The sequence below is a fragment of the Peromyscus maniculatus genome, chromosome 7 (genome assembly GCF_049852395.1).
Source record: "Peromyscus maniculatus bairdii isolate BWxNUB_F1_BW_parent chromosome 7, HU_Pman_BW_mat_3.1, whole genome shotgun sequence".
Taxonomy (NCBI): domain Eukaryota; kingdom Metazoa; phylum Chordata; class Mammalia; order Rodentia; family Cricetidae; genus Peromyscus; species Peromyscus maniculatus.
The window spans coordinates 85,667,470-85,925,824 of record NC_134858.1 but is presented as its reverse complement, the minus strand read 5'-3'; the positions used below and the strand labels follow the sequence as shown (position 1 = coordinate 85,925,824).

The following is a 258,355-nucleotide window of genomic DNA, read 5'->3' as shown; positions in this document are numbered from 1 at the left end:
TTGTATAAGGAGTTCCAGGCCACCTAAGAGCACAGAGTAAAACCCTGTCCCCAAAATTCTATGACCCCAGATAAGTTTATTAGGGTACACAGTATTTTGGGGAACACAATAACACCACAGTTGAGCCTTGAACTCAGAGTTCCAAGTTCATCAGGTACAGTTTATGCAGCATAACACACAGAGCCAATTGAACTGATGCACAACAGTGTTAATCCTGTGGCAGACTGGCCATTCTTTATGGCTCCACCCTCACACATGCTCTACCACTAACCTCTATCTCAAGTCCTCTTTATCTGTACTTGGCCCATTATTATTATTATTATTATTATTATTATTATTATTTTCTTCTGTGTGTCTCTGGGTATGTCTGATGCCTGTGGATGCAGGTTCTCATGGAAGCAGAAGAGGGCACTGGATCTCCTGAAGATGGTGATATAGGTAGCTGTGAGCCTCCTAGGTGCTGGGATCCAACTCTCATTCTTCTAGAGCAGCAATCTCTCTGGCCCCATTTTAATGTTCCTTCCTTTTGTATTTATACTTTGGGGACAGGGTTTTACTCTGCACTCTTAGGTGGCCTGGAACTCCTTATACAGATCAGATTGGCCTTGAATTGACCCTTCCTGTTTCTGTTTGCAATGGGCTGAGATTACAGGCATGTGTCACTGTTGGGCATCAGTTTTCTTCATCTGGAGAGACAGCTCAGTAGTTAAGGGCATTTGTTCTAGAAGAGAACTCATGTTCATCTTCTAGCATTCACATGGTGTAACTCCAGTTTCAGGGTGTCTGAAACCCTCATCCTTGGACAATACACACACACTGGTACACATGCATACACGCAGGCAGGCACACCACTAGCAAATGTGAACTAAAACAAAGAAAGAAAAAGAACACAAACAAAAATCTCTGGAGGAACAGCAGAGGTCCTGGCTTGAGAAGAAAGAAATACAAGTCTAGAAGAGCTTTACTATAGAAGTCTCTAGGAAGACTCAAGCTACTTTCTCTTGCATATGACACTGAGGGAAATCATATGTTGAGAGAGAAACAGCATTAACTTGCAAATAATATTTAATTTCAATCAAGTTATCAGAAAATAACAATGAGATTATGACCTGGGCCAGTAGGTCATTCTTCAGTGACAGGGTCCTTGAGAAAGAGGATGAGGGGATCAGAAGATAAAGAGACAGGTAAGGTTGGAATGAGGAGGTCTTACACAAGCTGTGTCCTACGCCAAGGAAGCTTGTTAAAAAGTGCAGCATCCTATATAATGTTGTTAGGGGAGGAATGGGACAGAGTCACAGAGACTGTCACATATGGACAGAGTCACAGAGACTGTCACATATGGACAGAGTCACAGAGACTGTCACATATGGACAGAGTCACAGAGACTGTCACATATGGACAGAGTCACAAGACTGTCACATATGGACAGAGTCACAGAGACTGTCACATATGGATAGAGTCACAAGACTGTCACATATGGACAGAGTCACAGAGACTGTCACATATGGATAGAGTCACAAGACTGTCACATATGGACAGAGTCACAAGACTGTCACATATGGACAGAGTCACAAGACTGTCACATATGGACAGAGTCACAAGACTGTCACATATGGACAGAGTCACAGAGACTGTCACATATGGACAGAGTCACAAGACTGTCACATATGGACAGAGTCACAGAGACTGTCACATATGGACAGAGTCACAGAGACTGTCACATATGGACAGAGTCACAGAGACTGTCACATATGGGATAGTCAGCAGGAGGCTAATCAAGCAACGTTGCCAAAGGGAACACAGGGTATCTCAGAGCATTTCAGAGGGTGAGCATAGCGACCTTGGGAATGTTAACTCCAGTCTCTTCATCAGGGAGGGCCAAGTTCCTAGGAACCAAAACCTTAACTCCTTCAAGGCCCAGGCCTCAACCCCAGACTGGTCCTGCCAAGTTCACTCCTGAGCAAGGACAAAGAAAGTCTTAGATTGATCAACTCTCCACAAGACCCAAGACAGACCAAAAGACATGGCTAGCACTCTTCAAAGGCACAAACTCTTAAGAGGCAAAGAGAGACAGCCTAGAGTGAGGGCACCCAGGGGTGTTGATGTCCACATTCACTGTCATCCTGGGGAAGAGATTTGGGGATTCTTATCTTTGAATTTCTCTTTTCCATGTTGGGCTCTTGGGAGCATGAGAAAACAAACTGTACCACCCAGCTGTGCTCCCAGCCCTGTAAACTCTTCTTGAGACCAAGGTATTTTAAGAACATATTTGGAGGACACATTCCATTTTTCTTGAAGATAAAGTCCAGGATCTCCATCAAAGAACTTTTACATCTGTTAGTTTGGTGGTGGACACATGATGAGCCACCAGAATGTCCTTCTTACACCTGCACATGGTGACACATCCCAAAGACTAAAGGAAAGTTGGTCACATGCTCCTCAAGGCTGCCCCCTGAGGTGCACTCTAGACCAGCCATGGGAACTTGGAACCAAGCCCTGGAGAGCTCCTTGCTCAGGGCTCCACACTGTCTGGACAGGGCCCTGATGGAGGAAACACAGCATGTCCAGAGGATGGAGAGGAGTAGGCTCAGCTGAAGAAATGGTCTGTGCAGGGCCTGGGCTGCAGAGGAAGACTAAAGTACAGGAGCTAGAAGGACAGGGACTCAACCTGAGCCCAGGGAAATGGCCTGGGACAGGCAGGCAGCTGAGGGCTTCCTTCCTTTCAGGGCTGGGACAGTAGACTCAGTTTTAAGGCAACAGCAGTCCTCAGCATCACTCCTGATTCAGCCCTTGCTTTGCACTTGAGATCTCCCAGTTCTCTGGAGCAAGTCTTCCCATTGTTCCCCTGGGACACTTGGCCTTCCCCACAGGGTTTGTGTCTTCCTCTGCCATAAGCTGACAGCCTGTGACAGGGACTCTTCATGGGCAGTGTTCAAACTCATCCCTGTAACTGAGACTGATGCCTGGACCTGAGATCCTGTGCTGGTGCACATGAGCATCACCCTGAAGGGCAGCACTGCCAATTTGTCATCAGTTTTTAGAGAAGTGCAGTGCCTCTAGAGGATTGAAATCCTCAAGTTGAAGAGAAATTAGCAGTGTATACCAAGATAAAAGAGGCCAGCCCTGGAAATTGGTAAGGTATGTGTAGGGTCTGCGGAAATGCTGAAGGAAGACCCCAGAGTCAAATAATATTTAAGAAAAGAGAGCGTTTATTTCCCAGCATGCATGTGGGGTTGCTCACCTGCACAGGATGGCAATGACCCCAAGAGGGATGTGTAGGCTCCTTTAAAGAACAGCTAAGGGGAGTTTCAGGGTCAACTACATAACTGGTTAAGCAAGCAGCATTTACGTTGGTATATTTCTAATTGGCTGAGGGTTAGTCTTACCATTTTGGACACATCTGTACAAGCTTGGACATGACTCAGAAGGGGCTGCTGGGTTTGCCCTTGAGACACGCTGACGCTGACTTAGACCCTGTGTGTTCTTTCTCTCCTCAGCCCTGAATGTAAGAGCCTTGGAGAAAAATGGCCCTGTGTTGTGAAAGACACCTGATTGCCCTTCTCAGAGAACTGGAACCTAAATTCCGTGGTTAAAGTGGGAGAGTTTAACCAACCCCTTCAGTGTGCACATAGGAGAGTGACACACATCTGTGAAGCCAACCACATCATCAGGTAATGATTAATAAAGACCTATGCACTAATGAGTATAACCAAAATCAATGAGCATGTGAGTCTGTGCATAAAGTCAGTGGTAGATGTCCTTGCTTGTGGATAAGAGCTGTGAGTCTGAACTTGGCACAAAGTAACAGTAACTATCACTAACTTGGAAATGACATTACTAATGGTGACAAGGCAATTTTTCCACAGTAGTAACTGCAGGGATACAGTCTGCATTGAGACCCAGAGCATGCTGGGACAGACTCTTGATAGTCATCCAGGTGAAGTTAAGTGTGGATTGTGAAATTCCTTTCTGCCCTTCAGCTCCTGATTAAAACAGGACAAAGGTTAAGACAGCTATCATGGTATTACAGGATACTAGCATGATCTATTGGATACAATAAGCAGGTGGCAAAATGAACTGCACTTCACTTAGCCTTGAATTAGAGACAACGTATTAATTCTATCATTTAAGACTACTAACAAACTATCCCTGAATGTTAGTAGTTTAAAGTCACATTTTGTTATCATAGCTGAGGGTTCTATAGGTTTGCTCAGTTAAGGAAGATCATAGTATTTAAGATTCTCATTCAGTTTTTCTTCTTCCTTCCTTCCTCCCCCTCACCCCCTTGTGTGTGTGAGTGTGTGTGTGTGTGTGTGTGTGTGAGAGAGAGAGAGAGAGAGAGAGAGAAACAGAGACAGAGACAGACAGACAGACAGACAGAGACACAGAGAGACAGAGACAGACAGAGAGATACTGAGTTTCTATAGAGTTGTTTATAAAAGCATGTGTTATGGCTCTTTACAGGACTGTAGGAAATACACTGAAGGACTCCAGATCTCCAGGGAGGGATAGGGACTCATAGGTCCCTCCCCATGATAAGTTCATTTCCAGTCTATCATGAAACTCTGGAATCTTGAACTCTGGGGGAGTCCATGGGAGTGGCTGTTCCCTATGGGTCCCCACCCCCTTGTTAGAATGGTCACCTTATTAAAGCAGCGTCCACACTCATCTGGAGCTGCAGCTGGAGAGCAGAGTGGAGAAGAAGCCTGGACTCTCACTAGGTCAGTTCTCTCTTTTATAACCTGTGTGACATGTTCTCATTTCTGCATCACTGGAAGACAGCTTTTCAATGATTTATTTATTATGCATTAATTGGACAGAATAGCTGGTTTTATTATGTAATTTCCACTCATGTATGTTATATACTTTGATCACATTCACATCTCATTACCTTTAATTTTTACCTGTGTTTGATTCTAGTTCATGAATTATTTCTCCTCCTCTTTTCCTTCTCTCTTTCTGTCATCCCCACCTCCACCCCCCCTCCTCCACTTCTCCTCCCACTTCTCCCTCCTTCCTCATTCTGTTTTTTATTCTTCTCATTCTGTTCCTTCCCTCATCTCCTACTCCTCCTTTTTCTCCTTCTGCTTCTCTGTCTGTTCCCTCCCTCCTCCTCCTCCTCCTACTTCAGAGTGAGCTGAAGGGTGGGGTTTAATGTATTTGCAAGGGACTCTAAATGATGGGATTCAGGAGAGTGAGGAGTAGACCTGGATTGTCCTCTCAGGGAAACCTAGGATCAATAGCATTCTTCTCTTGAATTGCATGTGCCAATCCCACAGAGAACTTGCAAATTCCTCTCAGGTGAGAACTTAAATTTACCCAGAGTCTCCCAGGCCACCCTCCCAAAGAACTTCCCCAACTGTGTTTTTTATCACATTTGTTTCTGTCTTGTGGAATGTAATTGTTTTGATAATTCTGTTTAAATAGCAGAGTAGCAGGTTTCACATGCAGGATTTGTTACTTTATTTCTAATTAATATTTAATTGCCAAACACAACCTCTGTTATTAAAGTGGTAAGCCCAGAAAGCAAATGAAAAAGAAATGAGTGAGGAACGATTGATCCCTGGGAGATCTGAGGTCTGTGGACTGAGTCTTCCTTCATATACCAGGGAAAAGTCTGTCTACTTATTTCCTCTGTCATCACAGATGTGTGTACAAGGGAATGAAGGAGAGACCAGAAAACAGTTTAAAATCCTGTAAGAAGACATGCCAGGAAAAAATGAGTCTGTAGAAGAACGAGGTTAAATACAAACTCTGACACTAAGCAGTTATGTGGCCAACCCTAGGCTAAGGTTCAAAGCATTCATCACGAATATGAAGAAGGCTAGCAGAATCTTAATTCATGCAGCTCTAAAACAGGGAGGTTAAAGAGAGAGCCACACAGCTCAGCAGAGATGTCACTTATAAGGTACAATTCACCATAAGGCTGCAAGGCCATAGCCTCAGTGAAGATGTGGAGTAACTGCAACCCAGGGAAGGTAGGATGAAAGTCTTCTTTGAAAGCCTCACAATCTCAGAGTCCCTGTGAGGTCCCCAGTACTGAGGCTGTGCAGGGCAAACTAGAGTTCATGGAGAAGCAAAAAGAAAAGACAAAACTGATCAGAGCTTTATAATGTGCTGCAGACAGCTGTCAGGTGCCCTCAAGGAGCAGCTGTAACCTGATGGAGGCAGACATCTGAGGGCTGAGGCTGGGGGATGCTGACCCTGCAGACAGAGGCCACCTGGGCAGAAGAGCCAGGAACTTTCTTCTCAGGCTGGAAAGCTTCTCCCCCTAGCCCTGGCCTAAACTGGCTGAGGGAATTATGGTGCTTGATTTGAATTCTCAGGAGCAGTAATGTACAGAGCCTGCTCTTCTGTTAGGGCTTGCTCCCTAAGTCAGGGGTCCAGACACGAATTCAGCCCATGTAGACCAAAGCCCAAATGAGTCCCTTCCAGCCATATTGTCCTTTGGCCTTGGGAACTGCTCCATGCAGGTGATCATGAAGCTTCCATCACACTCCTTAAAAATAGAAATACACTTGTATTGTATTGCAGAAGGCATTGGAGAAAGGAAAAGGACACGGGTTAGTGGGCACATGTGAACTGTTTTCTGTCTGAAGGTTCCAGTCACACAGGTTTCACACAGGAATACAGTGAGAGGGGAGAGCACTGGGGCTGAGTCCACCAGCAGCCGCAGCCGCAGCCGCAGCCGACCCAGAGAACATCAGTCATTTCCTACCTAGAGGTTTGGAGCTGAAGGGGACTCACATGGCACTTGGAGCTTCCAGAGGAGTTTTCCTTCTGCCTCCTTCTTGTCTGTGCATCTCCAACAGTTTAGATTCTCTTTGCCTACAAATGCTAAGTGTTGTGACCAAGAGATAGTGTCCATTACAACTCTTGAAAACAAGTGGCCAGAGAGATAGCTCAAGGAAGGTGCTGCCACCAAGGCTGATGGACTGAGGCAAACCTGGAACATGGTGGCAAGAGAGAACTTCCTCCAGGTTGCTCTCTGACCTCTGTGTACTCAGAGGCCGCATGTGCACACACACACACACACACACACACACACACACACACACACACACCAACAAGTAAAGGATAAAAAACAACCATCTGTTAACACAACTGAAACTGTTCCCCTCTCCGTCTGAGTGACTGAACTAACTCATCCTGGCTGTTTAGGGAATCCTGTAAGTTTTACACCCACACCCCTCATATGTCCTCCCCGACTCTGCTGCTGAACTTGCCTGGTGATTGTGTGTGGTTATTGTTTTCTGTGCTATTGTCCCCAGGAGTAAGAACAGTTGTTCAAAGCAGAGTGGAAGATGCCCCCTAAAGGACATTTGGCAAGCTCTCGAGGTGTTTTGAGTTGTCTTGACTTGGGTAGAAGGGACATAAAGTCTCTGTGAGGTTACTTAGTTAATAAACTACATTGCCAAGGATAGTGTCACAGAACCAAAGAATCACTGGTCCAAATTGACAGTGTAGAATAGCCTTGAAACAGCAACTGAGAACTGCCAGGCTTCTGCAGCTAGTTCTAGGAACACCCAATTCTTACATCTTATGTCAGTCCAGAGTGCACAGTCATGTGAAGATGCACAAGAATGTAACTAACGTTAAAGTCATCCTCCCAAGTACTTACATTTCCACACAAGAAACACCATAGGGAGCTGGAGCAATGGCTCAGTGGTTAAGGGAACACATTGCTTTTCCAAAGGACAAGAGTTCAATTCCCAGCACCCACACTGGGCTGCTCAGAGCAGGGCTAGTCCAGCTCTAGAGAATTTGAGGACCTCTCTGGCCTTTGTAGGCACTGCACTCATGTGCATTTACACACACACACACACACACACACACACACACACACACAGTACTTTGTAAATGGCAGACTCTGAAATTTCCTATCTCATCACAAGTTAAAGCACTACCCATGACTCATGATGTTGACTTTCCAGCCCCTGAGCAGCAGGGTCCCAGCACATCTGCTCACTGTGCTCTCCAGGGTCTCCTCAGCATGGAACTGTATGGACATCCTCTCTCCTGCAAACGTGTGACAGGGACAGTTCCTCACCAATAACTTTGTGGAGATGAAGTAAAGTTCCAATGAACAACTGCCTGTTACGTGGTGTTACTGCATCAACCGCTCTCTTGTGAATACAGAACAGGGTCCAGTGTTCAGTGGGAAACAGAACTGTAACCTAGAGACGAGTTCTTCTCCTGGGGGAACTAGGGTTTGGCACAGCCAGGGTGACACCAAGCCATCGACATCTTCTGAACTGAGCAGCCCAGGGTCCAAAGGACTGGGGAGGGACTTTGTCTCATCCCTCTGTGATGGCTCAGCTGTCCAAATTCAACAGCTTCCAGTCCTTCATCTCTATAGGATCAGGGCTGCTCCGTTTATGTCCTCAAAGAGAAGGCACATGGCCAGCTGAGACCTGTTTGGTGCAATTGCAGGCTTGTGGTCACTGATGGTGAGAAATTAAGACAAGAAGAACTTCCTTGGACACATGCTTGAATCCCAACACATGAGAGGCAAAGGAAGGTCGATCTTTGTGAGTTCAAGGCCAGTCTGGTCTACAAAGTGAATTCCAAGGCAGCTATGGTTGTTACACACAGAAACTCTGTCTCAAAAAAGAAAAACGAGAGAGAGAGAGAGAGAGAGAGAGAGAGAAAGAGAGAGAGAGAGAGAGAGAGAGAGAGAGAGAAAGTGCTAGCTTCCTGTGCCCCCTGGAAGCTGCCCATGAAGAAGGCAGACTTCCCTCCTCTAGTGTGTTATTACTCACATCCCAGAGCACAGTCTTCCTGGCATTGACCTCTTTGCTTTTCCTTCACAGTCAGTGAAACCACAGTTGCTGCCATGGCTGGGAAGCCAGTGCTTCACTACTTCAATGCCCGGGGCAAAATGGAATGCATCAGGTGGCTGCTGGCTGCAGCAGGGGTGGAGGTAGGTTGTGCATTGTGCTTCTAGAACCAGACCTAAGACAAGTTTAAAATACTTCTGTAAGCTGAAAGACTTCACACCAGGAACATGGCACACAATTTCGAGTTAAGTGGTAATCTTCATGTATTAAGGATTCGAACAAATGAAAATTTTACTATACTCTATCAAAAACCACATTCACATTAAAGGATGTTTTCAGAAGAAAAAAATTCAAATACTTATTTGGTTAATTTGCTAGTAGAGTTGAATCAAGTTACATAAGTACATGAGACATACAGAAATAGAAACTCAAATGTTGATTATTAAATTTAACATGAATCTTAAAAGTTCTTATCAATAAAAACAAACCCAGAGCCAGGTATTGGTGTGAATGCTGAAAGATCAAATAAACAGAACCAGCCACAGATAACCTCCCTGGAGCTGGAGTTGCAAGGCAGTTGTAAGGAACCAAATGTGAGTGCTGGAATCGAACACAGGTCATCTGGAAGATCAGTTAGTACTTTTAGGCCTTGAACCATTTTCTCCAGCCCCAGATAGGAAATTGAAAGATATCGATTAATAGGAGGAAGAATGGTCTAAGAGGTTTGGAGCACTGGCTGATCTTCCAGAGAACCCAAGTTCAATTCCCAGCATATACATAGTGTCTAACAACTATCTATAACTCCAGGTCCAGAGGATCCACTATCTTCTGGCATCTGAGGGCTTGAGGCATGTGTGTGATGTACAGACATACATGCAGGCAAACACTCATGCACAAAATATAAATTTAAAAATTAAAAATAGCCGGGCGATGGTGGCGCACGCCTTTAATCCCAGCACGCGGGAGGCAGAGCCAGGCGGATCTCTGTGAGTTCGAGGCCAGCCTGGGCTACCAAGTGAGTCCCAGGAAAGGCGCAAAGCTACACAGAGAAACCCTGTCTCGAAAAACCAAAAAAAAGAAAAAAAATTAAAATATCTATATAAAATTTTGTAACAACTGAAGACTTAAAAGCATTGGAAATATAGTTTTCAAGTCTCAGAACAGAAATACTATTAAAATATGCAAAGAATTTTTTGTTATTGAAAAAGGAGATATATTCAGAAAATCAACTGTAACCTTAAGCTGTACTCGGTGCTGGTGCTTGTAAATAGAAGATGCCAAATTGTCAGAGAAAAATGGACACCTGTTCAGGGGATCTTGAAGTAGAGCCAGCAAATGCAGAAGCACAATATGCAGAGATCAAAAAATGGCAAAGATGAAAAGAATGTGATGGAACACTGGCTGCTGTAGCCATCCAGGCAGAACTGCTTAAAGAGAATCCAAAGACAGAGGCCCAGACAAATAAAGAAAAGGGGGGGGATATAAAAATCGTTCTTTAGTAAGGATTATATTTTGCTTAATTAATAATCATCAACTATATAAAGGACAATGTAAGAAATAGTCTACTATTATTCCTGAGATGTTTCCATGATGAGTTACATCCTCATTGTTTATAGTTAAGAAGTACCGAAATAGGCCACTTCTTACTAAAGTATCATAAAATAATAAAAATAAATCTTGAAAATAAGAAATGTAGATGATGATGGGCCCACACCATGTGCCATGATGGAGACACAGAAAGTTCTGTTCTGTTCTTGCTAAAGTTAACAGGCTTTCCTGAGAGTCCAAAACCTCAACAGTCCATTTCCCAGTGATGGTCCTTCAGTGAGATCACTCTCTTCTTAGGACCTAAGCATGGACATGGTGGGGTCAGGGAGGAGGAACACTACAAGAATGAGCAGCTTCGTTATGTTCATCACCCTGTTGTTGATGGATCTAATCTGAATTTGCAAGTGGCCAGGTCCAGACCCCTTCAGGTCTGCAGATGTACTACCAGACACAGACCACTCAAGTTCAAAAGTTTACAACAACACAGAATGAGCTAATGAAAATGCATTTACTTTTTCTGTCTTCAGTTTGAAGAGAAGTTTATAGAACGTCCAGAAGACTTGGAAACGTTAAGAAAAGGTAACACCAAGTATGCATATTTCCTCAATGAGGTAACTAATAGAAGTTTTTCCAGAAGGTGATGTTGGTGGGTGGTGGGTGGGAATAGTCAAGAATGGCAGAGTGATATGATGTAGATGGGGGAGTCTCCTTGAGTGCTCTGAAAATGGAAACAATGATAAGAGTGGAGAAGTTGGTTTCTCCAAAAATTTGTCAAGTGGCTTGTTATTGTTCCCTATTATTTCTATACCAGAGTGAACAATCTCAGGCTGACTCACTCACATTTTCAGTCAATGTTTCACATACACTGCCCTACAACCACACAAACTCATGACGGTAGTAGAATACTATTTTGACATGTGTTACTTTTGTTTATGTTGCATTTGTTTAACTCTGTGAAGCCGTGTTACTGTACCTATCTAAAACACCTGATGGTCTAATAAAGAGCTGAACAGCCAATAGTGAGGCAGGAGAGAGAAGTAAGGCAGGGCTGGCAGGTAGAGAGAATATATAGGAGAAATCTGGGAGGAAGAAGGAGGAGCCAGAGAGGTAGGAGGACTCCAGTCACCCAACTACACAGCCAGGCATGAAGGAAGAGTAAGATTTACAGAAGTAAAAGAACAAGAAAAGCCCAGAGGCAAAAGGTAGGTGGAATAATACAAGTTAAGGAAAGCTGGCAAGAAACAAGCCAAGCTAAGGCTCTCTTTTATAATTAAGAATAAGTCTCCATGTTTGATTTATTTGGGAGGTGGGTGATGGGCCCCCATAACAGGAAAAAAAACACATGACCATTAATTAAAGCATGCATGGAGAACAGCTGGGTTGATTTTTCTTGAGAATTTGTATTATAACTACTAATGAGTTACTATCACCTCACAAATAAAGACTGGAAAGCTCATGGTGACTCACTACATAGGAAGCTGTCACACAACACCTTAATGTCATGAACATGATTAGATTTTCAAACTTCTGCTGGGCAAAGGACTTTTTTCTGTTTGCATGGTGGCCACTCTGCTGTCCATCTTCACCTTCCAAATGTATCCAGGGACAAGAATTGAACATAAAAACATGCATGAGAGATATAATATGTATCTGGATAGGAAATAACAGTGAATGAGCGAAGCTCAGAAGCCAACAGAAGATGAGTGAGACAAAGAGAGCAGGAGCTAAACGTAAATAGGGATCCACTTGAAAGACTGGCAGCCATTCTGTTATCTTTCCTTTGCATGATCAGACATTTCAATACAACTTTTCTGTTCCTGAGAAGTGAGACTTGAACACTTCACAGACCTCTTTCCTTTCTTCTTTCAAAGATGGGAAACTGATGTTTGACCAGGTGCCCATGGTGGAGATTGACGGGATGACACTGGTGCAGACCAGAGCCATTCTCAACTACATTGCCACCAAATACGACCTCTATGGCAAGGACGTGAAGGAGAGGGCCCTGTACGGTACATTTCCTGTTATTACTCCAAGGGGAAAGAAAGGAGGGATTTGGGTCTTGCCATCAATGAGCAAGAAAGTGGCAGGCTTTATGTCTTGGAGCAGACTGGCTCTTGATATAAACACTTAGTCCAAGCATAGAAGAGTCCATGGAGGAGATGGAGGAGGAGCTGGGGTGGGTTCAGGTGAGTGTGACTGCAGCAGAGGATGATGTTGCCAGCACAGCATGGGGACAGAGTTGCAAACATGATGGTCCAAGGGCTCTGAGCATGGTGGAATCAGGACTCCAGGTGCTCAAGGCTTCAGTGACTGGACCTCAGCCAACAGCTTAGGACAAAGGACACAGGGCTTGAGGCTAGAGGAGTCGTCCTAGGCAAGGAAGGGAGAAGGAGCTGCTTCCCATATCTCAGGAGTAGGAATAGTGCAAAGCAAGACCTGAATTGCCAGCCACTTCTATGGACTGGTCAACTCAATGAGGCTTAGACAGACCGGTTCCCATAGACCAAGATTACCTAAAGCATTTAATTCAGAACTAAAGCAGCCAGGCTGACTGTACCACCCATGCTGGGACCCACGCTCCTGTGACATATTCATTCATTCATAAACCACTGTGTATAAGTATTGTAGTTGCTTAGAGAGCTAAATGTGGTGCTAGCCAGCACACTAGTGTTGGAAACATATGTCCATGGAAAGAGAGACTCGGCTTTAATAGTGCTTGTATAGAAATACAAGTCACAACATTATTTATAATTTTCTCATGGTGGACTCAGCCCAGATATTCAATAATAGAGGAAAGAGGAGCACAACTTATAATTTTAGCCATGAAAATCTGAAGTGCTGAGGGGCGCAGAACAAAGGTCAAGTGTGGACACTGCATTATGTAAAGTAAGTAGACACCAGGTCATAAGCTCCATGGTTCATTCCATAGGAAACGTTCCTGTCCTTCCCGTGGATAAGAAAGGAAATGGATCAGCACCTTCTGGAGCAGGAGCCACGGGGGCGGGATTCGGAGTGGGGGGTAACCAAAATTTTCTGAATTTGGAGAATGTTGTTTTCAGAGTTCTACACAAGTACTAAAACAAAATGCTACATTTTAAGGGTATGATAACGATGGTGTGTGACAATGTGACAACGAAGCTCTATTCCAAAAAGTCATACAAAGTACAGTTTGAAACAAGGGAACACATGTGTCCTGTGCTGTGCTGTGGGTTAACTGAACAAAGAAACAGACAAGTCTTGACAAATATTAACAAGGCCAGAATCCAGCAGCGGTGTGTGGAGGATATACAGATATGCTTCGTGAGAAATAAGTGGAGAACTTCCTACACTGACCAAGAATGACTCTGGACCATGCAGCAGAAGGAGAGATGTGTGGAGACATATCTGGCAGCTCAACCAGGGCTCCATGTTCAGATTACATGGGAGGCAGCTTGTTAGCTCCTAGAATCTCAGCAGGGTTGTTGAGAAAAACGTATGTCAGAGAGAGGAACAGAAAAAGAGACAGAGAGAGAAAGAGGGAGAGAGAGGAAGAGTGGAGAGAGAGAGAGAGAGAGAGAGAGAGAGAGAGAGAGAGAGAGAGAGAGAGAGAGAGAGAGAGATGAAGAGTTGATGGTTACCTTCTGGAATGCTACCAAGTTATCACAACTGAATCTCTAGATGGGCCTCTGATGCTCTTTGTGCTTGGAATAAGTTATGTGTGGGTAACAAAAATTCTAAAATACTGGAGAGAATGGAGTGAGGGGAAACTGTGATAGCAATGTAATGTGTGAGAGAATATAAAAAACATTCAGCCCTTTGGTGGTTGCACGTGTCTTTAATCCCAACATTTGGAAGGAAGAGGCAGGCAGATCTCTATAAGTTCAAGGTCAGCCTGATCTACAGAGTGAGTTCCAGAACAACCAGGGATACACAGAGAAACCTTGTCTCAAAAAAAAAAAATCTGTAAGTATATCTGGACTGACAGGATGTTCTAGGGAGAAAGTTTTTTGCAATCACCTTTCAGTATAAATTTCTCAGGTTTTTAGATTAAAATGTAAAATGTGGAACCTTTGAGAATCCTGACCATTTGGATAATTTTGTCTTTCAGGATTGACATATATACAGAAGGTATTTTAGATCTGACTGAAATGTTCATACAACTGGCTAAATGTCCCCCAGATCAAAAAGAAGCCAAGATTTCCATGATAAAAGACAGGACCAAAAACCGGTACTTGCCTGCCTTTGAAAAAGTAAGTGGGCTCTTTGAAGTCAGGGGACACTGAGTTCCAAGGACAGGAGAAAGGTAGAGTCTGGGAGAGAAAGGTTGCTGCAGCACTGACCTTCCATGAGCCTCTCTGTGCAGCCCTCTGCCCCACAGGGCTTCATTTCCAGAGCAAACTCAAGAAAAACACAGATGGGAAAATATTCTGTCACATCACACAGGGAGGCAGAGAGTGACTGGCTGTCAGGAGAATACGATAGTGCTTCAAAGACAGAGGGGAAGTACCTGAACAAGGACAGGGTTGGAGTGTGGAGAGGAGAAGGCTGATGAAGTGATGTTAAGGGAAACTGATCTGCCTGAATTGGGGTCACAGATGCCAGGCTTGGCGGAGAGCCATGCACACTCAGCAAATGAAGGTGTGTCAGTGACATGGAGTGCCTCCCTTAGTCAGAGCTTCTCTTTGGAGGAAGATCAAGAACACTTCAGAACTACTTGATCTTCTGTCAAGTAAAAGATAAGAACAGAGCTATGATCCTAGAGGATATGGGCATCCTACACATTCCTGTGAGAACTTGTTTACTGTTTAGAGGCTGTGGGGCCCTGGGAGATTGGGGGCAAACTAAATTCTCATGCAATAGACAACTTTATTCAGACATCAGACCATTTTTAATATGAGGGTGAAGAGAAGTCACATGAGTAAAGTATACAGACACAAGAGCAAGTTTCATGTGGTGGTCAAGCCGAAAGTGACGAAAACATGCTTTTCCATAGAGACATAAAAGCAATAAACAATATCCTGTTGTAATGAATAATCTGAAGTAATCTCATCCCTATGCACTATACCTGGAAGGGGCATGAAAACATAATCCAAGAACAATCTTGGATTATCTTCCAGCAACACCTGACTGTAAAACCCATGTTATAAAGCATCACCTTAATTTTCATTCATCCACTGAAAATTCACTCACTGCTATCTCTGCTCTATGGAAGCCCTAGGGTTTTAGGATCATCATGTCCTCACACAGTCCCCTGTAGCCTGTGGTGCTGGCAGTTAAGAGCCTGTCTCATAGGACATATATCTAGCCATTGCAGCCTAAATTGTGTCTGCTTGAGAACCTTGAGCTCCTTATATACAATGAGCTATGTACTGAAGAACACTTGACGATTATTTTTGGTTTGAATGTGTGTCTTGGTGTTTTTGTTGCCGTGAGGAGACACCTTGACCACGGCAACTCTTATAAAGAAAACATTTAATTGTGGTGGCTCACTACAGTTTCAGAGGTTCAGTCCACTATCATCACGGTCAGGAGCATGGCAGTGTGTAGGCAGATGTAGTGCTGGCTACATCTTGGCTGATAGGCAACAGGAAGTCAACTGACTCACTGGGTGGTGTCCTGAGCATAGGAAACCTCAAAGCCCCCCCCCCCAGTGACTCACTTCCTCCAAAAAGGCCATACCCACTCCAACAAAACCATAACTCCTAATAGTGTCACTCTCTATTAGATTATGGAGGCCAATAACATTCAAACTACCACATTCCACTCCCTGGCCCCCATGAGCTTGTAACAATATCATAATGCAAAATACATTCAAAAGTCCCCATAGTCTATCACAGTCTCAGCAATGTTTAAAAGTCCAAAGTTCAAAGTCTCTTCTGAGATTCATGCAATCTCTTAATTGCAATGGCTTATAAAATAAAAAAAAATAATAAAAAAATAAACAGATCACATACTTCCAACCTATAATGGCACTGGATATACATTACCATTCAAAAACTTAGGGAAGGGAGCATAGAGGAAATACTGGACCAAAGCAAGACCAGTAAAACCAGCTGGGCAAACTCCAAATTATGCATCTTCATGTCTGATGTTGAAACACTAAGCACTTCCTTGACTCTATGACCTGCTCTCACATTTTAAAGGGTGCCTATGAGGAAGAGAGAAGAATAAGAACCTTTTAGATAGAAAGATAGCGGAGAAGAGAGAGACAGAAACACAGGATAGCTTCGGGAGGACCTGGATCAAAATCCGCTGGCCCCTCTCTTCAAAAGGGCTTTTTATAACAATGTCAAGGGGAAGGGCAAAAGACCTCCCCTTTGCTTTATCAAAGCATACCACACAGCCAAGTGTAGTCTTTTCTAAACACTTGGTAACCATGCCCGTGGTCAAATCATCCCCTTATGCAGCCCCTCTGGGTAAAGCAAGCTAAGATTCTGGACCCTGAGTAAGTTCTCACTAGGAAACTTCTATGGGTCTCTATAGGAAACCTCAAAGCCCACCCCTACAGTGGCACACTTGCTCCAACAAGGCCTTACTCACTCCAACAAAGTCACACCTCCTAATAGTGCCACTCCCTATAAGATTATGGGGGGCCAATTACATTCAAACTACCACAAAGTGGTATTTATAATTCTTTTCTCAGAATATGTGGACAATGAGCAAGCCTTTTAATCGTTCTTTACTTGAAGCTGAGTAGAGGCAGAATGCCTCCTTGGGAGACTTGGGAAAAGTCAGTGGTCCCTGCCCAACTCTATGTTCATAACCTGTCTCCTTTAATTCTGCAGGTGTTGAAGAGCCATGGACAAGACTAGCTTGTTGGCAACAGGCTGACCAGGGTGGACATTCACCTGCTGGAACTTCTCCTCTATATTGAAGAGTTTGACGCCAGCCTTCTGGCCCCTTTCCCCCTGCTGAAGGTGAGATCACCTCAGAGAGGCAGCCACACACACATGCCTCTGAGAATATAATGATGGCCTGTGGTCTTCCTAGGGCCCATCCTCGGACCTCCAAACTGAGCTACTAGACCCTGGTTTCAGGCATGAAAATTATCTTTTTGTGTATGGAGACTGGAGGCTGGTACCCCAAGAAGAATATTTTGCCTTTTGTCATGAGAAAGATGCAAGAGTTTCCCTGGACCCCTGTTTTTTGCAGGATGCTTCTGGCCTTCATCTTCATCTCATGTGTCCTGTCTTTGCACAATTGGTGTCTCAGCAGGTCTCTGTCATGCTGATCCCTTTTCTCAGCTCTGACTTCTCAGCACTGTGCTTCCCTCTCCACAGCCCCCACCATGCCGTCCTCCACCCCCAGGGACCCCATCCTTATCTCCAGGTGTGAAAACTGGCTGTTGCTTGCTCCTGGTTAGACTTTGAGCTTTTCTGCCTACATTTCCAACTCAGTTTTTTATGTCTTCAGTTTCCTTTGGTAGTCTCTGCTTTCACACCTGAGAGACACAGTGCTCTGTGCTCTGCACCACAAAACCAGACCATAGGGTGTGTCAGGGACCAGAGGAGAAGGTAAGTGGATGTCAAAGGAGGTCTTTAGGAACATTATTCTGAACTACGGTTTCTAGCTCATGGTTTTATCATTCTTCTCATGTCTACACTGGAGCTGTTGTAAGGATGCAGTTGGTCATGTTCTGGGAGGGGCTCAGAGTTCTTTGGATTGTCCACATAAGCCATTCTGACTCTCAGGCTGTGTTTTCTGGATTACAGGCCCTGAAGAGCAGACTCAGCAGCCTTCCCAGTGTGAAGAAATTCCTACAGCCTGGCAGTCAGAGAAAGCTTCCCCTGAATGCCAAACAAATCGAGGAGGGGAAGAAGATTTTCAATATTAAGTAAAGCTGCATTGAGAGAGCCCACAGACACCAGTCTCTGGGGTTTTTAAATGATAAACAGCAATTGTTCATCCTCAATCTTGTGAGATAATAAACATGAACAAAGGATATGTGGATGTCATGTGTTCACATTGTTGACCTGGGATGCAGGATCGCATTCAAAGAGGAAGACAAACAATAATCATTACAAATAAGAGGCAAGATTGTAAACATGAAGAAAAACTAAATAAAAAGAACACTATCAAAGGAAAAGAAGTTACTAACATCGTTGTAGAATGTGCCAAAAAAGTTAAAGGTAACATTAATTACAAGAGGAAAAAATAAAAATGAAAAAAATGGAAAAAAATAAAGAAGAAAAAATTAAGTCTAAAAGAAGACTGCAATTAGGGGAGAAGGAATTGGGTAACTAGTAGGGATCTTTAAAAAAAAATACCAGAGAAAACAAAATTAAATATTTTAAACAGTAAGGAAGAATCTGGAGAGCTGACTCAGAGGTGACAAGCACTGATTGTTCTTGGAGAGGACCAGGTTAGGTGCCCATCATCTACATGACATCTCACAACCAACTGTAACCCCAGAACCTTAGAATCTGATGTCCTCTTCAGACCTCCATGGTCACAAGACACCCAGGATATACATACATATATGTAGTCAAAACACCTTGACATGTAAAATAAAAATTAAAAAATATTTTAATAGTAAAAATAAAAGAAACAGAAAATACACATTTAAGCAAAATAACAATAACAGAAAACATCTTTGAAAAGTTTCTGTCTTTATCCGGGTGTGGTGGCACATGCCTTTAATCCTAGCACTTGGGAAGCAGAGCTACATGGATTTCTGTGAGTTTGAGGCCATCCTGGTCTCCATAATGAGTTCCAGGACAGTGAGAGCTACAGAATAGTGATGCCCTTTCTCAAAAAGTGCAAAACAATATTCCATCCTTGCCCCCACTGGAATCCTCTGACTTCACCCTTTGCATGCAATGTCAAACTTCCAGACCCAACCTGTTGAGGTCTTCTGTTGAGGTCTAACCTGGTGGGTCTGCCTAATCCTACTCTCTGCACACCCTCCCCCTTCCTCAGATCCAGCCTGGGCTCCACACCCACTGCCCTGGTGAGTTCCACTTACACTGTCATCAACCTCCAGCCCAGGCCAGGATGCACATCTTACACACAAGTTGTGTTCCTCCCCCCAATTGTGGTAGGAAGAGAGGTCCTTATGCTCACAGATAAGCACTAGGGGAAGCAGGAATATTAAACACATAGGGTTGTCCCTTCAAAGAGAATGATGTATTAACTTTTCCCCATCCAGAGTGCCTTAAAGAAAATTAACTATCTAGTAACAATCCTAATCAAAGAGATGAAATGCCTTTACACTGAAAACTATAACTCTCTGGAGAAAGCTATTGAGAAAGACACCAGAAAATGAAAAGACCTCCCATGCTCACGGGTTGGTAGAATTAACATTGTGGAAATGATCATTCTACCAAAAGTAATCTGCTGATTCAATGAAATCCAATCAAAATCCCCATAACATTTCTCACAGCAACAGAAAAAATACTGAAATCCATATGGAACCACAAAAGCGATCCCTAGCCAGAAATATATATATATATATATATATATATATATATATATATATATATATATATATAATTTTTAAAAAAAGAGTCAGGAAAACAAATGGCCCAATTAAAAATGGCCTGTGAATCTGAACAAAGATGAGATATAAAAGTAGCTAAGAAATACCTTAAAAATGTTTTATGCCCTTATCAATTAGTGAAATACAAATTAAATCAACTTTAATATTTAATTGTACCCCATTCAGAATGTCTAGGCACAACATCACAACCGACAACATATGTTGAAGAGGGTGTGGGGAAAAGGGAAACCTCCTTCACTACTGGTGAGAGTGCAAACCAGTGAAGCCTCCCTGGAAATCAGGGTAGAAAAAGCCTAAAAAGCAAAAAATAAATCCATCATCAGACTCAGTTGTACCACTACTGGCCATATGCCCACCACAAAGGACTCAACGTTATACTCCACAGATATTTTCTCAGTCATGTTTATTGCCAGGAAATGGAAACAACCCAAATGTCCTTCAACCAACTAATGGATAGTGAAAATGTGGTATATACACACTATAGAATACTAGTCAGCTCTGAGAAGAAATGAACACATGGGATTCACAGGCAAGCAAATGGAACAGGAAGATATTTGAGAGAGGTCATCCAGACCCAGAAAGATAACACTACATGTCCTCTCTCATCTGTGGCTCCTAGTTCCAAACCCTCAGGAGTGAATATACAAACCCGGAGTAATACAGAAATGAGAAAAATTAAAGGAGACCATTGGGGGACACTAAAGAAGGCAAGAGTGAGATTCACATGATATAAAGGGAAAAATGGGTAATGGAGGGGGTAAATGTGGAGAGGGAGGAAACAAAATATAGAAGCAATGGGAGGGAAAATCACTAAGAATATGGAAAAAGTCATATGGAATTACATTATTTTATATTTACCTAAAATTACATATATGTGCTGGCCAGTTTTATGCCAACTTGACAAGACTAGAGTTTTTTAGGAAGCAGGACCTGTAGTGCAGCTTCCTAATTAGTAATTGATGCAAAAGGGCCCAGCCCATTGTAAGTGGTGGCACCTATGGGCAGGTGGTTCTGGGGTGTATAAGAAAGCAGACTGAAGAAGCCTTGAGGAGGAAGTCAGTAATCAGCCATTCTCCACAGCCTCTGCTTCAGCTCCTGCCTCCAGGCTCCAGCTGGGAGTTCCTGTCCTGATTCCCTAGGTGATGGACTACAAGCTGTAAGATAAAATAACCCACTCTCCAAGTTATGGTCATGGTGCTTTATCACAGCAACAGTAGTCTAAGACAACATGTATGGTATTTGCATAACTATACTTTTTCAATGGATTTATGCCACTTGGAGTAATAATGCTCACCCAAAGCCACAGACTATCTACCAAAAATCTCACCACCAGGTATGAGACACCCCCTTTTGAGTTGTTGGCCAGAGGAGTGCAAGAGACTCCCTAAATACAGTAGGTTATTATGCTGTCCTTAAAGGTCAGAACCATTGCTAAAGACACCGCACACTTCTGACACAGGACTTGGAGGATCAAGCTGGATCTCACCTGAGGACTGCCTCCCTGAGGACTAGCTTTCATATCAGATGGGACTGTGCAAGCTGCCAAGGCAGAGAAGTAATAAATAGCCCTACCTGGCTGTGGTGCCCATGACCCCAAACAACAACCAGCATGGCAAGATAGACCTAAAGGTTCATAAGTGGCACTCATACATTGGGAGTCATGTACAGCTATCTAATTGGACTTAAGGCTTGATCAACATGAGGAAAACCATGCCTGATACTGGAAACCTAGCCATCTATCCAGGGCTGGTGAAGCCAGGGATCTTAGAGGAGAACCTACTGCTGTCATCTCCCTAGACCAGTGTAATCCCTAACTGCATTTTAAATACTTCTTCTTATGACCACAGATATAACTCTCACTGAAGAGGAGGCGATACAAATATGTATCTTATACTTTTATATGGACGTGATAAAATCAAGCTACTACTCTGTTATAGCTTAATGGAAATCTATGCTGAGAAACTATAGAGGTATGTAGAACTATCATAACATCACCTCTCATCAAAGAAGCTTCAATTTGCAGCAGTTGGGAACCATAACAGAGAGCCACAAGTGGTCAAAATGCAGAGAATAACTGACTATGGGACTCCCAGGCCCACATGGCACATCCACAGCACAACCCCCACACCTAAAGCTCATGGAACATCATGGAAAAGGAGGGCAGAAGGATTATAAGAGCCAAAGAAACAGAAGTCTGTGTGAAATTGCACCTTCTATGACAGGGAAGCTCTACCCATAAAATCTCAACATAGCTGCCTAAACAAGACATGAACAATTCCAACACCAGTTGTCATCCCGATATAGATGGAGGAAGTCTTATGGGCCATACCCATAAATAAAGAGTCACAAGCAATTAGCAACTGTTGAGAGAGAGAGAGAGAGAGAGAGAGAGAGAGAGAGAGAGAGAGAGAGAGAGAGAGAGAGAGAATTAGGCTTTCTCTGAGATGAGTCCCTTGATTGGATCCAATACTAGACACATACATGAGGGCAACACTAAACAGATTCAGCAGGCTGTATTCCTGTTTGTTTGTTTGTTTGTTTGTTTGTTTGTTTGTTTGTTTATATGTGTATGTAACAGTGATTAAAGAAAAGGAGGCTGTGAATTTGGGAGAGAGGTTGGGAGGGGTGGACACTGGAGGGACAGTAAGGGGAAAGAGTGGAGAATGATGTAATTATATTTTAATTAAATTTTAAAAGAAAAAAATCACAAGGACTGGTGAGGGTGTCACAAGATGACTCACTGGGGAAAGGCACCGTCTGCCACACCTACCACCTGAATTTAATTCCTTCGTTCCACACAGTGGAAGGAGAGAATCAACGCCACTAAGCTGTCCTCTGACCTTTAAAGATGCACTGTGACACACACACACACACACACACACACACACACACACGTGCACACTTAGATGTCCATTAATAAATGTGAGAAAATGTCTGGTGACAGTGTGAGGAGAGAGGAGCCCTTGTTGCCTGCTGGTGTCTTCATCTGGGTTTTGGTGTCAGGGTAATACTGCATCATAATATGAGCTTGGAAACCTTTCTTCCTGCTATTTCATGGAACAGTTTGGGTAATGCAAGTGTCAATTCTTCTCTAAGTTCTGGTAGACTTCTGCTGTGAATCCATCTGCTTCTGGGCATATTTTAGGTAGGAGACTTTATTTTAATACTGCTTCAGTCTTGTTGCTGGTTATGAATCAGTTTAAGTACTTTTCTTCTCAGCTTAATTGTGCCACATCATATGCATTTAGAAATTCATCCATTTATTTTAAATTTTCCCATTTACTGGCACAGAGGTTTTTAAAGTATGTTCTTATGGCTTTCTGAATTTCGTCGGTTTGTTGTCAATGTCTCCCTTCTCAAATTCGGGTTTTGTTTTGTTTGTTTTGTTGAGGTTTTTTTTGGCTCTTCTCTCTCTTTTTGGCAGTCAGATTGGCCAAGAATTTGTCAGCATTGTTTATCTTTTCAAAAACAAGCTTCGTCTTATTCATTCTTTATATTTTATTTTTCCTAAAACAAGGTTTCTCTGTGTAGCCCTGACTGTCCTTCAGCTCACTATGTAGACCAGGCTGGCCTTGAACTCAGAGATATGCTATCGTCTACCTCCTGAGTGCTGGGATTCAAAGTATGTGCCACTATGCCTCGCCCTTTCTTTGTAATTTTAATGTCTGTATTTCATTAATATCTGCTCTGATATTTGAATGTTTCTTCTCATCTACTGTTTTAGTTTTAGTTATGATTTTTCTTTTCCAAGGGTAAAATCATTATTAAATTTAATGCATCATTAAATTACTAATTTGAGATCACTTGTTTTTGATGTAGGCACTGAGCACTATAAGCTTTCCTTTTGGACTGCCTTCGTTATATCCCAAAGATTTTGGTATGTTGTGCCTTCATGTTCATTCAATTCTAGGAATCTTTTATTTCCTTATTGATCCCATAGTGATTAAATCATTATCTGATACTGTGTTGAACAGTCTCCATGAGTTTGCCTACTTTGTTCAGTTTCTATTACTATTGATACCCATCTTTTTCTATCCTGGTCAGATAGAATACACAGGTTATTTCAACTTCCAATATTTGTTGAGAGAGTGCCTTAACATGTCCTCAGTTTTGGAGGAATTTCCACCACGGGCTGCTGAGAAGAATGTATCCTCCCACAAGGTATCATTCAAATTGGAAGGAAGGAGAAAACATGATCCTGGGCTTTTGAACATGACAAACACCATGACCCATGGAAGCAAGCGAGGGTTTCCAACCCTAGGCAGCCATAGGGAGGAGCTCCTGTGGGAAGACAGCGACAGGGGGTGGGAGGTAACAGAACATCTGCACATCTGGAGAGGTTGATGTTCCACTAGGAGTGCTACCATTGGGCAGTTACTTGGGAAACTGGGCAATGTAAAAGCAGTTTCAAACTTTAATCCAAACAAGAGTTACCTAGGTGTCACGTCAAAGTGGTTCAGTGGCCTGGGTGGGGCCTGGAGCTGGATTTCTGACAAGGTCTATGTATCTATCTATGCTGCCTTCCTGAATTCTGTGTGTGTGTGTGTGTGTGTGTGTGTGTGTGTGTGTGTGTGTGTGTGTGTGTGTGTGTGTGTGATGCATAAGTGCATGCATGCCACATTACCTCCCCTACAGTTGATATCCGAGTGCCTGTGCAGATGAATCCTCCACTGCGTGTGCACGCAGATCTGCTCATAGGCTGCAGCAGAGGCATCTCAATCACTGCATCAGAAGGAGCTGGTGGACGGGAGGTGTGACCAGAGCCTTAGCCTGGTGTCTTGGAGGATTCTGGAATCAGTTTTCTTACTTTTAGACTCCAATTGCTTTGAAAGACAAAGATTGGTCTTTAAACCTGCTAGGAGATAGGGTAGAGGTGGAGATGCTCACACTGCTTCTGAAGAACAGAGGGAAGGGACGGAGAAAGAATGTCAAGCACTGACAAAATCGCAGTCACAAATGTCTCTGAGGCCCATGTTCACCTGGCAGAGTCAAGCATGTGCCATCTCCAAATAATGCCCGTGGTTCATGAGCTACTTCAGGCTTGAAACCCTTGGGTCTGTAACTTCAGGAAGGGCCCCTGAGCTCTCTTTTCCTACATGCGGGGACCTGTGACAGTCCTTTGGGAGGAGGACAGACACAGCTCTGATCACAGGAGGCTGCTGGTGAGGCTGTCATGGAGCACAGGATCTCTGCAGGAACCCTGGACTTGTGCTAGCCTTTCCGCTGCCCCTCCTAAAACGTGCCCCAAGTTCATCTTCTAACTCTCAGATCTCTGTGTCCTATCTTCTTTCACAAACGCATTGTCCCTTGTCTTAAACTCCTGTGACATCATGGTTAGGATCTCATCTCTTCTAAAGATCTCCGTGTACATGGAATTTAATAGAAGGTCACATGTATTAAAGTTGGTGACATGCTCCTCAAGGCTGCCCCTGAGCTGAACTCTAGACCAGGCATGGGAACTCAGAACCAAGCCCTGGAGAGCTCCTTGCTCAGGGCTCCACACTGTCTGGACAGGGCCCTGATGGAGGAAGCACAACATGTCCAGAGGATGGAGAGGAGTAGGCCCAGGTGAAGAAATGGTTTGTGCAGGACCTGGGCTTCAGAGGAAGACTAAAGTACAGGAGCTAGAAGAACAGGGACTCAACATGAGCCCAGGGAAATGGCCTGGGACAGGCAGGCAGCTGAGGGCTTCCTTCCTTTCAGGGCTGGGACAATAAACTCAGTTTTAAGGCAACAGCAGTCCTCAGCGGCACTCCTGATTCAGCCCTTGCTGTGCACTTGATATCTCCCCGTTCTCTCGAGCAAGTCTTCCCATTGCTCTCCTGGGACACTTGACTTCCCACAGGTTTGTTTCTTCCTCTGCCATAAGCTGACAGCCTGTGACAGGGACTCTTCATGGGCAGTGTTCAAACTCATCCCTGTAACTGAGACTGATGCCTGGACCTGAGATCCTGTGCTGGTGCACATGAGCATCACCCTGAAGGGCAGCACTGCCAATTTGTCATCTGTTTTTAGAGAAGTGCAGTGCCTCTAGAGGATTGAAATCCTAAAGTTGAAGAGAAATTAGCAGTGCATACCAAGATAAAAGAGCCCAGCCCTGGAAATTGGTAAGGTATGTGTAGGGTCTGAGGAAATGCTGAAGAAAGACCCCAGAGTCAAATAGTATTTAAGAAAAGAGAGCATTTATTTCCCAGCATGAATGTGGGGTTGCTCACCTGCACAGGATGGCAATGACCCCAAGAGGGATGTGTAGGCTCCTTTAAAGAACAGCTAAGGGGAGTTTCAGGGTCAACTACATAACTGGTTAAGCAAGCAGCATTTACGTTGGTATATTTCTAATTGGCTGAGGATTAGTCTTACCATTTTGGACACATCTGTACAAGCCTGGACATGACTCAGAAGGGGCAGCTGTGTTTGTCCTTGAGACACGCGGACGCTGACTTAGACCCTGTGTGTTCTTTCTCTCCCTCAGCCCTGAATGTAAGGGCCTTGGAGACAAATGGCCCTGTGTTGTGAAAGACACCTGATTGCCCTTCTCAGAGAACTGGAACCTAAATTCAGTTGTGAAAATGGGAGAGTTTAACTAACCCCTTCAGTGTGCAGACTCAGGCTAGTGACATGCATCTCTGAAGCCAACCAGGTCACCAGGTAATGATTAATAAAGACCTATGAACCAATGAGTATAGCTAAAACCACAAATGAGCATGGGAGTCTGTGCATAAAGTCAGTGGTAGATGTCCTTGTTTGTGGATAAGAGCTGGGAGTCTGAACTTGGCACGAAGTAGCAGTAATTATCACTAGCTTGGAAATGGCATTAGTAATGGCGACAAGGCAATTTTTCCACAGTAGTGGCTGCAGGGATGCACAGATGCCTTGACAGGGACATGCTGGGACAGTCTGCTAATGGTCATCCATTAAATTAAGTGTGAATTGTGAATTTCCTTTCTGTCCTTCACATCCTATTAAAAGAGGACGAAGTTAAGACAGCTATCATGGTATTATAAGATATCAGAATGCTTCATTGGATACAATAAGCAGGGGGCAATGTAACCTGTACTTTACTTAGCTTTAAATTTGAGACAATGTATTAATTCTGCAATTTAGGACTACTAACAAACTATCCCTGAATGTCAGTAGTTTAAAGTCACATTTTGTTATAATAGCTGAGGGTTCTGTAGGTTTGCTCAGTTAAGGAAGGTCAAAGTATTTAAGATTCTCATGAACTTTTTCCTTCTTCCTTCCTTCCTACCTCTTGACCCTGAGTGTATGTGTGTGTGAGAGAGAGAGAGACAGAGACAGAGACAGACAGAGACAGAGAGCGAGAGCGAGGGAGAGAGAGAGAGAGAGAGAGAGAGAGAGAGAGAGAGAAAGAGAGAGAGATGTGGGAGCCCACAACTGACTCAGTTTCCCAGTTTGAATCTGAAGTCTATTCTGAATCAATAAAGTTCAGGCTTGTTTGCTCCAAGGCTGTGAGAAAGTTCTGATTAGCCCACAAGAAGGAACACACTGTTTAGCTAGATTCAGGCTGCTGATGCCAGCCAGAGGTACATTGAGATAGAAAAAGAAACTGCCTGCTCCTTGGCAGGAGGCAGAATAGACAGCTGAGCATTGTTCTACCTCTGTCCTTCAAGACTGTATATAAGCTGGCTGTGAAATAAACTCGGGGCTGTCCAGCATTGACCAGCAGACCTCTCGACTCTTTTCTGTCTTCGTCATCGTCTCTTCAATCCACATGCCTCTACCCAGCTACCCAGCTGACTGTCGGAAGGCCCAACAAGTGGCGCCCATTGAGGGGGCTGGTACAGAGGCGTCTGTGACGGACACCACAGAAGAAAAAAGAGTGTACTCGAAAAGTGGAAGCTGTGGTGAGTTAACTCGAGAGTAAAAGTAATAAGTGTAAATAAAAAAGCAGATGTGTGGTAAAAAAAAAAATGTGAATAAGTGTAAAAATAAGTATGGGCCAAGGAAATAGAAAACAGCTATTTGTACATTTACTTAAATATATCTTAAAGGCTAGAGGTACTAAATAGGATGTAAGCAGTTGTGTAAATTTTTAGAATTTGTAGAACATGTTGGAGTTAAGATACAGCGGTATTATGATAAGCATGGTCCAGAAAAACATACAACAGATATTTTCAGTCTCTGGACACTCATTCAGGACAACTTAGACCTCCATCCTGAAAGACATAAAGTGTTTCCTGAACGAAGTATAACTGAAACTAAACATTCTGCTCTGTCCGAGAGACAGCTTTATTCGGATGCTTTTACAAAGTTATTTGATGACAATGACCAGTTAGATTTTGGCAATGAGGCAGAATTAGAGGAAAAGACTGCTAAGTGTTATAATGAAGATTCTCTCACACCTCAAGATTCTCCCCCACCTCCATTCCTGACTATGACCAGTTCATCTGGAGAGAATAAGCGGGTTGTCACAGCAAACTGTTAACCCAGTGTCTCACTTTCAGATCTGTTCCCTGTGGCTGGTAAATGTAAACATGAGCACTCTTTGTCTTGGACTGTGTTGTGACTGTTACTATGTTACTGTTCTGTTCCCTGTGTTTAAGGGGACTGGATCCCCCTGACTGAACTGAGATAAGCAGGTAGCTCCTGCCAGGTGTGACTTGCCTATTGCAAGAGAAGCCATCTGTTAAACGGGACTCGCTAAGCGTGAGTGAGGCCATTGTCTCGGTGCTGATGTTCCGGTGCTTATGTCTAGGTCAGTGTTATTCATTTCTGTCTACTAATCTTCTTCATCTTCCTCGAAGAGAAGGAGAGGGAGGCACGGCAAGGGCCGCCTCCCTCCATCTTTCTATCAAGCCTGCACGCATGAGTGGAGCTGGTCTTGGTCAGCAGGAGAAGCCTGCAGCCTGCCAGCAGCTCTCAGAGGGTGAGGGTATGTGCTCTTGGAGTGGAAAGGGCAGAGCCCGAAGCTGCAGACGAAGTGGCAGGGAGTTCATTCCTACAATTAGCAAGCTGAAAAAATGTCAAAAAGAGAATCTGATGTTAATTATTAATTATTACAGTCAGAGAAGTGAACAAAAAAAAGTTTTTTTCAGGAACACGGGCATCTAATGACACACTCTGTGCCTCCTTTCCTTGCTAAGCCAAGTTCTTCACTGTGATAACATCAAGGTCTCTTCTGCTGGCCAGCAACTTCCAATTTTAACCCACTTTAACCCTTCTGTGTCCTGATACAGCTTGAGAAAAGATGTTGAATTACCAGCCTGCATACTCTGCAGTTTTGGGGAAAATTATGCTTTCGCCTCCACAGGAAAAGAAAAAATACATGGATTCCGGTCATTTGAGTTCAATGGGTTACAAATATTTGTCATCATTTAAGAGAATTGATTACAAATTATTATTGAATAAGATAAGAAAAACTTTTGCTAATCTGAAATGTTTCACATTGATACATGTTTTTAATATATTAATGCAAAAAATAAGTTTTTGTTATGATATATGCATATATCTATAAGTTTCTATTCTTGTTTGAAATGTTATGCCTATGCAGTGTTCTAAACTGCTGGGAAGAAACCACAAGGAAAGGAACTTTGGTGGAAATTTGCATATTGTCTGAAAAGCAAGAGAAGGTGAAAGATTAGAATAATGATAGGAAAGGGAAAAAGGGAATTTGTCTATGTCAGGCTGAACCAGAAGAGCAAACATAGGGAAGGACCTGACCTCAAGGTAAATGGTAAGTTGTAGAATGTCAGAGAAGATGTGAACTATGCTGAATGTGAAGGAAAACTTTAAGATATAAGTGGGATTTAACCATATTATGTTAATTCTGGTTTTCTTCATTTTAAGAAAAAAGCTTCATTGAAAATTTTTTAATGTTAAAAATGGAAATATATACATGTGTATGTATGTAGACGTATTGACTTATGGGTATGAATGAAAGTTGGATCCAACTGTGTGTATGTGTGCATGTAACTATTTTTTAATTTTAAACAGCAACCATATGGTCTTCCTCCATCTTGGCTTGTGACCTCATCATAAAATGGGCAGCCATGTGGCTGGCAACAATCTTTAAATTTATTCATATATTATGTATACAGAAGAGGGTGCCAGATCTCATTACAGATGGTTGTAAGCTGGGAATTGAACTTGGGATCTCTGGAAGAGCAGTCGGTGCTCTTAACCTCTGAGTCATCTCTCCAGCCCCCAACAATCTTTAAATAAGCTTAAAGAATCTGTTCATTGGACTGGAGAGATGGCTCAGAGATTAAGAGCATTGATTACTCTACCACAGGTCCTGAGTTCAATTCCCAGCAACCACATAATGGCTCACAACCATCTGTGATGAGATCTGGTGCCCTCTTCTGGCCTGCAGTCATACTTGCTGTATACATAATAAATAAATCTTTAAAAAAAAAAAAAAAAAGAATCTGTTCATTGTATCTCCTTTTAGACTAAGGAGGCAACAATCCTCAAATATTTTAGATTGGGATAGATTTCTATATGATAATTCATGTTATAAAAATAAGGTTTAAAAATATAAGATCTGAAAACAATGTTTAATAACATATTAAAGCTGCACCTCAATGCTTTTATACACAAGAATGCACCTTGCTCTGACAGGTAAACTTTGCAATTTAAGAGTCTCTCAGATGATAATGGTCTTTAAAAACGTGAAGTGATTATGAGAAAGCAGCTTATGTGATTAATGATGAAGGATATGTAGTTCAAACTACTCCTGATTCAGCTCAAGGTGTTGAGTTGAGCTGTTGGTTTTTCAAGTTCTTAAAGATAATTCATGTAATTTATATATAGATAGTCAATATATTTATAGAGCTCTTCAAGTTATAGAAACTATTTTTTTTTTTTTTTTTTGGTTTTTCAAGACAGGGTTTCTCAATGTAGTTTTGTGCTTTTCCTGGAACTCACTTGGTATCACTTGGTAGCCCAGGCTGGCCTCGAACTCACAGAGATTGACTTGGCTCAGCCTCCCGAATGCTGAGATTAAAGGTGTGCACCACCACCACCACCACCACCACCACCAGCACCACCACTACCACCCGGCTAGAAACTGTTTCTTATATTAAAACTATTAATGAGCAAATAAGAATATTGTTTCAACAAATTCAGGATGCCATTCATTTAAATAAATTGCCATATTTTATGGGAAATACTAGAGCTCATTCAAATCTTCCTAGTCCGTTGGCTGAAGGTAATGCTTTAGCAGATAAATTTACTTGGTTGATCACTTTATCTCTAGCTGAGCTTGCTCAGCGATCACATGCTTTGTATCATCAAAATAGTAAAAGCTTAAGAAAACAATTTGGTTTAACAAGAGAAACTGCTCATCAAACTGTTAAGAAATGTGCTACATGTCCACAATATTTGCCTGTACCTCACTTTGAAGTCAATCCTTGAGATCTTCTTCCTAATCATATGGCAAATGGATGTCACTCATATTGTAGAATTTGGAAAATTGAAATATGTGCATGTGACAATTGATATTTATTCAGGATTTTTAATGGAGGCTACTAAGCATGTAATTGTTCATTGCCTGAAATGTTTCTCCTATATGGGGATACCAAAAGTTATTAAAACTGATAATGGATCTGGATATATTAATAAAGCTTTTTATCAGTTTTGCTCTCAATGGCAAACTGAATATTTTAAAAAAGGTATTCCTTATGAACCTCAAAGACAAGTATTTTTGAATGAGCCTATGGCAGTCTAAAATTGCAACTTCAAAAATAAAAATAAATAAATAAAACCAGGGGGAGTTATACTCCCAGTTACTACATAATGTTTTAAATCTTGTTTTAAATTTTTTAAATGTGGATGCTGCTGGAAAATCTGCAGCTGATCGATTTTGGCATGAAGGCATCACCACAAAATTTGCTCAAGTTAAATGTAAAGATACTTGTTCTGGCTTATGGAAGGGTCCCAACCCTGTTTTAATATGGGGATGAGGGCATGTTTATGTTTTTTCACAGGATGAAAATGAAACTCGTTGGTTGCCTAAAAGATTGGTGCGATGTATGGAGCAGAGAGATGCTAATCCTGATGTTGCTGATGACCATCCAGAGATGCCAGAATGAAACCTATTGGGCCTATGTTCCTGATCCACCAATTTTACATCCTGAAACTTGGAAAGGAAAAGAATTGTGGTTGCAATTAATGATACCAGGCTTTTAGATCAACTTGCCACCTAAGAGTTCCAGATTGCTCACAATATTCTTATATTGGATATTGGTAAAAGGATTCCTATATATTCTGAAAAAAAATATTACTTTGGAGGGATGTCTTGGATTGCTTCCTCAAAGTAATTGGATAAGTAATATTTCACCCTCTCAACAATTTCCTCCATGCACAAAAGAACTGCAAGAGTCTAACAGAACTTTGCTATGAAGATAATATACTGGCATTGTTCCTTTAAAGTATAACATCATGGGGACACAGCAGTATATTCCTAATTGGTCCAGAAATCAGGACGATTACAGAAGAATCTTGGGACCAAGGACTGTCTGCTGGAATTTAGTATTCCAGTACTGGATCCCCACAAATTTATGTTTGGAAACTTGCTGCTGCCATGGGAACAGTGGCAGGAAATTCCAGTTGCTTGAAACCTGTTTGTCTTTTGAAAGGAATTGTTTTAGCTTGTGTTAAAATGAGCTATGATCTTTTAGTTGGTGATGCAAATATTTCAATGAATGATTCTATGTTTGATATATCATGTCTTAATTGCATTTTAACCAATCATATTTCTCAAATGGATAGCCATACTCATGTAATAATGTTAAAACAACCCTCTTTTGCAATATTGTCAGTATTTATGAGTGAATCATGATTTGATGATAAAAGTTTACAAGTGATTTAAGAAATCAAGAAAGCTTTAAGCAACAGAAGCATGTTGCTGGATTAGTTATAGCAGGAATTGCAGCTCTTGTTACTATGCTTGCTACTACTACTGTTGCTTCAATGCATTTGTCTCAATCCATCCAGACAACAGGGTTTGTTAATCAATTATCTATGAATGTTACTATGACCTTAGAGACTCAAGAAGGTATAGATGTGAAAATGGAACAGAAATTGAATGTTTTGTATGATGTGGTACAATTTTTGGGAGATGAACTCCAAAGCCTGAAAACTAGAGTACATTTGAAATGTCATGCTAATTATGAGTGGATTTCTGTTACATCTTCTGTGTATAAAGAAAGTGCTATTGGATGGAAAAGGGTTAAGGCACATCTTAAAGGAATTTGGCATAATTCTAATGAATCCTTAGATTTGGCTAAATTATATCAAGAGATTATAGAAATGAAAAAGGCTTGCAGCTAAAACCACACAAGATATTTTAGAACAATTTAAAAGGGTTATCCAATCATGCTCATCATTTACTTCGCTCTTAAGCAGTGTTGTAGCTATTGGATCATGTGTCTTAGTAGGCATAATCTGTTTGCCTATGATTTTCAAGCTGATTTTGAACTCCTTATGGAGATTGGGCTTGGAAATCCACTGAGTGAGTAAAACTCCACACATTCCTCTGGCTTGACACAAGAGGCCTCGGAGCCAAAGACGGGTAAGTTTTCTTTGCCTCCTTTCAACTTAAGACAGGACGTGAAGGATAGAATTCATGCTCCCATGACGGGTAAGATTGGAGTGTGTAAGGAAACACCAAAGATAGGCACAGTCATCTGAGAGGCTCAGTGGAGCCTTAAAATAAATAAAAAGGGAGGAATTGTGGAAGCCCACAACTGACTCAGTTTCCCAATTTGAATCTGAAGTCTATTCTGAGTCAATAGAATTTAGGCTTACTTGGTCCAAGGCTGTGAGAAAGTTCTGATTAACCCACAGAGTCTCCTTGAAGGCTCTGAGAAAGTTCTGATTAGCCCACAGAGTCTACTTGAAGGACTGTGAGAAAGTCCTGATTAGCCCACAAGAAGGAATACAATATCTAGGGAGATGCAGGCTGCTGATGCCAGCCAGAGGTACATTGAGATAGAAAAAGAAACTGCCTGTTCCTTGAAGCAAGGCAGGATAGGTAGTGGCTGAGAATGCCTGTGCTGAACATTGTTCTAACTCTGTCCTTCAAAAATGTATATAAGCTGGCTGTGAAACAAACCCATAGCTGTCAGGCATAGAACAGCAGACCTCTCGATTCTTTTCTATCTTCTTCATTGTTTCTTCAAGCCACATGCCTCTACCAGCTACCCAGCTGACAGTCAGCAGGCTCCAAAAGAGAGAGGGATGCTGAGTTTCTATAGAGTTGTTTACAGAATCATGTTATGGTTATTTACAGGACTGTAGAAACTACATTAAAGGACTCCAGATCTCCAGGGAGGGGTTGGGACTCAAAAGGCCCTCTGCCTGATTTGTTCTTTTCTAGTTGAAAATGAAACTCTGGAATCTTGAACTCTGTGGGAGTCCATGGGAGTAGCTGTTCCCTATTAGTCTCCACCCTTGGGTCACCTTATTAAAGCAGCGACCACACTCATCTAGAACCGCAGTTGGGGAGCTGAGTAAAGAGGACGCCTGCACTCTCACTAGGTCAGTTCTTTCTTTTATACCATGTGTGACATGTTCTCATTTCTGCATCACTGGAAAGTAGCTTTCAATGCTTTATTTATTATGCATTAATTGGACAGAATAGTTGGTTTTATTGTGTAATTTCTACTCATGTATATTATATACTTTGATCACATTCACATCTCACTACCTTTAATTTTTACCTGTGTTTGATTCTAGTTCATGAATTATTTCTCCTCTTCTCATTCTCTCTTTCGGTCGTCCCCACCTCCACCCTTCCCCTCCACCATTCCTCCTACCCTTTTCTCCCTCCTTCCTCATCCTGGTCTTCATTCTTCTCTTCTTCTGCTCTTTCCCTCATCTCCTACTCCTCCTTTTTCTCCTTCTGCTTCTCTCTCTGTTCCCTCTTTCCTCCCCCTCCTCTTTCAGAATCACTGAACCGACGGGTGAGGTTTAATGTATTTGCAAGGGACTCTAAATGATGGGATTCAGGACAGTGAGGAGTAGACCTTGATGTCCTCTCAGGAAAACCTAAGATCAATAGCGTTCTTCTCTTAAATTGCATGTGCCAATCTCACAGAAAACTTGCAGATTCCTCTCAGGTGAGGATTTAAATTTACCCAGACTCTCCCAGCCATCCTCCCAAAGCACATCCCCAGTTGGGTTTTCTACCACATTTGTTTCTGTTGCATACATTCTAATTGCTTTGATAATTCTGTTTAAATAGCAGAGTAGCAGGTTTCACACATAGGATTTGTTACTTTATTACTACCTTAATATTTAATTGCCCAACACAACCTCTGTTGTTAAATGGTAAGCCCAAGAAAGCAAATGCAAAGAAAAGTATGACTAACTATTGAGCCCTGGGAGATCTGAGGACTGTGGACTGAGTCATCCATCATATACCAGGGAGATGTTGTCTACTTATTAACTCTGTGATCACAGATGTGTGTAGGGAGGAATGAACTATAGACCAGAAAACAGTTTAAAATCCTGTAAGAAGACATGGCAGGAAGAAATGAGTCTGTAGAAGATCAAGGTTAAATACAAACTCTGACTCTAAGCAGTTATGTGGCCAATCCTGTGCTAAGGTTCAAAGCATTCATCACGAATAGGGAGAAGGCTAGCAGAATCTTAATTCATGCAGCTCTAAAACAGGGAGGTTAAAGAGAGAGCCACACAGCTCAGCAGAGATATCACTTATAAGGTACAATTCACCATAAGGCTGCAAGGCCATAGCCTCAGTGAAGATGTGGAGTAACTGCAACCCAGGGAAGGTAGGATGAAAGTCTTCTTTGAAAGCCTCACAATCTCAGAGTCCCTGTGAGGTCCCCAGTACTGAGGCTGTGCAGGGCAAACTAGAGTTCATGGAGAAGCAAAAAGAAAAGACAAAACTGATCAGAGCTTTATAATGTGCTGCAGACAGCTGTCAGGTGCCCTCAAGGAGCAGCTGTAACCTGATGGAGGCAGACATCTGAGGGCTGAGGCTGGGGGATGCTGACCCTGCAGACAGAGGCCACCTGGGCAGAAGAGCCAGGAACTTTCTTCTCAGGCTGGAGGCTTCTCCCCCTAGCCCTGGCCTAAACTGGCTGAGGGAATTATGGTGCTTGATTTGAATTCTCAGGAGCAGTAATGTACAGAGCCTGCTCTTCTGTTAGGGCTTGCTCCCTAAGTCAGGGGTCCAGACACGAATTCAGCCCATGTAGACCAAAGCCCAAATGAGTCCCTTCCAGCCATATTGTCCTTTGGCCTTGGGAACTGCTCCATGCAGGTGATCATGAAGCTTCCATCACACTCCTTAAAAATAGAAATACACTTGTATATAAACCAGGCAGAAGGCATTGGAGAAAGGAAAAGGACACGGGTTAGTGGGCACATGTGAACTGTTTTCTGTCTGAAGGTTCCAGTCACACAGGTTTCACACAGGAATACAGTGAGAGGGGAGAGCACTGGGGCTGAGTCCACCAGCAGCCGCAGCCGCAGCCGCAGCCGACCTGGAGAACATCAGTCATTTCCTACCTAGAGGTTTGGAGCTGAAGGGGACTCACATGGCACTTGGAGCTTCCAGAGGAGTTTTCCTTCTGCCTCCTTCTTATCTGTGTGTCTCCAACAGTTTAGATTCTCTTTGCCTACAAATGCTAAATGTTGTGACCAAGAGATAGTGTCCATTACAACTCTTGAAAACAAGTGATAATAAAGGCCAGAGAGATAGCTCAAGGAAGGTGCTGCCACCAAGGCTGATGGACTGAGGCAAAGCTGGAACATGGTGACAAGAGAGAACTTCCTCCAGGTTGCTCTCTGACCTCTCTGTGTACTCAGAGGCCGCATGTGCACACACACACACACACACACACCAACAAGTAAAGGATAAAAACCAACCATCTGTTAACACAACTGAAACTGTTCCTCTCTCCGTCTGAGTGACTGAACTAACTCATCCTGGCTGTTTAGGGAATCCTGTAAGTTTTACACCCACACCTCTGATATGTCCTCCCCGACTCTGCTGCTGAACTTGCCTGGTGATTGTGTGTGGTTATTGTTTTCTGTGCTATTGTCCCCAGGAGTAAGAACTAGAGCAGTGGAAGGTGCCCCCTAAAAGACATTTGGCAAGCTTTAGGGGGGTTTTGAGTTGTCTTGACTGGGGTAGAAGAGACATAAAGTCTCTTGGAGTTTACTTAGTAAACTACATTGCGTGGGATAGCTTCACAGATCCAAAGAATCACTGGTCCAAATTGACAGTGTAGAATAGCCTTGAAACAGCAACTGAGAACTGCCAGGCTTCTGCAGCTAGTTCTAGGAACATCTAATTCTTACATCTTATGTTAGTCCAGAGTGCACAGGCATGTGCAGATGCACAAGAATGTAACTAACATTAAAGTCTTCCTCCCAAGTACTTACATTTCCCCACCAGAAACACCATAGGGAGCTGGAGCAAAGGCTCAGTGGTTAAGAGCACACAATGCTCTGCCAAAGGATCACCATCACTCAAACTGGGCTATTCAGAGCAGGGTTATTTCAGCACTAGAGAATCTGATGACCTCTCTGGCCTTCGTAGGCACTGCACTCATGTGCACTTAATCATAAACACACACACACACACACACACACACACACACACACACACAGAAAGAGAGACAGACAGACAGACAGACAGACAGAGACAGAGAGTACTTTGTAAAAGGCAGACTCTGAAATTTCCTATCATATCACAAGTTAAAGCACTACCCATGTCCCATGATGTTAACTTTCCAGCCCCTGAGCAGCAGGGACCCAACACATCTGCTCACTGTGCTCTCCAGGGTCTCCTCAGCATGGAACTGTATGGACATACTCTCTCCTGCAAATGTGTGTCAGGGACAGCTCCTCACCAATAACTTTGTGGAGATGAAGTAAAGTTCCAATGAACAACTGCCTGTTACGTGGTGTTACTGCATCAACCGCTCTCTTGTGAACACAGAACAGGGTCCAGTGTTCAGTGGGAAACAGAACTGCAACCTAGAGACGAGCTCTTCTCCTGGGGAGAACTAGCATTTGACACAGCCAGGGTGACACCAAGCCATCGACATCTTCTGAACTGAGCAGCCCAGGAGCAAAGGACTGGGGAGGGACTTTGTCTCATCCCTCTGTGATGGCTCAGCTGTCCAACGTCAACAGCTTCCAGTCCTTCATCACTAGAGGATCAGGGCTGCTCCATTTATGTCCTCAAAGTGAAGGTATATGGCCAGCTGTGACTGGTTTGGTGTAATTGCAGGTTTGTAGTCACTGATGGGTGAGAAATTAAGACAAGAAGACCTTCCTTGGACACATGCTTGAATCCCAACACATGAGAGGCAAAGGAAGGTCGATCTTTGTGAGTTCAAGGCCAGTCTGGTCTACAAAGTGAATTCCATGGCAGCTATGGTTGTTACACACAGAAACTCTGTCTCAAAAAAACAGAGAGAGAGAGAGAGAGAGAGCGCTTCCTGGGCCCCCTGGAAGCTGCCCATGAAGAAGGCTGACTTCCCTCCTCTAGTGTTGTGTTATTACTCACATCCCAAAGCACAGTCTCCCTGGCATTGACCTCTTTGCTTTTCCCTTCACAGTCAGTGAAACCACAGTGCCTGCCATGGCTGGGAAGCCAGTGCTCCACTTCTTCAATTCCCGGGGCCGAATGGAATGCATCAGGTGGCTGCTGGCTGCAGCAGAAGTGGAGGTAGGTTGTGCATTGTGCTTCTGGAACCGGACCTAAGACAAGTTTAAAATAGTTCTGTAAGCTGAAAGACTTCACACCAGGAACATGGCACACAGTTTCGAGTTAAATGGTAATCTTTATGTATTAAGGATTCGAACAAATGAAAATTTTACTACACTTTTCTACCAAAAAACACATTCACATGAAAAGATGTTTTCAGGAGAGAAAAACAAAATACTTACATGGTTAATTAGCTATTAGAGTTTAATCAAGTTAGACAATGAGACATACAGAAATAGAAACTCAAATGTTGGGGTGGGGAGTTAGCTCAGTGGTAGAGCGCTGCAAGCACAAGGCCCTGGGTTCCGTCCTCAGCTCTGAAAAAAAGGAAAGAAGGAAGGAAGGAAGGAAGGAAGGAAGGAAGGAAGGAAGGAAGGAAGGAAGGAAGGAAGGAAGAGAGAGAGAAAGAGAAACTCAAATGTTGTTTATTAAATAATTCCAATTGATTATTTCAGATTACGGTATGATGTTGTGATTTTAGATATGGCACTATTCTTTTAAAAAGAGTACGTACATTTGGAGAAAAAGGCCCATCAAATAAAGAAAAGGGGGGAATATAAAAATCATTCTTTAGTAAGGATTGTATTTTGCTTAATTAATAATCACCAGTTATATAAAGGACAATGTAAGAAATAGTCTACTATGATCCCTGAGATGTTTCCATGATGAGTTACATCCTCATTGTTTATAGTTGAGGAGTAGCGAAATAGGCCACTTCTTACTAAAGTATCATAAAATAATAAAAATAAATCTTGAGAATGAGAAATGTAGATGATGACGGGCCCACACCATGTGCCATGATGGAGACACAGAAAGTTCTGTTCTTTTCTTGCTAAAGTTAACAGGCTTTCCTGAGAGCTCAAAACCTCAACAGTCCATTTCCCAGTGCTGGTCCTCCCATGAGATCACTCTCTTCTTAGGACCTAATCATGGACATAGTGGGGTCAGGGAGCAGGAACACTACAAGAATGAGCAGCTTCGTTATGTTCAACACCCTGTTGTTGATGGATCTAATCTGAATTTGCAAGTGGCCAGGTCCAGACTCCTTCATGTTTACTGCAAGTTTTAACTTCTGTAGATGTACTACCAGACACAGACCACTCAAGTTCAAAAGTCTACAACAACACAGAATGAGCTAATGAAAATGCATTTACTTTTTCTGTCTTCAGTTTGAAGAGAAGTTTATAGAACGTCCAGAAGACTTGGAAAAGTTAAGAAAAGGTAACACCAAGTATACATATTTCCTCAATGAGGTGCCTAGTAGAAGATTTACCAGAAGGTGATGTTGGTGGGTGGTGGGTGGGAATAGTCAAGAATGGCAGAGTGATATGATGTAGGTGGTGGGTCTCCTTGAGTGCTCTGAAAATGGAAACAATGATAAGAGTGGAGAAGTTGGTTTCTTCAAAAATTCGTCAAGTGGCTTGTTATTGTTCCCTATTATTTCTATACCAGAGTGAACAATCTCAGGCTGACTCACTCACATTTTCAGTCAATGTTTCACATACACTGCCCTACAACCACACAAACTCATGACGGTAGTAGAATACTATTTTGACATGTGTTACTTTTGTTTATGTTGCATTTGTTTAACTCTGTGAAGCCATGTTACTGTACCTGTCTAAAACACCTGATGGTCTAATAAAGAGCTGAACAGCCAATAGTGAGGCAGGAGAGAGAAGTAAGGCAGGGCTGGCAGGTAGAGAGAATATATAGGAGAAATCTGGGAGGAAGAAGGAGGAGCCAGAGAGGTAGGAGGACTCCAGTCACCCAACTACACAGCCAGGCATGAAGGAAGAGTAAGATTTACAGAAGTAAAAGAACAAGAAAAGCCCAGAGGCAAAAGGTAGGTGGAATAATACAAGTTAAGGAAAGCTGGCAAGAAACAAGCCAAGCTAAGGCTCTCTTTTATAACTAAGAATAAGTCTCCATGTTTGATTTATTTGGGAGGTGGGTGATGGGCCCCCAAAACAGCAAAAAAAAATAATAATAATAACCAACAACACATGACCATTAATTAAAGCATGCATGGAGAACAGATGGGTTGATTTTTCTTGAGAATTTGTATTATAACTACTAATGAGTTACTATCACCTCACAAATAAAGACTGGAAAGCTCATGGTGACTCACTACATAGGAAGCTGTCACACGACACCTTAATGTCATGAACATGATTAGATTTTCAAACTTCTGCTGGGCAAAGGACTTTTTTCTGTTTGCATGGTGGCCACTCTGCTGTCCATCTTCACCTTCCAAATGTATCCACGGACACGAATTGAACATAAAAACACGCATGAGAGATATAATATGTATCTGGATAGGAAATAACAGTGAATGAGCGAAGCTCAGAAGCCAACAGAAGATGAGTGAGACAAAGAGAGCAGGAGCTAAACGTAAATAGGGATCCACTTGAAAGATTGGCAGCCATTCTGTTATCTTTCCTTTGCATGATCAGACAGTTCAATACAACTTTTCTGTTCCTGAGAAGTGAGACTTGCACACTTCATAGACCTCTTTCCTTTCTCCTTTCAAAGATGGGAAACTGATGTTTGAGCAAGTGCCCATGGTGGAGATTGACGGGATGACGCTGGTGCAGACCAGAGCCATTCTCAACTACATTGCCACCAAATACGACCTCTATGGCAAGGACGTGAAGGAGAGAGCCCTGTACGGTACATTTCCTGTTATTACTCCAAGGGGAAACAAAGGAAGGAATTGGTGTCTCCATCAATGAGCAAGAGAGTGGCAGGCTTTTTGTCCAGGAACAGGCTGGGTCTTGATATAAACACTTAGTCCAAGTATGGAGGAGTCCATGGAGGAGAGGGAGGAGCAGCTGGGGTGGGTTCAGGTGAGTGTGACTGCAGCAGAGGATGATGTTGCCAGCACAGCTCTGGGACAGAGTTGCAAACACGATGTTCCAAGGGCTCTGAGCATGGTGGAATCAGGACTCCAGGTGTTCAAATCTTCAGTGACTGGACCTCATCCAACAGCTTAGGACAAAGGACACAGGGCTTGAGGCTAGAGGAGGTGTCCTAGGCAAGGAAAGGGGAAGGAGCTGCTTCCTACATCCCAGGAGTAGGAATAGTGCAGAGCAAGACCTGAATTGCCAGCCAGTTCTATGGACTGGTCAACTCAATGAGGCTTAGAGAGACTGGTTCCCATGGACCAAGATTACCTGAAGCATTTAATTCAGAACTAAAGCAGCCAGGCTGACTGTACCACCCATGCTGGGACCCATGCTGCTGTGACATATTCATTCATTCATAAACCACTATGTATAAGTATTGTAGTTGCTCAAAAGCTAAATGTGGTGCTAGCCAGCACACTAGTGTTGGAAACATATGTCCATGGAAAGAGAGACTCGGCTTTAATAGTGTTTGTATAGAAATACACTTAACAACATTATTTATAATTTTCTTATGGTGGACTCAGCCCAGATATTCAATAATAGAGGAAAGAGGAGCACAACTCATAATTTTAGCAATGAAAATATCTGAAGTGCTGAGGGGCGCAGAACAAAGTGCATTATGTAAAGTAAGCAGACACCAGGGCACATGCGCCATGGTTCATTCCATAGGAAACGTTCCTGTCCTCCCCATGGATAAGAAGGAAATGGGTCAGCACCTTCTGGAGCAGCTGCCACAGGGGCGGGATTCGGAGTGGGGGGTAACCAAAATCTTCTGAATTTGGAGAATGTTTTTTCAGAATTCTACAAAATTACTAAAACAGAATGCTACATTTTAAGGGTATGATAATGATGGTGTGTGACAATGTGACAATGAAGCTCTATTCCAAAAAAAGTCATACAAAGTACAGTTTGAAACAAGGGAACACATGTGTCCTGTGCTGTGCTGTGGGTCAACTGAATAAAGAAATAGTCAAGTCTTGACAAATGTTTACAAGGCCAGAGTCTAGGAGCAGTGTGTGGAGGACATACAGACGTTCTTCATCAGAAATGAATGGAGAACTTCTAACACTGACCAAGAATGACTCTGGACCATGCAGCAGAAGGAGAGATGCACAGAGATGCATCTGGTGGTTCAACCAGGGCTCTGGGTTGAGATTACTTGGGAGGCAGAGTATTAGCTCTGAGAATCTCAGCCGGGTTGTTGGGGAAAAAATTGTGTGTGTGTGTGTGTGAGAGAGAGAGAGAGAGAGAGAGAGAGAGAGAGAGAGAGAGAGAGAGAGAGAGAGAGAGAGCCTGCTGTAGAGTTGATGGTTACCATCTGGAATGCTACCAAGTTATCACAACTGAATCTCTAGATGGGCCTCTGATGCTCTTTGTGCTTGGAATAAGTTATGTGTGGGTAACAAAAATTCTAAAATACTGAAGGGAATGGAGTGAGGGGAAACTATGATAGCAATGTAATGTGTGAGAGAATATAAAAAACATTCAGCTCTTTAGTGGTTGCACATGTCTTTAATCCAAGCATTTGGGAGGCAGAGGCAGGCAGATCTCTATGAGTTCAAGGCCAGCCTGTTTTATAGAGTGAGTTCAGCCAGGGCTACACAGAGAAGCCTTGTCTCAACAACAACAACAAAATCTGTAAGTGTATCTGGACTGAGAAGATGTTCTAGGGAGAAAGTTCTTTGCAATCACCTTCCATTGTAAATTTCTCAGGTTTTTAGATTAAAATGTAAAATAGGGAACCTTTGAGAATCCTGACCATTTAAATAATTTTGTCTTTCAGGATTGACATGTATACAGAAGGTATTTTAGATCTGAATGAAATGATCCTGAGAATGGTTATATGTCACCCACATCAAAAAGAAGCCAAGATTTCCATGATAAAAGACAGGACCAAAAACCGGTACTTGCCTGCCTTTGAAAAAGTAAGTGGGCTCTTTGAAGTCAGGGGACACTAAGTTTCAAGGACAGGAGAAAGGTAGAGTCTGGGAGAGAAAGGTTGCTGCAGTACTGACCTTCCATGAGCCTCTCTGTGCAGCCCCCTGCCCCACAGGGCACTGTGGAAAACAGCCTATGAAGGAGCCCTGCATGGTCATGCCAGTCTAGGGGTCAGTATTCAACAGGGTTCATGGCCACAACCAGAACTTGATCTGTGAAAGCTGAGCCACACCAGAGATGGACCCAGATCCTGCAGAACACAACAGGCTTCAATGCCAGAGCAAACTCAAGAAAAACACAGATGGGAAAATATTCTGTCACATCACACAGGGAGGCAGAGAGTGACTGGCTGTCAGGAAAATATGATAGTGCTTCAAAGACATAGGGGAAGTGCCTGAACAAGGACAGGGATGGGGGGTGGAGAGGAGAAGGCTGATGAAGAGATGTTAAGGAAAACTGACCTACCGGAATTGGGGTCACAGATGCAAGGCTTGGAGGAAGAGCCATGCACACTCAGCAAATGAAGGTGTGTCAGTGACATGGAGTGCCTCCCTTAGTCAGGGCTTCTCTTTGGAGGAAGATCAAGAAAACTTCAGAACTACTTGATCTTCTGTCAAGTAAAAGATAAGAACAGAGCTATGATCCTAGAGGATAAGAGCATCCTACACATTCCTGTGAGAACTTGTTTATTGTTTAGAGGCTATGGGGCCCTGGGAGATTGGGGGCAAACTAAATTCTCATGCAATAGACAACTTTATTCAGACATCAGACCATATTTGCTCGGAGAGTGAGGAGAAGTCACATGAATAAATAGTATACAGACACAAGTGCAAGTTCCATGTGGTGGTCAAGCCAATAGTGATGAAAACATGCTTTTCCATAGAGACATATAATCAATAAACAATATCCTGTTGTAATGAATAATCTGAAGTAATCTCACCCCTATGCACTATACCTGGAAGGGGCATGAAAACATAATCCAAGAACAATCTTGGATTATCTTCCAGCAACACCTGACTGTAAAACCTATGTTATAAAGCATAACTTTATTTTTCATTCATCCACTGAAAATTCACTCACTGCTGTCTCTGCTCTATGGAAGCCCTAGGGTTTTAGGAGTCATCATGTCCTCACACAGTCCCCTGTAGCCTGTGGTGCTGGCAGTTAAGAGCCTGTCTCATAGGACATATATCTAGCCATTGCAGCCTAAATTGTGTCTGCTTGAGAACCTTGAGCTCCTTATATACAATGAGCTATGTACTGAAGAACACTTGACGATTATTTTTGGTTTGAATGTGTCTTAGTGTTTTTGTTGCCGTGAGGAGACACCTTGACCATGGCAACTCTTATAAAGAAAACATTTAATTGTGGTGGCTCACTACAGTTTCAGAGGTTCAGTCCATTATTCATGGTCAGGAGCATGGCAGTGTGCAGGCAGATGTAGTGCTGGCTACATCTTGGCTGGTAGGCAACAAGAAGTCAACTGACTCACTGGGTGTTATCCTGAGCATAGGAAACTCAAAGCCCCACCCCTCCCCAGTGACTCACTTCCTCCAAAAAGGCCATACCCTCTCCAACAAAGCCATAACTTCTAATAGTGTCACTCTCTATTAGATTATGGAGGCCAATAACATTCAAACTACCACATTCCACTCCCTGGCCCCCATGAGCTTGTAACAATATCATAATGCAAAATACATTCAAAAGTCCCCATAGTCTATCACAGTCTCAGCAATGTTTAAAAGTCCAAAGTTCAAAGTCTCTTCTGAGATTCATTAATTACTCTAATTGTAATCCCTTATAAAATAAAAAAAAAAACAGATCGCATACTTCCAACATATAATGGCACAGGATATATATTGCCATTCCAAAATGTAAGGAAGGGAACATAGTGAGGAAATACTGGACCAAAGCAAGACAGAAAACCAGCTGGGCAAGCACTAAATTCTGCATCTTCATGTCTGATGTTGAAACACTCATTTTGTTCAGCTTTGTTGACTGTGACACATTCTTTCTCTTGGGCTGGTCCCACTCCCTGTTAGCAGCTCTCCTTTACAGTTATCTCATGATTCTGGCATTTCCAAAATCTTGGGTTCCCAAAGCAACCCAGGCTTCAACTTCACAGCTTCACACAATGGTCTCTCTACTAGTCCTCCATTCAGGGACACCCCTGACACATGCCTGGCCTCAGCATCTTTCTTTGGGTTCGCAGGAAAATTCCACAACTTGTTTTTTCTATCCTTAACTCTAAAGCCAGAATCAAGTGGCTGAAGCTGCCAAGTTCTGCTGCTTGCTGGGCCTGGAACATGGCCCCCTCATTCAATTATATCTTTACCAGTTTTCTGCCCTTGGCTATCCTGAAACTTGCTCTGTAGACCAGGTTGGCCTCAAACCCAGAGATCCACCAGCCTCTACCTCCCAGTGCTGGGATTAAAGTCATGCACCACTACACCCAGCTCTAAGCTTTTCTTTATTTTCTTGTCTCAAATTGGAAACTTAGATGGGTGGGATCTTGCCCTGAGGTCACCAGTCCCTTATTCCATTTCTTAATCTGTTCATCTCCTTGAACACAGGACTTAGCTCCATTCCACTTCCTGGCGCTCTTTATCGTCTCAAATTTTACAATTTGTAATTTACCCTTCTTAGTTTGCTCCTTTTCATTATAAATCTATATTAGAGTTAGCACCAATATTCACACACAAAGTATGGACTAGGCTGCTTTGAGATTTCTTCTGCCAATAGAATTAATCTAAAACTTCACTTTAGCCTCAGGCAGGCTCTTCAGACCTGGGCAAAAGGCAGCCACTTTCTTCCCCAAACTGTCACAAGAACAATCTCTAGGTGACATACTAAAATTCTTCACCTCTGAAACCTCTTGAGCCAGCCCCCAAAAGTTCAAATAACTATTAGCACCTCTGCCTTCCATGCTCCTACTACTATGGCCATTAAGCAGTGCTTAAAGCATTTCACTGCTTTCCAAATACAAAGTACTGAAGTCCAAATTCCTCCAAGCAAACACATGGTCAGGCCTGTCACAGCAATTCCCAACTCCTGGTAACAATTCAGTCTTAGTCTGGGTTTCTAATGTTGTGAAGAGACACCATGACCATGGCAACTCTTAAAAAGAAAACATTTAATTGGGATTGGCTCACTTACAGTTTCAGAGATTCAGTCTATCATCATCATGGTGGGGGGCATGGAGGCATGCAGACAGATGTAGTGCTCCATACATCTTGGCTTGCTGGCAACAGGAAATCAACAGATTCAGTAGATGGTATCCTAAGCATAGGAAGCTGCAGGGATCCTTGAATCTAAGTTCCTGTTCAGGGCACCATCTGTGGGAGGCCAGCTTTCACCTTTTAAAGGGTTCCTATGAGGAGGAGAGAGGAATAAGAAACTTTTAGATAGAAAGATAGTGGAGAAGAGACAGACAGAAACACAAGATAGCTTTGGGAGGACCTGGATCAAAATCCGCCGGCCCCTTCTGTCTCTTCAAAAGGGCTTTTTATAATAATGCCATGGGGAAGGGCAAAAGATCAACCCTTTGCTACTGTATTACAGCACAGTCAAGTGCAGACTCCTCAAAATACCTGGTAGCCACAGCTGTGGTCAAATCATCCCCTTATGCAGCCCCTCTGAGTAAAGCAAGCTAAGATTCTGGACCCTGAGTAAGTTCTCACTAGGAAACCTCTATGGGTCCCTACAGGAAACCTCAAAGCCCACCCCTACAGTGGCACACTTGCTCCAACAAGGCCTTACTCACTCCAACAAAGTCACACCTCCTAATAGTGCCACTCCCTATAAGATTATGGGGGGCCAATTACATTCAAACTACCACAAAGTGGTATTTATAATTCTTTCCTCAGAATACGTGGACGATGTGCAAGCCTTTTAATCGTTCTTTACTTGAAGCTGAGTAGAGGCAGAGTGCCTCCTTGGGAAACTTGGGAAAAGTAACTGGCCCCAGACCAACTCTTTGTGTTGTTAACCTGCATGCTTTAATTCTGCAGGTGTTGAAGAGCCATGGACAAGACTACCTTGTTGGCAACAGGCTGACCAGGGTAGACATTCACCTGCTGGAACTTCTCCTCTATATTGAAGAGCTTGATTCCAGCCTTCTGTCCCCTTTCCCCCTGCTGAAGGTGAGATCACCTCAGAGAGGCAGCCGCACACACATGCCTCTGAGAATATAATGGTGGCCTGGGGGGGCTACTGAGGACCCATCCTTGGGCCTCCAAACTGAGCTACTAGACCCTGGGTTCAGGCATGAAAATTATCTTTTGTGTATGGAGACTGGAGGCTGGTACCCCAAGAAGAATATTTTGCCTTTTGTCATGAGAAAGATGCAGGAGTTTCCCTGGACCCCTGTTTTTTGCAGGATGCTTCTGGCCTTCATCTTCATCTCATGTGTCCTGTCTTTGCAGACTCAGTGTCTCAGCAGATCTCTGTCATGCTGATCCCTTTTCTCAGCTCTGACTTCTCAACACTGTGCTTTCCTCTCCACAGCCCCCACCATGCCGTCCTCCACCCCCAGGGACCCCATCCTTATCTCCAGGTTGAAAACTGGCTGTGAGTTGCCCCTGGTTAGACTTTGAGCTTTTCTGCCTCCATTTCCAACTCAGTTTTTCATGTCTTCAGTTTTCTTTGGTAGTCTCTGCTTTCACACCTGAGAGACACAGTGCTCTGTGCTCTGCACCACAAAACCAGACCATAGGGTGTGTCAGGGACCAGAGGAGGAGGTAAGTGGGTGTCAAAGGAGGTCTTTAGGAACTTTATGCTGAACTGTGGCTTCAGCTCATGGTTTTATCATTCTTCTCATGTCTACACTGGAGCTGTTGTAAGGATGCAGTTGGTCATGTTCTGGGAGGGGCTCAGAGTTTTTTGGATTGTCCACATAAGCCATTCTGACTCTTAGGCTGTGTTTTCTGGATTACAGGCCCTGAAGGGCAGACTCAGCAGCCTGCCCAATGTGAAGAAGTTCCTACAGCCTGGCAGTCAGAGAAAGCCTCCCCTTGATGCCAAACAAATCGAAGAGGCTAGGAAGTTTTTCAAGTTCTAGAAAGCTGCATTGACCAAGTTCTTGGATACCAGTCTCTGCTGTTTTGCTAAAATAGCAACTATGGATTCTGGCTATACTGAAATAATAAACATGAAAGAACACTGTATGTAGCTACTGTGTTTGAAGTATGAGCTGGGATTCCTGGAGTCGCACATAATAAGGAAGGCAAACTAAAAATGCTTCATTTAAAAGTAAACTAGGCCAGGTGGTAGAGGCACAAGCCTTCGATCCCAGCATTCATGACACAAAGGCAGGCAAATCTCTGTGAGTTCGAGGCCAGCCTGGTCTACAGAGTGAGTTCCAGGATAGGCTCCAAAAGCTACACAGAGAAACCCTGTCTTGAAAAGAAAAAACAAACAAACAAACAAAAAACAATAAATTTTTTAAAAAAGAAAAGGAAACTAATCTCACTAGGAACCCCTCCCCATGTCCTTAACCTTTGCCCTACTCCCCACCCTCACACCCTCCTCCCCGCACCATCCAGTGACCTACCCCCCCCCCCCATCCCCGCACTGGCTCTTCCAGCCATCCAGTGAGGCTGCCTCTCCATGCTCAGACTCAGGCAGAAGCTTCAGTCTTGCCTTTTCCTGATAATCCGACTCTGGATCCTAAGCAGCGCCGCCTGCCCATGCTGCCCCTCAAGGTCCTGTAGAAGTAACTACCGCAAGGTACTTCACACTGGTACCACAGAAGGTGCTGCATCCCGTGAGCCATTTGCTGACTCACAGTAGGTTCCCTCCTCCCAATGTCCCTCCAGGAGGCCCAGGCTCAATCGAGAGATAATTCCTCACACTCCCCAGATGATTCTGACCCAGAATCTCACACTTCTCCACCCAGCCAGGCTACCCCTCTAGGCCCAGGCCCCGGTGGGAGCTACGTTCTCTCGAACTGTCTTGCCTGATCTAACCCAAGACCCCTCCCTACCTGAGCTGCCTCTCCAGCCCAGGCTGAGCCACATCCATGAACTCTCTTGGTGTGTTTGCTTCAGTTCCTTTATTCCACAATGCCCCTGTGGCCCAGGCTCAGTCATGAGTGGCATCAGCTCACTCTCTTGCTGAGTCTGACCTGGAACCCTCCCCTGAGTCTGCCCCCTTCAGGCCCAGGCCAGTATTGGGAGCCCAATTTGTTGCTTTTCAATGAGTATGCTTAGCCCATTTGTAGCACGGCCACATCCATTCCCAGGTGGGAGCCAAACTAGAAGACTTTCTTGGACTTCACCCAAGCTATTCACATTACCCCTAAGATTCCCATGCCACACTCGTTAGCACTGAATTGAAACCAGCCAGTCTCTATGCTCAATAACCCGCACTGACAACCTAAAGAAGTGATTTGCTCCCTTCTCCTACCTCACCTGAAATTAAGCAAGTTTGGGGGACAACAAAAACAGAACCATACTTCTTTTGTTCTTCTCCACACTGGACTCCAGGAAGAATCACTAGCCAGAGGATGCCCCTGTCCATGCTCTGTATTCCTCTCAAATACCTTGGTTGTCCCTCAGCTCTACTGCCTCCCGGGCAAGTGGCACCTGAGAAGAGCCTGGTTCTTACCATCTTCTCTCTGTGCCCAGTGGTCACTGTGTCCCTGAGCTTCTCAGCTGACTAACTTCTCAGCCTTTCTCATTGACCCTCAGTGCAACCAATGTCTGTCTTTTGAATTTGCCCATCCCTCATTGGTCCCTCAGCTACACATGTACTGTGAGGACCAAGGCCTAGTCACTTGACTCTGGCAGGCCCCAGATCTGCCATCTTACAAGGTGCTGTGCCTGTGCCCACTGACCTGTGAACCCCCACTTACCCGACAAACTTAGGCTTGGTTGCAAAGCAGTATAAGGCCTAAGAGCTGCATGCCCCTCCTCAGATGCCAGGTGCTTGCAGCCAGGGATATGCAAACGTAGAGCCATGGTCCTCACTAGAGCAGGAGGCCACACAATGGAGCTGGTTCAGATGAACCCTCAGATTGTCCATTTGTGGGATACCTCCCTTCACATGTACCCCTATGCCTGGGTGTTCAGATGCTTATTTAATGTAAATACTGTATGTTGCTGATTAAATATGTTACATTAAAAAAAAAAAAAAACTACACTTCTCTGTGTAGTTTGGTGCCTGTCCTGGATCTCACTCTATAGACCAGGCTGGTCTTGAACTCCCAGAGATCCACCTGGCTCTGCCTCCTGGTATTGAAGGCATGCACGACCACCACCCAGCCCAGAACCATACTCTAATCGATATAGTCAGGCTAGAATCTCTATACAAAATACAACCAACAAAGTAAATCCACATGCCCAGGTCACATCACAAAATTACAAAAATTACGCAACACTAAGACAGTATACCTCCCCTCCAGAGTCCGCCAGTCCTGTGAAGATGTTCTCCAATGGGAATCATCTAGATGAACATCAGGGCACAGAATTTCAAAGAGGAATTAGAATCATGATCAAAGAATTGAAGAAGTTCAGAGAGGACATGGGTAAATACCCAAATGAACTTAAAGAGATAGAAATAAACTCCTAAATGGAGTTCAAGAAAATTCAAACAGCTGAGTGAAAATTTGAAGATGGTTCAGGACTTGAAAACAAATCAATAAAAAGATAGAAATAAGTCAGGTGGTAATGGTGGCACACATCTTTAATCCCAGCACTGGGGAGGCAGAAGCAGATGGATCTCTGTGAGTTCGAGGCCAGCCTTGTCTACAGAGTGAGTTCCAAGACAGCCAGGGCTGTTACACAGAGAAACCCTGTCTCAAAACAAACAAAAAACCAAAAATATAATTTTTAAAAAAGATAGAAATACTGAAGATGACTAAACTGAAATAAAGATGGAATTGAAAAATCCCAAGACCTAGTTAAAAAAAAAAAAAAACTCAGAAGAAAGTCTTACCAGTAGAAGGGACCAAGGAGAAAATAGAACATCAGGACCTGAAAATAAAGCACAGAGATTTAACCATTTGGTGAAAGAAATTGATAAATACATACACACACAAACACACACATGTGTAATGCCCAGGAACTCTGCCATACTATGAGAAGACCAAATCTGTGAATTATAGGCATACAAAAAGGAGAAGCATCCAAGGCCAGTGGCATAGACCAGATCTTCAATGGGATTGTAGAAGAAAATTTCTCCAAATGAAGGAAAAATGTGCCGATGTGGATACAGGAGGCACACCGAACACCAAGGAGAGAGGGAGAGAAAAGAAACTCCCTGTGTCATATTACAGACTGAACATATAAGAACAAAGTGTACAGAGAGCTGCAATAGGAAAATCACAAATCACATGTAAGGGCAAACCTGTCAGAATAACAGCAGACTTCTCAGCGGAAACCTTGAAAACCAGAGGAGCTTGAAATAAAGCACTCCAAATCCTAGAAGATCGCAGATGCCAACCCAGACTACTACTTTACCCAGCAAAACCATCTGCCCTAGTTTAAAGAGAAAAGAAAACTCTCCATTGTATAAATAAGGCAAAGGAATTCATCTCCAATTAAATAAGAAGGGGTCATGAATTTGAGAGAGAATTGGGGGGCAGAAGAGGAATTGGAGGAGGGAGAGAGTGAGTGTAAATAATATAAAAACAGAACTTATGTATGAAACTCTCAAAGTAATAAGATAAATGTTTTTAAAAAAGAATTTATGTCCATCGAACCAGGCTTCCAGAGAATACTGGAACAATACTTCAGATCAATGAGAGGAATAAGCACAACAAGAGAAAACTACAGGGGGAAAAAAACAAATGAAGTTATAATAATTGAAATTTAAAAATAGGACAAAGACACAAACAGGGAAAAATGACAGCAATCAGCACACACCTTTCAATAACAACTTTAGGTCAGGTGGTGGCGGTGCACGCCTTTGATCCCAGCACTTGGGAGACAGTGGTAGATGGATCTCTGTTGTGGGATATTTTGATCGCACTGAGACACTCCAAGAATGTTATATAAATAACAGTTAAGTAAAGTTTACCTTGAATCAGGGGGGCAGAGCCAGTGACTAGCTGACTGGAATTAGCCATAAAGAAGGCAGCAATTTGGATAGAGAAGATGCACAGGAAGGAAAGGCAGGGACTAGAGTTTGAGTTTCCTTTTGGGTCTGGGATGATGGGAGAGATGTGTCTCCAGCCAAAAAGCAAGGTCAGCTAGTTGTTACTCAGCCTCTCTAAGCTAGCAGGTTTTCACCCCAGCCTTTGACTCCTGAGTCTCATTGATAAATAGAACAATAGAGACTTAAATCAAACCTACATATCACAGCTGTGGCAGAGCAGGGACCACAGGACCAGAAGCACCACCCCCCAGGCTGCAGCCTGAGTGGCCAATGGGGTGCTGACTACAGGGCTGTGGGGCCACAGACAATAATTAAAATATCAGTAGATTCATGTGCAGTCACTTAGCCAAAAGAAAAACATCAGATCTCTGCGAGTTCAAGGTCAACTTGGTCTACTAAGCAAGTTCCAGGAAACCAAAGCTATACAAAAAAAAAAAAAAAAAAAAAAAAACCTGTCTTGAAAAACCAATAATAATAATAATAATAATAACTTTAAATATGAATGGCCCCAAGTCCCCAGTTAAAAGACACAGGTTACTTGACTTGATTAGGAAACAAAGCCCATCTTTTTGTTATCTTCCTTTGAAGAACAGGTGCCAACTTAGAGTTAGAGGATGGATAAAGGTACAAGCAGATGGGACCAGGAGACAAAGTGTTGCTATCCTCATATTTGACAAACAGGCTTCAAACAAACGCTAATCACAAGAGATACAGAACAATCCTTCATTCTGATCCAGGGACCAATGGACCAAGAAGACATCACAATCCTAAACATGCATGCACCAAACTTTAACAAATGCAATCTCATAAAGAGTGTATGCTGGACTTAAAGATACGTATTAGCCCAAACTCAGTAATAGTAGGTGATTTAAAGACCCCATTTTCTACAATAGACAGGTCATCTGGATGTAATTAAACAGTGAAACATCAGAATGAAATGATAACATATATCAAATGGACCTAACAGAGATCTACAGAACATTCCACTCAAACACCAAAGAGTACACATTTTACTCAGTAGCTCATGAAAGTTTCTCTAAAATAGACCACATGCTGAGACACACAGTAAATCTCACAAATACAGAAAAATTGAAAGAATTCTATGTATCCTATCTGACCATAATGCAATAAACTTACAATTTACAGCAAACAAATCTCTAGTAAGTACACAAACTCGTGGAGATTGAACAACTCATTACTGAATGGTGAATGGGTCAAAGGAGAAATCAGAAAAAAAAATAATAACTTTCTGTAACTAAATGAAAACGAAAAGACAACACAGTCTCTGGGACACTTTAAAAGCAGCCCTAAGCCAGGCATTGGTGGTGCACGCTTTTAATTCCAGCACTCCTGAGGCAGAGCCAAGTGGATCTCTGTGAGTCCAAGGCCAGCCTGGTCTACAGAGTAAGATCCAAGACAGGCACCAAAACTACACAGAGAAACCCTGTCTCTAAAAAATAAAAAAGCAGCCCCAGAGGGACATGTACAGCTCTGCGTGCCTATATTAGAAAAAAATCAAAAGCACAAACAAAAACTTACTGATGCCCATCAAGAATTTTAGAAAACAACACACCAAGTCCAAACTCAATAAAAGGAAATACATCAGGGCAGAAACTAATAAAATGAAAACAACAACAAACACAGTACAAAGAAACAATTACTCTAAGATCTGGTTATTTGGAAAAATAAACAAGATTGATAGACTCTTAGCCAAACTAAACAAAAGAAATGCAGAGGAGAGCCAGGTTACCAAAATAGACAAGCAGGGAAACATTACAACAGACATTAGGAATTCAGAAGATGAAAAGGAAACGCTTTAAAAAACCTAAGGCTCGGGCTGGAGAGATGGCTCAGAGGTTAAGAGCACTGACTGCTCTTCCAGAGGTCCTGAGTTCAATTCCCAGCAACCACATGGTGGCTCACAACCATCTGTAATGAGATCTGGTGCCCTCTTCTGGACTGCAGGCATACATGCTGTATACATAATAAATAAATAAATCTTAAAAAAAAAAAAAAAAAAAAAAAAAACCTAAGGCTCAGCAGTTAAGAGCATTGGTTACTCTTCCAGAGGACCTGGCTTTGATTCCCAGCTTTACATGTTGGCTCACAGCTATCTATAACTACAGTTCCAGGGGATTCCATGCCTTCTTCTGGCCCCTATAGACACCAAGCATGTACATAGTGCACAGACATACATGCAGGCAAAACACTCATGCACATTAAATAAATAAATACATCATAAATAAATAAATAAATAAATAAATAAATAAATAAATAAATAAATAAATAAATAAAGAAAGAAAGAAAGAAAGAAAGAAAGGAGGGAGGGAGGGAGGGAGGGAGGGAGGGAGGGAGGGAGGGAGGGAAGGAAGGAAAGAAAGAGATCAAGAAAGAAAGAAAGAAAGAAAGAAAGAAAGAAAGAAAGAAAGAAAGAAAGAAAGAAAGAAAGAAAGAAAAGAAAAGAAAAGAAAGCTATAATCCTGTCTTAGTTAGGGTTTCTATTGCTGTGAAGAGACACCATGACCATGACCATGGCAACTCTTTTTTAGGTTTTTCGAGACAGAGTTTCTCCATGTAGTTTTGGTGCCTGTACTGGATCTCACTCTGTAGACCAGGTTGGCCTCGAACTCGCAGAGATCCACTTGCCTCTGCCTCCCAAGTGCTGGGATTAAAGGCGTGTGCCACCACTGCCCAGAGCGTGGCAACTCTTATAAAGGAAAACATTTAATTGGGCAGCTTACAGTTCAGAGATTTAGTCCCTTATCATCATGGCAGAACATGGCAGTGTGCAGGCAGATGTGGTGCTGGAGAAGCAGCTGAGATCCTACATCTTGATCTGCTGATAACAGGAAGTGGCCACAGACACTAGGCATGGGTTGAGCATATATGTGTCCTTGAAGCCCACCCCCTACAGTGACACACTTCCTCCAACAAGTCCATACCTACTCCAATAAAGCCACACCTCCTAATAGTGCCACTCCATTTGAGCTTATGGAAGCTCAACCAACCATAACTCCTTTAAGTTGGAAAACCTAAAAGAAATAAATTCTTAGATACATCTGAACCACCAAAATTAAAGCAAGAGGAGATTAATAACTTAAACAAACTGATAACAAGTAAGGAACTTGGAAACAGTAATAAAAAGCCTTATGACTAAAAAATACCCAAGTCCAAATGGATTCACAGCAGAACTCTACAGACTTTTAGAGATCTACAACCAACACTTCTCAAATCATTCCAAAAAAATAGAAACAGAAAGGGCACTTCCAACCTCCTTTTACAAAGCCAAGATCACTTGAATACCAAATGCAGGAAAAGATACAACAAAGAAAGAAAGGAAGGAAGGAAGGAAGGAAGGAAGGAAGGAAGGAAGGAAGGAAGGAAGGAAGGAAGGAAGGGAGGGAGGGAGAAAGGGAGAGAGAGAGAGAGAGAGAGAGAGAGAGAGAGAGAGAGAGAAAGGAAGGAAGGAAGGAAGGAAGGAAGGAAGGAAGGAAGAAAGAAAGAAAGAAAGAAAGAAAGAAAGAAAGAAAGAAAGAAAGAAAGAAAGAAAGAAAGAAAGAAAGAAAGAGCATAGACCAATAGGATATAGGCATGTATGGACCAGCTATCATATAACCAAGCCTGGCCTTGAGCAGGAAGCAAATGTTAGAAAATTCCAGGGATTCATAGAAAAGAAAGTATGAGACAAACTATCCTTCAGAGGAATTTTATTGGATGCACATGGTCATAAACAATCATGATGAGGCTCTAAACTGGGCACCTGTTTACCACTCTACTCAGCATTGTGAACCTGGGAGAGCAGGGCCTAAAAATGAGATAGACTAAAGTCTCATGCAATAGCCAGCTTTATTCAGGGCATCAGACAAGTTATACTCCGAGAGTTCAGAAAAATCACCTGAACGAAGTTTACAATCACAAGGACAAGTCACACGTGGCAAACAAAAAAAAAAAAAATTCCCATAGAGGCACATGAATAACAACAGCTGAAGCAAACTCACTTCTATCTGCTACATCTGGGAAGAGCATGCAAACACATTCCAAGAACAACTCTGTGTTTTTTTTTAAAAACTGAGGTCACAGAACTCTCCTCTCATTTTCTTGTAGTTTCCTCACAAGCACTCAGAGTTCTCCCATGACTCCATTCTTGGACTGTGTCCCAACAGTTACCCATTAGAGGAGATACTATCATGACCATAGGTAGCCATGAAGGGGCCCTGAAGGGATGCAGACCCTTGAGTTCCACAGTACAAAGATAGTTTCTGACTCTCTAGGTTCTCGGGGTTGTGGTCAGGCTCCAGACCATGTGACCTTCTATGCAAGGCTCTGATAAAAGGCCTTGAGGTTATAGTTCATGGTTCTATGGAGGAACAGAACTTATAGATTGAATCTATCTATGTAGATATACAGAGAGATAAGATATAGAATGGCTTACAAGCTGTGGTCCAGCTAATCCAACAATGGCTGTCTACCAACAGAAGGTCCAAGAATCCAGTAGTTGTTCAGTAAACAAAGATGGATGTCTTAGTTCATCTCCAGTATATGCCAGAATTCCAAAGAAGCAGGCTCTAATGCCACTGAAGAAACGGACTTGCTAGTAAGGGGAGAGCAAGCAGGCAAAGAGAGCAAGCTTCCTTCTTCCATGTCCTTTATATAGGCTGCCACCAGAGTTGTAGCCCAAATTAAGGGTGTATCTTCCCACCTCAAAAGATCTGGATTAAAAGTGCATCTTCCCACCTCAGGAGGTTTTTAAATTTTTTAAAACAAACTGTGGCCATTTCAGTTTTTAAATTCGTTATTGTAGTGTGCTAAAATGATTGTTCTTTTCTGGCATGACCAATTAACATGCAGATGTACAAAAGTGGGTCTTTGCTGATGTATTACGAGGCCTGATAAATATATACCACCTTACAAACTTGGGTCTTCTAAACATCTTAAAACCTATTAAATTGATGTCTTTGGATCTATTAAGTGTTTCACAGAACTTTAAAGTGCAAGTTGTTCCTATAAATATGATTCATTAAACTCACAAGATGAAGATTTCATTAAGCTATAAAGTTTAATGTTACATACATAGATTTTGGTAAGGATTTCCTTCCAAAACAGGCTTAAATGTTATTTAATTTATATAATAATCAAATCATGAGTAACATTTAAAAAAACATATACAGCTGGGCAGTGGTGGCACATGCCTTTAGTCCCAGCACTTGGGAGGCAAAGACAGATCTCTATGAGTTCGAGGCCAGCCTGGTCTACAGAGTGAGTTCCAGAACAGGCTCCAAAGCTACAGAGAAACCTTGTCTTGAAAAACAAAAAACAAACAAACAAAAAAACCCATATGCTTTCTTTTCAAAATATTGTTAACATAAAAATGTTGGCACTGGAACATTCTGCCTGAGGCCAACCCAGGGCCCAGCTGCAGATCTTACGGAACCCAACAACTTGGAGGTGGTGGTGAGATTGCCCTACTGAACAACCTGCTCAGCTGAGTTCCATTCGGGAAAGGTTTCAGAAGCCTACAGTCTGCAGCCTGAGGTAACAAGACCAGCTGAGGAATTGACGAATGAGTAAAATGCAACCTGAGAACACAAAAGAAGGTGCCGCCCAGCCACTGAACCAGATCATCGGAATCATAAGCCTACCCAACACCAACTGGGAACAGGTAAGCCCCCATCTCTGCACCGACAGATCGGGTCTCTAGCCCCTAGGCCCCACCCACCGGTGTCCCAAGGACCAGACAGCTACCTTTCCCTGCTCTCCCACCAAAAAAAAAAAAAAATGTTGCTGCTGGAGAGATGGCTCAGCAGTTAAGAGCACTGGCTGGCTGCTCTTCCAGAGCATCCAAGTTCAATTCCCAACCTCATGTCAGCTCATAACTATCTGTAACTCCAGTTCCAGGGGATCTCACACTCTTACACAGACATACATGCAGGTAAAATACCAATGTATATAAAATGAAGTAAATTATTTTAAAATGTTTACTGTAAGGGTTTTTTGTTGTTGTTTGTTTTTTGTTTTTCGAGGCAGGGTTTCTCTGTGTAGCTTTGTGCCTTTCCTGGAATTAATTCTGTAGCCCAGGCTAGCCTCGAACTCACAAAGATCCACCTTCCTCTGCCTTCCGAGTGCTGGGATTAAAGGCATGTGCTACCACCGCCTGGCAATGTAAGGGTTTTTTAATTAAGGCTGGACTACATATAAAGGGATACATACTTTTACTAAAGATCTTTATGTTACAGTTTCTTTTCACAATAAGAAATATAGGATATGTAATTCCCAATGAACAATAACATTCAAAATCTTGGTTTATAAAAATCTGTCATATGTATTACAATACCAACAGGTCCATATATTAGCCAGGCCTAGGTAAGATATAACTCTAATTATTAAAACTTGTCACTTTAAAAACTTGAATGAAGGCTTACATAAATGTGTTAAAATTTATAGTGATCTTAGTATGTTACACCATAATGGTAGGTCTGGGCCAATTATTCATCTGTTTTTAGTTTCAAGAAAAGATTGCTTAGGTCAAATACCTGCCGAATTATGAACATTCCTTCTGCAAAGGAGAACAGGTGACTCAGAAGAGCTGAAGTCACAAATGTGAACCGTTATCCCACCTCACAGAGTGCTGATGCAAAAGAAATTATTTTGGCCAAAGCACATGGACTCGGGTTGCCCAAATAAAATGTTCTAACATGGAAAGGGTTCTGTGAACTTTAATAATCACAGAACAAGAGAAAATTTTCGTTGCTTTTTGTTGTTGTTGTTCAAACACATTGGTGGGAACATCAGGTTAGGTCGCGGCATCAAAAGACTCTGCTACAGAAAAATACAGACTCTGTATTTCCGATGACAACCTTAGTTTTGAGTTCTTGGAAGTTAGAGGTCCGCTGATGCCACCCAAAGGCCTCACCTGATAGTTGAAGGGGTGTCCAGGGAGACACAGAGGTGGACAGTAGATAGCAAATGACAGACACCAAAGACATCTGAAGAGCATTCGGCCTGCATCTGCAACCTTAACGGTGGGTGCTAGACCTACACATCCATGCAATGTCAAGAGCCATGGCAGAGCACCTGTCTTTGAAAATATGGTTCAGGGTCAGGGGTGGAGCATCATGTGAGGCTCTGGGTTCAATCTCCAGCAGCAAAAAAAAAAAAAAAAAAAAAAAAAAAAATGAAAGAAAGAATTATGAAAGAAGGGATGGAGAAAGACTGTCTCAGAACCTTTAGTTCAAGAAGGCTGTATCTTAAAATAGCTTTAATGAGGCATAGAGAGATGGCTCTGGGGCTAAAAGTAGTTATGCTCTTGCAGAGGATGGGATTTCAGTTCCCAGCAGCATGTCAAACTGCCTGTAACTCCACTCTTGGGGTGAGGCATGGAAATGGGAATCTGGTGCCCTCTCTGGCCTCCCTGGGTACTGCATGCATGTGGTACAAATACAAAGTAGCAGGCAAACATTCATACATATAAAATAAGAAGAAATAAACCCCTCTTCAAAAAAAAAGGTTATTATAGGGCCAGCAGATGGTTCAGTGGGTAAGGCACTTTTCACACAGTCCTGATGACCTAAGTTGGATCCCCCGGAAGTCACCCAAAGCTGGAATGAGAAAGTCAACTCAACAGTTGTCCTCTGACCTCCACAGGTATGCTACACCACACACACACACACACACACACACACACACACACACACACACACACTAATTAATAAATAACCATAATGAAAACAAAGTGTTAAGACAGGAAAGTGGCTGCAGCCACCTCTCTCCTTCCTTACTGGCATGAGGTCTGAGTATACCTGGGACAAAGAGGAAGCATTGTCCACTGAGACACTAACAAAAAAGAATTCATCAGTGACTCATGCTTAGCAGCCCCCCAACTCTTGAGCTCCCTTTCTCACCCTAATTCTTATTTTCTTTTTCTGTCTCCAAAACTCATGTTTACTAAAGTAATTGCTCAAGATCACACATGTAAATTGTCAAATCAGCACCATTGCCAAGGCTCACCCGATAGGATTCTGCATACCCCCTCCCTGATTGCTTCTAGCTTGGAAGAATTCTGACCACACTCAAATGCCCAGCAGTCCTTTCCTGCTGGTGTCAGGATTCACAGCCCAATGATGTCAAGGACTGCAACATTCCCCGGTGTGCGTATCTCAGACTCTTGAATGCAACACAGTCACAGATGTGCCAATTTATTTGCTCCATTAGGCGTGGTGGTGAGGCCGGCGAGGTGAAGCAGATGAAAAGGTAGGGTGATTCCAAAGCATAGGGATTAAATCTGACTCTCCATCACTCACAGACCCCATCCTGCTGTCAGGACTACCAACCATGAGGAGGTGTGGTCAGAGACACAAGAGAAGCCGGGGTCCCAGTGAACAGGAAGACACAAGAGAGGGACAGCATGGGAACCAAAAGAGGTAGGGCTGAGCGTGCTGGGCTGAGAGACGGAGGCCAGGGAGGAATCGACTTGTGAGCAAGCCAACTGGCTTCCTCCAGGTGTCTGCTGTCTTAGGGAATTTAGAATGCCCACGTAGAGAGACTCCCACATTCTCACCTCTGCTCAGACCTTGGGCCCAAGGGCGAGTTCCTTCACCTCAGGGTTTCTGGCCTTGGTTCCTCCTGGGCAATCTGGAGGTAATTAGCTGAATGGCTTTCACCCCAGCACACCTGAAGTCTGTGCCCAGAGTCTACAATGTATGACCCTGAAGGTTAGATGCATTTGGGACTGCAGGACAGAACATATGGGAGGTGGGGATGGATCTCTGTGGAATTGTGGAGTCCTTGGTGAAAAGAGAATCCTCAGAGGAGATGTGGGCCCCACTCACAGCAGCCTTCCCTGACTCCAGATTCTTGGCACGTGGTGTCCCTGGTCAGAGAGAGCCCTACATGACTGGTTCATCGGCATGAAGCCCCCTTGCCGATGTCCAAGCTTTGGAGCCTTGAGGAGTGTTGTAGGGATCTAGATGGCAGGAGTGAGTGTAAATGGGCAGTGACTGAAAGAAGAAATGACTCACTGGCCCACAGACCAGTGGGCCTAGAACCATAGGTGGGGGCGCCTAGAACCATAGGTGGGGGCGGGGTGGGGTGGGGTGGAGAGATGGGAAGGAGAGGGCAGAAGGCACAGTTTAGAAGAAGGTGACGCCGGACAGGATCTTCTGAAGCCCATTCCTTGCAGGCAAGGATGCTGTCTGGTTTTCACACCCATTTCGGGCCCTTTTGTGATCTCCACAGGCTATTTCTGGATTTCATTGACTGTGGGACTTTTCCGTCCATCCACCTGGAGATGTGGGTCTTCAAGGCATTGTTTGGTAAGCATGGCGAGAGCTTGTGCCCTTGAAGAGTAAGCCGGTTGAACATGGTCTGGTAATTGCTACCCAACTCCCTGGCCCAGTGAGTCCCTGATCCAGTATCTTTTAGAAAGGAAGACAAGACGTCAGCCGAGTCTAGGTGGGCCCCACCAAAGTGCCCATTTCCTTCAGGGCCTAAGATTTCTTTTCCTGGGGGCCGCTGCTGCTGCCGGCTAAGCATCCTCTTCTCTTCCCAGGTTTGCAAAGTGAATTGATGGAGAACTTTGAGAATACCTACATGATTTATATAACAGTTAGAATGGACACAAATGGCATGGTCCTGTACATTCTTGGAAAGGAAATCTCCAGGACTTTTGCAATGCTTCTCATCGTGTCCCTGGCTTGCAATCTCCGGATCAAACGGAATCGGGGTAAATGGCTTCATGTATCCTGGTGGAGGGCATTTTTCTCTCGGAAGGTCTGAAAAGGCAGCTTTCCCTACCTTTTATGTTCCCTCTAGTTAGTTCCATCATCTGAAGGCCCTGGGCAGCGAGTTCTGAAAACCACCACCCAATCTAACAATCTCTAGGTGTGATTTCTTCTTTCAGAGTAGAACCAGCAAGCTGCAGCTGGTTAAGGCGATGGTGCATTTGATGCTGTTGTACCCAGGTTGCAAGTCCCCCAAGCAAGGCCACCACAGAGCCAATATCCGATGCAAGCACACAGAGGTTTTTAATAACAAAACAAGCAAGCTTGGTCTGCCTCCAACATCCGACACAGTGGGTGGAGGATAACGGCCCCGAGCACTCATGTGAAGGGGTTTATATAGGAAAAGTTTACATGCAGCTTGGCATTGGACTAGGGGGCTAGGGTTGAGGCAGTTCTTTGAAGTTACTGGTTGAACTGTAAGCATGAGGTTACTGATGGCTAACAAGATTCAGGGTATCATAATTTTTTTACTCCCTACATCCTGCTTTTGTTGAACCCAGGGTATATACATTTAGATTTATTGTTCCAGTCCTACTCTCCTCTAAGGTCAACTTCTGGTCAGTTGAGTCCATTACTCCCCATATCTTGTTTTGCCAAGTCCAGGATACATAGATTTTTTTTTTTTTTTTTTTTTTTGTCCCAGCCTTAAGTTCAACTTCTGATCACTTCTAAAACTGCTGGTCAGCAAATACCTTTGGAGGAGGGGAGGGGGAAGGGTCTCTCAAGATGACTACTGAGTCTTCCCTTTCAATGCAAATACGGAAGATCTCATTTGTGCTTTCCAGGTGTGGGATTGAGTCCCTGGGTAACTCTCTCTAGAGGAATGTAATCTGTTAAATCTCTTTGCCTGGTCCATCTCTTAGCTTCACCCGATTGTGCATTTCATCAATGAGTCTGAGGCCCAGCAACATCAAGGTCACCCAGACACTGGTTAAACATCCTAATCCACTCAGGCACCCTCTCCACTATCACAGAACCAGAAATTGGAGAGGCAAGACATAGCAGGCTGTGCTTTAAAAAGTGTTCCAGAGGACTCTGGTGCAGGCCCAAGTCCAAAATCACCCCTGTAATAAACATCTCTGCGAGCATGTGCCTGACCAACTGCTTTCTTTTTAGCCAGAGCCTGGGCCAGGGGCCTGCAAAGTCCTGTGTGGTGGTCATCGAGATACTTCATTTAAAGTGCAGGGCTGTCCAGAACCCGTTGTTGAGATGACATGCTTTCCCATGACTTCAACACGGGACAGGAGCCTTGCTGTGGAAAAGCCTGCTAGCCTGGAGACTAGGATGCCAAACTCCAGATCTGTTTGTGCCATGAGAGGGGGGAGGGAGGCAGATTTCCAGTCTTTTTAACTGTATCCTGGTGTTCATTATTGCAGTGCCCTGGTCTTATATGTATTTCTAATGGTTTAATAATAAATAAAAGGTATGTCTGGGAAACCGGGACTATGTATTTGACTCAAATGGAGAAGATCTAGCCTGTTTGCTTTTTTGATTTTATTGGTTTCTATTGTTGCTTTTATAGTTCTCTTATTTGTTTGTTTGTTTGTTTTTCAAGACAGGGTCTCTCTCTGTAGCCCTGGCTGTCATGGAACTTGCTTTATAGCCCAGGCTGGCCTCGAATTCAGAGATCTGCCTTCCTCTGCCTCCTGAGTGCTGGGATTAAAGGCCTGGGCCACCACCTCCTGGGTTAATCTTTATCAGGTGAGATGAAGAGGTAAAACACATCTTATATAGTCCTTTGGGCTCCTCATGGAGTTTAGGGCTATGCGTGAGTTTTTTCTGGAGGAGTCCAGTGTGCCTCCTGCTGGAGATGAGGCTCACCAGGGCCTGTGTCCCAGCAGAGATTCATTGGAGGTGGAGGGGGGTGGGGTGGGGAGAAGAGATGTGGCAGCAAAGTAGTCATAAGGAAACAACCCCATCTGGGTTGTGCATCCCAGGGCTCACTGCTGGCATTGCCAGGAGCAGTGACATTTCTGCCTGAGCCTTTTAGAAGCTGAGTTACACTGAGAGGGAGATTTTACATGAAGATGCTTGTGGAATGTGTTCCATGGGATTTCTTCCCCCATAGTAAGTAGAATAGATCCTCCGGGGTAGAAAATCCTAGGAGTGTTTTTTGTTTGTTTTAGTTGGGACGAGGGTGCGGGGCTGAAAATGGACAGATGAGAGCCATAAGGGAGTAATAAGCAACCAGGCGGTGGTGGCACACACCTTTAGTCCCAGCACTCAGGAGGCAGAGACAGGCAGATCTCTGTGAGTTCAAGGCCAGCCTGGTCTACAAAGCGAGCTCCAGGACAGGTGCTAAAACTGCACAGAGAAACCCTGTCGCAAAAAGGGGGGGGGGGGCATGTAATAAGCTTGGCTCTGAGAAAATGGCAGTGGGGTGTGGAGTCTGATGGTTCAGGGGCAAACGAGGATAACTGATGTCCTCAAGTCCCAGTGATAACCAGAGGGGGTGGGAGAAGACTTGATAGGTGCTGAGAACAGAGGCAAGATTAGTGACAGAGGCTCATTGTTCAAACAGACACTTGTCCATACCCTGTGTGGTCTGGAGTACTTAATGTGGGACTCGGCCTTTCAAAAGTAAAAGGTGCTGAGTTTCATATGAGTTTCGTAGTTAATAAGTCAAAACATATATTACTAATAGACTGTATTCTTTGTTGTTTTTGATTTTAATACTGGGGCTCTCTGTGTAAACCAGCCTGGCATGGAGTCCTCTGTCCTGATTCTGTGCCCTCCTATGTGCAGGCGCCACTGTGGCTGGCTTTTTCTGTCTGAGATAGAGTCTTACTAATTTAAGCAAAAATTAAATCTTGAACACATGACACTCTCCTAAATGGCAAGATCTTAGGTCAGGAGTGATGGCTCATGCCTTCAATCCCAGCACCTGGAAGGAAGAGGCAGGAAGACCTGGAATTCTCAGCCAGCCTGACCTACACAGGCCTTCAAATAAAAACAAAATGATAAAGTAGTTTTAAAAAGTAGATAGATATAAAGGTATATACATGTATGGATGTGCTGCAACAAGAGTTGGTGAGAGGGGGCTGGATAGATGGCTCAGGGGTTAAGAGCACTGACTGCTCTTCCGGAGGACCTGAGTTCAATTCCCAGCACCCACATGGCGGCTCACTCCTGTCTTTAACTTCAGTTTCAGGGGACCACGACACCCACGGCAAAAACACAAATGCACATAAAAATAAAATATATTTAAAAAAGGAGCTGGTGAGAGAAGAGTCTATGAATTTGAAAGAGAGCAAGGAGGGGTGTGTTCACGGGTTAGGAGGGAAGAAAGGGAAGGGAGAAATGATACAATTAAAATCTCAAAATTAAATGAGAAAAAATTAAGTAGCTAGTTCTAACGAGTGTTTTTGCTAACATTTGGTGAGCTTGCTCTTCTGATTTTCAATGTTCTAAACAACCTCGATGACACAGCTTCCTGGTCATTTCCTGGGACCTCAGATAGAGCAGGAACTATCTACCTTCTCCAGTCACACACCAGTGAGTGGCAGAACAGGGCTCGTACTATCCTGCCTTTTGTCACAGTGAACACACAATAGGTCATAATGATTTTTATTAAAACCAGGCACAAAACTGTTTATGTCACAACTCTGAGTTTATTTCTTTATTACTCTTTAAATTACTGATAGAATCTATTTTTAAAATTTTTTAGTTTATCACAGGAAGTACTGGGTTTCACCAGGATGTCTTCAAACACACGAGTCACACATTGCTCTCTTCCCCATTCCCCTCTCCCCTCTCCCCTCTCGCGAAGGGAAGCCTCTTTCCCAGGTGAGGCTGGCATGGCACTCTGGCCTTTCTCTTACCTCCCATCACACTCTGTTTCCCACTCAATCTTTCTCTTCTTTCAGAATCCTCTCTCTGTTTCGGGACCTACACACACACACACACGCACACGCACACGCACACGCACACGCACACGCACATACGCACGCACGTGCGCATTTCTTTAAACAAGAGGAAAGCTGAGGCATTTATCACTGAGTCTCACTCATTTCACCTAATGTAATGACTTCCATTTCTATTTTCATGAAAATGCCGCTTTTTCATTTTTCCTTGCTGTTGCATAAAATTCCATTGTAGGTGCATACCACAGATCTTTATCTGGTGGCGTTCATCTAGGCTGGTTCCATTTCCTGCTGTTGTGAATCGTGGAGATGCAGTTACCTCTGTGGGCCTACACTTGGAGTCTTTGGGTATATACCCAGGAATGGACTAATATGGTGGTATTGTTTTCTGTTGTCTGAGAACCTTCTATGATGCTTTTCACAGCGGCTGTACAAGTTTACACATCACCAGCAGTCAGCAAGGGTTCCTCTCTCCTCACACTGTCGCCAGACATTTTCTCACATTTATTTATGGACATCTAAGTGTGCACATGTGTGTGTGTGTATGTGTCACAGTGCATCTATAAAGGTCAGAGAACAGCTTAGTGGAGTTAATTCTCTCCTTCCACTGTGTGGAATCAGGGAATTAAATTCAAAAGAAAAAAGAAAGAAAAAGAGAAGAGATGTAGAAGAGAAATGTATGTAAAAGAAAGATGTGTTGTAGCAAGAATCTTAAAAGTTCTTATTAATAAAATCAAACCCGAGGCGAGTTATTGGGGTCCATGCTGGTAGATCAGAGAGACAGAACAAGCCACAGCTATCTCACCTTGCCAATTCCTCAGCTGGTCCTGTTTCCTCAGACTGGAAGCTTCTGTGTCCTCATTCCAATGAATCTCAGCTGAACTGCTGCTCAAAAGCCTGAATGCTTAACCAGCCACATGTTTAACCAGCCAAAAACTTCTAGTTTCTGGTCCTCACGCCTTATATATCTTTTTGCTTTCTACCACCACTCCCTGGGATTAAAGGCGTGTGTCACCATGCTTGACTATTTCCAATGTGGCCTTGAACTCACAGAGATCCAGGGGGATTTCTATCTCTGGAATGCTAAGATTAAAGGTGTGAGTGCCACCATTTTCTAGCCTTTGTGTCTAGTGGCTGTCTGTTCTCTGACCCCAGATAAATTTATTAGAGTACACAATATTTTGGAGAACACAATACCACCGCAATGTGTAGCCATGTGAAAAGATGTATGTATGTAAAGATATGTAGCTGTATGCAGTAGTGTGGATATAAGTAGCAGTGTGGAGACAGAGTCAGAGACCACTCTTAAGATGAAGTAAAAGAGAAAGTTAACATCAGAAAGCTTGTGTGTTTCCTTATTTCACCAGTCATAGATAGATTAAAACTTATTCCTAAAAAAAAAAAAAAAAGAAAGAAAAGAAAAGAAAAAAAACTTGTTCCCTATCCCTCGCTATTCTGAGGCATTCCTTTTATTACCCTGAGCTAATTGTGGGAGCTGGTCTCTCACAGTCCACAATAATTTTTATTTCTTTTCTTGAAAATTCTTTGTTCAGATCCACAGGCCATTTTTAACTGGGCCATTTGTTTCCTTGACTCTATTGGGTTTTGATATATATAAAAATATATATATATTCCACATATGTGTATGTTATATACATATATTCTTGCTCAGGATTACTTTTGTGGTTCCCTATGAATTTTAGATGTTATCTTTCAACCTAAGATGTGGGTTTGAGATGGAAAGAGCACCCATACAGTTACAAGAAAAACATAGAATGCCAAATAGACAAGACGAGGAAAAACTCCCCACAGCACACCATAGTTAGAGCACTACATATATAAAACAAAGAAAGAGTGTTGACAACTTCAGGAGAAAAAAAGCATGTCACATATAAAGGAAAAGCCACCAGAGCAACAGCTGATTTCTCTACAGAAACTCTGAAAGCCAAAGGACCTGGATTAGTGCATTCCAAGTTCTAAAAGACCGTGACTGACAACCTAGACTACTGTACACAGCAAAAATGTCTGCCATAGTTGAAGGAGGAAGAACTTTCCATGATACAAATGAGCTAAAAGAATCCTTGATCGAGCCGGGCGGTGGTGGCTCACGCCTTTAATCCCAGCACTCAGGAGGCAGAGCCAGGCGGATCTCTGTGAGTTCGAGGCCAGCCTGGGCTACCAAGTGAGTTCCAGGAAAGGCACAAAGCTACACAGAGAAACCCTGTCTCGAAAAACCAAAAAAAAAAAAAAAGAATCCTTGATCACAAAACCATATGAAAAGGAGAATACTGGAAGCAACTTTTCAGATTGAAGAGAGTAGCCAAAAGAGTGTAGTAAGAAAACGATTAACTCTGTAATCACTGAAACAAAGTATGACTACATCTATCCTTTGAAACCAAAATAACTACAATCAGCACACACCATTCAATAATAACTTTAAATATTAATGGCCTCAATGATTTAATCAAAAGACATAGGCTGGTTAACTGGATTATGAAACAAAATCCATCTTTCTATTACGTACAAGAAACACATCTTAGGTTTAAAGATAGACAACACCTTAAAGTGAAAGGATAAGAAAGAAAGAAAGAAAGAAAGAAAGAAAGAAAGAAAGAAAGAAAGGAAGGAAGGAAGGAAGGAAGGAAGGAAGGAAGGAAGGAAGGAAGAAAGAAAGAAAGAAAGAAAGAAAGAAAGAAAGAAAGAAAGAAAGAAAGAAAGAAAGAAAGAAAGAAAGTTTTCCAAGCAAATGGGACCCAGAAGCAACCAGGAACTGCTGTCCTAGTGTGTAACAAACCAGACCTCAAATTAAAACTAATCAGAAGAGATGTTTGGAGACATTTTCTGCTATGACAGTGGTTCTCAATGTGTGAGTTAAGAACCCTGTGGGAAGTTGGACAACCCTTTCACAGAGGTCTCCTAAGACCATCAGAAAACACAGATATTTACATACGATCCAGAACAGTAGCAAAATTACAAGTGTGAAGTAGCAATAAAAATAATTTTCTGGTTGGCGGTCAGCACAGCATGAGGAACCATATTAAAGGGTCACAGCATAGCGAAGGTAGAGAACCACTCTTCTGTGATCTTGTTGAAGATCTTGTCTATGCCATTGGCCTGGGATTCTTTTCTGTCACCTGTGTCTATAATTAAGAGTTAGGGGCTGGAGAGATGGCTTAGAGCTTAAGAGCACCGACTCTCTTCCAGAGGTCCTGAGTTCAATTCCCAGCACCCACATGGTGGTTCACAACCACCTGTAGTGAGATCTGGCACCTTCTTCTGTGTACATAATAAATAAATAAGTCTTTAAAAAAAAAAGAGTTAGAATTTTCATGGTATCCCACATTTCCTGGGTGTTTCTTTATGTATTTTTAATTTCATATTCTTTGGTGATCTCTTCCCTCCACTTTATCTTTGAGGACTGATACAGTTTCTTCTTCTTGACCCATTCTATTTGTAAGACATTCCCCTGAGTTTTCTAATTGGATCATTAAGTTTTTCAATTCTGCCTTCATTTCAGCTTGAGTTCTCTAAATATTTCTATCTCTCTGTTGAATCTGTTTTTCAAATCCTGGGTTGTCTTCATTATGTTCATCAGCCTTATGTTTGTGTTTTCTTGGACATCACCCAAGTATTTTTCTTCAATTTCATTGAGCTGTTTCTTTGTTTCTTCTCTAAACACCCAGAATTCTTTGGTGAAATCTGTGATTTCTCTTTTAAGGTCTGTTTCCTGGGGTTGATTCTCATTGGAGAACATTTTATAGGACTGGTGGATTTGTCTTCGGGAAGGTACTGCCTTGATCATTCATATTGCTTGTATTTTTTTCCATGAGAATTAGGTATGTAGACTTTTGTTGGTTCTGTGTCTGAAGTGGGCACAGCAGGCTGGCATATGCACAAGATTTATAGGAATGGCTGAGACTGGAATTTGGATATGGTGTGGTAGGGATGGATTCAGGTTGTAGTAGGGGTTTGGGTGTGGGGAGTCTCTGCAACCACCACAGGCAGCAGAGTAACAATCCATGGAAGGGAAGAAGGTACTATGACCTTGAGTAGTTTATTTTAGGCATATTTAAGCACAGCATTATTCAGTAAAAAAAAAAAAATTCCTGGTGATAATTAACTCAGTCCTGGGTGCACAATAAAGCTTAAGACATGACTGCACTAAAACTCTTTGTATGGTACATGTGACATCTTCCATAAAGATGGGTTCTGTAAATTGACACGCTCATGATAAGGGTCTGGTGGAGGATCTGGTGTGGTCTTCAATACACACATAGCTCAGAGGTCACCAGGCTGTTTACCTCATTCATTCACAGCCCTCTGGATGGGAAACAGGTTCTGCATCCCTCTCTTTGAAGGGACAACCCTGTGTTTAGCATTCCTGCTTCCCCTAGTGGTTTTCTGTAAGCACAGGATCTCTGTGTCTCCCTCAGTTGAGGGGAGAACCTGGACCTGTGTGTAAGATGTGCATCCTGGCCTGAGCTGGAGGTTGACGACAGTGTAAGTGGAGCTCAGCAGAATACACCAGGGCAGTGGGTGTGGAGCCCAGGCTGGATCTGAGGAGGGGGGAGGGTATGCAGAGAGTAGAATTAAGGCAGACCCACCAGGCTAGACCTCAACACAAGATATTCAGGACAGGACTGGGGCTGGAGGTTTGAGGTTGCATGGAAAGGATGATGTCAGGGGATTTCAGTGGGGACAGGGACAGAATTTTATTTGTCCCATTTGAGACAGGGCATCACTATTTCTGTATCTCTGGCTATACTGGAACTCACTATGTAGACCAGACTGACCTCGAACTCATAGAGATCCATGTAACTCTGCATCCCAAGTGTGGGAGCCCGTTCTCAGGTTCCTTGTGGCTTTACCCAGCAGGTCCGCATAGAGGATGATTGGGACCACGGGCCTGAGTACAGGTGTCTGACATGGTCTGCACTTGGCTGTGCTGGGGGAGGAAGTCTTTTGCTCCACCACTTGGCGTCTCTATAAAAACCCTGGGGCAGAGACAGTCGGGGCCCATTGGAATAGGTTCCAGGCCCTCTCGAGGCTATCTTTTATTTTCTATCTGTTTATCTCCGCAAGATTCTCTGCAATAAATCCTTCTATCTAATATTTCCTGCTGCTCACACTCAAGAAAACTCTGGGGAACTGTGGGGTTGGTGGGTAAACGCCCCACACCCAAGAACTGGGATTAAAGTCATGTGCCACACCTGGCTAAAGACGGAAAAAATTTCAAAGATATTTTCTACTATTGTTATTTTGTTTGAATGTATATTTCCCCCTCTATTTTTATTATTAAAATATTTTTCAATTTTTATTTTATATATTGAGGTGTTTTGGCTACATGTATGTATGTATATCCTGGGTGTCCAGTGACCACAGAAGTCTGAAGAGGACATTAGGTTCTACAGAGCTGGGGTTACAAATGGTTGTGAGATGTCATGTAGATGCTGGGGACCTAACCTGGTCCTCTGCAAGAGTAGCCAGTGCTCATCACCTCTGAGCCTGCTTCTCCAGATTCTCCCTCACTGTTTTAAAATTTTCATTTTGTTTTCTCTTTTCTTCATTATTTTTTCTTTAAAAAAAAAAATCTTTCACTAGCTACCAAATGCCTGTCAACCAAACTTGCAGTCTTTAAAAAAAAAAATTTTCCTTCATTGTTTTTCTCCATCTTTCTTTTCATTTCCTCCACTTGTAAATTAATTTCGCCTTAAAACTTTTTGGTTTAGTCTACATTGGTGTTAGTTACTCTTTTTCTTTTGCTAGTGTTCTTTTTATTTAGTTTTTCCTCAATTTTACAAGCTTTGCTTCTGTTTGTGGTAATGACTGTTTGCCCTCCCTAACTAGGTGATACCTGCAGTCCCAGGCCAACAATTTGAACACATGACATATAGATACAATTTGTTCATGTTTATTATCTCAAACTAGCCGTGATACACAGCTGCTTCTCATTTTTGCAAAACATCAGAGACTTGCATCTATTCCCTCCATCATTCAGCTTTACTTAATATTGAAAACCTTCTTTGCCTTTTCAATTGTTTTCTCATCCGTGGGAGGCTTTCTCTGGCTGCCAGGCTGTAGGAACTTCTTCACATTGGGCAGGCTGCTGAGTCTGCTCTTCAGGGCCTGTAATCCAGAAAACACAGCCTGAGAGTCAGAACGGCTTATGTGGACAGTCGAAAAAACTCTGAGCCCCTCCCAGAACATGACCAACTGCATCCTTACAACAGCTCCAGTGTAGACATGAGAAAAATGATAAAACCCTGAGCTGAAACCATAGCTCAGAGTAATGTTCCTTAATATCTCCTTTGACACCCAATTACAATCTCCTCAGGACAATGACAAACCCTGTAGATCTGGTTTTGTGGTGCACAGCACAAAGCACTGTGTCTCTCAGGTGTGAAAGCAGAGACTACCAAAGAAAACTGAAGACATAAAAAAACTGAGTTGGAAATGAAGCCAGAAAAGCTCAAAGTCTAACCAGGAGCAACTCACAGCCAATTTTCAACCTGGAGATAAGGATGGAGTCACTGGGGGATGGAGGACGGCATGGTGGGGGTTGTGGAGAGGGAAGCACAGTGCTGAGAAGTCAGAGCTGAGAAAAGGGATCAGCATGACAGAGACCTGCTGAAACACTGATTGTACAAAGACAGGACACATGAGATGAAAGATGAAGGCCAGAAGCATCCTGCAAAAAAACAGGGGTCCAGGGAGACAGCTGGGGGTCCTGTGTCTTTCTCATTACAAATGGCAAAATATTCTTCTTGGAGTACCAGCCTCCAATCTCCATACTCAAAAGATAATTTTCATGCCTGAAACCAGGGTCCAGTAGCTCAGTTTGGAGGCTTGAGGATGGGCCCTAGGAAGACCACAGGCCACCATTATATTCTCAGAGGCATGTGTGTGCGGCTGCCTCTCTGAGGTGATCTCACCTTCAGCAGGGGGAAAGGGGCCAGAAGGCTGGCGTCAAACTCTTCAATATAGAGGAGAAGTTCCAGCAGGTGAATGTCCACTCTGGTCAGCCTGTTGCCAACAAGGTAGTCTTGTCCATGGCTCTTCAACACCTGCAGAATTAAAGGAGACAGGTTATGAACATAGAGTTGGGCAGGGACCACTGACTTTTCCCAAGTCCCCCAAGGGGTGGCTCTGCCTCTGCCTGGCAGGGATAGACGTGCAGACACTTCTCTAGGCCTGTGATGTAAGAGGGAGAGGGAGAAGTCAGGCAGGCAACCTCCTCTTTAAAGTTCACGTGACCTTTCTCAGTCATTGCCAGTTCCTATGGCCTTCACACCATCCCCCTTCTGTACATTTTCCACCTGAGGTCAGGATTAGCCCTGACACATCTTGTTCTTCCTCTTATTTTAAGCTGACAGGACACTGGAATGTCAGGACTTTCCTCTCCCTGTCCTCTGTTCAATCTCTCTTGGACAGAGGCTCTGCCTGCAGGGAGCATCAGTCACAGAGAACATCCCCTGTCTACATTCTCCTGTCTGCTCTCCTCAGGTCTCTGGAATCTGAAGTACACCCGACTGAACTACAGCACATCCTCCCCTTTATAGCATTGGCTCTGACTCCCATCCTTCACTGTGTCATGATTGACATGCTGAATTGCACAGGGTGATCTGAGTTGGAGTCTGTAAGTAACATTGTACTGATAACACATGAATGTTGACAGATGAGCATACCAACACCATATGGTGCTAATCTTGCTATCTGATTGGCAGCTATGTATTTATTTAACATTGATTTCAACATTTCTGGTTGTGTGATGATTGAATAATGACACTGTCTTAGTTACAGTCATATGACATTTACTTAAATATCCCAGCAATATGAAAATCACAGATAACCACAAGGAAAAGCACTTCTAAAATCATGAGCTACAAGTAAAGAACTATAAAAGGCTTTGTGATCACCTTCTCACACTGTACATGTCTGCAGAGAAAAATATAATTAGCACATCCAAAAACAAACGGAAGCCAGGCACAGTGGCACACACATTTAATCGCGGCACTCAAGAGGCTGAGGCAGGTAGGTCTTTGTGAGCTCAAGGCCAGTCCACATAGACAGTTCCGGAAGAGCCAGAGCTACATAATATAGAGAGACCCTATTTAAAAAAAAAAAAAAAAAAAAAAAGGAAAACGGAAGAAAAACTAAAAATACAAAAGTAAGCATCAAATGTTCTCAGTACATAGTTCATTGTGTACATGGAGGTCATGAATCTCATACCAGAGATGCTGTAACCTGTGATGGCTGGACATTATGTTCTAGAAAACAGGGCCTTGACTCCAGATGGCTCTGTGAGAACCTGATGGCTCCTAAAACCCTGGCAGCTTCCACAGAGCAGAGACAGCAGTGAGTGAATTTTCAGTGAATGGATAAAAAAATAAGGTGATGCTTTGTAACATGGGGGTCACAGTCACTTCTCACAGGAACGTGTAGGATGCCCTTATCCTCTAGGATCATAGCTCTGTTCTTATCTTTTACTTGACAGAAGAGCAAATAGTTCTGAAGTGTTCTTGATCTTCCTCCAAAGAGAAGCCCTGACTAAGAGAGGCACTCCATGTCACTGACACAGCTTCATTTGCTGAGTGTGCATGGCTCTCCTCCAAGCCCTGCATCTGTGACCACAATTCCGGTAGGTCAGTTTTCCTTAACATCTCTTCATCAGCCTCCTCCTCTCCACCCTCCATTCCTGTCTTTGTCAGGCACTTCTCCTCTGTCTTTGAAGCACTCTCATATTCTCCTGATAGCCAGTCACTCTCTGCCTCGCTGTGTTTTCTGACAGAATATTTTCCCATCTGTGTTTTTCTTGAGTTTGCTCTGGCATTGAAGCCTGTTGTGTTCTGCAGGATCTGGGTCCATCCTGGTGTGGCTCAGTTTCCACAGATCAAGTTCTGGTTGTGGCCATGAACCCTGTTGCATACTGACCCCTAGATTGACATGACCATGCAGGGCTCCTTCACAGGCCATTTTTCCACAGTGCCCTGTGGGGCAGCGGGCTGCTCATGGAAGGTCAGCACTGCAGCAAACTTTCTCTCCCAGACTCTACATTCTTCTGTCCTTGGAACTCAGTGTCCCCTGACTTCAAAGAGCCCACTTACTTTTTCAAAGGCAGGCAAGTACCGGTTTTTGGTCCTGTCTTTTATCATGGAAATCTTGGCTTCTTTCTGGTCCGGGGGACATAGTATCAGTTGCATGATCATGTCACTCAGATCTACAATACCCTCTGTATACATGTCAATCCTGAAAGACAAAATATCCAAATAATCAGGGTATTCAGGGATTCACTATTTTACATTTTAATCTAAAAACCTGAGAAATTTACACTGAAATGTGGTTGCAAGCTTATTCGCCTCTAGTGGGTCGTTATCTTTATATTTAACAGATATATTAACTTTCTCCCTGGAACACCCTTTCCAACCCAATACACTTTCAGAATATTGTTACACATACATGACCCATCCAAAGCCTGAAAAGCATCACTGGCCCAACTAGAGATGGAGTTGTGATAAACTTGTTGGCATCTGAGACGACAACCATCAACTCTACACCAGGCTGTTTCTGTTTCTCCCTATCACTCTGTGTGTGTGTGTGTGTGTGTGTGTGTGTGTGTGTGTGTGTGTGTGTGTATGTGTCTGTCTGCCTGTCTGTCTGTCTGTGTCTGTATCTCTGTGTCTATCCGTCTGTCTATCTGTGTGTGGGTATCTGTCTGTCTATGTCTGTCTGTCTGTCTGTCGGTCTGTCTCTCTCTCTCTCTCTCTCTGTGAGTGTGTGTGTGTGTGTTGACTGTGTCTGTTTCCTTCTGTTTCTCTGTCTCTCACTGTCTGTCTGACTCTGCCTGCCTCTCTCTGTCTCTCTGTCTCTCTGTCTGTCTCTGTTCTCTGACATGATTTGTTCTCAACAACCATGCATGGATTTTCAGAGCTAACAACCTGCCTCCCATGTGATCTCAGCACAGAGCCCTGGTTGAACCACCAGATGGGTATCTGCCCATCTCGCCTTCTGCTGCATGACCCAGAGTCATTCTTGGTCAGTGTTAGAGGTTCTCCAGTCATTTTTCATAAAGCTTATCTGTATGTCCTCCACACACCGCTGCTGGATTCTGGCCTTGTTAACATTTGTCAAGACTTGTCTGTTTCTTTACTCAGTTAAAACCACAGGACACATATGTTCCCTTGTTCTAAACTGTATTTTATACAGTGCTTTTGGAAAAGAGTTTCATTATCACATTTTCACACACTATCGTTGATAACCCATGAAAAGGTGATATTCTGTGTTTCAAAGGATCCATAACAGTCTAAGAACATTAACATGCTGCTAGGAATATTTCTATATAAGCACTATTAAAGCCAAGTCTCTCTTTCCAAGGACATATGTTTCCCACACTGGTGTTGCTGGCTAGCACCACATTTAGCTCTCTAAGCAACTGCAATACTCATACACAGTGGTTTATGAATGAAGAGTTTTGTCACATCACAGTGAGTCCCAGCATGGGTGATACAGTCAGCTTGGCTGCTTTGGTTCTGAATTAACTGCTTCAGGTAATCTTGGTCCATGGGAACCGGTCTCTCTAAGGCTCATTGAGTTGACCAGTCCATAGGACTGGCTGACAATTCAGGTCTTGCTCTGCATTATTCCTACTCCTGGGATGTGGGAAGCAGCTCCTTCCCCCTTACTTGCCTAGGACTCCTCCTCTAGCCTCAAGCCCTGTGTTCTTTGTCCTAAGCTGTGGCTGAGGTCCAGTCACTGAAGCCTTGAGCACCCGGAGTCCTGATTCCACCATGCTCAGGGCCCTTGGACATCATGTTTGCAACTCTGTCCCGGAGCTGTGCTGGCAACATCATCCTCTGCTGCAGTTCCACTCACCTGAACCCACCCCAGCTCCTCTTCCCTCTCCTCCATGGACTCTTCCATACTTGGACTAAGTGTTTATATCAAGAGCCAGCCTGCTCCTAGAATCAAAGCCTGCCACTCTGTTGCTCATTGATGGAGACACCAATTCCTTCCTTTGTTTCCCCTTGGAGTAATAACAGGAAATGTACCGTACAGGGCTCTCTCCTTCACGTCCTTGCCATAGAGGTCGTATTTGGTGGCAATGTAGTTGAGAATTGCTCTGGTCTGTACCATTATCATCCCGTCAATCTCCACCATGGGCACTTGCTCAAACATCAATTTCCCATCTTTGAAAGAAGAAAGGAAAGAGGTCTGTGAAGTGTTCAAGTCTCACTTCTCAGGAACAGAAAAGTTGTATTGAAATGTCTGATCATGTAAAGGAAAGATAAATGATTGGCAGCCAGTCTTTAATTTAATCCCATGTACTTTTAGCTCCTGTTTCCTCTTTGTCTCATGAATGTCTGTTGGCTTTTGAGCTTGGCTCATTCACTGTTATTTCCTATCCAGATACATATTATATCTCTCATGCATGTTTTTGTGTTTAATTCATGTCCCTGGATACGTTTAGAAGATGAGGAGGGACAGCAGAGGACCACCATATAAACAGGACTAAGTAGGGTGTTTGAAATTGTAATTGTGTTCATGATGTTAAGGTGCTGTGTGACAGGTTCCTATGTAGTGAGCCACCATGAATTCCTCCAGCCTGTATTTATTGGGGAACAGTAACTCATCAGTAGCTGTAATGAAAATACTCAAGAAAATCACCCCAGCTGTTTCTCCACCCATGATTTAATCAATGGCCATGTACTTGTATGGCTATTAAACATTGTGGGTGAAATCCTGAGTAAGTGGGTGAGAGTGACCCTGAATGAAATAGCTCACTCTGATGCAGAAATAGGGAGAAAATGTTCACAAGTCACCATGCAAATTCTTGTAGAATTCTGCACCCCACTTTTATCACTGTTTCCATTTTCAGAGCACTCAAGGAGTACAACCACCTACATCTTATCACACTGCCATTCTTGACTATTTCCATCCACCACCCACCACCACTATCACCTTCTGGTAAACCTTCTACTAGGCACCACATTGAAGACATATGAATACTTGGTGTGTTACCTTTTCTTAACTTTTCCAAATCTTCTGGACTTTCTATAAACTTCTCTTCAAACTGAAAGCAGAAAAAGTCAATGCATTCTCATTAGCTCATTCTGTATCATTTGAACATGAGTAGTCTGTGTCTGCAGAAGTTAAAACATGAAGTAGACACAAAGGAGTCTGATCATGGCCACTTGCAAATTCAGATTAGATCCATCAACAACAGGGTGTTGAACATAACGAAGCTGCTCATTCTTGTAGTGTTCCTCCTCTCTGACCGCACTATGTCCATGCTTAGTTCCTAAGAAGAGAGTGATCTCATGGGAGGACCAGCATTGGGAAATGGACTGTTAAGGTTTTGGGCTCTCAGGAAAGCCTGTTAACGTCAGCAAGAACAGAACAGAACTTTCTGTGTCTCCATTATGGCACACGGTATGAGCCCATGATCATCTGGGTTTCTTTCTTCAGGATATAGTTTTACTAATTTTGTGTATGTGTCTTTGTGTATGTGTGTCTGTGTGTCGTGTGTGGCCTTGAACATGTGAGTCCATCCATCTTGGAGGTCAGAGGCCAGAGGTTAGAGGTTCTATTAGAAATGGAGTGATGGGCAGTTATTAACTGTCATATGTGGGTGATGGGAACCATAGTCGGTTGTCTATATGTACAATAAGAACTCTTAAACAGGCAAGCCATTACGGTAGCCCCACATCAAAGTTACTTACAACCTGGGACCACTGTTCTATTTTTTAAATAGTTATTTGTTTTATGTATAAGTATTAATATATTTTTGTGTGAGGATACACAAACCCAATGAAAATTCACTCTGGCCTTTTACATGGGTTCCTGGGATCCAAACCCATGTGGCTTAATTTTTAGTCACCCAGCCCTCTCTCCAGCCCTCTAGAGTAATAAACCACTCTCTTCATTTCACAGTTTAAAGAAACTTTTCAATCATGAAGGTTGAAAATCAGCTTCTACCTTGCTTGGCGAGGCAGTTTGCGGATGACTCCATAACCGCCCGGACTGAACTGATGGAATGAAATGTGAATGTGGACAATGTGCACAGCTTCCAGAGAGCTGCACAGAGTGCTGACGTCATCACAGAGGGCGGCTGAACTGCGATGGGGTTGGTGGGTGTGAGGGTGATGAGGTCAATGGGCAGCCTGTGGGCACATTGAGTCTGGAAGGTTTGAGCCAGGGTCTCTAATAGCCCCTGCCCACTGGCTTCTCAGTCACTCTGGGACATGGAACAGGAAGGCTTCTATGCAGATGCCCCACCCCCTCCTCCTGTGCTGAATCAGCAGTCCAGTGGCTTAGAACATATCCCTGAGCCGCGAAGCTGGCATAAGACACTGGCACCCAATTATTGAATTATTTAAAGCAATCCTCTTGGACTGGCACTAGTGTGTCTCGGTTCTTATGCACCCCTTCATTCAGAAAGGGTTCAGCTGAAGCCCTCCCTATTCTTTTAGGAATGGATGTGTGATTCCATGGCTGAGATAAACATGTTGCCATGACACTGAGGGAAGACACCAAAGCAGCCTTCACAGGACACCACTTCATCCTTCGAGCCTCCTGAGGACAAGATCTCAGGAAGTGCCCCTGACTTCCTCTCAGGAAATGCCAGCTTCTGAGCTGCCCTGATGTGAACTGGGAAGGATTTTTCCCAGTGACACCTCTAGAGGGCAGCACTAAAGCCTACCAGAACTTTCTGCTCTACAACTGGAAAGGAAAACATTTAACCTCAGAATGTTGCTTCCACACCTCACTGGGGCCACTCACACACTTAGCTGAAAGCTCATAGACATGGGGGCCACCTGAAGATGTGGCCTCTGTTTTATTCAGCACCTCTACCCTCCCGACCAGGCCTGTGCATGGCATTTGATGGTCTCTACAAACTGATTACTGAGTATTGATCGGTGTTGACAAGCAGGCTGTTACTGCCTTCTGTGTCAGGTTTCCCATGTGGTGTATATTTTTAATTCAACTCTATTAAGTGTCTCTTGTATAGATTACCCATTTAACATTTTTGGTATTATAGGAGTGTAGAGGGAGGCAGTGTAAGTGCCCATGGAGACCAGAGGCACGGGAACCCTCTGAGGCTAGGGTAACAGGTGGTTGTGAGCATCCGGTGTGGGTCCTCTGCAAGAACAGTATTGGATTTTGACACTGAGCCATCACTTCAGTCTCCTGTCCCCTCTAAACCATTTTTATCATGGGAATTCCTGGGTCTCTGCTGTAAAACTGCACAAGGTGCAAAGAGCCTCCATCCATCAATCACCAGCTCCAACAACCACCAGCTAAAGTCACCCTGTTCACCTCTGTGCCCATCTTCTCTGTGACTCTGACCTTAAAGTCAGAGCTGAGGTGTCACACGTCCCTGTCACAAATACCTCACCGTGAATTTCCAAATGTAAGGACTCTTTTTAAAAGAACAGTGCCATACCTAAAATCACAACATCATCATAATCTGCAATAATCAATTAGTATTGCCTAATAATCAATAATCAAGTTTCTATTCCTATACGTCTCATTATATAACTTGATTCAATGCAAATAGCTAATTAACCAATAAGAAATTATTTGATTTTTTTTTTCACCTGAAAACAGCTTTTAATGTGAATGTGTTCTTTGGCAGAAAGCATAGTAAAATTTTCATTTGTGCAAACCAGTTCATCGTCTTTTCAATATATGAAGATTACCATTTAACATGAAATGTGCACAATTTTGCTAGTGTGAAGTCTTTCAGCTTACAGAAGTATTTTAAACTTATGTTAGGTCCGGTTCCAGAAGCACAATGCACAACCTACCTCCACCCCTGCTGCAGCCAGCAGCCACCTGATGCATTCCATTTTGCCCCGGGCATTGAAGTAGTGGAGCACTGGCTTCCCGGCCATGGCAGCAACTGTGGTTTCACTGACTGTGAAGGGAAAGCAAAGAGGTCAATGCCAGGAAGACTGTGCTTTGGGATGTGAGTAATAACACACTAGAGGAGGGAAGTCTGCCTTCTTCATGGGTAGCTACCAGGAGACCCAGGAGGGTTGATGACTAATTTCTCACCATCAGTGACCACAAACCTGCAATTGCACCAAACAGGTCTCAGCTGGCCATGTGCCTTCACTTTGAGGACATAAACAGAGCAGCCCTGATCCTCTAGTGATGAAGGACTGGAAGCTGTTGACCTTGGACAGCTGAGCCATCACAGAGGGATGAGACAAAGTCCCTCCCCAGTCCTTTGGCTCCTGGGCTGCTCAGTTCAGAAGCTGTCGATGGCTTTATGTCACCCTGGCTGTGCCAAACCCTAGTTCCCCCAGGAGAAGAGTTCGTCTCTAGGTTGCAGTTCTGTTTCCCACTGAACACTGGACCCTGTTCTGTGTTCACAAGAGAGCGGTTGGTGCAGTAACACCACGTAACGGGCAGTTGTTCATTGGAACTTTACTTCATCTCCACAAAGTTATTGGTGAGGAGCTGTCCCTGTCACACGTTTGCAGGAGAGAGGATGTCCATACAGTTCCATGATTAGGAGACCCTGAGAGCACAGCTCAGTTCCTGCACAGTGAGCAGATGTGTTGGGTCCCTGCTGCTCGGGGGCTGGAAAGTCAACATCATGGGTCATGGGTAGTGCTTTAACTTGTGATATGATAGGAAATTTCAGTGTCTGCCTTTAACTAGGTACTCTGTGTGTGTGTGTGTGTGTGTGTGTGAGTGCACATGAGTGCAGTACCTACAAAGGCAAGAGACGTCATCAGATCCTCTAGAGCTGGAATAACCCTGCTCTGAATAGCCCAGTGTGAGTACTGGGAATTGAACTCTTGTCCTTTGGAAGAGCATTGTGTGCTCTTAACCACTGAGCCATTGCTCCAACTCCCTATGGTGTTTCTTGTATGGAAATGTAAGTACTTGGGAGGAAGACTTTACAGTTAGTTACATTATGTGCATCTGCACATGACTGTGCACTCTGGACTGACATAAGATGTAAGAATTGGGTGTTCCTGGGACTAGCTGCAGAACTAGCCTGGCAGTTCTCAGTTGCTGTTTCAAGGCTATTCTACACTGTCAACTTGGACCAGTGATTCTTTGGTTCTGTGAAGCTATCCCGGGCAATGTAGTTTATTAACTAAGTAACCTCACAAAGATTTTATGTCCCTTCTACCCCAGTCAACACAACTCAAAACACTCCTAGAGCTTGCAAAATGTCCTTTAGGGGCACAATCCACTCTGCTGTGAACAACTGCCCTAGTTCTTACTCCCGGGGACAATAGCACAGAAAACAATAACCACACACAATCACCAGGCAAGTTCAGCAGCAGAGTCGGGGAGGACATATGAGGGGTGTGGGTGTAAAACTTACAGGATTCCCTAAACAGCCAGGATGAGTTCAGTCACTCAGACGGAGAGGGGAACAGTTTCAGTTGTGTTAACAGATGGTTGTTTTTTATCCTTTACTTGTTGGTTGGTGTGTGTGTGTGTGTGTGTGTGTGTGTGTGTGTGTGTGTGTGTGTGTGTGCACATGCGGCCTCTGAGTACACAGAGAGGTCAGAGAGCAACCTGGAGAAAGTTCTCTCTTGTCACCATGTTCCAGGTTTGCCTCAGTCCATCAGCCTTGGTGGCAGCACCTTCCTTGAGCTATCTCTCTGGCCTTTATTATCACTTGTTTTCAAGAGTTGTAACGGACACTATCTCTTGGTCACAACATTTAGCATTTGTAGGCAAAGAGCATCTAAACTGTTAGAGACACACAGATAAGAAGGAGGCAGAAGGAAAACTCCTCTGGAAGCTCCAAGTGCCATGTGAGTCCCCTTCAGCTCCAAACCTCTAGGTAGGAAATGACTGATGTTCTCTGGGTCGGCTGCAGCTGCGGCTGCTGCTGGTCTCAGCCCCAGTGCTCTCCCCTCTCCCTGTATTCCTGTGTGAAAGCTGTGTGACTGGAACCTTCAGAAAACAGTTCACATGTGCCCACTAACCCGTGTCCTTTTCCTTTCTCCAATGCCTTCTGCCTGGTTTATATACAAGTGTATTTCTATTTTTAAGGAGTGTGATGGAAGCTTCATGATCACCTGCAGTGAGCAGTTCCCAGGCTAAAGGACAATATGGCTGGAAGGGACTCATTTGGGCTTTGGTCTACATGGGCTGAATTCGTGTCTGGACCCCCGACTTAGGGAGCAAGCCCTAACAGAAGAGCAGGCTCTGTACATTACTGCTCCTGAGAATTCAAATCAAGCACCATCATTCCCTCAGCCAGTTTAGGCCAGGGCTAGGGGGAGAAGCCTTCCAGCCTGAGGAGAAAGTTCCTGGCTCTTCTGCCCAGGTGGCCTCTGTCTGCAGGGTCAGCATCCCCCAGCCTCAGCCCTCAGATGTCTGCCTCCATCAGGTTACAGCTGCTCCTCGTGGGCACCTGAAACCTGTCTGCAGCACCTTATAAAGCTCTGGTCAGTTTTGTCTTTTCTTTTTGTTTCTCCATGAACTCTAGTTTGCCCTGGACAGCCTCAGTACTGGGGACCTCACAGGAACTCTGAGATTGTGAGGCTTTCAAAGAAGACTTTCATCCTACCTTCCGTGGGTTGCAGTTACTCCACATCTTCACTGAGGCTATGGCCTTGCAGCCTTATGGTGAATTGTACCTTATAAGTGACATCTCTGCTGAGCTGTGTGGCTCTCTCTTTAACCTCCCTGTTTTAGAGCTGCATGAATTAAGATTCTGCTAGCCTTCTTCATATTCGTGATGAATGCTTTGAACCTTAGCATAGGATTGGCCACATAACTGCTTAGTGTCAGAGTTTGTATTTAACCTCGTTCTTCTACAGACTCATTTCTTCCTGGCATGTCTTCTTACAGGATTTTAAACTGTTTTATGGTCTACAGTTCATTCCCTCCTACACACATCTGTGATCACCGAGTTAATAAGTAGACAACTTCTCCCTGGTACATAATGGAAGGTTCAGTCCACAGTCCCCAGATCTCCCAGGGATAAATAGTTCCTCACATATTTCTTTTCCATTTTCTTTCTTGGGCTTACCATTTAACAACAGAGGTTGTGTTGGGCAATTAAATATTAATTAGAAATAAAGTAACAAATCCTAAGTATGAAACCTGCTACTCTGCTATTTAAGCAGAATTATCAAAGCAATTAGAATCCACACAACAGAAACAAATGTGGTAGAAAACCCAACTGGGGATGTGCTTTGGGAGGATGGCTGGGAGAGTCTGGGTAAATATAAGTTCTCACCTGGGAGAAATCTGCAAGTTCTCTGTGAGATTGGCACATGCAATTCAAGAGAAGAACGCTATTGATCTTAGGTTTCCCTAAGAGGACAATCCAGGTTTACTCCTCACTGTCCTGAATCCCATCATTTAGAGTCCCTTGCAAATACATTAAACCCCACCCTTCAGCTCGGTGACTCTGAAGGAGGAGGAGGGAAGAGGGAACAGAGAGAGAAGCAGAAGGAGAAAAAGGAGGAGTAGGAGATGAGGGAAGGAACAGAAGAAGAGAAGAATAAAAACAGGATGAGGAAGGAGGGAGAAAGGGGAGGAGAGGAGGGGTTGGGGGCACGACAGGAACAGAGAAGGAAAAGAGAAAGAGAAATAGCTTGCTATTCGATGTTCAGTCACAAAATAACTCATATGAACCAGAAATCAAACACAGGTAAAAATTAAAGGTAGTGAGAAGTGAATATGATCAAAGTATATAACATACATGAGTGGAAATTACATAATAAAACTAGCTGTTCTGTACAATTAATGCATGATAAATAGAGCACTGAAAAGCCACTTTCCAATGCAGAAATGAGAACATGTCACACAGGTTATAAAAGAGAGAACTGACCTAGTGAGAGTCCAGGCTTCCTCTCCACTTTGCTCCCCAGCTGCAGCTCCAGATGAGTGTGGAGGCTGCTTTAATAAGGTGACCATTCTAACAAGGGGGTGGGGACCAATAGGGAACAGCCACTCCCATGGACTCCCACAGAGTTCAAGATTCCAGAGTTAAACTAGATATGATTGACTAGAAATGAACAAATCAGAGGCAGGGATTAGCGAGTCCCCACCCTCCCTGGAGATCTGGAGTCTTTCAGTGTAGTTCCTACAGTCCTGTAAAGAGCCATAACACATGCTTTTATAAACAACTCTATAGAAACTCAATCTCTCTCTCTCTCTCTCTCTCTCTCTCTCTCTCTCTCTCTCTCTCTCTCTCTCTCTCTCTGTCACACACACACACACACACACGGGGTAGAGAGGTAAGATGGAAGGAAGAAGAAAAAAACTGCATGAGAATCTTAAATACTATGACCTTCCTTAACGGAATCAACCCACAGACCCCTCAGCTATAATAACAAAATGTAGCTTTAATCTACTGACTTCAGGGATAGTTTGTTTGTAGCCCTAAATTACAGAATTAATACATTGTGTCAAGTTCAAGGCTAAGTTGAAGTACAGGTTATACTGCCACCCGCTTATTGTATCCAATGGAGCAATCTAATATCCTGTAATACCATGATAGCTGTCTTAACCTTTGTCCTCTTTTAATCAGGAGCTGAAGGGCAGAAAGGAATTTCACAATCCACACTTAACTTCACCTGGATGACTATCAACAGTCTGGCCCAGCATGCTCTAGAACTCAAGGCAGACTGTGTCCCTGCAGTTACTACTGTGGAAAAATTGCCTTGTCACCATTGGTAAAGCCATTTCCAAGCTAGTGAGAATTACTGTTACTTCCTGTCAAGTTCAGACTCACAGCTCTTATCCACAAACAAGGACATCAACCACAGACTTTACTCACAGACTCACATGCTCATTTGATTTTAGTTATAAACCTTGGTTAATAGATCTTTATTAATCATTACCTGATGACCTGGTTGGCTTCAGAGATGCGTGCCACTTACCCGAGTCTGATACCCTACCAGTGTCCAGGGCTGGCCTCTTTTATCTTGGTATACACTGCTAATTTCTCTTCAACTACAGAATTTCCCCCCTCAAGGGGCGCTGCACTTCTCTAAAAACGGATGACAAACTGCCAGTGCTGCCCTTCAGGGTGATGCTCATGTGCACCAGCACAGGAGCTCAGGTCCAGTCATCAGTCTCAGTTACAGGAATGAGTTTGAACACCACCCATGAAGAGTCCCTGTCACAGGCTGTCAGCTTATGGCAGAGGAAGAAACAAACCCTGTGGGAAGGCCAAGTGTCCCAGGAGAGCAATGGGAAGACTTGCTCGAGAGAACAGGGAGATCTCGAGTGCACAGCAAGGGCTGAATCAGGAGTGATGCTGAGGACTGCTGTTGCCTTAAAACTGAGTCTACTGTCCCAGCCCTGAAAGGAAGGAAGCCCTCAGCTGCGTGCCTGTCCCAGGCCATTTCTCTGGGCTCAGGTTGAGTCCCTGTTCTTCTAGCTGCTGCAGTTTAGTCTTCCTCTGCAGCCCAGGCCCTGCATAAACCATTTCTTCACCTGAGCCTACTCCTCTCCATCCTCTGGACATGCTGTGCTTCCTCCATCACAGTCCTTCCAGACAGTGTGAAGAACTGAGCAAGGAGCCCTCCAGTTCCCATGGCTGGTCTAGAGTGCAGCTCAGGGGGCAGCCTTGAGGAGCATGTGACCAACTTTCCTTTAGTGTTTGGGATGTGTCACCATGTGCACGTGTAAGAAGGACATTCTGGTGGCTCATCATGTGTCCACCACCAAACTAACAGATGTAAAATTGTTTGATGCAGATCCTGGACTGTATCTTCAATAAAAATGGAATGTGTCCTCCAAATATGTTCTTAAAATACCTTGGTCTCAAGCAGAGTTTACAGGGCTGGGAGCAGAGCTGGGTGGTACAGTTTATTTCTCATGCTCCCAAGAGCCTGGGGTAAAGCCCAACATGGAAAAGAGAAGTTCAAGATAAGAACCCCCAAAATCTCTTCCCCAGCATGACAGTGAATGTGGGCATCAACACCCCTTGGTGCCCTCACTCTAGGCTGTCTCTCTTTGCCTCTTAAAGTTTGTGCCTTTGAAGAGTGCTAGCCATGTCTTTTGCCCTGTCTTGGGTGTTGTGGAGAGTTGATGAATCTAAGGCTTACTTTGTCCTTGCTCATGAGTGAACTTGGAAGGACCAGTCTGAGGTTGAGACCTGGGCCTCAAAGGAGGTAAGGTTTTGGTTCCTGGGAACTTGGCTTTCCCTGATGAAGAGACTGGAGTTAACATTCCCAAGGTCGCTATGCTCACCCACTGAAATGCTCTTGAGATACCCTGTGTTTCCTTTTGGCAACGTTGCTTGATTAGCCTCCTGCTGACTATCCCATATGTGACAGTCTCTGTGACTCTGTCCATATGTGACAGTCTCTGCTGACTCTGTCCATATGTGACAGTCTCTGTGACTCTGTCCATATGTGACAGTCTCTGTGACTCTGTCCATATGTGACAGTCTCTGCTGACTCTGTCCATATGTGACAGTCTCTGTGACTCTGTCCATATGTGACAGTCTCTGCTGACTCTGTCCATATGTGACAGTCTCTGTGACTCTGTCCATATGTGACAGTCTCTGTGACTCTGTCCATATGTGACGGTCTCTGTGACTGTCCATATGTGACGGTCTCTGTGACTCTGTCCATATGTGACAGTCTCTGTGACTCTGTCCTTATGTGACAGTCTCTGTGACTCTGTCCATATGTGACAGTCTCTGTGACTCTGTCCATATGTGACAGTCTCTGCTGACTCTGTCCATATGTGACGGTCACTGTGACTCTGTCCCATTCCTCTCCTAACAATAGTATATAGGATGCTGCACTTTTTAACAAGCTTCCTTGGAATAGGACACAGCTTGTATAAGACCTCCTCATTCCAACCTTACCTGTCTCTTTACCTTCTGATCCCCTCATCCTCTCTCTCAAGGACCCTGTCACTGAAGAATGACCTACTGGCCCAGGTCAGAATCTCATTGTTATTTTCTGATAACTTGATTGAAGTTAAATATTATTTGCAAGTTAATGCTGTTTCTCTCTCAACATATGATTTCCCTCAGTGTCATATGCAAGAAAATGTAGCTTGAGTCTTCCTAGAGATTTCTATAGTAAAGTTTTTAAACTTGTATTTCTTTCTTCTCAATCCAGGCCCTCTGTCCTTCCTCCAAATATTTTTATATCTGTTCTTTTTCTTTCTTTGTCTTAGTTCACATATACTAGTGGTGTGCCTGCGTGTATGCATGTGCATCAGTGTGTTCCTATTGTCCACAGAGGAGGGCTTCAGGCACCCTGAACCTGGAATCACAGCATGTGAATTGTCGGGCCTGCCGACAGTCAGCTGGGTAGCTGGGTGGAGGCATGCGGATTGAAGAGACGATGACGAAGACAGAAAAGAGTCGAGAGGTCTGCCGGTCAATGCCAGACAGCCCTGAATTTATTTCACAACCAGCTTATGTACAGTCTTGAAGGACAGAGTTAGAACAATGCTCAGCACAGGCATTCAACCACTATCTATCCTGCCTTGTGTCAAGGAGCAGGCAGTTTATTTTCTATCTCAATGTACCTCTGGCTGGCATCAGCAGCCTGCATCTAGCTAGATATTATGTTCCTTCTTGTGGGCTAATCAGGACTTTCTCACAGCCCTTTAAGGAGGCTCTGTGGGCTAATCAGAACTTTCTCACAACCTTGGAGCAAACAAGCTTGAAGTTATAGACTCAGAATAGACTTCATATTCAAACTGGGAAACTGAGTCAGTTGTGGGCTCCCACAGTGAATGCTAGAAGATGAACATGAGTCCTCTTTTAGAACAAGTGCCCTTAACTACTGAGCTGTCTCTCCAGATTGAAGGACACGGTTGCACAACAGTGGCACATGCCTGTAATCTCAGCCCATGGCAAGCAGAAGCAGGAGGGGTCAATTCAAGGCCAATCTGATCTGTGTAAGGAGTTCCAGGCCACCTAAGAGTGCAGACAAAACCCTGTCCCCAAAGTATAAATACAAAATGAAGGAACTTTAAAAGGGGGCCAGAGAGATTGCTGCTCCCAGCAATGAGAGTTGGATCCCAGCACCCAGGAAGCTCACAGCTACCTATACCACCATCTCCAGGAGATCCAGTGCCCTCTTCTGCTTCCATGAGAACCTGCATCCACAGGCATCAGACATACCCAGAGACACACAAGAAAATAATAATAATAATAATAATAATAATAATAATAATAATAATAATAAGCCAAGGGTAAAAAAGAGGGCTTGGGATAGAGGATAGTGGTAGAGCATGTGTGAGGGTGGAGCTTCAACCTCCTGCTCCACAGAATGAAATGAAAAGAATGGCCAGTCTGGCACAGGATTCACTTCTTTGTATATCAATTCAACTGACTCTGTGTCTTAGGCTGCATTAACTGTATGTGAAGAAGTTGGAACTCTTGAGTTCAAGGCTCAACTGCTCACTAACCCATGCTCACTGACTTGTATTTGAGTCCATTATCTCAGAGGGAAAGCTGAGCTCCTAACACTGATAGTGTGAGATGTAAATGTGCATCATGGAGCACAATTCCCCAGGGCAGCTAGGGTTAGGATACATTGTGTGTAGAATTTGCATGGACAGAGAGAAGTTGCACATGCCCACAGATCCTAAGAATCCCAGCTCCTGGGCCCATAAGGTGGGAGTGAGCAGGTCATGGAGTCAAGGGAGTGCTTAATGTTCTGGAGGAGACTGGCGTAATTTGGAGATGGCACATGCTTGACTCTGCCAGGTGAACATGGGCCTCAGAGATATTTGTGACTGCGATTGCCATTCTTTCTCTGTCCCTTCCCTCTGTTCTTCAGAAGCAGTGTGAGCATCTCCACCCCAACTCTATCTCCTAGCAGGTTTAAGACCAATCTTTGTCTTTCAAAGGAATTGGAATCTAAAAGTAAGAAAACTGATTCCAGAATCCTCCAAGACACCAGGTTCTGGCTCTGGTCACACCTTCTGTCTACCAGCTTTTTTTTTTTTTTTTTTTTTTTTTGGTGTTTCGAGACAGGGTTTCTCTGTGTAGCTTTGGAGCCTGTCCTGGAACTCACTCTGCAGCCCAGGCTGGCCTCGAACTCACAGAGATCCGCCTGCCTCTGCCTCCCTAGTGCTGAGATTAAAGGCGTGCGCCACTAACGCCTGGCCCTACCAGCTCCTTCTGATGCAGTGGTTGAGACGCCTCAGCTGCAGCCTATGAGCAGAACTGCCTGCATATGCAGTGGAGGATTCATCTGCACAGGCACTCGGATATCAACTGTAGGGGAGTTAATATCACACACACACACACACACACACACACACACACACACACACACACACACAGAGGTTTGCACACATAGTCCAGGAAGGCAGCATGGACAGATCCTTAGACCTTGTCAGAAATCCAGCTCCAGGCCCCACCCTGTAACACAAAATCTAAATGGTCTTTTAATTAAAAAAAAAAACAAACCTGGAGCCAGATATTGGGGTAAATGCTGAGAGATCAGAGAGACAAAGGAACAAGTCACTGCCACGTCTCACCTCACCAACTCATGAATCTTCTGACTGAAATCCTCTGAGTCTTCAGCCAGAAGGCCTTCAGCCAAAGAGGGCCTTAGTTCCTGTCTCCTCACGCCTTATATACCTTTCTCCACCCAGCCATATCACTTCCCTCCTAGTGCTGGGATTAAAGGAATGTGACTCCCAAGTACTGGGATTAAAGGTGTGTGCCACCACTGCCTGGCTCTGTTTCTCTCCTAGACTGAGTCAATCTCATATAGTCCAGAGTGGCTTTGAACTCACAGATCCAGACAGATCACTGCCTCCTGAGTGCTAGGAATAAAGATGTGTGCCACGACTGCATGACCTCTATCTAGTAGCTTGTTCTATTCTCTGATCTTCAGGCAAATTTTATTAGGGTACACAATATATCACCACATTTCCTCTTTTTTGTCTAAAATAATAAAAGGTTATAATTAGTACAAGAAAAACTATATACAATATATACAGTCAAGAATTACATTAACAATGTCCAGTCCATTAACATTTGACAAATTCAGAGAAAATACTCCATAATTTATCCTATTTTGGTGAGTCCCAATTGTTGTACCTAATTCACGTTCTATCCTAACTTGCATTACCAACCCAAAACTATCTTTTGATGTCTTTCAAACCTATACACTTTACCACCCAGGCCACTGAACCACTTTGACGTGACACCTAGGTAACTTTTGTTTGGATTAGAGTTTGAAACTGCTTTTACGTTGCCCAGTTTCCCAAGTAACTGCCCAGTGGTAGCACTCTAGTGGAACACCAACCTCTCCAGATGTGCAGATGTTCTGTCACCTCCCACCCCCGTCGCTGTCGTCCCACAGGAGCTCCTCCCTATGGCTGCCTACTCAGGTTGGAAACCCTCACTTGCTTCCATGGGTCATGGTGTTTGTCATGTTCAAAAGCCCAGGATCATGTTTTCTCCTTCCTTCCAATTTGATGATAGCTGTGTGGGAGGATACATTCTTCTCAGCAGCCCGTGGAAATTCCTCCAAAACTGAGGACATGTTAAGGCACTCTCTCAACAAATATTGGAAGTTGAAATAACCTGTGTATTCTATCTGACCAGGATAGAAAAAGATGGGTATCAATAGTAATAGAAACTGAACAAAGTAGGCAAACTCATGGAGACTGTTCAACACAGTATCAGATAATAATTTAATCACTATGGGATCAATAAGGAAATAAAGGATTCCTAGAATTGAATGAACATGAAGGCACAACATACCAAAATCTTTGGGATATAACGAAGGCAGTCCAAAAGGAAAGCTTATAGTGCTCAGTGCCTACATCAAAAACAAGTGATCTCAAATTAGTAATTTAATGATGCATTAAATTTAATAATGATTTTACCCTTGGAAAGAAAAAAGAAAAAATCATAACAACAGTAGAGAAGAAGAAACACCCAAAATCAGGGCAGAAATTAATGAAAAACAAACATTAAAGAGTACAAAGAATAGGTCTGGAGAGATGGCTCAGAGGTTAGGAGCACTGCTGCTCTTCCTGAGGTCCTGAGTTCAATTCTCAGCAACCACATGGCAGCTCACAACCATCCGTAATGAGATCTGGTGCCCTCTACTGGCCTGCAGGGATATATGCAGACAGAACACTATATATATAATAAATAAATCTTTAAAAAAAAAAAGAAAGAAAGAAAAGGAAGGAAGGGAGGGAGGGAGGGAGGGAGGGAGGGAGAAAAAAAAGAAAGAGAAAAAGAAAGACAAAGAATTACCCTGGCACACACTTTTAATCCCAGCACTCAGGAGGTAGAGCCAAGCAGATCTCTGAGTTTGAGGCCAGCCTGGTCTACAGAGTGAGTTGAAGGACAGCCAGAGCTACAGAGAGAAACTCTGTCTTGGTGGGGGTGGGGGGAGCTCAAATTTGAAGCCTTGAGTATTGGACAGTTTCCTCTTTTTCTTTTTATAGCTGAACATTAATTTGGCATTTTAAGAAAGGTCACCACTATACCCTAATATTGTTGTGTGATATTTTGATTGTGTTCTGACAAATAAAGCTTGCTTGAAGTCAGAGGGCAGAGCTAGCCACTAGCTGACCAAAACTAACTATAGAGGTTTGGAGGACTGTAAACAGAGAGGAGACAGGAAGTGGTAAGGCGGGGCTGAGAGAGGATCTGGTCTCTTTTGGACAAATAGAAGGAGTAGGAGGCAACTGGCGGCTGCTCCCTGCTCCTCTGGTCCTTCAGGTTCTTACCCTGATATTTGACTCCCGATTTCTTATTAATAAAAATTAGATTAATGCTTCACCAATACACAACATTAACCATGCTTTAATTACCTTGCATCTGTGTGCATGTGTCAAGGCAGCATTGCGAAGGTCAACTTTGGGGAATCAGCTTTTTCCTTCCACCCTGTGAGTACTGAACTCAGGTCATCAGTCTTGGCAGCAAGCTTTTAGACACTAAGCCATCTCCCTGGCCCTAGTCATGCCTTTTGTTAATGCTAAAAAGAACACGGAAACTCCATGAAATACATCAGATCGTTTTTTGTGGCTAGCCTGGGCTGGCCCGGGGCTTACATTTCTGCTCTAGGAATCACAAAAGAGCTATAGGACCTGGGCAAGCCACCATCTCTCCAGAAAATTCCCACTCTCAAGTCCTAATGCCTTACAGACACTTCCCCCCCCCCCACTGCCCGCAGGGGCTCTACATTTGCTTAGTTGGCAAACGAGTTATTGTTGTTTCAAATGTCCTCAATGTAAATAGCATCCTGGACACTTGTCTGAAGATGTTCCCTCAGATTCCCAATATGTTCCTACAATGCTGCTCCCACTGGGATGGCAAAGCATGTTATGTATCTGAGTGGTACAATGGGCGCCTAAGATGTGTGAGACCCTGGATTATGTGCTCAGCACCGAGAAGCAAAAATGGATTAACCGTAAATCAATCCGTAAGAGCAGTGGGGAGATAGTAGAGAGGGACGGTTGGAGGACAGAAGGAAGGAAACTGCTTGGTTGATTCTCGACAGCTAGCAAATCACCTCCTGTCCCAAGCCCTTAGCTTCTTCCATCTTTGAAGAAGGTTCTGGACCCTGCTCACCTGCCTCCCTATGTTCCCTCTGCTGCCCTTATTTCCTGGGCCTCCAGCAGGTGGTATTCTGCTTTCTCTTTGGATGGTAGGTGCTTAGGGCTCACCCAGAGGTAACATCCTTGGGGCACTTCCCTCCGAGGTCCAATCCCAGGCTTTTCATGAGGAATACCATCAGGCTCCTCATGGCATTTAGCACTGAAGTAATTTCGCAGATCCTAGGATCCATATGATTCCTACCAGGCTAGAACTTCCTAGAAGGCAGAGCCCTCCCTTCTGAAGAGGCTGAAGGTTATCTCAGTCAACCTCCCAGATACCTTCAGAGAGGGCCAGAGAGAACTGGACCCTGGCAAGGAGTGCCTCTGCCCACCCAAGGAGCAAAGCTTTTCCTATAGCCCTCAAAATTATTATATACACTTCAAAAGTATATGCACTTAAAGACAGAAATACTAACCCTTAGGAGGACTGTGATAAGGATATTGCATATCCTGTACTGTTAACTAAGGAGGAAGGTTAAGAAAACAAACAAATCATTAGCAGTGTACAAGATATGCAGTGTCGATATCACAGTCCCTGTTAAGGCTCCCTGGCATGGCCTTGATGTCTGAGAACCCTCTGTTTCCACAGAGAAAGATAAGGAGAAAAGCACAGCCATAATCCTCAGCGATAAGACCTGAGCCACCTCACTAGAGGGACAAGACTCAAGTTTGAGACGCCTGGCTGCCTTTGTTTTCTCTCCCTATGGAAGTTGCTGGCTTAAAGGTGAGGTAGAACACAGGTTCTTAGGGCTCAAATCCATCATTTTCTCAGCTTGCCGGCTCTGGGAATAAAATAGTTTAAAGATTCAGTCGCTGTGTTTTGCTTTAGTTTGGTTTGCCCCGTGTGAGGTGAAGCAGGGTCACTTACAATTGATGACTTGATTTCCTTAAGTGTCCAAGGCTTCTAATTAGCCTTGGTTATTGTTACTGTTGTTAGCCATTTTGTTTGGCTTTTGTTAAGGAAAGCAGTGTGAAGGCCTAGACTTGACTTTCAGGCTCTACCTTAGGGAAAGGGCCACCAGCTCAGACAACCTGCTGTACTCAGTTCCAGAAAGGACCTCAGCAATGTGCCATGACAACTGGAATGGATACAGGGCAGTATCCTCCTGCAGACATCCTGTCTGCAGTTTAGGCCCTTGAAGATGTCTAGATAATCTTGCTGGGCAGTCCAGATAATCCTATTCAGCGGGTTGTAGTTCCCTGCTAAAAGTCTAACCCAATGGTTGCAAATGTAATTTCTTGCCCAAAGTCTAGACCAATAGTTCCAAAAAAAAAAAAAAAAAAAAAAAAAAAAAAATCACCTTGCCCCTTCTACCCAATCCCAAGTTGTCAATTCCCAACTTGTGGTTTTTCCCTATAAACACCTGGGCTCATGGCCACTGCCACATTTCCTTCCATCTGCCATGTGGTGGTCCAGGTTAAACCTGAATAAAAGGACCCTTATGTGCTTGCATCGGAAACCGCTCCTTGGTGGTCTCTGGGGGTTTTGAGAAGCGGGTACAACAGTAGTATTGGGGGTTTTTTTTTGGTTTTTTTTTGGGGGGGGGTTGGTTTTTCGAGACAGGGTTTCTCTGTGTTGTTTGGGTGCCTGCCCTGGATCTCACTCTGTAGACCAGGCTGGCCTCAAACTCACAGAGATCCCCCTAGCTCTGCCTCCTGAGTGCTGGGACTAAAGGTGTGCGCCACCACCGCCCGGCCCTTTGAACTTTCTTAAAGCATTCTTGTTTTTGTTACTAGGGCTGAAAATCCTTTCATGGGCCACATATTTGGATTCACAATATTTTCTTGAATTTCCCTTTTTCTATGTGCTAGCGCACAAAATTCTCAAGGGCGAGGTCAACCTTTGCAGTTGTGGGAGGGGTTCGGTGTGTTGGGGGCTGGGAACTGAGTACATACAGAGCTATTCCCTCCCCGTCTGCAAGGTCAGATTTTGAACCCTGGATTCTCAATGCCGCATTGAACTTCACGCATCAGTTAACATTGCCACACACACCTCTTTCATTGTCAACTGATCCTTTCCAGGGTGCTTGAGCAAGCACCGAAGAAAATACTGCACCTACCAGCTGAGAGAGAGAGAGAGAGAGAGACAGAGAGACAGACAGACAGACAGAGACAGAGAGACAGAGACAGAGACAGAGAGAGAGGAGAGAGAGAGAGAGAGAGAGAGAGAGAGAGAGAGAGAGAGAGAGAGAGAGAGAGAGAGAGAGAGACTGTTGCTACTGTCACTGAAGGAAAGTGGTAACAGCTGCCCAAAGTGAGGGGTTTTTGTTGTTTTCTGGTAACAGCTGGCGAAGTGAATGAGGTTTTTTGTTTTTTGTGGTGCTAGAGATTGAAGGTAGAGCCTCAGCATGCTGCCAAGCAGGTGTACCGCCACAGTTCATACCATGGGAGCTTTGTTCCTGACTGCCTTTAGAATAACAATTTGCCCCTAGGAATTTCCTACAAACATGTTGGCAAAACAACAGTATTCAATGAGTTCAGCAAGCCTGGAAAGACAAAAGGTCAGGACTATCCAAAGGCCCCAGCAGAGAGCACTAATTAAATAGAGTATCTGACGGTATGGAAAGAAGAAAATTATCTATAATTGACTAACTCTGCTGGATGATGATGGATCATGCCTATAATCCCAGCATCCAGAGGTCTAAAGCAGGAGGGTTGCCACAAGTTCAAGGCCAGACTGGGCTACATACACAGTGAGACCCTGACTCAAAAAACAAACAGGGATGGCAAGGCAGCTCAACAGGTAAAGGCATTTGCTGCCAAATCTGATGATCTGAGTCTTAAACCCAGAACCTACAGGTGAAAAGAGGGATCCAGCTCCAGCAAGGTGTCCTCTGATCCCTACACATGTGTAGTAGTATTATACACACACACACACACACACACACACAACACATAAATACCACTGTTGTTGGTTTTTATCTTACTCTTAGCCCTTTGCTCTTTTGGGGGGGCCTGCCACCTAGCTCCCAAATAAATCACACAGAGGCTTATTCTTACTTATAAATGCCCAGCCTCAGCTTGGCTTGTTTCTTGCCAGCTTTTCTTAAATTATCCCATCTACCTTTTGTCTCTGGGCTTTTACCTTTCTCTATTTCTGTATATCTTACATTCACTCTTACTATGTGGCTGGGTGGCTGGCCACTGGCATCTGGCTATCCTTGTTCTCTTGCTCTTCTTTTCCTCACAGATTTCTCCTTCCATTAATTAATTCTTTCTGCCTGCCAGCCCTGCCTATTCTTTCTCCTGCATCGATATTGGGCCATTCAGCTCTTTATTAGACCAACAGGTGTTTTAGACATGCACAGTAACACAGCTTCACAGCGTTAAACAGATGCAACACATCTTTGCATCATTAAACAAATGTTCTATAGCATAAACAAATGTAGCACACGTTAAAATAATATTTTATAATAAAATAATACCACTTTTTAAAAACCCCTGGAAATGTATACAGGAAAATAAAACTTTTCATTGCTGGGAGGAAAGAATGGATGAACATGAGATAGCAAAGAGTCTTTTCTATCATTTTTGTGTGTGTGTGTGTGTGTGTGTGTGTGTGTGTGTGTGTGTGTGTGTGTGTTCGAAATGTATGTCTATATGGGAGTGAGGATAAGTGTGTGCCATGGTATATATGTGGAGGTCAGAGTTCAACTTGTGAAAATCAGTTCTTTCTTTCCACCAAAAGGGTCCCAGGAATTGAACTCAGGCAATAAGGCTTGACAGCAAGCACTTGTATGCTATGAGTCATCTCACCAACCCCATTAGGAATTTGACCCACTTGAATGCAGTATTTGTTAAGCTTCTGATTTTCTTACCTTTGCAGTGCTGAGGAATGAGGGCAGGCTTGAGCATTCCAGGAAAGGACACTACCTACCACTTGGTCACATACCTAGCCCGGGTAGTGTTTGTTTCAAATGTATGTAAATTTAAAACTAAGTCGTGTATGGAGGAGGGCCAGTTTGATTGTTTTAGCATCCCCAGAAAACAACATTAGAGAGGCTGCATTCTTACTGCACATGTGAGTATAGTAAGTAAACCAAGCCAGCCTCAAAGACAGACTGTGCCTGTTTTCTCTCATTTGCAAATTCTTGATTTTTAATTATTTTTTTTTTTGTTTTTGGGGTTTTTGTTTGTTTGCTTTGTTTGTTTTTTGTTTCGAGACAGGGTTTCTCTTTGTCCTGGCTGTCCTAGAACTCGCTCTGTAGACCAGGCTGGCCTCGAACTCAGAGATCTGCCTGCCTCTGCCTCCCGAGTGCTGGCATTAGAGTGTACCACCAATGCAGTATCAACCATTTTTTCCTTAGTCTCCATTTTCTGCTGTGTTCCACTATTTTCCTCATGTTTTAAATGTTGACAAATCTCCAGGAATATCCTGTCTAATACTGTTTCATTCAAAATGTGTCTCTTCCCTGAAACTGAGGTGTCGCAGCCCACAACCCACCCCACACCACGTGATCTACTCCGTGCAGTGTCTGGATTCTGACATTCCATCCAATGACTGCACCATAAAGGGACACAAGATCCTCCTGTATTGATAGAATTCTGCAAGGCAGGCTGAGTTTTTGGGGAGGTTGAGGGGATGTTTGAGACAAGGTTTCTCAGTATTGCTCTGGCTGTCCTGGAACTTGCTCTGTAGACCAGGCTGGCCTCACACTCAAAAGATACCTGTCTGTGTGCCTCTGCCTCCCCAGTGCTAGAATTAAAAAATATGCACCATCAAGGCAGGCTCAGAGTTTTTTAGTAATCAAGAGTGGAAACAAATTTCTCTCTTACACTCCAAATAGTAAGTCTTCCATCTGTGTTTAGTTACTTAAAATCAAAGATGTACTTGCTATAAAAATTATCAGTTCCTGAGGAAAACATAAAAATTTTTTTGTTGTTGTTCAAAGTGACCTTGAACTCACTATATAACTAAGGATGACCCTGAATTTTTTTTTGTTTTCCAAGACAGGGTTTCACTGTGTAGCTTTGAGCCTTTCCTGGATCTCGCTCAGTAGACCAGGCTGGCCTCGAACTCAGAGATCCGCCTGGTCTGCCTCCCAAGTGCTCAGATTAAAGGCGTGTGCCACCACCGCCCGGCGACCCTGAATTTCTAATCCTATTTCTAGCTCCAAAAGAGTTGAGTATTAGGTGCTACCTTGTCAAATTTTTGAAGTGCTTTGGAATCGAATCCACAGCTTCATGGATGCTGGGTAAACTCTACCAATTCTCCTACATTCCCATCCCCCCACCAAGCCTGTTTATGTGTTTGTTTGAAGTCATGGTCTCCTGTAGCCAAAGCTGACCTCCAAAAGTAGCTCACAATGACCTCAAACTCCTGACCCTCCTGCCTCTCCCTTTCAAGTGCTGGAATTACAGGCATGTACCACCAGGCCCAGTTTAAAACAGGAACTAGAGAGATGCCCCAGAGCAGTAGTTGCTCTCACAGAGGACCTGGGTTTGATTCCCAGCACCTGCAAGGTGGCTCCTAACTCCAGTTCCAGGGAATCTGATGCCTTTTTCTGACCTCCCAGGCACCAGAAACACAAATGGTACACAGGCATACACACACACACACACACACACACACACACACACACTTATACACATAAACTAAAATTTAAAAATACAATAATTAAAAAACAATCAAAACCAAAGTTTTTATTTCCTTCAAAATATCCAAATGGTCCAGAAAGCTCAAGCCAGAATTCTCAAGGGTGAGATTCAAAATGCTACTGTAGTGAATGATTGGTAACTTAGCAAGCCAAATGTGCATTTATTTGTCCTTCCAGGGACCCACAAGATATATGGCATGTAATGACACATGAAAACTGTATAAGGGACATCTATGGTATTGTCTTTGAGTGTTCCATGATAGGACCCTTGGAGGAGGTATTCGGGCTAGAATCCCTCCTTTAGACCCGAGATAGGAGAAGTCTAGCCCATTCAGGCACTGGAACAAGAACAGTCTCTCATTTCTGGACTCTTGTGGCTAGGTGGTGGTGCACATGCCTTTAATCCCAGCACTTGGATGGCAGAGGCAGGTGGATCTCTGTGAGTTCGAGGCCAGTCTGATCTACAGATCAAGTTCCAGGACAGTCAGAACTACACAAAGAAACCATGTCTTGAAAAAAAACAAAATAAAACAAAACAATGTTTATTATGGGGCTGGAGTGATGGGTCAGTGGTTAAGAGTACTTGTGCTTTTGCAGAGGATTTGGAGTCAGTTCCCAGAATCTACCTGGTAAACTAATAACCACCTTTTCCAGGGGAGCCAACACCCTCTTCTGACAATGTACACACATGATATACCTATATATGCATATACAAAACCTATATACACCTAATAAAAACTTAATTAAAGAAAGAAAAAATGTTTATTGAATACAGGCGTGGTGCTCATACCTATAATCCCAATAGTCAGGAGGCTGAGGCAGGAGGATTGATTTTTGAGAGTCTGTGCTACAGTAAGAACCTGCCTCAAAAGGAACAAAAATAAAATATAAATCAATGACAATACCTATAGGTATATATATCTCAATGTTGATATATATATATGTATATATATATGGAGTATATATGTATGGTGATATGAATATATATCTCAAAGGTCTGTGTGAATTTATCTCATTGGTGATATGTGTATATGTAGATATTTGTATATGTATGTATATGGTGATATATATCTCTCAATGGTGATACAAATGTAGTGTATGCATATACATGTGTGTATATGGTGATCTGACCACTGTTGTGTCGGATATCCTGATTTGACAGAGGTTCAGCACAGCTGTAACTCATCTGTTCCTTTCTGCAACTCTTATCCTCACAGACTGAAGCCTGAAGCACAATGCTGAAAGATTTAAAGACAGGCAGTCTGTGTTGTGTCTTTATCGTACTGTCCGTAATTATTTTACACTATACTCTATGACCTCTTTTTCTTAATTGCCTTAAATTCATATTCTAGTGAAGAAAAGGTAAAAATGAACTGCTAACACTGTCAGGTTTGTGAATGTCAAGAAGAAATACAAAGCTAACGTTAGGGAGGGGCTCCCAATAGAGATAAATATACATCACAAAGAGCATAACTAGCTTCCGGTGTCCCCTGTTCCCAGCACTCAGGAGGCCAGGGCAGTAGGGTCTCTGTGAGTTCAAGGATAGCCTGGTCTACCATACAAGGAGTTCCAAGCCAGCCGGGACAATAGTGAGCCCTTGCCTGAAAACAAAAACAACAGCAGCAACAACAACAACAACAAAAACTTCAAGTAATTATCTTGGTATCTGGAGGAAGTAAGAATAGGGTGGAGCAGAAAATGAGGCCTATTAGACACAGGTGAGATTACTTAGAGCCTAATAGGAAAAAAGGGAGTTTGGATTTTTTAATTGGAAGGGAAAATTCAGTGAATTTGGCACTGGGTGTGGAGGCACACGCATATAATCCCAGCACTTGGCAAACAGGGGGACAAGAGGATCATGAGTTGAGGGTCTTCCTGAGCTACACAACAAAATGTTTTCCTTACTGATCACAAAAGGGAAAGCAGTTGTTTTATGGACACACTAGGTTTATCTCAACAGATAAAGGGTTTTCTTTCATTACTGTCAATCTCTGCAAGATAGTATTAGTTGCCACATGGGGTACTTGTTTCTAAGTACCCTACATATACATGTACTTGTTTACGAACACATATATATTTTTATTTTGAGATCGGGTTGTAAGGGCCGGGCGGTGGTGGCGCACGCCTTTAATCCCAGCACTCGGGAGGCAGAGCCAGGCGGATCTCTGTGAGTTCAAGGCCAGCCTGGGCTACCAAGTGAGTTCCAGTAAAGGCGCAAAGCTACACAGAGAAACCCTGTCTCGAAAAATAAAAAAATAAAAGAAGAGAGATCGGGTTGTAACCCAAATTGGCCTACAAATTGCTTTGTAGCTGAGATGGGCCAAGAACTCCTGATCCTCCTGCCTCCCAAGTGCCTAGAGACCCTGCATACATTTAAATTAAAGGTAGATGGAGGGAAGGGGGGCGGGGTAAACAACTTGCCTAAGGCTATAGAGCCAGAAAGCTTCCTAAAGTGGGGTTTATTTCGGGTTAACTATCAGATTAGTTGCTACTGGGGTAAACTGCTGTACCTGCTCTGGTGTCTCTTCAGCCGTCAGAAGCTCCGCTTTCCCTTTGGTGCCTAACGCAACAATGCACAACCCATACCACAACTTAGAGAGCACTTCACAACAGGGTGAGTGCAGAAACTGAAAGATGCCACAAACTAAGACAGGAAGAGGTGGTGGCGCACACCTTTAATTCCAGCAGCACTCAGGAGCCAGAGCCAGGCAGATCTCTGTGAGTTTGAGGCCAGCCTGGTCTACAGAGCAAGATCCAGGGCAGGCACCAAGACTGCACAGAGAAACCCTGTCTCAAAAAAACAAAACAAAAACAAAAGATTCCACAAGCTGTATTCTGTTAGGTCATTTACAAGCAATCAAAGGGCTCTTCCGTATCTTAATGATGGTGTGCTCAAGTGATGTTTTACATCAGTGCCTTTTAGAGCTATTGTTCTTCATGATATTCCGGGTGAGTTCCAGACAGTATGCTACATACTTCCCTGGGATTTCAGTTAAGTGACAAGTCCTAAGGGTTAAGCTTAAGGATCACACCTTCGTGGTGCATCTACTCTAAAATTGTGACCTTCAATCCATTAGATACAGCATCAAGAAACTATGTGATTATTTAAATTTTACTATTTATTGGCAACCTTGGAAAGAGATATTCTCAGAACTCACTGCAAAGCTGGGATCCAGAAATATCTCGTTAGACGATAAAGGCTACAACAAAGTTAGAAACCACGACAGAAGCACTCCAATACTCTGGAAACTGGCTTCGCTCTCAACACTGGCCTAGTTCCAGGGTCTTCATGGCTTCCTCCAGCTTGAGCATTCCTGCATGAGAAACACCAATAGGAGGATTAAGTGCTGTGGAACAATAGGAGCCCTCACCCTTCACCCGCCTCATTCAGCATCTTTTTGTGGACTTCTAATTAGAGTCTAGCATCCTGGGTCTGGAACCAGGCACCACTGGGCCAGTTCTAACGTTCTCCTAGGAAGCCTGAAGATGGGGGAGGGATGGGACAGAGCCACCTCAGATAACCCTGCCCAGAGGGACCAATCCCTACCCCCGCCCTTACCTTAGACTCACCTCTGGAGCCCCGAACCACCAAAAGATTCTCAGAGACAGCCCAGAGACCAAGGGGGTCCCTGGTGATGCCCAAGACAAGCCACCCTTAGGGTCATGCAAGCCGTGGAGCCGCAGTGAGGCGGGAGGAAAGAGCAGTAGAGGGATGGGGCTGCTCCACCAAGCCTTGGTTCCGAGTCTCACCTCTCTCCTGGCGCAGGCGGCACCTCTCAGCCATGGATTGAAGCATCCATTTGGCCCGAAGCTTGTTGTTGTGAGAGCCATAAACTAAGACCTCGGTGAGTTCGGAAGATTCCAGAGTCTTCAGCTCGAACATGGCCTGGCTCACCTGCTCGATGTAAGGGATTCGAGATCCCTGTGGGCCTGTTGGAGAGAGGAAATGAGCGCTCCAGGCCAGGGAGCCTAGGCCTGAGCTGAGCAGCGGGGTCAAAACTTGCCACTCACCAAACAGAGAATTTAGCAGCGGAGTCTGGACTTGGAATACTTCTGGATCTTGCAGATCTTCGGGAATTTTCACCCATGGCGGGATATCTGTACGGGTCGGGTGGCTTTCCATCTCCGTTGCTCAGAAGCAACCAGTTTCCAGCGAAGACTAGTGTAGGCTTAACCTTGTGGCCCACAGCCCCAGCGCTCAGAAAGCTTAGCACTTGTGGGGGCGGTGACTGGCTAGACCACGCCCACTAGGGCCCTCCCCCTTCGGGGCTTGATCTCACTGCTTGCGCCCTCCAGCTGTGCTCCCTGGGAGACAGCGCCAGCCCACCACCAGCCCTGCCCAGCTGTCCCAAGCTAACTAGGGCTGTCCCGTGTTACTGCCTTGTTCTTGGGAATAGAATTTGGTGCTAATGGCCTTCCTCTGGGAAATAATTGAATGAGCCTGAACCCTGAAAAGCGGGAATCCACACTGGAAGGTTTGAGGACCTCCTAAAAGGCTATGGTTTTCCCCATCCAGAAGGAATCGGATCCCGGGGTGTCATTTTGTGGGGTGCCTGAGCAACCTCCAAGAAGTCAGCTATAATTTTTGTCATTTAATAAAAATGAAAACAAAATTTGGGGATTCATTCTTTTCACTAAAACCTCACAGTGCCCTTAAAGTGTGCCCACGATCTTCCTTGAAGGTCTAATTTGGACGTTTTGCACTGACCTGGGTTCCAAAGCTCATCTCACGTGTGCCTTGCCTGGCCACTCCACCCCAAATTGGTCTAGGCTTCAGAATATCCTCTGAATAAATTTGGTTTATTCATTATTTAAAACAGTACTTCAGTCAAATTTGAAGGCACGTAGTGGGTTCACTGCTGTGAAGGCGATTTCAGTGTTTTATGGTTTGTGATGAAGCCTGGTTTCCCCAGGCCCAGCACAGCCTGGTATCATGGAAAGTCCTTCCAGCTGGCTATTAGTAACAGTTTAAAGCAAAGTTTTTTTTCTTTTTTCTTTTGTTTTTTTTTGGTTTTTTTTGTTTTGTTTTGTTTTTTCAAGACAGGGTCTCTCTGTGCAGCTTTGCGCCTTTCCTGGAACTCCCTTTGGAGACCAGGCTGGCCTCGAACTCACAGAGATCCACCTGCCTCTGCCTCCCGAGTGCTGGGATTAAAGGTGTGCCCCACCACCTCCTGGCTGTTTTGGTTTTTTTCTTTGTTTGTTGTTTTTGAGTTAGGGTTTCTCTCTGTAGCCCTGGCTGTCCTGGAACTCACTCTGTAGACCAAGCTGGCCTTGAACTCACAGAGATCCGCCTGCCATTGCCTGGGTCTAGAGGTGTGTGCCACCACAGCCCAGCTTGGTTTAACTAGCATTAACAAGTTAGAAAACAAAACAAAACAAAACAAACAAACAAACAAAAACACAAAAAAACAAAACAAAAACAAAAAAAAGCCAAACATCTAAGCCAGGCGGTGGTGGCATACGCCTTAAATCCCAGCACTCAGGAGGCAGAGCCGGGCGGATCAATGTGAGTTCGAGGCCAGCCTGGGCTACAGAGTGAGTTCCAGAAAAGGCACAAAGCTACACAGAGAAACTCTGTCTCGAAAAACCAAACCACCCCCCCCCCCAAAAAAAAAGTTAGAAAATGATCACCAATAGCTAAAAATTGTTGAATGGATGTGAGTGGAGACTAGGTATTTAAAAGGTCTGGAAGTCTTAGGACTTTGCTTTACAATAGAGACAATGAGACAAAGGGACAGACCACTTGTTTATCAACTGTGATGTAAACAAAGAAAGTCAGGGGGGCTTTAGATTAAAGGGACAGTAAAATGCTGTGCAAGCATTCTTGACTCAGAGACTATATCGATGTAATGGAAAAAACAAATATGGACTATATTACCGAGTTGTTTAGAAATTTCTACAGAGTGGCTGGGATGAGCACTTGGGAGGCTGAGGTAGGAGGGGCCTGAGTTCAAAGCCAGACTGAGCTACGTTGTGAGACCCCCGTCTCAACAACACCAAAAAAGAGGGTGCTTGAGAGATGGCTCAGTGGTTAAGAATGCTGTGTGGGGGTATGCGCATGTGAGTTTCGGTAGTTAGGGAAGCCAGAGGTCAGATTCCCTGGAGATGGAATTACAGGATCACATACTAAGGACCCAAATCTGGGTCTTCTGAAAGCAATACGCCCTCCTAACTGCTGACACCTCTCCAGCTCCAAAACAGAGCCAAGTATCTGTACTCTCAACTCCTCTGGGGTTTCCATTCTGTTTTAAGTTTGTGTGTGTGTGTGTGTGTGTGTGTGTAGAAGGTTACTGAATGAAAAAAAGAAATAGAAAGGGAAGGCCATGACTGCTCCTAGGTGTGATGGAGGAGAAGGTTTACTGTAGATGTGTGAGAGAACACAGGAGGGCCATCGGGAGAGTCCAGCAGAGTGGACATGTCCTGAGCCATGTTGGGGATGGGAGGGAGCAGCGGCCCACCAAGAAAAACAGCCTGGGCCAAGGGACTGGCTAAGAGAGTAGACAAAAAAGCCAGGTAACAAAATGGCTGGATTATACAGGGAAGGGCAGCTGGGGGAAGAGCCGCCTAGCCCCTGGGCTGGAGAAGTCTTGGGTGTTGGGTAGGGTATGCCAGCCAGCCAGCCATAGCCTATAGCAGGTAGGGACTTCGGGACCCACTTTGATATGTTAAATAGGCACCTCAGCCATTTGTCCCAGGTTTGAACCCTAACTGTTACAAGTGTGGAAGAAGAGGTCAGGAAAATGGAGAAGCTGGTTCTCTCCACCCAACGTGTGGGTGATCCTGGTCCTTGAACTCAGGTAGTCAGACTGGGACAAGTGCCTCTCCCCCCTGAGCAATCTCAACCACCCCTTGAAAGGTTTGTTGTTATTCGAGACAGGGTTTCTCTGTCCTGCCCTGGCTGTCCGGGAACTTACTCTGTAGACCAGGCTGGTCTGGAACTCGGAGATCTGCCTCTGATCTTGCCTCTGCCTCCTGGGTGCTAGGATTAAAGACGTGGGCCACCAGGCCCAATCCTTTGAAATGTTTTAATGAAAGAGAAAATGAAAGTATTATACAGCACCAGGTGGCTAATAAAAAGAAACTTTAAGGGAGAGTGCCTAGCCCATCTCCCCTCTGAGAACTTTCCTCATAATTTCTAAATTTTCATCCCCAATTTCTTTGAAAGGAGAGGCAACATAACACCTTAAAAGCACTGGTAAACTGGACTTTTATGGCTTCCATCTTAAAAACCTATAAAAGGCAAATCCTGCACAGATTGTGTGCGCGCGCGCGCGTGTGTGTGTGTGTGTGTGTGTGTGTGTGTGTGTGTGTGCGCGCGCGTGCACGCGTACACGCGTACACATGAGTGTGTTTTAACAGGATCTCATGTAGCTCGTGCCGCTACGCTGGTCTAACTCCCTCTGTAGCTAAAGACGTTCCTACCTCCACCTCCCCTGTGTTGGGATTAGGAATTACAGGCCTGGGCCACCAATCCGGGCCTGTCTGTTTTTGCTTCACCCCAGGGCCATTCTCAAGAGGTTTCGAAAGGCTAAGTTCAGCAACAAGAAGGGACATTATTTCAGGTGCTGGGAGACTTTTGCCAACTGTCAGACACATTCTACACCTAGTACCCAAATAATCCAAAGGTGGATCGTCTAGAGGCCTAACTGGTGGATATGATGCTTGATGAGGGGGCCAGAAAGCGAAGGCAGAGGGAGGGCCCTGACACCTACATCTACTCAGACCATTGGGGCATGTCACAGAGAAAGCCTCTCCAGGGACTGGAGGCCCCATTTTCATGCCATTCTCTCTCTCCCTAGCTCAGCTCCCCAGCTTCTGTGCCAAAAGGTGAAGGCACCACTCTTCTCTCAGAGACTATCCTGCATGGCTAGTGTCACACACACACAGATGAGTACAGGAACCCTGAAGCCTGAAACCTTGATCCCGGGCCTGCCTCATTACCACAGGACACACTGAATTTAGCTGACGGTGTCCACAAACCACCTGGTGCGAAGTACCAGCCAATCCTGACTCCTTTGGAAATGCCCTCCTAGGAAAGACTTTGAGTTGGGTGAAGGCAAATGACTATGTTTGGGAATCCTTGATTCTTACTCCTGGAGCTAACAGGGGAGACTTCTGGTGGCCAAGGTATGCTAAGACAGGTGAGGCCAACTAACACTTTTTTTTTTTTTTCATACCCTTGAGTGTTTGGACAGCGTCTATGTCTGTGCACCATATTCATGCCTGGTGCCCACAGAGGCCAGAAGCGAGAGCATTCAGTCTCCCAGAACTGGAGTTTGATTTTGAGTGGCTATGTAAGTGTGGGGAACTGAACCTGCATACTCTAGAAGACAAGCAAGTGCTCTTAAGTTCTGAGACATCCTTCCCACCCCCTCACACTACTCTCCTGGCTCATCAGGCTGAGACAGAGTTCCCCCATCATCCTGGGTAGTTTCGTGTCAGCTTGACACAAACTAGTCATCTGGGAAGAAGAACACTCAATTGATACCTCCATAAGATTTTCCTGTGGGCAAGTCTGTAGAGCATTTCCTTAATTAGTGATTGGTGGGGGAGGGCCCAGCCCACCGTGGGTGGTGCCACTCCTGTGCAGGTGATCATGGGGTGTATAACAAAACAAGCTGACCAGGCCATGAAGAACACGCCAGTAAGCACCACTCTTCCATGGTCTCTGTATCAGCTCCTGCCTTGAGTGGCTCCCTGTTGCCCAGGACGTCCTCTCAAGCTGGTTTGGTCCTGGTGTTTTATCACAGCAATAGAGACCCTGAGACATCCATGGAGGTCCTTGAGGTCACCACAAACACACTCCTTGTTGTTCCCAGAAGCTGCCACTCAGTATGTTTTCTGGGGAGTCCATGAGAATGGAAGCTAGCACTATTTTGATCTGTGGAAGTCTCCAGCAGTCATTCCTCGTGGTTCTGTTTCTGCCCTAGACATTGGGAAGAGTGGAGTCAGCTGGTTTTGTTTCTCCCTTGTGCCAAATGTTTAGAAACAAGAGCCTAAAAACATTCAGTCAAGAGTGGCAAATGGTCTATTACCTGCAAAGAAAAAGGGGAGCATCATTTTCTCTCAGCAGCCAAGTGCTCTAGAACTCTGTTACTGTCTTCCCTGGGGCAGGTAGGACCTCTAGCCACCAGTATCAAAACCCTACCCAGGAACCCAGCAGCTCAGGTGCTTTCCGGATGCTGTAGCACAGGAATGTATGTATACACACACCCTCTCATACACAAAGTATGTTATAAAGCTCACAAAAAAAAACTAACATTGGCAAATGGATTATAAGGAAACACATTTATATTAGGTGTTAATGTTTTAATTTCTCTGGATACCACAACAAAACACAAAGTAGACAGCAGAAATTCATCTCTTTAATTCTGGGAGTTAGAATTCCACACCGGAGTTGTTAATCACTAGGTTTGGTGTCTGGGTCCACTCAGGTCACCACATGGTCTTTCTTCTGTGTTCCCACCTTTCTCCACATTTCCTTTTCCTGTGAGGATGTGTTCACAGGTATCGTGATAGAATTTAATTTTATATTCACTGCCTCAAAAAAAAATTTTGTTTCCAAAGCCAGACATGCCTTTAGTCTCAGTACTGGACAGGCAGAGGCAGGTAGATCTCTGTGAGTTCAAGACCAGCCTGGTCTATAAAGCAAGTTCCAGGACAGCTAGGATTGTTACGTAGAGAAGCTGTGTCTAGAAAAATCATAGAAAGAGAGAAAAAACTCTGTCTTAAAAAACCAAACAAAAAAAAAAATTTCCCCTGACACTTTTTTTTTTGCATATGGGTGGTTTGGCCCCATGTGTATCTGATCACCACACTATTGCATTGTCCAGAAGAGGGCCTCAGTTCCCCGGACCCGGAAATCACTGTGAGCCAACAAACAGGTTCTGAAACTGAAACCCTGGTCTTCTTGAAGAGCAGCAAGTGCTTGTAACTCCTGAGTCATCATGTCAAGGCTCTATCTGGGGGCTGGAAAGATGGCTTGGTGGCTAAGAGCACTCACTGGTTGCTCTTCCAAAGGACCCAGGCTTGATTCCCAACACCCACATGGAGGCTAATAACTGCTTGTAACTCAAGTTCCAAGAGGTTCTGATGCCCTTTTCTGGCCTCTGCAGGCACTGAGCACATATGTGGTACACAGACATACATAGGTACAGGCAAAACATCTGTACACATTAAAAAAAAAAAATTAAATATGCAAAGCTACACAGAGAAACCCTGTCTCAAAAAACAAAAAATCCAGAAGTTACTGGAAAAAATGTTTTAAGCATTACTCTATTAATAATGCTTTATCAATCTGCTTAATAGATAAAATATTTGATTTTTTTAATAAAATTCACACCAAGAAAAAAGTATGATGAATCTCTGTGAGACAGAAAGCAGGATCCTCTATTCCTAACACATGGGGCAGAGCTAGAGACACAGGAAGCATAAATGGCTTAACAGCATCAAATAAAAATGCATACAGGCTAAAATTTTGAGGGGTAAGAGCATGAAGGTACTGTTAATAATGGATTACTGTCTGTTGTATAAATCTGCACGGATTAATCAAATCTACCTTTATGTTTACCAAGCTCAATCCCAAGTAGCATGTGCACACACACACACACACACACACACACACACACACACACACACTCTCTAGAATTTAAAGCCAGGGGGAAAATGAATTTGAAAATGAATAAAACAAGCCAGTGTTCAATTAGAAAGACCTCACTTCTGTGTGTGTGTGTGTAAATCATCTGTAAAGAGTTAGAACACCTTATTATCTATCAAAGGGAAAAAATATCCAACCAACCATAACTTTGTCTAATTCCACAGAGTTCATGCACCATTATTTTTGAGACAGCATCTCCATGTATATAGCTCTGGCTAGCCTGGAACTTGCTATGTAGACCAGGCTGGGCTTGAACTCAGATCTGCTTGGCTCTGCCTCCTCAGGGTTACAGGCCTGTGCCCCCAGGCCATTTGCACCAAGAATTCCACTTCCTGAGGTGGAGACAGCAAGAGTCGGTACGGTCCTGCAGACTGACCATCCTGGCGTCCTGGGGAAAGGAAAGCTGCATGGTCCATGAAGAACGTGTGCCACATCATCACTACGTTGTGTGAAAGACATTTCCTGAGGTGACACAGTACACAGTCTACTCACCCCAGAAAGGGAACCCACAACAGACCAAAGTCATAACTGCACCCGTCCTGACTGGTGAACCAATGACTTTAATTGGAGTTCCAGGAGTATGGGTAAGGGTGGATTACAGGATGACTGAATCAGCTGTAGCACTTAGAAGGCCACCCAACATGGGTGACAGGAAAGCTGCAACCTGGGGCTCTTACTACAACTCCTACACGTAGCCTGACAGGTCCCAGGAGCTGCTCTTGGCAGCTCAACTGGCCAGTCTCCTCGAGCCGGTGCTCCCTGCTGCTGCTTCTCACAGGGATTGGTGAGCCTTGCAAGTTTCAGTGTTCCCAGACAGAGGAAGTTTGTTTTCCTCCTCAATGTCCCCACCCTCTAGAGAATGCTACAATTTGAAAGAAACTGCTAGAAAACACGGGGACGGCCAGCTCTGAGGCCTATGACCTCAGCCTGTAGAAGTATATTCCCTGAGATTTTTGTGATGTGTGACTTCGTAGACATTACACCTCACGACTGGGAAACTCCCTGAGCCATACACACCTGCGGGCCTCCAAGTTAAAGGGCAGCTATAAATGATTGCCCTAAAGGAGTGCTTCAGCAGGCTGAGCTGGTTACAAATGCAAATCAATGCATCCTCTCACTGGGAATCCAGAGGCGAGGCCTAGGGACTTTGAGGAGCTCCTAACGTGAATTTTTGTTTTTGTTTTTTGAGACAGGGTTTCTCTGTGTAGCTTTGCTCCTTTCCTGGAACTCACTCTGTAGCCCAGGCTGGTCTCAAACCTGGCTCTGCCTCTCGGAGTGCTGGTATTAAAAGCATGTGCCGCCACCACCACCCGGCTGTGAATTCTTGCACACCTTAAACCAGTGGTTCTCAACCTTCTTAATGCTGCAATCTTTTAAATGCAGTTCATGTTGTGTTGACCTCCAACCGTAAAAATTTTGTTGCTACTTCATAATTTTGCTGTTACGAATCTGAAAAAAATCTGATGTGCAGGTTATCTGATATGTAAACCCCAAAGAGACCCACAGGTTGAGGACCGATGCCTTAAATCAACTAGGTAATCGGGAATCGAGCAGAAGAGGTGATTGTAGGAGCCAGAGGGGTCAAGGACAAGAAAACTCACAGAATCAACTAAAACCCAGGCTCATAGGGGCTTCACAGAGACTGAACCAACAACCAGGGAGACTGCATAGGACCTAGGCACTGTGCATACATGTTACAGTTGTGAAACTTGGTCTTCTTGTGCACTCCGAATAGTGGGAGCAGGGGTGGTCTTTGACTCTTGTGCCCGCTTTTGGGACTCTATTCCTCATACTGAGTTGCCTCATCTAGCCTTCAAGTAGATCTGCCTTGTTTGGTTGATATCCATGGAAGGCCTGGCCCTCTCTTGAACAGGAAGAAGAGTGGATGGGGGGGAGGTTGGAGGGTGAGGGAGGAGAGGAAGGAGGGGAAACAGCCGGAAGGTTGTTTAAAAAACAACAACAACAACAAAAAACCAGGAAAAAAGTACAAAGGGGCCGGACAGTAATGGTCCAAGCCTTTAACCCCAGCACTCAGGAGGCAGAGGCAAATGGATCTCTGTGAGGCCAGCCTGTCTACAAATCGAGTTCCAGGACAGCCAGGATTATTACAGAGAAACTCTGTGTGTGGGGGTGGGGAGGAGTACAAAGGGGGTAGGGAGCTGGAGAGATGGGTCAGTGGTTAAGAGCACTGAGGAGAACCTGGGTTCAATTCCCAGCACCCACATGGCAACTCCACCTCCAGCGGAATCTGACACTCTTACACAAACATACCTACAGGCAAAATACCAATGCACATTACCAAAGAACTTGGGAGGTAGAAGCAGACAGAACTGGGTTCAAGGCCAGCCTTGTCTACTAGTTCCAAGGCAGCCAAGGTCTACATCAAGACACCCTGTCTCAATAGCAACGAAGTACAAAGGCAGGAAGAGTTTACAGCGTAATGATGTCCTTTTGCCTAACTACAGGGGTAACTCGGGCAAAATGATGATTGCTTGAGCACAGGAGTTAGCCAGCCTGGGAAACCATTACCCCATCTCAAACACTTAGAGAACCATTTTAAGGCTGCTGGTGGTGGTGGTGGTGGTGCTGCTGCTGCCTAATCCCAGCACTTGGGAGGCAGAGGCAGGCAGATCTCAGGGAGTTCGAGGACAGCCTGGTCTACAAAGAGTTCCAGGACAGCCAAGACTGTTACACAGAGAAACCCTGTCTTGAAAACAAACAAACAAACAAACAAAAAGACACAAAAACAACAACAACAAAAAAAACCCACTTACCTTAAGCCATCCTCAAGAGCCTGACAGATGTACTAGAAATTGTAGGAATACAACCTACACGCACCTCACATCAACTGGGCTAATTTTTATAAATTAACTTTATTGCATGTGACGAAAATAACAGACAAAAAAAAAAAGCCATTTCCATATTGGAATAGTTCTACAAATTGCTATTTGCAAAGAAAGCAAACAGGTATCCACAAAGGCAGGAAAGAAAACAAATCTGTAGGGATTTTAAGAATCTATTTTTTTCTTCACCTCCAGGGGCTGAGGTGGGACCACCTGTCGGTCAGCAGGAGCCTCTTTCACCGGCTTAAGCTGGTTGTTTGAGGAACGGCTCTTCAAGAATTCCTCAAGTTGTTTCATCTTCGCAGCTGAAAGAGGATCAACACCAACAGTCAGGGGGAGGAAATGGTATCTAATTCCCTCGAGTTGGGAAGAGGAGGCGGCTCTAGCGTGGTTTTAAAGAGAAGGGGTCCTGGACCTGGAATCTGGGAAGAGTGTTGCCTAAGGCTGAGCTGGAGGGTGATGGGCCTGAGTGTGTGCGGCCAGCACTTGGGTTCTCAAGGGTCTCCTCCGAAAGGGATCCCCAGAGACACTCATTGCCCAGTGTTTGGAAACTGCAAGAAATTGTGAGAAAGTTTCCGGAGGCTGGGAGTCATCCCGTGGCTTGCTCCCCAGGTAGGTCTCCAAAGTCGCTCACCTCTTTGGACGTGGTGTTCTTTGTGCCAGGTCGCCAGGTTCGAGAGAATATTCTTCATTCGATTCTTTACAGAGGGTCGTCCATATATAGTGATTTCAGCCATCTTCCCAGAATCGACTGTATCCACTCTCAGCAAAGCCTGGCTTATCCACTCTATTTCTGAGATTAAGGATCGGTTTGGGCCTAAACAGATAAAGAGACTAAGCAGTTTTAAGTAGAATGGCTTCAGGTGGGAAAGAAGGGGCGGGCTCTGATGGGCTTGATGGACAGACTGGACTGGACTGGGGAACTGATTATGGACTTGCGGCCCCTATAGAATAATACAGGGAGCTAACCCAGACCCCTGTGGTGAGAAGCTCACCAAAGATCATTTCTGCCAGCCAGGCCTCCATATAGAGCACCAGAGGATTCTCGAGTTCGTGCTCTGGGAACCACCAGGGCCGCACACGAAGCCGCGGAGATGCAGGCGGAGCGCCGAGCAGCTTGTGCGAGGAAGGGTCCCGCATCGTCTCGGCGTGAGCATCGGTGGTATGGGGCCCCATGCTGGAAGGCTCAGCCAGCAAGCAGGAGTAGGTGCGGTACCTGGCTGCAAGCCGCGCTTTTCAAGGCTTGATCCGGCCACGCCCCCAGCCAGAGCGTGCAAGGCAAGTAGGTGGGCTGGGGCCACGGGGAGGGGTAAGGGTGGGGGGCGGAGGCGGAGGCAGGGGCGGACTCTTGCATCCTAGGCCTGCCCAGCATACTGCTGACCCTGAGAATTTGATTTGATGACTTGACTTAACTGACCTCCAGTGTTTTAGTTTATTCCGTGTTACTTTAAAAGACATGGGCTCAGGGCGGTCGGGCTAGTAGGGTCGATAGAATGTCTCTCCTGCTGTCTGCTGTCTTCTTTCACGGTACTGTATCATGTTTTAAACTAAATGGCAGAAGTGGTTATTGAAATACACAACAAATTTGACAAATTTCATTTATTTCTAAATTCCCAATTCATGTGTGCATGAATTTCTCCTTTCAGTCTAAACTGCCATCTCCTCTCTAGGTGTCTCCCAGTTAACTGGGGTCGCTATTGGGCATGAGGTAGAGATGTCCCTGATGCTCCCACAGGTCCATATATTCGTTTTAAGCTGTTCTCCTGAGATGCTCCCAGCTGAGGCTACTTCCCAAACACACAAGCCTGTATCACCCACACCTTGTCTCTTATTTTCAGACTCCCACAGGGAGCTGGAGCTAGCCACCGTGTTGTTTGTGGGCATCAGTTTTGTGAAGACGTGAGGAAGATAAGATCCCTGGTCTTTCTTATCTGGGCGCCAGTTGATTTGTGATTTCCCTTTATTTTGGAGGCAGAGTTTTTGGAATCCTAGTTTCCCAGGTATATATTACTGCATAGTACTTGCAGAACCCATCTCAGCCTCGAAAGAATTAGAATGTGTTTGCTGTTTAACAGGCCCTGCTATTCAGTTGGCCACTGTCTTGCCTCCAGGTGTTTTGGTTTGAATTTGATTAAGAGGAAAGTGGAGGTCATGTGACTATTGCTCCCTCATTTTCCCTGTAGCCTCATGTCTGCTCTTTAAACACTTGGTACCCGACCCAAACCAAGCAACTACAACCAGGACTTCCAGCAGTTTCATTTTCCCAGTTATCCCCCGGAAGGAACCAGCCTGAATGGGTTTCAGTTCAGGCAGCAGATTATGTGAGAGATTTATCCTTCTATCTTCTCTAAATTTTATTTTATTTTCCCAGAGACAGGGTTTCTCTGTGTAGCCCGGATGTCCTGGAACTGGCTCTGTAGACCAGGCTGGCTCCCAACTAAGAGATCTGCCTGTGCCTCCTGAGTGCTAGAATTAAAGGTACCACCACACCTGGCTGCTAATTCATATTTATTTAATTTCTTTTCATGTATTTTATGCACATTGGTGTTTTGCCTGAATGTAGGTCTGTATGAGGGTGTTGGTTCCCCTGGGACAGGAGTTACAGATAGTTGTGAGCCACCGTGAGGGTGCTGGGAATTGAACCTGGGTCCCCTGGAAGACCAGCTAGTGCTCTTAACCTCGAGCCATCTCTCCAGCCCCTAATTCGTATTTCTTAATTACTACAAATGAAGTGTTTCATTTTGACCTTTTTACATCTGTACAACATGTACTTTGCTTGTTCATGTAGTTTATGATGGTTGATAGATATTTTGGTAGGGATAATGCCATGGAGCAATCAATTTTGTTTTCTTTCTTTTTTTTTTTTTTTTTTTTTTTTTTTTTTTTGATTTTTTGAGACAGGGTTTCTCTGTGTAGCTTTGTGCCTGTCCTGGATCTTGCTCTGTAGACCAGGCTGGCCTCAAACTCACAAAGATCCACCTGCCTCTGCCTCCCAAGTACTAGGATTAAATGCATACACCCACCACACCCAAACTTGATTTGGTATTTACATTCACAACATTACATTTTGGGTTTTTTTGTTTGTTTGTTTTTGGTTTCTTGAGACAGGGTTTCTCTGTGTAGTTTTGATGCCTGTCCTGAATCTCAATCTGTAGACCAGGCTGGCCTTGAACTCACAGAGATCCGCCTAACTCTGCCTCCCAAGTACTGGGATTGAAGGGATTAAAGGCATGCACCTCCGCCGCCACCATCTGCAGCCACCGAGTTTTCATTCTTATCTTTTTTCTTCATACAGTTCACTTCCCAGTATGACACCTGCAGGGACTCCCTCACTTAGGGAAGAATAGCACATACGTAACACCAACAAAAATCACTCCTTCTTATGTGTGGTGCCGAACTTGAATAAGCACACTTGCCTGCAGAGCAGCCAGCAGTCCGATATCTCAGTAGGGATTGTGAGCTCACCCTCTGTGACCCGCTGCTGCCATGGTTATGTGATTCTGTATATCCATGCCACGGTGCCGCCAGTGCACTTTAGAGACGGCCCAGAGTGAGCACTGAGCATAGTGATCACACCTGTACGTTTGTTGGACTAGGACTAGGGTATGGGGAATTGCTGTTCAAACCAAGGTATGACTAAACTGGCCACTGAGTCCAGTCCCTTCTACTGTTCTGCTCAATAGTTTTCAGAATATCTTATTTAAATATTTGTTTTTAATATTATACACAGTATAATATTGGTTTACGTTATAACTTTGGTATTTGCTGCTTTTACAAAGCATTTTACTTTTAAAACTTAACATATATTTATCAACCCTCTTTTTGTTTGTTTTTATTAGCATTTTTGTTGTTTTTTTTTTATTTTTTATTTTTATTTTTGAGAAAGTGTCTCACCATGTAGCCCTGGCCATCCTGGAATTCATTGGTAGGCCAGGCTGGCCTCCAACTCATAGATATCCTCTTGCCTCTGCCTCCTGAGTGAGTCCTGGGATTAAAAAAGTGTGCCACCGCTCTGGACATGTTTGTCAATTCTTAGTTGGCTTCCACCTTCAAGCTTGTTCTTAATAGGTACACCCTTGTTGAGGTTATTGTACTGAAATTGTTAGTCTCAAAAACTGTAGTTACTCTGGAATGGTAGAGATGTTTTGAGGCATTTCACACAATAATGTATGTCTCTCTACATTTTTAGCACACACACCTCTGATTTTTTTGAAAGCTGTATTTTATTCAGTATAGTATAGACATATCCTTTCTACATGTGAGAAAGTTCCTAAGAATGTGTACTTTCTGTATTTCATTGAACCAGAAACAGTTACTTGATGCTTTGGGGGTTATCTGGATGCTAGGGATATAAATTATACTTATGTCAGGAACCCATGTCCCTCTTGAGCTACCATCAAATACTTCATTTTTGTTTGTTTGTTTGTATGGTTGGTTGGTTATCCAAAGAGTAGTCATTGTTTCAAAACACAAAAGCAGATAATGTGTAACCCTGGCTGTCCTGGTGTTATCTGCATATAGACCTGTGGTGTAGCTTTGAACAGGTCTGTTAACTCCTAATTGCCTTGGTTGTGTGTTCTGGAATGTTTTAAGATGTGTTACATGTGTTTATGCTGTGGAACATTTGTTTTAATGATGCAAAGATGTGTTGCATTCTTTTATGTTGTGTTTGTTTAACTCTGTGAAGCTGTGTTACTGTGCCTGTCTAAAACACCTGATTGGTTTAATCAAGAGCTGAACAGCCGGTAGCAAGGCACGAGAAAGGATAGGCAGAGCTGGCAGGAAGAGAGAATAAATAGGAGTGAGAAAGAGGAGGAGAGGAAGACTCCAAGAGCCAGCCACGTAGCTACACAGGAAGCCACAGAGAAAGAAGTAAAGATATACAGAGATAGAGAAAGGTAAAAACCCAGAGGCAAAAGGTAGATGGATTAATTTAAGAAAAGCTGGCTAGAAACAAACCAAGCTAAGGCCAGGCATTTTTAAGAAAGAATAAGCCTCCATGTGTGGTTTATTTGGGAGCTGGGTGGCAGGCTCCCCAAAGAGCAAAAGAGCCAAAAGAATAAAAACCACCACCAACAGTTGTGTTGTGTGGTTTAGTTTCCTAACCTTGCTTCAGAGCTCTGTCACAAAGTTGAGCTACAGGCTTCTCTATGATTTGTCCAAAGGCAACACATAGAGGTCCTCATATTACTGATGTATTCATCATATAATGTGGTGGGTTTTCACAGATCTCGGGCTACTAAACATTTTAATACATAATACTGATTGGCCAAGGTTTCTGGATCTATCTCATTCAAACTAATGTCTACTGACATGGTCAGTCAATTGGAACATTCTACAGAATAATGCTGGCCTTAATTTAGGAGTAAATTCTGAGTGCACTCACACCAACACAGGCATCATGTTTAAACTTTTATACGATTCTGTCTAAACAAGTGTCTGAATGAAGTTAAAATGGCTGCTTACAGGCCAAGCAGGCATATGTCATAGAAAAACAATGGCCCGAGAATTTGGAGTCCATGGCTTTAGTCTGTGACTCATGATAAGCTGTGAGGTGGATGGCAAGATGCACCAATAGCTATACTTCCTGAGCATTTACCCTGCATCCTTCACTTTAATTACATCACTTATCAATCACATGTCTATTGAGGACTATGTGTATTTCCTGGGTAGAGTAAGAGATGCAGACATAAATGTACCCTAGCTCATGTGGGAATACATGCATGTATCCATCAATGATGAACTTTAAACTGCTAACCTGTGCTCATCACTGCGCTGTGGGGTTATTAGTCACCACACCAGAGGTACAATGGAACCCACTATAAGAGCTTTTATTAGGGAAGGGAAAGGGTGAAGGTGGGTAGGCCTACCAAAAAGAAAGGGGGTGGAGGGGGAAGGAGCGGGAAGGAGAGGGAGAGGGGTGCGTGCTACCTCTGGCAAGAGGCGGAGAGAGCAGATAAGGTAGAGCCTGCTTTTGTAGTTCACCTCGCCCAGGTGTTTAAGAGCTTACCTACCTATGCCACGCATGCGCATAGATTATGTGATCACACTGTGTGTGTGCAGATACATGACCACACTCATGGATTACGTAGCACTATGGCCCTGGAGTGACTAAGCATTTTGCCTGGCCTCTGACAGCACATGCATGGTCACGTGACTCCAGAAGTAGCTAGGAATAATGACAAGCAGCACTCATGTAGACCTGGGAATAAAGGACATCAGTGGTCAGCAGAGGCTAGCTGCCCATCCTGCCCCATCTCACTGTGAGGTGGCTGGTCAGAACCTGAATAAGCATGTCACACAGAGAACAGAAGTACGTGCATGGCACAGGAAAGAAAGAGCTGGAGAAACTAATGACAGATGGCTTGCCGGAGATCTGTTTTGGTGGGGTTGTGGGGCTGTGGCTGTGTGGTTCAGGTCCCAAAGAGGATGTGTGGAGTCGGCGGGGAGGGTGGAGGAGAACGGACCCAATCTGAGGGTGAAGCAGGATGGCTGCCGGCAGTGTTTAACTGAAAAAAGGCTACACCTTTTCTACTCTATAGTGGCACACAGGATTAAAAGGGAGACAAGGAGCATGTGAGCTGGAGTGTGGCTTGAGATCAGGGGTTGAGGAATCCAGCACTGACCTTGACAATAGGCACCAGTCATGTGTTAATGGTAGGGCCACAAGTTCCTCTTGCTAGAGATAAGAAGAATGACTACTTTATCAAGCAGAAACTTTCCTCAAGCCCCCAAGGGAAGGGAGAACCTTATCCAAATGTCTGACCTTGGGAAAAGGACTTCTTCTGGGGAGAAGACTATACTACAATTTCTTTTATTTATTTATTTATTTATTTATTTATTTTTATTTATTTTTACAATTTCTGAGTCTTACTATATGGACCTGTTCCCCCCATAAGGCTCACAAAAGGGAGGGTCCTGATGTCTTACTCTTTTCCCATTATACCTTACCATTCTGGTTGCTCTACAACATTTATTAACTGAACTCTTGCCCTTAATGGCCTCAGGCTCTGTATCTGAATTGTAGACATTTCATCCTTGAGATCAGGTATGTCTAGTAAATCTCTAACTTTCCTGTTCTTGGTGTAATTAGGAGGGTATTTTGGAATTTCTGGTTCTGTGGTGACAGGGATTTTTTTTTCAAAGAATTATTTTGTTTAGAGAGGCTGACATTATACACATTTTTTTTTTTTACCAAAAATAATTATATGTTTATGATACAGGGAACAGGACATGGCACAAAGTAAATAATAATTGTCACCTTTTATTGTTATACAATAGACATTTTGTGGGGTTTTTTTGGAGGGGGCAGTATCTCTGTAACTAAGGCTGGCCAGGAAATCACTTTGCAGTCCAGGCTGGCCTTGAACTGAAATTAGCTTTCCTGCTTTAGCCTCCCCAATGTTGGAATTACAGGTATGAGACACCACAGTGGCTTTCTCAAATAGATTCTTAGCACTAAACTTGTTTGAAGGGTAGCTACATTAGAAAATAAATTTGAAAACAAAGAATCTTGCTATATTATCCAGACTTGTCTTAAACTAATGGGCTAAAGTGACCCTTTGGGGGCTGGAGAGGTTGCTCAGTGGTTAGGAGCACTGGTTGGTCTTCCAGAGGGCCCATGTTCTGTTCCCAGTCAGGGTTCATATGGCAGGTGGTACACAACTGTACTTCCGGTCCTAGGGGGTCTGATGCCCTCTTCTGGCCTCTACAGGCAGTGCATGCACATTGTGTACAGACAACAGGCAGAACACCCCCACACATAAAAATAAAGGTTAAAAGAAAAAAAAATCAGGCAGTAGTGGTGCACACCTTTAATCCCAGCACTTGGGAGGCAGAGGTAAGCAGATCTCTGTGAGTTCCTGGACAGCCAGGGCTGTTTTTTTTTTTTTTTGTTTTTGTTTTTGTTTTTTTTGTTTTAACAAATAAATGGAAGAATTAATTGAGAAAAAAAAACGCTAACAATATCCCCTGGTCCCCACACATACACACACATGCGAATATGGGAGAGAGAGAGAGAGAGAGAGAGAGAGAGAGAGAGAGAGAGAGAGAGAGAGAGAGAGAAAGAAAGGGAAAGAGAACAATCTTCCCACAATTGGTCCATAAGCTCCCTGGAATATCCTCTCCTCAACAATCAACTCACTGCTCTCCTCCTCCAGGTCAGTTCTCCTGATTCGGTGTCTCTGGTTATATAAGCTGAGCTATGAGCAATGCTTCAGGCCCTTCGGACTGGCTGTTGGTTAAAGGGCATGCTGCTCATGGCTGGCCGCCACCTGAGGCGGCCATGCCCACAGAGGAGAGTGCTGGTTGGAAGAATCACAAGCCATAGTTACCTTTTAAGAGCTTTGTTGGGAGGGGGGGAGAGGGAGAGAGAAGACAGATGGAAGGAACAGAAAGGAAAGAGAAGAAGGGGGGAGAGGGGACAGACAGAAGGAAGGAGCAGAAAGGAAAGAGAGGGATGAACAGAGGGCCCACCCGCTTTTTAGGCTGGGACACAGCACAGGCTGATGACGCAATTAAGGACCAAATCCTTACACTGGCAATCTGAATATTGCCTGAATATTCAGGACAGGCAACCACCGCTGCTAAATATTCTTTCCTCAGGCAGGACTGTTACACAGAGAAACCTTGTCTTGGAAAAAAAAAAAAGTAAATAAAAATAATAATAAAAATCAATAAATAAGGTGAGCTTTATGGCTTGGTCTCCCCAGTGGCTGTGACTACAGGCATATAACCACCAGACCACCAGACCTAGGCTTTATTGACATTATATTCAAGGTTGCTGGGCAACAGAAGCAAAGCACAGAGCCCAGATGCCTCATACCTGAGGCTTCTGGCCTGTCTTTGGACTTGTTACTCCTCAAGCACACTGCTGTACTCATTACACACCTGGAATGATGACTTAAAATTCTACTTTACTGGAAAATTACATGCTATGAGTTGTTTTTTTTTATTATAATGGGTGTTGATGTATTCAACCGTCTTATTAAATAAAAAACACAGAACCAATGTAAAAGAGAAAGCCAAGAGGTCAGAGCTCAGAGCTAAAATCTCACCCTTCCTCCTGCGGTGTCCCAGCTCCCGAAAAAAGAGATATTTCCTTGTGTGTCAGTCGTTTTAAAGTCATTCTGCCTTCTCATTGGTTGTAAACCCAAACACGTGACTGCCTCGTCACTGTCTGTATGTACAGCCCTCTAAGTCTTAAAGGTGTATGTCTCCAATGCTGGCTGTATCCCTGAACACACAGAGATCTATGGGATTAAAGGCGTGTGCCACCACTGCCATGCTCTTTCTATGGCTCTAATAGCTCTGACCCCCGAGCAACTTTATTAACATACAATCAAAATCACATTTCAGTACAATTAGAATACTACCACATTTCCCCTTTTCTATTTTAATAAAAAGAAAAAAAAAGCAAAAGGTTATAACTAACAAAAGAAAAACTATATACAAAAGTACAATAACTATATACAATATATACAAGTAATGAATACCTAAACAGGTATTTGACAAATCAGAGAAAATAATTCCATTATCCTATTTTGGTAAATCCAAGATGTATCTAATGCACTTTCTACCCTAATTAATTTTCAACTATAACTAACTAATTTTCAACCATAACTAACTAATCTTCAACTCCCTCAGAGACCCAAGAAAAGGGAATAATATTAGCTAACAAAAATAAAAACAGGAAGTGCATGCAAGAAATTTCCAAAAAATTTGAGTTGACAGAAACAGCCAGCTGCCTGGGCAGTCACCTGAGGTTTTTCCGCAGTGTTGGGGCATCATCTTCAGCCTATAGGCTTAGCGTATCTGACAGACTCATTTGAGAAGTAGGATGTACACAGGTCAACAGTTCAACCTCACATTGGGTGAGAGCAGTCCATGTACCAGAAACGCCTGAATTCCACTAGTATCCTGTCATGATTCAGGATTTTAAATTCTTGAAATTGTTGACAGTTTTTGAGTTCAGCTGTCCATTCTTCTTGGCTGTGTATATATGGCTTCATCTCAGCATCCTCTTCTTCTCCACATCCCTCTATTAAATGCCAGTCTACTTTCGAGAGGCATGAGCTTTCAGCTGCTGTTCCATTGCACAACAGAAGCCATCGGCCCTCTGCCTGTTAAGCTGCCTTCGAGGAAAAGGGCACTGTACCTTTTCCAGATTGCGAAGGCCACTTCAGGGATGGGGCCATATTGTCCTGGCCTCAGAAGATGCCTTTTGATAAAGCCATAACCACACTTGTTTTGGCAAGAATCAGTAGTCCTTTGTTTCGTGTTCTGTCTGTCCATTTTGTCCTGTTGATTCGAGGATACTTTGTTGTCCAGTAGCTAACTTTTGCCACAATGAAAGTTGACTCCATATACAGTTTCTTCAATGCCCATATTTTCTCTGAAGTAGATTGGTACTGCCAGGAGCCAACATGTCTCAAAAAAGAAAAATTTTCTAAGTTATTAAAACATTTAAAATGCCATATTCTGTAGATCTCTGAAGGGTTTGAAGATGACCTGTCTAAAACATCTCTGCTCAATTTTTAAAACATATCTAATATGACTACAAGTTCTATTGTAATGTCTAACTACTAACTTTCATTTCTTTATATCCTAATAGTTGGTAATAATATAAAATGTACGAACTCCAGATATGGGTTTTTGCTGTACAATTCGAGGCAAGATCCAATCAGCTCTCTTGATAAGATCAATTCTATCGCTTTTGGGATATTTGCTGTTAATTTCTCCCAAAAAATTACTGCAAGCTCTTTGCCAAGGTTCACTTTCTGTCCATAATTTTTCAATGTCCTCCTTAGTTAATGGTACAACAATTTCTGCTGGGTCTATTCCTGCTAATTGACGAAGTCTCAATTTTCCTTTGCAAATCAAGTCAGAGATTTTTTCCACATAAGTTTTTAATTTTTTATTTGGTTTATTTGGTAAAAATATACATTCCAATATAATATCTTCCCTCTGCATTAATATTCCTGTAGGAGAACGCCTAGAAGGTAAAATAACCAAAATGCAATCCAGCTTTCGATCAATACAATCCACATGCCCTTCATGTACTTTCTTTTCTACCAAGGCCAATTCTTTTTCAGCTTCAGGTGATAATTCTCTTGGACTATTTAAGTCCTTGTCACCTTCTAAGGTTTTGAACAAATTAGTCAGTTCATCATTTTTTACACCAACAATAGTTCGTAGATGAGAAATATCTCCAAATAATCTTTGAAAGTCATTAAGAGTCTGTAGTCTATTTCTCCTAATTTGCACCTTTTGGGGTCTAATTTTTTGTAGCTCTATTATATATCCTAAATAATTAATAGAATCTCCTCTTTGTATTTTTTCAGGAGCAATTTGTAGTGCCCAGCAAGGCAAAATTTTCTTTACTTCTTCAAACATTATTTCTAAAGTATCTGCATTTGAGTCAGCTAGTAAAATATCATCCATATAATGATAAATTATAGATTTAGAAAATTTTTTACGTATCACTTCCAATGGCTGTTGTACAAAATATTGGCACAGAGTTGGGCTATTCAACATTCCCTGTGGGAGGACCCTCCATTGAAATCTTTTAACCGGTTGAGAATTATTATAAGTAGGCACTGTAAAAGCAAATCTTTCTCTGTCTTTTTCTTGTAAGGGTATTGAAAAGAAACAGTCTTTTAAATCAATAACACTGAGAGGCCATCCTTTTGGTAACAGAGTAGGCAAAGGCATCCCAGATTGTAGAGAACCCATTGGCTGAATTACTTTGTTAATTGCCCTAAGGTCTGTTACCATTCTCCATTTACCAGATTTCTTTTTAATAACAAATACAGGAGAATTCCAAGGGCTGGTTGATTCTTCAATATGCTGAGCATTTAACTGCTCTTCTACCAGCTCTTCTAAAGCCTGGAGTTTCTCTGTTGTTAAAGGCCATTGCTGGACCCATACAGGCTTGTCTGTTAACCATTTTAAAGGTAGAGCTGTTGGTGTCTTTGGAAGATCATCAGTTATTGTGCCCTGTTCTTGTATAATATGGATGGCTGGTGACCACTCATTAGAACAATATCTTCTAATATTTCTCTCAGTAACATGTGCTAGTTTATGATTTGTTTCTGAGATTGGAGGGATGTTAATCTGAGTATTCCATTGTTGCAACAAGTCTCGACCCCACAGGTTCATAGTTATGTTAGCCACATATGGTTTTAATTTTCCTCTCTGTCCTTCTGGACCTATACATTCCAGCCATCTTGCACTCTGTTTCACCTGAGATAATGTCCCAATTCCTAACAGTTGAACGTTTACCTCCTGAAGAGGCCAAGTTGGATGCCAAAATTCTGGTGCAATTATGGTAACGTCCGCACCTGTGTCTACCAGGCCAGACAATAAAACACCATTTATTTTTATCGTTAATTTTGGTCTTTGTTCATTAATAGAAGTTTGCCAAAAATTTTTCTTTATGTATTCTCCTGAATTTTCTATTCCCTCTGTTTCATCATCCTGACCAGCATGATTTATTCCAATAGGCATTTGGTTATTTAATCGCTCAGAGCAGGGATTTCCTCTATGGCTGCAGGAAAGTTTTGAACTGGATTTGCAACGGGGGCCTGCGTGAGGCCCCTCTGGGAGTTTCCTGAAGACTGAGGCAAAGGATTACCCTGTCTGTCCTTTGTTGATCTACATTCGTTGGTCCAGTGTTTTCCCTTACCACACCTTCTGCATACTCCAGAAGGAAGGGGCATTCTGTTGCCATTGTTTCTTGAAGAAACATTGTTTCTAGAAATGACCTGTCTACAGTCCCTTTTCAAATGTCCTTGCTTTCCACATCCAAAACATCTAACATTTCTCAAACCTTTTGAAATTGCTTCTCCTACCCACATATCATCATGCTCATCAGCTTCAACATTAACTGTTTCTCTAATCCAATCTTCCAAAGCTGCAGATCTTGCCCTTAATGGACTGATTATTCTTTTGCATGCTGCATTCGCATTCTCAAAGGCCAAAGATTCAATTATTGCCTTACCAGCTTCTGAATCCGAGACCATTCTCTTTACTGCTGAAGCCAGTCTTTGTAAAAAATCTGTAAAAGACTCTTTTGGGCCTTGCATCACCTTTGTAAATGACTCAGATTTTTTTTCCTGGTTCCTCAACTCTGTCCCATGCATTCAAGGCTGCCGTTCAACATAAAATTAGGGTTTGGACATCATATAAACATTGTGTTTGTACTGAAGCATATTGGCCTTCTCCAATAAGCTGATCCTGGCAAACTTGTATTCCTTTATCCCTCCATTGTTTTTCTATGTTTTTAGCCTCATCCTTAAACCATGTCAGAAATTGAAGTCTCTGGCTGGGTTCCAGAACACCTTGTGCAAGGTCCCGCCAGTCCTGTGGTACAATCCTATTATATGTTGACCAAGAGTTTAACATTTGCTTTACATATGGGGAATGCATGTCATAAGATACAATTGCCTCCTTAAACCTTTTTAAATCCAACATTTCAATTGGAGCCAAAATGTTTGTGTAGCCATTTGATCAGGCATCTGCTGTACGGTTACAGGATAAATTAAGGGTGACTGTGTGAAAACAGGCTTTCTTTCTGTAACCTTTGATCCAGACTTGAAACAACTTCACTGGTAATTTCTTCTGTCTAAATTTTTACATGTTTAACAAGTTCTTCTAAAGCTGTTATCTTGGCACTTAAATTGACTATCTCTTTAAATATTAAAATGAGGATTAGCATAGTGATAAACTGCATAATTCCACCAATACTAATCTTCTCATATAGTTGTTCCATTGTCAGACTGCCTAAAATTTTGAACAAAAACCAATTTTCTTCCAATGTACACATAAAACCCATTTTTTTTTTTTTTTTTTTTTTGTTGTTTTTGTTTTTCGAGACAGGGTTTCTCTGCATAGCTTTGCGCCTTTCCTGGAGCTAACTTGGTAGCCCAGGCTGGCCTCGAACTCACAGAGATCCACCTGGCTCTGCCTCCCAAGTGCTGGGATTAAAGGCGTGCGCCACCACCGCCCGGCTCCATTTTTTTTTTAATGTGGAAAAAAAATCTCTTTTAGATAGTTTTCTTTAAAATATCTGATATGTTATGACTTACCAAATCTGCGTAGAACAGTAGAAATCCGAGGGGATTTTCAAAACAGCCACCTAGTATCCGAGGTGTAAATCCAGAGAGAGAGAGAGAGAGAGAGAGAGAGAGAGAGAGAGAGAGAGAGAGAGAGGAAAGAGAGAGAGAGAACGCACAAGAAAGCGTAGCTGGCTAAAGGTTAAATCCAGCCACGTGTTCCCTCTTGTGCTGAGTCAAGGCTTGGGTCTGGCTTCCTTAAGCTCTGACCATGTGCGTTGGCTTTACAGGCAGAGCCCTGTTCGGCAGGGCAGGTCTGAGTTGTTTGTAGCACCGGCTTTAAGCAAGCAGGCTTTAAGCAAGCAGCTCAGTTAGTCCGGCCTGAGGCCAAGCAGATCTAGGCCCGGGCTAGGGAGCCAACTGCTCAGACTAGGGGGCCGCCGCTCGTACTAGGAAGCCGACCGCCTGGCCTGCCGCCCTTGCGGGAAAAGCGGACCTGCCTCCAAGCCAAGCGGTTTTTAATGGATTCTTGTCACGTTGGGCGCCAGATGTTGATGTATCCAACCGTCTTATTAAATAAGAAACACAAAACCAATGTAAAAGAGAAAGCCAAGAGGTCAGAGCTCAGAGCTAAAATCTCACCCTTCCTCCTGCGGTGTCTCAGCTCCCGAAAAAAGAGATATTTCCTTGTGTGTCAGTCGTTTTAAAGTCATTCTGCCTTCTCATTGGTTGTAAACCCAAACACGTGACTGCCTCGTCACTGTCTGTATGTACAGCCCTCTAGGTCTTAAAGGCGTATGTCTCCAATGCTGGCTGTATCCCTGAACACACAGAGATCTATGGGATTAAAGGCGTGTGCCACCACTGCCATGCTCTTTCTATGGCTCTAATAGCTCTGACCCCCGGGCAACTTTATTTATTAACATACAATCAAAATCACATTTCAGTACAATTAGAATACTACCACAATTGGGATTTTCTTTTTTTACACCATTTAAAAAATTTTTATTTTAGATGCTTTTATTTTTATGTTATTTTTATGAGTATGACAGTTCTTCCTGTATGTATGGGTGTGTACCACATGTGCACCTGGTGCCCACTGAGTTCAGAAGAAGGCATCAGATGCCCTGGAACTGAAGCTGTGAATGGTTAGGAGCCACCATGTGGGTGCTGGGAATTGAACTCAGATTCTCTGGAAGAGTACCAAGGACTTCATTGCTAAGCCAACTCTCCAGTCCCAGAATTTTTTTTTTCTTTTATTTATTTTTTTTATTTTTTGAAACAGGGTTTCTCTGTGTAGCTTTGCACCTTCCTGGAACTCGCTCTGTAGACCAGGCTGGACTCGAACTCACAAAGATCCACCTGCCTCTGCCTCCCAAGTGCTGAGATTAAGGGCATGCACCACCACTGCCCAGCTGAATTTTTTTTCTATTATCAGCTTGATACAGTACAAATTCTTATCCTAATAGTGAAATGTTTCACTGAAGCTTGCCCAGTGATTGAGTAAACCCAAAACTTATTATAAGCCACAGTCATCCTAGGGTCTCCCCTTCCCCCCCCCCCCCCCCCCCCGCTATATAGCCTCCCTGGATCTGTGGGTTGCAGTCTGATTGATCTTTGCTTTATATCTAGTATCCACTTATGAGTGAATACATACCATGTTTGTTTTTCTGGGTTTGGGTTACCTCACTCAGGATATTTTCTAGTTCTATCCATTTGCCTGCAAATTTCATGCTGTCATTGTTTTTCTCTGTTGAGTAGTACTCCATTGTGTATATGTACCACATTTTCTTAATCCATTCTTCAGTTGACGGGCATCTAGGTTGTTTCCAGGTTCTGGCTATTATGAATAATGCTGCTATGAACATAGTTGAGCATGTATCTTTGTGGTATGATTGAGCATTCCTTGGGTATATGCCCAAGAGTGGTATGGCTGGGTCTTGAGGTAGACCGATTCCCAATTTTCTGAGAAACCACCATACTGATTTCCACAGTGGTTGTACAAGTTTACACTCCCACCAACAGTGGAGGAGTATTCCCTTTGCTCTACATCCTCTCCAACATAGACTGTCATTAGTGTTTTTGATCATAGCCATTCTGACAGGTGTAAGGTGGTATCTCAGAGTCATTTTGATTTGCATTTCCCTGATGATTAAGGATGTTGAGCATTTCCTTAAATGTCTTTCAGCCATTTGAGATTCTTTTGAGAATTCTCTATTTAGCTCTTTAGCCCATTTTTTCAGTTTTTTGTTCAGTATTTTGATGTCTAGTTTCTTGAGTTCTTTATATACTTTGGAGATCAGTCCTCTGTCAGATGTGGGGTGGCATTATACACATTTTTATCCTTTACTGAAGACCACGCCAAATTTCCCAAAGGGAAAGGCATTAATATTGAGAATCACTAAAAGTAAATGTTAAAAGGTACTGGAGAAGTGAGGTTGTTATGCCCAGATTGTGGGGACCAACAAAAGACCACCACAGAGACCAAATCCCATATGTAAAAGCAAAGAGCCTTTATTTTCAAGCTCAGGGCTTGGACTCCATGTCCAATGCAGCAGAGAGCCCAGAGCCCAGGCAGGGTGGGGTTTTTATCATAGTGGAGGTTGTGGGGGAGGGGTAATAAGGAATAATTGGAATGTCAGATATTTCCCCTTAGAGGCAGGCCCCACTAGGTGAGGTCAGCTTATGGCTTTTCCTGGGTCTACGTGTTGCCTGTCAGAAGCTATGTCTGGGCCTCTAAGCCTGTTATGGCAGCTGTGTGGTCAAGCTGTTTTGGGCATCCCCACAAGGTCTGCAATGTGGAAATGCTGGAACTTTGTCAAGCAGCAATAGTCACTATATGGTCCACACTGGTGTCTACTTATATTTTCTGCTCTTCAGTAATTTATTATCGTGTACAGCCCAGGATGTGTGGATCAACATAGGTACATTTCATGTGTGATATTAAGGCCATTTCCTTAGTAAAGCATAAAAATTGCCAAGGGTGAAACGTTTCATCATTAATGATAAATACAGGGTGTTAGTTATTCGGTGGCTCTCTTACCCTGAGAGGAAATGTCACGAAACACAACAGAATCCACTAGCAAGAGTTTTATTAAGATAAGAGACAGAGACAGATGTGACAGGCCTGTTGGAAAGACACATGCATAAGGAAGGAAGCCGGGAATATGGCGCCGTCTTATAACGGCTGGGTCACGCATACGTATGCAGGTTCATGTGGCTACTCCACACATGAGTGTAGATCACATGGTTGCGCTGCACGCTTTACGCAACCATGCAAAGCCACGGGGTCCTGGTCACGCGAGACGTTTTGACCCGGAAATGGCTATTTTGACCCAGAACTGGCTAGGCGGAAGTGTCTAGGTCCGCTGGGCATGCCCAACCATGGGGGCATGTTGTAAATCTATCACAGGGTCTGCCTATGTGTGTCAGTGGAGACAATACAGTGAAGGCAAGAAAGTGTAGGGCTGGGCGGTGGTGGTGGTGCAAGCCTTTAATCCCAGCAGAGGCTGAGGCAGGCGTGTCTGTGAGTTCCAGGAAAGGTGAGCCTGGGCTACAGAGTGAGTTCCAGGAAAGGCACAAAGCTACACAGAGAAACCCTGTCTTGAAAAACCAGAGAGAGAGAAAGAGAGAGGTGTAGTAGGGAGTGTTGTTCATTTTACAGGGTTTCAAAGTGATCAAAGAAGCTGGTGGAATTCTGCCATTTAACCATAATAATCACAATATTCACTTTCGATTCATTTATGTATTCCATTATTTATTGAGACAGTCTTTGTATGTAAGCTTGGCTGTCCTGGAGCTCACTACATAGAACAGGCCGGGCTTGGACTAACTTGCCCCTGCCTCTGGCATGCTGGGATTAAAGGTGTGCACCATCAGGCCCAGCCCCATTTTAGATAGACTCCGAGGAGCAGCATACAATGACGCACATGGTCAGGCATCCTCTAATGCAGCCCTGCTGGGTAAAGCAAACTCAGATCTCACTAGGAAACCTTTGTGGGCCTCCACATTCACCATAGCCACTGACACCAGAAGCAGCATGTAAAAGCACACTTCAATAATTAGCCAAAGAACTGGGCCAATTTTCCTGCCAGTTCATGTTGAAGGCTTATGCAGGGTTAGTCATCTGATGGAAAGTTTCACCATGTGGCAGCTAGTGAATATGACTCGGAGACTATCCCATCATGTGGGACATGTAGGCACCGGTCTCCTCCCAGTAAGGTGATCAGAAACAAGAGAGAGACAGCTGATCATGGAAGGATATGATGGAAGAAGTCTACCCTTTTGTACTAACCAGCATTCCTCAATTTGGAAGCAACTTCCTTTTTTTTTTTTTTTTTTTTTTTTTTTGAGACAGGGTTTCTCTGTGTAGCTTTGTGTCTTTCCTGGAACTCACTTGGTAGCCCAGGCTGGCCTCGAACTCACAGAGATCCGCCTGCCTCTGCCTCCCAAGTGCTGGGATTAAAGGCGTGCGCCAGCACTGTCCCAACAACTTATACTTTTGAACAGAGATGGAAACAAAGAGCATTTCTCACTCAAGTTAATTCTGTCACGGAATCTTCTCACAGTGACATGAACGTAAGTTATATGTACCCACAGATGAAAAGGAAAAGGGACAGGCAGCTCCCTGTCTGCCTACCCAAGTGAAGGCATTACCATATGTTCTGTATGCAATGTACAGTACTATGCTCAGCAAAGCATGGAGTGTAAGCACCAGTTCTGTGCTGGTCCACAGCCGTCCAAATACCCACTCTAGACTCACTCACTGCTAAGCATTTACTAGACATCATAGAACAATCCTGAAGTAGCCAACCTTTTTCTAAAGACTTCACCATTTTGGTTTTTATATTCAGAACACTTATAGGCAGGCCTTGTGACATTTTTTTTTAAAGTTTTTTTTTTAATGGGTTTTTTAATTTTGTTTGTTTGTTTGTTTTTTGAAACAGGGTTTCTCTGTGTAGCTTTGCACCTTTCTTGGATCTCACTCTGTAGACCAGGCTGGCCTCGAACTCACAGAGCTCCGCCTGGCTCTGCCTCCCAAGTGCTGGGATTAAAGGCGTGCACCACCACTGCCTGGCAAGAAACATGTCATTATACCTGACATACAGTCATGTGTCTTTTTTTTTTTTTTTTTTTTTTTTTGGTTTTTTGAGACAGGGTTTCTCTCGTGTAGTTTTGATGCCTGTCCTGGATCTCGCTCTGTAGACCAGGCTTGGCTTCGAACTCACAGAGATCCGCCTGGCTCTGCCTCCCGTGACATTTTTTGGTGTCCTAACAAAGAACTGACAGCAGAGAGAGTGTGGGAATTGGGCTGTGTTCATGTGACTCTAAGGAGATTTGGATGCTGGCCATCAGGCCTCATGTTCTCACACTCAGTCACCCCGAATACATTTAGACGTTACCACCACAGTTCACGTAATGTGTGTCAAGTGGAAACTGAATCCTTGATCTTCCTGAACCCCATTTTGAATTATAAAACTGTACTTGAAGGGAGTAATGAGAGCAAATTTTTATCAGAAGCATTATTCGTTTCATTCTGTTTTCCTGCCATGAAGCTGCCATGACTTCCTCTGTTGTGACTGTGTTCCTAGTGTCTGCAATTTTGAGATACCTTTGTGGGAAGCGTGCCAAGTCCCAAGAGGACACCAGGAAAACTTCAGAAAATAAGATACCACAATTGAACAAAACACCTAAAGGTACCGTGCAAATCCAATGATAAGGAAGAATTATGAACAGCAGTTATAGATTATACCCTATGCTATATATGCAAAACTATGAAGAGGTTTAGAAGAATTTAAAAACATTTTTGGCTCTCAATTCACAGTTTGTCAGTAGAAAATCAATGTCAGAATTTTAAGATGAATTTAAGATTAAAATTGTCTGTTATTTATTTATTTATTTTTGGTTTTTCGAGACAGGGTTTCTCTGTGTAGCTTTATGCCTTTCCTGGAACTCGTTTTGGAGACCAGGCTGGCCTTGCACTCACACAGACCTGACTCATTCTGCCTCCCGAGTGCTGGGATTAAAGGCATGCACCACTACCACCCGGCAGGTTGTTATTGAATACTATGAATCAGAGGAAAGGTAAGGCTAATCTTCTGTGGCCAAACATGGCTTTATTTGTAGACAGGAATGGGTGAACCACTCTCTACTGAACTCCTCCCAGATGTGAGTGGTGCAGATAACTGGATCTGAGGAGTCTTAGGGGGACTTGGAGGGTGTCAAAAGCCTCAAGAATGAGGTTGAAATTGGAGCTAGGTAGCAACATCCTGGTCAGATGCAATGGGAGATGGTACATCTGATCTTTTATTATTATTATTATTATTATTATTTATTTTTTTGGTTTTTCAAGACAGGGTTTCTCTGTGTAGCTTTGTGCCTTTCCTGGATTTCACTCTGTAGACCAGGCTGGCCTCAAACTCACAAAGATCCGCCTGCCTCTGCCTCCAGAGTGCTGGGGTTAAAGGCGTGCGCCACTACCTCCTGGCTGATGTTATTTTTAAAAGAATGAGGGAGTCAGAATACTCCACTGAGAACAAGGAAATATAGGTGGAGGTTTCTAGGATGAATTTACATTATTTTTTAAATTATGTGTATGAGTATGCACCCGAGTATGTTTATGTGTGCCCTGTACGTGGAAAAGCCTGAAGATGTCGGAAGACTGGATAGGATTTCCTTGGAAGGGCAGTTCCAGGCAGTTGTGACCCTAAATATGGTACTTTGCATGAGCAGAAAGTGCTGCTAAGTGATGAGCTAAGTTTAGACTCAAATTTTTTTCTTTTAAAAAAAATTATGTTTTCATCTTCAGAACATGAATATTTCGCCTGTGCAGTCAGTTTGAATGCATTAATAATAAATTCTGAGTCACCAATAATGTATCAGTGCTGCGTTAAGGGAAGAAATGAAAGCTCTTCCCCTTGGTGTCATTTAACCAAGAACAAGCTCAGATTTGACTCTTAACCTAGGAGCTATCTCAAGTCTAGTTTTTTCATCTTACTTGTTTTTAAGGATAAATTTTATAAACACTTCCTTTTAAAGGCAACAAGTCAAAACCTTCACATTTCAACCTTAAACAATAATACATTCCTTATAAAGTCCATATCATTATTCCTATAAAACAAAGTACTTTTCTACCTCAACAGTGATGATTGCTCCTATGTGTTTTAGTACTTTTGCTTCTTTGGTTACTTTGCTGAACACCGTTAATATTATCTGTCCCACTGAGGTTTCTATACAGCACTGACCTATGAACCGACACAGTTTTCTTTAACTGCATAGAACTACATTTCCAGTTTTTGTCATGGCCCTCTTCTGTGTTGTGAAATAGCTTCCGCACAGCACAACTGGTTCCAGTTCTACTTGTCTTCATTTCCCCCTGAGCAGAGCCTGGCTTTTAACTGGAAAAGAAGTATTAGCACACCTGAGTCTCTGATTAGTCACCGAACTATCTGCATGAAGGTTGTCCTACAAAGAAGCGTCCATTTTAGATTCCCAGAAGTCCCAAGGAACTGTGTAACTCACCCCCACCACACCCATTTCTCTGTGGTGGTTTCTGGAATGTTTGCCCAGCATGCACCCATCCCCAAAGGAAATCATAGGACGAATATTTCATGCCATTGTCCTCTTGTTAATCTGGGGGAAGGGACCTCTCAAGAGGTTGTAAAGTCTTTAAACACATTACACACACAAACTCAATAGATGGGCATCTGTCAGATGCAATAATGACAATATTCTTGGGTAGAGGCTTTGAAAGAACTGCATCTCAGTCTTGCTCCCATGCAGCTGCCTTAAAGGTTTTCGTTTCCATGATCTGACTAATCCTTTGTAACCTAACCATGAACCTAAACAGTAGTGGGTAGTGCCAAGTCAGGCTAGAAAAAACATCAAGTCCTGTTGCTCTTGAATCAATGCCTCCTGTGGTATATATGCTTTGGTTAATTTCCAGAATCCTAGAGTACCTAAGATGCAGAGGGCAAAACTGGTAGCAATCTATTTTCTCACGTTCAACAATATCACTCCATAAAACATAGTACTTTGAGTATTGCTGGACTATGGTCTATGACCAGGTATCCTTGAGAATTTGTATTAGAGATTACATGGCATGAATTGTAACCCAAATTACTCCCAATCATCTATTGGGCTTAAAGTGATCATTATGAATGATGGGGTACTGGTGGCAGTTGGATGACAATTGTCAAGTGCTCAGTTTCCCCTTTCTTTCATGCTCCTCCTTGGGTCTCTCCTTTCACTGAGGAAACTCCATCCGTTACACGATCCAGGCTTTAGAGCACAGCTACACACAGCAGCCTGCTCTCTGAGAAGACCACGAGTCACAGCATCCACGATTCCCTCTTGCTCTGTCTTCCTAGGTGCCCAGGACAGCCATGTTATAACAGAAATTTTTATTCGAGAGGAAGAGTTTAGAGCCTGTGAACAGGTATGATCACTTTTCACTGTCTGAAGTAGAAGTCCTGCTCTCTCTTTGCTATTTCTGGCTGAGTTTGACTATGCAAACATGACAACATTCATTATAGATACTTGAGCCTGTTTTCTTGAATGGTGGCAGAACAGACCCTTGGTACCTTAAGCAAAGGGCAGCATGCAAAGGGCTACAGAGTATGTGATAGGCCTGCTCCTCCTTGTAAACAGTATCCCTTCCTAGGAGTCAGCATTATGTAGTTAGAGATACATCCCAGGAAAAGATCATGGATTTTCTAGTGAAGTATCTTGTTTCCCGAGCCTTTTCTATTGCTAGGGTTTCTGCTATCCAATGCTGAGGAAGAGAAACCAAACCATATGTCACTAACTGTGGTGACACGGTTCTTCTAATGTCTCTGTTTCTGTGATTGCAGGAGCCCTGGGAAGAATATCAAAGTTGTGAGTATGCCAGAATTCCTTGGTGGGGAAAAAATGTAGATGCTAGGTGTGGCATCCTTGCTGAAACTTTGAAGGGACACTTAATTGTATGTTCCTGGAGGGAAAAGGAGAGTCAATGTGTTGAAAAACAAAGTTGATTCTCTAGGTAAAACCGTATCATAAAGTTCTCCAGTTCTTGACAGGAATTGCACTCACCTTGAGTTTATGAAAGGTTGTGTACTTGAAAAATGCTGGGGTCTTGTGCTCCGCCCCCTGATTCTGAATGTAAGTGTGATATCGTATAAGGTTACATGTTTTCTTTATTATTATTATTAAGTATAAAACCTTGGCCTAGCTTAGGCTTGTCCCACTAGCCCTTTTTTAAAGTTTTATTTTTTTTTGAGCTGAGGATCAAACCCAGGGCCTTGTGCTTGCTAGGCAAGCACTCTACCACTGAGCTAAATCACCAACCCCCCACTAGCCCTTTTTTAAAAAATATTTTTAAAAAGATTTATTTATTCTATGTATGAGTGCTCTATCTGCATAAAACTTTATGTCAGAAGAGGGCACCAGATATCATTACAGATGGTTGTGAGCCACCATGTGGTTGCTGGGAATTGAACTCAGGACCCCTGGAAAAGCAGTTGGTGCTCTTAACCTCAGCCATCTCTCCAGCCTCTCCCCACCCAACTAGCTCTTATAACTTAAATTAACCTGCTTTTATTAATCTACTTTACCATATGGCTTTTTACTTTTCTCTCATTCTATATGTCTGACTCCCTCCATATCTGTTGGTGTCTTCCCTGCACCTTGATTATCTCCTTCTACTTCCTGTCTCTGTCTGGAAGTCCCATTTATACCTCCTGCCTAGCTATTGACCATTCAGCTCTTTATTAAAGGAATCACAGCAATGTATCGTCATACAGTGCACAAATACCCCACAACAAGGGGACATGACTGGTAGACTGAACAGGGCCATGGGGACAGGGAGGAGGGGACATGAAGGCAGAGTAACTTGGAGTCAAGTGGCCAAAAGAGACCACTGTAAAAGGACCAAAAAGGACCTTGTAACCAAAATAGCTGGGTTATACAGGAATCAGAGAAGCAGGGAGAAGGAAGCCCAGCTGTTTAGGGTAGCTGATGTAGTATAAGGTTACATGTTTTCTTAGGAGATATTTGTATTTGTACACAGCAGCTGCTCTCAACCACTTTCTCGAATACCTTGTCAAACATACTTTTCCTGAATTTTATATACTTCAACTCATCCATTGTGGTTCATACGTACCTAGGAACTGTTACTTACTGCCCATGCTCCTGGACCAAAATGAAGATGCTAGTTCACAAATTTCTATGACAAAAGTATACAGCACAAATGCATGTGTGTGGGCTGTTGCTATTGCTCTCAGATTCTGAAATGAGCTTCTGACACAATTATGAAGCACTTGCCTTAGGGCAGAGTATAGCATGAATCCTAATTTGTCTTAATAAAAACCTGAAGCCAGATATCAGGGTAAATGCTGAAAGATCAGAGAGACAATGAAACAAGCCACAGCCACCTCTCACCTCACCAACTCCTCAGCCAAAAAAGGACTGAACTCCTGTCTCCTCCCGCCTTATATTCCTTTCTCAGCCCAGCCATATCACTTCCTGTCTCAACCTCCCTAGTGCTGGGATTAAAGGTGTGTGCCACCACTGCCTGGCTCTGTTTCTTTTTTAGACTGAATCAATCTTGTGTAGCATAGGGTGGCCTTGAATTCACAGACATCTTTCTGCCTCTGCCACTGCCTGTCCTCTATGGCTAACTCAGAGTGTCTTAGCTTTGCATTCTGATCTTCAGGCAAGCTTTATTTGTTAGATCACAAACAAAATATCACCACAGTAGAGGGCGTAGAATTACTGGGAAATAGCATAGTCTGCAGATGATCAGTAATACTCCTCTATTGAAAGTAGCCTCCACTGCTGGGGCATGATGGTGTACATCTTTAATCCCAGCAGAGGCAGACAGAGCTCTGTGAGTTCAAGGCCAGCCTGGTATACATAGTGAGTTCCAGGACAGCCAAGGCTATGCAGAAAGACCATGTCTCAAAATAAACAAAGAAAGTAGTTTTTACTGTCCCATGAATCACAAATGTGAGAAGAGATTTCCACAGAGGCACAATCACTCAAATAAAATAAAACACAACTATACTTTGAGGTTTCTGGTCAGTTCACAGATTCTTTTTTGTGGTGGTTTTGAAAGAAAATGGCCCTCATAGGGAGTTGGCAGTATTAGGAGGTATGGCCTTGTTGGAGGAAGTTATATCACTATGGAGGCAGACTTTGAAGTCTCATATGCTCAAGATTCTGCCCAGTGTCTCAGTTCACTTCCTGTTGCCTGCAAGACATAGGCCTCTCAGTTCCTTCTCTAGCACCATGTCTGCCTGCATGCCACCCTATAGCACCATGATGATAATGAACTGAGTCTCTGGAAATGTAAGCCACCATAATTAAATGTTTTTTTCTTTACAAGAGTTGCCATGGGTAAGGTGTCTCTTCACAGCAATAGAAACCCTAATACATTTTTTATTAAATATTTTATTTTTCATTGAGTACAGGTATGTCTGTGTGTATATGGAGGGGCATGTACGTGTAAATGTAAGTGTATGTGGACTCCAGAACAGTATGTAAGATCTGTAAGAGCTGGAATTACAGGCATTTGTGAGCCACCTTATGTGGGTGCTGAGAATTGAATTTAGGTCCTCTAGAAAAGGAATACATATATTTGACCAGTAAGCCATCATTCTAGCCACTGAGTTCATAGATCTTTGGAATAAAAAGGACAAAATGGTTCTACTCTGTAAGTTTTGGAATCATATCCTAGGAACTGGTTCATGTTATAAAAGTTTGTGAAATAGTTTAGTATACATGATAACAACCTAAGCAATACAATGCTTATATGTTGCTTCTTTAAAACCCTAAGGGGGTGGCGGGGAGCAAGCCAGGTGATGATAGTGCATGCCTTTAATTCTAGCAATCAGGAAGCGAAGGCAGGAGAATCTCTGAGTTTAAGGCCAGTCTAGTCTACAAAGAAAGTTCCAAGGCAGCCAGGACTACACACAGAAACCCTGTCTCAAAAACCAAACCAACAAAAAAGAAAGAAAAAAAAAGAGAACAACAACAAAAAAGGAAAGCCAAGTGGTGGTGGCTCATGCCTTTAATTTCAGCACTTGGGAGCCAGAGGCCAGCAGATCTTCAAGTTCAAGTCCAGCCTGGTCTACAGAATGAGTTCCACAACAGCCAGGGCTACACAGTGAAACCCTGTCTTGAAAAACCAAAACCAAACAAATGAAAACAAAACAAAACAAAACAAAAACCCTAAGGAGAGAAAAATAAAGCTCAAAGTTGGTAGTCAGTATGGCTACCATAATGGTATTGCATTGGTGTATGTTCCTGGGGTCAAGAACACTGGGACACAATCCATGCCACTCCCACACAGCCACAGGCTAGTGCAGTATGTACAGCCAGTCACACAATAGAAACACACAAGGAATGTAGAATAAATCACGGAAGGGAAGATAAGATAAATAGTCTCCGTATTTGGGAAATTATCAGTATTTAAATCTTTTGTAAGTTAATATTTCTGACCTAGGGAATTCCCAATTAGCACAATAAAATACTTTGTATGTTATCAATCCCAGGGCCCAATAAAAGTTCTCTAAATGAAGTGGTGTTTGTGGAGAATGGCTAAATACAGTTGTGACATGGGCATATCCAATGGTGTCACTAAATGACAAGAGAGTAATGACAGGCAGCCGAGCTATCTGGGTGGGTAAAGGGCTTACACACAGCCTGACAACTGGAACTTAACTCCCTGAGTCTACATAAAGGTTGAAGGAGAAAGCCACTGTGGGAGTCTGGCTCCCACCTTTTAAAGGGTTCCTAGGTGGAAGAGAGAGGAATGAGGAAATATCAGATAGAAAGAGAGACCTAGACAAGAAGCAGACAGACAAAAACTGGATCAATACCCAACAGTCTCATCCTTTATTGAAAAGAGCTTTGTAAAACATGCCAAGGGGAGAGGCAAAAGACCTCCCCCTTGAAAGATCAAAGCACAGCATACAGCCAAGTGTAGACCCTTCCAAACACCTGGACAACCCGCCTGTGGCCAAATCACCTCCTTATGCAGCCCTTCTGGGTAAAGCAAGCTCCGACTCTCTGAGCCTCTCACTAGGAAGCCTCTGTGGGCTCCTACAAACCACCCCACTAAGTTCTACTCTGACATCCACCTGTGCACTTGGAACATGCACATACATGAATGAACTCTGTGCATTCACATGTGGCTTAGGGTTTCAATTGCTGTGAAGAGACACCATGACCACAGCAACTCTTACAAAGGAAAACATTCAATTTGGGTGGCTTACAGTCTCAGCGGTGTAGTCCATTATCATCATGGCAGGAAAACATCGTGGCATGCAGGCAGCCTTGGTGCTGGAGAAGGAGCTGAGAGTTATGCATCTTGATCCACAGACAATAGGAAGTGAACTGTGACACTGGGTGTAGCTTGAGCATAGGAAACCTCAAAGCCCACCCCCACAGTGACACACCTACTCGAACAAGGCCACACCTCCTAATAGTGCCACTCCCTTTGGGGGCCATTTTCTTTCAAACCACCACAGAATTCATACAATACAAAATTAAGTAGCTACATAAATATTTCACAAAAGAAGAAAGTGGTAACTCAATGGGTTTCCAAAGCACAGATAGACCACTGAGAGTCTATCACCAAATCATGGCCTTGTATGGATCAACCATCTCGTGTCAAATAATGTAGACTCGAGGTAGAAAGAGAAGGACTCAGTTCTTAGTTACTGCCTCTCCCACTTTGTCATCCTTCTTTTTTTTTTTTCTGGTTTTTCAAGACAGGGTTTCTCTGTGTAGCTTTGTGCCTTTTTCCTGGAACTCACTTGGTAGCCCAGGCTGGCCTCGAACTCACAGAGATCCGCCTGGCTCTGCTTCCCGAGTACTGGGATTAAAGGCATATGCCACCACCGCCCGGCTCTTCTTTTCTTTTTAAAGATTTATTTATTATGTATACAGTGTCCTGCCTGCATGTATGCCTGCACACCAGAAGAGGGCATCAGATTTCATTACAAATGGTTGTGAGCCACCATGTGGTTGCTGGAAATTGAACTCAGGACCTTTGGAAGAGCAGCCAGTGCTCTTAACTGCTGAGCCATCTCTCCAGCCCCATCCTTCTTTTCTAAAAAGGTATATAACATATAGAAGGCAATGTTCAGATTCATCTGGTCAAAGTTTAATGTGGTTTGTTTTCACCTAATAAAATCTTTGAAAAGAATCTGTGAACTGACCAGAAACCTCAAGGTATAGTTATGCTTTTTATTCAAGTGATTGTGCTTCTGTGAAAATCTCATATCTGTGATCCATGGGACAGTGGAGACTACTTTGTTTGAGACATGGTCTTTCTGCATAGCCTTGACTATCCTGGAACTCACTATGTATACCAGGCTGGCCTTGAACTCACAGAGCTCTGTCTGCCTCTGCCTCTGCCTGGATTAAAGATGTGACTAAACCAAAGCCTGCTGCCAACTTGCCTCATCTGCCTTGTGACTTCATTAATCAATATTTTGGTGATTTACTGTATTCCATGATTAGGAGAAACTACTTACATAGAGAATCTACTTTGACAGCTGAGAAGTCAGAGAGAATGAACATACAGTATAAGCAAAAATCTGTGAAAACTAAACAATTTTTATAGAAATTGAAAAAAAACATTCACCAGTGTAGGAGCCCACAAAGATTCCAACTTTTGGTTTGACTCAAGGTCAGAGAGTCAGAGTTTATGTTGCTTTCCTAGGTTGCATAATAAGATGCAAAGGCATGGCTACCAGGTGTCTTCTACTTCAAGGCCTAATCACAAGATGCTTTGCTGTGGGGCATGCTTACCAGGTGTTTTGAAGGGTCTCCACTTGGTTGTACACTGGGCTGCTTTGATCTTGAAAGGAGGAGGTCTTTTGCCTCTCCTCTTGCTAGTGTATAAAATGCCCATTAGGCACCTTGAACTCACAGAGATCCACAGACAGGTGGCTGCCTTTGCCTCCTAAGTGCTGGCATTAAAGGCCAGCCTGGTCTACAGAGTGAGATCCAGGACAGGCTCCAAAGCTACACAGAGAAACCTTGTTTCAAAAAAACAAAAAACAAACAAACAAAAAACCAACAAAACAGAAGACAACAGTGTAGTAGTGCTCAGCTATTTCATCTGTCTCTGTTCTTGTTCCTTGGTTCTGTTATTTCCGTGTGGTTAGGTGCATCAGGAGTTTCTTACTGGAGATGTTGACGTTGAGATCTGACTTCATTCACAGAAGTCAAGCTGACAGAACCTTCTGTACATGTATTAGTGAGCTAGCAGTCCCAAACCTGCACACTGTTTACAGAAGTAGTAGTCGTAAACCAGTAGGCCTAAACCTTGGTGCCATGTAGTTGTACTTAAATCATTTCAATGGAAAGTGTCTTAGTGACTGGAACTTCTAGTGCAGTTTGGAGTTCTTCCATTTGAAAAATGTGATATTTGCATGGGATTGTTTGAATCTTGTTTTCTAGTCCCTCCCCATCACCACCCTCATAGTCTGAAGGTAGATTTTTCTCTTGATAAAGGAACAAAAAAAGTGAACATCTTGTTTGTAAATAGGTATCTAGTAACTAGTGGTAAACTTGAAATGGTAGAATTCTTTAAAGCCTAATTCTAGGTAGCCTTAGGGAAATGTATCTTAATTATTTTTGAACCTGTATTCACCTTGTTTTTTTCAAATATCTTAAGTTATATTTTCTTTTTCAGAGCTGCTTCTTATTTGGGGCTACTTTTTTTTTTTAATTGAGGCGTAATTCATAAAAGGGTACATTGTTTTGATGAGACTTTTTACAACTGTGGCTGGATGTCTTTCTTTAGTCTTCCAAGAAGGGCCATTTTACTTTCTTAGAGTTACTTTTTAAAGTCATGAAGTCAACAACTTGGACTACTATGCATGTAAGTGCTAATGCAAATTAAAGCCCAAGTTGACCTCCAGCAGCAGTTCATTCTATGTTGACAGTGAGAGAACACTTTGCCTGTTAGGATACTGTTACTCGTGGACTGAAATGCTGAAGAAACCCCTCCCCCTATTTTGTTTTTTGAAAAAATCAAGGTATATTCTAGGGTTTCCTGGTTGACCTCAACAGATAAACTGAGATGATAGTCTTAGTTCTGAAATGATCTGAATGTAGATTTACAGTCTACGCGTACAGCTGGCTAAGTGAGATCGCTTTCACAGTTCTGCATGTATCCCATCAGCTCCCCATTAGTCACTGAACTCTTAAAACTGGTATTGTAACATTATCACAATGTTTTTCGCCAATTTTATAAACTTTACAGTGCAATATGTGTTCCTTTTCTGAGGCAAACCAAAGGTGTATTTCTCAAGGTTCTGCTGCTATCAGCAGCGTTGATGGAGGATTTTTTATACATTTGTAATAGATAGAAATAAACCAGAAAAAAAAGAAGAAAAAAAAAGTGGTGGAGGAAAAAGTGAACACTGCAAGAATACTCAAAAGGGCTGAGAGTTGCAAACACCAAGAATGGCTTTGCATAGTAAATGGAATAGAGCAGCTCTGAACTATAGCTTACTTTTCCTGGTTTGGTCTGACAGAATGATTGAATGCTTTTGTACAAAAATCAGAGCCTTAAAAACAAGGATTTGGTGAGATTGTAAAATGGTGTGCCACTTTGGCAAAACAGTTTGGTGGTTGGTCAAAATGCAAAACATTGTTACTCTGTTACTCAACAATTCTACCCTTAGGAATATATCCTCAAACTACTGAAAATGTGCACCTATGAAACATGTACGTGAAGGTTTACAGCAGTGTGTTGCTAATAGTAAAAAAGTTAAAACAACTCAAATAGCTATCAAATACTGGAGAGAAATAAAATGTGGCTTATTCATACAATAGAATATTATTAAGACATAAAAATGAATGAGAAACTGACAGATTAAATGACTTTGGTGAACCTTCATAATTTCATTTGTAGATCTTTCCATTTCTAATTTATAAATACATTTGGGGTTATAAACTATAAATGTACTGTCTCCTGTCAACATTGTATACTTCTATTTGATGATTTCTGTGTCAAACATTATATGGAAATGTTTCCAAGTATTTTCTGTATTAACTGTGAATGAATAGAACAAAATAAATTGCCTGTGATGGAAAAAAAAAAAAAAAAAAACAAAAAACAAAAAACAAAAAAACCACTGATGGCCAGTGACCAGACAGGAAGTATAGGCGGGACAAGGAGAGAGGAGAATTGGGGAAACAGGAAGAAGGAAGGAGGGCACAGCAGCCACCGCCAGGACAAGCAGCATGTAAAGACGCCGGTAAGCCACCAGCCATGTGGCAAGGTATAGATTTATAAAAATGGGTTAATTTAAGATAAAAGAACAGTTAGCAAAAAGCCTACCACGGCCATACAGTTTCTAAATAATATAAGCGTCTGAGTGATTATTTTATACGTGGATTGTGGGACTGCAGGGCTTGGTGGAGCCTGGAGAGAAGCCCTCCAGCAACAAGAAACAGGGTTTCTTTGTGTACCCCTGCCTGTCCTGGAACTTGCTCGTAGACCAGGCTGGCCTCACATAGATCTGTCTGCCTCTGCTTTCGTAGTGCTGGGATTAAAGGTGTGCTTTCCCAGTGCCTGGCTGCCCCTTTTGCCTTTTAATATGCCTTGTAACTTTTTTCTTTTGTTTTGAGACAAGGTCTTGCCATGTAGCCTTGGGTGGCCTGGAACTCACTATGTAGAGCAGCCTAGCCTGAGACCCATGTGCGTCTGCTGGAACTAATGGTGTGCACCACCACACCCAGCTTATGTAAATTTTTGATAGGTAGATTATAATGTACTGCATAAATTAACAGCACTAAATAGGCCTTTAGTAACATACTGATAAGGTGGCGAGAGAAGTATTCTATAGTTGTACAATTAAGTCTAAGTCTTTGGATGGTCTATACTTCTAGGCTATAAATTATTGTATCTTAGTTTTGTTCCCCCAAGTTATGTGGGCAGGAGAATTTTAAGTAGCAGGAGCTAGGTACTCCTTTCTCAGTAGATGAAGTACCAGTATGGTAGTTTCTTCAGAGGGCCTTTCTGGGAGGTCATATGTCTTCTTCTGGCTTCCTCAGGTACCAAGAACACACACAGTACACAGATATTTATGCAGGCAAAACATTCATGCATATTAAATAAAAAAATATGCTATAGTTTTAAACTCTTAAAAAAAAGAAGTAGTAGTCATGGTGATATTCATATTATTTTAATATAAGGACACATTCAAAGAGGATATTAAGAGGTAGAACGAAAATTGTTTGCTGCTGGTATGTCAGGGCCCAGTGTTGGGGTTCAGCCCCAACCTATCAAAGGGTCCCTTGAAGAGGGGAGTGAGGAATTGAGAAATGCTAGATAGGAAATATAGAAGTAGATGAAGAAAAAGGATAGAGACACAGGAAAGAATCAGAAGGGTCCTGGGTCAATACCCAGTCACCTCATGTTTCTTTCTTTCTTTTTTTTTTGGTTTTTTTTTTTTTTTTTTTTTTTTTGGTTTTTTTTGTTTTTGTTTTGTTTTGTTTTGTTTTTCGAGACAGGGTTTCTCTGTGTAGCATTGTGCCTTTCCTGGAACTCACTCTATGGCCCAGGCTGGCCTCGAACTCATAGAGATCCGCCTGCCTCTGCGCCGCCACTGCCCGACTCACTGTTGTCTTCTAATGCTGACAAATCTATACCTGGCTGCCCTGAGAACAAATGTATTATGCATATGCTTGAATAGTCTATTTCATTCAGAGAAACTGGCTATCAAATGGGAAACCCTTTATTTTATTTTATTTTATTTTATTTTATTTTATTTTAAAGATTTATTTATTTATCATGTATAGTGTTCTGCCTACATGCATGTTTGCGGGCCAGAAGAGGGCACCAGATGTCATTACAGATGTTTGTGAGCCACCATGTGGTTGCTGGAAATTGAACTCAAGACTGGCTAGTGCTCTTAACCGATGAGCCATCTCTCCAGCCCCCCCCCCCCCCCCCCCCCGCGCCCCCCCTTCCCCCGGAAACCCTTTAAATTGTGACATTACACCATGAGCAGTGTGTACGCTGAGATGGTTTGGAAATGAGAAGGTGCTGGTGATTAAGATTTGTTTTAACATGTAGGGAGAATGGCAGGATGCCTTCCTGCAACAGGATGCTGTTTGTGGCATTTTGGCTTGATTCTTTTTTGAGTAACATTTATCCAGGCTGGCCTCAATCAAGGCCTGAGAATGGCCTTGAATCTGACTCAACTGCCTATACCTGGAATTACAGGAACCAATTCAGCTTGATTATTTTGTATTATTTTCAAGGCCTTTAGCTGCAAGGCTATGGCTTTTATGTCCCATCTTCTTCCTCTTGCTCCCCTTTGCCATCTTTCTTCTCTTCAAAGGCATGGCACAGCAGCCCAGTCCACACTTCCATCCACTTAGGTCCACGTCAAGAAGGCTCCCTTGTAGTCAGATGTAGTGGTTGGTACATGCCTGTAAGCACTTGGGAGGCAGAAGCGGGTGGATCTTTGAGTTTGAAGTGAGCCTGGTTTATAGAGCAAGCTCCAGGACAGCCAGGGCTGTCTCCAAACAAGCAAACAAACAAACAAAAAAAAAAAAAAAAAAAAAGGAGGGCTGCTCATTGGGTTGTTTCTAACATACCAACAGTTCCTCTGCTTCCTCCTAGATTTTCCAGGTGGCATTCCCGCGAAAGAATCTTGTAGTGTAAGTATCTTTGTGTATCTTCTCTAGAATAGAGCTCTATTTTCAGTCCATGAGTATTTTATTCTTTAGAAGGCAATTTCCTTGGTGGGTGGAGCTCAGTGGGCAGCTCCTACTGATGCATCCACGGCTATCTACTAAAATTCGCATCACCACATCCACTATAGGAAAATCAGAGCAACATTTTCCTCTGAAATTCTGAAGATTGTGTCCTTATTAGTGTAAATGGATTTGAGAGTACATTCTGCGGAAGTGCTTCCTTTGTCCACTCGTTTTCTCTGTGACAGCTTTGAGTATGATGACCACTGAGTGAGCCATTGTTCTGTTTGGTTTTCCTAAATCAAGAGAAAGTCAGGACACCGGTGCAGTGAACAGCACAGGCTGATCCTCACAGTGTTTTCTTTAACTTTGCAGAAGCATGAAAACCAATGGGGCAGTTGTAAGTATCTGAAATCCCTCTGCTCGTGGAGGACATATCATCTCTTTCAGCCCTGAGACCCTGACTCAGGGTTCCTGTGGGGGAAGGAGGGTGGGAGATTCTACTGGAGGAAATAACTCTGCTTCAGCGGGAATTCTATGACCCAAGAAAAGCTGAGCTTGATCTTGGGTGAGCCCCTGTGGCTTCAGCTAGTGTAGGAAGGAACAGGTATGCCACTTTCTTCTTTCTTCCAGGTATCGCCCAAGTTGGTGACTGGGAAGTTATCAGTATAAAGACTAATGAGGAGGTTCCAGGTATGTAGAGCATCCCTACTGTAGACATTGGCAGAGGATCCCAGGTACGCTAAGGCCACAACTTTTCAGGTGGATGAAAAAGAAGTGGAAAGGTCTCTGAGGACAAGGAGATGGATGTGCAGGTTTGGGTGCACTTCCTCTTTCAAGTCATAATGATGGTCAGCAGCACTGCCTATCGTTTGAAAGGCTTTGCTTCTAGCTGTAATCTCAAGATGCTCTTTGCCAGAACAACTGCTTCTTCCTTCCTCTGCCACCGCCAAACTGACAAGCTTTTGGTTATTTGGTTATTATCAGTCGTACCTCTCCTTGGACTTGTGCCCATGGAGTGTTGTGCTCACTTGGAGTTGTTGACAGAGAGGGAATCACCTATAGGGCACAGTTCTCTCAAGGCCCTGACATAAAACTGGAGACAGAGTTCTTTTTTTTTTTTTTTTTTTTTTTTTTTTTTTTGGTTTTTCGAGACAGGGTTTCTCTGCGTAGTTTTGCGCCTTTCCTGGAGCTCACTTGGTAGCCCAGGCTGGCCTTGAACTCACAGAGATCCGCCTGCCTCTGCCTCCCGAGTGCTGGGATTAAAGGCGTGCGCCACCACCGCCCGGCCTTTTTTTTTTTTTTTTTTTTAAGATTTATTTATTATGTATACAATGTTCTGTCTGCATATATCCCTACACCCCAGAAGAGGGAACCAGATCTCATTATAGATGGTTGTGAGCCACCATGTGGTTGCTGGGAATTGAACTCAGGACCTCTAGAAGAGCAGTCAGTGCTCTTAACCTTTGAGCCATCTCTACAGCCTGAGACAGAGTTCTTACAGCAGATCCTCACACTCTGTCTTTCATGACTTAGAGCAAGCACCTTCGTGGTCCTCTCTTCCCTGTTTAGTCCTGCTTCAGAGGGCAACCCCAGGGTGGGTGGCAGACTGGCTGCTTGGTTGGGCTCGTGCAAGAGATTCAGTGTCCTCTGAAGTCTATGAGCCAGAGGAAAGCTGGAGCTGACCTGGTATGATCCGTGTGGTGTCACACACTTAGGCAGGAGTGGGGGGGCCACTGTCTCTACTGACTTTCTTGCAGAGGTGAAGCAAGTGGAAGAATGGGAACTACAAAGCATATCAAGTGTGGACAATCTGGGTAGGTAACTGCATTCCAAGCCTGTCTGTCAGGTTGTAACTTCTACTTGGGATACGCTCAGTGGGTAGGTAAGGACACGGACAGGGGATAGATGTTTGGCTGTGACCTCATTTGCATGTGTTCCTCACCCTGGGCTGACTTACAGGGTTCATGAGAGAAGGGAAGAGAGAAGCCCAAGGTTCACCTTGTAGCCTACGGGATCTAGTGTAGGAGGAGGTGTCCAGATTCTCAGGCTCAGTTTTGGCCCTGTCTCAGGCACTCTTGTTTAAAGCAGCACACAGAGAGTAGGTTTGGGAGTTCTTTAAACCACTTTCCATGTTCTTAAGCCTATGGGTGTAGATGTGTGGTTATTGCTTCTCCTATCATCTCTCTCACATTGTTCTAACATTCCATGTCCTACATTCTTGACCTGTCTCATCGTATCACCATTTCAGGTCTGTCTGTGGTCTGTCTCTCCTCTAAGCATTCTGGGACTCCTGTGTCATCTACTTAGGATAGGTCAGAATGTCCACAGAAGTTTACCTAGTGTGGTTTCCTAGCCTCAGTCCTGAGTGTTCTAGGTCTCTGTGTCTGTAGGAATTTTATGTGCCTCGGTATAAGTTATCACCTTCCCCATGAAAAACAACTCCATTCTCTCTATCACAAAGCTTATCACACAGACACAATGCCACAGGTAATGATAATCAGTATAATTCTTAGAGACAAGGGGCCCAGAAAAATGGACAGTTGAGTCTCCATAGGTCATTGATTCAGGCCTTTTACTTGGGACAGAAGGGAAAGGTTGCTGCTGGTGAGCAGCTGAGTGTGGTGACATATTGTGTGCCCTAATAAAATCTGCCTGAAGATCAGAGAACAGAGCCAGCCACTAGATTAAACATAGAGGCCAGGTAGTGGTAGCACACACCTTTAATTCTAACAATTGGGAGGCAGAGATCCACTTGGATTTCTGTGAGTTCAAAGCCACCTTGGACTACATGAGATTGACTCAGTCTAGAAGAGAAAACAGAGCCAGGCAGTGGTGGCACACACCTTTAACCCCAGGAAGTGATAGCTGGGTGGAGAAAGGTATATAAGGCGTGAGGACACAGGAACTAAAGTTTTTTTTGGCAGAAGCATCCCTTTCAGCTAGAGGCTTTTTTGGCTGGAGCCTTTCGGGTCAGGACTCAGAGGATTTCAAAGGATTTGTGAAATTGGTGAGGTGAGACGTGGCAGTGGCTTGTTCCTTTGTCTCTCTGATCTTTCAGCATTCACCCCAATATTAGGCTCCGGGTTTTTTGTTAAAAGACCTTTAGAAATTCGAGCAACAGCTGAGAGGCAAGGAGAGCTGAACAGAGAAGAACCATGTTAGATGTCCTCTCCCTGGGGTGAGACACAACACAGATAAAGAACGAACAACAATCAAATACCACTGGAAAAGTTTTCCAAACCTTGGTGACAGCAAGGAGGAAGTGGGAAGGAGTCACCTACCTGTATGATTACCTTGGTCCTTTCAGGAAAGAGCCACCACTGTGACCTATCTGAACAAGAATACCTCTCTAACTTGACTCTTTGCCCGCTCTTCCCCAGCTCTGAGTACTATATACACAGCGCCTGACCTAGAGCCATACAACATATGTGAAGAGAACTGTAAGAAAAGGTGAGTGGAGGCGGTGCCTTCCCACACAGGAACATGTTACTGCCTTAGCTACTGTTCTTTTGCTGTGATGAGACACCAAGACCAAGGCAAAGTATAGAAGAGTTTATTGGGGGCTCACCCATGCAGAGGGAGAGTCCACAACCATGGCAGAAACAGGGCAGCAGGCAGGCAAACACTGCACTAAAACAGAAGTTGAGAACTCATATCTTGACCAGAAAATAGGAAGCAGAGAGAGCTAACTGATAATGGACCTAGTCTTTTGGAACCTCAAAACCTGCCCCCAGCAACACACCTCTTCGAATAAGGCCACACCTCCTAATCCTTTCCAAATAGTTCCACAACTGGAGACCAAGTATTTGAATATATGAACCTATAGGGGCCATTCTCACTCAAACCACTCCTCACCATCCCTGGCTTTGTCAAGTTACTTGTAGCAGTCACTCTTCTTGAGGATTGGGTACCCCCAGAAGCCTTTCCCATTTGCACTCCTCAGGAGGACTCACCTGTGAGGCCTCATCCACTTTCATGCCCCTAGGACCACCTAGACCCAAGAGTGTCTAGTCCCAGCAGATGCACCGAGAAGAACTAAGAGGCTATGACGGCTGCAGATCAGCCCATAGTGGGGTGAGTACTCTGTTTCTGGGAGGATCCAGTCCCATCCTCATCTCTGTAGTGATGGGGAGCTCTTGTCATCATCTATGATCCTCCCTAGTACCACATGGTTCCTGTGTAACCCACTGCAGAGTGTTAAGGCTGCCTGCCCACAGTGCTTCAGCTGTACCACTGGCTTGGTGAACATAGCCTACTGGAAGATTTCAGCCTGCCTATTGCCTCAGCAAACTCTTCATAGCTGGGGAGGCTCCTGCTTTAGCCCTGGTGAGTAGAGTAGCCATGGAAGCTACAATCCCCTCTTTGTGAACAATGTAGATTGTGAGCCAGAATGGTTCAGCCCCACCCACACTTTGAGAAAGCAGCAGACTTGGGATATACCAGGGACACTGAGCAAAGACCAAATTTAAAAATCATGGGCATGAAAAATGGTGAAGAATTCCATTCTAAAAGCAGAGAAACATTTCCAATGAAATCATTGCAGAAAAAAAAAATCTCTGAAAGAGGAAAAGTGACACCAATCCAGATAAAGGAGCCATTCAGAATACCAGGCACCACACCTGGCTCTGTTCCCAGTGTGGCCTTGAACTCACAGAGATCTGGATGGATCTCTGCCTCCCGAATGCTATGATTAAAGGCATGTGCTACCATTGCCTGACTTCTATGATTAATACAGTGGCTGGCTTTTTCCTTTAATCCTCAGATAAGATTTATTGGGGGACACAGATCAAATATCACCACAACTGAGAGAGTCAAAGAACCCTGAGCAAAAGTAATGCTGGACCTCTCACCTTACCTGATTTCAAGTTATACTATAGCTCTATAGTAATAGAGCCAGCACAGAGCTGGCACAAAAACAGAAATGGAGACCAAGGTAGAGAATGGCAGCCACCCACTCAGTGACAGCCACCTGATTCTTGACAGACATGCCAAAATACTCACTAGAGGAAAACTGTCTTTTTTAACAAATGGTGCTGGGAAAACTGGATTTCTACAAATAGAAGAAAGAAAATAGATCCTTATCTCACACTGTGCATAAAAATATTGAAAATGGTTAAAAGTTTGAAACAGCTAGCGGGAAAAGTGGAGGGGGGTGACCCTTAAGACATAGTCATAGGTAAGGACTTTCTGAAAAGGACTCTGAAATGGAAGCTCATGAAAGTGAGAAGCCATTGGGAAATACAAATTAAAACTACTTGGAGATCCCATTTCAACCCTGTCAGTTGGAATATAATTTCACCAAGAAAATAAATAACAATTAACGCTGGCAAGGATGTGGGCAAAGGGGAGCACTTATTCGCTCTTGGTGGGAGTGTAAACCACTATGGTAATCAGAACAGATTTCCCCCCAAAAGTTACAAATAAATTCCCACAAGAGCCAGTGCTACTTCTCCTTGGCATAAACCCAAAGGAGTCTTGCTCATCCATGTTCACTGCTGCTCCATTCACAATAGGGAAGCTATGGAATCAGCCTAGGTGTCCTTCAGCAGAGGAATTAATAATCAAAATGTTACATTTTTCCATGAAGAAGAATGAAACTACAAATTGCAGGGAACTTGCTAGATTATAACATTATAGTGAGTGAGGCAATCCAAGCTCAGAAAGCTAAGCAGTGCATGTTCACACTAACAAGCAGATCTTAGCTTCTAATTTGTATGCATGCATAGTTATGTGCGAGGGAGAGACTAAAGATGGCAGGAAACTAGGGAGGGACCAAACAGTAGAACAGGACCCTTTAGATGAGGAGGGAGGGTAATAGAACCCTTGTGATATGAAAGTAAGATGGGCCAGGCGGTGGTGGCGTCCGCCTTTAATCCCAGCACTCGGGAGGCAGAGGCAGGTGGATCTCTGTGAGTTCGAGGCCAGCCTGGGCTACAGAGTGAATTCCAGGACAGGCTTCAAAGCTATACAGAGAAACCCTGTCTTGAGAAAAGAAAAAAAGAAAAAAGAAAGAAAGAAAGATGGGGAACGCTGGGGTTTGTGAAAATGGGTATTCAAGGATGGGGGTGGGACAAGGGAGAGAGGATCAAAAGGATAAGACAGGATATTTAGAAAATGTCTGTCATAGGTAATGTCCACAGAAAATAATAGATTTCTTTCCATTGTTTTTTCTGTTCATGAGACAGCCTTGAAAAATGTCAACTTGTAATGATGCCTTTGCCTTCCAAGCAAGATTTTATATTTTTAAAGCAGCCCTGGAGGGATACCTGGGTCAATCATTATGTGATTTGAAGGTAAACACACCTTTCCAAAGAACTCCCCAAAGCTGTTGCCACAAAAGAACAATATGTTAATAATTAAAATTTTTGTCACCAACCATGGTATTGTACACCTGTAATCCCAACACTGGGGAGGCCGAGGCAGGAGGATTGATCAAATTCTAGGTCAGCCTAAGCTGCAGACTAGATCAGCCAGGGCTACACAGCAGGATTCTGACTCAACAGTTGAGAGTGAGAGTAATCCAAGTAAACATATACATAAATTGTCAAAGAACAAATAAAAGATAAAAACATCTAGACGTATCCTCTCTAAATATAAAATGAAAGAACAAACTATAAAGAGAAGTTATATTTGATGTTTGTCTGATAATGGAGAGATACTAAATATATGAAGTTAAGGTTATATACACTCAAAAATAATACTTGAATCTCATAAATGGGCCTAGAAATCTTGGGAGCAATATACTCACTCTCTCTTTTTTGTTTTTTGAGACCATGTTTCTCTGTGTGTAGCTCTGGCTGCTCTAGAACTTGATCTGTAAACCAGGCTGACCTTGAATTCACAGAGATCCGCCTGACTCTGCCTCCCGAGTGCTGGGATTAAAGGCATGCGCCACCACCGCCTACCCAGACTCTTTTTGGTTTGGTTTGGTTAGGTTTTTCAAGACAGGTTTTCTCTGTGTAATTGTCCTGGAACTCACTCTGTAGCCCAGGCTGGCCTCAAACTCACAGAGATCCATCTGCCTCTGTCTCCCGAGTGCTGGAATTAAAGGCCTTGAACATGCAATCCTCCTGTTTCTGTTTCCTCAATAGCTAGGACTTATGGGAATTTTGAAAGGATTAAATGAGAAGCCTGGCAAGCTGCATGTACCCAACAAAAGAGCTCCCTTGTTACAGGTGGTAAGTGAACCCCTATGTGTGCGTGTGTGTGTCGGGGGGCGGGGGGGGGGGGGAGGAAGGGGGATGTTCCCAGTCAGGCTTTTGGCTAAATTCACACATAAATTTCTAACTAATTCCAGGGGATGCTCTGAGAATCGGGGGTGCTCTGCTGCCCTCTCCTGCTGTGGCTCAGATGCCAGTCTGATGTAAATGGGATTCCAAGTTTACAACTAAGCTGCCTCCAAGCCTTGACATCCTTGGAAGCTTTTCAGAGAATCTAGTCCCAGAGCATCCCTGAAAGAAAGCAGACAAAGGCAGGTGAGGCAGAAGATGAAAAGGCATTGGTGTGTGTGTGTGTGTGTGTGTGTGTGTGTGTGTGTGTGTGTGTGTATTTCACTTCTACCTTCCATGCAGAGGCTGGAATCACTGCTGTCAACACCTCTGAGAACACCAGAGCAAAGTAGAAGTGGGTGTAAACTTTCTACCTGAAAAAAGGGAACTCCTCCGAAGGCTCGGTAGGTTAAAATTGAGAGGGTATCCTGCTCCTCCTTTTAGTCTTCATCCTTTCCACTATTTGGAGGGAGAAAGTAGGAGGTGGATGGACCCAAAAGCCTTTCAGTCTGAAGTATTCTCTACTTGCTTAGTGAAGCCCTCCCAAATCATGGATTGAATTGTTCCTAGGTGAGTCTACTCCCTCTGTCTCCCCCCACCCTCCTCCAACCCCCCAAACACACACACACACACACACACACACACACACACACACACACACACAAGGTTTAGTGACACAGATCTGGGAGGAAAAGTGCATTTGCTCTGTTTTGTGAAAAGTACAGAAAAGCAGGAAGCATGCTGTTACCTAGAATTACTGTTGATTTCGTTTATTTCTTCCCTCTCCTTCCCTCCCCCTCTACTCCCTACTGGGAACCTTCAAGATTTCCTGTTTACTCAGCAGCCTTTCCCTCACTAAGGTGGACAGCCTCCCCATCCCAGAGCAGTACATCTGTTACAGTGGAAGACACTGGACCTTCTCAAAGGAGGTAGCAAATGTCTCTCTTCTAGTTTCTGGCCTTCTCAAAGGAGGTAGCAAATGCCTCTCTGCTTCTGGGTTCTGGAAAAGGTTCTATGGAGGCATCATTACCAGTGCCAATACCAGACAAAGGCATGGCAAGAAAACTGCTAAACAAAACCTCTCATGAGCACCCATGCACAATCCCTCATCAGTGTTCGCACATCAAACCCAGGAAAGTCATTTCCAAAGGCTGCTAACCACCATTTCAGATGAAGGATCTATACTGTACAGATATACTCGAGTTGCTCTACTCCTCACTTTTCCTTGCTCTCCTGTGCCCACACCCCATTCTTTGCTGTTTGAATTTATTATTTTATATCGCTGCCTGGGGGGCCAGCCTCCAGCAGCACAAGGCTCTAGGGAATCCACAGAGCTGGGCAGACTAGACTTTTTTATCTGAGGGAGGTCAAGGAAAAGACACTCACACCCTCTCTTGATGGTTTCCTTCAGACCTTTTCTTTATTCTTCTTCTATATTCTCTATTCCTTATTTTCCTGGTGATTTCCTTCTCTCATTCTTGATATTTTCCTTCTAACTCTATCTTTTTCTTTTTTTTTTAGTTTTTTTTAAGATTTTTTTTATTCATTTTACATACCATTCACAGATCCCCCTCTTCCTCCTCCCACCCCTCCAGCCTTCCCCTACCCACCTCTATCTTTATTCTCAATGTTTTCCTTCTAACTCATTTTAACTCTCTCATTCTTAATATTTTCCTTCTAACTCTCATTCTTGATATTCTCCTTCTAGCCCATGTTAACTCTATCTTTATTCTTTCTCTTACAGCTTATATACCCCAGCAAAATCTTTCAGGCAATATAAAAATTACAATGTGGTTACATTCTGTTTTTCTTTTCTTTTCTTTTTTTGTCTTTCTTTCTTTCTTTTTTTTTTGGTTTTTTTTTTTTTTTTTTTTTTTTTTTTTTTTTTTTTTTTTTTTTTTGGTTTTTTTCGAGACAGGGTTTCTCTGTGTAGCTTTGCACCTTTTCCTGGAACTCACTTGGTAGCCCAGGCTGGCCTCGAACTCACAGAGATCCGCCTGCCTCTGCCTCCCGAGTGCTGAGATTAAAAGCGTGCGCGACCACCACCCGGCACATTCTGTTTTTCAAGTGAATGATTACAACGAATACAAAACAAATGGAAAAAAAAACAGCATGTTTTCCATATCCTTTACATGATTAAACATTTGATGCACTACAGGTGAAAAACAAATTATCACAAGAACCCACATACATTCATACCTAAGTAACTTGTTACAGATTAACCATGTAGGGCCAGCAAGACACTTTTCTCAGTCAAGTCTTTTACTGGTAAGCTGCAGTTTTGTAGTAGCAAAGAAAGGGCCAATGCCGGGCGGTGGTCAGCTCTACTTTAAATCTTTGGGGTGCATAACCACTCACCAATAGTTTCTTATATCAGGAGATTGAGGGCAAAAATGGGCACAAGAAATTTATCATAACCTTTGATCACCAGCCAAACCTAGCAAGGAAAGTACATCAGCTAGCAACAATTGGGCTGCTTTGTATTTTTTTTTTTACCCTAACCTAATGAATCTATAACTCAACCATGTGTCCTTGTGAACTTTAGATTGTTTTCTGGGGTTTTTCATCTCAAAGCTATTATCAAGACATCTGATCTAACTTGAAGTTAGTTTAAGACTTTGTTTCAGCTAATGATGCACACTGAAACCTGTGACTGCATAGGTCAGCATTAAGAGAATTAGAGGCAGCCTGGCTCCTGGGGACTCAATTGTTTTCCTTAATTATTAACCTTTACTGTGATCTATGCAGCTCCTTAGGTGAATCTCATAGGCCTTAGCTGTGTGACATTTCCTTGTATTTATTTGTATTCATAAAAACTCTGTAAATAACATTATTATCAATTAGACAGTACAGCTTAGGAAAGAATCATCTCACAATAATCCACAGGTAAAAATACCCAGTAGGACGGGATGTTTCCAAGAGATAAACACACTACATTACAGGTAGTAGGGATCTCCCCATACCCATTCACACCATGCCAGATACTAGAGGAAGATGGCAGGGGCAAACCTGTGAAAGGCACAGCAGAAGCAAAGACACTCTAGGGTCTGTAGTCTCAGGGCCTTGCCTATCCAAGATTCACTCATCAAGGATTTTCCTCCCGGTGGGCTGACACCCTGAAGTCAATTGCCACCTGCTGCTCCTCTGACATGGCCATCAGCAACTTTAGATCTTCAAGCATAGTCAAGACATGTTTTGTGATTGGCTTATTTTAGTTTGATTTTGTTCAATGTTTTCACAGTAATTCCAAGGTGCTTCAATATGGCTTTATTCACATTTCCCCCAGAGATTCTTGTATCAAGAGATACTGCTCCTATATCTGGGTATGATGACAGTCATCTGTAATCCCAGCACCTGAGCCCCTGAGGCAGGAGGATTAAAGCTAGCTTCAAGAAACCTAATAACCATAGTTAATTGTAATTTATTTTATCCAGGATGGACCCAATCCTACACTTTCCCCCCAGTCCCTATAAGCATAGTGCTAAAATTATTATTAGTTGTTGTTGTTGTTTGAGACAGGGTTTCTCTGTGTAACAGCCCTAGCTTTTCTGGAACTCTCTCTGTAAACCAGGCTGGCCTTGAATTCACAGAGATCCACCTGCCTCTGCCTCCGGAGTGCTGGGATGAAAGGTGTGTGCCACCACCACCTGGCTTAGTGCTAAGATTCTAAGCTGTTTGATGGATGGTTGACTTGAGATCTGTTCAGACAATTCGAGGATCCCAATCCCAGCAGGGACACTATGGTTTTAGCCCAGCCCTGAAGGAGTGTGTCCAGCTCCAGAATCCTTGAAAACTGGGAGTGCTTCAGTCTTGCTTCTATTCTTTTACTTACTTAGGAATGGGGGATTGTACCATAGGGTCTCCTATGGTAGGCAAGCGCCGCACACCTGAGCTGCATTCCCAAAGCTTTCATCGATTTATTTTTATTTTTAGAGTCTTACCAAGTTGCCAGGCTGGCCTTAAATTCATTGTCGCGCAGACCCTCCTATCCCAGATCTCAAGCCCGCACCATCAAGGCCGGCTTGAACGTGAATTTCGAGGCACGGTTGGGATCGTTTCCGAGGCTCCGAGGAGCGACGTCGTCAGGCTGGGGAATCACGGACACGAGGTCGGACAACCAGGAGCCGGGCAGGTTCAGGCCGGCCGCGTGATTGAGAGCGCCGATTGGCCAGGCCGGGCAGGCCCCGCCCCCCCCGAGGCGCGACGGCCAATGAGCGCGCCGAGGACCGGCGGGCCAGCTCGCGGGCGGCAGCGGCGCTTCTCCGACGCCGCGGCCTGTGCAGCAGAGTCGGGCACGACGACGTGCGACGTGCGACGCGCGGGTGTCCTCAGAGCCATGTCTAGGCGGGAACCCGCAGCCAACGCTTCCTCCTCGGGCGTTGCTCCCCGGCGAAGCTCGACGGGGTCCCGCGGCGCCGAGCGGACGGCGGCGGAGGAGCCGAGCCGGAGAGGCCGGGTCGGTAGCAGGAGGGCGGGCGGCGGCTGGAGAGAGCCCGCGGGTGCCGCTGCCGCTGCCGCTGCGGGTGCCGCCGCCGAGGCCACGGCCGGCGGCCGCCGCGAACCGCCGCTCTGCTTCGGGGTGAAGAACGACGTGGTGGGCGCGGTGATAGGTGAGCGCGGGCTGGCGGCAGCGCGGGGCGCGCTTCTGGGGCGAGCGGGGGGGGTGTGTGCCGGAGAGAACCTCCTGGAAGACTCGCGCGGTCTCCGTGGGAAAGCGGGGTGCTGACGAGCGGGCCTTGCCCGTTCCCCCTTAGAGGGGCAGCGGCAGCGCGGGGCTGAAGTCGGGCTGTTTTGGACGGACACCGTCGGGGACGTTAGCACAGACAGAGGGTGCGGTCGTGTCAAGTCAGGGCCTCGGCTCTGCCTCTGCCTTAGCTTAACTTGGGGTCCATTGAAGGGCGGAAAGCTGCACACGGGGAGTCTTCCAAGTGCACTTTTCAGCTTTTCTGAGATGCATTTACAGTGATGGGGATGTTTCCCTCAGTATCTGGCGTTAATTCCTAGTTCCAATCACAGTTTGTTGTTCCCTGGGTCCTTGGAGTTAATATTTTCAGTAATAAAAGCCTGCTTTGTGGCGTACTTATCATATGTTTTAAGGCTATTTACTTAGTAGACAGATTCCGTTTCCAAGGTTGATGCCCAAAACATCTGAGCGAGAACCCCGGTATTTGAATGGGAACCTCACCAGAGAGCTAATAGGTTTGTAATAGAAATTAGACTGGCTACAAGAAGCAATGAAGTGTAGGAATTGGAATACACACCTTGTTGTTGGGCATGCATGCTACTGTTTTTATTTTTTCTTATTCTGGGTATTGAACCCAGGGCATCCCAAATAACTAGGTGCAGACTCTACTACTGAGCTACATCCTTAGCTTTGCAACCTATATGGTTTATTCGTGGGTGTGGGTGTGTTAAAATATGACAGACTTTTCTCGCCTACTTTTCTTTCTTCTGTTTTGTTTGTTTTCGAGACAAAGTTTCTCTGTGTAGCTTTGGAGTCTGTCATGGAACTCACTCTGTAGACCAGGATGGCTTTGAACTCAGAGAGATCTGCCTGCCTCTGCCTCCCGAGTGCTGGGGTTAACGGCATGTGCCACCACTGCCCAGCTTCATCTATTTTTCTTCCTCACCTTTCCCCCTCTCTTTCTTTTCTGTCTTTCCTCTCTCTTTTCCTTCCTGTTGTACTCAGGATTGAACCCAGAGCTTCATAAAGGTTAAGAAAATACTTGACTCCAAATCTGCTACCCAGCCTCACCTTGTTTTTATACTTAAAAATAAATATACAGTGCAGTATTAATGATAAACGGAAGATTGTGTCCCAGCTCTTTCATGATTAGAACTACACCGTTTCTCAGCTCATTTCTCCTTGTTCCTGTGCCTCCATATGGACATTCTGTGCTGTCAGAACTTTTGACTTTAGATCCTCAAGTAGAATCAAGACCTTAATGTTTGTGATCTGCTTACTGTGGGTTAGCATAATACCCTCAATCATCTGTTTCTTAGTATCTGACAGAATTTCCTTTTTGGTTTTTTGAGACAGGGTTTCTCTGTGTAGCTTTGCGCCTTTCCTGGATCTCGATCTGTAGCCCAGGCTGGCCTCCCGAACTCACAGAGATCCACCTGGCTCTGCCTCCTGAGTGCTGGGATTAAAGGCCCGGCTTCAGAGCCGGTTGTGGTGGCACACGCCGGTAGGATTTGCTGAAGGAGGCGGAGGCAGAGGCAGAATTTCCTTTTTAAGACTGAAAGTTAGTCCCATATTGTTTATCTCTTCCACTGTTTAGCCACTATCCCTTGGTGATGTTTGAGTTGCTTCCAGCTTTTTACTGGTGAACAGCGCTTCTGTGAGCACAGCAGTGCAGATATTTGCCACCATGCTTCCACTTTTTACAGGTGTACCCAGACATGGCAATGCTGGATTAGTTGGTAGGGTGTTTGTTTGTTTGTTCCAATCATACTAGTAGTTCACAGGTTTCCAGTTTGACCAGATCCTAAGAAAAGCATGTGCATTTGCTTTAAATAATAGCCATTCTAGGGATAGTGATAAGGGTCCATGGTAGAATACCTGCGTAGCATGCACAGAACTCTTGGTTCAATACCAAGTACTGCAAATTATCTCAAGGCAGGAAGACAACATGCTTGTGATCCGGATCTTGAGGCTGGAAGATACAGGCTTTTGATTGGAATCTTGAGGTGAGATGGCATGTCTTTATATATATATATATATACATATATATATATATATATTTTATTTTACAATATCATTCAGTTCTACATATCAGCCATGGGTTCCCCTATTCTCCCCCCTCCCACGCCCTCCCCTTACCCCCAGCCCACCCTCCATTCCCACCTCCTCCAGGACAAGTCCTTCCCCGAGGACTGTGATCAACTTGGTAGATTAAGTCCAGGGAGGTCCAGTCCCTTCCTCCCAGACTAAGCCAAGTGTCCCTGCATAAGTTCCAGGTTTCAGACAGCCAACTCATGCAATGAGCACAGGACTTGGTCCCACTGCCTAGATGCCTCCCAAACTGATCAAGCCAATCAACTGTCTCACCTATTCAGAGGGCCTGATCCAGCTGGGAGCCCCTCAGCCTTTGGTTCATAGTTCATGTGTTTCCATTCATTTGGCTATTTTTTTCAATAATTGAGTAAAACTGAAATTTATTATATGCCACAGTCGTCCTAGGGACCTCCATGCTATATATATAGCCTCTATGGTTCTATGGGTTGTGGTCTGATTGTTCTTTATTTTATATCTAGAATCCACCAATGAGTGAGTACATACCATGACTGTCTTTCTGGGTTTGGGTTACCTCACTCAGGATGATTTTTTCTAGTTCCATCCATTTGCCTGCAAATTTCATGCTTTCATTGTTTTTCTCTGCTGAGTAGTACTCCATTGTGTATATGTACCACATTTTTTTCATCCATTCTTCCGTTGATGGGCATCTAGGTTGTTTCCAGGTTCTGGCTATTACAAATAGTGCTGCTATGAACATAGCTGAGCATGTATCTTTATGGTATAAATCAGCATTCCTTGGGTAGATGCCCAAGAGTGGGATGGCTGGGTCTTGAGGTAGTTTGATTCCTAATTTTCTGAGAAACCGCCATACTGATTTCCACAGTGGTTGTACAAGTTTACATTCCCACCAACAGTGGAGGAGTGTTCCCTTTGCTCCACATCCTCTCCAACATTGGTTGTCATTGGTGTTTTTGATCGTAGCCATTCTAACAGGTGTAAGGTGGTATCTCAGAGTCGTTTTGATTTGCATTTCTCTGATGATTAGGGATGTTGAGCATTTCTTTAAATGTCTTTCAGCCATTTGTAGTTCTTGTTTTGTGAATTCTCTGTTTAGCTCTTTAGCCCATTTTTTAATTGGACTGTTCAGTACTTTGATGTCTAGTTTCTTGAGTTCTTTATATATTGTGGAGATCAATCCTCTGTCAGATGTGGGGTTGGTGAAGATCTTTTCCCAATCTGTTGGTTGTCTTTTTGTCTTATTGACTGTGTCTTTTGCCCTGCAAAAGCTTCTCAGTTTCGAGAGGTCCCATTTATTAATGGTTGTGCTCAGGGTCGAGATGGCATGTCTTTAATCCAGCCCTGGATGCCGGAAAGCACACCTTTAATCTGGGCCACATCTCCTGCTGGAAGCCTAAATAAGGACAATGGAAGAAGGAAGTGTTCATTCTTGGCCTGCTTGCCCTGGCCTTGTCAGCAGATCCATTCCTTCACTGGCATTGGAGCCGACTTCTTCAGGATTCCCGCATATGCAGAAGACCATCTGAGACACCCAGCCTTAGGACTGAGCAACTACTAGATTATTGGGCTTTCCATTCAGTTAGCCTTTCTCCAGTTCTTCCCCAGAGAGACCTATGGCCTTTTACAAGGGTAACTGTACACTGGGGGAAAGGAAACAATCACTTTCTGGGGTCTGTTGGATACTGGTTCTGAATTGATGCTTATTCCTGGAGATCCCAAAAAACACTGTGGCCCTCCAGTTAAAGTAGGGGCTTATGGTGGTCATATGATTAATGGAGTTTTGGTTGATGTCTGACTCACAGTGGGTCCCTGAACTCATCCTGTGGTTATCATCCTGTGGTTATTTCCCTAGTTGCAGAATATGTAAATGGGATAAATGTACTTAGAAGTTGGCATAATTCTCACATTGATTCCCTGATCTGTAGAGTGAGGGCTATTATGGTTGAAAGGGCAAATGAAACCCTTTAGAGTTGCCTCTGTTAAGGAAAATAGTAAATCAAAAACAAATATCACATCCCGGAGGAATTGCAGAAATTAGTGTCACCATCAAGGACTTGAAAGATACAGGGTGGTGGTTCTCACCATATCTCCCTTTAACTCTTCTATTTGGTCAATGCAGAAGACAGATGGATTGTGGAAAATGACAGTTGACTATCGAAAATTCAATCAGGTAGTAACTCCAATTGTAACTGCTGTAACAGATGTACTGTCCTTAACTTGAGAAAATTAACACATCTCCTGGTACATAGTATGCAGCTATTGATTGATTTTTTTTTCTTGGTGCCTGTCCATCGGGACCACCAGAAACAATTTGCTTTCAGTTGGCAAGGCCAGCAGTATACCTTTACATTTTGCCTCAGGGATATATTAACTCTCCTGCCCTGTGTTATAACTTAGTAGAGATATTGATTGTTTGTCTCTTCTAAAAAATATCACTCTGGTGAACTATATTGATGACATTATGGTGATTCTACCAAGTGAGCAAAGAAGTAGCAACCACTTTGAACTCATTGGTAACATATATGCATGTCAGAGGATGGGAAATAAATCCATCCAAAATTCAAGGACCTTCTACCTCAATAAGATTCTTAAGGAGTTCAGTGGTGTGGGGCATGCAGAGATATTCCTTCAATTATTGCAGCTAGCCCCTCCCACCACCAAGAAAGAAGCACAACGTTAATTTGTATTCTGGAGATAGCACATCCCCTGCTTTGGTTTATTACTCCAGCCAAAATACCAAGTGACTCTAAAAGCTGCTACCTTTGTGTGGGGCCTGGAACAGGAGAAGGCTCTTCAACAGGTCCAGGCTGCAGTGCAGGCTGCTCTACCACTTGGACCATATGATCCAGCAGACTGTATGGTACTTGAGGTGTCTGTGGCAGATAGGGATGCTGTTTGGAGCCTTTGGCAAGCCCGTATAGGTGAATCACAGGAGATCTTTGGGATTCTGGAGCATGGCTCTACCATCATCTGCAGGCTATTCTCCTTTGAAAGACAGCTCTTGGCCCACTATTGGGCCTTAGTGTAAACTGAACGTTTGACAATGGGCTACCAAGTCATAAAGTAGGACATGCACAGAAGCAATCTATTATCAAATTGAAGTGGTGTATATATGAGATTGGGCTTAAGCAGGTCCTGAAGGCCCAAGCAAGCCAGTAAGCAGCTCCCCTCCATGGCCTTTGCCTGAGCTCTTGCCTCCAGGTTCCAGCCCTGCTTGAATTCCTGTTCCGACTTCTTCCATCATCCAGTGATGGACTATGATCTGGCAGCATAAGCCAAATAAACCCTTTCCTCTCCAACTTGCTTTTTGGTCATGATGTTTTGATACAGCAATAGAAATCCTAACTAGGAAACCCTATTTTAAGAGGTAATCTTCTTATAGTTACAGTCTGTGTTATACTCTTTAGAGGTGTTAGATACCTTATAGACTTAAATGTTTCTGAAGAATGCCTGCTCAAACCCCTCACCTTTTGAACTTGTTTTATCAGTCAGGGATTATCCCAAGGGTCTTAGGTATGCTACTCAGGCAAGTGCTATACCACTCAGCTGTACTTCATCCTCCCTTGCCCACCCACTTTTTAAAAAACTGAATGATTTAGCTAGATGTGGTGGCTCAGTGCTTGAAATGCCACCACTTAAGAGGCAAAGGCAGGAGGATTGCCTTGAGTTTACAGCCAGTGTGGGCAAATGTGAAATACCTGCCAAGTGTGGTGGCTCACGCCTTTAATACCAGACTTGGGAGGCAGAGGCAGGCGGATCTCTGTGAGTTCAAGGTCAGCCCGGTCTACAAAGTGAGTTCCAGGACAGCCAAGGCTATTACACAGAGAAACCTTGTCTCTGAAAACAAGAAACAAAAACAAAAAATGTGAAATGCCATCCTCTTCCCCCTTCCAAAATAGAAAGTGTTACTGAACCCTAGAACCTTCCCTTGAATGATTTGGGGAAGAACCACATAAAGGCCTTTGAGGGAACTACACAGACTCCTTTTACTGATTTTTGTTCATAATCATATATTTCTTTATTTTTAAAAACAGGTCGTGGTGGGTCAAAAATTAGAGAAATCCAAAATACAACAAACACTAGAATACAGGTAAGTCACCTGTGTTCCTGAACCGTGAGAGCAGGGCTCTTCATAAGGAGCACCTGACTCGAGCATCAGCTTGGTGCTTAGCATGGTGTTGAAGCAGATGGCCAGAGCTCTTCATAGGACTAGTCTCCATCATTTGCCTGAATTTTATTATCTTTTCTAGGTGTAGGGTTTGTGACTCTTGGAAGTAAAAACTAAATCTTTAAATACAATCTCCATTTAAGAACAATAACTCAGAGCTGGACAGATGGCATGGTGGTTAAGAGCACTTGTTACTCTTTGCAGAGGACCTCAGTTTGCTTCTCAGCACCTACATGGCAGCTCACAACCATTTGTTACTCTGTGGATAATAAATATTCATCATGCCCAAATTCTCCCTGCCTGGGTCCATTACCTCAATCTGGTACCCTCTTCTATCCCTAGGCACCAGGCACAAACCATTAAAAAAGAAATTAAAATAGCCAGGTGGTGGTTGCTCATGCCTTTAATCCCAGCACTCAGGAGGCAGAGGCAAGCAGATCTCCCAAGTTCAAGACCAGACTAGTCTACAGAGTGAGTTCCAGGACAGCCAGGGCTACACAGAAACCTTGTCTCAAAAACAAACAAACAATAACAACAAGAAAAAAAAAACCTAAAATACAGACAAAAAAAAAAAAACTTTGTAATGGGAGTTTGAGTGAAGTAGTGGTAAGTGGATATGATAAAAGTACATTGTATAAGTATACTGTAAACATGGCCAGAGGGGATAGAAAGATTGCAAGAGTCAAAGGACCAGGAAGTCTGCTGAGATTGTATCTCCTAGAAGTTCCATGTAAGTTATGCCCATCAAACCTCAAGATGGCTGTCTAAACAAGATCTGAATAATGACAGCACCAGTAGACATGCTAACATGGAAGGGAAAACCTGAAGGGGGAACCCAACCCCTAGATGAAAAGCTACAGGCAATTAATGACTCCTAAGAGAAGAAACAGTAGTTTTCCCCCAAACTGGTTAGCCAATACCAAATGGTCAGACCTGAAAACATACACATATACAGATACATATACAGATACAGATACAAATACAGATACATATACATACACATATGCAAGCAACACTAAAGGGTCTTATCAGGCTATATTGATATACTTGTGTTTCTGTATGTATATATGTGACAATAATTAAAAAGAGGCCATGAATTTGAATGGGAGTTAGGGGAGGCCAAAGAAAGGATTTGGAGGGAAGAGAGGGAAGGGATAAATCATGTAGTTATATTTTAATTTAAATATTAAAAATATCAAGGAATAAATATATACTTTTTTTAAAAAAAAGGTAACAATATAGAGGCTCTTGCCTGTAATTTCAGCACTCAGGATGTAGAGGAAGGAGGGTCTTGAGTTCAAGGCCAGATTAGCCAATAGATCAATTCCTTATCTTAAAAATAAGTAGTTAATCTCTGTGGGATATTCATCATGCCCATATCCTCCCTAAGTGAGCCCATTACCTCAATCCTTAATCTGTTCCTATGTTCCTAATCTTACTGACAGTGAATGGCATTGCTAAACTCTCAGGCCAAGAAAATAATCCTCATCTTCCACTGAGTCAGTCTCTATTCTGTCTTTTTTCCTGGGGAATGCCATGATTTTCATCTTCCCTCGGTTGTCCACGTTTCTTCTTGTCTCCCCTAACCATTCTCCACTAGTCAAAGGAGTCTCCCTAAATATAATTCTGCAGAAGATCCTTCAGTGGTTTCCTAGACTTTGATTTTTTTTTTAGCTATTTAGTTGGGGTACTGGGGATTGAACCCACAGTCTTGTATGTATTTTAGGCAAGTATTTTACCACAGAACTACATATCAGACCTTTTATTTTTTATTATATTTATTTATGTGTGTACATATGTGTGCATTAGTACACTAGCACCTGTGACGCATAGAGGTCAGAGGGCAGCATTCAGGAGTCAGTTCTCCTCTTTCAGTACGTGGTTCTTAGAGATCTAACTCAGGTCACTGGGCTTAGCAACAAATACCTTTACCCACTGAGCCATCTACCAGACCATCCCTTTTATTCTTGAAGCAAGATCTCAATGTTTAGCCCAGGCTGGCCTTGAACATAGTGTTTAGTGCAGGTTGGCCTCTGACTCCAGAGTCTCCTTGCTTCAGCCCCATGAATGGTGGATTCCATGTGTACACTATCCCAGGCAGCTAGGATCTGAGCCTGTTAACCCAGACTCTTCGGCATAGTCCACTTGACCTGGCTTCTTTTAACCCCTGCTACTCTTTGAAGATTGCCATCTACTCCTAACATGGTCACACAGTAATTGTCTCTTTCTAGGCAACTTCTGCTGAGCTTCAAGTGAGTCAGGTTAGGACCTCCTCCCAGCATCTTAGAATGGTCTCATTTTAACACTTAACACAGAGTTGTCTATATCTGTAAACCCTGAAGTTGACAAACATTAAATAACCAGCCAAGACAATACTTGACATACAGTAGTTTCAAGATACATATCTAATAAATGTACATTTAAAGTGTCATTTGCTAGCCCTGGTGCTTTGGGCCTATAAACCCATCTGCCCAGGTAGCTCACAAGTTCAAAACCTGCCTGGGCTACAGTGTGAGTTCATAGCCAACCTGGGTAAATTAGCATGATTCTGTCTAAAAGTAAGAAGTAAAAAAAGGACTGGGACATGGTTTATAACAGAGCACTTACCTGGCATGTGTGAAGCCCTGGAGTCAATCCTCAGGGGTGTAATAAATTGTTACTTATATTCTACCCTAGTTTTCATTACACCAGCCTTGAAAACCTAAATCTGCAGGGCAGTGGTGGCACACACTTTTAATCCCAGCACTCAGGAGACAAAGGCAGATGGATCTCTGAGTTGAAGGCTAACCTGCTCTACAGAGTGAGTTCCAGAACACACAGAGATACACAGAGAAACCCTGCCTCAAAAAACTAAACAAAAAACAAAAGTAGCTCCATCATTGTATACATATATAATTAGAGAATCCTTTTAATTTAAAATTTTATCTAACTTAAGTTCAGCAAACTGTAGCCTATAGTAACTCTACTCCAGCTGTATCATTCTATCAGATATGACCCCTAAAAGTACTATTTTACAGGCTAGAGAACACCAACTCATAGTAATGTCGCCTGTCAGGTTAATATTTTCTTTTTTTTTTTTTTTTTTTTTTTTTTTGGTTTTTCGAGACAGGGTTTCTCTGTGTAGTTTTGCGCCTTTCCTGGAGCTCACTTGGTAGCCCAGGCTGGCCTCGAACTCACAGAGATCCGCCTGGCTCTGCCTCCCGAGTGCTGGGATTAAAGGCGTGCGCCACCAACGCCCGGCTCAGGTTAATATTTTCAATGTATGATTTGTGTGTGTAGGAGCACAAACACGTGTGTGTGTGTGTGTGTGTGTGTGTGTGTGTGTGTGTGTGTGTGTGTGTACTTCATAGGAAAACTTGGGGAGTTGATTCTCTCCTATCATTAGTGGGTACAGAGATGGAACTCAGGGCCAGGCTTTGGGGCAGCATCTTTGACTGTTGAGCCATCCGGGCAGTACCTGTATTAATGTTGTATGTTTTCCTCTACCAGTGTGTTCTGAGTTAAGTTTACAGAGTGTCATTGTTACCCAGCAGGAGACAAAGCCAGGTGGATGCATAGGATCCCTCTCAAACTGGACATGAAATAGTAGCAAGGCCATGTTTGCAGTCTTTCTTACTATTTGAAGTTGAGTAATTATTGGGGCTTGATGAGGAGACTTCAATCTCACCTGTGTTTCTCCTTTTGCATCTAGGTAATAAAAGGAAATCCTGAGGCAGAAATCAAAATTTTTGGCAATAAAGCCATGCAAACAAAAGCAAAAACAGTGATAGATAATGTTGTTAAAAAACAACAAAATTACATTCCAGGACACAGAGTTGGTAAGTAATCTTTATACACTTAAGTGCTTTTGTTGTTGTTGTTGTTGCTGCTGCTGCCGCCGACAGATCCTTACTGTGTAGCCTTGGCTGTTCTGGAACTCTCTTGTAGATCAAGCTGGCCTTGAACCCATAAAGATCTGCTTGCCTTTGCCTCCCAAGTGCTGAGATTAAAGGCATGTACCACCATGCAAAGCCTACTCTAGAAAAAAATTTTAAATTTATTTATTTGTTTATTCTCTCATATATTACATCCCAGCCACAGTTTCTCCTCCCTCCTCTCTTCCCAGTCCTTTCCCCCACCTTCCCTCTCCCCCAGATCCACTCTGCCTCCATTTCCCTTAAGAAAAAAGCAGGCCTCCCAGGAATATCAAACAAACATGGCATAACAAGTGACAATATGACCAGGTACCAATCCTCATCAGAGCTGACAGGACAACCCAGTAGGAAAAAAAGAGCCCCAAAAGCAGGCAAAAGAGTCAGAGACAGCCACTGATCCCACAAGAATACTAAGCTACATAACCATAACATATATGCAGAGTTCCTAGGTCGGATCCATAGAGGCTCCCTAGATAGTCACTTTAGTCTCTATGAACCACTGTGAGCCCTGGTTAGTTGACAATATGGGCTGTCTTCTCCTGGTGTCCTTGACCCCTCTGGCTCCTACAGTCCTTCCTTCCCCTCTTCTGTGGGATTCCCTGAGCTCCACCTAATGTTTGGCTGTGGGTCTTCTCCCATCAGTTGCTGGATGAAGCTTCTCTGATGATGATTATGCTAGGCTCTGGTCTACAAGTAAAGCAGAATATCATTAGGGATCATTTCATTGATTTTTTTTCTCCCTGATATATTTTAAAGGTACTTTTTACCAGTGTTTTTGTTGGTTTTTGTTTTGTTCTGTGATATGGAGTCTCCATATGTAGGACAAGGTGGCCTCAAATCCTAATCCTCTTGGCTCCGCCTCCTGAGAGATGAGAATTCAAGTGTGCTTCAACATACCTGGTTCTTTTCCAATGTTAGAAACATCATACTTGATTCCTTTCCTCAGACAAAGCTTTAGATTTTCCAGATCTATACTTTTTTTTTTCAATAAAAAGCCAGATTACTTTGGCTTTTTAAAATTACGTAATGTCAGCAAAGGTGCTTGTCACAAAGAATAACAAACTGACTTGAGTTCTATCCCCAGAATGCACACAGTAGAAAGAGAAGACTACTTCCTACATGTTGTCCTCTGACATGTGCTCCGTGGCATATTCAGGGACATGTGTGAATGCACACACACTGCAGATAAGCAAATAAATAGATGGATGGGAAATAACATACTTAATACCTATGGCTACTTAACTATTATGGTTAAATCTAGTTTCACTTTTAGCCTCAGGTAAGTTAAAATGAAAGAACTCTTCAGCACACATCTTAGTATTAAGGGTAAAAATTGGTCCTGTGTGTGTTTATTGCCTGTGTGTGTGTGTGTGTGTGTGTGTGTGTGTGTGTGTGTGTGTGTGTGTGTGCGCGCTCTATCTTGTATTAAGAGGCCAGCAATAGATCTGAGTGCTCTCTAACTATCTTCAGGTAGGATCTTTCATTTGAATCCAGACTTCACTGATTGGGCTACTCTAGCTAGCCAGCCTGCTCTGAAGAACCTCTGTGTTTAGCTCCCTAGTTCTGTGATTCCAGGAGGATCGCCATGCTCACTTGGAACTGACATGGGGGCTGGGGATCCAAATCCGGTCCTCATGCTTGCTTTGTGTTTTACACATAGAGCCACACATTTCCCTAGACCCTGAAAATTATAGATTTTTACATTTTAAGTATTAATGTCCTTTTATGAATAAACACAATAAAAATATTACATTGGAGATTTTGTGCTGTCAGGATTTACTCCAAAGCTAATTTTGTAAAATCTTTTAACAGATATTATTGCATTCCAACCTTCTGTTGGAACAGATACCGGTACAAGTGACAGTGTAACAGAAGATCAACCATTGATAGATTGGGATCAAATTCGAGAAGATGCTTTAAAATGGGAAAAGAAAAAGTGGGCAGGTGAGTGCTGTATCCTAGCATTTATATGCAGTGATGCTATTTCTTTACTGAAGTTCATGTCCTCTGTAACCTGGGGGTCATGACCTACATAATACATAAGGTCATGTAACTGAATTCAAGGGTCATGAAAAATGTGGCAACAATACAGGGTTTCTGAACACTCAGTGACCAGACATTCATTCAGAAGCAAAAGCATAATAGATCTGAGGGGTTTCAGGCAGGGCTCACTTGTGTCACAACACAGGCAGAACTTCACCAGAGCCTTGGTTCTGACACAACATGCGCTCTGCATTGTACATTCCACCATACCACACAGCGTCACCAGATGCCTCCTGAGTAGCTCTGCTCAGGTTTGATACTCTCATATGTTAGGAATTGCAGTGAGTGTTTTTTACTGTACATGCGAAGTTTTCCGACCTCACAGAAACATAATGCTTTAACTACAGAAAAAAAGAGTTGGTATTTTTTAAACATTCCTCAGCATGTTAAATATCAAATTAGTGTATCGTTAAATTATATTGTTTTAGAGTGTTTGATTCTAAAAATTGCTGGCCAGGCATGGTAGCACACACCTTTAATCTCAGAACTCGAGACACACAGACAAGGAGATCTCATTAAGTTTGAGGCCAGCCTGGTTCATATAGCAAGTTCCAAGGCAGCTAGGGCTATGTAGTGAGACCCTGCCTCAAAAAATAAGTAAACAAATAAATAAAATAAAAAATTGCTATTTGAGTTGCAGAGGAATTTCAAAAAAGAAATATGCAGTGAATTTGCCATGGGAATAGGATAGAATATCTAACAATTTCTAAAATGACCATTTCGTAGTATGTATTTGTGTGAAGTAGCATTCTTAAGTATAGATGATTAGAATATTAAAATACTGACAATTCTGAAACTATTGACAATGCTCTATACCCTGCAGTGTTATTCAACTAAGATTTAATTCTCTGTATAAAAAATAAATAAGCTGGGCAATGGTGACGCATGCCTTCCAGCATTTGGGAGGCAGGCTGATCTCTGAATTCAAAGCCAGCCTGGTCTACAGAGCAAGTTTTAGGACAGCCAGGGCTATGCAGGGAAACCCTGTCTCAAAAAATAAACAAACAAACAAATAAATAAGTAAGCATATCTATCTCATTAGAATACAATTTTACCTTAATCTTAATAAGTGGTAAAATTCTATGTGTAACAGAATTTTTGAAGTAAATCTCTGGTTTATTATCAATGATGTTTTATATATATATATATATGTACATATATATATATATATATGTGTGTGTGTGTGTTTTACATAATATCCAGAGTCAGGTAAAAATTCCACCAGTGAAATGTGTGTCTGAGAGAAAAGTTTTAAGAAGCCCTGCTTCATAAAATGTTCATGTTTACGCTCAAATTGAGCACTAAGCTTAGCTATTAAAATGAGGCAACAATACAACATCATTATTTATATTTGGTTGTATAGGCTGAAGAGATGGCTCAGTGCTCAAGAGTACTTATTGTGCAACCATGAGGACCTGGGTTTAGCTCTAGCATCCCACGCACATAAAAAGCTGGATGTGGTCCTGTGCATGCCTGTAACTCTAGCATGGGTATAGGGAGATGGAGCCAGGAGGACTGAAAAATTTGAACTCCAAGTTCACCAAGACAACCTGCCTCAAAAGAATAAGGTAGAAAGGGATCGAGGGGGATACCTGATACCCTCTGGCCTCTACAAACTGGAACATATTCTCACATGCAGATGTTTGTATACACAATCACACATACTTCACATGTACACAAAAGATAATACACTACTAATGAAGTAATCAAAGTGTTGATAACTATATTGTTATGTGGGCCTGAACCTCTGCATGTTAAGTTTTAGGCCGTTGATGTATTATGGGGGCGCTGTGTAAGGATTTAAGCTTAGAGGAGGTGCTTTTACAGCCTCGGGCTGCAGAGAGGCAGAACTGTGCTTGCCATATAAGCGTGAGGACTAAGTTCAGACCTCCAATATCCACATGTAAAGTACGGTGGGGGATGATCATCTGTAATCTCATGGCGGGGGGAATGGAGACAAAGAGATCCTAGGAGTTCACTAGCCAGCCAGTCTAGCCAGTTGGTGAGCTTCAAATTCAGTGAGAGGTCCTTAATAAAATAGAGGGCAACTAAGGAGGACACCACCATCATTCTCTGCCTTGCACTTGCACACATATATGCATACACACATACACCACACTCAACACACAGAAAGACTCAGGTAGAGACAACTTCAGAAAATTGAATGAAGATCTGTATTTAAGGCCTAAAAGTAGTAGTATGAGGGGACTAGGAATTTGTGGATCAATGGTAGAATACTTTTCCTGAACAAGAAGATCTGGATTTGATTACCAACATTAGAAAAATAAACACTAATGGTATGGGACTGAGGAGATGGCTTAGCAGTTAAGAGTGTATGTACTGCTCTTGTAAGAAGACAGGAGTTTGGTTCCTAAGACCAATGTCAGTTGTCTCAGAACCAGCTCCAGGGCAAATTCAATGCCTCTGGTCTCTGCAAGCTTCACTCTCATACCCACACATAGACATACATTCATACACATAATAAAAGTATACTGGTGTGGTAGCAGGTTCCTTTAATTCCATCGCAAAGGAGGCAGAGGCTGGCAGATCTCTGTAAGTTTAAGGCCAGCCAGAGCTACATAATGAGATGTTGTCTCCAAAACTAATTAAAATCTTTCAGTATGGACCTTTGAAAAAATTAAAATAAATCTAAAGTGTTTGAGAGCAAATTCAATTGTTGCAGTAATTTGGACTTCTTTAAAAATCATGCTCTCCAGCCAGACTTAGTGGTGTACTTTTAATCCCAGCATTCAGGAGGCAGAGGCAGGTGGATCTCTTGTTAATTGGAGGCCAGCCTGGTCTACATAGTGAGTTCCAGGACAGCCAGAGCTACACAGTGAGATCCTGGATAGAAAAGAAAGAGTCATGCTTTCCTTTCCTTTAATGTAAAAGACTTCTTTGTGGGGGCTGCAGACATGCCTGAATGTTAAGGATACCTGCTGCTCTGGCAGAGAACCCTAGTTCAATTCTCAGCACCCTTGTTGGGTGGCTCACAACTGCCTGAGACTCTAGCTCCAGAGGTTCCAATTGCCTTTTCTGGCCACCATGGGCACCTACACACAGATGGCATACACATACATAATAAGTAGCAAAATACATATTTTTTAAAGGATTCCTTCCTGGGTGAAAAAATGTAGTTGAAAGAAAAACCAAAAGGAGATCTTTTAGACTGGCATAAGCCTATATGGCAACATGTAGACCTATCTAAAACTGTATGCATAGAAGACTTAATGTTGTTCTAGTTTGATACCTGTAGTTTTGAATAAGTGTTAGTAAATGTACATTCTCATTTATCAAAGTTTGGATTGTCATCTTTGTCCCAGATTTACCTCCAATTAAGAAAAACTTTTACATAGAGTCAGCAACGACAAGCTCAATGTCACAAGTGCAGATAGACAACTGGAGGTGGGTAGTTGTTTCATTACCTCAGTGTGTTCTTAGGTTCTTACTGTTGATTTGTTCGGCACGGATTCTGAATGACTGTATTGGAACACTATACCCAACTTCCATGTTTGCTCAACTGAAAACTTGGCTGCACATTGCATGATGAATTTTAGAGCATTGTTGTCAAGTACCACGGTGGAGCATGGTGGCACATGCCTGTAATCCCAGCACTGAGGTGGCAGAGGTAGGAGAATCATGAGTTCAAGGTCAGCAAGACTGTCACAAACAACAACAAATGTCTGATTTCGATGATGGAAGCTGGTCTGTTTATGTCTCAGAGGCCATACATAGCAATTGAACACTTATTGTGGTTCTTGTACCCCAGTAACTCAGTACAATATATGCTGGGGATGTAACAGTCAACCTCAACCTGCATGATAGTGACCCCATAAGATTATAATCGACCTGAAGAATTAGTATTTTGAAGCAACTGTAGCTGCCGTAAAGACAATGCAATGCATTATTCACGTGTGTGGTGAAAGTGGTCCAACTAAAGCGATGCTAGTCGGAGTACAGTGTGTTTGTGGACAGCCTGTAGAACTTTATAACGAGAACAGACAACTGCTACTAGTTCATGTATTTGCTATGCTTCCACTGTTATTTTCAAGTGTATTCATTCTGACGGAAGTATACTAGGGCTGGAGGTGTATCTCACAGTAGAGTGCTTGCCTGGAATGTGCAAGACTGCATTTGCTCCCACCCCACCCTCATTAAAAAGCAGTACTTACTGTAGGACTGAGGGTATAGTTCAATTGGTAGAGTGCTTGCCTAGCATTCACAAAACCCTAGTACTATGTATCTAGGCATGGTAGGACAGGGTGGCACATGCCTGTAATCCTAGCCTTGTAGATAAAGGCAAGGATCAGAAGTTGAAGCTCATCCTTGTCTACATAGTGAGCTTGGGAACAGTCTGAACTACAAATCCCTGTCTCAGAAAAGAAAAAAGAATTGCTGTGTCACATTATACTATCAGAAAACACCTATCTTTCTCTATATAAAAATAGTTATTTATTTTTATCTTATGTGTATGCATAAGTGCTTGCATACATGTATATGTACTACATCAGTGCCCTTTGTGGGTGCTGGGACCCACACCCAGGTCTTCTGCAAGTGTAGCAAGTGCTCTTAACCTCTGAGCTGTCTGTCCGTTCAAACTCATATATCTTGTCTTTATTGCAGACTGATGATAGCATTAAGAAGCAGGTTGTTGGGGGAGGACTTTGTAGAAGATGAATAAGAACAAAGTAAAAGTATATGTATGAAAAACATTATAGTGACACCCATTGCTTTGTGGGCTAACTTAAATTTTTACTTATTTTTTTATTACATTTGTATATGTGAGTGGAGGGGAGTGGTACTCCTGCCAGGGATAGAGGTCAGATCCTGTGTGTGGAGGTCAGAAAACTTGCCAGGTCACTTCTATGTTTCCACTGTGTAGGTTCCAAGAATCAAATTCAGGTCATCAGGCTTACTGGCAAGTGTCCTTACCCACTGAGTCATCTCTCCAAACCAAAATTAATTTTGAAAGGGAGCTTGAGAGAGAGTTCAGTTAGTAAAGTGCTTGCCACAAAAACAGAAAGATCTGAATTTAATCACTAGAACATGAAAAGCTGGTCAGTGAACATTAGGGGACGTGAAGACAGGCAGATCACTAAGGCTTGACAGCCAGTTAGCTTTCCTACCCTACTTACTTAGCTCCAGGACAATGAGAGACCCTGTCTCAAAAAAACAAGGTGCACACCTCCAGAGGAACAATATCTGAGGTTGACCCCTGTCCTGCACAATCACACATACACATACACACTTTGAAAAGGCCAAATCAAGGTGCTGGAGAGATGGCTCAGTGGTTAAAAGCACTGGCTGCTCTTGCAGAGGACCCAGGTTCAGTTCCCAGCACCACACAGCAGATCACAGCTGGAGACTTCATGCACATGGTACACTTTCGTACATGTGATTGAAATCCTTACAAACATAAAATAAAAATAAATCTTTTTTTAAAGGCCAGGTTGGGCTAGAGAGTTGAAGAGTTTTAAAGGACCCAGGTTTGATTCCCAGCACCTGAACGTCAGCTCACAGTCATCGGTAACTCATTCCCAGGAGAACCACCATCCTCTTCTGACCTCTATAGGCACTGGACATGCATGTGGGGCACTTATACACATGCAGACAAAACATTTATACACATAAAATAATAAATTATCTTAAAGGCCAGGTTATATTTGACAATCACATATGGGTTTGTGTAAGTACACTGTCATGTTTATGAAACAGAGAAATTGCCTATCAGTGATCTCTCAGAATGTATCCCCCAACATTAATCTGTAGCTAGAGTTTTCCTGCTTTGCCCACAGTCAGGACAAATCACTATCACCCGCCAGTCCCACAGCCGCTCAGACCCAACCAAGTAAACACAGAGACTTATATTGCTTACAAACTGTGTGGCCATGGCAGGCTTCTTGCTAACTGTTCTTATAGCTTAAATTAACCCATTTCCATGACTCTATACCTTGCCACGTGGCTCGTGGCTCACTGGCATCTTCACATGCTGCTTGTCATGGTGGCGGCTGGTAGTGACTCCAACCGCCTTCCTGTTCTCTCAATTCTCCTCTCTGTTAGTCCCACCTATACTTCCTGCCTGGCCACGGGCCAATCAGTGTTTTATTTATTGACCAGTCAGAGCAATTTGACATACAGACCATCCCACAGCATTAATTGACATGACTGTATTTTAATTTCAAATTTAAATTGTCACTCGTGGGTGATGCTGTTATATTAGATAGTATTTTAGAGAATTCTGTCTCCAATACTGGAAAATTGAGGGGTTTGGGGGGCTGGCAAGATGGCACAGCAGGTAAAAGCACCTGCTGTGACACCTGGAGACCTGAGTTTGACACCCTGAGATCCACTAGGTGCAAGTTGTCCTCTGACCCCTGAATGGACACTGTGGCAGGTGTGCATCCCACCCCCAACACACACACACATTAAGTAAATAAATATAATTGATAAATTTTTTTCCTGAGACTGGCCTCCCAGACTGGTCTCAAAGTTGCTATGCAGCTGAAGATGCCCTTGAATTTCTTATCATCCTGCCTCTACCTTCCTTATGATGAGATTATAAGTGTGCACCATCATGCCCAACTTAAGTTGTACTTAGAGTGAACTCAGGGCTTCATGCATTCTAGGCCAACTCTACAACTGAGCTATATCCACAGCTAACAGTGAAAAGTAGAAAGGTAAAAAAAAATTTTAATACAGTAATTTTTTTCAACAAAACCCATTACTTTCTAATTATACTTATTTATATATGCATGGCATGACACACATATGGAGGCCAAAGGATCACTTGCAGGAATTGCTTCTCTCCTGCTCTGTGGGTCTCAGAGATGGAACATTAAACTCACTGTCATGCACCTTGACTCACTGAGCCATCTGGCCAACACTGTAATTTCTTTTTTTTTTTAATTTTTAAAAATTTTACAAATGTGTACTATATTTACATCATTTCCCCTTCCCTCCAACTCCTCGTGTGTCCCTTCTACTCCCTCTCAAATTCATGGTTTTTTTCCTCTTTGTTACTGTTATATATCATTGTTACATGAATTATACAACCTGCGGAGTCCATTTATTGTTGCTTATATGTATGTTTTCTAACTTGGTGTTAGACACCTAACTTGGTGTTAGATAACTGATTGGGGCCTTTGTCCTTGGGGAAGACTGATTCTTCCTCAACAGTCATTGCCTGTAGCTCTTCATTTGGGGTGGGACCTTAGGACATTTCCCCCCATCAGCCTTGGCATGTCAGCTGGTGTAATTATCCAGGTCTTTATTTAGGAGCCATATAGTTGAGATTTCGTGGGTGCATCTTCCCTCTCATATCTAGAAGGCACAATTTCACCAAAGATGCCCTGATCCTCTGCCTCTTACAATCTTTCCACCTCATCTTTGGTGAGGTTCCCCTAGGCTAAGATACAGGGCTTGTCTTATAGATATATCATTTGAAGCTGGACATTTCAGTCAGTTTGTTGTCTGAGTTTTAACCAGGTATGCTTTTCTGTAATTATCTGTCTGCTACAAAACAAAGAATAATTCCTTAAACTCTTGTTCTTATCTGAAGTCATAAGTTTTTTTTTATGGGTTTGTGAGAGTTTAGCGTGCGTGCGTGCGTGCGTGCGTACATACATATACACCATATGCATTTGGTTCCCAAGGAAGCCAGAAGGCATTAAATGTTCTGTAACTGGAGTTATAAACTGTTAATAGCCACCATGTGGGTACTGGAAACTGAACCTCAGTCCTTTGTAAGAGCAAATAGTACTCTTAACCACAGAACCATCTCTCCAATCCCTTAACAACCTTAAAAACTGACACAAATCAGAAAGACAATAAGTCTGTTCTAAAAATAAAGGCTGGGCATAGTAGTGTGTGTCTATAATCTTAAGCACTTTGGAGGTTGAGGTAGGATGATCCGGAGTTCAAGGTCGTTGTAAGCTACATGTGGAGTTTGAGGCTAGCCAAGGCCACATGAGGCTGTGCCAAAAAATAAATAAAAATAAAAATAGGTGTAGCAGAAAGATGATTGAGATAATGCTAAGCCTTGGTCAAATAACTACTCTTAGGACTATTTGTTAGTCTAGTTTTGTATATAATACACATATTTAGGTTCCATTTTTCATACTCATTCACCCATATAATTAGATTTTCCTTTACTTCTGCACCTTCATTTAAGAAGGAAACAGGCTCTTATTTCTCTTTCTGTTTGTTCATTTGTTTACTTATTTGTTTTGAAACAGAGTCTGTATATCCCAGGCTGGCCTCAAACTTTCAGTCCTCTTGTCTCCACCTTCCAAGTGCTGGCATTCCAATTTTGTGCCACCATGTCCAGCCCTCCATTTCTTAGTCTATATCTCCTTAGAATTATAAAAGTCTGGTTCGAATCAGTTGCAGATGCCTTTCTAGCTGTTACCTGAACTGATTGTAAGAAATGTTTTCTTTCTTGAGTAAATTGAGCAAATCCACTAATCCTTGTATTTTCTATAAAGGAGAGAAAATTTTAATATAACATGTGATGACTTGAAAGATGGTGAGAAACGTCCTATCCCCAACCCTATATGTAAATTTGAAGATGCCTTTCAAAGTTACCCAGAAGTGATGGAAAATATTAAAAGAGCAGGCTTTAAAAAACCTACACCAATTCAGGTATGCTTTTTGTTACCTCCAATATTTCATTAACATTTTCCCCCAGATAATGTCTGTCGTAAGTTAACAGGGAAAAGCTGTCTTCAAAGCATGTGCCAGGGCCCCCTGCCAGCACTGCCAGTGACTAACATAGGGTGTGTGTAAACATAGAGCTTTTAAAAGGCACGGATAGATGGCAAGAGGAGCTGTGATTCCTGTCTCAGTGTTTATCATTCTTTTTCAGTCACAGGCGTGGCCAATAGTTCTGCAAGGAATAGATCTTATTGGAGTAGCACAAACTGGAACAGGGAAGACACTGTCCTATTTAATGCCCGGATTTATCCATCTAGACTCTCAACCACTGTAAGAATTCCTTTGGCTCTATTCTCATATTAGGGATTTAATAGATGCATAACCAAAACTATAGTTAAGTTCCTGTCACTTCTTGCATTGGTTCAAAGAGATGCCTCTTCTTGGCTAAAGCTGCACATGGCTATGTTGATGAAGTATATGTTCATAAAACCATTTTAGGAAGCAATAGGCAATGTCTACCAAAAGTCATAATAAAAAAAACAATGGAATCAAATTGCTTAAATTGTCCTAAATCATGTTATTTAATTCAAATTATATGAATATATTGTCCAATATAGTTCTATCCAGTGAGAAAAGGTTTAGCAATTCATTTGAAATGCTAAAAAAAAAAAGTCATGTTAAATGAACAAGTATTTGGGACAGTGTATTTATGTCGTATGTGGCTTATTTTCTGGATTTTGTCATTTTATGGTAACTCTGCTGTTGTAATAAAAAATTATAGAAACTTATACCAGCAGCTTATTTTTTAGGTATGTTAATTGTGATTAATAAACCAAAGTCTAGAGGAGGAACTTTTTTTGGATTTTTGAGACAGGGTTTCTCTGTGTAACAGTCCTGGCTATCCTGGCATCTGTAGACCAGGCTGGCCTTGAACTCACAGAAATCCACCTGCTTCTTTGTCTCCCAACTGCTGGAATTAAAGGCCTATGCCACCACTGCCCGGCTCTGCTGGAGGAACTTTTTCTGCATCTTTGACTCTCATCATTATGAGTCTTGCACTTAATGAACTTGTCATGTATTTAAGACAAATAACTTAATGTTATTGTTTCCCTTTTAAAGAGCTAGAGAACAAAGAAATGGACCAGGCATGTTAGTCCTTACACCCACCCGGGAATTAGCCCTTCAAGTAGAAGCTGAATGTTCTAAGTATTCATATAGTGATCTTAAAAGGTAAGTCATTTCTACATAAGTGTTATATTCACCTACACGTCTGTAGTAACTTTATTTAAATCGTGTGTGTGTGTGTGTGTGTGTGTGTGTGTGTATTTCTTGGGTCCAAATTCACAATCTGTGCATATTGGCTAAGTATTCAATCACTGAGCTATCACCCCAGCTCTACAAATTAATTTTCAATTGGTACACAACAACAAAATCATGCATATTAATGACATTTGAGTTATGATGTCATGCTTTAGTACATGTATGCATTATGTAATGTTTATATTGGATTAAACCTTTTTTTTTTTTTTAAGACAGGGTTTCTCTGTAGCTCTAGCTATCCTGGAACTCACTATGCAGATCAGGCTTGCCTCAAACTCACAGAGATGCCTCTGCCTCTGCCTCTGCCTCCTCTGCCTCCTCTGCCTCCTCTGCCTCCTCTGCCTCCTCTGCCTCTGCCTCCTCTGCCTCTGCCTCCTCTGCCTCTGCCTCTGCCTCCTCTGCCTCTGCCTCTGCCTCCTCTGCCTCTGCCTCTGCCTCCCGAGTGCTTAGAGTAAAGGAATATGCCAACACTGGGCTTCTTAAATATCATTTTTTGGGGGGTTGTAAACCTTCAAAAGCCTTCTAGTTCTTTAAACATACATTTTATAGACTGGCAAGATAGCTCAGCAGTTAAGAGTGCTTACTCCTCGGGCTGGAGAGATGACTCAGAGGTTAAGAGCACTGACTGCTCTTCCAGAGGTCCTGAGTTCAATTCCCAGCAACCACATGGTGGCTCACAACCATCTGTAACGAGATCTGGTGCCCTCTTCTGGCCTGCAGTCATACATGCTGTATACATGATAAATAAATCTTTAAAAAAAAAAAAAAAAAAAAGAGGGCTTACTCCTCTTACAGAGGATCCAGGTTTTGTTCCTAGCACCCAAGTCAATCAGCTCACACCCACTTATAACTCCAGCTCCAGGGAAATCCCACACTTCTGGCTCCAAGAGCACCTGCACTCATGTGCACATACTTGTGTGCAGACAAACACATAATTAAAAATAGTAAAATACATCTTAACATACATTGTAGCCATGCAATGGTGGTACACTCCTTTAATCCCAGCACTTGGGAGGCAGAGGCAGTAGGATCTCTGAGTTCAAGGCCAGCCTGGTCAACAGAGCAAGTTCCAGGACAGCCAGGGCTACACAGAGAAACCTTGTATTGAAAAACAAAAATAAATTGTATTATTAAAATCACTGCTGTACGGGGCTGGAGAGATGGCTCAGCTGTTGAGTACACTGGCTGCTCTTCCAGAGAACCTGGGTTCAATTTCCAGCACCCACATAGCAGCTCACAACTGTCTGTAGCTCCAATTCCAGGGGATCCAACACCCTCACACAGACACACATATAAAAGGCAGAACACCAATATAAATTTTAAAAAATTGGTTAAAGTCACTGCTGTGCTATAATACAACAAGTTCTTGCTCTGAGTTTACCTTTTGTTATCATAGTTTCTGCCATCCTCATTAGTTTCACACCTTCAGAATCTGATTTGATTAGCAATACCCATGTCATAGAGCCAAAAAATGTAGAAGCATGGTTCTTTAGAAACACTGTAGGCTGGCGGTGTGGATAGTTTCCACAAAGGGGCAGCTACTCCTAAAAGCATCAAATATTCTATTTCATCTTATCCTGTAACAGTGCTTAGGTTAGTTGTGATTTTGAGTTATGATGGGATGTTCTTTGCTTAAACATGAACTTCTGGATTTTTTTTTTTGAAGTGTTTGTGTATATGGTGGTGGCGATAGAGATGGACAAATACAAGATGTTTCAAAAGGTGTAGACATCATTATTGCAACTCCTGGAAGATTGAATGACCTACAAATGAATAACTTTGTCAACCTGAAAAGTGTAACCTATTTGGTAATCATGGAGTAAGGGTTTGGAATATTGGGAGGAAAAAGAATGGAATTTGTAGAAAATGGGGGATGAGGATGGCTGTTTTATAGTGCTTTATATTCTGGGACTTTTTTCTCATTCTGTTTAGCATAGGAAAGTTATGACATTCAGAAGCAATTGGGAATCAAGTGAAACAAATCAGTCTAGATTCTATGTCCACAGAAAGTTATTCTGGTATCTGAGAAGTTTCTTAGGTAATAGGGAAAATAAGTATTTAGATATGAGATTGGCCACATTCTTCACCCTGAATACAGGTTTTAGATGAAGCAGACAAGATGCTGGACATGGGATTTGAACCCCAGATAATGAAGATTTTGTTAGATGTACGTCCCGACCGGCAGACTATTATGACAAGGTAAATATGCCTAATTATGTAATCAGAGTTAAAATCAGTGGATTAAAAATCTATTCTATTAAGTTGCTTTCTCAACTATCTTTTGTTTGTTTCTTTGTTTTTTTATTTTTCAAGACAAGGTTTCTCTGTGTAACAGCCTTGGCTGTCCTGGAACTTACTTTGTAGACTAGGCTAGCCTGCCTCTGGCTTCCAAGTGCTGGGATTAAAGGCATGCACCACCATGCCCGGCTCAACTATCTTTCAGAGCATTACTTGAAGTATTTTGAGATTCTTAAGTGTAAGAATTGCTACTTTATCCCTGACTGTTATACCTTTCATACATAATAGATGATTTTGTTATGTTTGTTACTCTTTTTTTCTTTTGAGACATTATGTAGTTCTGCCTAGGCTGGAACTTTCCATGTAGACCAGGCTGGCCTCAAACTCACAGAGATCTACCTTCCAAGTGCTGGAATTAAAAGCATGCACTATCTTGCCCAGCTATGTTTATTTGTGTTTGTGTGTGCATGCACTGAGGCATATATGGAGAAATCAGAGGACAACTTGCAAGAGTAGTTTCTGGCCACCATGTGGGTTCTGGGAATGGAGTCAGGAAAGCAAGTGTTTTCATCTGCTTGAGCCACTCAGGATGGATTTTACATGAAAGCTGCATTTCATGGAAAAATCTTATGTTGAATAAATGATCACTTATCTTTAGAGATAAATATTTGATTTCTGATTACCTTTCCTGATAGAAAACTGAGATTGTGTGATCTATAAAGAATAATTCTTCCTAGGCCTATATTCTTTGTCTTAATTATTAAGATTAGGGTATGGGGCTGAAGAGATAGCTCAGAGGTTAAGAGCACTGGCTGCTCTTCCAGAGGTCCTGAGTTCAATTCCCAGCACCCACAAGGTGGCTCACAACCATCTGTAATGAGATCTGGTGCCCTCTTCTGGCCTGCAGGCATACATGCAGACAGAGCACTGTATACATAATAGATAAATAAATCTTTAACAACAAAAAAAAAAAAAAAAAAAAGACTAGAGTATGGAGGCTGAAACAATGGTTCAGATTAAGAATGGTTGTTGCTCATGCAGAGGATCCAGATTCAATGCCCAGCACCTACATCAGGTGACTCACTACCACCTGTAACTCTATTTCCAGGAAGTCTGATGCCTCTGGCCTGAAGGGGCACCTGCAGTCACAAGCATACACCCATGCACACATATACATATAATTAAAATAATAAAAGTAAATCTTGTTTTAAAGAATAGTGTATGACTCCCCCTCCCACAAGGCTCAGAAAATGTCACAGAAGAGGGGGCAGAAAGAATGTAAGAACCAGAGGTCAGGGAGCACTGTAAAACAGTATCTTCTGAACATGACAAGTAGTTGCTACACAAGACCTGCACACAATTGATCTAGTCAGTATTCTAGCATGGACTGAACAGGGTGGGGGGTGGGGGACTCAAGGCAGTTGCCAGCTGCCAGTAGAAAGTCAGTTTCCTTCAGGGGTGGGGCCATGGTAGGTTGCCTGTTAAGGTGGGGCCTAGTTAAAGGTTGTGTCCAGTAGCTTGACTGTTTAACTAGACAACTCTTTTTTTTAAAGATTTATTTATTTATTATGTTTACAGTATTCTGCATGCATGCATCCCTGCAGGCCAGAAGAGGGCGCCAGATCTCATTATAGGTGGTTGTAAGTCACCATGTGATTGCTGGGAATTGAACTCAGAACCTCTGGAAGAACAGTCAAGTGCTCTTAACCACTGAGCCATCTCTCCAGCCCCTAGACAACTCTTAGTAGAATGTAACTGTAAATTTGTTTCACTTGTTTAAAAGATTAGAAATATAAAGATGCCTTTCATGGGTAGCATGTTATTATAAAGTTTTGATGCTGGTGTGTCTTGTTTTGTTTCCAGTGCTACTTGGCCATATGCTGTCCGCCGCCTTGCACAGTCTTATTTGAAAGAGCCGATGATTGTCTATGTTGGTACATTGGATCTAGTAGTAAGTTTGTTTTTATTGCTATTAAAACTTTGTAATTACACTTAAAGAACATAGTTAAAGGCAGGGGCTGTGCTTTAGTGATGGAATAGATGGATAGCATTCATGAGGCTCTGGGTTCAGTTCCCAGCACCAGGGGGAAATAGCTGATTTTGATATGTCTATTTTGTTGACTCATTAGTGTGTATACACACACACACACACACACACACACACACACACACACACACGAAAATAGAGGGTTTGGGGAGAGGGCTCAGTGGATACAATGCTTACCATTCAAACGTGGAATTCATATTCTCAGAACCCAAGTAAAAAATCAGGCAAATGGTGGCAATCACAAAGACCTGGCATCCCCAGGACAAGCTAACTAGTGAGACTAGTCAATGTCAGCGAGAACTCCAAGTTCAGTGAGAGAACCTGCCTTATTTAACAAAGTGGGGAGCAATTGAGGAAGATCCTGTCAACTTTGGGCCTCCACACTCATGTTTCTGCACACATACTCATAAAAAATAATAGTAAATATAAACTAATACTTGGTGAAGTGATAGGTAGACAATCAGGAAAAAAAACTGAGTGCTACTACAATCTAGTTTATCCAAAGAGGTTTTTTTTTTCATTATGTTTAAAAAATGACACTAGTCAATTTTGTATTAAATTGACAAAGTACTCGCTGAATTGAGTTTCATCTCATCTGTCACTGAAAGTTTGATATGCAATGTTCAGGAAGATAATTCTTGCAAACATAGTATTACTTGATGGTTGTTCTTACAACAGTAGTCAATAACTTTTAGCATGCCTCCTGATCATTCATGTGTTCCCAGACTCAGTATGGGTAAATAAATAATAAAAATCAAAGACTGAGCTGTAAGTATTGAGTAGAAATAGGAATTTTGCTATGCTCACAACTTTTCTATTTTCAAAGTATTAACTGACTAAAAATGCATTTTTGAGCCACTTGTGGGTGGTGCTAATGTACTGTGATCTCTCAATTATTTAGGCTGTTAGTACAGTGAAGCAGAATATAATCATCACCACAGAAGAAGAGAAACGAACTCATATCCAAACTTTCCTAGAGAATATGTCACCTAAAGATAAAGTCATTGTCTTTGTCAGCAGAAAAGCTGTGTAGGTATTTCTTTGTGCTTTCATTACCCTCAGCAGTCCAGTTGATTTACTCATGGCTGGGTCTGTATCTAGTTTCAAATGGGGAAGTTGGCAGGCTGTTTGCTAGTTGATGATGGTATTAGAATAAGCACTTAAGATCATTAACTTTGGCCGGGCGGTGGTGGCGCACGCCTTTAATCCCAGCACTCGGGAGGCAGAGGCAGGCGGATCTCTGTGAGTTCGAGGCCAGCCTGGACTACCAAGTGAGTCCCAGGAAAGGCGCAAAGCTACACGGAGAAACCCTGTCTCGAAAAACCAAAAAAAAAAAAAAAAAGATCATTAACTTTATTCTTTACTTCAGTGCTGATCACTTATCAAGTGACCTGATTCTCCGACACATATCAGTAGAGTCTCTGCATGGCAACAGAGAACAGAGTGACCGAGAGAAAGCATTAGAGAACTTTAAAACAGGTGAGTTATAATTGCTGTCTGTTGCAGTTTCAGGGAATTCCAGTACCTAGGCTTGACTGAGTGATGATATCTTTTCATATTTCCTATTTCTCAGTCTGTCCTCACCTTGTAAATCCAAAATAGACGTGTTAGAGCTCTGAATATTAATCTGCTTCTGAGAAATAACCAGCTAATTCCACAAAGACCAATACATGAACAAGCGTCAGAATATTAACTTGTAGCGGAGACTGTATATTAGTTTACCTGAAAGATGTATGTCTTAGTTACCTCACTACTGCTGTGATAAAACATCTTGACCCAGGCAACTTATAAAAGGAAAGCTTTATTTGGGACCCATCACCATCATCATGAGGAGCTTGACAGCAGGCAGGCATGGCGTTGGAGCAGCAGCTGAGAGCTCTTGAAACAGAGCTGCACTAGGGATGATGGGAGGCTTCTGAAACTTCAAGCCCTCCCCCAGTGATGTACACTTTCCAGCAAGGCCACACCTCCTAATCCCTCCCTCAACTTACAACAGGGACCAAGCATTTAAACAGCAGTCTAGGGGAGCCATTTTCATTCAGACCACCAAAATAGTCTCTTTCCCACATTGTTCAGATAGTTCAGGAGAGAACCATTTGTTGAACTGTGGTATGTTGTGCTGTGACTTGCCAGTAGTTTAAAAAGCTTTCTTTTCCACTTTCACTATAAGCAATCATCATCTAATTAAATAATAAGAATAATTAAATTTCACATGTCATGGACTGGCTGTTACCAGACAGGTTTAGTGTTTATTTGCCTTTACTCTTTAGGTAAAGTGAGAATACTCATCGCTACTGACTTGGCATCTCGAGGTCTTGATGTCCATGATATTACTCATGTCTACAATTATGATTTTCCACGGAACATTGAAGAATATGTACACAGAGTAGGACGCACTGGGAGAGCAGGGTAAGCCAGCTGGGTCTACCCAGGAGAGCAGCCAATTCTAGTTCTGGATTCCCTTCACTCCCCTCAGAGACTGTTCTTGCCCAGAAACCCATTTTATTCTCTTGTAAATGTTCTGTTCTTCTCTAGACCCCAATTGACTCTTTTATCCCCTTTTATCTGGAGGAACTAGATCCTGGTGTGACTGGCTTCTTATAATTTGAGATTTTTCAATTGTTTGTTTATAGTTGTTGGTAGGTTTTATGAGTGTTTCATTTTTGTTGTTACTTAACATTTTGTTGTTGTTGTTGTTGTTTTTAAAAGACCATTTATGTATATGGGCACTTTGTCTACATAGTCATCTACACATGAGAAGATCTCATTACAGATGATTGTAAGCTGCCATGTGGTTGCTGGGAATTGAATTCAGGACCTCTGGAAGAGTGACCAGTGCTCTTAACTGCTGAGCCATCTCTCCAACCCCTGTGTGTTTGGGGTTTTTTGCAGTACTGGGGACTGAATTTAAGGCCTCACATATACTAGAAAGTGCAGTATCACTAAGCCACATCCCTGGACTTTTTTTATTCCCCCACCACACTCAACTACCCCATAGTCTTACTAATTCGCCATTGCAAGCCTTGAACTTTGTGATCTTCCTGCCTTAGCTTCCCAAGTATGTAATTGTTGATGCTAATATTTTAAGCCTGCAGAACAGTATTCTAACAAGGAGCTGTGCTCAGTGACTATTTTTATTGTTATTGACAAAGTACAAGTTTGCATTAACACAGAAGAGAACCTTTTACCCCTGTTGAACTCCTGGGCTGTTTTTAAAGTAACTGAAAATTCCACCAGGCTTCTGAACCTAGAATTTCTGAGTTTCAGACCTGACCGACCATAAATCAAAAATGTTTTTTAAAAAGTGCCTGTGTGGGGCTGGAGAGATGGTTCAGTGGTTAAGAGCACTGGCTGCCCAGCATCCACATGGCAGCTCACAACTGTCTGTAACATCTCTTCAGGGCCTCTGACACTTCATACAAACATACATTCAGGCAAAACACCAATGTACATAAAATAAAAACAAATAATGTAAAAAAAACCTGCCTGTGCTGAACATATTTTTTTTCCTTGTCTTTGTTCCCAAGATAAGAGATTATGACATCTGTTTTAGAGTGTGTGTACGTTTGTGCAGTAAGTAATCTAGGTATGATTTACATTATATAAGACAATGTATAAATGTGATACTAGTTTATGTAAGAGACTTGAGCATCCTGATTGGATGTCCCCATGGGTTCCTGGAGCCAACTCCATTGAATGCAAAGGGATGACTTTATTTAGATTCTAAGTTACTGTTTATGTGATATTAACTCTAAAACATGTGTAAAGGTTGAGGTTTTTTTTTTATTGTTGTTCTGTTTTCTGTATTAACCGAATTATGAGTATGGTATAAAATAAATTACATAAACCTTTTCCCTCTTCAAGGCGGACTGGCATGTCAATTACTCTTATCACAAGAAATGATTGGAGGGTTGCCACTGAATTGATTAATATTCTGGAAAGAGCAAATCAGGTGAGAATATGCAACTTAATAGAAATTTACATGTTAATGTTTTAGTTATATGTTATGTCAGGTACTGAAGGCCCTGCTTGGCAAGTAAGATGTCTAACACAGCACTAATATGAGGGTTATAACATGGCAAAGACTGTGAGCTATGGGAGTATGTGATTGAGAAACCAATGTGATATGAGTGAGCAATAGATAGCAGTGGGAACACTCTAGGTCTGGTGGTAAGACAGAATGCATGAGAAATGGTACCATTAGAAAGAAGGGAAACTGAGGAAGAGAAGGGGAGTTGACCAGAATGGAGCATGTATGAAAAAGCTATATAGTGGAAACATACTGTTTTATGTATGATTCAGTTAAATCATAAATATAAATATAAAGGGCATCGAGATGGCTCACCAGGTAGAAGCAAGTACATGTAGGGCCTGACAACCTGAATTTGATCCCCAGATCACTCAATATAGCAGGAGAGAACTGACTCCCAAGAGTTGTCCATGAACCTGAGCCTGAGCTTGAGCATACACGTACACAAAATAAAATATATATATATTTTTTTCAAGATGTGTCAGAGCTGGAGGGATGGCTTAGCAATTAAGAGCGCACTAACAGAGAACCCGGAATCAATTTCCAGCACCCACATGATGGCTCACATCATCTGTAACTAGTTCCAGAATCCCCCTTCTGGCCTCTGCAGACACCCAAGTGCACAAGTGGTATATAGACATACATGCAGACAAAAGAGTTATACACATAAAACAAAAAAAAAATTGAAAATAAAAGCATGTTTTAAGGAAACTGTTAGGCTAGGAAACAATAGAAATAGAGTAGAAGAATGATGGGTACATTGGTCTGTAGCTTAGAAATATATTTAGGACTTAACTGGTAAGACCTTTCTTTTCTTCCCTTGTTTTTTTTTTTTCCTTTTTTAAAAGATATCTTATAATTGTGGGGTTCTGTAAAATAATTTGAAGGTCATTCAGCATGTTGTAGGAAGGAAGGAACCCAGAATCCTAGTAACACATTTAATAATTTCAGAGTATCCCAGAGGAACTTGTCTTAATGGCTGAGAGATATAAAGCAAATAAACTAAAAAGAGAGATGGAAAAAAAATTGGGAAGACCTCAAGGAAAGCCACAGAAGTTTTACTGAACGTCTAGTATAGCACTAGCGTGCCACAGGTAAACTTTTATGGTGTAGACATTCAAATGGCTGTCTTTGTTTTTTGTTTGTTTTGTTGTTGTTTGTTTTCTGAGACAGGGTATCTGTATGTATCACTGGATATCTTGGAACACTCTATGTAGACCAGGTTGATCCTGAACTCATAAAGATATGCCAGCCTTCTGCTTCCCAAATTCTGGGATTAAAAGTGTGTACTACCACACCCAGCAAATCTCTGTCCTTCAAAACTAGGTTCAGATGGTGTACGTATTACAATGAGCATAATCTCTGAAAACCACTAACATAATGAATGATGAATTCTTACTCTTTCACCTATTACCAAAGTCTGGTTAATATAGCTTTTTTTAGACATGCCACCCAGGCTGGCCTCACACCTGCCACCCTTCTACCTTTCCTGCATTAGCCTCCCAAGTGCTAAGGTTACAGGTGCATAACAATATACAACCCAGAAGTAACTTATGTATTTATCAAATGACTATCAGAAAATGTCAGGTGTTGGCAAGCATGTGGAAAAATTGGACCCCTTGTTCACTGTTGGTGGCATTGTAAATTATTTTGTCTCCTGTAGAAAACACTGTAGTGCTTCCTTAGCAATCATATGACATCATAAATCTACTTCTGAGTATATATTCAAAAGAATAGGAAGTAGAGCCTCAAAAATGTATGTGCTCATTTCATAGCATCATACTTAAAAATCAGCACTACTCTCTTGGAAGCAACCCTGTTGCAGAATATTTGTAAATTATTCCACAACATAAATAAATGCAACATAACTTTACATAGTTAAATGCAACATATCTTTGCATAGTTAAATAATAAGTAAATTAGGTACACAACTTTAAACTCATTAAGATAGGATAGATAATGGAGTATCTTCTCCAAATTTGCCAATGCAAATGGATTGGATATTGTAATGTAATTCTTACTTGATAATTGTTCTTATTGTATATAGTCTTACTATGTTAAAGCTAAAAACCTTTTTATTTAGACAAAAAGGGAAATGTTGCAGAATATGTGTTTAACTATGCAAAGATAGACATGGGGCCTGAATTTCCACATAGGACTGAGAAAACTGGAAAAAATCAACAACAAAAAAAACCAACAAACAAAAAACGATGCATCTCCTTTAAGAGGCACTGGTGTGCAGCAGAACACTTGAGCAGCCAGCATGCTAAGTAGTAACAGCAAGCTAAGTAAAAATGCCTGCCACAGTATAGGTACCAACTTCCTAGAGCTGGGGTGGTTAAATGCAGCTCTCAGTTAAACACAGCTCCCAGTTATACACAGCTCACTGCCAGAGCCACAAGGCAGAGGGCCTAGCTGCCACTTAGCAGTTTAAGGTTTGTAAGAGAACACTACAGGTGCACAGAAAACATGTTCAGACCAAAAAAATTAAAAGGTAAAAAATAAACAGGTTACAGTATGTGTAGGTGCTTAAGAAAGAAAAAAAAATGGGTATAGACAGTCATAGGAAAAAGTAAATAGTTTAAAAATAATTAGAGTCTTTAAAGAAAGAGTAAAGTAATATAACAGTAATAAGCCACATAAAGATGGAAAATATACAGGGAGTCTGGATCCTTTATGGTGCTTTGTTGACTTTGAATTTTTTGAGTGCTAATGAGTGAACGACAGCTGCTGAGAGACATAGGATTGTAAAAGGAACTGCTGAATTAAACCAGCATAGATACTTGAGGGATGTCTTAACTTTTAAATGGAATTCAGAAAATGTATTGCATTGGGGGAGAGGTTATACTTTTGTTTCCACAGGAAATGAAAGGCTATGGATTCCTTCAAAATTAATAGAGGCCAGATTTGATTAGGGGAGACCCCCTGAAAATTTGGCTATAGACATAAAGAAATAAACCTACAAAAACTGCAAGACAGGTGATGCATATGCTTATCCCTCTATATGGGAACAGTTCTCAGACTGGATGAGACATGATAAATCTTGTTGGTTACAGAGTCCTCTTGACTTATTATTACATGTCGTCCTTTCATATGGCATGGATAGAGGTTTGGTTTATACAATCCAAACTAACTTATAAAGTTGAAAGATGACTTTTACCTGCTCAAATATAAAGTAGGAGGAGTAATTTAGGCTCAAAGAATGAAACAGAGACACCAAGGAGACACCAAGGGCCAGACAGACAGACACACACACAGAGGAAGCAGGAAAGTAGGACATACCGAATAAAAGAAAGGTAAAAGCCCCAGGCAAAATGTAGATGAATAGAAACAGGTTAAATTAAAAGAGCTAGTGGGGCAAGCTTAAGCTAAGGCTGAGCATTCATAATTAATAATAAGTCTCCATGTCTTTATTGGGGAGCTGGTTGACAGCCCAAAGAAAATTCCAACTACACAATACAAAGGTCCAAGAGTAAATTAATACAGTGCATCACATACATAACAATGGGACATGTAACCTTAAAAGGGTATGTGGCCTGTTGCAACCAGAGTCAATCTTGAGGATATTATGCTTTAAATGAAAAAGTTGCAAAAGAACTAATATTACATATGAATCCAGTATGCAGCATCTAAAATAGCAAACTCCAGTGGAAGCAACAGGATCAGTTCTAGGGCAGCCTGGGCTTACATGAGACCCTATCTCAAAGAAGAAAAATCATGGAAACGGAATCATGCTTTCAAAGATGAGTGGGGGTAAGTTAAGCAAAGCGGCATCACTGTTTAATGGATATAGAGTTTGAATTTTGCAGGTTGCACAGCCGTGAATATAGTCATCAGCACTGAACTGCACACTTGAAAATGGTTGAGATAGTGTATTTTATATTATATAATCACACCACCTTTTAAAAAAAGAATTTTGAGCTGGGCGGTGGTAGTGCATACCTTTATAAGCACTTGGGATGTAGATGCAGGCAGATCTCCGAGGCCAGTCTGGTCTACAGAGCAAGCTCCAGAACAGCCAGGACTACACAAAGAAACCCTGTCTCAAAAAACAAAACAAACAAAAACCAAGAATTTTGTAAATAGTAACATTTTCCCCCACTTATTTTTCAGGATTCAAAATTTTATTCAAAGTGGAATTGTTGAAATGTATATCAATATGAAGAGACAAGGCTGATTCTTAAAATAATAGTGTTTTTAAATGTAGAATTCAATGTTTTTTACTTTCTTTAATAAAAATCATAGTTTTTAACCTTGTTGAAATTTTTTCATGGATATTTAAGGCAGTACTAAAAGGTTTTGTTTATAATATTTTCTATTTAAAAAGGAAAACTCTAGGGGCTGAGGATGTAGCTCAGTGGTAGGGTGCTTGCCTAGCGTGTGCAAGATCAAGGTTTCAACCCTCAGCACTGCAAAAAAAAAAAAAAGACAGTTATCACCTATAATGTTGCTGCACCAACATCTGTGAAGAGTTTGATGCTTGTTCAGATGTTGTCATGGCAGTGAAAAGATACTGTGAACAAAATGTTGATTTTTCAATAAAAAGAAAAGTTGATTTTTTTTCCTTCTAGATGGTAGTTTAGTTTTGTATTATACAAACAGTATTTATCTGGATATACTTTGTTTAGGTAAGTGCAGATCACCTCTTGGAAGTGTGAAACAAACAGAAAACATGAGCCATTTATCCATCTTTGTATTTCAACCCGTAACTCTACACTGGCATCCTGAGAAAATCAAACTGCGTTTATATTAATGCTTCTTCAATCTCATCAGTCTTTTTTTTTTTTTTTTTTTTTTGGTTTTTCGAGACAGGGTTTCTCTGTGCATTTTTGCGCCTTTCCTGAAACTCACTTGGTAGCCCAGGCTGGCCTCGAACTCACAGAGATCCGCCTGCCTCTGCCTCCCGAGTGCTGGGATTAAAGGCGTGCGCCACCACCGCCTGGCAGTCTCATCAGTCTTAAACTGCTCCCGTATGGTTCTATTACCTGTTCCAGTGTAAATGACAGTTGCTTGTATATTGGTAAGCTCTAGGGTTTGTGTAGCTCTAATCTCTCTGTGTATGAAATTATATTTGTGTGTATGTTATGTGTGATGATGGTAAGCCATCCTCATGTCTACATTATTCATCCACACAGTGTTTAGTGAAATTTAGTGGCAAGATTAATAATAGAACCAAAAGGAACATCATGTATCCTAGGCCAGCCTTGCTATGTAAGCATGACTATCGACTTTTGATCCTCCTGCCTTCACCTCCTGAGTGCTGAGATTACATGCATTTACCACCACTCACATTCCTGTCATTTTAAATGTCTTTCTTTAGGTATCCTTTGAGTTGTGGCAGTTACAGTCTCTTATTTGAGGGCACTGCATTCAAAACCCTCCAGTAGATGCTTGAAACTGGATAGTACTGAATCAGATGTGTGTTGTTCCTGTGCATACACATCTATGATAAAGTTACAGGAACTGAGGGTTAGTATTGTCACCTTGAAGAATCTGGAATCACTGAGGAGGCAAGCCTCTGGATACAGCTGTGTAGATTACTTACATTGGTTAGTCTCTAACCAGGTCTGTGAGGAATTATCTTCATTAGGTTTATTGAGATGGGAAAAGCCAGCCTAAAGGTGGGCAGCAGCATCATCCCAAGGGCTTGGGTCCTGGAGTGTATAAAAAGGGCGCTTGCTGAGTATGAGCACTGATTACTCTCTCTCAACTGTACATGCAGTGTAACCAGCTGCTTCATATACCTACAAGGAAGTCCCTGCCATGATGACCCAGACCCTGGAAACTACGAGATAAAAGAAACCCAAAATATTTTATCACAGCAACAGAAAAAGTAACTGAGATGGGCACTGTACAAGATTTTCCACAGCTGCACAGTGTATGTGCATGTGTGTATGTGGGTGCCCGTGCCTGCAAGGCCACAGGAGGGCACTGGGAATAGCCCTCTATCACTACCCTATGTTTTGAAATAGGGTGTATCACTACACCTGAAGCTCATTGGTTTGGCTGGACTGGCTGGTCAGCAAGTTCCTGGGACCCACCTGTCTCCATCCCCAACTCGAGTTGGGCATATGCAGTCAAGCCCAGCGTCTATGTGAGTTCTGGATATTTGAAGTCAGGTCCTCTTGCTTTCACAGCCAGAAGTCTTACCCACTGAGCCATCTCCCTAACCCCCCCCTTTTTTTAATTTGGCTTGGGTTATTTCCAAGGTTTTCTAATGTATCATTGTGTCTGCATGGGTATGTTGTGCATGTGTGTCACGTCACACATGTTGTGGGTCAAAGAAGAACTTCACGGAGTCAGGTCTCCTTCCACATTTGTGTGGGTTCCAGGGATTGAACTCAAACCACCAGGCTGGTATGGCAAGTTTCTGTATCTGTTGAGCCATCATACCAACCCCCTTGGGGTTTTTGGGTGGTTGGTTGGTTGGTTGTTGGTGTAGTGTTTTTGTTTTTTTAAGGACCTTTATGTGGCTGTTTTGTCCCCTAGGCTGATCTTAATCATTGCGCCAGACTCCCAATTGCTGGAGATACCATGCCTGTTTTGGTGGGGGCAGCAATGGTGCAAGGGATCAAAGCCAGGGCTTCGGGCTGGAGAGATAGCTCAGAGGTTAAGAGCACTGCCTGCTCTTCCAGAGGTCCTGAGTTTAATTCCCAGCAACCACATGGTGGCTCACAACCATCCGTAATCAGATCTGGTGCCCTTTTCTGGCCTGCAGTCATACATGCTGTATACATAATAAATAAATAAATCTCTAAAAAAAGATTAAAAAAAAAAAAAGCCAGGGCTTCTTCCCGTGTGATAGACATGTACTCTGTCCTAAGCTGCACCCCCAGCTCTCCTCTGTGTCATCTTAAATTCTGCTGGAAATCCAGTCACAGCTTTCTCCAGTGGTAGACCTGGGCTCTCCAGCCATCTGTTTTCTGATTGAGAAACCTGTTGAGCCTGCATCCGTGCCTGCATTGAAGAGCTCAGCAGTATTGCTTCAGGGCCCGTTTGCTAGCGTCTCTTCATAGGGGATATATTGTATGGGACATGGATTTCCAATGAAACACGTTTCCTGTTGATGTTTCCCACCAACAAAGTTAATACCATTTCCATCTTAACTGAGCACTTATGCATAGTTAAGTAACTGCAGCAAAGCCAGCACATTTTTACCTTTTCTTCATACTTTCAGATAGATCATTGTTACTATAAATCTTAGAAATGGCCGGGCGTGGTGGCGCACGCCTTTAATCCCAGCACTCGGGAGGCAGAGGCAGGCGGATCTCTGTGAGTTCGAGGCCAGCCTGTGCTACCAAGTGAGCTCCAGGAAAGGCGCAAAGCTACACAGAGAAACCCTGTCTCGAAAAAACCAAAAAAAAAAAACCAAAAAAAAAAAATCTTAGAAATGTTTGGATATTAGTTTTCCTTATTCAGACCATTTCACTTTTTTTTTTTTTTTTAATGTATATGGATGTTCAGCTTGCATCAACATAGTTTGCAGTGCCCATGGAGGCCAAAAGAGGGCATCAGATCACTTGGAGTTGTACCTAGGGCTGGAGTTACAGATAGATGTGGGTGCTAAGAATTGAACCAGGGTCCTCTAGAAGAGCATCCAGTACTCTTAACCACCAAGCCATCTCTCCAGCCCCCATTTTACTTTTTTAAAGCATTGCCACCTCTCTCTTTGTCATAGCCAAAGTTGCTAGTGTTAAGTGCTATTGCATTTTAGAGCCATTATTAAATAACAGGGGTTTAAAAACATAAGGACTGCAGGAATACAATAATTGTTGATTTGAGTGCAACTATGGTGACCCACACCTTTAATCCCAGCACTCGGGAGGCAGAGGCAGGCAGATCTCTGTGAGTTTGAGGCCAGCCTGGTCTACAAAGCAACTTCTAGGACAGCCAGGGCTACACAGAGGAACCCTGTCTGGAAAATCCAAAAATCAACCTGCAGTTATAGGAGCTGAGGAGATGCTCAGGGGTTAGAGCCACTTGTTGCTCTTGCAGAGGACTCAGGGGCTGCAGATATATAGATATATAGATATATATACATTTTAAACTTTGTTAAGATATGAATGGTCATATAGAGTACTAACTAATTCTAGAAAAAAGGCAGGAAAACTCTAGCAACACTCAGGTTCAGTTCCCAGCACTGAAATGGCAGCTCAACCACCTGTAACTCCAGTTCCAGGGAACTTGACCCCCTCTTATGACCTCCACAGGCATGCATGTGGTGTGCATACATACATTAAGGCAAAAAACTAACACACAAGAAAAATCTAAAAAAAATTTTAAGGGTGCTATTATTTAAGTTAATGGTAAGGTAGCATATACAGTATGGATATGGTGAACAAAGGAATGATTCATGTTCTAGTAAGTTTGAGCAAGGTACTGTAGGTAGAGTATGATGGTGCAAGATTCCAACATGCTACTCAAGCAACATACAACTTTACACGTACATCTTTTATTTCCAAAGTTTTCTGTTTCATGTTTTTAGACCACAGTTGACTGTAACAGAAATCATGGAAAGCAAAACTGCAGATAAGTGGTCTTATTGTAAACAATCATAAGAGGCTGAGTGCAGGGACAGTGACCTGCTTCCCTGAGAGCGACAACTGTACAATCCAGGCATTGGGTAGCTTCCTATCCCTTTGTCTTCTTATAGAACCTGCACCCAAGTCCTGAGATGATGTGAGCACAACCAGAGCTTCAATAACCACTAGATAACCTTCCTTTAGGAAAAAAAAAAATGCAGCCTTCAATCTCAGGACTCCAAGGCACACAGTTCTCTGTGTTCAAGGCCAACCTGGTCTACAAAGTGAGTTCCAGAACAGCCAGGACTATACAGAGATACCCTGTCTCAAAACAAAAAACACCACTTTTTAAAGTGGTAAAGTGCTTGCCCATGTGTGGGGTCCTAGGTTCTATCCCGTTTGTTTGTTTGTTGGGTTGGTTGGTTGGTTCCCCCTCCCCCCAAGACAGGTTTTCTCTGTGTAGCTTTGGTGCCTGTCCTGGATCTTGCTCTGTAGACCACCACCACCTGGCAGTTCTATCCCTTCTTGTGGCAGAAAACAAACTGCAACCATCACATTAAAGATGAATTGGCAATACTTTGGGGCTGAGAAGATGGCTTCATAGCCAAGAGTACTTTCTGGGAATGGAAAAATGGCTCAGTGACTAAGAACACCACTGTTCTTGCAGAGGACCCAGGTTCATCATTTAACTGTACTCTTCAAATGGATAAATTGTGTTGGGTGCAGCTGGGCGGTGGTGGTGCACGCCTTTAATCCCAGCACTCAGGAGGCAGAGCCAGGCAGATTTCTGTGAGTTTGAGGCCAGCCTGGTCTACAGAGCGAGATCCAGGACAGGCTCCAAAACTACACAGAGAAACTCTGTCTCAAAAAACCAAAAAAAAAAAAAAAAAAAAAAAAAAGGGAAAAGAAAAGAAAAGAAAGAAAGACATCAGAACAGTAAAGAACTAGTTTTCCAAAATCTAAGCATGAATTTAACTCAGAAGATCAGTACAAACCCAGCCTGGTAGTGTATGGATGTGATTCCAGATACTGGTGAGGCTGGGTCAAGAGGATCTGAAAGGCAAGGCCTGTAATTTTCTTTTTTCTTATTTAGGTGCTGGGAACTGAATCCCAGGCTTTGTGTACCTTTTTTCGGGAGGGGGGAACAAGGACTCATTAAGATATTAAATAGAGCTTGGAATTTTTTTTTGGGGGGGGGGGGTCTGGCATTCTACTTGTTAATTGTCCTCAAAACTTTCCTCCCCGTGTTGACACTTTTTCTATGACATTCAAACCTAGTGGTTGTTAAGTACAAGGCACAAACTCTTAAGACTGATAAATCAACTACATTAAAACTTTTAAATCTTATTTACTGTAAGATACCAAAAAAGTGAAGACAACACATGTGGTAGACATGATTTGTTACACAGAAAACTAACAAGTACAGGACAATGAGAAAGAGGATCCTGCGACAGTGCAGACCAAAGTTCTCCAGAAAGAGTTAGTGAGCATCCCTGTCTGTCACTGGTGAATGCTGCTTGAATGCAGAGGAGTCACCCTCTGTCTCACACTCCTTTCTCTGTGTGAGGTACCAGTGCTTTTGGAGAAACACATAAGAAACAAAAATAAATTAAAAATAAATTACAAGCTTATCCACACATGATAGGGTCCCTGAAGTAGAGGTGATGCAGAACTTAATTTTCCTTTCCTTTCCTACCCTGGGACACAGGACCAGACACTGCTTCCATGTCCATTTCCTGTATTTGAACAAGGCTTCAATCAACCATTCGATTATGGTCTCTCACAGCCTTCTGCAGACTTACACTAGGTGAGAGGTGATATTCATTAAGGACTTAATGCATTTAATTAGGGGAAGATATATATTTGTTTTCCCTTTCCCAGATGGCAAGGTTTTCATTTTTATTTTTAGTATTTAACTTTTATTATAATCTTTATATTTGAAAAACTGAGAACTAAATTATATTCATTTTAGTCATTGCTGTGAGCTTTTGCATTATTAGAATCACATTTGCGGGGGTTGTTTTGTATTCAAAGAGGACATCAGCCACTTGATAGATAAGCAGCCATGTGGTGTATATGTGTTGAGGGGTTGGAGGAAACTTGAAGAGAAAAAGTAAGGAAGCACAAATACCAGGAAAAGCCTCCTTAGGTTCTGACCAGCTCCAGAAGAAGAAAAAAACAAAACACTGTACCGTTCTGAACCAGGACGGGTGAGCAGACCCAGCCCAAGCACCATGGCGACATAAGGACTGCTGCTGGCTTGTGGTGTTTTGTTTTTTGAGACAAGATCTTATTCTGTAGCCCAGGCTGGCCTTGCATTCATGGCAACCCTCATACCTCAGCTTCTTAAGTGCCAGGATTATAAGTGCCAACACACTTAACATATTGTGGGATAGTATCATAGTTTCATTTTCTATTTTTTTGTGCTTTTAAAAAATATTTCTCGGGGCTGGAGAGACGGGTCAGCGGTTAAGAGCACTGGCTACTCTTCCAGAGGTCCCAGGTTCAATTCCCAGCACCCACATGGCAGCTGACAACTGTCTGTAACTCCAGTTTCAGGAGATCTGATGCCTTCATACCAATGCACATAAAATAAAGTTAAATGAATTATTTAAAAAAATAATTCTCTTGTATATGTGTTTGTGTGCATATGCCATGTGCAAGCAGGATCCTGAAGTGAGCAGGCTAGACTTCCTGAAACTGGAGTCATAGTTATGACCTGCCATTGGGTGCTGAGGACCAAACCCAGGTCCTCTGGAAGAACAGTAAGTGCTGTCAAACACCCAGCCATCTCTCCAAGCCCCTTTTATACCTTGCCTTAAGCAGGTTTCATGTAGCCCAGGCTATCCTTGAACTAGAGATACAGCCAAGGATCACACTGAACTGTTGTTCTGGCTCCATTTCTCATGTGCTGGGACTACAGGCACACACCACCACGATGGACTTGAACCCAGTTTCATTTCAAAATACAATCCCAGGCTGGGAAGAGGGCTCAGTCCATACAGTACTTGCTTTGCACACTTGCTTTGACCTGAGTTCAGATCCCCAACAACAATGTAAATGCTGTCTAGGTGATGCTCATCTATGATCCCAGGGCTGGAGAAGCAGAGACAGGTGGATCCCAGGAGCTCACTGGCTAATCAGCCTGGACATGTCCATGAGCTCTGGGTTCAGAAGCAGACTTTGTCTCAAAAAAGTGAAGTGTGATTGAGGAAGACATTTGGCATCAACCTCTGTCCTAAACACACACCCACAAGAACACATTATAACATACAGACACAATTTCAAAACTTGTCAAAAATTGGAAATCCATTGTTTCTTTCATATTCAATTTTCTCTAACAGAAATTCTTTACTTTTTTGGTCAACTTCTTCTTGAGAGAATAGATTGAACTTTGGAATAAAATAATGCATCAGTTTCTCTGTCCTGAGGCACTCAACAAAGAACGCCAGGAACTCATCAAAGCAGGTGCTCAGTTGCTTGGGGTCCCAATGACTGTCTTGTGGGTTCTCAGTCCACATGTGAAAGATTGCAGTTTTCACATAGTAAGAACAGAATTCATCTAGTTCTTGGTACTCTTTTTTCAACTGTTCCAAAAGGTACTTCATTAATTTTAAACAGTCTTTCCTGTTAAATAAAAAAGACAATAATTTTTACTTATTTGCAACCTGCCTCTTTTGAGACAGATCTCTCTTTGTAACCCTGGCTTTCCTAAAACACACAGGGGTCCACTGCCTCTGCCTCCCAAATACAAGTACTGGAATTAAAGATGTGCACCACCTTGTCTGTCTTCTTCCTTTTTTAAACATACTTTCTTCTTTATTTCCAATTTTTTGAGGCAGAGTCTCATATAGCTCAGGTTGGCCTTAAACTTGTGATGTAGCAGAGGCTGGCCTTCAACTCCTAATTCTCTTCCCCCTCTCAAGTGCTAGGATTATGGTGTGTACTACCATCCTTGACTCAGTCTCACTTCTTGACTGTGTATATTCTAACAAGAAAAATGACCCACTTAGTGTGATTTCAAGTTTGGCCAGTCAGTTCCTAACAGCAACAAAGCTGTTCCATCCCAAAGCAGCCACCACTATCTAATAAGAGTCATCCTTTGGCCTCTTCACCTTTCATGAAAATAATAGACTCAATCAGCCAGGTGTAGTGTGCATGCCTATAATTCCAGCACTTGGGAGGCTGAGGCAGGAAGATCATAACGAGTTCAAGATCAACAGGCTACCGAGTGAGTTCATGGCCTGAGCTATACAGGGAGATCCCAGAAAAAATATATATATATTATATTGTGTTTATACAGTATGTATTTATACATACTCCTCTGTTTCCTGTCCTTCCTCCCTTCCTCCTTCCCCCTTGCTCTCTACCCAAAATCATTCCAGCACCACCCTTCTCCCAACCCAGCCCAGCAATAATCACCCTCACATCTGGGCTGTGGTGCCAAGAAAGCATTAAATATTAATATCATAGATAATTTGCCATTAAAAAAAAGGACATTACCTGCAACATTTCACTCCAGCAGATTCACAACATGTTTTCTCTATCCCATGATTACTCAAAATGTATTTTTCAGTGTGAGAGAAAGAGAGGCGCCATGTCTTGCCTTAATTTCAGAAAGAAAAACAGCTATTTTACTAAAAGAAGCCATAGGTAAATTATACAATATTTAAGTTTAGATCATACACTAAAATATCATCCTGAAGAAATTCAAGAGGAAGACAGACCAAATGAAGTGAACAGATACACAAAGTAATAATTAAAATAAATATATAGCGCCGGGCGGTGGTGGCGCACGCCTTTAATCCCAGCAGTCAGGAGGCAGAGCCAGGCGGATCTCTGTGAGTTCAAGGCCAGCCTGGGCTACTGAGCGAGTTCCAGGACAGGAGCAAAGCTACAGAGAAACCCTGTCTCGAAAAACCAGAAAAAAAAATAAAATAAAATAAAATAAATATATAGCAAAAGTGGGTCTAGATGGAGAAATAATATACTTAGCCAAGGTCAGATACATTATCTCTTAGAGTGTGCTAAATGCATCTCATAATATTTTGCTTCTCTGATGGTTTAACTTCCCCAGAGTCTTTCAAGAAGCTTTGATTTGCACAGATGAGCTGCTAAGCAGATTTCAAGAGGCTGCGAAACTAACACGAGGTCGCAGAGCTAGTCAAGAGAAAGCCTTGAGATTCAGAACCACAACAGTGTGACCCAAGGCAGCACTGTCTTCACTTAAGCTTTAGATGGAGTGACTCGTGGACACTAGAAAGTGAAGTCATCATTGTTCTGTGGCTTGGGAAGTGTTTTGAGACAGGGTCTCATGTAGCCCAGGTTGGCCTCCCACTCACTATGTAGCCGAGATGACCTGAAACTCTTGTTCCTCCTGCCTCTGCCTCTGCCTGCTTCCCCTCTTGACAACAGTATGGTAGCCACAGATTTCTCAGTTCTAGCTGGCCACGCTCATTTCGTGGCCCATTTAGCCTGATAGCTCTGGGAATGCCAGCACACTGGTGGGCCACTGAACTTTTGCTGCCTTTGCATGTCACAGTAATGAGCCTTCTGCATCCTTCCCATTAATCTTCACATTTTAACAAACCTTGAAAACCATTTCCAACTTTTGCATTCTTGGGCACAAGATAAAATGGTTCTTGTCTTAGTTTGGTCCTAACTTTTGTGCCAAGCCAGTTTTTGATGGGTAGTCCTTCTTTGGTACTAATGGGCCAGCTGCCTCTTGATTCCAAAGCCAGAATTATATCCACAGATATTTCTTCCGGGTTTCTGATAAGAAGTGTTACAGCAGGGCTTCCTGGTTTTTCCTTCTCCACACTGACATCAATACCTGTTTATACATATTGAAGAAAAGAAAGAATTGATCCATTTTCTCTGGAAATATGGAAAAGTTACAGAATTATAATTTAAAATCTATAGCCTAAGCACTAATTAACACTAACCCCAATATAGAACTACACCCCATGAGGCATAGTGTTTTACCATGTAACCAACAGTTAGCTATCTGGAGACACTGTCAGGATTCTGTCTAGGACCAGTGATGAAGCATTCCTAAAGACTTTGAGTCTGGGAGTGCTGTAATTAAATTTTCATTTAGAACTTTAAATGTTACTTTGGAGAGAAGCCAGCAAAAGCCACATAGCAGCAGAGAGGAGAGGAGAGGAGATCACAGCTACAGTCCAGCAGAGAGGAGAGGAGAGGAGATCACAGCTACAGTCCAGCAGAGAGGAGAGGAGATCACAGCTACAGTCCAGCAGAGAGGAGAGGAGAGGAGGTCACAGCTACAGTCCAGCAGAGAGGAGAGGAGATCACAGCTACAGTCCAGCAGAGAGGAGAGGAGAGGAGATCACAGCTACAGTCCAGCAGAGAGGAGAGGAGAGGAGATCACAGCTACAGTCCAGCAGAGAGGAGAGGAGAGGAGATCACAGCTACAGTCCAGCAGAGAGGAGAGGAGAGGAGAGGAGATCACAGCTACAGTCCAGCAGGGAGGCGGCGAAGATCAAGAAACAGGAGCCGAAGTGAGAGCAATCTCAGAGGTTCAAATCCAGGTTCAGTGGTAGTGCTCGCCCAGTATGCACAAGATCTTGAGTTCAACCCCTAGTGTCTCCCCAAAAGTGTTTTCAAAGCCAGCCTGGGCTATATAATGATACCCCATGTCTAAATAAACATATTGTCTCAAATCAACAGGGCACTAAGTCTGTGAGCTAAGGAGGAAAGGCAGATGCCTTCGATCTGATTCCAGAAGTCTGTCCTATAAAGTGGTTGACATTTCTATTTCCCAAAACAAAACGAGCAGGAGGAAGAAGGACTGCCTCAAAATGAAGTTCAGCATGAGCTTGCTGGGAGTGTTTGTTTAAGGTTTTAATGTTAGCATTCAAGAGACAAGACCAGCCTGGTCTACATAGTGACCAGGTACTACATAGGTCAGCCAGGGTTACATAGTGAGATCCTGTTTCAAAAGATGGATGGATGGGTGGATGGATGGATGGATGGATGGATGGATGGATGGATGGATGGATGGATGGATGGATGGATGGACGGATGAACGGACGGACAGCAGGAGCTCTAGATGTCCATGTGGAGACTAGTGTGGTCAGTTCATGGAGCTTTGGGAGGTGGTGGTAGAGGCATGGAAAAGGGAGAGGATGTTTATGAGTAAAGCAGCTCAGGTCCCCAAGAATCAAAACCAAAAATCTCACCTTCAATTTTTTTAACTTCTTTTTTAATGATTTCCCTAAATCTTGACAACATCTTGGAAGCTGATAATACTTCCCCTTCTAAAAAATGACTCAGAGGATTTCCTCCTGGAATTCTTTTGAACTTCACAAGATAAAAAGCACCAGTGTCATGATATTCTTGTAGATCAATTCTGGGGACTTCCAGTTTAAACATAACATCAAATTCATTAGGAGCAGAAATCTAAGGAATAGTAAAATAACATTGAAATATTTTCTTGTAAAATCTTTCCAAACAATTGCATTTTTTCTGTGAAAGTTTCACTTGAGACTCCACACTGAAAAGCAAGATCCCAGCTGGGCTTGGTGGCAAACACCTTTGATCCTAGCACTTGGGAAATGGAAACAGGCAGATCTCTGTGAGTTCTAAGACAGCCAGAACTACAGAGAAAGAGACCCTGTCTCAGAAAAGAAAAGGGGGGGGGGAGGAAAGGAAAGAAGGGAAAAGAGGAGGGAAAGGAAGGAACAAAGGAAGGAATGAAGGAGGGAAAGAAGGAAGGTAGGTCTAACTAAGCAAGTGAAAGACCTGTATATCAAGAACTTTAAATCTCTGAAGAAATTGAAGAAGATATCAGAAAATGGAAAGATCTCCCATGCTCATGGATAGGAAGGATTAACATAGTAGAAATGGCAATCTTACCAAAAGCAATCTACAGATTCAATGCAATCCCCATCAAAATACAATTCTTCACAGACTTGGAAAGAACAATACTCAACTTCATATGGAAAAACAAAAAATCCAGGATAGCTAAAAGAATCCTGTACAATAAAGCAACCTCGGGAGGCATCACCATCCCTGACCTCAAGCTCTACTATAGAGCTATAGTAATAAAAAAACAGCTTGGTACTGGCATAAAAAACAACACATGGACCAACGTAATCGAATTGAAGACCCTGACATTAATCCACACACATCTGAACACTGATTTTTGACAATGGAAAAAAGCAAGTATCTTCAACAAATGGTGCCGGCATAACTGGATATCAACATGTAAAAGATTGCAAATAGATCCATATCTGTCACCATGCACAAAACTCAAGTCCAAGTGGATCAAAGGCCTCAACATAAATCCAGTTACACTGAACTTGATAGAAGAAAAAGTAGGAAGAACTCTTGAATGCACTGGCACAGGAGATCACTTCCTAAATATAACACCAGTAGCCCAGACACTGAGAACAACAATTAATAAATGGAACCTCTTGAAACTGAGAAGCTTTTGTAGGGCAAAAGACACGGTCAATAAGACAAAAAGACAGCCTACAGAATGGGAAAAGATCTTCACCAACCCCACATTTGACAGAGAACTGATCTCCAAAGTATATAAAGAACTCAAGAAACTAGACATCAAATACCAAACAATACAATTAAAAAATGGGCAACAGAACTAAACAGAGAATTCTCAAAAGAAGAATCTCAAATGGCCGAAAGACATTTAAGGAATTGTTCAACATCCTTAGTCATCAGGGAAATTCAAATTGAAACGACACTGAGATACCATCTTATACCTTTCAGAATGGCTAAGATCAAAAACATTGAAGACAGCTTATGTTGGAGAGGATGCGGAGCAAGGGGAACACTCCTCCACTGCTGGTGAGAGTGCAAACTTGTACAGCCACTTTGGAAATCAGTATGGTGCTTTCTCAGGAAATTGGGAATCAATCTATCTCAAGACACAGAAATACCACTCTTGAGAATATACCCAAGGAACACTCAATCATACCACAAGGATATTTGCTCAACTATGTTCATAGCAGCATTATTCATAATAGCCAGAACAGAACCTGGAAACAACCTAGATGCCCGTCAACCAAAGAATGGATAAAGAAAATGTGGCACATATATACAATGAAGTACTACTCAGCAGTAAAAAAAAAAAAAAAACAAAAAAAACAACCGACATCATGAAATTTGCAGTCAAATGGATGGAACTAGAAAATATCATCCTGAGTGAGGTAACCCAGACTCAGAAGGATAAACATGGTACGTACTCATAAGTGGATACTAGATGTAAAGAAAGGATAACCAGACTACAATCCACAGCTCCAGAGAAGCTAGCTAACAAGGAGAACTCTAAGAGGGATACATGGATCTCCCTGGGAAGGGGAAATAGATGAGATCTCCATGAGTAAAGGGGGGTGGTGAGAGGGGGGCAATGGAGGGTAGGGGATGGGGGATGAGAACATAAGGGAACAAGATGGTCAAGCTCGAACAGGGATGGAGTGGGAAAGCAATGAAAGATACCATGGCAGAGGGAGACATCATGGAGATAGAAACCGAGAGCTAGGGAAGTTCCAGGAATCCACAAGGATTACCCCACCTTAGACTACTAGCAATAGTGGAGAGGGTGCCTGAACTAGCCTATCCAGGTAATTAGATTGGCAAATACCCTAACTGTCATCATAGAGCCTCCATCCAGTAACTGATGGAAGCAGATGCAGAGATCCACAGCCAGGCACCAGGCTGAGCTCCACGAGTCCAGTCAAAGAGTGAAGAGGGATTCTATGAGCAAGGGGCATTAAGATCATGATGGGGAAATGTACAGAGATGACCAAACCAAACTAGTGGGAACCAAACTAGTGGGAACCCATGAACTGTGGACCAACAGCTGTGGAGCCTCCATGGTACTGGACTTGGCCCTCTGCATAGGAAAGACAGTTGTGTGGTTTGATCTGCTTAAGGAGCCCCTGACAGTGGCATCAGGATCCATCCCTGGTGCATGAGCAGGCTTTTTGGAGCCCACTGCCTATGGTGGGACATCTTACACAGCCTTGGTGCAGGGGGAGGGACTTGGACCTGCCTCAACTGAGTGTATCAGGCTCTGCTGACTCCCCATGGGAGGCCTTGCCTTGGAGGAGGTGGGAATGGGGGGTGGGCTGAGGCAGGAAGGCTGGGAGGGGGAGGGGGAGGGGGAGGGGATCTGTGATTGGTATGTAAAATGAATAGAAATTTAATAAGGAAAAGAAAAGAAGGAAGGAGGGTAAGATCCCCAATATGTGTCCCCTCTCAGAACAGTATCACCACACCTGAGAATGGGTAGTCCCTGTTACTATACACATTATTGGTTTCAGCTTGTAGATTCTCTCAATTTTTCTTTTTTAAGCACAAGCAAGCACGTACGTTTGTTTGTTTTAAAACAGGATCTTACTCTGTAGCGCAGGCTAGGCTGGAACTCAAGTTTGGTTCCCAGCACCCATATCAGGCAGCTCACAGCCACTGTAATGACATCGTGGTCTTCTGGCCTGCAAGGGTTCCTGTACAAAGGGTACATATAAACTCACACATACACATAAATAATATACAAGTAATTTTTTTTTTAAATAAAAGCCTTTCCACAAAAAGAACTCTAGTCTTGGATTGCTTCTCTGGCAACCTGTTCCAACACAGAAAACAAATCAAACAAACACAAAACCCATAAAATTCACATATTAAAACCCTAGGAATAGCAGTTAATCCCAGCATTCAGAAGGCAGAAACAGGTCATCTCTGTTGAGGCCAGCCTAGTCTACCAGGTGAATTTCACTCAGCCAGGGCTACATGGTGACACTCTATCTCAACAAAGTCACCAAAAACATTTTTAAAATAAATTTTAAAACCTTGTGACATTACCTTTTATATCACAAAATACACACTGTAGCCACCCTCCAGCCACAGTGGTCACAGAAATGTGTATTGAGGTGACACACACCTGTAAACCTAGCCCTTGGAAAACTGAGGTAAGAGAATCACAAGTTTGAGGGGCCAGCCTGGGCTACACAGTAAACTCCTGTCTAAAACCAAAACAAACAATAAAACCCCTTTTCATGTTTCCAACAATAATCATAATAAGTACTTTTCCTATATTAAATACCACAGAGAGATAGGGAGAGAGCTCAGTTGGGAGATGATTTTGCTTAGCATGCATGAAGCCCTGGGTTCCATCCCAGCATTGAATAGACTAGGACTACATATGATGATGGCATAATTCCAGCACTAGGGAGGTAAAGTCAGGAGGATCATCCTTGGCTACACAATGAGTTAGAGGCCAGCCTGGGATACATGAGACCTTGTTATAAAATAAATAAAGCGGTAAAGTAGAATAAAGTAAATAAAAATACCACACAGCCTTCATTAGTTAGAGTTGTGCTTTTAAAAAAAATAATTTATGCCGGGCAGTGGTAACACTTAATCCCAGCACTTTGGAAGGCAGAGGCAGGTGGATCTCTGTGAGTTCGAGGCCAGCCTGGTCTACAGAGTGAGTTCCAGGATAGCCAGGACTGTTTCACAGAGAAGCCCTGTCTCGAAAAACAACAACAAAATTATCTTATTGATATGGGTGTTTTGCTCCATGTCTGTCTTTGTACCATGTATGTGCGTGGTGCCTCTGCAGACACTGCCACTATCTTCAAGAATTCTGCTGGACCTGCTCTCTAAAGAGCTAGGCTTGCTGAATGTTGATGTTTGCTCATAGAAGGAGGTGGGAGAAGGTCACAGGACCCCCACCTGAGTATCCAACCACCTCACCCAACTAGCTGTAAACAATTCTGCCCTAGTTGCCAGTGGTCCCAGGATCTCTGGAATGGGCTAGACTCAATCTAGAGGATATAGTTGGGGACTCCATCCACTCAGCCACAGCAGAGTCCTCATCCACACTGACTGCTTTAAAGGCACATATCCTCTCTACCACAACTCCTCAGGAGCAAGTCCAGAGTTCCTCCAAAGCACAGCGTTAAGAGAAACTAGCTATCAATATTGGTCTGTATGCTAACTGAATGAATGAATAAAAAAAAAAAAAAAAAAAAAAAAAAAAAAAAAAAAAGCCAGGCAGTGATGGCATACGCCTTATTCCCAGCACTCAGGAAGATTTCTGTGAAGTCGAGGCCAGCCTGGTCTACAGATCGAGATCCAGGACAGGCTCCAAAATTACACAGAGAAACCATGTCTCGGAAAAAAAAAAAAAAGCAGAGCGTGGGCTGTTCCAGAAGGGAAGTGGGGAGATACCCAAGGGTGTGGGGAACCCCAAAAAGATGAGGCAGGTGGAGTGGGCCAGGAGCCCCTCCAGCAAGCAGGTCTTGGCCACTCACCTTCACACGCTCATAGTAGCTGCCAGTGTTGAGCTTCTGCACGCCTTTGAACTCCGACTCACGGGTCTGCATTCCTTTCAGCAGGCTCTTCACGACTTCATTCACCACCTCGGCTGCCTCCGAGATCTCATCCCGTTTCAACTTCAAATTTCCCAGCACCCTCTTGAGCTTTTTGTCGAGGGTCTCCGGCTCCTTCCTGGAAGCCCGCGGGGCTCTCTGCTGCCCCGTGGAGCGCGCGCCCCTCCTGCCCCGAGGACCCCTTGAGGCCTCGGCCGGCTCGGGGACTGTCGGAGGCTGGGGCTCCCGGACGCCCCTTGAGACCTCGGGCACCTCGGGGACTGTCGGAAGCTGGGGCTCCCGTACGCCCCTTGCGACCTCGGGGACTGTCGGAGGCTGGGGCTCCAGGATGCCGGGCTGCTCGGCATCTCCTGCGGCGCCGGTGGCGGAGGGCTGTGGGTCCTTAGTGCGCACGGACGCCCTTCCCGGGCGCGCTCGGGGCGCTTGGGCGCGCGGCTTCTCCGCGGGGTCCCCGTCACACTCCGCACGCCGCGATCGCGCCCCCCTTTGCGGGACGCAGCTTCCCGCGTGGGGCCGGGCAGCCATGGTCCCTTTGGGCTCCGTCGTGGCGCGCTTTGCAGCCGGCTTCTTAGCGCGCGGCGCTGTTGGCCTTGGGCGCTGACCTTCCATATCTGAGGCTCTGCGCTCCGGAAAGGAAGAATCGACTTCGGGGAAAGATGGCGAGAAGGGGAACTCTCCGTAACTGCTGAAAACGAAACTTAACTATCTGGCGGGAACGCAGCCTGTCTGTGCCGCCCAGAGCAGGAGCAGGAACCCGCGTGAGGTCGCACGTCGCCGCCAGGAAGAGGCGGTCCAAGGAGGTGCGAATTTCTCACCCGCTCGTGGGGACCAGCTGAGCCATTGGCTTGGAAACCACCCACCCTTCCTTTATTGCAAAGACACGGAAAACACTGACAACAGCTTTGCGGCCAGATTTGCTGACCTACCACCAAGATTTATTTGGGGACCTCGTCGCTCGGACATTTGAAGTTCATAAAAATGTTTTCTATGTAAGCTTTAAATAAGAATTTGGTGTTCTTGTTAATGGGTAGTAGAAACAACACTAAACGTTTACAAGGTAGATGACTGCTTGGAATTAGTATTTCAAATTATCTGGCTTTCTAAAAAGCACACGAAATCTTAAAGAACTTGTTTAAAGTGCCTATGTGAGTTCCATAAGCAGCATAATCCTACTGATTTGGCTGCTGAGATTCCAGGGCACTTCAATGCAGACTTTTAGAACGCGATTTCTAAAGTCAATCTTGTCAACAGTGGTTGAAAGTTGTACCTAGAGAGATTTTTTTTACCTTCCCCTGCCTTCGCATGACAAAAACAGAAGGCTGCTCTTTCTGTAGATTTATTTGCACAGCCCAGAACACCACTTCGTCTTGGGCTAACATCAGAATGTGTAACTCCACTCCTTATTACTTAAGCCAGTGTGTCCACTAACACAAAACTCACAAACTGCTGTGGTGTTTAACTTTGAGGAAAGTATGTGTGTGTGTGTGTGTGTGTGTGTGTGTGTGTGTGTGTGTGTGTGTGGTGTGGTGTGCCATAGACTATGGGGAGTAAGGGAGGTTGACACATTGCCTGGATAAAAAGACACTGATCAGTGTGATGCTGTCCCATTGCCCATGCTATTTCCTTTCCCCCCTTCCTGTGAATGCCTGTACATGAGTTTCCAAAGTGGGAATTTGTCATCTGGCTTTTGGGTGGCAAGCAGACATGCCTGGGGACAGAAACACTTCCTTCGCAGAAATATACTTTAGACATGAGACCCCTATATCTAGAATGCCTTGCTGGGCATAGTGGTGCACACCTTTAGTCCCAATATTCAAGAGACAGAGGCAGCTCAGCTGATATCTGATTCTGAGGCCAGCCTGCTGGTCTACAAAGCAAATTCTAGGAGAGCCTGGGCTACAGAGCCAGAGTGAGACCCTGTCACAAACAGACAAGAGGCTGACAGGAGCCCATCCTCTAGAGCCTTGGTTAGCTTTTCAAATCAGCCATTCCAAGGTGCAGTTTCAGGAAAGCATGATGGCTCATCCCAGATCGATCTAAAGTGGAAGGGGAGAACCAGCACATATCACACACACACACACACACACACACACACACACAGAGTTCAGTGATAAGCACATTTATATTGTTGGGCAACCCTCACCACTATACATCTCCACAAGTCTCCATCATGCCAAAGAAACTCAACCATTCAACAACAATTCTTTGCACTGGTCTCCTTGGCAATCACTTCACTTTCTGCCTGTGATTCTGACTACTTACTGTAAGTGCTTTAACTCAGTGGGGTCTCATTGAGCCACACCCCCATCCTTTATTTGTAGAGTTTGTCTCTAGCAATTCACTTATTCGCTCAATAAATATTTGGCTGCCTAAGACATATCAGGCTCTGTTCTTAGCTCCTGGGATTCACTAACAATAATTCTTGTCTTCCTAAAGCTTATACTCTCTCAGGGAAAAATAGGCAAAAAAAAAAAAAGACAATATATCTCATGTGGTAGATGATAATCTCTATTGAAGAAGGAAAGGGGCCAGGTGTGGTGGTGCACACCGTTAATCCCAGCACTCTGGAGGCTGAGGCAAGTGGATCTCTGTTAGTTCAAGGCCTGGTCTACAAAGTGAATTCTAGTACAGCGAGGGCAACACAAAGAAAACCTGTCTCAAAAAAACAAAATAAAGAAATAAAAGAAAAGGAAGGGGACTAGAGAGGTTGCTCAGTGGTTAAGGTGTTGGCTGCTCTTTGAAAGAATCCAAGTTCATTTTCCAGCACCACTTCCCAAGAGTCAGTTCCAGGGGACCAATGCCCTCTTGTGGCCTCCAAGGGCACTAGGTGTATAAATGGTGCACAGACAGACAGACATGCAGACAAAACAATGATAACTTTTTTATGAAAAAGAAAACAGCCAGATGGTGTTGGTGCATGCCTTTAATCCCAGGTGAGGCAGAGGCAGGCGGATCTTTGCTAGTTCAAGACCAGCCTGGTTTATAGAACAAGTACCAGGACAGCCAAGGCTACACAGAGAAACCCTGTCTGGAAAAACAAAACAAAACAAAAATAGTTCAAGAAAGGTAAGAAAAAAGGCATGTGCATCCAGAGAGAATGACATTTGAGCAATGATTTTTGAAAGGGGCATAGTTCACTGCAATAACCATCCTGTAATTGTTTTTCTTCTAATGTGAATCTTTCTAGCTAATCTGCTCTTAGCATCACCTGTGGTGGTACATGTCCATAGTTCCAGTTACTCTGGAGGCTAAGGCAAAGCAGCTTTGAGGCCAGAAGTACAAGTCTTGGTAAGAGAGTGAGATCTTGTCTCAAACAAACAATAAATTTGAGGTCCTCATCGGGGACCCTAATGTAAGGCTACCTTCCATATAAGGGTTATATATACTTTCACAGTAGACATTCAATTAGTCATGTACTTAAGCTACAGGCTTAAAACATTTAAGAAGCTGTTGTGGGATAATCTTTTTGTATACTCTAAATATGTATTACTAGGGCCTAGAGAGATGGTTCAGAGGTTAAAAGCACTGACTGCTCTTCCAAAGGACCTGGGTTCAATTCCCATCATCCACATGGCAGCTCACAACTGTCTATAACTCTAGTTCCAGGGGACCCTCACACAGATATACAGGCAGGCAAAACACCAATGCACATAAAATAAAAATAAATATATTATTTTTAAAAATATGTATTATTCTCATTGGTTAATAAAGAAGATGACTGGCCAATAGTTGGACAGGTAGAGGTTAGGTGGGACTTGTAGACAAAAATAGAGTGTGAAGAAGAAGGGGAGGAGTCTTGGGCATCTCGAGGAGACGCAGAGAAAAGCAAGATAAACTTGCCATGTTGCAAAAAGGTACTGCCATGTAGCAGAGTGTAGATTAAAAAAAAAAAAAAGAGTTGGGCTGGAGAGATGATTCAGAGGTTAAGAGCACTGGCTGTTCTTCCAGAGGTCCTGAGTTCAATTCCCAGCAACCACATGGTGGCTCACAACCATCTGTAATGAGATCTGGCGCCCTCTTCTGGCCTGCAGGGATACATGCAGACAGAACATTGTATATATAATAAATAAATAAATCTTAAAAAAAAAAAAAAAGAGTTAATCTAAAATGTAGAAACTAGTTAATAACAAGCCTGAGCTATCAGTGGGACATTTACAATAAATGGTAAGTCTCTGTGTGTTTATTTGGGAACTGGCTGGCAGACAGAAAAGTATGCCTACAACAAGTAGTATATTTCAGCTATAGTAGTCCATGACTATCATATAAAAACTTCAAAGGCTGATGCATGAGGATCATGAGTTCAAAGCCAGCCTGGGCTACATAGTAAAACCCTGTTGGGTGGTGGGAGGGGGGCATTAGTGACAAACTACTTTGGCTCCAGTCAGATCTTGATTAGTTCAAGGCCAGCCTGGGCTACTTATCAATTCCAGGCTGAGAGGGCAAGAGCAAGGAGGAGTTGGGGGAGAAGAGCTAGTAAACATTTGATGGTTCTTGAAAAATGTCCACTGTTTGTGCAAGAGAAGACTACACAACACTTTATACCGTAGGATCTCAATTTCATTATTCATGGTCAAAGCATCAATATTCACTCCTGAGCTGGACATGCTCTACACACTTGTAATCCCCACACTCAGGTAACTGAGGCAGGAGGATAGAGATTTGGAGGCCAGTTTGAGCTACATAGCAAGAACCTGTCTTAAAGGGAAAAAAAAATCCAAGCCAAGCACAGTGGCATAAACTTGAAATGCCAGCATTCAGCAAGCTGAGGCAGAAAGGTCGTTGTGAGTCCCAGTTCACCTTGGGCTGCAAAGTGAGCTATCCCAAAAAGATAACAGAGGCCAGGAAAATGGCTCCTTGAGATTTCACCTCAGAGGAAATTGTTGTACATACATATAAAAATAGTTACTAGCAACAGAAGGCTGACATTCTTGTGAATTGGGGAGAGAGCACTTGGTTGGAGTTACAAGTTCTCTAATTCTCCATGTCTGTGTTTATGTAATGTTTAAGTTGTGTATAAATAGGGACTGGAGAGATGGCTCCGAGATCAAGAGCTCTTACAGAGGACCTGGGTTCTAGCTCAGTGAAACAATGGTGGCTCACAACCCTTTGTTGCTTCTGTTCCAGGGGATCTGATGCCTTCTCTGACTTGTGTGGGCACACTTGTGGTACACACACACTCATACACATAAATACCTTTAATAAATGTTTAAGTTTTATGTAAGTAAAGGGGTTTTGAGGACATGGTAATATTAGTATGTAGACCCACATGGATTTCAGCACGAGGCAATCCTCCTGCCTCTGCCTCCCGGCCCCCAGGACTGGGATTACAAGCATGCAGCACCACGGTGAACTGAGAATGTTGGTTATTAATACAAACAGCAAAACTGTGTATCTGATGATTTTACTCATCAGAACACGGGTTGCGTTAGTCAAAACAACCTCTCAGAAGAAGGCTTTAAGGCTGTCAATTCCAAAAGGCTGGACACTGAACCTCCAACTTTCGCCTGCTCCTTGCTCTCCCGCCACAAATGTAATCTGTCGGGGCGACCCGAATTTCAGACTGTGGTTTTGACAGCGCCCTCAAATCCAAAGAATCTGATAAGGCAACCTGATCAAACTTAACTGTTCGTAGGTGGTAACCTGGCTATAGAGACTGGTCCACTTGAAAGACCTAACCTCAACCTCCCGGGCAGAACCGCCCAGCCAAGCGCCATGGGGTACCCGGCAGCGAGGGAACGCACATCCGGCCTGCGCGCGCCCCCCGGCGGCCTTAGCCGCTGGAGCTCCAAGCCGCCAATCAGAGGCGACGCTGGACGCAGGCGTGCTGCGCTCTGACGCAGGGCAAGATGGCGGCGCCCAGACGGCTTCCCCGGGGCTTAGTGGCTGCGGGTCGTCTGTCCTCCCTCGGCATGTTGCTTCTCCGGGACGGCGGCCGCTGGGCCGCGGCGTCCCTCGGCAGACGCTTGCCTTCGCCTCGCCTCCGCAGCGACAGCGCGGCCCCGTGCCGCGCGCGCTTCGATGTGGTGGTGATCGGAGGCGGGCACGCGGGGACCGAGGCGGCCGCCGCCGCCGCGCGCTGTGGCTCGCGGACTCTGCTCCTCACACACCGCGTGGACACGATCGGTGAGGAGCCCCCGCGGCCTCGGCCGGCCTGTGACGCAGTGCGGGGTTGCGGTGGACGAGAGTGGTGGGTGACCGGGGTGTGAGGGAGCGGAAGACTGCCAGGCACGCCGGGTCGCTGGGTTAACCTTCCCGGGATTCTCACCTCAAAGAAAGGGTGAATTAACGTTCTCACGCCCGTTTGATTAAGCGACATGGTGCGTTCACCGAGAGCGTGTCAAGCCCTCGTTGGAGAACGGCGCTCCTCGTTCCGTTCTGTATTTCCATTGAGAGTTTTGTGTCCAAGGTTTGTTGACACGCGCGGTAGCGTACGCGCCACTTTATCTATTCATCACTGGATGAACACTAGATGGATCGCGTTTCTTGGCTCTTGCAAATAGTGTTTCGTTAGACATAGGAGTACACTTGTCACTTTAGCCAAAGATTTAATTTCTCTTGGATATATACATAGTCATGCAAAACCTTTATTCTGTCAACGCAGTAGGATGTGTTTAAAAACATTTCAGAGGCTGTTAGTAATTCTCATAAATGTGTTTAATGAAAACCATCTTAATTTGAAATGAGATGAAAGAGGGGTTGTTGTTTGTTCGTTGTCACGGGGTCCCAGGACCTGGCTGGTCTGGCAGAACTTGCTGTGTAGACCAGTCTGGCTTCGAACTCACAGTGATCCATGTGTCTCTGCCTCCAGAGGGCTGAGATTTAAGGTGTACTTGGCCAAAATGATTGTTTTATGGAAATTTGGTGCAATACCAAGAGTTCCTTGGCTTCAAGGAAGAAAGATGACTTTGCCTTAGAAGGTTGAGTCCCTAGGGATGCAGAAGGCAGGAATGATTCACTCATGCTCTGCTAATTCCTCCTCTCTTTGAAGTTAGAGGAGAAAGTTTTTTTCTTAAATAAGGGCTAATTACCTGTAGGGACAGCTCTTTATTAAATAATATGTACAAGGTACTCATTTAATCACCATGATCGTGTCCATTCTCTTTAGGTCAGATGTCCTGTAATCCTTCCTTTGGTGGCATCGGAAAGGGGCATTTGATGAGGGAAGTAGATGCCTTGGATGGCTTGTGTTCTCGGATCTGTGACCAGTCTGGTATACATTACAAAGTATTAAACCGGCGTAAGGGTCCCGCTGTGTGGGGGCTGAGAGCGCAAATTGATCGGAAACTTTATAAACAGAACATGCAGGTGAGCAAAGGCGGCGACAGGAAGGACTGGGCTTCTCCAGCTGCTATTTCAACTGGCCTTCTCCCTTGACAGAAGGAAATCCTGAATACGCCCCTGCTCACTGTTCAGGAGGGAGCTGTAGAAGATCTAGTTCTTACAGAACCGGAGCCTGGATACGCTGGGAAGTGCCGGGTCAGGGGTGTTATTTTGGGTACGTACTGGCTAATAGTACTCATCCCAGCACATCAAACACTGTGAGACATTTGCTTTAGAGGAGAGTATGGAGATTTTTTTTTCCTATTCCGGGAAATTCTTGTTTCCTCTGCCTGGATAAGGAAAAATATGTAAACAGTCTTGTGTCTCTTCATTTTGACCATCGTGAATCTCGGTCAAATTCTGGGTTCATCAATACTGTTTTAGTGCGAGACTCCAGAGCCTGAATATCTGTATCTTTTATCCAGGCTCTTCTATCATAAATTTGCTTCTATATTTGTTGTTTTATGTGTGAGGTGCTTGTGTGTGGCGGTAGAGGACAACTTTTGAGAGTTGGTTCCCGACTCTCAACATGTAGGTACCAGGAATGGAATTCATGTCGTCAGGTTTGGCAGCAAGCATCTTTACCCACAGAGCTGTCTTAACCATGTCCCCCTCTTTTTAGTATATTTCCCCCCATATATCCTGGGCTGGCCTCAAACTCAGAGTATAGCAGAGGATGGCTTTCAACTTCAGATTCACGTGCCTCTACCTCTTAAGTGCTGGGATTAGAGGCATGTGCCATCGGGTCTCATGGATGTATGCTAGGGATTGCACCCAGGGCTTGCGTGTTAGGCGGACCTTCTGCCAACTGAGCTCTGCCACCTGTCCCTGCGTTCCTCTTCGTTAGGGTTCCAGTTGATGTGGCGAAACACCATGACCAAAGGCAAGTTGGAGAAGAAAGGGTTTATTTGGTTTGCGCTTCCATATTCACAGTCCATCGCTGAAGGAAGTCAAGACAGGAACTCAAACAGGGTGGGAACCCGGAGGCAGGAGCTGATGCAGAGACCATGGAGGGGCGCTGATTACTGGCTTGCTCCCCGTGGCTTGCTTAGCCTGCTTTCGTATATCACCCAGGGGTAGTACCATTCACAATGGCCTGGGCCTCCCCACGTTAATCACTAATGAAGAAAATGCTCTACAGGCTTGCCTATAGCCCGATCTTGTGGAGGTGTTTTCCCAATTGGAGTTTCCTACTCTGAGATGACTCTAGCCAGTGTCAGATTGGCATAAAATTAGCCAGTACAGTTCCTCAGCCTCAGTCTTTTCAGGTTCTCTATTTCTGAGCCCATGTGAGGAGAAACTAATTCGATTTTCCTGTTTTCTCCTCTTCCCTATATCAATTACCATTCTTCCAGCTACTGTCTAGCATTCAGAAATATAATAAACTTTTTTTTTTCTTTTAGTCAGGTCTCCCTGTGTAATCGAGGCTGGCCTCGAACTCAAATCCACCTGCCTCTGCTTCTCAGGTGTTGGGATTAAAGGCATATGTACCACCACACATGGCCTGTTTTATCCTTTTTTTTTTTTTTCTTTAAGTTTCTGACAGTTTCAGAAGGATGAAGAAATTGTGTCATGTTTAGCCAAAAGTCTAAAATCAGCTAATTTTCTTTTTTCTTAATATTTCTTTTTACATATATGAATGATTGCCTCCGTGTGTATGTGTACCACATGCCTGCCTGGTGCCTGCAGAAGCCAGAAGAGGGTGTTTGATCCCTTGGAATTCGAGTTATGGACAGTTGTGAACTGCCATGTGGGTCCTAGGAATTGAACCCAGTTCCTTTGCAAGAACAGCCATTGCTCTTAACTCCTGAGCCATCTTCCCAGTCCATGACGGTTTTCTAAACCGTCACCAACTGCACTATGCCCATGTGATCTTAGGAACAGGTGTTTACTGCTTTTGTGGGGAGGGGCTTTGTTTTTTGTTTGTTTTGTTTTGTTTTTGTTTTTTTGATACAGGGTTTCTCTATGTATCCCTGGCTGTTCTGGAACTTGCTCTGTAGACCAGACTGGCATCAAACTTGTAGAGACCTGCTTGCCTCTGCCTTCTGAGTGCTAGGATTAAAGGCGTGCGCCACCACCGCCCAGTTGAATTTAGGAATGTGTGAATTAGTAATGAAAAACATCATGTTTTCCCTACTACATTTCTTAAATTCTTGAGATTTGTAACATACTATTCGTGTGTATGTGTGCTTGTGAGCAGACCGTTCTCTCCTCCCACCATGTGGCTTCTGGGGATCAAGCTCAGGCCATCAGGCTCCATAGCAAGTACCTTTTGTCTGCTGAACCATCTTGCCAGCCTCCTGACTTGCTTATTTTGCAAACAAGTGCCTCTGGCTGATCCTGGAGCTCACTGATTCAGCCAGCCTGGCTGAACTGTCCCCATTTTCTCAATGCTGGGGTCACAGACACCGACCACTGTGCCGACACACTCAGCTTTCTTACTCATTTAAAATTCTTTGCCTGGGCTGGAGAGATGGCTCAGAGGTTAAGAGCACTGGCTGCTCTTCCAGAGGTCCTGAGTTCAATTTCTAGCAACCACATGGTGGCTCACAACCATCTGTAATGAGATCTGGTGCCCTCTTCTGGCCTGCAGACATGACATTCTGTGCATAATAAATAAATCTTTGAAAAAAATTCTTTGCCTTGAGTGGGAGATGGAGAGATGTTTAACTAAAGGCAAAGCTTTCAGTTATAAGGTGGATACTTCCTAGAGATGTAATGTCTCAGATGGTAACTATAGTTGATAATATAATGTTGGACCCTGAGATTTTTCTAAGGGAACAGAACTTGAGTGTTTTGAGGTACACACACACACACACACACACACACACACACACACACACACACACACACACACACACACGGAGAGTAGCCATGAGGGGTAGTAGGTATGTTAACTAGGATTATATGAATTTACATAAGGTGGACCATTTTTGTTTTGTTTTTTTTGGGTTTTTTTGTTTGTTTGTTTGTTTGTTTGTTTTGTTGTTTTGTTTTTTTATTTTTTGAGACGGTTTCTCTGTGTAGCTTTATGCCTGTCCTGGAAATCACTCTATAGCCCAGGCTGGCCTTGAACTCACAGGGATCCGCCTGGCTCTGCCTCCCGAGTGCCAGGGTTAAAGGCATGTGCCACCACCGTCCGGCTAAGGTGGACCATTTTTTATTTGTTTATACTTTAATAAACAATTTTTATTAAGAAAAATTGTTTTTTGGCTGGGTGGTTGTGGCATATTCCTTTGAGTTCGAGGACAACCTCATCTATAGAGTGAATTCCAGGACAGCCAGGGCAACACAGAAAAAGCCTGTCAAAACCGCCCCCACCCTCCCTAAAAAAAAAAAAGAATATACTTTACTGCTGGGTGGTGGTACACAGCTTTTAATCATATCACTCAGGAGGCAGGGGCAGGCAGATATCTGTGTGTTTGAGGCCAGCCTGGTCTACAAAGCAAGTTCCAGGACAGCCAGGACTGTTACACAGAGAAACCCTGTCTTCAGAACAATAATAGTAATAATAAATAATAAATAAATAAAACATTTTAATTTATTAAATAAATAAATAAATGAAATTTATGAAAAATAAATTTGTTCATACTTTAATAAAGTTTTGTGATGGTGGGTTTTTGTGTGTGTGTGTGTGTGTGTGTGTGTGTGTGTTTGTGTGTTTGTTTGTTTTGGTGGGGTCAGGGCTTTGTAGACCAGGCTGGCCTCAAACTCACAGTGATCTGCCAGCTTCTGCCTCCAGAGTGCCGAGATTAAAGGCATGCACTACCACATCTGGCTGCACTTTTAAGTTTTTAAAAATGACTACGGGGGGTGGGGGGGGCAGGGGTGGTTGGGGATTTAGCTCAGTGGTAGAGCGCTTGCCTAGCAAGCACAAGGCCCTGGGTTCAATCCTCAGCTCCGACAAAAAAAAAAAAAAAAATGCTTTAAAAAAAAAATGGCTGGAGAGATGGTTCAGCACTTAAGAGCACTGGCTGTTCTTCCTAAAGGTCCTGAGTTCAATTCCCAGCACCCACATGGTGGCTAATAACCATCTGTAATGAGACCTGTCGAGCTCTTCTGGCATGCTGGCAGAACACTGCATTTGTAATAAATAAATCTTAAAAAAATAAAATAACCTCAGGGGCCAGGCGGTGGTGGCGCACACCTTTAATCCCGGCACTCGGGAGGCAGAGCCAGGCAGATCTCTGTGAGTTTAAGTCCAGCCTGGTCTACAGAGTGAGATCCAGGACAGACACCAAAACTACACAGAGAAACCCTGTCTTGAAAACAAACAAACAAAATAAAATAATAATAACTACAGGGGCTGGAGAGATGGCTGAGGGGTTAAGAGCACTGGCTGGTCTTCCAGAGGGCCTGAGTTCAATTCCCAGCAACCACATGGTGGTTCACAGCCATCCATAATGAAATCTGGTGCCCTCTTCTGACATGCAGGCATGCATGCAGATAGAGCATTCATACCAAAAAAATAAAATAAAATAATAGAAATAGCTACAAAAATTCTCAAATACAAAAATTGCTAGAGATAGGAAGTTTTTCTGTAATTCTGATATAAAATATTCACATTCTATTTTATTCTATAGTAACAATCAGAAGGTTAGTTACAATTTTATGTTTTTTTTTCTAATCATTTAGCAGATGGAAGCACAATTTATGCAGAGAGTGTAATTCTGACAACTGGGACATTTCTGAGAGGCATGATCGTAATTGGATTGGAGATGCAGCCTGCAGGACGTTTGGGGGATCAGCCCTCTATAGGGTTGGCTCAAACTCTGGAGAAGTTGGGGTTTGTGGTAGGAAGACTGAAGACTGGGACCCCACCCCGACTTGCCAAAGAGTCCATTAATTTCACCATTCTAAACAAGCACACACCAGATAATCCATCCGTGCCATTCAGCTTCCTCAGTGAAACAGTGTGGATCAAGGTAAGAGAGTTTATGAATGATGCTGATTATTCACAACAGGAGGTATCCTAACCATCTCTTTCGCTTTCTTTTTTACATTTCGTTTTGTTTTTATTTATGTATCTGTGTGAGGTTGACTGTGGAGACCAGAACAGAGTTCCTTAAAGCTGGAATTACAAGAGATTGTGAGCTACCTATTCTGGGTGTTAGGAACTGAACTCTGGGCCTCTGGAAGAGGAAGAAGCATTCTTTCTTTTTCTTTTCTTTCTTTCTTTCTTTTTTTTTTTAAAGACAGGGTTTCTCCATGTAGTTTTGGTGCCTGTCCTGAATCTTGCTCTGCAGTCCAGGCTGGCATCAAACTCACAGAGATCTGCCTGGCTCTGCCTCCCAAGTGCTGGGATTAAAAGCAGGCACCACCAACACCCAGTGCTAAAGTATTCTTAACTACTGAATCATCTCTCCAGCCCCTCCCTTTATTTCTTTCTCTCTTTTATGTGTTCGGGTGTTTGCCTTTATGTATGTACGTTCGTGCATCATGTGAACGTCTGGTACCCAAGTAGGTTAGCAGAAAGTGTTGGATCCCATAGAACTATAATCACAGAGAGTTTTAAACTGCTGCATGGGTGCTGGGTATCAAACCGTGTCCTTTGGAAAGCGACTGGTATTCTTAACTGCTGAACCATACCTCCAACCCTCCCTCCGTCTTTCTTTTTTTTTTTTTTTTTTTTTTTTTTTGAGACAGGGTTTCTTTATGTAGCCTTGGCTGTCCTAAACTAGCTCTATCATCTAGGCTGATCTCAAACTCACAGGAATTGATTCTGTCCTTCTACAACATGGGTCCTACAGTCAGGTCATCAGCCTTGGCAGCAAGTGCCTTAACCTGCTGGGCCATTTGGATGACCCAACACTCTCTGCATTATGTTTTTGGGTTTTTTTTTGGGGGGGGTTGTTTGGGTTTTGTTTGTTTTTGGAGAAGGGCTTGTATTGAGTATTGAACCTAGAGCTTTGCACATACTAGATGAGTACTCTGTCACTGAGGTATACTCCCTGTCCCCACCTGTCCTCCAAGTGGAAAAAGTAAATATAGTGTATGTTTAGAATTAAGGATTAAGGGCTGGAGAGATGGCTCAGTGGTTAAGAGCACTGCCTGCTCTTCCAGAGGACCCGGGTTCAATTCCCAGCACCCACATGACGGCTCACACCTGTAAGTTTGTAAGCTCTAACTTCTTTGCCAGGGGATCCGAGTCGCTCCATGGACACTGCATACATGTTATGCACAGACATACATTCAGGCAAAACACTCATACACATAAAATAAAAGAAACCCCCCTGGGTGGTGGGGGCCCACAACTTAAATTCCAATATTTGGGAAGCAGAGGCAGGCAGATCTCTGTGAATCTGGTCAGCAAATAGAGTTCCAGGACAGCCAGAGCTGTTACACAGAGAAGCCCTGTCTTGAAAAACCAAAAGTAAATAAATCTCAAAAAATATAAAAAAAATGCATTGGGTATTAGTAATTGAAGTCCCAGTTTCTTATAAATTTCCTGATATGAATAGCTCTAAATATTCTATTACTATTTTTATCTTTGTGTGTGTGTGTGTGTGTGTGTCTGTGTGTCTGTGTGCTCAAGCTATGGCATGTAGTAGAGATCAGAGAACAACTTGTGGGAGTCCATTCTCCTCCACGTGGTCACTGGGGCTGAAGTCAGGTCAGGTATAGTGTCTTTCCTGCTGAGTCATCTCGCTGGCCCACTTTGATGGTTTTGTTTAGTAAGATGCAGCTTAGGACGCCATCTCCTTGACATGTATGTTACTTTTCACAGTTTAGAGACAGGGTCTTGCTGTGCATCCCCGACTGCCCTCCCGCCACAGTCTTCCTGCCTGTTTCCCAAGTGCTCTAACTTTTATTGTAACTCGTTAGTTTGGGTGATTGGGATGTAGTTTAGGGGGAGAGTGCTTGCCTAGCCCTGGTGCATTCCCCAGCATGACTAACCTTGTCATGGTGGTGTAGATCTGTCATCCTAGCCCTTGATAGGTGGAGACCAGAGGACCAGAGGTTTAAGGTCATTCTCAGCTACATAGTGAGTGTGTGGCCAGCCTGGGCTACATGAGAGCCTGTATTTTTTCAGGTTTAAAGTAGACACACACTTGTAACCCTAGCACTCAGGAAGATTGGTGAGTTTGAAGGCTGCCGGCACTACTTTGTGGGACCTTGTCTCAAAAATGTTATTTCACAAATCTGGGAACTAGTGTAATGAATTAAATTTAGATACTACTGTGTCATTCTTTTTTTTTATTAAAGTTTTTTTGTGTATATGCATGGGAGCACAAGTACCTGTGCGAATGAGAAGCATCAGACACTTCTAGAACTGCAGTTACAGGTGGCTGTAAGCCTCCTGATACCTATGCTGACCACTGGGCCCTCTGCAAAAGCAATAGTGCATGAGTGCATGCTTTTCACTGCTGCGCCGCCTCCATCCTCTCCCCACGGCCTTTTTTAGCAGACTCTCAACTGGAGCTGAACCAAGGCTTGCTGGAACTCTGGATGTGCGAGTCGCTACTCCTGGCTTCTTTCATTCCTCCTCCTCTTTTTCCTAGTTTTAGTTTAGTTTTGTTCTAGATAGGTTATCACTGTGTAGCCCTGGCTGCCTTCTGACTTTAGACCAGGGTAGCCTTGAGCTCTCGAAGATCTAACTGTGTCTACTCCAGTACTGGATTAGAAACATGTGCTACTACACCTGGCTGTTTTACACCCTAAGAAGCGTTTATTTATTTATTTGTTTGGGTGGGTGGGTGCCCCTGTGCTATGGCACCCATATGGAGGTCGGAGGACAACTTGAGAGTGTGAGTTCTGTTCTATCATGTAGGTTCCAGGGATCAAACCCAGGTGATTAGGCTTGGTGACAAGTGCCCTTATCCCCTGAGCCATTGATTGACTGATTGATGCAGGGTCTCACTCTGTAGCCCTGACTTAAAACTCACTATGTAGACCAGGCTGACCTTGAACTCACAGAGACTCACCTGTCTCCCAAGTGCTGGGATTAAAGGTGGGTGCCATCATGCCTGGCATCCACTGAGTCATCTTGCTGGCTCAGTTTCTTTCCTTCTTGGTAAGTTTTAAGACATTTATAGATAACATTTTCATGTCTTTAACAAAGAAAAGCTCACCTAACACCATTATCACAACGAAACTTTGTGTTGCATTGGGTTTTCATAAGATAGGGTCTTGCTATGTAACTTTAGCAAATCTTCCTGCTTCACCTTCCCAAGTGCTGGGATTACAGTTGTGAAGCACTATGCCCTACTAAAACATTCCTTTTTTTTTTTTTTTTTTTTGCATGGGGAGGGGGGTGTTGGGGGTGTTCCCAAGACTCTGAATAGCCCTAACTGTCCTAGAACTCTATCTCTGTAGATCAGGCTTCTTCAATTTAGGTTCACCTATTGGGTTATTGTTTATTTTTGGCAAGGATATTTAATTATGCACAAATTTAATGTGTGCTAAAGTAAGTCAGTATTGTATAGGTTTTATTTGATTTTTTTTTTTTTTGTAGGTTTTATTTGAATTAGAGGCAAATCAGTAAGTAAAGAAGCAAAGTAATGTTATATGCCAGCCATGGTTACCCGTGTGCAGTCGCAGCTGTCAGGAGGTAGGGCAAGAGAAGAGCTGCTCTTCACAGAGAGTTCAAGGCCAGTCTAGGCTACTGGAGGCCCTGTCTCAAACAGACAAGCAGGTGAAATCTGTGTCGTATGTGATTATTGTTTTCTTTCTTTTTTTTTTTTTAAAGATTTATTTATTTATTATGTATACAGCATATATGACTGCAGGCCAGAAGAGGGCACCAGATCTCATTCTAGATGGTTGTGAGCCACCATGTGGTTGCTGGGAATTGAACTCAGGACCTCTGGAAGAGCAGCCAGTGCTCTTAACCTCTGAGCCACCTCTCCAGTCTGTGATTACTGTTTTCTAGCCAGAAGATCAGCTGCCGTGTTACTTGACTCACACCAACCCCAGAGTGGATGAGATTGTCCTTGGGAACCTTCACCTGAATAACCATGTTAAGGAAACTATAAGAGGACCCCGGTAAGGACTAGAAGTGAGTGCTTAATCACTTTAAGGAACAAGGTAAACTTTTTTTGTCATCAAATTTACTTTAAATTTCAATGTCTTATTCTAGATACTGTCCCTCTATTGAATCAAAGGTTTTACGTTTTCCAAACCGTGTACATCAGGTTTGGTTGGAACCGGAAGGAATGGATTCTGACCTTATCTACCCCCAAGGGTTATCTGTTACCCTACCCGCTGAGTTACAGGAGAAAATGATAACATGCATCAGAGGCTTGGAGAAAGCCAAAATGGTTCATCCAGGTAAAGAGGGTCACAGGCATGCTTCAGCAAGCAGTGAGGTGGTCTGCTTCTGTTGTTGCTTAGTGCTCCATAAAATAGGCCAAAGCTGGACATGTGACACACCTCTGTAATCCTATCACTTGGGAAGCTAAAACAGGAAGCTTTCTTCAAGTTTGAGGCAGAGTGTGGCTACATAGCAAGACCCTGTCACAATCTATTAGTAGATGAAGCCCAGCATCTCTACATTCATGGAGTCTGATGCACTTTGTATTTCTTCTTTGAGGTGGGGGCAGCTGCTCTGACTTACTGTGGGAACTTGTTGTTGGTCCAGGCTATGGTGTTCAGTATGACTATCTGGATCCCCGGCAGATCAGCCCGTCCCTCGAGACGCATTTGGTTCAAAGGTTGTTCTTTGCGGGACAGATCAACGGAACCACTGGCTACGAGGAAGCTGCAGCTCAGGTGAGATTGGTTTTGTTTTGCTTAAGACAGTGTCTCTAGGTAGTGTTAGCTGTCCTTGAACTCACCAAGTAGAGTCGGCTGGCTTCAAACTGACAGAGATCCACCTGCCTCTGCTTCCCAAGTGCTGGGATTAAAGGCGTGCTCCACCATGCCCAGCTCCAGAAAAGAATTTATTCAGATGTTACTATAAACTAAAAGAGACCATTTCATTAGTGTTCTTTTTTTAGTGTCTTGTTGATTATGCAGATCTTGGATCAACACTAGTTCAGGCTAAGTGGATATAGCTGTTTATATAGTACACTTATTCTGTTTTAAAATAGGGTCTTGCTCAGGCTGATCTTTTGTTTTTATCAAATAGATTCATGTAGCCCAGATTGGCCTCAAACCTGCTATATAGCTAAGGCTAGCCTTGAAAATCCAATTCTACCCTCACCTTCCAGGTGCTGAGATTACAAGTCTGCTTTGCCTCCATAGTGTTAAGATTACAGACTTGTGCCATGTTGTCCAGCTTGTGGGGGATGATTTTGAAAGCACTTACAGCTAGTTTCTAAGTCCCTAGATCTGCTAGGATATTGAGAAAAAAAATTATGGAATTGCTTCTGAAGTGTAAAAACAAGCATTTTAATTAAGATTTCTGAAAATTATCATGTTGTTATTACTATTTTGGCTTTCTGTGTTATGTGTAAGCACATTATGCATATTGAGACCAAAGATCAGCATTAGATATCTTTCTCAATTGTTCTTCACCTGATTTTATTTTATATGTATGAGTGTTGTGTCTGCATGTATGTATGTCTATGTACCACCTATGTACCTGATGCTTATGGAGGCCAGAAGAGGGCATTAGATCTGAAACTAGAGATACAAATGGTTGTGAGCCACTCTGTAGGTACTGGGGGATCAAATCCGGGGCCTCTGGAAGAACAGCCTTAACTGCTGAGCCATTTCCCTAGCTCTTTTTTTTTTTTTTTTGAATGTATGGGAAGGAGTATGTGCACATGATGAATGCAGGTACCAGAGAATGCAGGAGAGTTCTCTAGAGCTGAAGTTATCAGTGGTTATGAGCTGCCCAGCATGGGTGCAGCAAACCCAGCTTGGGTCCTCTGCAAGAGCAGTCCAGACTCTTCCCTCTTGAGCCGCGTGTCCAGCCCCTCCACCTTACAATGTGAGACAGAAGCTCTCACCGCACTCATGTTAGGCTAAACTGACTAAGCGGTGAGTTGCAGTGACCCATCTGTCTCTGCCTTCTCAGTGCTGAGATTACAGGCCTGTACCACTGTGCTCCACTTTTTCATGAGACTTAGGGATCAAATTGAAGTCCTTAGGTCTTAGAGGGAGGCATTTTATGAAATCTTTCCCATAATATTCTTTACCACTGTCTTAGTCACTGTTCTATTGCTGTGAAGAGACACCATAACACCGCAACTCTTATAAAAGAAGGCATTTAATCTGGGCTGCTTTACAGTTTTCAAAGGCTTAGTCCATTCTCATCTTTGCTGGGCCTTGTGGGGGGGGGGGCATGGTAGCAAGCAGGCAGACATAGTGCTGGAGAAGTAGCCGAGAGGTCTATATCAGGATCTACAGACAGTAGGAAAAGAGAGATAATGGGCCTGGCTTGGGCTTTTCAAACCTCAAAGCCTACCCCATATCTACTCCAACAAGGCCACATCTTCTAATCCTTCTCAAATAGTGCCATTCCCTGATAACTCTGGGGGCTCTTATTCAAACCATCACACATTTATATTCTTTTTTTTTTTTTTTTTTTTTTTTGGTTTTTCGAGACAAGGTTTCTCTGTGTAGCTTTGCACCTTTTCCTGGAACTCACTTGGTAGCCCAGGCTGGCCTCGAACTCACAGAGATCCGCCTGCCTCTGCCTCCCGAGTGCTGGGATTAAAGGCGTGCGCCACCACCGCCCAGCTCACACATTTATATTCTTATGAGCCTGCTTTCTTCCTACCCTCTGTGTGTGTTTTGGTTCTTTGAGACAGGGTTTCTCTGTGTAGCCCTGGCTGTCCTGAAACTCATTCTGTATGTAGACCAGGCTGGCCTCAAACTCACAGAAATCTGTCTGCCTCTGCCTCCCGAGTGCTGAGACTAAAGGAGTGCGCCACCACACTACCCTGTGTTTTTTTTTTCCCCAGGTAGTATGCTAAATAGAATAGCTATTTGTTCAGTTCATAATGGCCTCTTAAACATTCCAGTCCTCTTGTAGGGTGTGATAGCTGGAATCAACGCCAGTCTTCGGGTCAGTCAAAAACCACCCTTTGTTGTAAGTCGCACAGAAGGCTACATAGGAGTCTTGATTGATGACCTCACTACACTGGGCACCAGCGAACCATACCGCATGTTCACTAGCAGGGTAGAGTTCCGCTTGTCACTGCGCCCGGATAATGCTGACATCCGCCTCACATTCCGAGGTAATTTTTTTCCCCCAAGACAGGGTTTTCTCTGTGTAGTTTTGGTGCCTGTCCTGGATCCCATTCTGTAGACCAGGCTGGCCTCGAACTCACAGAGATCCACCTGGCTCTGCCTCCCGAGTGCTGGGATTAAAGGCATGCGCCACCACCACCTGGCTCCCGAGGTAATTTTTAACAAAATCCTCTGAGGTATTGCACTACTTTTTGGGTTATTGGTTTATGTAGTTGCAGGATCTCTTATAGTGTAGTTAAGGTGACTTTGGATTCCTCTTCTTGACTCCACCTCTCAAGTAGCGGGTGGCTACTACAGCCTGCCTTGGGAAGAGGAAGCTGGGTGAAGGGCTGTTGAGACAAGGTCTCCATGGATAGCCTGGCCAGCCTTGAATGACTGTAGTCCTGCCTCTAAGTGCTGGGTTACAGGGCTGTGCTGCCACACACACCCTGCCCTCTACTGTCCTTTCAAACTTCTCCCTCTTCCTTTCTTAGCTCATAAGGACGCCGGCTGTGTGTCCCCACAGCGATATGAAAGAGCGTCATGGATGAAGTCTTCCTTAGAAGAAGGCATGTCTGTGTTGAAATCCATTGAGTTTTCAAGCTCCAAGTGGAAAAAGTTAATTCCACAAGCTCCTATAAGTATTCATAGAAGCCTTCCTGTCAGGTATGATTGTCAGTATGGACTTTTCTTAGTTTTTACAGAAAAATGAGATTTCAGAGAGACATCATATACAAGCCCCCTACCTACACATTTTAGATGAATACAGCTTTCTCTTAGCTTTTCAGCAGCCTTTAGTATAATTCATCTACCTATTCAATATATATAAATATGTGAGCCATGTATGACATTAATCGCGGCAGTTAGGAGGTGGGAGGCAGGGATCAGGAGCTTCAGATCAATCTGAACTGGGCTTTGTAAGACCCTATCTTGAAAAATAAAAATTTAAAAGAAAAGTAAAGCGTATATGGCTGGGCATGTAGCTTGATGGTAGTAGAATGCGTGCTTAGCATGAGTGAGGCCTTGGATTCAGTCTCCAGAGTCTCTACCTCCCAAGTGCTAGGGAGTAAAAGCAGGTACCACCATACCTAGTGAAAATTTTTCTTAATGAAATATATTTATGTGTGATTATAAGTTAATATTTTTTATGTGTTTAGGTGTTTTGCCTACATGTATGTATGTATGTATGTGCACCATATGCATGTCTCATGCCCAGGGAACTAGAAGAAAGTGTCAAGGTCCCATGGAACTAGAGTTACAGGTGGTTATGGGCTGCCCTGTGAGTGCTGGGAATCAAACCCAGGTCCTCTGGAATAGCAGTCAGTGTTCTTAACCCCTGAGCCATCTCTTCAATTCTTAATATTTTGTATATGTGTAATTTCTTTGTGGTTCCCATTAAGATCTTTTGGTTTTCCTCAGTTTTAGAGGCTCCAAACCAAAAAATAGAAGGACCCATTTTCTTTGCTAGGCTCAAACCAATTAGATTGACACCATCTAATACATGGACTATATAAAGGAAAATCCTTCAATTAAAAAAAAAAACAAAAACATTACCCAAGCATGGTGACCTTTAATCCCAGCACTAGGGAGGCAGAGGCAGGTGGATCTCTGAGTTCAAGGCCTTCCTGATCTATAGAATGAGATCCAGACAGCCAGAACTACACAGAGAAACCCTGTCTCAAGAAGAAAAAAAAAAAAAAAGCATAATATTATAATTTTTTTCATAGTATTATATACTCTAAATTCTTACTTGTCTTTATTATGAATTTTTTGAAGGCCCATGCCTCGTTTGAGATTTCCTTTCCCTCAGTTTGGTTATATGGCCTATATGTCTAAAGGACATTCATAGAGAGCACTATTGCTCCAGGAACAAGCAGAGTCTTATGTGTCTGTGTTGTTTAATCCAAGCCACCCTTAAACTTGCTCAATTATCAATAGGATGAGCTTTTACCCCTGATCATCCTCAGTCATCAATAGGATGAGCTTGTACCCCTGATCCCTCAAAGTGCTGGGACAAAAAGAAGTTCTGAGGACCTTGAATAATATAAAAAGTGTGTATTTCACCATGGGTCCCCACCACCACCACCCCACCCCACCACCCGTTTGAAAAAAATGTGATTTAGGTAGGAGAGGGAGCCAGCATCAATAATCCTCTGTACTTTAGAGGTACACTGTACATACCATGATGGCATTGATACTCTCCCTCTGTGACACTGTCTGTCTGTGGTGGCTCCTGTAAGGGCACTAATCCTTATGGCTGACCTCACTTCTTTAGTTATTAGACCCCAACATACAAATTTGGGGACACCACATTATCACTGCTGCAATCAATATATTTGTTTACTAGCTCTATTAATCAGTTTTATGGTATAATAAATACCTGAGGCTACACATTTTATTTTTTAGAAGGGTTTATCTGGCTGCCAATTTGGAAGCTGAGACTTCAAGGCTGGCAGCTTCCTCCCTTTGACTCTGCTGAGGGTGTTATGACTGACCAATCGGATTGCTTCATTTAAGAGCATGTGCTGCTCTTCCAAGACCACATAGAGAGATAGATGGGAAGCCAGAAATCTCGGTGTCGGGCTTGCTCTTCTGACAAGAAGTCACTAGTGTGAGCCTAACTTCATGACAGAGTGTTGACCTCTTCTGAAGAGCGGAGACCTAGTTACTACTGGTCACAGTCCTTCCTCTTAAAGGGTATTCCTCAACAGTGTGACATAGAGACTGCACTTCCAGAGCATGAGCCTTTGAGGGACACAAACCAAATCTGAACCCTAGATTTCTGTAGGTTTGTCCTCCAGTAGAAATCAGGCTGCTGTTTGTGCAGAAGGATGGCTCACTCAAAGTACACTAAACAAGACTTAGTAGTTGTGAAGCATATTCCTGTTCTCTGGACATGAGGAAGCCCTTGTTAGCAGAGGATATTCTTTGTAAACCAAAAAGAGGACAACAGCCTAAAAAACCTTAACAACAGTATAAGTCTGACGATAGGAAGTCAGGAAAGCAATACTTTTGGATGGGGGTTTTAAGCTGGGGTTTCATGTAACCCAGGCTGTCTTCAAACTTGCTGTGTAACAAAGACTGGCCTGGCACACCCAATGCTCCTGCCTCTGCCTCTCAAGTACTTGGATTATAGGCGTGCATTACCAGGCCCAGAGAGAATCAATTACTTTTTTTTTTTTCTTCTTGATGGTCTGTTTTGCAGATGCTGCACTTTTTACTTATTTTATCTTACTTTATTTTGAAACAGAGTCTCTTTATTCCTGGCTGGTTATATAGACCAGGCTGGCTTCAAACTCAGAGATCCTTTTGCCTCTGCCTTCTGAGTGTTGGGATTAAAAGTGTGCACTACCACTGGCCCAATGCGACTGTACGTGGGGAAAAATTAAGAGTCTCTTTTAATTACTCTGATATTTAGTATTATTGCAAGGGATTTTGTTCCCAGTTTGCCTTATAGAATATGGATGGATCCTTGTGTTAATAAAACTTTTTACAATTGGCAGTGCCCTAGATGTTCTTAAGTATGAAGAAGTTGACATGGAGTTACTAGCCAATGCTGTACCTGACCCCTTGAAGAAGTATACTACTTCTAGAGATCTGGCTAGAAGACTGAAAATAGAAGGTAAACGAGTTGTTTCCCTTAGATGCCTGTGTTCTCTTTTCTGTATGTGCAGACCATGATGAGCAGTAGACCCACCGAGAGCACTGTTTGCTGAGCTAGTGGCGCATGCCTGAGGATAACATTGGCTTCGAGTTTCTGTAGGTTTGTCCTCCAGTAGAAACCAGGCTGCTGGAAAGGGCACAGAACGGGATGCTTATGGGAGCGGTAGGGAAGTTGGTGACGGTGTGCTGGAGGGGACCTTAGACTCCCTGGGGACCATCCAGGTGGTGAGAGTGGTGCATCCCACCCAGGGTCGGTGTTCTCTTCCAACCCCAGACCTGTCAGTTTACTGTGCTGGGCGGTGTGTGTAGGATGACCCCTATGTTGCCTGCCCTTCCAGTACGTCATTTTTTTTTTTAAGATTTATTTATTTATTATGCATACAGTGTTCTTGCCTGCATGTGTGCATATGTGCCAGAAGAGGGCACTTAACCTCTGAGCCACCTCCCCAGCCTCCCCATTATGTAATTTTATAAAAGGCTAGTAATGAAAGCAAACCTACCAGAAATTCTAGAAACATTTTTCCAAATGACCCAATATTAAGACATTAAGGGACTGGAGAGATGGCTCAGAGGTTAAGAGCACTGACTGCTCTTCCAGAGGTCCTGAGTTCAATTCCCAGCAACCACATGGTGGCTCACAACCACCTGTAATGAGATCTGGTGCCCTCTTGTGGCCTGCAGTCACATATGCTGTATACATAATAAATAAATATATCTTTAAAAAAAAAAACATTAAATCTGACTTAAAAATAACCTAGATGGGCCTGGAAAGATGGCTCAGTAGTGAAGAGCTCATGCGCTCTTCCAGAGGACCAGAGTTCAGTTCCCAGGACCCACTTCAGGTGGCTCACAACTACCTGTAACTTTAGCTCTAGGGGATCCACAGGCACCTGCACTCATGGATACACACCACAGACACACACATGATTAAAAAATAACTTGGGGGGTGGCGGCGGCGGCGGCGGCGGCGGCGGCGGCACATACCTTTAATCCCAGCACTTGAGAGGCAGAGCCAGGAGGATCTCTGTGAGTTCGAGGCCAGCCTGGGCTACAGAGTGAGATCCAGGATAGGCACCAAAAACTACCCTGACTCGAAAAACCTAAATAAATAAATAAATAAACAAATAGATAAATAACTTGTAATATCTTAAAAAAACAAAACTCAAGTCAGTCAGTACTAGTGAGAACATACAGGAAGAGTAGACTTTATTTCACCATTATGATTTCTCTACTAAAGAGTTTCTTTAGATATTTAGGGTGTGGCACTGGAATCAGCTGCTTAGATTACATATCTTAAACTTGGTGCACAGCTTTACTTTGTTCAGTAAATATTAGGTTCCAATTAGCATAGCCCAGAAGCATTTATCATTAACTTGTTTACAGAAAATAATTCAACCATAGCATAGCTGCCCCTTGCTCTGTGAAGACTAGTGCTTATAAAAATTCCAGCACCCCCTTGAGGTTTAAGAGAGACCACTTTGGGTTCAAGTACAGCAGAGATGGGAAACTTTCAGTTGCTACTTGAATCTCCCTAACCTGACCAACTTCTTTTAATCTTTTTCTCTTTAATTTTATTTTTATTTGCATTTTTGTATTTGTGTGTGTGTGTGTGTGTGTGTGTGTGTGTGTGTGTGTGTCTCTCTCTCTCTCTCTCTCTCTCTCTCTCTCTCTCTCTGTGTGTGTGTGTGTGTGTGTGTGTGTGCGCGCGCGCTCATGGAGGGCAGAAGGGGGTGTCAGATCCTCTTGTAACTGGAGTTACAGATTTCATTTGTGAACTGCCTGATACAGATGTTGGAAACCAAAGGACCCCCCTCCCCCCTGTACAAGAGCAGAAAGTGCTCTGAACCACTCTCCAGTGGTTTGTTGGTTTGACTCATGGTCTCATGTAGCCCAGGCCTGCCCAAACTCCTAGGCAGCTGAGGATGACTTTGAGCTTTTAGCCCTTCTTGCCTCTGTCTCCTAAGCCGGGATTGCCAGTGTACACCACTGTTCCTGGTTTTGTGCAGTGGTGGAAAGTGATGGCTAATGTTGATTGTGAACTTGACAGGATTTAGAGTCACCCTGGGACACAAGCATGCCACACAAGCCCTCTGCCAGCTGAGCTCCATGCCAACCCCTACACAAGATTCTTGAGGGCAGAAGTCAGTGTCACATTGTGTTATCTTTCTTGTTATACAATTTATATTTGAGAGATTAAGTGTGCCCTGGCCATATGCAAGATCTCAGCTATCCCAAGTAATAACATAGTTAATATATAACTCTTGTTGCTGTACAGAGTACCTGGCAAGATACCACTCAAGGGGCTGGAGAGATGGCTCAGTGGTTAAGAGCATGGGCTGCTCTTCCAGAGGACCCAGGTTCAATTCCCAGCACCCACATGGCAGCTCACAACTGTCTATAACTCCAATTCCAGGGCTTCTGACACCCTCATACAGACATACATATGGGCAAAACACCAAATAATATAAAATAGAAATAAATTATTTGCTGTGGGATGTTCTGTATGTCCTGTGGGAGCCCGTTCTTGGGCTCCTCGTGGCTTTACCCAGCAGGTCCACATAGAGGATGACTAGGACCATGAGCTTGAGTGCAGGTGTCTGAGACTGTCTGCACTTGGCTGTGCTGTGGGATGGTCTGTATGGCAAATGTATTGCTCTGATTGGTTAATAAATAAAACAATGATTGGCCCGTGGCTAGGCAGGAAGTATAAGCGGGACTAACAGAGAGGAGAAAAGAACAGGAAGGCAGAAGGAGTCACTGCAGCCCCCGCCAGGACAAGCAGAATGTGAAAATGCCAGTAAGCCATGAGCCACGTGGCAAGGTATAGATTAATAGAAATGGATTAATTTAAGATATAAGAACAGTTAGCAGGAAGCCTGCCATGGCCGTACAGTTTGTAAGCAATATAAGTCTCTGTGTTACTTGGTTGGGTCTGAGCTGTGGGACTGTGGGCCAGGCAGGAAAACTCTAGCTACAATTATTTTTTTTAAAAAGCCACTCAAGGAAGGGTTTATACATGCAAAGGCCAGAGAACCACCTGGAGTGTTATTCATCCAGATGAATGAATTTTGGCTCATGACTTGAGGAAACAAAGTTCATCCTGGAGGGAAAGGCATGGTAATGAGAGCAGCTAATCTGTGGTTTCCTGGAAATAAGGCAGTCACAGTTCATCCACATTCAGGAAACAGAGATGCCAGCACTCAGCTCCCTCTCTCCTTTGAAGTCCAGGGCCTCAGCCTGTGGGGTGGTATCACATGCATTCAGATGGGTCTTCCTTTTCTTTTTTTACTGTTTTGGAAACATTGACAGACTGAGTAGTTTCTGTAGTGATTTTAAATCTTGTCAAATCAATGATCAGTATTAACCATCACATTCCATTATACTTTGAGGGCTATTTGTGAATCATAAAATTGTGCCAGGTACAGTGAAGCATTCCTGTGTAATCCCAGCACTTGGGAGCTGAGATAGGGGTTGTAAAAGGTCTTCCTGGCCAACTTCGTGAGACAATGTCTAAAAAGTATAAAAAGGGCTAGGAACATACACAGTAGTAATGGTAGAGTATGTGTCTTCTTGCCTAGCATTCACGATGCCCTGAATGTCCTGGATTTAATTACCAGTGCAAAACCAGACAACTTTAAGTTTTGACTTTATTTTTCTAAGAATAGGATGCATGACAAAATTGCCAAGCTTTCTTCATAACATTACTTCTCAATAACAACCGTAACTAAATTGCGTAAGTTATGTTTGCCAACCAAAAAACACCACTTCTAAAAATTATTGCTTTGGGGCTGGGTAGTAGAGCTACTTGTCTGGTGTGTATAGGCCATGGGATTAATTCCTGGGACCACACACACATGCACACACTCAGCTTCACGTGAAAATGACTTAGAGAACCATTTTTTAGGAGAAACAGCCCGTCTTTAGGACTTAACATTTGCACTGACTAGAAAGTCAGATTCAGCTGGGCGTGGAGGCAGACCCCTATAGTACTTCCGCTTTGGCAGTGGAGTCCAGATGACAATAGGAGTTTAAAGTCATCCTTAGCTGTATGTAGTTCATCTGCATTACACAATTTCTTTAAGTCAAAAAGGAACACCAACTAGGAGTTCAAGGTCACCTCACTACACTGCAAGGTTGAGGCTAGCCTGGGCTGCATAAGATTCTGTCTCAAAAATAAAGATTATCTACCCTACCTGTCTCAAAGTATCAAGTATTGAATGAGATGATGCATGTAGAAGCCATTTGTAAATAGTAAAGAGTTATATAAATATAGTTTGTTAGTATAATATATGTATCATAATTCTAATTTTTTTTTACCAGCTACTTATGAGTCAGTCTTGCTGTATCAACTACAAGAAATAAAGGAGGTTCAGCGAGATGAAGCTTTCCAACTGCCACAAGACCTAGATTATCTAACAATCAGGGATGTGTCATTGTCCCAAGAAGTTCGAGAGAAGCTACACTTGAGTCGCCCACAGACAGTAAGCAAGCCAGCAATGGGAAGAAGCAAGTTGTAAACAAAGCCTGGACTTAGAATGGTCACATGAGTGATCTTGAGAAACTTAATCTTGAGGCTGGAGTTCTTGCTGCTCTTGCAAAGGACCCTGGTTTGGTTCCCATGTTGGCTCACAACAGACTCCAGTTCCAGGGAATTTGATGCCCCCTTCTGACCTCTGAGGGCACTGCGTGTACATGGTGTGCTTACATACATTCAAAAACATTCATGACATTAATCTTAAGAACAATGTTAAAAGAACATTGTTCTTGAAAAAATCGTTGTTTGTTTTAAGACTTGGTTTGATTGCATTTATACTCTCATCCTGACCATGTGCTAAAGCATGAGTGCACACCTCTTATTGTGTGACCACTGAGGCAAACAGTTTAATGTAAGCATAAAATTTTATTTCTCACCAAAAACAAAAACGGAAAACAAAACTGATTTTTCTCTTTCCCAGTAATTATGAAAAGCCAGTAAGTCTGAGCTAGAGGTGGAACTTTGTGCTCCCCTCCCCCTCCATCGTGAGATTTTGCCTGCCTTGAACTTAGACAGGTCTTGTCTGTTGTGTTCTGAAAACACTGCTTCCTTTAAGTCATCCAGTCTTAGCATCTTTCCATCCCTCTTCCTCAGACTCCTGAGCTTTGAAGGGAGGAGTGTTGATGATACAGATGACTCGTTTAGGGCTGAGCACTTACCCCTCATTTTCTGCATGTTGACCAGTTGGGAGTCTCTGTGTTAACTGCCATCCATACCACATATTTTCTTTAAAAAAAAAAAAAAAAAAGAGCAGGAGCAGTGGTGGCGCACGCCTTTAATCCCAGCACTCGGGAGGCAGAGGCAGGTGGATCTCTGTGAGTTTGAGGCCAGCCTGGTCTCCAAAGCGAGTTCCAGGAAAGGCGCAAAACTACACAGAGAAACCTGTCTGGAAAAAACAAAAAAAAGAGGGGGAAAGATCTGTTGTTTTATGAGTGTTTTCCTTGCATATGCTTATGTATACCATGTGCATGCCAGGTGCCTCTAGAGGTCAGAAGAGGTTATCAGATTCGGATCCCCTGGAACTGGAGTTATGGGTGGTTGTGAGTAGTCACCTTGTGGGTGCTGGGAGTTGAACTCTGATCCTCTCTAAGAGCAACAAGTGCTCTTAATCAGTGAGCCATCTCTTCAGCCCTCCCACAGATCTTCTTAATGGAAAGAAAAAGATATTATAACATGTTATGGGAATGGGGAGTAAGGTGATTAGGGAGTCTTCATAGCCCAGGCTGGCCTTGAACTTGAGATCTGTCTTGGTCTTCCTAGAATTAGAATTACTGGTGTGTGCCAAGACCTGGAAGTGTTTTTGTTTGTTGAAACATGGTCTCCCTGTGTGGCCAATCTGCTCCAAACTTGCAGTCCTTCTGGCATGATGCCAAGTGCTGTGATTACACACATGTCCAGTTTACTTTTGATCTTGCACACAGTTTTAACTTCTGAGCTGAAGACATAATGTCATATCTCCATTATCTGCTGTACAAACTTACTTTTAATGACATTTAAATTGTTTATGGTTTGAATATTTTACCTGTATATATGTGCACCATGTGCATGCCCATGGGAGACAGATGTAGAGGACATTGGATCTCTTGGAACTGGTGTTACAGATGGTTATAAGCTGCCATGTGGATATTGGGAACTGAACCTGGGTCCTCTACAAGAGAAGCAAGTGCTCTTAAGTGAAGAGCCATCTCTCCAGCCCTCAGATTTTTTGAGGGGAGGGAGGAGGAGGGATTTTTTTCAAGACAGGGTTTTTCTGTGTAGTACTGACTCTGTAGACCAGGCTGGCCTGGAACTCAGAGATCCACCTGCCTCTGCTTCCTGAGTGCTAGGACTAAAGGCATGTGCCACCATCACCCAACTCACGGATAATTTTTTAAGCTGGGTGTGATGGCACCTGCCTAAAGTCCTAGCTATCATCTTGGGAAACTGAGGTGAAGGAGGATCTCTTTCACCCCAAAGTTCCAATCCAATCTGGTCAGTGTGGCCACACCCTGACTCAGAACTAAATACTTTATAATCTCTACTATAGAGATTGTGAGGAGAGCAGATTGGATGCGATGTAGCTCACTTTGGTTCTTTTGTCATTTAACTCCTAGATTGGGGCTGCTAGTCGTATCCCTGGAGTGACACCAGCTGCCATCGTCAATTTGCTCAGATTTGTGAAGACCACTCAGCAGAAACAGGCCGCAGTAAAGGAGCACCAAACCAGTTAGTGCTTACGTGGGATACAAAGAAACTTCGAGAACTGTAACTTCCATTTCATAGAGGACTTTAGAAGAAGCTTAGAGAGCATAAAAGGAGATAAAAATAACACCTGTGAGCATTGTTAGATTATTTTAGATTTGTCCTTGTAAGACAGAGGTTACAGTTGTGCATTTTTTTATGTATCTAGTCAAAATTGTTAAAGAACAATGTATAGTTCTCTCTGAGGCTTTTTACAGTAAGCTTATTTCTACAGGCCATATAGCATTCATCAGATTAATAATTAAGTCAAAACTAAGCCTGAAACTGAGGGGTGATACAGATTTTAAATAATCCATCTCTTAATAGGCTGAAGCAGGGCTGGGTAGTGATGATGCACACACCTTTAATCCCAGCACCTGGGAGGCAGAGAGGCAGGTGGATCTCTTGAATTTGAGGCCAGCCTGGTCTGATCAAGTTCCAGGCAGCTAGGGCTTCACAGAGACCCCCAGTCTTGAAAAACCAAAAAAAAAAAAAAAAGAAAGAAAGAAAAAGAGGTTGAAGCAGGAGGATCAGGAGCTCAAGATTAAATTGGCTACACAATGAGACCTGGTCTCAAGGAAACAAAGACAGCCACTTGCAAAGCCTGTGCTCCTTGGCCTGCCCTCTTCCCCGACACTGGACTGTCTCACTTGTTCTCTGAAGCTCTACCATTCCTGCCTGCTTTCTTTTAACCAAATGGTATTTCTTTCTCTCTCTTCTCCAGCTCCCTCTTGCTGACAGCTGCAGACATTTACAGCTTGCTTGTCCTGTTTTTCTCAAACTCTAGTAAAATTGTCCTTAAGCTTTAGAAACAAAGTATTCAGGGGCAGGAGAGATGGCCCAGAGGTTTGCTCCTCTTGTAGAGGACCTGAGTTTGACTCCCTATACCCACATCAGCCTGATGCTTGTAACTGCAGTTCAAGGTGTCTAATGCCCTCTTCTGGCCTCCACTAGTTAGTACCCAGACCTTCTCTGTGCCCCTCCCCAAACAAAATCTTTGAGGGGAAGCTTGCACTTTTCCAGTCCCAGGCTCTTCAGGAACACAGTTACTGTGTAGACATTGCCAAGTCTAAGAACCCACAGATATAACCAGTCCAGAAACACCATCAAGAAACCCAAGTATAAAGATAAAATTGCAAGGGGGCTGCTCCAAATGCCTGATGGGCATGTTAGTTTGTCAAGAAGTCTGAGGATGCTGAAGCCATCGAGGCCTTTTTAAGAACAGACTCCGGAAGAAGACAGACAATGTAGTCAGTGAGTGGACATGCTGAGGGTTATCAAGGCCCCAGAAGGCCTGTCTGCTAGTGTGGAAATAGATGAATTAATGTGACAACCCCATCCCCATATTGTGTGCAAGTGGCTAGTAAACAAGATAGGGAAAAATTTGAAAAAGAAAAAAAAAGATCAATTTGTAGATTTGCTACTCAAGCCCATGTGTAAAGTTAATTTGGAATACTTTACTCATAAAATACACCAAATCACAGGCTTAACCTTGTCTGCTTACTGTAGGTTAGAAAGCTAGGATAAGAAATGAAGACTGAAGCCGGGCGGTGGTGGCGCATGCCTTTAATCCCAGCACTCAGGAAGCAGAGTCAGGCAGATCTCTGTGAGTTCGAGGCTAGCCTGGCCTACAGAGGGAGATCCACGACAGGCACCAAAACTACACAGAAAAATCAAAAAGAAAAATGAAGACTACAAAACCTGCCAGATCTCTTAAGAATTTTTCAGCGTGTGTGTTATTACACTATTACATACATATAATCCTAATACTGGGAAAGGCAGGAGAGGAGAGCAGATGAAAAATAAATCAGCAGTTAAGTGCAGTGGCTGCTTTTTTTTTTTTTTAAGATTTATTTATTATGTATACAGTGCTCTGTCTGCATGTATCCCTACAGGCCAGAAGAGGGCACCAGATCTCATTACAGATGGTTGTGAGCCACCATGTGGTTGCTGGGAATTGAACTCAGGACCTTTGGAAGAGTAAGCAGTGCTCTTAACCTCTGAGCCATCTCTCCAGCCCCAGTGGCTGCTTTTTCAGAGGACAAGGAATCAAGTCTCAATACACACATGGTGGCTCACAACAGTATATAACTCCAGTTCCAGGGGATCCAACACCTGGCCTTCATGGCCTTTTGACAGACAGACAATACATGTAGGCCAAACACCCATACATGTAATACTTTTTAATTTTAGCAATTGAAAGAGGAGGCAGGAAGCTCAGAAATTCAAAGTCATCTGTTTAGGCTAGTCTGGGCTACATCAAGACTCTGCCTCAAGTGTATGGGAGGCTATATGTGTATCCCATGTAGTTTTGGAATTAATTTGTAGGTTAAAAGCTGACTTAGGACATTTAAATCTAATTTGGAAATTTTCAGTAGTTATTAGTTTTGAACATTAATGAAAGTGCTATAAAACACCAAGTTATTTTGTAAGCTGGTTAAGAGAGGTGGACATATATCATACAATAAAAAAACGTTTGATGTAACTGACCTGGCCATTATTTAACATTAATAAAGAAATCCATCCATAGTAACTGAATTGTGTCTAGTAATGCCATATCCCTTTCTGGTACACAGTATGTGATTCAAGAGCAGCATTGGGGTGACTAATGTGGGCCCCTTGACTAGCCTTTATGGCTAGACTAGGGGATGAACATAGCCACATGGGCCAGATGATCCTGTTTCTTTAATGCTAGCCAGTTTGTTAGCCTGCCTAGGAAGAAGCCCCTGTATTTGCTTAGGCTTCAGTTAGAACTTAGTGTTCCAAGGGCGCCAGTCACTTTGGCCATATATCCAAGGTCTGATTACGGGGGAGGCAACCAAATGTTTTGTTATATATGACATGGCCATTTGGATTTCTGTTTCATCTAGTTTTAGTCTTTCCAGGTCAGGTCAGTGTCTTTTGTTCTATAACTTTTTTAAAATATATTTTTTATATGCATTGGTGTTTTGCCTGTATGAACATCTGTGCCAGATCCCCTGAAACTGGAGTTAAGTTTTGTGAGCTGCTGTGGGTAGTGGGAATTGAACCCGGGTCCTCTGGGAGAGCAGCTAGTGCTCTCAACAGCTGAGCCATTTCTCCAGCCCTGATGTGTGTGTGTGTGTGTGTGTGTGTGTGTGTGTGTGTGTGTGTGTGCGCACACACACACACACAAATACATAGGGCAAACGTTAGCCAGGCATGACAGGTGACAGCATTGCACATCTGCAGCTAACGGCTGTACAGTGAGACTATCTTAAAAAAACAAAAATGTAGTGCACACCTGTAATCAAGACTTGAGAGGGGCTGGAGAGATGGCTCAGTGGTTAAGAGCACCAACTGCTCTTCCAGAGGTCAATTCCCAGCAACCACATGGTGGCTCGCTGGCTTGCGACCACTTGTAATGAGATCTGGTGCCCTCTTCTGGCTGCAGGGACACATGTAGGCAGAATACTGTATACATAATAAATAAATAAATCTTTAAAAAAAAAAAGACTTGAGAGGAAGGAGGATTGCCTCAAATTGGGAGGCAAGCATAGAGTACACAGCAAAACAAAGCCAGGCCAGCCTGTGATCCCAGCAGTGCTAGGGGAGGAAGAGACAAGACGAAAGTCGCAAATTCAAGGTCAACCTGGTCTACCCAGTACTAGGCAGTTCAAACAAGCAAGAACCACACAGCAAGGTGTGCTCAAAAGTAGGGGGATGAGGTAGGGTGACTAAAAAGATGGCTTACCAGCTAAGATCACATGCTGCTCTTCCAGGACTTGGGTTCAATTCCCAGCATCTGCATGGTGGCTAACACTCATCTGTAACTCAGGTCCAGAGGATCCAAAACCCTCATCTGGCCTCTATAGGTACTAGGCATGCATGTGGTACACAGGTAATACCTGCAGGCAAAACACTTGTACATAATAGGAAAATGCTGTATGCAAAAATAGATGAACCTTTTAAACACATGCTGCTAAATGGAAGAAAAAAGGGGCAGAGGGAGGGCTAGACTCAGATCTACCATGAGCTCCAGGCTACCTGGGCTACAAGAGTTGGACTTGTCTCAAAAAGGGAAGAGATGCCAGATAGTGGTGCAAGGCGTTTACTCACCAACCCCAGTTTCCCAGAGTTTTCTTGAGAGCAGCAGGAAATATTAGGATTTAGAGTGTGGAGACAAAGAGAAAATACAGGATAGCCTCTCCAGGGGGCTTGGAACCTATTCCAGCGAGCCCTGTCTCTGCCTAAGGCATTTATAAAAATGCCAAGGAGTGGAGTACAGAACCTCCCCCCAGCACAGCCAAGTGCAGACCATCTCAGACACCTGCACTCATGCCCGTGGTCCAATCAACTTCTCTATGCAGACCTGCTGGGTAAAGCCACTAGGAACCTGAAAACAGGCTCCCACGTGGTGGTGGCGGCGCAGACCTTTAATCCCAGAACTAGAGAGGCAGAGGCAGTCAGATATCTAAGTTCAAGGCCAGCCGGGTCTACAGAGTGAGTTCCAGGACTGCCAGCCAGGAAGAAACCCTGTCTCAAAAACAGCAAACAAAGGGGAAGGGGGAAGGGTGAATTTTAGTGTATATAAATATCATAGGTGGAATCCCTTGTGTAGTTTACTTTTGCTTTATGTGTAGAGTTAATGCAGCGTTGGATTTTTAAATTCAATGTTCTTTATTGTCATGTCTCCTATAGCGATCACAAACTGAACTCTTCAACCCTTATTCATAGGCCTTTTGGCGATTTCCACTAGATGAAAGGTCAACACTATTTGGTACACAGTCATACAGCCATTTCCTAAAATAATTTTTCTTCAGAACTGGTACTGAGAAAACAATGTATTTGTCATGGAAGTTCCCAAAGACTTGCAAATGATGGAAGTGACTTTGGTGCCAAATAAGCAATACTGGGTAAGGTAGCACCTAAGTAACATGAACCAGGTCAGGAAAGTCAATTCTTAGGGAAAACAAGATGAGGATGCCTCATTTCTCCTTTCAAACAGGACCTAGAAGCCACTGTTCACTCCTATCAAGATTATCAGTCCTACACGACCAATAATTCCCAAAAAACCGACTGACTGGATCATGATGAACTAACATTGAAGGCCCAAAACACATGCAAGGCCATCTCTAGTTTTCACCTGTTTTCATAAACTGGACTTCTACCATCAGACTTGCTTTGCATCAACTTAGTTATCAATTCAGAGTAAACAATTCCTATGCCCAAATGATCTGTCTCAACTTCTGAAAAAGCTGAGACGAAGCATCCCAAATTTAATAAAACTCAGCTGTACATAGTGCTATGTGCCAGCCTTGCCTACATAGCAAATTCAAAGCCAGTCTAGACTACAGGAGACCCTATCTCAAGAACAATTTTATTTAGTTTTGGTTCTTCAAGATTCCTATGTTGGGCTGTAGAGATGGCTTAGTGGTTAAGAGCACTAGCTGTTCTTCCAGAGGTCCTGAGTTCAATTCCCAGCCACCACATGGTGGCTCAAAAATATCTGTAATGAAACCCGGCACCCTCTGCTGGCCTGCAGGCATAACACTGCATACATAATAAAACTTAAAAAAGTGTTATCATTGGCTGCCCTGAAACTCACTCTGTAGACCAGGCTGGCCTCAAACTCAGAAATCCACCTGCCTCTGCCTAGAAGTGAAAAAGTACCCTTTGTCTTGAGCTATGTTCCATTTCTTCCTAGTTCCTTTAGGGGTATATCAAAGTGAAATGTCAAGAATTCCAGGCTTGTGAGAATGTCAGCAACAGGGAGTGCTGGGATAAAAGGTGTTCCACCACCACCCAGTTGAAGAGAACCAGTTTAGGTTTAAAAAAAAAAATCTGTAGCTGTAGTGGTATGCCTTTAACCCCAGCACTGGCAGGCAGATCTGAGTTCAAGGATAGCCCGGTATACAGAGCGAGTTCCAGGACCATCAGGGTTGAATACAGATGACCCCCAACCTCACACCCACCTCCCCCCCAAAATTGGTCGAGCCAGGTTGTGGTGGTACAGACTTTATCCCAGCACTTGGGAGGCAGAGAAGCAGGCAGATCTGACACCAGCCTGACCCTGAACCAGAACACAAAAAGTATTCTGAAATTCCCATATTGGAATAGGTTTCTAATCCTATTCTCAGGAGGCCGTGATGGGGGGAATCACCAGTTTAAGGATTGCCTCAGCCTGACTGAATTTTTTTAAAAAGGAATGCTAGTTAAGTAGTATACCTGCCAAGGAAAATTGCCAAACTAGGTTGATTTTAAACACCCAGGGTGGCTGACAGTAGCACAGTGTAGGCAACAGCATTCAAGAGCATTAAAGATTCATCTGAGCTGGGTGGTGGTGGCGGCGAACGCCTTTAATCCCAGCACTTTGGGGGGCAGAGGCAGGCGGATCTCTGTGAGTTCCAGGCCAGCCTGGTCTCCAAAGTGAGTTCCAGGAGGGGCCAAAAAAAAAAATTCATGTTTTAAAAGCATGTACCTGTGAACGAGAGGCAACTTAATAGGCAGACGTTTGTGTCCTATTGACTGAATTTATCAGGCTCAGCAGCACATACCTTTCTTTTAATTCTTGAAACAAAATACAGTCCAGTTTCGGTTTTTTGTTTTGTTTTCAAGTCAGGGTTTCTCTGTGTAGCTTTGGAGCCTGTCCTGGAACTCACTTTGTAGACTCAGATATCCGCCTGGTTCTCTCTGCCTCCCAAGTGCTGGGATTAAAGGTGTGTGCCACCACCGCTCGGCCCCAGTCTGTTTTCTAAGGATGTTGGTCTCCAAAACCTATTTAACCCAGGCAGGCCTGCAATTCCCTTAGAATTAACCCTTCAATCCTATATTTTGAATAGCAACAGCCCTTGTTTATTGATGCTGCAAAAGGCTTAGGTGTTTGACTTCCCAAGCACTACACTCAGAGGCAGAGGCCAGCCTGGTCTACACAGGTAGTTCCAGGACAGCCAGGCTAGAGAAATCCTGGGAGGGTGGGGAGGGGGAAGATTCTCTAGAATGCCTTTCTCAATTCTTTAAATTCCTTGATTTTTGCCGGGTGCACGCCTTTAATTCCAGCACTCTGGAGGCACAGCCAGGCGGTCGAGGCCAGCCTGGTCTCCAAAGCGAGTTCCAGGAAAGGTGCAAAACTACAGAGAAACCGTCTCGAAAAACCAATAAAAATAAAAAATTCCTCCATTTTTGCCTAAATTTCTGTGCACATATAAGGCCTGGTACACAGGCCATCAAATCCCCCAAAGAACTGTGTTGTGTATCACTATATGGGTGCTGGAACTGAACCAGAAATACTCCCCTCACTTTCCATACCTGAATGAGGACAAATTCAACACAAGTCCACACACTCAAGTCTTGTAACTAAACATGTTATCAGCTAGCCTATTTAAAGCAAGCACTAAATATTTAAATCAGCTCTCACTTCTATGCTTTTTCATCAGTGCAAAAGACTACTGGTGCATACCTGGCATGTAGCTAACTTGGTAGAGGGCTTGTCAAGCCTTAAGGTCCTGGATTCCACCCCCCAGCTCCAAACACACATGCTCCTTTATCCTTTTCAATTTTGGAAGTTTGATCTCAAGTGCCAGTAGATGGTGCTATTCCACTAAACTGCACTTAATGCATTCACAAACTAGTTTGACAAATTTCCATATCCAACAGACCACATCTCCTGCCCTTACTGATCAATTTTCCAGGTAGACCCATTCTTTGGGAGTACAGCTTAGTAAAATTTTAGTTTAGCTAAGACTTCTCGCCTCTGCAACTCATCATACTTTGCACTAACCTGAACCAAGTATAACAGAATCCCACAAGCAAACACTCGAATGGGTATTCTTAAACCCAGGTACTTCACAAAGTGATGTTTAAACTCTTAAGACCACCTGTTATGACCACATCTGTGCTTCATGAGTAAGTAGCCAACCCTAACACCAACACATCCTTGGCAATTTTGCCCATCCACATTCAGAGCCTAGAATTCATGTTTTGCCACTATTTCAAACTCCTGCATCTTACTCAAAATTGGGTGTTCTGGCCATTCCTTTAATATGCAGGATGTTTCTGGTCTGGAAAGAATGGTGCTCACTGGTTAAGAGCACTGGCCACTCTTAACATGGTGCCCCAAAATCCATCTATAGTGGGATCTGATGCCCTCTTCTGGCATAAAGTCATGCTACATGTAGAAAGCACTCATGTCTTTCTAAAATATTTTCTTCCCAGTCTATTTCAATGGTAAAGTCCCCCATTCTGAGAAGTCTTACCTTGATCTTTTCAGCTGAATCAGGTTTGTGCCCCAGGAGCTTGAATTCCTGATACCACTTACAAATACTATCCCACAAAAGCTTATATATCCCAGCCAAAAGCCAAAACTGCAGGCAAGTAGATTTTGAAAAAATTTGCTATTTATCATTGCTTAATTCTAAATCAGTAGACCAAAGCCTGCCTCACAATTTAATGTTCAAATATTCTATAAAGTTCTACTGTATGGTGGCACATTGCCTTTCATAAACCCCAGCAATGGCTCAAGGCAAATCAACTTGACATGTTAGCCTGGGTTCTTCCATGCCTGCCAACTATCCTGTATGTAACCATTATCAACTTCTTTACATACCTTCCTTACAAATCTAGTGTCCCAACCAGTAACTAGAAACCAGGATTCCCACAGCTAATTAAGATTACAAGTTTACAGTTTTAAAGTCATCCCTTGGGCCCTTGAAATGGCTCAGCCTTGGGTAAAGACAGATGACAAGAGTTCAATCCCCAGGGATGCAAGTGGGACACCATCCAACTTGTCTAAAGCACTTTAGTGATGACGTTTCAACATTGACCGAGACAAATTTCTCATTAAACTTGTTTTAATGGGTCTCAAAATTCTGTGACAGATTTTTGGTCAAGTTGTTTCCATTAAAAAGTACTGATTTTGAAAACTAATAACTTAAAACTGCCACACACAAAAAAAATGGTCCACAAAACATTCTCCTTTCCTTCTGAAGGTTTTACGATGCATTGTTATCATTAACCAGTCTTTTACTATTAAACTTAAATGGCCAATTGAGACAAACAGTTCTGAGACCGTTCTTCCACCACTGATTAAGACTGGGGTGGCAGGTGTTAGAGAGAATATTCATTTAGCCTTCTGAGCTTTCTGGGCAGACTTGGTGACTTTGCCAGCTCCAGCAGCCTTCTTGTCCACAGCTTTGATGACACCCACAGCAACTGTCTGCCTCATGTCACGAACAGCAAAACGACCTATTACAGAAAGACCATTAGTGAGAACTTGTTCATACACCATTTCACATTCCGTAAAATTATTTAGTGCCAAAAACCAAACAAGTTATGCTTACCCAATGGAGGATAATCAGAGAAGCTCTCAACACACATGGGCTTGCCAGGAACCATATCAACGATGGCTGCATCACCAGATTTCAAGAATTTAGGGCCATCTTCCAGCTTCTTACCAGAACGACGATCAATCTTTTCTTTAAGCTCAGCAAACTTGCATGCTATGTGAGCAGTGTGACAATCCAGCACAGGAGCATAGCCAGCACTGATTTGGCCTGGATGGTTCAGGATAATCACCTGAAGAAAAAACAGCTCTTTAATTAAGTATTGCCTTCAGCTTCTGCATGCCACCAACTTACCCACTTGCCACCCATTTTAATCACCTGAGCGGTGAAGCCAGCAGCTTCCATGGGTGGGTCATTTTTGCTGTCACCAGCAACATTGCCACGTCTAACGTCTTTGACGGACACGTTCTTTACATTGAAGCCCACGTTGTCCCCAGGAAGAGCTTCACTCAGAGCTTCATGGTGCATTTCAACAGACTTTACTTCTGTTGTCACATTGACTGGAGCAAAGGTAACTACCATTCCAGGTTTCAACACACCAGTCTCCACTCGGCCCACAGGGACGGTTCCAATACCTAAAACATTTACAGTATGTAAGGTGAAGACAATTGGACACACCTCAGAATGGTTCAGCCCAGCCTCCTTATGTTCTACTTACCACCAATTTTGTAGACATCCTGGAGGGGCAGTCGCAGAGGCTTGTCAGTTGGGCGAGTTGGTGGCAGGATGCAATCCAAAGCTTCCAGCAGTGTGGTCCCACTGGCACTGCCATCTTTGCGGGTGACTTTCCATCCCTTGAACCAAGGCATCTAAAACACAGAGTAGCCAATGTTTATAATATATAGCCTCCCCACTTCCAGCTTTCTCCATTGAACTACCTGCAGGGTCACTTACATTAGCACTTGGCTCCAGCATGTTGTCACCATTCCAACCAGAAATTGGCACAAATGCTACTGTGTCAGGGTTGTAGCCAATTTTCTTAATGTAGGTGCTGACTTCCTTAACAATTTCCTCGTATCTCTTCTGGCTGTAGGGTGGCTCGGTGGAATCCATTTTGTTGACACCAACAATTAGCTGTTTCACACCCAGGGTGTAAGCCAGAAGGGCATGCTCACGGGTCTGCCCGTTCTTGGAGATACCAGCTTCAAATTCACCAACACCAGCAGCAACAATCAGGACAGCACAGTCAGCCTTTAAGAAATAAGGAGTCATACTGTTAACTAATGGTAACCTTCCGCTGCCTAGTAAGTCAGGAGTCTGTAAATTTTACAAACCTGAGATGTGCCTGTAATCATGTTTTTGATAAAGTCTCTGTGTCCTGGGGCATCAATGATAGTCACATAGTATTTGCTGGTCTCAAATTTCCACAGGGAGATGTCAATAGTGATACCACGCTCACGCTCAGCTTTCAGTTTGTCCAAGACCCAGGCATACTTGAAGGAGCCTTTTCCCATCTGTTGAGCAATTCAGAATTAGTACACTCAAACCTCTAGGTTTTCAGAAAAGTATTTCCTCAGAGTATATTCCCACCCTTTCTTTCCCTTTGCATCAAACTTGCCTCGGCAGCCTCCTTTTCGAACTTTTCGATGGTTCGCTTGTCGATCCCGCCACATTTGTAGATCAGGTGGCCGGTTGTGGTGGACTTGCCTGAATCTACGTGTCCAATGACGACGATGTTGATGTGAGTCTTTTCCTTTCCCATTTTGGCTCTGAATTAGCGGTGGTTTTCACAACACCTTTAAAAAAAAAAGGCAAAAAAGGTCGAAAATCACCTTTGAACGGCTAAAGCGGCTCGAGACATGAGCTTTCGCCCCAAACGCAAGAGGGGCAAATTCCAAGAATGACTTCCCTCGCCGGGCTGGCCCGACTGCAGTCTCCACCCACCAAATGTGAGCAAACTCCAACGCCATTAAGCCAGCTCCCCCTCCCCCAGCCGAGACGAGCGCGGCTCGGGCAGCAGCAGCCCGCGGTGACTGGACCGCGGCCGGTACACCACGGGGTCACAGGAAGCGGCGGCCGGCGAGGGGCAAGGCCCTCTTCCTTTGTGTGGGTGACTCACCCGCCCCGCTCCGCCGGGCTGCCGCGTCCTCCATTTTGAGCTGCGAGCTACAGGGCCCGGGAGCGGCCATCTTTCCACGCACGCAACTGGTGCCGGGCGGGCGAAGAGAGCGGGCGGGCCGGTCGGCCTCACCCTCGGCGGAGCCGACCGGACACGGCGCCCCCAGGGCAGACCGTGTCGGGACCCGGGGACTCCCTGGCCCCAGCACCTCCACCCCACGCCTGGTTCGCCCCGGCAAACCACCGGCCTCGCCCGGTCCAAGCGGCGTCGGACATGTGCTCCGAGCCGGGCGGGCCCGGGTGCGCCCCACGCCTGCCGCCGATCCCGCCCCACCGGAGGTCCGTCCTTTGGGCTCCGTAGGAGCCGCCACTCCACACCCCTCCTTTGTTAGCCCGGGCCGCCGGGAGGGAGCCGCGGACGGCGGGGCAGAAACCCCCCAGTGCGCTGGGAGCGGCACGCGGCGGCGGCTGCGGCGAGCACGCTAGGCCGCAAGCCGGACACGAGGCGAGGCTCCGGGGCCGCCGCTGGGCCGCACCCGCTCCCTCCCGCACGGGCCCCGCCAATCGGGGCGGCAATGCTCGCAGGGAAGCCCCGCAGGACGAACGCCCCGCACGCCAGCCCGGCCCCGCTCCGAGAGGGGACCCCGGGCCCGCGGGAGCCGCGTCCGCCACTCACCTGCGTTCTGACGGCAAACCCGTTGCGAAAAAGAACGTCTAAGGCGACTACCGCACTTTTATACCGTTCTCCCCCACCCTCGGGAAGAGGGCGGGGCCAGCACACGACACCACTTTCCCAGGTTGCCCCGCGCCGGCTCCCCGGCCGCCCCCCTCCCACCCCGCCCGGCGCGCCCTTCCCCCACCGCCGGGGACCGTGGGCTGGTGCGCTCCGGCCGACCCGCGAGCAGCCCTCGGCGCATGCTCCTCCCGCTGTGCAGGGCGGGCACCGCGATTCGGGGCCGTGAGGTTCGGGGGGGAATTTAGCGACGGTCCCTGGATTCCCCCCGGAGACGAAGGCGATCCCTCCTTTTGTATGAATTACTCCCGGCTCCAGCCGGGGGTGGGGCGGTGAGGCGCTGGCCGAGAGGGCGTCCGGCATCCGTCCCTACCCTTCCTGACTCCACTGCCAAGGCTTGTGTGGAGATCGGGGTGTCCCTTCCCACGGAGGCTACCTCCCGACGTCACCCCGCCATCCTCCTGATGGCCCCCCGCCTCCCTTGCTCCTCCAGCCCGGAGAGGAGCACAAGGCTGGGGACCCTTCAGGGCCCCAGAACCCAAGGGCTCAGCTCGGTGCACGAGAGAGCTCGACGGATCGGCCCCTGTGCTGGCCTCTTGGTTCATTCCAGCCAACGCCAGCTGCTTCTCTGGAAGCCTGAAGCGCGCTTCACGCCCTAGGAGTTCCGTTCAGAATATGCTTCAATCCTACAGTTAGCTTTACTTCTGATTCTAGGCTTGTTACGCTAAAAATGATGGTGTGTGCGCGCATTTTTTTTTTTCCGTGTGCAGTTATTTGGTAGAGCATGAGGAACCCGAAAAGAATCTAGTCACTCCACATGGTCTCATGTTAGAGGCCAGCATCAGCAATCTTACTCTCCCAGTGCCCATCCCTAACGCTTTTGTGAAATCAGAGCTTCTCAAAAATGGCTCGTCCTATTATTTAAATGCTTTTCTTCCCTGCAGTTCTAGTGATTATAACTGCATTTTTTTGTTTGTTTGTTTGTTTTATTTTTCAGACAAGGTCTCTCTTTTTAGCCCTGGGTGCCCTGGAACTCACTATGTAGACCAGGCTGACCTCAAACTCAGAGAGATCCTCCCTGCCTCTGCCTCCTGCGTGCTGGGATTAAAGGCATGCACCACCATGCTTGCGGTGGCCATTTTTAAATGCCTCTCAGGGCAGGCACTCAGAAGTGTTTCTCAGGAGAAAGAAAAACTTCTTGGTTGTTTGTTTCTTAATGTTAGCGATGGAAAAAGGTATTTTGGAATGGGATATGGAGTGGTGGAACCCAGGGCGCTGCACATCTGGCAAACACTCTTATCACTAAGCTACATTTTTAGCCCATAGAGCATTTATTTATTTTATTATTTTGTTTTGTTTTGTTTTTGTTTTTCGAGACAGGGTTTGTAGCTTTGTGCCTTTCCTCGAACTCGCTTTGGAGACCAGGCTGGCCCCGAACTCACAGAGATCCGCCTGTCTCTGCCTCCCGAGTGCTGGGATTAAAGGCGTGCGCCACCACCGCCCAGCGAGCATTTATTTTTAATAACCTGATTATGGATCATTAGATCTCCTCTTCCAGATATACAATATCACTGCCTGGTAACAAACATTGGATGTTTTTGAATCAACCTAATGAGCATTTAAGGACCTACTGTCCAGTGTCCACAGAAAACACGTGAGACCTGCAAAGTAACTATTTGCTTCTGGAGAGGAGTCCACAGTCAAGCTAGAAAGGAAAAAAATGAAATATAAGACAATTTTGGAAACAGTTCAAAGCAAATTTACATGATGCACTTGCTTCTAATCTATTATCTACTTCTAGTTTTCAATTATATTTCACAAGCCAAACTGTTGTTGCTTTTTAACTAACTAAAAAAATAGCACTATTTAGTGTGTGTGAATGCACATGCCACAGCACTTGTGTGGAGACCAGAGGATACCCACCTTTCAGGAGTCGGTTCTCTCCCTCAGCTATGTAGGTCCAAGGGGTCCAATTCAAAGTCAGGCTTTGCAGCGAATGCCTGTACTCACTGAGCCATCCTACCACCTCCTTAAGTTGTTTTTGTTTGAGACAGAACCTGCCATAGCCCAGGGTAGGCTCAAACTCACTATGTTGCTGAGGCTGGCCTTCACCTTCTAATCATCTACTGCCGCTTCTCAGGTGCTGGGATTACAAACTTGCCCCCACCATACAGGCTTCTTTTCTTCCATAATTGGAAAAAAAAAAAAAAAAAAAAAGCCTTCTGTAATAGCCTTCCTAATCCTTACTTTACAGATCCTTACAACCTTCTAAAAGCAGGTTCTCTCATTCATCAGGAGGTTTCTACCTTCCTTTTCCTTAAATTCTGGTCACTGTCACCAAAGCATCTTGGACAAACTTTCCCTAAAGTGTGTACAACTAAGCATTTTCTATCCACAGAGCCTTTCCTGGCCAAGGAGGGTGTTAAGGGACCAAACACCGGGTCTATGCAGTCTAGGCACACAAAAGCCTTTTCTATAATGTCCACATTACCCGCTCTCATTTCACAAATTCTTTTTTCACACAGAATTTTTCTAGGGTTCTTAGCCAGTCCTATAAAATTATCTTGATACCCTAGTGCCTATTTGTAACCAGAGAAATCGTAAGAAACACAAGAAAACCAATCCCTACCAATAGACCCAATCTTTCTGCTCTCATTTATTTCCTTGGAAACACTGGTTAGCGATTCCTCTTTGGAATCCCACAGTCGGCTACCGGTATTAGTATATTACAGTAGTAGTAATTGTGCTACACTAGATATTATTTTCCATGCTTGCTTTAACAGCGCATGCTTCTAATGGTTTAGGCTTATATATCATTGGGGTAATACGATAGTACACTTTTTTTTTGCTTTTTTCTAGACAAAGTTTCTCTGTGTAACAGCCCTGGCTGTCCTAGGACTCACTTTGTAGACCAGGCTAGCCTCATTCACAGAGATCCTCCTGCTTCTAGCTCCCCCAATGCTGGGATTAAAGACGTGCATCACCCTGCCTAACAACAGTACCATATCTTAACAAGAATGGCAAATTTTTGACCATGTAAGGAAACGATTCTTTCATGACCTGAGGGGTTGAAGCAAAGACTAAAGAAAGACTGAAAGTTTAGGAGTGTATTTGTTATAATTGGTTATCTTATGTGTATGGATGTTTTGATACATCTGTGTCTAGGCACTGTGTGTCTCCCTGGTGCCCTCTGAGGTCAGGGTGTCAGGTCCCCCTGGAGCTAGTTACAGGAGGTTGTATGCTGCCTGATGTGGGTGCTGGGGACTGAACCCCTGTCTGCAAGAGCAGCCAGTGCTCTTAACTGTTGAGCCGTCTCTCCAGCCCTAGTTGTTGTGTTTGTTTTCTGAGGCAGGGTTTTACTGTGTAGCCCTGGCTGGCCTAGAACTTACTATGTACACTATGCTGGCCTCAGAGATCCTCTTGACTCTGCCTCCCAAGCTTGGGGGTCTGGTCTTTGTTCTGTTCTGTTTGTTTGTTTTCTTTTTTGTGGGGAGGGAGGGGTTCGAGACAGGGTTTCTCAGTGTCTACCAGGCTGGTCTCTAACTCAGAGATCCACCTGTCTCTCAAGTGCTGAGAAATTAAAGGCTTGCACCACCACAGCCTGGTGTATTTGTTTTCTTAAAACAGAGCCCCCGGGCTGGAGAGATGGCTCAGAGGTTAAGAACACTGAGTGCTCTTCCAGAGGACCTGAGTTCAATTCCCAGCACCCACATGGTGGCTCACAACCATTAAGATCTGGCGCCCTCTTCTAGCCTTCAGGGACACATGCAGGCAGAACACTGTATACATAATAAATAAATAAATCTTGAGAGAGAGAGAGAGAGAGAGAGAGAGAGAGAGAGAGAGAGAGAGAGAGAGAGAGAACCTCAAGTAGCCTAGGCTGGCCTCAGACTCATTATGTAATTAATAACCTTGAACTTCTGATCCCCCTGCCTCCACCTCTCATGCTGAGAATATAGGCATTCATCACCATACCTGGTTTTATGCGTTGCTAGGGAATCTAACCCTGGGCTTCACAAATGCTAGGCAAGCACTCTAGCAACGAAGACTGGTCTTCAGTCTTGAAAGCTGGAAGTTGAGCTTTTGAAAGTTTTTTTTTAACTAAATCTTTTTTTTAAGATTTATTTATTTATTTATTATGTATACAGTGTTCTGTTTGTATATATGTCTGCACACCAGAAGAGGGCACACCAGATTTCATTATAGATGGTTGTGAGCCACCATGAGGTTCCTGGGAATTGAACTCAGGACCTCTGGAAGAGCAGTCAGTGCTCTTAACCTCTGAGCCATCTCTCCAGCCCACTTTTGAAAGTTTTATTTCAGGTCCAGAATCAAGACTAAAATCCAATCCTTGCAGGGCGGTGTTGGCACATGCCTGTAATCCCAGCACTCGGGAGGCAGAGGCAGGTAGATCTCTGTGAGTTCGAGGCCAGCCTGGTCTAAAGAGCTAGTCCAGGACAGGCTCCAAAGCTACAGAGAGAAACCCTGTCTCGAAAAACATATATATATATATATATATATATATATTCCTTAAAAAGCGTCTTGAAGCCAGATGTGGTGGCGCACGCCTTTAATCCCAGCACTCGGGAGGCAGAGCCAGGAGGATCTCTGTGAGTTCGAGGCCAGCCTGGACTAGAGAGAGAGAGCTCCAGAACAGCCAAGGCTGCACAGATAAACCCTGTCTCCAAAACCAAAAGCAGTAAAGAGACAGGGTTGGAGAGATGGCTCAGTCATGAAGAGCACTGGCTGTTCTTCCTGAGGGCAGAAGTTTAGTTCCCAGTTCTAGGGGATCCAACACCTCTGGCCTCCCAGGGCACCTGCATTCATTGGCAGATCCACAGCACAGACATATAACACACCTACATATAATTAAAAATAATAAAAATAAGGGCTGGAGAGATGGATCAGCACTTAAGAGCACTTAGTTAACTAAAAGCACTTAGTTAACTGGTCTTCCTGAGCATACAAGTTCAGTTCCCATCTTCTAGGGAACCTGATATCTCTGGCCTCTAAGGATAACCCACCCAAAGACACACACACACACACACACACACACACACACACACACACACACACACACAATATAATAAAAGTCAATCTTCAGCCAGGCATTATGGTACCTATCTTTAATTCCAGCACTCAGGAGGTAGAGGCAGGAGTAGCTCTATGAGTTTGAGGCCAACCTGATCTACATAGTGAGTTCCAAGAGAGTCAGGACTACATAAAAAGACCCTTTAAACCAACAAACAAAAAATGAGGGCTGGAGAGATGGCTCTTAGGTTAAGCTTTTGCAGAGGACCCCAGTTCAATTCCCAGAAGCCACGTGATGGCTCACAACCTACCAACCCTCTGCATCTTCAATTCCAGGGGGTCTGGTGCCTTCTGACTTTCCTAGGCATGAAGTATGGACATGTTGCACATCCACACACAGAAGCAAAATACTCATTAAGTAAAATAAGTGAATCTAATTTTTTTTTTTTTTTTTTTTTTTTTTTTTTTTTTTTTTTTTTGGTTTTTCGAGACAGGGTTTCTCTGCGTAGCTTTGAGCCTTTCCTGGAGCTCACTTGGTAGCCCAGGCTGGCCTCGAACTCACAGAGATCCGCCTGGCTCTGCCTCCCGAGTGCGTGAATCTAATTTTTAAAATAGATGGAACTATTACAAACTGTCTTACAGAGGTGTGTTTGTGTATGTCCAGCACTATGTTGCATTTCTTTAAGAAACTACAAATAGGGGCTGGAGAGATGGCTCAGGGGTTAAGAGCACTGGCTGTTCTCCCAGAGGTCCCAAGTTCAATTCCCAGCAACCACTTGGTGGCTCACAACCATCTGTAATGAGATCTGGTTCTGGCAGCAGGCAAACTTGCAGACAGAACACTGTATACATAATAAATAAATAAATCTTTAAAAAAAAGAAAAGAAACTACAAATATTTCCACAGCTTATGGAAAATACATTTCCTGATTGAAATGTGTCTTAAGCTTTTGCCTATGGTTAAAAAAAAAAAAAAAAAAAAAACATTCTAATTAAACATTCTAAATATAATTGACAAAATGGATCCAAAATTACTCCTGAAACAAAAGTGATGTTTAGCCATATATTCACAATCACTATTGTTATTGCTATTATTGTTGTTATTATTTGATAGTGGAAAGTGAACCTATGTCCTTGCCCATGCCAAGCCAACATTCTATCTGTATTCTAATGCAGTTAAAAAAAATACTTTATTTCCTTGCATTTAGAGGCAGTTTCTACGATTTCAGGTATGGGTTTCAAAGCCTGCTTTACTTTATTTTTTGAGACAGGGTCTTGCTAAATTGCCCAGGCAGGCATGGTGGAGCTTGAAGTGGTCTTGCCCAGCATCCTGGGTAGCTGGAATTAGAAAGCTGTTACCAGGCACAGCTCACATTATGATTATGCTAAATAAGGCAGGAGAGTAATATTCAAAAATTGAACCACTCCTCCCAAAAGCTCTCCTAGAATGTAGATCTTTTCTTAGATATTAGAGAATGAGAGCATACACTTTATAAACGCCATATGGAGGATGCTATCTAAGATACCAATCCAAA

The 258,355-nt window shown here is 43.4% G+C and overlaps 9 protein-coding genes, 1 non-coding gene and 1 pseudogene across 21 annotated transcripts; 6 read left to right on the top strand and 5 right to left on the bottom strand.

Moving 5' to 3' along the window:
* The first annotated feature begins 4,607 nt into the window (after positions 1-4,607).
* On the top strand, positions 4,608-19,012 carry LOC102925658 (glutathione S-transferase alpha-1-like; annotated as a pseudogene). Its single transcript, XR_013052880.1, has 7 exons — positions 4,608-4,721; positions 8,818-8,923; positions 10,856-10,907; positions 12,200-12,332; positions 14,416-14,557; positions 17,093-17,224; positions 18,020-19,012. The product of XR_013052880.1 is annotated as a glutathione S-transferase alpha-1-like (transcript).
* Positions 19,013-27,476: 8,464 nt separating this feature from the next.
* LOC121830925 (glutathione S-transferase A2-like) lies at positions 27,477-48,527 on the top strand. 2 transcript variants are annotated; one of them, XM_076576801.1, is made up of 8 exons: positions 27,477-27,671; positions 31,755-34,308; positions 38,370-38,479; positions 39,688-39,739; positions 41,051-41,183; positions 43,208-43,349; positions 47,373-47,504; positions 48,299-48,527. In XM_076576801.1, exons 3-8 carry the CDS (start codon positions 38,393-38,395, stop codon positions 48,419-48,421), a joined length of 669 nt encoding a protein of 222 aa, XP_076432916.1. In that variant the 5' UTR covers positions 27,477-27,671; positions 31,755-34,308; positions 38,370-38,392; the 3' UTR covers positions 48,422-48,527. The 2 variants fall into 2 exon arrangements, with proteins under 2 accessions (XP_076432916.1, XP_076432915.1); XM_076576800.1 differs by lacking the exon at positions 27,477-27,671 and having other exon boundaries at positions 31,629-34,308.
* A 23,465-nt stretch (positions 48,528-71,992) lies between these two features.
* On the bottom strand, positions 71,993-85,060 carry LOC102926274 (glutathione S-transferase A2-like). Its single transcript, XM_042281401.2, has 7 exons — positions 84,915-85,060; positions 80,902-81,011; positions 78,113-78,164; positions 77,148-77,280; positions 75,202-75,343; positions 73,030-73,161; positions 71,993-72,223 (listed from the first exon to the last, which is right to left on the bottom strand). The coding sequence occupies exons 2-7, from the start codon at positions 80,986-80,988 to the stop codon at positions 72,098-72,100; spliced, it is 672 nt and encodes a 223-aa protein (XP_042137335.2). The 5' UTR covers positions 80,989-81,011; positions 84,915-85,060; the 3' UTR covers positions 71,993-72,097.
* A 17,311-nt stretch (positions 85,061-102,371) lies between these two features.
* Positions 102,372-103,474, bottom strand: Dppa5 (developmental pluripotency associated 5). Its single transcript, XM_006995091.4, has 3 exons — positions 103,252-103,474; positions 102,991-103,170; positions 102,372-102,554 (listed from the first exon to the last, which is right to left on the bottom strand). Exons 1-3 carry the CDS (start codon positions 103,361-103,363, stop codon positions 102,502-102,504), a joined length of 345 nt encoding a protein of 114 aa, XP_006995153.1. The 5' UTR covers positions 103,364-103,474; the 3' UTR covers positions 102,372-102,501.
* A 9,282-nt stretch (positions 103,475-112,756) lies between these two features.
* Positions 112,757-113,979, bottom strand: Ooep (oocyte expressed protein). The gene is made up of 3 exons (XM_006995090.4): positions 113,736-113,979; positions 113,375-113,557; positions 112,757-113,045 (listed from the first exon to the last, which is right to left on the bottom strand). Exons 1-3 carry the CDS (start codon positions 113,914-113,916, stop codon positions 112,906-112,908), a joined length of 504 nt encoding a protein of 167 aa, XP_006995152.1. The 5' UTR covers positions 113,917-113,979; the 3' UTR covers positions 112,757-112,905.
* A 2,267-nt stretch (positions 113,980-116,246) lies between these two features.
* LOC143274298 (uncharacterized) lies at positions 116,247-157,847 on the top strand. 5 transcript variants are annotated; one of them, XR_013052878.1, is made up of 16 exons: positions 116,247-116,370; positions 132,386-132,490; positions 135,164-135,231; positions 135,647-135,671; positions 146,431-146,468; positions 146,880-146,904; positions 147,138-147,197; positions 148,265-148,321; positions 149,888-149,957; positions 150,493-150,581; positions 150,701-150,833; positions 152,693-152,800; positions 153,599-153,685; positions 153,805-153,982; positions 154,079-154,179; positions 157,709-157,847. XR_013052878.1 is itself a non-coding variant. In XM_076576797.1 (10 exons), exons 1-10 carry the CDS (start codon positions 116,346-116,348, stop codon positions 150,500-150,502), a joined length of 483 nt encoding a protein of 160 aa, XP_076432912.1. In that variant the 5' UTR covers positions 116,247-116,345; the 3' UTR covers positions 150,503-152,435. The 5 variants fall into 5 exon arrangements, 1 of the variants encoding a protein (XP_076432912.1); XR_013052876.1 differs by lacking the exon at positions 152,693-152,800; XR_013052877.1 differs by having other exon boundaries at positions 150,493-150,833.
* Ddx43 (DEAD-box helicase 43) lies at positions 157,286-193,196 on the top strand. 2 transcript variants are annotated; one of them, XM_076576796.1, is made up of 17 exons: positions 157,286-158,385; positions 164,567-164,622; positions 168,392-168,518; positions 170,460-170,558; positions 173,981-174,062; positions 179,141-179,297; positions 179,521-179,639; positions 180,429-180,539; positions 182,296-182,437; positions 182,728-182,828; positions 184,731-184,818; positions 185,816-185,943; positions 186,284-186,393; positions 187,185-187,323; positions 188,779-188,866; positions 189,896-190,038; positions 193,058-193,196. In XM_076576796.1, exons 1-16 carry the CDS (start codon positions 157,614-157,616, stop codon positions 190,007-190,009), a joined length of 2,433 nt encoding a protein of 810 aa, XP_076432911.1. In that variant the 5' UTR covers positions 157,286-157,613; the 3' UTR covers positions 190,010-190,038; positions 193,058-193,196. The 2 variants fall into 2 exon arrangements, with proteins under 2 accessions (XP_076432911.1, XP_042138089.2); XM_042282155.2 differs by having other exon boundaries at positions 157,294-158,385; positions 170,427-170,558.
* Positions 193,197-199,870: 6,674 nt separating this feature from the next.
* Cgas (cyclic GMP-AMP synthase) lies at positions 199,871-210,600 on the bottom strand. Of its 2 annotated transcripts, XM_006995089.4 has the most exons (5): positions 209,766-210,600; positions 204,669-204,888; positions 203,057-203,299; positions 201,970-202,072; positions 199,871-201,093 (listed from the first exon to the last, which is right to left on the bottom strand). In XM_006995089.4, the coding sequence occupies exons 1-5, from the start codon at positions 210,450-210,452 to the stop codon at positions 200,751-200,753; spliced, it is 1,596 nt and encodes a 531-aa protein (XP_006995151.3). In that variant the 5' UTR covers positions 210,453-210,600; the 3' UTR covers positions 199,871-200,750. The 2 variants fall into 2 exon arrangements, with proteins under 2 accessions (XP_006995151.3, XP_076432909.1); XM_076576794.1 differs by lacking the exons at positions 199,871-201,093; positions 201,970-202,072; positions 204,669-204,888 and having other exon boundaries at positions 203,105-203,299.
* Positions 210,601-215,660: 5,060 nt separating this feature from the next.
* Positions 215,661-239,906, top strand: Mto1 (mitochondrial tRNA translation optimization 1). 4 transcript variants are annotated; one of them, XM_006995087.4, is made up of 12 exons: positions 215,661-215,966; positions 216,949-217,148; positions 217,221-217,338; positions 221,799-222,088; positions 226,036-226,148; positions 226,243-226,433; positions 226,744-226,874; positions 229,087-229,291; positions 229,778-229,949; positions 232,787-232,905; positions 237,267-237,427; positions 239,574-239,906. In XM_006995087.4, the coding sequence occupies exons 1-12, from the start codon at positions 215,690-215,692 to the stop codon at positions 239,688-239,690; spliced, it is 2,094 nt and encodes a 697-aa protein (XP_006995149.4). In that variant the 5' UTR covers positions 215,661-215,689; the 3' UTR covers positions 239,691-239,906. The 4 variants fall into 4 exon arrangements, with proteins under 4 accessions (XP_006995149.4, XP_076432907.1, XP_042137333.2 ...); XM_076576792.1 differs by having other exon boundaries at positions 215,675-215,966; positions 221,802-222,088; XM_042281399.2 differs by having other exon boundaries at positions 215,945-216,249.
* Trnaa-agc (transfer RNA alanine (anticodon AGC)) lies at positions 220,995-221,069 on the top strand. Its single transcript has one exon. It is a non-coding gene; the product is annotated as a tRNA-Ala (tRNA).
* Positions 239,907-248,489: 8,583 nt separating the features above from the next.
* On the bottom strand, positions 248,490-251,886 carry Eef1a1 (eukaryotic translation elongation factor 1 alpha 1). The gene is made up of 8 exons (XM_006995086.4): positions 251,734-251,886; positions 250,558-250,735; positions 250,274-250,453; positions 249,894-250,190; positions 249,658-249,808; positions 249,318-249,574; positions 248,997-249,231; positions 248,490-248,901 (listed from the first exon to the last, which is right to left on the bottom strand). Exons 2-8 carry the CDS (start codon positions 250,699-250,701, stop codon positions 248,777-248,779), a joined length of 1,389 nt encoding a protein of 462 aa, XP_006995148.1. The 5' UTR covers positions 250,702-250,735; positions 251,734-251,886; the 3' UTR covers positions 248,490-248,776.
* Between the last annotated feature and the right edge of the window lie 6,469 nt (positions 251,887-258,355).

Coding starts and splice junctions, on each gene's coding strand:
- Mto1 (XM_006995087.4), top strand. CDS start 215,690: ATGGCGGCGCCCAGACGGCTTCCCCGGGGCTTAGTGGCTGCGGGTCGT. Junction 226,149..226,242: donor GAAACTATAAGAGGACCCCG/GTAAGGACTAGA, acceptor GTCTTATTCTAG/ATACTGTCCCTCTATTGAAT. Junction 232,906..237,266: donor TAGAAGACTGAAAATAGAAG/GTAAACGAGTTG, acceptor TTTTTTTACCAG/CTACTTATGAGTCAGTCTTG.
- LOC102926274 (XM_042281401.2), bottom strand. CDS start 80,988: ATGGCCGGGAAGCCAGTGCTCCACTACTTCAATGCCCGGGGCAAAATG. Junction 78,165..80,901: donor TGGCTGCAGCAGGGGTGGAG/GTAGGTTGTGCA, acceptor TTCTGCTTTCAG/TTTGAAGAGAAGTTTATAGA. Junction 72,224..73,029: donor CCCCTTTCCCCCTGCTGAAG/GTGAGATCACCT, acceptor TCTGGATTACAG/GCCCTGAAGAGCAGACTCAG.
- LOC121830925 (XM_076576801.1), top strand. CDS start 38,393: ATGGCTGGGAAGCCAGTGCTCCACTTCTTCAATTCCCGGGGCCGAATG. Junction 38,480..39,687: donor TGGCTGCAGCAGAAGTGGAG/GTAGGTTGTGCA, acceptor TTCTGTCTTCAG/TTTGAAGAGAAGTTTATAGA. Junction 41,184..43,207: donor GACGTGAAGGAGAGAGCCCT/GTACGGTACATT, acceptor TTTGTCTTTCAG/GATTGACATGTATACAGAAG.
- Ddx43 (XM_042282155.2), top strand. CDS start 157,614: ATGGGGGATTGTACCATAGGGTCTCCTATGGTAGGCAAGCGCCGCACA. Junction 170,559..173,980: donor GGAAAAGAAAAAGTGGGCAG/GTGAGTGCTGTA, acceptor TCTTTGTCCCAG/ATTTACCTCCAATTAAGAAA. Junction 179,640..180,428: donor CATCTAGACTCTCAACCACT/GTAAGAATTCCT, acceptor TCCCTTTTAAAG/AGCTAGAGAACAAAGAAATG.
- Cgas (XM_006995089.4), bottom strand. CDS start 210,452: ATGGAAGGTCAGCGCCCAAGGCCAACAGCGCCGCGCGCTAAGAAGCCG. Junction 203,300..204,668: donor AGAAGTTAAAAAAATTGAAG/GTGAGATTTTTG, acceptor ATGTATAAACAG/GTATTGATGTCAGTGTGGAG. Junction 202,073..203,056: donor AGTTGGAAATGGTTTTCAAG/GTTTGTTAAAAT, acceptor TCTGAAATTAAG/GCAAGACATGGCGCCTCTCT.
- Ooep (XM_006995090.4), bottom strand. CDS start 113,916: ATGGGGCCCCATACCACCGATGCTCACGCCGAGACGATGCGGGACCCT. Junction 113,558..113,735: donor GCTGGCAGAAATGATCTTTG/GTGAGCTTCTCA, acceptor TTATCTGTTTAG/GCCCAAACCGATCCTTAATC. Junction 113,046..113,374: donor AGAACACCACGTCCAAAGAG/GTGAGCGACTTT, acceptor ATCCTCTTTCAG/CTGCGAAGATGAAACAACTT.
- Eef1a1 (XM_006995086.4), bottom strand. CDS start 250,701: ATGGGAAAGGAAAAGACTCACATCAACATCGTCGTCATTGGACACGTA. Junction 250,454..250,557: donor TCGAAAAGGAGGCTGCCGAG/GCAAGTTTGATG, acceptor ATTGCTCAACAG/ATGGGAAAAGGCTCCTTCAA. Junction 249,232..249,317: donor CTGCTGGCTTCACCGCTCAG/GTGATTAAAATG, acceptor TTTTTTCTTCAG/GTGATTATCCTGAACCATCC.
- LOC143274298 (XM_076576797.1), top strand. CDS start 116,346: ATGGGGAATTGCTGTTCAAACCAAG. Junction 146,905..147,137: donor TGAAAACCAATGGGGCAGTT/GTAAGTATCTGA, acceptor TCTTTCTTCCAG/GTATCGCCCAAGTTGGTGAC. Junction 147,198..148,264: donor GACTAATGAGGAGGTTCCAG/GTATGTAGAGCA, acceptor ACTTTCTTGCAG/AGGTGAAGCAAGTGGAAGAA.
- Dppa5 (XM_006995091.4), bottom strand. CDS start 103,363: ATGGAAAGCCACCCGACCCGTACAGATATCCCGCCATGGGTGAAAATT. Junction 103,171..103,251: donor GCTGCTAAATTCTCTGTTTG/GTGAGTGGCAAG, acceptor TCTCTCCAACAG/GCCCACAGGGATCTCGAATC. Junction 102,555..102,990: donor CCGCCTGCGCCAGGAGAGAG/GTGAGACTCGGA, acceptor TTTCTCATGCAG/GAATGCTCAAGCTGGAGGAA.